This window comes from Triturus cristatus, chromosome 8 (assembly GCF_964204655.1).
Source record: "Triturus cristatus chromosome 8, aTriCri1.1, whole genome shotgun sequence".
Classification (NCBI taxonomy): domain Eukaryota; kingdom Metazoa; phylum Chordata; class Amphibia; order Caudata; family Salamandridae; genus Triturus; species Triturus cristatus.
In genome coordinates, this window is record NC_140591.1 from 540,670,851 (window position 1) to 540,959,208 (window position 288,358).

The window sequence follows — 288,358 nt, forward strand, 5'->3', positions numbered from 1 at the left end:
CCAACTTTAAGAGAACAATACCTTGTTACAATTACGGCAACTGCAATTCTATCATAAAAGGAAACATTATTTACCATCCCCACAAAGGTTACCCGATTAAACTCAAGGTAACAGCCACGTGTAATAGCCAGAACGTGATTTATTTGTTGAAATGTCCTTGTGGTTTAGTTTATGTAGGAAAAACAGAAAGAAAAATTTGCATAAGACTCAACGAGCATAAAAGCAACGTCCGCACTCGCCAGGTCAAATCCCTCATTGCCAACCATTTTCAACATTTCCAACATAACATCAGTCAACTACGTTTCCTAATTCTAGAACAAGTACCGATCATGAAAGGTCGTAACAATACCCAATTTTTGTTGCAAAGAGAAATATTTTGGATTAACAAACTGGACTCCATCAACCTTAAAGGTTTGAATGAACGTTACGAACTTGGCTGTTTTTTGTAATTGGTCACCGTTCTTTGCAATTGGTTACCGTTTCTCGCACAGTAATTCTGACTATATTCATCCTGTCGAAATCCGAACTTTGTGATACCTGACTTTACACACATGACGCATGATTTAACTGTACATGGTTTAAGTTTACTTGCTTTTATATGCTTTTCATACGTCATAATTGCATGCGATGGTGAACATTCAATGTGCACAATTGTTTATTCACTTATCCAATTTCATGTGTATTAGTATGCCTTATTTGCATTTACGCCAGTATACAGCACCCCGTATGTTTTTTCACCATGTACCCCGCGGTTGCACCACATTACTGTGTTTAAGACACTGAGAATATGTTGTTTTAACCACGAACATTTCTTGCACTAGTTATTCCTTTTTTGTTCGGTCGCGCCACCGTAACATAGAACTACGAGTCTTTCTTCACTGTAGTTCGACACTTTGAAGTTTCGTCACACGGTCACGTGCTCTTTGCAGCATATACGGCCACACGCCGGTTAGTGGTTACACTTCCGGATACATTGAGAACGCCTTGAACGTAGCACACACCAACAAAAGAATCTTACAACTGTAAGTTTATATTTGCACATTTTTCTCTCTTTCTTTTTTCTTTTGCACCTTTTTGATTAGGTTCATACCTTGCAGACTAACAGCACTCACACACAACCTATTTACCAGGTTTCTGGTTATCCTTCACAGACACCAAACACCTGGGCACTTCCATTATGTGAGCATTTTATCACGCATATCGATTTGTGTAACGCTGTTTACTGACATGTTGTTTTCGGCACTGTGTCCCTTATATCGTTCACAAACGTCTCGTTGCACACCAATTAATCACGATTCACTGTGTTGAAACGGTAAAACTTTCACTGCTGCACGATTAGCTCCAACCACATTTGTCACATGTAAGCACCGCGGTTCCCAGCCATAGCCACACCATTATAAGTGGTCGAGCACTTTATACACATTTTACCATTAGTAACAGCCTGATTCCTTGTTTCCTCTTATTCACAGTTTCTCCCATGACGAAGGGCTTTGATAGCTCGAAATGCATTGGGCAACCAGGCTATTTTGGACAACGTGTGTAATTTCATGCTTACATTGGAATTTATATGAGTCAAAGAGATGATTTGAGAATTCTTTGAACGTTCAATAAACTGAAGTAATTTTGGAACAACGCCACGGTTTACTTACTCATTTAAGATAAAGGATTAATTTCCAATTGTGAGTGCAAAATGGGAGACACGCTCCTGATCTAGGAAAGTGCAGTCACCAATTTCCTATGTTAATTCCCATAGAGGTTATAGAAACGAATAGAGCCTGCATCGCTGGACGGAATTACACCAAAATTTGCCAGAAAAGTAGCTATTAGTTTAGAAAGAACCCTTTTAGCTATTTGGTGTAAATTTGTTGAGCAGTTTTGGAGTTATTAAAATAAATTAAAATGTGTTTATATAGGGGCACATTTTCTTTGCGACCCTATATGTTGAAGCTGTGGCTGCCATTTTTTAGAGGCGGATCATGTCCTGAGGGATGAAGGTTGATGCAAAATGGTAACGAAGGGGTCAGGGTAGGGTTACCCCGACCCCATGGATGGATTGTAGGGGTGTGTAAGGGAACATTTATGAGCATTAAAATGTCACTTCTTGCTTTCTTTCAATGTGCAAAGAGTCGTGATGCCATCACAATGCTTAGTGCTGCCCTCGTGTAAGGTTGTGGAACTTGTCAAAACTCATTTACACCCTCACTTTTGCACTAATATACACACTCATGGACCCATTTACACACTGATGTAGTCACTCGTGAACCAACTCAGAAACTCATGAACCCACTCACAGACCCACTCATAGTCCCACACCCACTCACAGGCCCACTCAGACACTTCTGCACCCACTCAGTCACCCACTCAGCGAGTCAGGCACCCACTTACAGACCCACTAAGACACTCATGCACCCACTCACTCATCCAGTCTGAAGCTCATTAACCCATTCACAGACTGTTAGAAACGGGGACTCCCGGTTGGCTAGGGCATGTGCCAAAGCCAGGCAGAAACCACCATTTTTGGTCAGGGCAAGGGAGTTACACACTGAAGATAACCCCTGCTCACCCCCTTGGTAGCTTGGCACGAGCAGTCAGGCTTAAACCACAGGCAATGTGTAAAGCTTTTGCGCAACACACACACACAGCGGCAACACACTTGGCGCACTACAAAAGAGACTCCACACAAGGTGGTATAAAAATAGCCTTTGCATTATGTAAAATACATTAGAATCACCATCACAGATATATACACTGTGCCAACTGGCACCTGGTCACAATTTACAGGGGGCTATGTACAAGGCAGCGCCAATCGGGTCGCTGTCAGAATCATCATAAACACATCCAATAATTGCAAAACAACCGGTACCTACTGGCATGATCATAAACTTCGCATCATATTAATATGAGACATAAAGCACATTTGATCAGGCATGACCCTAAAACCCCAGAGGATGATATTAGGCATGCACATTAGCATTAGGCATACATCCCATCACATTAGGCAATCCTCAGCATGTATCACCTTTGGCATAACATTCCTTATGCAGAGCATTGTTAGGCATATAATCATCAGCAGTACAGGGCATTATCTCCATAATACATCACCCCCTGCGCAGGTATGAACAGAACCATACAGTATGCCAAATCCAGTCCTTTGTACACACTTAGCATCATCACATGCCACTTATGTCATCTCTGAAATGACCAGAAATGGCCCCCAAAGAAATAGCCGTACTGGCACTCACTGTGCCCACTTGGGCCCCCACTGGGGCTTGACAAAACAAATGCGCCCAACGTTGCAGCTGCCCGTGCTGGAGCGGTGTAGCTGCGTAAAAAAAAAAACGAGACACTAAAACTTCTGTGCGCTCTGGACCCCCACTGGGGCCCTACGAAACAAATGGGGTCGACGTTGCGGCTGCCCGCGCTGGTGCGGTGCAGCTGTGCAGGAAAATGTGGCACTCAGGAAAATAAACGGCCCCCAATCAGCAGCGCAACTCTTCAAAAGGGGTCGGAGCACTCTTGGTGCTCTAAGAGCAGTCCCACTCCGGAATCCTAAAACAGATTGTGCTCCCCAACATTGAAGCGGCCCACTGTCCTGTGGGGCCGCTTGGGACTCGGCGACTTCCTGGTTCTGGGGCAGGCACCGCCCACAGCCAGGCGGCGCCTGCCTGGCTTCCTCCTCTCTGCAGCTCCGGCCACGGTGGTGATTTCGGTTGGCTCCCTTCTTCCTTAGCTGGGCAATGCGGGGTGGGCACCCTCTTCAACATAGGCACAAAGCGGGGTGGGCACCCGCCCCTGGAGGCAGAAAACAGCGGGGTGGGCACCCGCTTGTTAATAAAGTAAAATACGGGGTGGGCACCCGCTGGAGAGCGCAAACATGCAGGGTGGGCACCCACTCTCTAAAATCAGCATAAAACGGGGTAGGCTCCCATTAGAGAGCAAAAATACACGGAGTGGGTACCAGCTCTTTTAAAAGAATGCAGAAAAACATGAGGTGTGCACCTGCTGGCCTCAGGAGCACAGGGGGGAATCCCACACACCAGGATTCCCTCGCAACATGTTGGCAGCACAGCGCTGCAGGGGACAGACACTCCTCACCTCCTTGGAGTGCAGGCCATCAGATAAGAAGCGCTCACGAGGCGCTGGATAGCAGGCAGGGTTGGGCAAAGGTCAGCAGACCACAGGGCAGCTCTTCCCCAGCAGAGTAGCAATCCCTTGGGACTGCTTCCCGCCTCCTTTGTGAGCTGGGGCTGGGTCATCAGACACACTACAGGGGGGTGGAGCCAGCATTGTGTAGGGCAGGCACAGATCTATTCAGGGACAGGGGACTTCTCCTCCCACTACTCCAATTGCAGATCTTCTATTCATCCTAGTGCTGACTTACCATGCTCTCCCTGGAGCCACCCACGCCTCACCATCCCCGGCCACTTCTAGAACCAGACATGCAATACACATCAGGCAGGCAGGCACATAGCACACAGAAATTCCAACTTCTAAAAGTGGCATTCCTAAAATAGTGAAAATAAATCTGCGCACACCATTGCGCAGCATTTAATATTTCCATTCCAAACATACAAAACATGACATACTTATTTTGTTCCATTTAGGAGTTATCTCATAAGGGGGGGTTTCTCAATGTTAGCCTATGGAGGGCAGAGAGCACACGCACTTAGCAGTGCTAAAGTGCCCAGAGTCCTAAAACTACCAACACTCTGTAAGAAAAAAGGCTAGGAGGAAGGCAAAAAGTTCAGGGAAGACCCTGCAAAAAGGGCCAAGTCCAACACTTCCAGCCAAAAGCCAGGATAGACCAATCAATACCTTGATGGACTTCCCTGCTTGAGGCGATAGAAAAGGGACGCGGGCCCGCAACATGCAGGGGCACCCGCCAGTTTTATGCCATTCTGGACCCCGGTGGTTCCCTCTGTCTGAGCTCCCAGGACCCACTAAGCTACCCTGCTGGTACTCCCTAGTGGTTCAAGGCCAGGACCAGGCCCTAGGCCATCCGATGTTTCTGGTCCTTGCTGTCTCACAGAGTGTGAGTGGTAGACCCGGGCACATAGTATCCTTCTACCACTCTACCTCTCATCAGCGCAGTTCTAAACTGCCACTGATCTTCCAACCTGCGATCCGCACCCTCAGGCTGACCAGAAGACACGGGCGAGGCTCTCCTCCCCCTACCTCTCCTCTGGGGTTAAGCACTCTCCTCCTTGGTTAGGCACCCTCAGAACACCACTCTCCCACCAGTTCAGGACATTGACCCTGTAACTGATCCACCAACCTAGGGTCTAAACCCTTAGGTTGCACCGATGACAGAGGTGAGTCCTCCCTCCTCCTGCACCCCCTTCCACAGTTCCGCACCCTCCCACCTGGAGTGGTACCCCTGGAAGGCAAATCGGTAGGGACAGTGATTACAGCAGTCCCTCCCTCCAGGTCAGGAAGTACCTGAACCTGGCCTCCCAACCCAGGATCTAAACCCTGCGGCTGAGTAGACACCAGAAGCGTTGGAGTTCTGTTTACAGATGCCGCAAGTTCTCCTGGCACTAGGAGATCCCCCTCAATGGACGGCCCATCAGGACAGCCTAGGCTCCCCACCTGAGGGTTCCCCTATGGAACCCCTAGGCCCTGGGACTGAGGTTGGGACACTTCCGGACACCTCCCGTCTCACTCCTCTCCTTGGAGGCAGGACACGAGGCCCTACAACCCTCCCACTACAACGGGACCTAGCTGGGCTGCTCTGACCCTCTCCCACTACTCTGGGTTGGAAGATACCCGAGCCACTCCTTTCAGGATCACTCCCCAATGCCTCTTCAGACTCTATTGCACTTACCCAGAGGTCTGCCTCCTGTGCAAACACCTTGGGATCAGAGAACCCACACTCCAACAGGTGTTGGCGTAACCCCGGAAAACAATTACTGAGCATGTGCTCTCTGATGATTAGATTGAACAGACCTTCAAAATCATTTGCTGTGCTACACACCACCCAATCCTCCAGTGCATTACAACACACATCCACAAACACCCCCCAGTACTGGTGAGACAGTTTTGTTTTCTACCGCCCCTGAACCTCAACCTGTACCCCTCTTCCTGGGGACCAGGCACCATACTCTGAGATCTGGGAGTGGGACGTCCTACACTGGACGCTATACTGCTGCGACCACTGGACAGCACCCTCACTGGTGAATCAAGACTACTGTAACCACTCTCAGGGGACAACCTACCCTCTAGAGCTAGTTTCTCCCTGGCAAAGGCCCTCTCTGCCTCCGCCATCCTCTCCTGCGCTAGGACCCATTTCGGTCTCTAGCTTTTTCTCTTCTAAACTGAGCCACTCTAAGCCTTTCCAATGCCTGCTGATGCTCCCTTGCTTTCCTCCTATCCACCCACTCCTCTGGGGACAGGGAAAGGGATGGGGCACTTCCCCCGGCACTGGACTCAGCAAGTGACTCCCTATCTATGTGGTCCTCACTATCCACTAGCGTCCCCTTCCTGTCATTTTCTTGCTCCTCTTCAGAGCCACCGCCCCCCAGGGGTATGAACTGGGAACCCTCGCTCTCAGAGTCCTCCCTACTCTTGGGACCCTCCTCAGGGTCTACCTCAAACCCACAACTTAGGTATGTGGCGGGGTAATCTGAAAGGTCCTCACATGGCTCTAAGGGTTCTCCCATTTTAAGGGCATCATAGAGGTACAGTTTTCTGTGCAAGTTGTTTTCTATCGGTATCCCCTTTCTCTGCAGAAATTCATTACCTCCTCCTCAGTGTACTCCCAAAGGTCATCCTCATTATAGACTAATCCCATCTTGGCAAGATACACCACCCACAGTGCAACAGGGGAACACAATTCCAAAATGAGACTTTTAGGAGGAAAAATAATCAGGATAAATAATCCCCTATTCTGTGATTATTCTAAATGCAGAAATTGTAGTGCAACCAGTTGTCGCTGTGGTACTGCGCAAACGCAAGTCCTATCCTCACCGCTGACAACCAATGATAGAAACTGTGATTCCCGGTTGGCTAGGGAATGCGCCACAGCCAGGCAGAAAACCCCATTTCTGGTCAGGGCAAGGGAGTTACAGACTGAAAATGACCCCTTCTCACCCCCTTGGTAGCTTGGCACGAGCAGTCAGGCTTATCCCAGAGGCAATGTGTAAAACGTTTGCGCAACACACACATACAGCAGCAACACACTGGGCGCACTACAAAAGAGACTCCACACAATGTTCTATAAAAATAGCCTTTGTATTATGTAAAATACATTGGAATCTATGTATATGTATATATATAAAACAACGTTATTCGATTTGATAACACAAACCATAAAAGCATATAAATAACAATCAAAACAATATTTCATAAATATACATTGACTTGAATAAACTAAAATGCAATATCATTAATGTGAATCCATAATGTGCTATATATTAACAGGGTTATAAGGCTCATAGGTATACTCAATCCCCCCTTGTTATTCGTAGCCTTAAAGCAGATCTAAAAAAGTTTTCCACGCAATAAAGAGTAAAAACATCGGTGGACAGTTTTAAAAACAACAAACCTACCCGTGCCTGCCTGAATCTAGCTTTCCTTAGCAGGTCCTTTAAAAACAATTTCCTGGGGAAGGCATAATACGGGCAGAGTAAAACTAAGTGAAGGGTATCCTGCAGAGACTTATTGTTGCAGCCGCAGGGCCCTCTCTCTTCTAAGTTAGTGATAAAACCTGTCGGTACTGCCAGTAAATGATGGATAAAATTTAGTCTAAAACGAGTTATCAGAAAACGATCGTGGGCACTTGTCATTAATGTTAAATAAGGTTCAATGCCCTGTGATGTTTTAGCTAAAATATGGTCCCTCACCGAGTGTTTCCCAATTTCAATAGTCTCGCGCTGCGCCATGGCAAACTTTAGGTACAGTGTTTTGATATCACCTACATCTTTTGACCTTATTGTCTCCGGTTTATCGAAAAGGTCAGCGCGCCGTAGGTTACCAAATGAATCCCTAACATATTTCAACCATGGGATTTTTCTTGCATGCTCCAGGGAGAGACAATCCCGCACTACCAGCCTTGTCAGTCCACCTCTGCATTAATCCAGATCTTCAACCAACATATTAGGGGCTTCACTCCCACACTATCCATTATATACTTAACCCCCAGTTCTTCATGGGCACAATATGCTGGCGTGCTCTAGGGGACCTTCAGCATCCGCCTTAAATATTTGTTCTCCTCCCTTTGCAGATTAGTGGGTTTAACAAAACCCCACACCTCACTACCTTACAAGACTTTACCACATCAGATAGAGTTATACAATTTTAAAATTACGCTTGGAGTCCAACACCCCAGCCTCTGGGAATAATTTGCAATTGAGCCTGTGGATCTATTCAGGGTCAGACACTTTTCCTCAGTTAGGTGTTTGAAGTTCAAACAGTTATCAAAAAGCACACCCAAATAGGCAAAGACTGGGGGCCCGATTCACAGAACTAACTTCAGACAAAATCCTAAACTTACTACCATTTTGGTATTCACAGAAGGCACTTACTCATTTTGGTATTCACAGAAGGCACTTACTCATTTCGGTATTCACAGAAGTTAGGAGTCCTAAGTTTAGGACTCCTAAATGCCTTCTGTGAATACCGAAAGCCTTAAAATTAGGATTTTTCTCAGTTTAGTAGTAGTATAGTTAGGACTCCTAACTTTAGGACTCCTAAATGCCTTCTCTGAATACCGAAAGTCTTAAAATTAGGATTTTTCTCAATTTAGTAGTAGTAAACTTAGGACTCCTAACTTTAGGACTCCTAAATGCCTTCTGTGAATACCGAAAGCCTTAAAATTATGATTTTTCTGAGTTTAGTAGTAGTAAAGTTAGGAGTCCTAACTTTAGGACTCCTAAACTGAGAAAAATCCTAATTTTAAGACTTTCGGTATTCACAGAATGCATTTAGGAGTCCTAAAGTTAGGACTCCTAACTTCTGTGAATACCGAAGTGAGTAAGTGTCTTCTGTGAATACCAAAATGAGTAAGTGCCTTCTGTGACTACGAAAAGGGTAGTAAGTTTAGGATTTTGTCTTAAGTTAGTTCTGTGAATCGGGCCCCGGGACTTTGCCTAGGGTGTATGAGCCTATAGTATAATTATATTTTTTACTGGATTTCTTTCCCATTTCCATCACATATGATTTTGCGAGGTTATAGGACATATCCAAGTGATCCATGAATTTCACGAAGCCATCTATTAAAAGCTGCAAACTATGTGGGGTGGGGGCCAAAAGCATAGCATTGTCTGCGTACAGCAACATCGGAACTGTTCTGTCCCCTGTTCTAGGCATATCAGCCTCAATGATCCACAGAGCAGCATCAAGACCATTAATGTATATAGTAAACAAGAATGGAGCAAGAATGCATCCTTGTCTGACCCCACTGGCACACTTGAAAGGCTCTGTAACTTTCCCCTCCTTTGTATATCTTACGGCTGCTGTCGTATTGAGGTGCAGGGATTGTAGGATATTTATTATGGCTATGTCTACCCCAAGTTCCCTCATTAGGACCCACAGCTTATTGCGATTCACGCGGTCAAAGGCCGCAGTGAGGTCCATAAAGGCTAGATATAGCGCCCCCGCCTTCACTATAGTATATTTCGTGGTGAGAAGGTACAGGTTAAGACACTGATCTACAGTAGATTTTCCCGGGCGAAACCCATATTGCACATCCGTAATAATTTGTGTCTCCTCTGTCCAATCCATTAACCTGTTTAAAAGCACCCGCCCCAGGACCTTCGCTGCAACATCTATTAGCGATATCGGCCAGTGACAGTGTGGGCTGTCTCTGTTACCCTTCTTAAAAATCGGCACGATAATAGCAGTAGACCATGACGCTGGCATAATTGTGTTTGTTGCTGCGTTCAGAACCCTTGTTAAAAGAGGGGCCCAAACCTCGATATTAGACCTAAAAAGATCTGGTGGGATTCCATCTGGCCCCGGTGCCTTATTCCTCGTCAGACCCTCTATTCCTAGGATTACTTCGTCCAATGCGAAGACAACGGGAATGCAGCCCAGTTGAATAATTGGAGTTAGCTGATCATCTTGCCTAGCAAGATGGTTATACAGGCCCTGAACATGCTACTGCCACTGATCTGGAAGAATATTGTTACTTAACCCTGGCTTATTTGGGTCAGAAAAACAGGGGTTATTAATTACTTTCTAGAAGCGAGCAGAGTCCTTAGATTCTGCCGCCTCTGTAAGTTCTTCCCATGTAACTTCCCCTTTCTACCTTTAACTACCACCTTGTAACTTACACAACAAGCAGCCACCAGTTCCCTATCTCTGGGCTTCTGTTTGAGTGCCCCTTTCAACTTTCTCAGGGCCTCTGAACAGTGGCTGTCAAACCATCTTGGGTGGGCCCCGCTGGGCCCCCGTGAGGAGGAATTCAATAAAGTATCTACCAGCTGTGCGATATTCAGAAAGGCTCCAATTAGTTCCACCCCTTCCACACCTAAATTTAAACATTTCATTATTTCCTGCTGCCCTCTATCAAATAGAGAAGCATTAAACCTGCAGTTGTCGACCCGGGCCCATCTGAGCCTTCTCCCTTGATCCATGGCAATGACTTCCGTACACCCTACCTGATTATCCATCACTTGCAGCTGTGACTGTATTCCAAGCACTAAAATAAGTGGGTTATGGTCACTGAACGCACTATGTTCGATATCAAATCTCAGCACTCCTCCCTTTAATAAGGGGGTGACGAAGATAAAATCGATGAACGAATGACAACCTCTCCCCTTAAATGTTGGGTGAATCCTGCTATTCTTTTTATCGGAGATCATTCCATCGTATGAGTTAACCCGTATGAGTATAATATACCAGTGAGTTCTCTTGGGTATGCTCCAAATGAGGGCCTTTCCTTAATGGACAGGATGACCAGTCCTTCTGTACCACCCTCAATTGGGGGCAGAGGTGGCAGTTAAAATCTCTTACTAGAATCAATTGAGATTGAGCCATCCCCTTCCCTCGTATCTTCTCTAGCCAGGTATTTAATTCATGGAAACTACATGCACCCTGCGTGTTTGACATTGCATTATAAAAGTTTATTAAAATTACCCTGAAGGAGTTATTTGTGAGTTTTAGACCTTGAACAACATTTGAATCCCAGGCCAGGTTCTTCCATTTGCCATGTAATCTCACATCTATAAACATGATCAAACCTCCCTTAGCTCTTGCTGATACTGATCTGACTGCTGGGCAAAAAAAGGATTTATAACCTTCAATAAAGAAGTTCTTGCTTGACTCCCATGTCTCCTGAAGACATCTTATATGGAACTCCCTCACATAGGTGAGCCCTTGCTCATCACCAAATTTACTGGATAATCCCGCTATATTCCACGAGATGATCTTATGCCTCCTCCACTACTCCCCGTATTTAAAACAATAGGCCCACAGCTACTTCACAGTCTTGCGAAAATCCCCACCAGGTTTATTTCTCGATTATCAATTTCAGTGGGCATAACCGGGGATAACATTGCTGATCCTGTGGTGGGTTCCACAGTCCTTTCTTCCGCCCCTATGTTAAACAAGTGTCTCTCGCTGGTGCCCCCCCAACCTCCCTAGGTGACAGTCAATCGACATCATTCAGATCCCTCAGTGATGCAAATGTATTTGCAGATACCCCAAACCCAGCAACTCAATCAGGTCCGTGACCCTTTCCCGCAAGATTTTGAGCATAGTTAATACTAGTCCCTGGTCTATAAAAATATCCCGGTGGCAACAGTTTAATGCTGGACTCTATGGCAAATACACGGGGGCCACTACTGGGTATCTGAATGTGACAATAACACAATTCCCCGGGAAGGTTTTCCTTGAATTCCCAATCCAGGTAATTCTCCTCACCCTAAGGATGTGCCAATGCTCTTTGATATTAAATCCAGCATACTTGCACATCCAATGCGCCACTTTATTAATCAACTGGGGGGTAGTCTCCTCCTGTGTGTTGTCACGGCGGGGCACACCTATCAGTACCACTGTATATGGACAGCTTGCCGATGGGAGATCTATTACTGGGAGCTCAGGACTATGAGGGACCAACAACCTTTCTTCCCCTTCCCCCACCCGGTAATGAGTTTCAATGCCCCTTTTTAAATTATGCTGCCTTCTCTCCAACTCGGCTACATCACAGATATATACACTGTGTCAACTGGCATGGGGTCACAATTTACAGGGGACTATGTACAAGGCAGCGTCAATCGGGTCGCTGCCAGAATCATCACAAACACAACCAATCATTGCAGAACAACCAGTACCTACTGGCAAGATCATGAACTTAGCATCATATTAACATGAGGCATAAAGCACATTAGATCACGTATGAACCTAAAACCCCATAGCATGATATTAGGCATGCACATTAGCATTAGGCATACATCCCATCACATTAGGCAATCATCAGCATGTATCACCTTTGGCATAAAATACATTATGCAGAGCATTGTTAGGCATATAATCATCAGCCGTACAGGGCATAATCTCCATAATACATCACCCCCTTGCGCAGGTATGAACAGAACCATACAGTATGCCAAATACAGTCCTTTGTACACACTTATCATCATCACATGCCCCTTATGTCACCTCTAAAATGACCAGAAATGGGCGTCAAAGAAATAGCAGTACTGGCACTCACTGTGCCTACTAAGCCTCCACTGGGGCTTGGCAAAACAAATGCACCAAACATTGCAGCTGCCCGCACTGGTGCGGTGCAGCTGGGTAAAAAAAAAACAATGAGACACTGGCACTTCTGTACCCTCTGGACCCCCACTGGGGCCCTACAAAACAAATGGGGTCGACGTTGCACCTGCCCGCACTGGTGCGGTGCAGCTGTGCAGGAAAATGTGGCACTCAGGAAAATAAACAGCCCCCAATCAGCACTGCAACTCTTCACAAAGGGTCAGAGCACTCTCGGTGCTCTAAGAGCAGTCCCACTCCGGGATCCTAAAACAGATTCTGCCCCTCAACGTTGGAGCGGAACGCTCAGGAAACACAGGGACGACTGAACTGGTGCTTCGCGAGCACCATCACTGCGCCCCCACGAGGCCCCATTCACCAGGACTCTTCCTGTGCTGCTCCGGGGCTCCTCCTGTCACCGGCGATCTCTGCAGGCCAGCCTCCCCTTCTGGCAGGTGAGGGAAGGCTGTAGAGCAGTGGATGGAGCCCGCGAGGCTCTGGTCTTCTTGTGTGACAGGCGCGGGACTCCCACGAGCTCACGTGAGCCCCCGCTCGGGACTCGGCAACTTCCTGGTTCTGGGGCAGGCCCGGCTGACAGCCAGGTGGCACCTGCCTGACTTCCTCCTCTCGGCGGCTCGGGCCGTGGCGGTGATTTCGGTCATCTCCGTTTTTTCTCGGCGGGGAAATGCGTGGTTGGCACCCGCCTCAACGTAGACACAAAGCGGGGTGGGTACCCGCTTCTGGAGGCAGAAAACAGCGGGGTGGGCACCCGCTTGTTAATAAAGTATAATGCGTGGTGGGCACCCGCTGGAGAGCGCAAACATGCAGGGTGCATACCCGCTCTGTAAAATCGGCATAAAACGGGGTAGGCTCCCGTTAGAGAGTAAAAATACGCAGGGTGGGCACCTGCTCTTTTAAAAGAATGCAGAAAAACACAGGGTGGGCACCCACTGGCCTCAGGAGCACAGGGTGGAATCCCACACTCCGGGATTCCCTCGCAACACGTAGGCAGCACAGCGCTGCAGGGGACACACACTCCTCACCTCCTTGGAGCGCAGGCCATCAGTTAAGAAGTGCTCACAAGGTGCTGGAAAGCAGGCAGGGTTGGTCAAAGGTCAGCAGACCACAGGGCAGCTCTTCCCAGCAGAGTAGCAATGCCTTGGGACAGTCAGACATGGTGAGGATGGCGATCCTGAAGTGCAGCAGCCCTAGCTCCAGCGTTGCTTCTTCCCAGTCCAGTAGTGTCCCCAGAGGTTTAGAGGGGCAGAGCTGGGCACAGGCAGGCCAGCACGTAGGGACCCCCAGAAGCCAGCAGCTGGGTCCCATAATTATGTAATGATTTGACATTCAGGGCCCGATTCACAGACCTAATCTGAGACAAAATCCTGAACTTACTACTTTTGGTATTCACAGAAGGCATTTAGTAGTAGTAAAGTTAGGATTTTGTCTTAAGTCTGTCTTAAGTCTGTCTTAAGTCTGTCTTAAGTTTGCCTTAAGTCTGTCTTAAGTTTATCTTAAGTCTGTCTTAAGTCTGTCTTAAGTTTGTCTTAAGTCAAACTTAAGACAAAATCCACTACTACTAAATGCCTTCTGTGACTACTAAAAGTAGTAAGTTTAGGATTTTTCTCAGATTAGTTCTGTGAATCAGGCCCAATTACAGTAAATGCTTTAATGGACTCACGTATGCAGTTGTAACTCTGTCATACAGTTACACGTGGGATGCGCTGAGCTTTGCGGGGATGTTGCGGATAAACCCACAGACACTACCAAATTGGACTTGTTATGAGGGGGTCTAATACAGGGTTAAAAAAATTACCAAAGAAAACTGGAATAACAAAATGAAAAAATGAAGGGAACGTTTTGATTTGCTAACTACATCAGTACCACTGAAAAACGAGAGGTTCATTCTTACAGAAAGTGGTAAGATGAGGTATGTAATAATGAGGACATTAATAGTGGGTATATATACACACACACACAGTTATAAGCATCAGTTTAATGGACTACATTTAGAATATTAGTTATATAAGTGTAACATTCACATGCAAAGGGGCAGGAATAATTGATTAAATATGAAGTGAATTATATATAGAAGTAGTAAACCATTTCAATAGTAACTGATATATACATGTAGAGAGTCTAACATATAGACGTTTGGATAATGAAAAAGTCACTACAAAGTATATAGTTATGCACTGAGTTTTGAAGTTGGAATTAGTTGGCTAAAAGCTTTGTTGATGGTTAAGTGAACATTTGTATGTCCTAGTTATAGTTTTGTTACCTTATCTGCAATTGGTATATTTAATTTATTTGTAAGATTGTAGTTCAGTGCTATACCTGTGGTAAGAGCTGCTGCTGTAGAGCCTGTGTGTGAAGTGTTAGTGCTAGGTCAGCATGGAACTTAAAATACATTGCCAAGTATTACATTACTTTTCTACTACATATACGTGATGTGTTAGCTAGGCTGTAGGAAAGGAATACGGAATGAGCTTGTGGTTAAAATGTAAGTGATATACTTTTAAATTTCAGTGAGTTCCGTGTGCACTTGCAGACCCATATGACCAGCTTTACATTGAGTCTCACACCCATACTGGAACTCACATAAGTATTTACATAAGGATAATATCACTAATACAGCCAGTGCGGCATTCACAGAGTCACTTAAACATCCACTCCCCGACAGACCCAGCTCTTATTTACCTACACCTAATGGAGGCAGTTTCACACAGAGTTGCATACCTCAATGCTCTCCAAAACACCCAGTGACCAATCGAAGCAGCTCTTTGTATACACATTTAGAGACATTTGAGTAAGGGAGTCAGTGATATAGCAACATAGTGCCTTAAGTGGGCAAAGTTACATCCAAATAGGAACTGACACACTTACTCAGATATGTGCTGAGGAACTGACACTAACAAGTCAGCCATGAAGACAACTTGCCCTTTCAACATCTGTCACACCTGCTACTGGACAGCCTGTATGTGAAGTGTTACTGCTAGGCACACATAACATTTAAAACGTGTTATGAAGTCATAAGGTCCTCTTCTACTACATATAAGACACCTCTAAGGTAGACTAAGTAGGGCATAAGGAGTGAGGTGTGTGCTTAATACATACATCAGACATATTCTTTTGAATTTCAGTCCCTCACATGTGCACTTAAAGGCTCATATGTCCAGTATTACATGCAGTGTCACACCTATTCTGCAACTCATACACCTATATAGAAAAGGATACAGGTATTCACACACCTAGTCAGCCATTCACAAAGGGCACTTCAACATTCACTACCAGATACACACAACTCTTGTTCAACTTGGCCAAATAGAGGTAGTTGCACACAGAGTACATACCCAATTTTCTCTAAGACAGCCAGTAACCATACCATGCAGGTCCCTTCCATACACATTTAGACACTCATAGACTCAGTAAAAGAGGCAGTCATATACTAACATACTGAATTAAATATACAAAGACACATCGAATAGGGACTGACACACTCATTCAGGTATGTGCTGACCCTTGGAAGTCAGTCTTAGAGAGCACTTTCCCTTTCAACATGTCTCAGGCCTGTTTCTGGGAAGCCTCTGTATGCTGTGCTAGTTTCCAAGCCTTAAAGTACTCTTCTATTTAAGTCACATCTAAGGGACACTGTAAATAGGGCATTGGGAGTGAGGTATGTGCTTACAACATAAGATATATTTTAGAATTCATGTCACTCACATGTGGTCTTACAAGCCTATTTGTCCAGAATTGCATGCAGTCTCATACCTATTTTGTAACTCACATACTTATCTAGAAAAGGATACAGGCACTCACATACCTGCTCAGACATTCACAGAGGCACTTTAACATTCACTACCAGATACACATAGTTATTACCAATCCATGCAGGTACCTCCATGCACGTTTAGAGACTCATAGACTCATAGACTCAGTAATAAAGGCACTTACATACCAACATAGTGCCTTAGGTATACAAAGATACATTCAAATAGAGACTGACACACTCATTCATATATGTGCTGAGAAACTGATACTTGGAATTCAGCCTACAGGACACTTTCTGTTTTAACATGTCTCGGGTCTGTTACTGGAAAGCCTCTGTGTGCAGTGTTACTGCTAGGCAGGCTTAACATTTAAAACATGCTACCAAACCTTAAAGTCCTCTTCAACTACATATAAGTCACATCTAAGACTGCAAGTAGCCCATATGGAGTGAGATAAGGGCTTACAACATAATACATATTCTTCAGAATTTAAGTCACTCACATGCGCACTTAAAGGCTCATAAGTCCAGCATTACATGCAGTTTCACACATATATTGCAACTCATGCACCTATCTAGAAAATGATACAGGGACTTACACAGCAAGTCATACATTCACAGAGGCACTTCAACATTCAGTACCAAATATACACAGCTCTTATGTAACTAGGCGAAATGGAGGCAGTTGCACAACGAGTCACATACCCCAATAGTCTCTGACACATCCAGTAACCAATCCAGGCAGCTCTCTTCATACAAATTTACAGAGTCATAGTCTCAGACTCAGCAAGAGAGACAGCGATAAACCAACATACTTTCTAAAATATGCAGGAAACACTGAGATAGGGACTAGCACATTCATTCAGATATGTACTGAGGAATGGACAACAAAATGTCATCCATAGAGACATCTTGCCCTTTCTACATTTCTCCGGCCTGCTATTGGACAGATTGTGTGTGAAGTGTTACTGCTAGGCAGACTTACCATTTAAAACATATTAACAAGTCTTATTAAAGTCCTCTTCTTCTACATATAAGTTACCACTAAGGAAGACTGTAAGTAGGGCATAGGGAGTGATGTATGGGCTTAAAAAAAAAGACATATTCTTTTGAATTTCCGTCTCTCGCATGTACAATTCTAAGCTGATATATCTAGTGTTAAATGGATCATCACACCTATTCTGCAACTCACATACTTATCTTGAAAGGGATACAGGTACTCACACAACCACTCAGACATTCACACAGCTCTTTTACAATCACTACCTGATACATCCAGCTCCTATGTAACTAGGCCTAATGGAGGCAGTTGCACACAGAGTTACATACCCCAATACTCTTTAACATCCAGTAACCTATCAATCTATGCAGATCCACTCTAGGAAGCTGGCTTTGTATATACTATACCAAATTGAGATATAGTGTGCACAGTTTCCAGTGAATCCCCAAAGGTATGACAGAGGGTATAATAGATAATTCCTTACTCTCAATTTAGTGGTAGCTGGGCTGAGCAGGCTTATCAGAAGGTAATGTGAATGCATTTGGGGTACATACCCATACAAGGCAGGAACACACACTCAATGACTGACTCCAGGCCAATGTTTGTAGAAAAATATTACTTTAGTTAGTTAGTTAGTAAGTTAGTAAATTAGTTAGTTAGTTAGTTAGTTAGTTAGTTAGTTAGTCAGGGGCATATCAGCAACAACCGGCGATAATTATCGCTAAACGCTCTTAGCGCTAGGGTAATTATCGCTGGCTAGCGTGGATTTTTATCACTGAGATAGCGTGCTATTAGCAACGCTTATCTCAAAAGCGATAAAAATCCTAGCCCTAACTGCCAAATGTGAGATTATCGCTGGAAACCCAGCGATATCGGTGAGGCAAGATGGCGGCAGTCTAACGGCCGTTGCAGCGGAGCAGTGAGGGCTTAGGAGTATGAGACCGATGGCAAAATAGATTGTGTGGATACGATTTCCCTGTTAAAGAGCCCGGAACACTGTTACACAACTTGGAATGCTGAGGGTGATTCTACTGACCTGCCATGGCTCCGTGAAGCGGTTTGCTCGGGCTGTGGTGCTTGCGGTGGCGGCTCTCTTGTCTGGCCGCGGACGCTGTGGGAGCTTGGGACGGCGGAGCCGGGTCCCAAGGCTGTGGAGTGGAGCAGGATCTAGGCAGAGCGGAGCAGACTCTCGCTCTCGCTCCAGGCTGAAAACGGAGGGCGTTCTTCACAGCGCCCAGGGCTCACTGAATTGGCTCGGTGAGAGACGGAAGAAGGCTATGGCTCCTAAAGCGGCAGCCGGGTTGAAAACTGCGTGCCAAAAGAAGAAAGCTTTGCGGGAGGATACTGAAAGTTTTTCAGCAGGCTTTGCCCCACAGTATTACCAAAAAAGAGGCAGCTGAATACCGGGAGAACTCGTCAGGCTATCGCCTCGATCACCTCAGTCGCCGACATCTTTTCTAAAGTGGGTAAGGAGAAGGACAGTGCGCAGGTGAAGGAGGTGGTTAAAATGGTGGAGGGCAGTATTTCCCCAGCAGCCATAGCCAATGCTCAAAATGAGGAGACCAAGGCTGGGAATATTATCAGGGGTGGGCTCTCCCCCAATGCTGAAGAATGTTCTGATCAGATACCTCCTCCTGCACTATATTTGGCTAAAGAGGTAATCTTGGGTGGGGTTCCTTCCGGTGGTAAGACGATTAAGGAGATATCTTTGGTTGAAAATGTATTACCCCCCCAGGAAGTATTGATGGGCGAAGTAGGCCTTTCTGCGCAGGGCACCGACATGGCTGATGTCAGAGTACAGCTACAGGAACATCTACAGGTACAGCCGGGTCTCCCGAATATCGGGGTTGACCTGGTCTTGGGAAGCCCTCTTAGCGAAAAGGAAAGAGATTCTAGTGAATGTTTTTTCTCAGTATCTGAGGGGGCAGAGTGGTCCGAGGATGACGAGCGCAGCTCTTATTTAGATTCAGAGAGTAATTCAGAATCAGACATTCCAGCAACAACATCAAGACCTCCGGTAGGTCCGGCTGTGATGAATCAGGAGCAGGGTAACCCCCAGTATGAACTAAGTTGGGATCACTCCCCTGCCCTGGCCCTCCAGGGATCCCCCAATATGGACACCGCCCATCTCTCACTTCTGGAGACAATACATAAGGAGATAATCGCACATAGAGAAGAGACCCGCCAGGACAATCGCAAAGCCCAGGCTGCCATGAGGAAGATGCAGGGCGTGGTTAGGAAACTCTCAAAAGTCTGTACCAACATGGGGGATAGAGTATCGAGCTTGGAGGAGAGAGTCGTAACAATGGAGGCCGAGGTAGCTGCATCCACCAGTCAGGTGAACGCTCATTGTCCACAGGTGGTCGACATGCAGAGGAAAATGGAGGAGATGGAGAACAGGCTGCGTCGGAACAACCTTAGGGTTTTGGGAATCCCAGAGGGAGTCGAGGGCTCTGATATAAGGGCACATATTATCAAACTTTTTGGGCAAGCATTTCCAGAGCTCTCTAATTGGAATTGGCTTACTGAGATACAACGGGTTCATCGCACCCCCTTCAAACTTCGAAGGAACACCAAGGAAGGTGATAAACCCAGGGCTGTGTTGATATTTTTGGGAAATTTTATTTTGAGACAGTCTATTGCAGAAAAGGCGAGACCTGATGCCAGGAGAAGAAGTGAAGGGGTCTCTTTCTTCGTTCGCCCGGACTATTGCCATGCGACACTGGAGCGAAGGTGGCGTCTGAGGGAGATGATCAAACCCTTCTAGGATAAGAAGATCCAAGCCTTCTTGATAAACCCAGCTCATCTAAAAATAATTAATGCAGGCAGGACAGTATTTTTTGCTTCAGAAATTAAGGCAAAGGAGTACTTGGACTCCTTAGGCAAATAGCCCTCTCTATCAAGCTGTCGGGTGCAGTTTTTACTCCAGCTTGTCTCTGAGATAAGAAGGGCTTAGTAGACTGTTAGACTGTTAAAATCTCTGGAAGGGAAATCGTGTTGCACATATCATATTGGATTGAATTGTGTTACGGTCTTTGCAGTTGCTTTGGTTTATCTTTTTTTTCGTTTATATTGCTCGTCCTCACTGTGGTCTCTGCATTCCATCACACGCACAGACTAGGTCTGAGCGCTTCACAGAAGGGGCTGTGGTGGGGGAATGTAGGGGTGGGGTGGGGGTGGGGGGGTTGGGGTTTAGGGTTGGAAACGGTGGAGGGTTGTTGGTGATTTCAGAAAATAAGAGAAAAAGATGCAGTTTGGAGTATTTTGGATATTTTACTAGTCAGATCATGATTATAGCAATGGATAATCCGTTGAAGGTGCAGGTGATTCTTGATGTGCAAGTTGATCCTCGGGATGGAGTGCATTAGAGTCTGTTCGATCAATATAGGTGGGATGAATGATTGCAGGAAACGTCAAAAATGGGCACAGTTTGTGAAACATATTAGATGTGACATCCTCTGTCTACAAGAAACTCACCTCCCTTGGGCTAGAAGGAGTCTTATGCTTTTGAGTGGCTATGAGCTGGTAGCGTGCACAACACAATCATCGATAAACAGAGGGGTTGCAGTTTTAGCAAGAACATCCCTGGGAGGGGCTAGGCGGACTAAAGTGGATAGTAGTGGGAGATGGGTTTTAGTGGAGATGGTAAAAGGTTTCACGTTGTGTGTAGTCTATGGGTCAAATAGTGATGATCCCGAGATTTTTGATCTCCTTGAAATAGAATTGGTGAATTGGTTAACTCCCATAATATTCTGCGGGGATCTAAACATTTCAGCTGATTGGTGTAGCAATTCAGCATATTCGGGACGGAAGCCGGGAGTTTTCAGGGTCGTTAAGGCTCTTGTTGGTTCACATGGGATGATAGATGTATGGGGGGGGTCAAGTAACCCCTAAAATCAGGCTTCACATATTTTTCAAACCCCTCCCAAAAGTATACAAAATTGGATTATTTCTTTGTATCATCTTCTGAAATATATAGGGTAGAAATCACCAAACTTCCGAAGTTTTTGTCGGATTATAACCCGTTGGTGTTAACATATGAAGTGGAAGGGCTAGAAAGGGCTCGGACTAGATGGACTTTTGAAAGGAGGTTATTGTCGGATAATCGATTTGTTGAACATATAAGGAAATGGGTTGTGGAATTTTTCGATGCTAATAGATATAGTACATCACGGAATGGGGTCTGGGAGACATTTAAAGCTGCCTTTAGGGGCGAAACAATAAGCTGCGCAGCAAGATTTAGAAGGGAAGATAGGTGCGAGGTCGAAAGACTTACTAGGAAATTATCAGCTGCGGAAGAACAACATACTCTGGATATAGCACAAGGTCGGGACAGTAACGAGAGTCATAGGATATTGTTGGTAGCAAGAGCGGAATTACAGAAGTTGGTGATGCAGAGGGCAATGTTTGAATACCAATCGTCTAGGGATAAACGTTACGAAACAGGTGAACAGGCTGGTAGAATTCTAGCTCTACAAATTAAGCAGGGGAAAGCAAAACATTTTATTCCTAGGATAGAAGAAAATGGGATAGAATTTATAGGTGCTAAAGAAATTTTACAGGTCTTTAAGAATTTTTATCAAAATCTTTATGCTGAGGAAAAGTTAGATGACCTCCAGAGTAAAGAGGTTGTCGATAATGGCCCTCGATTAGGTGATTTAGTAAGGGAAGAGATGGAGATGGACATCAATGGGAGTGAGATATCTGCTGCCCTGCGTCAGCTAGCCACGGGCAAGGCAGCGGGTCCTGACGGGATCCCTTTGGAGGTTTATAAATGCGTGGAATCTGAGATCACTCCGCTTCTTATTGATCTTTTTAATGGTATAATCTGTACAGGAGTGGTCCCAGAGTCATGGAGGGAAACTAATATAGTCGTCTTTCACAAGAAAGAGAAGTCGAGTGAGAAACCGGGATCTTACTGTCCCATCTCATTAATTAACGCGGACACGAAATTATATTCCAAGATATGGGCTAAAAGGCTGGGCAGGATCATTGGCGATCTCGTATCCCCGTGGCAGCATGGGTTTGTACCTGGACGCGGTACCACGGACCATATTAGGAGGGCAATAGCTCTGTTTTATGCTCAGGCTGCTGTGGGGAGAGAGATGGCCATGATCCTGCTCGATGCCGAGAAAGCTTTTGATCGAGTGGCCTGGAACTTTCTTTGGGGGATTTTAATGGGGAGAGGATTTGGTGAGAAATGTATTAGAGCACTTATAGCGATGTATGTGGATCCAGTGGCGCGTATTGTGGTTATGGGGGAGAGCTCTGATAACATTTTTATAAATAGGGGCACGCGTCAAGGGTGCCCTTGCTCCCCAATCCTCTTTTCTCTCTACATCGATCCGCTTATTCTGAAGATATTAGAGAGCTCTATGATCAGCCCCGTGGTGTGTAATGGTTATGAAAGCAAGATTTTAGCGTATGCAGACGATCTGGCAGTGATCTCTACCGACCCTCAACAAGCACTCGTGGCCCTGGCTCAATTGGCTAAAATGTATGGTAGTCAATCTGGAAACTTACTAAACGAATCTAAAACGCAAATTATATGTACCAAAAATATCGTTAAATCTGATTCCAGATTCGTGGACTCAGCTAACTATTTGGGGATTAGAATTAACGCCTCAATGGAGAAAATAGTAGTGGAGAATTTTGTTCCACTCAGCAAATCTATAGAAGCCGATTTGAAAAGAATTGACGTTCTACACCTTTCATTGATTGGGAGGGTTAATGTACTCAAAATGTCAATGTTCCCGAAAATATTATATATGTTTCGTGCCATACCCCTTCTAGTCGAGGAGAAAATAATCAAAAACTTGGAATCTATTTTTATAAGGTTTATATGGCAGTATGGGAAAATTAGGCGCTCTACGAATCTAATGTCACTTCCTAGGGAAAGGGGTAGATTGGCCCTACCAAACCTGAGGCTTTATCATTGGTCATGTTTGTTAACCCAAATGTCTATCCTTTTCCAGTCACAGCCATGTAATAGTCCAGCAAACAATGATATTCAGTTGCCACCCTCAATTTTTGAACTGTTAGTTGGGAGAAAAGCATTAGGTCTTCTGATGTGTGAAATCGATCGTAGATATTATAAAAGGGCCCGTTTTAAGATCTTGGAATGGGTGTGGGGGGTTTGGAGGGCGACCTTAAAGTTTTGCAAAATTCCTAAGATAAACCCATACCTCCATCTTTGTAACTCGAGTCTATTCCGGCGGATGGGTTTAGATAGAAATCTTCGGGTTTGGAAGGATTTGGTAATCAAGACGCTAGGGGACTTATTAGGGGAAGATGGGATAGGGGGGTTCGATGTCCTTCAGCGTAGCGCTGGTATCCCATCAAATCATTGGCTCTCTTATTTCCAATTAGTATGCACACTGAAGGTATTAAGACCAAGGATTCCACTTATGGTAGAATCCCCTATGATTGATATGTTGGTAAAAGGGGGTCAGAAAATAAAAGCTATCTATATGCTCTTATTGGGTGAAATTCAAGATGATCTGGAGAAAATGGAACATGCTTTGGCAATAAAATTAGGGAATCCTGATGTTGATCTGGATATGGCCCTCTAATTGAATAAAAAATTATTTCGCTCTACGAATTTGAGGGCTCAGCATTACAAAACTCTGTTCGATCTTTATTATACTCCCGCAGAGCTCTACGCTTGGGGGGTTAGGGAAGACGATAGTTGTCCCACATGTAATATGGGGCATGCAGATCTGTTGCATATGTTTTTTAATTGTGGCTCGCTAGCAGTAATTCACGGAGAGATAGGAATATTTTGGGAGGGACTATTAGGTCAAAAGATCGATCTTTCCCCTTACCTGATGTTACTGGGCATAGACGATAGGCTAAATCTCGGGAAAGCCGAGGAAGCCCTGGTATTTATTTCTGTAGCTGTACTCCGGATCTTAATTTCCTCAGGTTGGAAGGATACGAACGCTCCTTCATTTCAAATGTGGCTGTCCAGATTATTGGGTATGCATAATATCGAGATTTCCCTGTATGCTCAGAAGGGGAAGAAAATTGGGGATTTTGGTAAATCTATCTGGTCCCCCATTTCAAACTGGAGGGAGGCTAGAATAAGAGAGGGAGAGAACATAGCATTGTGAATTGTTTACTTATGTCATTTTTTTAAAAAAATGTTGGCCTTTCTTTGATTGATTGTTAAGCTTGTGAAGACAAAGAATATTTGTATCGCTGCTAAATTTTTTGCAATTGTTCTTTTCTTTTTCTGTTTTGTCTCAGTATGTCCAAACTGCATAAATAAAAATAATTAAATTAAAAAAAAGGAAACCCAGCGATAATCGCACGAAATTCGGCTATAGCTTGCTGACAGGGCCTCACATACTTTGCCACGATATCCACCTTCCATAGGATATCATGGCTAAGTCAGTTTCAAAGCAGGCGTAAGGAAAGTAGCGATAACAGAGGTTATCGCTACTTTTCTTGTTGCTATGCTGCTTTGAATGAGGCTTGCCCGTTATCCTTGGGAGGAACGCCCACTTTGCATCTCATTAGAGATGCAAAGATGGGCGTTAGGAATTCAGGCACTAAGGCAAGGTTTCACGCGATAGCGTGACCTTGCTAATATAGCGATAAAATTATCGCCGCTTTTCGGTTGAAAACGGCCGCAAAAGCCGTGATAATTTTATATCGCCGCCTTGTAGATATGCCCCTTAGTTAGTTAGTTTGTTAGTTTGGGAACCGAGGTGAACTCAGTTACAGGTAAGTAGACTTCTATACAATACTTTCAAATTACTGGCTATAGGTTTGTATAGCTTCGAGCAATACTTCATATGGCCCTAAAAAGATACTTTGTATTCAGGATCACATTTAGTACAGTACAGTGAGATACCAATGTAATCCTATGGGAAAAAGGCACGGGAGTAACTTACAGTAAGTATGTGGCTTTGGGTTTCAGTCTGCTGGGGTTTTGTTCACCACTGGGCAAGAGTCAGACCATGGTAGGTACTGCACCACCTGCGGCACTGGGATAGGCAGATGCAGAGGTCACTGGGCCGATGTTATCCTATGGAGGCTGGGGGCACCTTGAAGGGGTACCAGTTACAGGTAAGTACCTGCGATTTGGTGACGCATACCCTGGAAGTTAAGGTATGTGCTGAAGGGGCCACCAAAGAGTACTCATACTGCACCACCAGCGGCACAGGGGCAGCCAGGTACAGAGTGCAAAGGAGGAATCGGGGGCCCCATTGAAACCAATGGAGATCCTCGGTTGGGGAAAAAGGCTGGAGGTTTGGTTCCGAAGGCAGACTGAAGGAATCCTATGACTGAAGAGGTAAGTTGGATAGTGGGGGGATGCCGGGACACCAATGGTTGGGCACACCAAGGCCTGGGGGATGCGGGTGCACAGGTTTCTTTAGGGGTCAGGTTTGTCTCACCAGTGGCGGTCTCAGTCCGGGGGACCCTTCAAGTTGTGGCAGCAGGAGTCAAGGGGGAGATCAGGAGAGGTCTTCCAACTCTGGATGCTAGGTCAGAATTGTCATGGAGACTGCACTGGGTTGGTGGGCCACCTGGACTCGGGCTGTGGGCATCAGGTGCAGGGTGGTGACAGTGTCATGGATCTGCCTGGATCTGTATTCCTTGAGGTAGAATCTTGCTGGACAATTCCAGTGTCCATGAGAGACAAGAGTCTTTGTTGAAGACAGCACAGGACTCTGGGGTTCTTGGAGGTTGCTGACTGCTGGCCATGCCGGTTTCTTAAAGCAGGGTTGCTGGAGGAGGAGACAGGCTGTTAGGGCTAAGGCCAAGTCAGTCGGCGTCTTCTTCTCTACTGTCGCAAGGCTTTTCTGTCCTTCTTATTTGTAGGTCATCGACGCTGAGGAACAAGGTTCAGGGGAACCCTTAAAAACTGTATTTAAGAGCATTCCTGAGGTTGAGGGCTGGAGCCAACATCTACTGTCCCTTAGGGTGAATTTGGGGAGAAGGGCACATCCCTGTTCCTATTTGGCCTAACTCTCCAATTTAAGATGGAGAATTTCTAATAGAGGGGTTCACCTCAGCTCCTAGTGACCCTAGTTGCGTGCCAGGCTAAGGTGGACACTTCTACACTGCTTACTAATTTTCCCAGCTGTCCTGTCACCAAAAGTGGGGCTTGCACAGCGGGCGAGGATCTCCACTGTTTGGAGCTGCCTAAATCAGCACACCACAAGGCAGGAACCTTTGAGGCTCACCGCCAAGTGTTGTTGTTCATGCCAGGGGGAGGTTTGAAGCACCTCCACGCAGAGCAATCTTTGTTTCTGACCTCTGAGAGCACAAAGGCTCTCACCTCATGAGGACAGAAACCTGTCTGGTGGTGCCAGGCTATAGGAGACCTGTTAGCCAATACAGAAGAGGTTGGTTGTTTTTCAGGGGACATCTCTAGGATGCCATCTGAGTGCATTTGATAATAAATCCATCACTGGTATCAGTCTGGTTTATTATGCTCAGAAGTTTGATACCAAACTTCTCATTCTTCAGTAAGCCTTCATGGAGCTGTGGAGTTCATGTTGACAAACTCCCAGCCCATGTACTAAAACTGTCTCTACTGCACTTATAATGTCTGTGAATGGCACAGATACTGTCGGGACATATTGCTCATGCAGCTATGCCATCACCTGTGGTATGATGTTCCCTGCTTTATGGCTGTGAGACTTGCTATATGGGTGAATTACCAATGCCACAGGTAGAGTTGGTGGTCATGACACACAGGGATGTGTGTCATATTGACTCTTCACTTTGGTCTGCACCAAAACATGCATCCTGCAATCGCAATGTGTGGGTTTTCAGGTGAGGGGTCTCTGAGGGTGGCATAATATATTCTGCAGTCCTCAGAGCCCTTCTCTGGTCACAAGGTCCCTTGGTACCAGGGGTACCTTTCTCAGGGGACTTACAAGTGGCCCAGAGGTGTGCCAATTGTGGAAAGAAAGGTACAGTTTGGGAAATAACACAAGTACTGAGGGCTAGTTAGCAGGGTCCCAGCACACACACTGTAGTTAGCATAAGGTATCTGGCAAAATGTTAGGGGGTAACCATACAAAAAGGGGTGCTTTCCTACACCTCCATACACATTTAGAGACTCATAGACTCAGTAAGAGAGGCAGTGATATTCCAACATACGTCCTTATATATGCAAAGAGACACCAAAATAGGCACTAACACGCTCATTCAGATATGTACTGAGCAACAGACACTAACAAGTCAGTCATACAGACAACTTGCCATTTCTACATCTGTCAGACCTGCTACTGGACAGCCTGTTTGTTAATTGTTGCTGATGGGTAGACTTGACATTTAAAACATGTTACCAAGTCTCAAAGTACTCTTCCACTACTTATGAGTCACGTCTAAGGTAGATTGTAAGTAGGGCATAGGGAATGAGGTATGTGCTTACAACATAAAACATATTGTTTCAAATTTAAATCAGTCACGTGTGCCCTCACAGGCTTATATGTCCAGTGTTACATGGATTATCACAACTATTCTGCAACTCACATAAATATCTAAAAAAGCATACAGGTACGCACATACCCATTCAGAAATTTATACAGGCACTTTCAGATACATGCAGCTCTTATGTAACTTGGCCTAATGGAGGCAGTTTCACACAGAGTTAAATACCTTAATTCCCTGTAACACATCCGGTAACCAATCTATGCAGCTGTCTCCAAGCACATTTAGAGACTCATAGACTCAGTAAGAGATGCAGTGATATATCAACTTAATTCTTTAAATATGAAATGACACACCCAAATGCAAACTGACACCTTAATTCAGATATGTACTGAGGAACTGACACTAAAAAGTCAGCCATGCAGACAACTTGCCCTATCAACATCTCACAGGCCTCCTACTGGACAGCGTGTGTGTGTGAAGTGTTAGTGCTAGGCATACTTCACTTTTACAACATGTCCTAGGTCTAAAAAGCACTCTCCTACTACATATAGCTTACCTCTAAGGTACAATGTAAGTAGTGTATAGGCAGTGACGAATGTGCCTAAAACATAGGACAAATAATTTCGCGTTTTACTTTCTCATGTAGACTTACATGCTGATATGTTTACTTTTAGATGCAGTCTAACACCTATTCTGTAAATGACATACCTATCTGGAAAATGTTACAGGCACACACACAAACGTTCACAGATGTACTTCAACATTCACTTCCAGACACAACAAATCTTATGTAACTAGGCCTAATGGAGTCAGTTGTGCTCAGAGTTACATATCCCAATACTATGTTGGACAGCCTGTAACCAATCCATGCAGCTCCCTGCGTACATATTTAGAGACTCATAGACTAAGTAAGAGAGGCACTCATATACCAAAAAACAACCTTAAATCTAGAAACACTCATTCAGATATGTGCACAGGAATTCACACAAGTCAGCCAGACATACCACTTGCCCTTTCAATATTGTCTCAGACCTGCTACTGGGCAGTGTGTGCGTGAAGTGGTACTGGTAGGCTGATTTGACATTTAAAACATGTTCTCAAACCTTAAACTCCTATTCTACACATATTACTCACCCCTAAGATAAGCTGTAGTAAAGTCATAGGGAGAGAACTGTCTGCCTAAAATGTAACATGCAGTAAGACACCGAGGCACACACTGATGCAAACCTAAACACACACTGATACATACACTGAAACACCCAGATACAGATACTGATGCATTCACCAGAATGCTTAAGCAGACACTTATGCAAACAGTAACATACCCAGATGCACACTGAACTATAAGGTTATATCCCCAGGTACACATTGATATATATAGTGATGAACCAAGTTACACACTTATGCATATGCTGACCTAGGCACACACATACTTATTTTAATAGGAAGAGTAAGTGCCTTAAGTGGGTATAACAAGATAAGTTTGAGGTTTATAAACATACTTAAATGTTAAATATGTGACATTTATTAGTATAGTATTAAAACCTAAATGTTTTTATTTGTTTCTTATTTCCAGACATCTCGTTCTACTTACAAATACAATACTTACAATGCAAAAAACAGAGAGAAGAAAGATACAGAAGAAAGCATATTATGCTCTTATAACAGGGAAAAAAATATATTCAGAATGTGGTGAAAGAAAAAAAGAAATGCTGGTAAGAAAACTAAGACATTTTTTAAAATGTATGTGAAAGACTTGATACTAAACAAAACAAAGTAAATAACATGCAAGGTTTCAATCAAGCTAATAATGCACAAAATGGAAAGAAATCGCTTAACAAGAAGACAGAGGCAGTTAAAGAGTGAGAATGTTTTGCAATAGGGTAATTAAGAATCTTCTACGATCCGTGAAACAGTATAAAAGAAGAAGAGAGTCACTCAAACAAAAGGAGTGTGTTGAGGCGGTGGTTGATAAGGCATATGTCCTGAAGAGAAAGCTGTTCATTTTGATTCTGAGCAGAATGAGAATCAGACTTTTCTATGAGGAGAAAATGTCAGAAAAAAGAACTGTTAATAGAACTAACTTTTGTAAAATATTCAGTGGCGAATCGAATCATACTACTGGGACTGAGCCTTTCTTTAATGAAGAAGGATACTTTCAAGAGAACACATTAGTGCATGCAGTTGAAACAACTGGTCGATATTATGAGGTGAAAGATGGTGCTCTCTTTACAAAAGAGGAGATGGTTCTTAGGAATATAGAGGAAATGATAGCTGAATAGGCATAAGGTAGCAGTATTTGCAGTGTTTGGCAGGAATCAATTTATATATTGAGAACTTTCATACGTACATTTCCATGTCGAAGTCTGAAACAGAAAATGGGTCTTTTGCAAGGATTAATTCACGCAAAGTAATGAAGTATACTAATTTACAGGGACATTCACTGGCATGTCTATCGAAGAAAATGTGCCAAAGCACTTTTCATCCATTTATAATGGTAGCTGTTCACCTCTTCATAATGTGAAAGTTTGTTAGGAGGCTTTACTATGTAAAAACTCCTGCCCTATGTTTAGGAGAAATTAATAGAGCTCTTTTGTTTGGTACAACAGCAAAAGCACATAAAGTTTGTGAAGAATTAAAATGTAGTTTCTTTGGTTCAGAACAGAAGTCTAGGAAAAATGGGGAGTTGGTATGTAGTAGTATAGATGAACAGAGTAGAGGTATTAGTGCTGATAACTTTTCAGAAGAGATTAGGAAGTTTACCACAGTTTCCTCTGAAAAACTGAACTATGTTTGTATTTGTTGTCGACGCACTCACCACAAAAGTCAAGCTCGCAATGTAGTTGTATTCTCAAAAACTGAACAGGTGACTAGAGATAAGTGACAAGAACATGCTTTTTTTTATTTGTAGAAGATCTGTTTGACTTATTCACAAGGCAAGTTGTATATGTGTACTGCTACAATAAATTTGAGAAAAACAAAATGCCAGCTAAAGTAGTACATAACAAGTTAGAATTAGTATCCATTCCACATAAACTAGGAGATTGAAATATTTATGAGTTCAATCCTATACAATGTGTTCACCCATTTCAGGCCATAGTTTGTATGGACCCTAAGAGAGGGAAGCTGCCACAAAGTAACTTTCAGAAAGGCCTTAAAGGAAGGGTGATGTACTTACCTTTAGATTGTAATCACAATATTGAAACTTTTGGTGTACACAGGGAGAATCATGAACCACTTGTCATTCTAGTAAATAGTAGGCCTGCAAAGCATCAAATAATCTGGCAAGCATTAGTGGATGTTAGTAAAGTTAAAACAGGGACATTATACCTGGTACAAAATAATGTTTATTATAAAAATGTTGATGTTCTTTAAAATGTGACATATGTAGAGGATGAAACATTACCATCACGTGGACAGATTGTATAAGTGGATTGATCAGATCAGGATAGATTTATAAATACCACAGCATCCATCCTCTGCATTCCAAAGAAGCGATTGTGATGCTATTTAACTGTTTCAAATAAAGCAAGCAAAATGAGCTTCTATTAGTGCGTAGAAGAAAAGTTTAGAAGCTCATTATTTCCCACACTGTTTTCTACTGCAGAAGGTGGCCGCTTTGATAAACACCCTGAACAGATACCATCAGCTGAATACTGGTCCACCTGATTATCCTCAGAAGATCCAAGATTGAGGCAGTGTATTTCCTACATATTTCATCTTCTGTTTGAGAGTGACTTGTCTGGACCTTCATATGCTATTAACCACATACTACATTAGTTCATCCACAAAATCTCTCTGCAAGGGAATTCATTGACAAGCAAGACGCAAGAAATTGTACAGCTTCAGCTCAAAGATGGTTTCCTATAGAGAGACAGGATCCTATGAGTGCTCAAATTGGTTGACCTTGGCCAGTTTGTTATCAAAGTCAAGGGTAATTGTTTGGGTAAGTCTAGGTCTAGGCAGCATGTGAAACAGAGTGTTGAAATATTTCTCAGAAATCCAGTACTTAGCAGAGTTTGAGACAGAATGTACTGATATTGTCAAAACACATATGTTGGTTACATACTATCCAAGAAGGAGTCCACAGCTAGAAAACATGTTCCTCTACAAAGTAATTCAATACTACTGCTATTAAAAGAATTCAACAGAAAACATAGATGAAAAGTATGCTGTAGTTGAATGCGATGGATGTTTTGTCAGCAATGGAAATGTATTTAACCACAGAAAACTCAGTTGCCAAACTCCGGACAAGAGAAAGTTTTTATGTTTAGCACTTCTGCATCTCTTCAGGCCTTGGCATGCTGAAACTTGGAAACTGTGACTTCTAATAAGATTCTTTCAATGCTATCAAAGACAGCATTAACTGTTCAGTCTTTCCTATGTATTTAAAAATGTTAAATGATGAGACTGAACAAGAAAGAACAATCGCAGCTGAAATAGCTAAAGAAAGTTTACAAAGCAGCGAAGGTTCAGTACCATTGAGATCCTCTTGGACAACAAATAATTGAAAATGAAGCAGCAATACCTATGAATGAGGTGGAAACTGCAATAGAACAAGTGAGACAGGAAACTATTGATTTTGAACAATTTGGACAACTAAACACTGTACAGAAAGAAACCTATATGGAAGTAAAAGACAAAATCGAGCATGATTCCACCATGAGCAGAAAGAGTGTTAATGCTCATCATTTAAACCTATCCTATTATACATCAGTGGTCAAAATGGTATAGGAAAATATTTTTTAATTAAAGTTCTTACCGCTTATCCACAGAGGACTACGGAATCCAATGTATCCTGTCTAGTACCAGCACCAACTGGTTAAGCAGCACACAACATTAAAGGAATTACTTTACATCGTATACTTATGCTACCTGTTGAATATGACAATAAACTAGAATACCAAGAGTTAGCCGGTGAAGCTTGTCATGAAGCCCTAAGAGTACTGAAGAAACTGAAGCTTTAAATCATTAATGAGGTGAGTGTGGTTTTAAACTTAAAACTTACATTCATGCACTTGAGAATGTAACAGATTTTTAAAACGAGTACGATGTGCTGTTTAGAGTCAAGTATTTCATTGTCTTCAGTGACCTACTGCAACTCACCTAGTGAAAGGACAACCTGTTTTCAATACACTTCTCCATATTGACACAAGGAATTCTTTGGAAAGCATTGGTAATGTAAATATTTGGTTAAACTTCGAATACAAGGAACAAGTAAAGAATATGTCAAGCATATGATCTGGAACGTGGCGATATTCTAAAGGACCTTAGAGTGGAAATTTTGACAAGAGACGAGAAACGTGCTTTGGAAAGTCAACTAATGAAGAAACTATGTTCATCTAAAAATATACCAGCACCACCAATGTACAATTTCATTGAAGAAGCTAAATAACATATTTTGGAAATTATAGCTGGCGATAAAATGGAACACCAGAGAGTAATAATACTACTAACTGAAAAATAACAGGCGAAATTGGATTTTTTGTGGAAGGATCTTTCAAAGACTGCAGGTTTAGAAAAGTATTTACGCCTGTGTAAAACTGTTGTTTATTTTCTGGCGTATTTGAATGTAGAGGAACAGTTAGTAAAATGGTGCTATTAGTAAAGTTATTGATTTAATACATTTTCCAAACAGGGATCAGGTACAACTCTTGGCCATAAAACTTGATCAGATTGATGGCGTAAAGCAGATTGGCCGATGTGTTGTACGTGTTTTTGCTTTTGAAGGACTTGTAGGTCCAAGGACAGCAGTTCCCAGTGTCCTTAGCGTATGCTGTAACTAGCCACAAATCTCAAGGTTTTAGTGTAGACGCAGCTTTTATGAACATCAGTAGTAGTGTGTTTAAAGAAGGTAGTGCAAATGTTGATTTGTCTGGAGAAAGAACATTGTCCAGATAGTGTTTGATCGAATTTTATGAGTAGAAAGTTATTGCTGATGCAAATTGTGTACACCTCGAACTGGTAGCAGCTCGACAGAGGCACTGATGCAGTAGGAGCAAGGCGGCCACCGCCCACGAGACCATGACTCCTCCACTGCCCACAGGGAGTCAGTGCTCACTAGTAGTGGGCACACACGGATTGCCTGGTATTGATGGGCAGACTTGCATTGAGCAGAAGGAACACTCAGGTCCAGACTGTCACTATCAAACAACTAACTGAACTTAGCTGCTATTGAGTGACCCGCTGGCTAATGGCAGAAATCTGAAGGTTTTAAACTCAAACGTTTCTTTCAGTATTGTTGGTAACACTTTTCCGTTGAATCTGAGGGGCAAGGGCCGGGGGCACAACGTGACGGACATTAGTCTTCTCTAGGTTATACATGTTATGATGGGGTGACAGATGCTCTGCACAGTTGGTGGGGGTGCATTTTAGCCCACCATGCAGGGAAGCAGGGAGGGGGAAGGTTGGGGGTTGTAATTGCTTATTATCTATCATTATTTTTTGTTTTCATTTTGGTAGCACACGGCCATGTAAAGAACTGCATCATTTACGGAGAAGGCTCTTTTGCCTCCTGACCCAACACCTTTTACTAATAATCATGGTCACCAGTTCAACCACTCCTGAATTTAAGGTACTTTCCTGGAATGTCAATGGGCTGGGTGACACAATCAGGCTGGTGTTGGGGTGGTGCTCTAAAACCTCCTGGGTAACATAGTTTGTGCCCTAGACAGAGCGGTATATCGAATGGTGGCACGTCTGGCTCGAGAGGAGTGGGTATATTAATACACAAATCCCTGCCACTCATCATACAGGACACCTGGCCAGATATACAAGGATGACATGCTGCACTATTTTGACGCTGGGATGGAGGGGTGATTAACATCCTTTCGGTCTATGTTCCCCCGAGACTACATGAAGCGCTGTTCAAGATTGCTCTTCTGCTCTTCTTACCAGAGGGTGGACTGATCACGGGCGGTGATTTTTCCCTAGCTCTAAGTGACTGTAGGAACAGTTGGCCTCCCAGGGCGCTAAGGTCATTCCAAAGATAGTTGGCAGACTTTCTCTTGGCTCTGTGCCAACTTATGGACACTTGGCACACCCACAATCCCACAAGTCAACATTTTATGGTTCACTCGGGGGCACACAGCAGCTTTTCACACATTGACTACATCCTTATGCTGGCATCACACAACCCCTGTGTTTTACGGATGTCCGATATTTGGCTAGGGGCATTTCTGATCATTCCCTGATATGAGCTGTGTATAGACAACCTCATCGGCATAGCCACCATAGGGTTGTGCTTAACCCTTGGTATCTCAAAGTTCCCCACATTCATAAGGGTCTCTGTGAGGCCACAGAACACTATTTCACCAAGAACAAGGACTCGCTCACTTTGGCACGGTCGCTATGGGAAGCGTTTAAGACAGTCATTAAGAGTCAGAGTCTTTGCCGAGGGCATTAAAAGGAAAAGAGACATTGCATGGAGATGCTGTAGGAGGAGATCTAGAAGGTGGAGAGTGACATCTTAAATTCAGACCCACAAATCAAGATAAAGTCCAACACGATCTCAGCCTTGAACACCAAGAATATGGAGGCATCGCGGAAGAGGCCGCCAAAGCCAATTTCAGGGGCACACAACAATGTTTCTATAAGGTGGGAGAGTGGGCTGGGAAACACCTCGCATGGCTAGACACGAAAGAATAGAGAAATAGATGGGTCCTGAGTATAGTGAAAGACAATGATGGCCAAGTAGATACTCACCATGAAATAGAAGATGCCTTTGCATTCTACTACGCACCTCTCTACTCTCTGACATTTATGGCCTCAGCTGAAGAGTCGTGTGAGGTAATGGCAGATATACGCTTACCCGTACTCAGGCTGAAGGACAGGGAGTTCCTGGAGCAAGAAACCACTGAGGACAAAATTATCCAGGCAATCCGGAATGTAACCGCAGGTAAGGCTTTGGTCTCTAACGGGTTACAGATCCAAATATACATGCTCACTGCCCCTATTGAGGCATTGCACCGGCTCCGCATGTTTATAGAGAGCTGGGATGTGGGCCTACTTCCCCGGGACCAGAGATTAGCCAGCATTGTGGTGATACCCAAAGAGGGAACCCCCACAAAAGGTCTGTGCTTCATACAGGTCTCTTTCATTACTAAGCATTGAAGTGAAAATACTAGCAAAACAACTGCCCACAAGACTACTCCAAGTAATAATGTCCCTAATACACCTGGAACAATCTGGCTTTGTGCCTGGTTACAACACCTTAAACAACCTGTGATGTTTACAGGAGTTCCTAGGCTGAGCCAGGAGACTCCAAAAAGATGCCTTTGTGATGTCACTTGATGCACGCATGGCCTTCGACACCATTGAGTGGCCATATATGTTTGAGGCCCTAAGCAGGCTGAGCTTTGCGTTTCTTCAACATGGATCTTGAAAGTTGTAAACATCATTCGGCCTATCTGGGGTGATATCTTTAAAAAGTACTCAAAAATGCAACAGTCCTTTATTCATCTGCAAAGGAGTCCATATATTATGTAAATACCACACTGTCTAATAAAAATTTGAAACTGGAAGCACAGAATGAATTTATAGCAATCTTCAATTAAAACCAAAAAAGCCTTTGGAAGTATAAAATTGTCATGTTTTCTTCATTCCAACAGAGTTGTATGTACTTTTTTCAGAAAAACAGAAATGCATTGGATTTCATACACATGGATTATCACCATTTTAGACATCATTCGGCCTACTAGGGGTAATGTTTTCAAAAGGATCTAAAAAATTCACCTGTGGTATAGATTTATTTGTATTACTGTACCAGGTATGATAATAATGGAAAATGTTTGCAGATGTTTTTTTTTACATTAGTAGAGTAAGTTCAGGTAAAACAACTGACTAGGTAATTGTAGTGAGTGCAATGCATACTGACACATATTTACAAGGATGTGTTGTGCACTTTTTTTGTACAATCCATACAATTGTTTTTTCCCCACTGTTCAAAGATGAGGCTTCAATCAGAGCACTGAGTACTGTGAAGTAGTATGAAACCTTAGAAGAATAAAAAAGGTAAATTATTTTTTGTATTACATTGCATAACCGAGTCACAGTATAAGTGATCTGTGTTGTAATATTTCTAATATTTTGAGCCTAAAATACTAACATATCTTTGTGTTCTTTTTCTTTTTCAAAAGCGAGTCCTGTTGAATGTTGTAAGGTGTCTCAAAAGGCTTTTTCTTCTACAGACGTATTGGTTTGAGGTCTCCATGGAGAGTGTTTTTAAACATAAAGTGCTCTTGCCATAGCTCCCCATAAGTTTCTTTTACCTATTTTGTCGGTAAAACTGTCAGTATAATGCAGCAGATTTACAGTCAATGAAAGAACAACTCAATCATTGATGCAGTTATTCATATAACCACTACTTCATTCATAGAGTAGATTGTACCCCCACTCATATACTCAAACAGTTACTGACACACCCAGTCAGTCACCCATACTCTGCTCACACACTCTCAGATACTGATATACCACCTCATGCACGTGCTCACTCAAATATACAGTCAGTCTGATACATAGTCACTCACCTATGTACCTATTGACACATCCACTCACTCACGTATACAGCCAGTCACACAGCCACTTACTGACTGATTCAGCTACTCCATTATCCACTCACATACCCATATAGCCACTTATGCAGCCACTAACTCACCCATACAGCCACTCACACTAGCAGTCAGTCACCCATAGGTCACTCACACAGGTACTCACTCACCCATAATACCACTAACATATGCAGTCAGTTACCAATACAGTCACTAACACATCCATCCTCAAACACACAGCCACTGATACAACCATTCACTCATGTACAGTCTCACTCACCCATACAGCCGCTTAACACCCACACTTTTACCCATACAACCATGTATACACCATTTCACACACACATGCACCCACTCAATCACCCATGCAGCCACTGTTCTGCCATCTCACTCACTCATATAGCTAGTCATAAAAACTCTTGGTCACTCATACACTTACTCACACAACCACTCACTCACTCACACACCCACTCACTCACCCATACAGCCACTCAAAACCAACACATTCACACATACAGGTACTCATGCACATACTCACTCACACATATAATCAGTTATAAAGTCACTCACTTACCCATACAACCACTCATACATGCATACATACACCCACATATAAACTGACAATGACACACTTTCACATATACAGCTACTCATCCACTCTTTTATTCACACATATATCTACTCACACAAATACTCACTCATTCATATACCCACTCACTCACCCATATAGCCACTCAACGCACACACACTCCCCCATACTGATACTCATGCATGCTACATACACCCACACATAAACTCACATACCCACTCACTCACCCTTACAGCCACTCATCTACCATCTATCTCACCTCTTCAGGCAGTCAACTCCTATACACTCAACCAAAAAGGCACTGAAGCACAGTGTTACTCGCCCATACAGCCACTCAACACCCACGCTTACACCCATACACCCACCTATACACCCTTTCACACAACCATGCAGACACTCACAAATCTACCCACTCATTCACACAGCCACTCACACACCCACTCACTCACCCATACAGTCACTCAACACCCACACACTCACCCATACAGGCATTTCTGAAAATCCCTCACACATATAGCCAGTAATGCAGACATTTACACACATCCATATAACATATATTTATTCTTTTTGTAAACAGAATAGGCGGTTCTGACAAGTACCCTTTTTATTTCCTTTTTGATTAGTTTTGTATTTTTGGGAACTATTTTGTGGGGTTTTGGTGTTTTGCTTAAAGTCAAGCAGAGTGCTTTGAACCCTAAAGCACAAAACTTGGAGTAACATTTTTGAGGCAAAACTTCCTAAGCAAAGGACCCCTCTGACCCAACCAACTACAGGCCAATCTCTCTCCTACCAGCCTTCTCAAAATTGCTGGAGAAACATGTTAACCATCAGATAACTTCATACCTTGAAAGGAATACCCTATTGCATGCTAGTCAATCTGGTTAGCGCCCTAATTATAGTACCAAAATACCTCGCTGGAGGTTGTTAACTCCATCCGACTTAGTCCTGAAGTGGGTGATGTTGGTTTTTGGAGATCTGTCGACTGCATTTGATACGATCTTGCACCACATCCTTTTGGCCCGTCTCCACTCAGTAGGTATTTTGGGGCTGGCCTGAAAGTGGCTCTCATCTTTTCTGGAGGAGAAGTGACAAGAGGTATGGTGCCACCCCGTTTTGGCCAATTCCTGTAATCAACGTGTAGGAGTGCCTCAGGGCTCAGCCCCTGAACCTGACTCAATTTAATGTTTCCCTCACTCCCTTGGCTACCATGGCAGAATCGTTAGGGGCAAACATCCTGTCAAATGCAGATGACACACAGCTACTGTTCTCTTGGAGGAATAGTGAGCCCTTCCTGGGCCTCAAAATCGGCATTTGCCTCTCTGTGGTGTTTATCTGGCTGTTCACTAACCAACTTAAATGTAATGCTGGGAAGACAGAGCTTCTTTTTTTCAGTTCAGAGGCTGAGACACTGTGGCAGTCTTTCTGGCCATCAAATGCCGCCCCACCCCCACTAACCCAAAATCTGGTTTTGAAAAACGTGGGTTTCAAATTTGATGGACAGCTGCTATATACTTCCCAAGTCAACTCAGTGGCAGGCACTTGTTTTGCCCTTCGTCAACTACTTCAGAAGTTTCTGTTTTTATTGTCCTTTATGGATAGACAACAAGTGATTCAAGCCCTGATTATTTCACATCTCGACTATGGGAATGGACTCTATTTTGGCATGCCCAAATACCTGACTCATAGATTGCAACTGGTCCAGACTGCAGTGGCACAAACAATTTTCAGGCTTCCCCATCACTCCTATGGGTCATGTCTTCTTAAGACAATATTTCATGTTTAATTATTTATTTATTTTTTGGAATTTTCAGAAAAATATATAATGTTATTTAATGAATAAAATATTTATAAATAAAAAGTTAAAAAACTGTAGAAAATCAGTACAAAAAAATAGGTATAACTACTATTACAGCATTTAAAAAACCTTTGAAATTAACTGAAAAAAACATAGGTTTTACAGACGTTATAGTTAGGAATTAGCATTTTAAAAACCTTAGAAATTCACTGAAAAAATCATAGGTTTCAGGGGCGTTATAGTTAGCTGGACATTTTACTTGTACAAAACCATAGCAATTCCCCCGTTATAGTTAGTTCAGCTAACTATAACTCGCGCGCCCGCAATGCACTGCTGATGATGTCACATATTACATCACTCATGACATGGTCAGTGACATCACTCATGACATCACTGATGACATCTCAAATGACATCACTGATGACATCACTGATGACATCATCCAGTGAATGTGTGTTTTTCTGAAAATTACATATGTTTTATATATGTATATCTCAAGGTCGATGGAAGAATACATGGGTATATATGTGTCTAAATGGATGATTGTTTTTGAAAAATTGATTGTCTACCTGACTGATTAAGTGTATCTTAGTGAATACATGGCTTAGTGAGTAATGTTTAAATATGTAAATATCTGTATCAGTCTCTCACTTTGTGTATAAGTGGCTGCATGGGTTGGTGAGTAGCTACATGAGTGTCTATATAGGTTATTAGTTGTTTTTTTGAGTATCAGTATGAGTGTCTGAGTGTCTGTATGGTTCGATGGGGGTATTACGTAGTGCATAGGTGCATGAATGAGTGACTCACTGTTTGTATGTGTTGAAGACAGCATGTGTGCAGGACTGTATGGGTAGATGAGTGTGTGCATGGGTGTGTTAGTGAGTGAATGACTTTCTCAATAGTGTCTTTATGAGTAACTACATATGTTTTAAACTAGTATATGTGACTATTGGTGTATATAAGTGAGTATATGTGAGAGTGAGAGATTGAAAGAGTTCCTGTATGAATAAGTATGTGTTTCTATAAGTGATTGTTTAAAAGACTAAGTATGTGTAAGTTTCTGTAGAAGTAAGTGTGGTGGTGTGTCTATAACTGTATATGCAAGTTACTGGATGTTTGATTCTTTATTAGCATGAGTGACTATGTGTTTGAGTAACTCTATGGATGAGTGGTGTTGTGTAACAGGATGTATAGGTGTATGAGTACATATGATGAGTGAGTACATGTATGAGTGACTGTATAGGACTGTTGGTGAATGAGTGGATGTGTATGTGGATCTTAGAATTACTGAATACGTTGTTGTAACTGGTATTGGTATGTCCATTGTTTTGAAAATTTTAGTTTCTATTTCTGAATGTGTGTATCAAAGGTTGTATTAGGGGGAGAGGAGGTCTCCCACTCTATCACAAGGATACTGTCATCAGTGATGTCATTTGAGATGTCATCAGTGATGTCATGAGTGATGTCACTGACCATGTCATGAGTGATGTAATATGTGATGTCATCAGCAGTGCATTGCGGGCGCGCGAGTTATAGTTAGCTGAACTAACTATAACGGGGGAGTTTCAATGGTTTTGTAGGAGTGAAAAGTCCAGCTAACTATAACGCCCCTGAAACCTATGGTTTTTTCAGTCAATTTCTAAGGTTTTTTAAATGCTAATTCCTAACTATAACGTGCCTGAAACCAATGGTGTTTTCAGTGAATTTCAAAGGTTTTTTAAATGCTAATTTCTAACTATGCCTACAGAGATAGGACATGTGAAAAAAGAAGAAAAAACGCACAGAAAGAAAAAAAAGAAATGCAGAAAGAAGCAACAGAAGTCCTCCAAGACGAAGAAAAGTGCAGGTAGAAGGATAACGTGCAGAAAGAACAAACAGAAGAGCAGAAAGAAGCCTTGTTGCAAAATCATCCTGTACCCTCAACTTTTTAGACGGATACTGGTGGTAACTGAGTCTGTCTAACCAGTCCTAGAGCCACTTCTATGTTAACAGACACTCAGAATACAGTGAAAACACCTACACACACTAGGGAACACTATGCGTTGGGGTCCCCCTGTGATTAGCATGACCTCTTCTGTAAGCCCCTAGTATATAATAGGGCAGGGGATTAAAGCTACCTCTTAAAACGCGCCACAGGGTGTGTTTGCACACGTCACCTCTGGCCCCATCCCCTCCCTTCCCCACTGTGTAAACACGCCCTGTGGCCGTTTTAAGTTGGGACATTAAGTCCCCTTGAATCCTGAGGGTCCATAGGGTCCAACTAGACCACTAGGTACCTCCAGTAAGTGCCACAGAGATGCGTTGCAGAGAGATGTAAAAAGGGGAACGGCCTAGACCACCTCTCTGCAACGCAGCGCAGTGGCGCTTACTGGAAGCACCTGGTGGGCTAGTTGGCCCCCAGGGTCCCTCAGGATTGAAGGGGAATTATTTCCCCAATTTGAAACGCGCCACAGGGCGTGTTTGCACATGTTAATTCAGGATCCGTCCCCTCCCTTCACCACTGTGTAAACACGCCCTGTGGCCGTTTTTAGTTGGGAGTTTAAACTCATTGAGATTAAGTCCCCTTGAATCCTAAGGGTCCCTAGGGTCAAACTAGCCCACTAGGTACCTCCAGTATGTTATGTTATGTTATGTTATAGAGACTTATATAGCGCACGGCTGCCCCAGCCAAGGGGCGTCCCGGCGCTGCGAAAAAACCTAATGCAGAGAGAAAGGAACGCAAAGAGAGAGAAGCAATTATTGAAAAAGGTGAGTTTTGATAGCCTTTCTAAAGGTCAAAAGGTCCTGCATGCCACGGATGGTTTCCGGAAGACTATTCCATAACTTGGCAGCTAGGAAGCTAAAGGATCGGCCGCCTACTCTGGTCAGTCTGATGCGAGGAATGGTCGCAAGATGTTGTCCCTCTGATCGAAGCGACCTCCTAGGAGTGTACTCCGACAGGAGGGGGCACAGCATTGGGGGAGAGGCGGTTTTAAGGATTTTAAAGGCTAAACATAGTGCCTTAAATTGGATCCTTTTGCCCACCGGGAGCCAGTGTAATTTTTTCAAGGCTCCGGTCGTTGAGGATTGGCGAGGAAGACCTACCAGCACCCTGGCAGCCGCGTTCTGGACTCTCTGTAGTCTGGAGATTTCGGCAAGGTTCGCCCCTAATAAAAGAGAACTGGCATAATCCAGTCTCGAAAGGATGGTCGCCTGAACAATTATCTGGCGGGTGTGGCAGTCGAAGAACCTCAAAATAGGTCTGAGGTTACGTAGAATGCCGAAGCAGGTGGCCGCCACCTTTTTAGTATGGTGCGTAAACCTTAGTGCCGAGTCCACCCAGACTCCCAGATTTTTAACGCATTCCTTAGGCTTAGGAGGTTCGCCCAAGACATCAGGCCACCAGCTATCACCCCAGGACGCGGTATTCTTCCCCAGGAGCAGTATCTCTGTTTTCCCCGCGTTGAGTTGGAGAAAATTCGCCGTCATCCAGTTGGTGATGTCAGTGAGTGTCTGTTTAAAGTGATAAGCCTCCAGACCACTGTTATCATTGAGAGCCACCACCAGCTGGGTATCGTCAGCGTAGGATACCAATGCCAGTCCGCTCCTTCTAGCCACCTCTGCAAGGGGGCGGACATAAACATTGAACAGGGTAGGGCTCAGGGAAGAACCCTGCGGCACTCCCTGTCCGATGTTATGCTCCTTCGAGATGTAAGGGGGGGTGGAGACTCTGAAAGACCTGTTGGAGAGAAAGTCTCTGAACCATCCTAAAGCTATCCCTGTAATACCAATTTCCTCCAATCTCGTCAGAAGGACCTCGTGCGACACCGTGTCGTAGGCAGCACTGAGGTCCAGCAGGACCAGTGCTGCCGTTCCGCCGCTATCGAGGATGGTACGGAGGTCCTCTGTAACACTGAGCAGGGCTGTCTCAGTGCTGTGGCCAGCTCTAAATCTGTGTTGGGAGTCATCCAGAATGTTGTTGGATAGGAGGAAATTGGTCAGAATGTTATTGACGTGAGCCTCGATGATTTTGGCTGGCCAGGGAAGCAGGGAGATGGGCCTGAAATTTTCAGGAAGCATGGGATCTAAAGTGGGTTTTTTTAAGATGGGGGAAACCCATGCCTGCTTCCATTTAGAAGGAATGCTGGCAGTAGAAAGAGACAGGTTAATAGTGCCTCGGATGTGTTCAGTAATGAGTTCATGGGCTTCGCAGAAAGTCTCCGGTTTTAAGGGATCCGCCGGGGAACCAGATTTAATTTTCCTACAAATTTTTTGAAAGCTCTCTTGCTCAAGAATAGGAAAAGAGGAAAGAGAAGGTCTGGTAGGATCCAGAGTCACCGAAAGTTGCGGACATTTAGGGAAAGTGTCATAAATTTTCCTAATCTTATTGGTGAAGAAATTAGCCATATTATTGCAGAGGTCAGGGGAGACAGTGGTAGTGATTGCAATTTTTTTCGCCGTAAGATCTTTCAGAATTTTAAAAACAGATTTAGAGGTGTTAGAACTACTGTTGATTTCATCGGCGTAATATGCCGCTCTTGTTCTGCACACCTTTCGGTGATAGGTTTTCTGGAGAAGGACATAATTCTGTTTGAGGTTGGCATCGTAGTTTTTTCTCCAGCCCCTCTCCGCCTTTTTGCATTCCTTTTTCAGAATGGTTAGTTCAGAATTGTACCAGGGACTAGCCGTATGGGTACGGGCCTTGATCCACCTGGCAGGGATCAGGGCGTCTAGTGCCTGGGTGATCCAGAGGCAAAACTGGTCATACCTTACGTCAAGGTCCTCACTTAAGGGAGGGGGATTTAGCACCAGAAGTTTATGCAGATCTTCTAAGCGGAGTTTTCTCCAAGGACGTTTTTGGACTGACGGAGTAGGCACCAGAACAGGGCTAGAGTTGCAGGGAATAGACAGTGTAACCAGATGGTGGTCCGTCCAAGTCATAGGAATAGGCGGGTATGCGGATCCACTCGTAATATTAGTAAGAATGGGATCAAGGAGGTGACCCGCTCTATGGGTGGGACCACTTACGAGTTGAGTGAGCTGAAAAGCAGCGAGATCTGCAAGAAAGGTGGCAACTTTAGGCTCGGTGACTCTGTCTAGATGTATGTTGAGGTCGCCTATGATCGTAAAATTAGCCGTTTTGGTGATGTTAGTGCCCAGATATTGTAGAAGAGCATTAATGAAGGGTGCGTCGGCGCCAGGGGGTCTATAAATCACGAGGCCAGTAGCGCAGAACTGTGAGTTAGCTTTAATAGAAAAGCGTGCGCTTTCGCTACCCTTAATGTCCACTTTAGTTAGTTGGCAGGCAAGGTGGGATTTGACTATAAGTGCTAGCCCGCCCCCTCTTGAGCTCCTGTTCACCGTGTGAGTGGTATAGCCCATAGGAGTAGCTAAATTGCAAACCGAGTCCATATCATCTTGGAGCCACGTCTCGGTCATAAACAGGGCATCAAGGGAGTGATCTATTAAAAGATCATGGATTTCTAGATAGTGTTTTTGCATAGATCTAACATTTAGGTGTCCTAGCCTGAGTGCCTTGGGCGATTTAGGTTTCGATTTAGTGTTGGAGCAAAGTTTGGAGGGGTGTAGCAAGGGGTTTAGGATATGGGCAGGGTTCCTCCTTGTACAAGAACAAGTGGGGTGCTGAAGACTCAGCAACTCGATCTTAGAGTAGCACATCTTACCGTGAAGAATGTAAGAGGGGGAGCAATAAATCTAGCGCCTGGCGCTGCCTTAGCGCGGACGGGCGCAGACGGGCAGCTCTTTGGCGGATCTTCGGCGGGACTGCGCACAATCGCTGCGCGCTCGTGGTTCTACGAGGGCTAAATAGCCCCGAGGAAGTCGAGCACTAGAGCGCTAACCGCTCTTCGTGCCGGCCGACCGGAAGTGCCTGGAGGTCCCCACAAAGATTAGCAGGGAGGCGGCTCCGTCAGATCAGGCAAGTCAGTGATGGCGTGTGGTGCGGGGGGATTTTGATTTAGATTATGATTTTAAAAAAATACACAGTAAAAAAATTCACACAGTTTTCCAACATAAAACCCCAATGCACATAAAAACAGAAGCGCTAACAGACTCTTACTGCCAAGGTTTAAATCGCACAGCGGGTCGGGGACACTGCCACCGTCTCCTTCCCGCAGCGAGCCACTGTCTCCTGCAGCCTAAATAGCCCCGAGGAAGTCGAGCACTAGAGCGCTAACCGCTCTTCGTGCCGGCCGACCGGAAGTGCCTGGAGGTCCCCACAAAGATTAGCAGGGAGGCGGCTCCGTCAGATCAGGCAAGTCAGTGATGGCGTGTGGTGCGGGGGGATTTTGATTTAGATTATGATTTTAAAAAAATACACAGTAAAAAAATTCACACAGTTTTCCAACATAAAACCCCAATGCACATAAAAACAGAAGCGCTAACAGACTCTTACTGCCAAGATTTAAATCGCACAGCGGGTCGGGGACACTGCCACCGTCTCCTTCCCGCAGCGAGCCACTGTCTCCTGCAGCCTAAATAGCCCCGAGGAAGTCGAGCACTAGAGCGCTAACCGCTCTTCGTGCCGGCCGACCGGAAGTGCCTGGAGGTCCCCACAAAGATTAGCAGGGAGGCGGCTCCGTCAGATCAGGCAAGTCAGTGATGGCGTGTGGTGCGGGGGGATTTTGATTTAGATTATGATTAAAAAAAATACACAGTAAAAAAATTCACACAGTTTTCCAACATAAAACCCCAATGCACATAAAAACAGAAGCGTTAACAGACTCTTACTGCCAAGGTTTAAATCGCACAGCGGGTCGGGGACACTGCCACCGTCTCCTTCCCGTAAGCGCCTCAGAGCTGCGTTGCATAGAGGTGTGAAAAGGGGCGTGGCCTCAGACCACCTGTCTGCAACGCAGTTCCCTGGCGCATACTGGAGATACCTGTTGGGCTAGTTGGCCCTCAGGGACCCTCAGTATTGAAGGGGAATTAATTCCCCAACTTACAACTGGCCAGGGGGCGCGTTTGCAGACTGCTGCAAGGAGGGGGCATGGCCTCCGGCGCGATGCCAGTATTTATTTATTTTATTTTTTTAAGAAGGAGGGCTGTGTGGCCCCCCTTCTTTTTCTAATTTATTGGCCATGGGGACCCCATACCCCAGGGTCTGCACAATAATTATTTTGTTGAAAAAAACAAATTTGGCCTTCCCAAGGCCTTAATCAGCCCCGGGGACCCTAACCCCCGGGTAATGGCCTTTTTTTTAAAAAAAATCTTTAGGAGGAGGGTTGCGTTGCTCCCATCCTCAGACCACTTATGGCCCCGGGGACCCCATCCCCCGGGGCCGGCCTATGTTTTTTATTATTTAAAAAAAATATATATATTTATAGAAACACCTAGGACATGCAGGACAAACCGTATGTACCTATCACCATGACGATTTGCGTGAAATTCATTAAAAGGCAACTATGCATACAATGAATCCACGTGGAATGTATTTACACCGCTAGTGAAGCTCTGACGTGTCTGATGCCCTACCGTGCCTAATCCCGGCGCCCCCACCTGTGGGTAGTCTCCAAGTAGACACCCTTGTTGTTTATTTATACAAACATGGGAAGCTATTGACGGGCACATTTAATACACACGCACACCAAGCCATTCAAAGGGGATTCGACAAAAAAATGACCAAACTATGCAAGAAACCCCCCTCACGGTTAATAAAACACACATCCACCGCCGGATGTGTAATACTTTTTATTTTACTCTCTGGAAATGAGACCAACCTCACTTGAGAGTCACAGCATGCTCCTGGCTGAGCCTAATGCTGTGTTACACCCACCAGTGCCCGCCGAGTGCCACACACCTCTGTGTTGTATTCCACCAGCTAGTGCGTATGCTATGACACTCTCTAGCCCATGTGCACTGTAACACCACCCGTGAATATGTCATGCCACACTTGCCTTTGCACGGGTTATATTGACCCATCTAACGTGCCTTCCTCGATGCCTATGTTATAACGCACAGCGCTATGCCATACATATTACAATCTGGGATCTATATCTTTGTCACAGTGCATATGCAACGTTACACTCCCCAGGACATATTTTATATTACAACTTTAGAGACTAGTTAGGTTACACAACACTGCCCTGTGCAAGGTGCCTATAGCATAGCACGCGCTAGTGCCTGTGCTATCTCGCGCTCTCCAATGAATCTGTCATTGCGCACAATGTATTGCATATTATATTTCATGCCCCGGTTCATCTTATATCACACTTTTTGGTGCATAGTTTATACCATATACTATATCTAGTTTGCATTTTCAATCATGCTCTCAGGACTATGTTCTATATAACACTGCGTCCACCTACCCTTTTCACGGGCATTACATTTTGCGATGGGGGTGGAGGGTCAGGGGGTGTTTCTGCCAAGTGAGCCCGGAGTCACAGTCACAAACGTCCTCTTCTTCCTGAATAAAAGTGAGATTATGCTGCATACTTGTTCATATTTTAAGTAGTTCGCACAGACACACATTTCAAAAACAATAAAGTTCCTAATGCCCACCTTCTCTGAACAGTTAGCTTGCTGCCCCATCCACCTCCTCCCTATCCTCTGTTGTCTGAATCCATGGACTAGCCTCCTCCCTCCTGCCATGCATGGTCTGATGTGATGCCACTGCCCTCCATTTAGCATGATGTACCAGTCCACTCCTCCTGCCCTCCATTGCCCAATTCTATGGCCCATCATTGACCTCCTGCTTAGCCTCTGTGCTTAGCTTGCTGCCCCTATTCTCCTTTCCCCTGCTCTCCGATGTCTTTGTGCATGCCCCTGCTCCATCCTTTTTGCCCACCATGTCCCATGGACCTGCCACTCCTATCTACTCTGAGTGTTCTGTTGAGCTGCCACTCCCCTCCCACCTGCCTAGCATTGTCAGATGACTGTAACCTGTCCCTGCCACCTCCACCCTGCCTGTCCACATGCCATGCCCCTATCCCCTTCCTCCTGTCCTCCATGGTCCATTTTACTGCCACACCCTTCTGCCCTCCCTGGTCTGTTATGCTGCAACTCCTCCTCCTGCCTACCCCGCGCGGTCTGTTGTGAGGCCCCTTCCCCTAAACTCTCTTGTCTCTGCCCAGGTCCTCACCCTCCCTTCTATCCTCCATGGTCCTTTGTGCATGCCCCTGCACCCTCCTTCTTGCCCATCATAGCCATTGTGCTGCCACTAACCCTCAGGCTTGTCATGCATGGTCTTCTGTGGTGCCATGGCCCCTCCCACCTTCCCTGTTTGGTCAGCTAGCTGCCCCTGACCCCCTCCCACCTTCCCTCCATGGTCTGTGTGTATGCCATCATAGTCTCACTGTTGCTCTCCATGGTGTGTCTTGTTTCTAGTGCCCATCCTGCCTGACCTCCATGGTCATATTGCTGCTCCTGCCCTGCCCCCTTGCCCCCAGCCCTCTGTTTCCATGTGCAGACCCCTATTCCCTCCCTCCTGGCTTGTCTGTTCCATTGTAATGCCCCTGATCCGTCCCTTCTGCCCTTTATGGTCTGTTATGCTGCAGCTTTCTCTCCTGTCTGTCCATTATGGTCAGCTAGCTACCATTGCCTCTTTCCCCTCTGTTCTCTGTTGTCCATGTTCAAGGTCCTGTCCCCTCCCTATTGCTTTCTATGGATTGTTGTGCTGCACTCCCGTACCGCATGCCCTGTGTGGTGTATTGTGCTGCTGCAAACCCTGAGCCTGCCCTGTAGGGTCAGTTTGGTGCACCTCTCCATGTCCCTCCTGTTCTCTGTTATCCAAGTCCATGTCCCTACCCCAATTCCTCCTGCCTACCATGATCCAATGTACCATACTTGAGAACATTTTGAACTTGGTAAGAGGGAGATTTTGAAAAAAAACTGGGGTATTGATTTTCCCCTTTGAGTTACTTTGAAAAAGAGGAGATTAAAAACAGGAGACAGATCAAATAAAGCCCATTTGAGCTTAAAACCATTGGACGTTTCCTGGCTGAAACGGGTCTGTTGGCATGTATGGTTGTACTACCACTGCATCTTCTTTCTGCCCACAATGGTCTACTATATTGCCACAGCCTCTCTTGCCAGTCCTGTATTGTTGGTTTGTTGCCCCTGCCCCCCTTTCCACTGCCCTCCATAGTCTGTTGTGCTGCCACTGCCCTTCCTGCCTGCCCAGTGTGGTCAAATTGTTGCCTCTGCACTCTCCTACCTGCCTTCAAATTTCAGAGTCCGTGCCCCTGGCCTCTGCCTCTCAACAGTATCCCAATGAACAACTAGATTGCTAACATTCTATATTTATTACAAAAGTGTGGAACGCCTGACGTCATCCTGATGTAATCAAAACTGCAATAGCTAGAGCATTTCCTTTAGAAATTACATATATGAGAGGTTCTTATTTGCATCAAAATTATGGTTAGTGCTCAAAAAACTAAAATGAGGACATATTTTCTGAGTTTTCAAATAGTGACAAAGAACTTTTAAATTATTTGTAATCTTTATGTTTTTTTATCCAGTTGACCACTTGATTAAATGTTGCACCTACGGGAGAGGATGTGGTGTTACTTCCAGAGCTGCAGACTTTGCAACTGGGGAACCAGGTTGGAGTTTCTGCTTCAGCTCAACATTCTGTGATTCTGGTCGAATCACTTAATCTCCCCATGTCTAAAACCAAAATGAATTTCATCTTGTATGATGTAACCAATGCTCATGTAAAGCACTCCAATACCTGACAAGTCTGCACTATATAAATCTGCAAATACACAAAAAATAAGTGTTTTGCACACTTCTGTCATTGGGCTATACTTGGGCTACATCTGGGTGATATTTGGGCTACATTTGGGCTCTTTTGTCTCTGGTGGCCATCTTGGGAGATTTATTTGTTATGAAGTTTCCTAATTTCCTCATTTACTGCAGTCTCCTCAGGGGGAAATACTTTCAGTTTTTTACTTTGGTTCCATCAAGAAGGCATTCAGATGTGTCACACATTTGCCATAAATTCTGAATGTTAGCACTCTAGTTGCTCATTAGATCACTGTAGTAAAGCTACTGCTCACCAGGGAAGTCTGCTGCTGGTATTCAAAGTGCATGTTTCAGTCTGCATGTCAGAATTTTTTTAAGGAAATAGAAGAGGATTTGAGAAGTCAAACTGTGCCCTAATTTTTCTTTCTGCAGCACTTATCATAATTTATATGGCAAAATGAACCCCCTCATTTTGTTCCTTTGTAAATTGAATGTTTTAAGTGTTACCACTTTATTCCAATCAAGATGGCTTCAGGTGTGCCATACTTTTTTCATAAGTAAGGCTGTTAGCGCTCTAGTTGTTCGTTAGAACACTCTGGGACATTCTGTCATTGGGCTATACTTGGGCTACATCTGGGTGATATTTGTGCTACATTTGGGCTCTTTTGTCTCTGGTGGCCATTTTGGGAGACTTATTTGTTATGAAGTTTCCTAATTTCCTCATTTACTACAGTCTCCTCAGTGGGAAATAGTTTCAGTTTTTTACTTTGATTTCATCAAGAAGGCATTCAGATGTGTCACACATTTGCCATAAATTCAGAATGTTAGCACTCTAGTTGCTTATTAGATCACTGTAGTAAAGCTACTGCTCACCAGGGAAGTCTGCTGCTGGTATTGAATGTGAATGTTTCAGTCTGCATGTCAGAATTTTTTAATGAAATAGAAGAGGATTTGAGAAGTCACTCAAAATGTGCCCTAATTTTTCTTTCTGCAGCACTAATCATACTTTCTATGGCAAAATGAACCCCCTCATTTTGTTCCTTTTTAAATTAAATGTTTTAGGAGTTACCACTTTATTCCAATCAAGATGGCTTCAGGTGTGCAATACGTTTGTCATAAGTAGGACTGTTAGCGCTCTAGTTGTTCTTTAGAACACTCTGGGAAGCTGCAGTCAAACACAAAGGAATCAACTGACAGTCTCTGCCCTTGTTGGATGTACATGTTTTACTGAGAATGTCAGACTTCATTCTCACATGACTGAGAAAGATAATGTGAATTTACAGAACATTTTCTCTCAGTTTAGCTTATAGATCACTTTCCAAACCTCTGTGGGAAAAGCATGAGAAAATAGTTTTCTCTCAAACTTGATTCATGATATCACAGCAGAAGGCTGGTAAAATCACCTTAGAACACACCACAATTCCTCAAATGAGTATGGTACCATCAACAAATGATTTATAATGTAACTAAACTCTTAAAACCTTCTGCTAACTGCAATGCTTTTTAATGAGGTGCTATCATGTATATTGGTCCCAAGATGGCTGCCAACACTTTTTGGATGAAGTATTGACAGCCAATCATATCTGGCGATGAGATGTGTGGTTAGGCTCAGCCCAGATATATCTATCTTTTTAACTCTAATTTTCTCAGGAACTATTGAACGGATTTACACCATTTAAGCAAAAGGAACGAGTCTGAACTGAGGACTACCTCTTTGCCAAATTTGGTGTAATTCCGTTCGGCAGTTCAGGCTGTAGCTGCGTCAACAGGTCCTATGGGAAAATGCATGGGGAAAATGTGTTTTGGGACCCCCCTTTTTTCTCGGCCCCCGCTTGACGAATCACCGTGAAATGTTCAGGATAGGAGCGGACCGGAGCTGGCCAAAAGTTTGGAAAATTTTGCGAATATTCGTCAATCGGCGCCAATGTTATTCCAAATAGAATGTTGTGGATTTCCTATGAAAAATAGGTCCTAACTATAACTACCTACTGGCGACTGCTAGTAGGTAATATACCACAAAAAACCTCACGTATCAGTGAAGAGACGGCAATCAGGAACAGTACTGAATAATCTTGTTTAATCCATCACGGCACACCAGACAAACAGGACGTGTTTCGGCTGCGCAGCAGCCTTGATCACCTGATCTGTGCCATTTTATAGAAGGTATTTATAATCATTAAAAGCATGAACATAGAAAAAATCTACAACTAAGTTCATCATCAAGCAACGTAACATAACATACTTACACTCGGGTTGAAAAGGCAAATGCCTGGAAAAGTAGTTCAAAATGCATTGAGCCTGTGCCAAAAAAAAGATGTTTAAATCAAATGCGATTCCAACTCAATGCTTGTCAAGCATAAATAGCATTTTATTATGTAACACATTTGCACAAGCAATCAGGAACTAAATTATTCATAGTGGCTCCCAGCCCTCTATAAGTTCTTTGTCCCTTTAAATGTCCGTGTTTGCAATTCACTTTGTGCTGAAAGATAAGCTTCAATACGCTTGACATAGACATCTTTACTTCAGTTCATTTAAATCTGGCCATGTAAGATAAACTTCTATGACGAAATACACCCGAGAACACCACAAAAAAAATTGTACTTCATTGCTGCCGAGTCATTATTGCTTATATTAAAAAAATGGCTAATGGCGGAAATTGCATGCAGCCTTTAACTAAAGTTTATGATAATGTCTTTTCAAAATGTCACAGAGTAACCACTCTTGTTTTCTTTACCCCCTGCTGTTTTCCTCTACTTAACAGCTCCGGTGTCGCCTAGTTGCATAAACAAAATGACATTTTCTGTTCCTCACCGCGTTGTTGATATCGCAGCGCCCAGCTCCGAACGCCATGATTTTCTGGGTGAGGGGCCTGCTTGCTTTGAAGAAAAAGGTCCCGCCGGGTGCGCACACGGGCACTCCATGCCGAACCTTCACTCCGACTCACCGGCCACCGAAACACCAGCCATTCCATTGTTCGGTGGCTCACCGAACTTTGCTGCAAAGCCATTTCCGAGGTTGCAGTTATGTCGGTGTGCAGGTGCAGGTGGTAACCAGGTGCAAGCAATATAAACAAGCCCACAATGCAACAGGGACTTCCATAATGGCAGCTCTATATGTGATAGCCAGGAGGCGGTGAATTTGGGCAGCAGCACAGAGGAGAAGGCGACAGGAACGGATCTTCAGAGTGCAGATCACTCTGTTCCAGCAGACTGAGGAGGAGGTCCATGAGAAGTACAGGCTGGACTCAAAGACCATTTCAGACCTGATAGAGGAGCTGAAACCCCATCTGGAACACCCAACACGCAGGACCCAAACAATTCCAACCCATGTGCAGGTCCTGTGCTCACTGCACTCACTGGCCTCAGGGAGTTTTCAAGGGGTGATAGCAGTGGCAGGTGGGGTCTCCCAGAGTTGCCTGTCGCGCTTCTTCCATGCATTCCTAGATGCAATGGTACAGAGGCTACAACATCACATACAATTCCCCAGCACACAACAGGCATTACAGCAAACAAAACTGGACTTCTACCAGATTGCACAATTCCCCCACGTAATTGGCTGCATAGATGGGGCCCATGTGGCCCTCACACCCCCATCAAACAATGAATATGTATTCAGAAAACAAAAATCATATAATTCGCTAAACATACAGGCCATCTGCAATGCCAAACATATCATCAATGATATTGGAGCTAAATACCCAGGCAGTACTCACAACTCTTTTATCTTTAGACATAGTGGGATATACAGACGTCTCAATTCTGGCGAGTTTGGTAAGGGCTACCTGCTAGGTAAATGCATGTCAAACATTCCTACATACAGTACATCACTGTGGTGGGGGACATTGACTCACCTCTTGCTTCCATTCCTGCAGGTAACAGTGCATATGCAGGGCGGGACTTCATCCTGACACCATACCTAAATCCAGCCAATGCAAGGGAGAGGAGATTCAACCGCGCACACAAATCTACGCGCTGTGTATTAGAGCGGACATTTGGGATCCTGAAGAGCCTGTTCCGCTGCCTGCATAAAAGCGGAGGAGCACTCCAATACAGCCCTGAGATCTGCTGCAAGATTGTGGCTACCTGTGCAATGCTCCACAACATAGCTATGGCAAAAAGGCATCCCAGTAGAACTAACTGATACTGATACTTCTGACGGTGAGGGCCCAAGTTCCCCTGGCAGACCAGCAGTTGGAGTTGGGGCAGCTGCAGGACGACAGAGACGGGATGAGATCACACAGAACTATTTCTAGGTGAGTAATAATGACATGATGCAAAATATATTTTGTTGAAGGTCTGTGTTTATTAAAACCCTAAGCTGCAGGATAATATTTTGTAACACAGCCAGACAGACTCCATGAGTGTCGCTATACATAGCACATGTTATGGCCACAGTGCAGGTATGTATGCAAGTCAGGAGTCCGGTTTGAATGGGTTTCGTAAATCAAGTCTGCACTGGGCCATCTCCACTTGCATGGTCACGGTGCTACATGACAGCTGGCTCGTGGCAGTGCACAGGTGTTTCACCGCCTTGGTGTAGATGTTGAAACGGCTGTCCAAACTTTGGCTCACCCAGCGCCTGACTGCCTGGTCCTTCTGCAATGTGACACAGAGTTTTCAAATAGCACCTGCCATGTCCATGATGCCATCCCCCATATAATGTAGGCTGTTGTTCACTGAGCAAAAACAACAATTGATGGACAGAATGCAGAACAATGTCATACATTCACCCCAGTACAGAGATCTGGGCCTAAATCCATCGTTTTTTTGCTCACCATGCCATTCCAGTTTGAACCCAGCCATATGCAAATCAGTCTTGACCCTGTGCCTCATGGGAACAGTCCAGCCCGAACTGCCAAGCCAGGTCCTCCCTGGACTGGAACCAAGCATCCTAGGACCGGTTTCGGGGTTTCACCCCTCTTCAGCCAGGATAGCTTGATTCCAGTGGCATGGAGAGCACGGGACTCACGTCTGAGCATACCCGTCCCACTCGGGGTGACAAATGCAAAAACAACAATTGATGGACAGAATGCAGAACAATGTCATACATTCACCCCAGTACAGAGATCTGGGCCTAAATCCATTGTTTTTTTGCTCACCATGCCATTCCAGTTTGAACCCAGAGCTCTTGACTGGGGGAGAATGTCTGCATTGTCAGCATTCCGTCCATCATTTGTTTGTTGTAACGCTTTTCGCCCTAAGTGGGATGGGTATTCCCAGACGTGGGACCCGTGCTCACTACGCCACTGGAGTCAAGCTATCCTGGCTGATGACGGCTGATAGCCAGAAACCGGTCCTAGGATGCTTGATTCCGGTCCAGGGAAGACATGGCTTGGCAGTTCGGGCTGGACTGTTCCCATGAGGCACAGGGTCAAGACTGATTTGCATATGGCCATGTCTAAACTGGGGTGGTGTAGTGGGCAAAAGAACGATGGATTTAACCCAGATCTCTTGACTGGGGGAGAATGTCTGCATTGTCAGCATTCCGTCCATCATTTGTTTGTTGTAACGCTTTTCGCCCTAAGTGGGATGGGTATTCCCAGACGTGGGACCCTTGCTCACTACGCCACTGGAGTCAAGCTATCCTGGCTGATGACGGCTGATAGCCAGAAACCGGTCCTAGCATGCTTGATTCCGGTCCAGGGAAGACATGGCTTGGCAGTTCGGGCTGGACTGTTCCCATGAGGCACAGGGTCAAGACTGATTTGCATATGGCCATGTCTAAACTGGGGTGGTGTAGTGGGCAAAAGAACGATGGATTTAACCCAGATCTCTTGACTGGGGGAGAATGTCTGCATTGTCAGCATTCCGTCCATCATTTGTTTGTTGTAACGCTTTTCGCCCTAAGTGGGATGGGTATTCCCAGACGTGGGACCCGTGCTCACTACGCCACTGGAGTCAAGCTATCCTGGCTGATGACGGCTGATAGCCAGAAACCGGTCCTAGGATGCTTGATTCCGGTCCAGGGAAGACATGGCTTGGCAGTTCGGGCTGGACTGTTCCCACGAGGCACAGGGTCAAGACTGATTTGCATATGGCCATGTCTAAACTGGGGTGGTGTAGTGGGCAAAAGAACGATGGATTTAACCCAGATCTCTTGACTGGGGGAGAATGTCTGCATTGTCAGCATTCCGTCCATCATTTGTTTGTTGTAACGCTTTTCGCCCTAAGTGGGATGGGTATTCCCAGACGTGGGACCCGTGCTCACTACGCCACTGGAGTCAAGCTATCCTGGCTGATGACGGCTGATAGCCAGAAACCGGTCCTAGGATGCTTGATTCCGGTCCAGGGAAGACATGGCTTGGCAGTTCGGGCTGGACTGTTCCCATGAGGCACAGGGTCAAGACTGATTTGCATATGGCCATGTCTAAACTGGGGTGGTGTAGTGGGCAAAAGAACGATGGATTTAACCCAGATCTCTTGACTGGGGGAGAATGTCTGCATTGTCAGCATTCCGTCCATCATTTGTTTGTTGTAACGCTTTTCGCCCTAAGTGGGATGGGTATTCCCAGACGTGGGACCCGTGCTCACTACGCCACTGGAGTCAAGCTATCCTGGCTGATGACGGCTGATAGCCAGAAACCGGTCCTAGGATGCTTGATTCCGGTCCAGGGAAGACATGGCTTGGCAGTTCGGGCTGGACTGTTCCCATGAGGCACAGGGTCAAGACTGATTTGCATATGGCCATGTCTAAACTGGGGTGGTGTAGTGGGCAAAAGAACGATGGATTTAACCCAGATCTCTTGACTGGGGGAGAATGTCTGCATTGTCAGCATTCCGTCCATCATTTGTTTGTTGTAATGTTGTTCACTGAGACCAGCTGCCGGTTAATGGAACACATTGATTTTTGTTGCAGGCGCGGTATCTTCAGCATGCTGCCCTCCAATTCAGCAAACACCGTGGCTTCTTCATCTGCGGCAGCGCTGGTGCTCGCCCTTGGCCTGCATCTCACGGATCCTTGCTCTCTATGTTGCAGTGTGTGCTGTTCCGGGAGCTGTGTCGCACGCTGGCCTAACTCAGCCTGAGCTTAATTCTCTCCTGTGGATTGTGTTTCTGCCTCAAGAAGTGGCAGTGGGGCCACAATGGTGCGCTTTCTCGGTTGGGACAGGTGTGGTCTCTGTGGTATCATCTGTGTCCCCCTGCCCTGCCTGCTCACCCATATGTTCCACCTCCTCAGCTCGTGCACTGTCATCCTGTGTCCCAGGTTGTGCTGTGGATGAAGACACATTTTGATTTTTTGACATGGTCTTCATTTCTCACTCAATAAAGCTTTCTCAATTTGTATTGGCTAACTGCTATCTATCGCTTTTTGCCTTTACAGGATTTCCCATACTGCTTCAAAATTGCTGTGTCTCATTGCCCCACTGTGTGATGCATCTGACTACATCTCCCATGATACATTGCTGTGTGTGCTGGAAAAAGTGGACCGGAGTAGCATGAGTACTTTGTTTTTGGTGCATTCCTGAGTGTGTGAATGGGATGGTGATGTGTGTGGCTGCATTTGAGATGCATCTTACCTTGTCAGCCACACCACTGACACTCTCAGGCAGGAGGGTGGACTCCACCAACTCCTCGTGGGGTGTTGACTTGGTTGCAGTTGGTGTTCCCCCACCAGTCTTCTTGGCCTCCGCCAGCCTGGTTGCCACCTTCTCCTTGGACCTTTGGCGCATGTCGTACCATCTCTTCCCCAGCTCCTCAACAATGCGCTGGGTCACAGCAACAACATTTACCTTCGCCTGGATATCCAGCCAGATTTTCCTCTTTCTGGACTCTGGGACACGGAGTGCCTTTTTGCCAAATAATAGTTCATGGCTGACTACCATCTCCTCTATCAGCACCTTCTGCTCCCTCTTGCTGAACTTATGCTTTCTCTTTCTCACTGACCCCTCCTTGTCCTTCTCTTTCTCCTGGGGATCCATTATTGGTGTTTGGAAATGCTGTGCTCACTTCTCTGCCTCTCCTTTTGACTCAGCCTCAGGCAATCAGGTGCAGCATGGCACTCCCACTTCCTGGGTATGATGTCATCAAGCTGCACCTGAATTGCAGATTCCCTATGTTTGCGAATTCGCAAATAAGGAATTGCTAATACAGGATTTGCAGTGTATTCTGAGATTTTTTGAGAATCGCAAATTGTTTGTGACTTTTTATTTACATTGCGGTTTGCGATTCTCAAAATGCGATTTGCAAAAAAACGCATTTTGAGAATCGCAAATCGCTTTTTTGATACTTATGCCCCTATGCGTGAACACCTGCCTTGTGGGGACTAACCTTTCCCAATGTTTTAAAAATAAATGAATAATGGAAATGTTAAGAAAAAATTCATTATATAGGATCCTGCTTCAAATTTGCAAATATATTGTTATTTAATAGCGCGTGCAGGACCATCTTTGTGGGGACTTGGACGTGTGTTACCACCCTTGTGGGGACTTACTCAATATTTATCATTTGTGTTTAAATACATTCACAAACAAATGGGTAAATGTAATTTTTCAGTGCTTGACCTATATTACATGGTAGTTTTATCATATATTTATAGGTCGTTGTGGCCTAGGAGAATCCAACAAATGGATTTGATGATAAGGCATTTCTTAGTATAAAACATAGTATATAAAGCCCATGTAAAGGGTTTCACAGATATCTAGTCTATTGCTGAGTTCTCACAAACATTAAGGGATAAGGATAAAGCAAACAATTAAATTAATGTAGATGCCAAAGAGCATGCAACATGGTCAGGTGGGAAAATCAAGTTGAAATTACCTCATTTTTTTGCATCAACTTCCCCATCATCTTGGTATGGCTGTACAATAATAGCCCCCAAAGATATGGCAGGTGATTATAGTAATGTTTTAGAGCTGACCGAGGGAGTGTGAAGTGATAGTCACAAGAACCCGCAGAGATAGTGCATGATTATATTGCTGCCCAGATTCCCACAGATATAACATTTATTTATAGTCACTCTCAAGTCCTCATAGAGATAGTGTGTGGTTACAATCATATTCAAGTCCCCATATGAAAAGTGTTATGACAGTCATGTTCAACTCCTTATATAGAGAGGGTCATGATAGAAATGTTCAGGATCCTGGAGGAATGGTGTATTATAATAGTCATGCTCAGATCCCTGCAGAAATGGTATTTGATCATAGTGAAGCTGAGGTGGATTCACAGATAGTGTGTAATTATAAAGATGTTCGAGTCCTGCAGAGGTATTGTGGGCCTATAGTGAAGCATACGTCCCCACAGAGATAGTGTGTGATAACTCCATGTTCAATTCCCCACAAAGATATTGTGTGATTGATTATATTGCTGTCCAGATCGTTACAGAGATGTGCGTGAATATAATATTCCCACTGTCCCTAAAGAGATAACGTGTGAATATAGACATTCTCAGGTCCCTTACAAATATAGTGAGTGATTATAGGTATGCCCCAGTTCCCACAGAGATAGTGTGTGATTATAGAGATGTCCAGGTCCCAACAGAGATGTTGTGTGACTATAATATTACAACGGTCGCCAAAGAAAATGTGTGTGATTATAGGCATGCCCAAGTTCCCACAGAGATAGTGTGTTATTATAGACATGACCCAGTCCGCACAAGGTTAGTGTGTGATTATAGGTATGCTCAGGTCCCCACAGATATAGTGTGTGATTATCGGTATGCACAGGTCCCCACAGAGATAGTGTGTGATTATAAACATGCCAAGATCCCCATAGACCTGGTGTGTGTTTATAGACATGCCCAAGTTCCCGCAGAGATAGTGTGTGATTATAGACATGCCCAGGTTCCCACAGAGCTAGTGTATGATTCTAGACATCCCCAGGTCCCCACAGAGATAGAGTGTGATTATAGAGATGTCGAGGTCCTCACAGAGATGGTGTGTGACTATAGTATTAGCACGGTCACCAACGAGAATGTGTGTGATCATAGACATGCCCAGGTCCTCACAGAGATAATGTGTGATTATAGGGATGTCCAGGTCACCACAGAGATAGTGTGTGATTATAGACATGCCCAGGTCCCCCCAGAGCTAGTGTGTGATTATAGAGCTGCCCAGATCCCCTCAGCGGATGGAAAGCCTGTCTGCCACGTGTCCAACTGAAGCAATCGTTACAATTGTCTGTCGGACCACCCCGCATCCACAAAATGGTGGCAGTTCCTGGCAGGCACCATCCGCCAGATTATGATGCTGCATCCCCGCCAGCCTTTCCATGGCGGTTCAACCACCATGGAAAGGCTGGCACGGATGTACTTTGTGGGCCCATTCTGGGCCCCCCTTGTACAGGAGCTGGTTGTTTGTGCACTTGGGGGGCACCTATGGTGTCCGCCTACATTTCCCTTCATCATGTGCCAGGCACCGTATGGTGCCTGCCACATAGTGCAGGGAAATGCAAACAGTGCGTTTTTAACAGTGCACAGGGTGCTGCAGCCAATGTTAAACATGCCATTTGTGGCAGGCACATCGTAATGTCATTTGCGGGACCGCCGCCTTATAGCTGGCTGGTCCCAATCCCTGGGACGATGGCGGACAAACTGAAGTCCATTCGCCATCATAATGAGCTCCAATGTGTTTAGAGGAGTTCTGACAACTTTTGGGCCCAGTACCACTGCACCTGCTGCACCATTCACATCATGCCCCTAATGCCTGCAAGATAACTGCATTTTGACTAGCTGTTTAGTAGTAAAATAAGCAATATTTGGTGGTTAGAAGAGTTATGCCAACTTTTGGCCCTGGTGCCACTGCACCTGCTGCACCATACAAATCACAACCCTAGTGCCTGCAAGGTAACTGCACTTGTGACTGCTTATTTAGTAGTTAAATATAGCAATATTTGGTGTTTAGTTTTGGTCCCTAGAGCTCTTGGCCCTGGTGCCACTGCACCGGCAGCACCACTCAAAGAAAGACCCTTTTAATTGCAAGATAACTGCAATTGTAACTGCCTGTTTAGTAGTCAAAAATAGCAATATTATCTGTTTAGAGGAGTTAAGACAACCTTTGGACCCGGTGCTACTGCACCTGCTGTACCATTCAAATCATGACCCTGTGGTCTGCACTTGTGGTTGCATGTTTAGGAATAAAATATAGCAATATTAGGTGTTTAGTGGGGTGCCTGAAGCTTTTGGTCCCAGTGCCACTAAACCTGCTGCGCTATTGACATCATGACCCTAGTGCTTGCTAGCTAACTGCACTTAAGCTTAAGCTTCACCCATTTCCAATAGAAAGTTAGACTATGTGGTGTCACATAAAAACCTTGACAATATTAGAATATATCTTCAAAGAAATTCATTAATTTTTGAAGAACATGCCTTTTCTGTTCAAAATAAACTTTGCAGTGCTTTGGGCATAACAGTGCTTCTGTTTGCTGTCTGCAAGAACATAGCCCTTAGTGAAATGCAACCATAATCACTTACTCGTCCAGTCATCATCTAAAATAAAATATTCCATTGTGCATATTAATATCCAAACAAAGGAAAAGCAAAATACAGACTCTGAAGTCCTGGTACAAACAGTACAATGTAACAATAGACATTAATGCCTGTAAGTTATATGCAAAACAGGATCAAATCAGTTTAAATTAAATAACAGTGTAGTGCACCATCATTGTTTAATAGCAGACCTGCATCAAACGGCAATAGTGAAGCATTTTCGGATTTGAAACTGGCCAAAAGTGCCTTAGCAATGTTCATAAAACCACTAACAATGTTGAGACACAAAGGCCCGATTCACAGAACTAACTTAAGACAAAATCCTAAACTTACTACTTTCGGTATTCACAGAAGTTAGGATTTAGTCTTAAGTTTGTCTTAGGACAAACTTAAGACAGACTTAAGACAGTCTTAAGACATTCTTAAGACAGACTTAAGACAAACTTAAGACAGACTTAAGACAGACTTAAGACAGACAAGGGGGAGGAGGACTGCAACTTGGGAGCAGTCTTAGAGGTAGATCAGAGGGGTCCATTTGTGGAGGCTGAATTCAATGGTCATTCGATCATGTTTCTAATTGACACTGGTGCGGCCCGATCTACTCTTAGGTCAGCAGTATTCCTCCTCCCCCCTCTCACAACTTCCTTGTGTTGGGTCCTGATCATAACTGTCAGTCAATTCAATAAAAGGCATTTACTGATACACATAATTATCTGCAGAGATCCTTGGGGGTTGAGGCACCTGCACATGAGGTTTGGAGCCTCCCCGTACATGGACTTAGGTCGTCTCAGAGTGTTCAGCCCATCAGACACCTGCACGGGTTCCTCATTTTGCATTGGTTTTGCTGGATTTGAGCAACACTCGCGCTTCCAAAGCCCGATTTTGTGACAATAATGACAAGCAGTGTTTCTCCTTGGGTTGACCCATTCTGTTCCTATCCCTGTATCCATTCCTTGTCCTCTCCCCTGCCCTGGGTGGACGGTCATGTTTTGTCCCATTCCTCGACCACTCCTGTGCCGTCGACCCATTGTACCTCTGTTCCCCTGCATTAGTTCTGGTCTTTCAGCATTCCTCAACTGCACCATCATCAACTAATCCTTCATTTTCCTATGCGTGGACTCTACCTGATGACTACAGTACATAGCAGAATGCAGAATTTCGTCCACAGACTTATTCTGCCAACATATCAGATGTTGCTGATTCATCAAACTTATCTCACCCCTCAATCCTAACACAAATTTCATGCCCCATATCTTTTTGTTCAAGGGCATCTAGGCCACTATGCTGTTTAAAGGACAATAAGAGTCTCTCGTAATAATCATGCACTTATTCCTTTGCTCTTGGATGATAAGATCAATCTAGAGCCAATCAATAGTTCGAGGGGTTACCTTAGACTGGAGCCATGTAATTGCCAGTTCGTATTTTTTCATCACCTCCACCGAGGGACCATGAGTTATGGGATCCCTAGCTGGTTCTGTAGTGGGCCACAAATCCCCTGGGACCACAATGTCAAATAGGGTACTCAAATATATCTACAGAACCTTAGAAATCGTCACAAAGTGATCAATTTGTTTGTACCATTCCACAGGATTTTCCCTCAGCCGAAGGAAATCATTTGTTAAAGATGCCAAATCGCCCCTGCTCCAGGGCACATGAACATACCCCCCATTCTGTACTTCTCATAACGGGAAGTTTCCTACTCTCTCTGGCGGGATAACACCTATTCCTTTCTTGGCACGCTTTTTCTTAGAACACTTCTCTTCCCACCGATCAAGTTCTCTCCATGCCCTCATTCAAATTACTAGGTCTCGAATATAAGCTTTCAACCCTATTAGTCTCTTCTCCTCCAATTCCTGGAACAGTGTAATTTAACCTGTTATTTCCCTGCAATATTTTCATTTTAGTCAAATCCACATCATGCTTCCGTGCCAACTAAACCAATGTTTCATTAACTCTTTTCGCTTTTCTAGTGACATCTTTAGCCACAAATAACAATTAATCTGGCTCATCTAGATCCACTCTTTCCAGTGGCATATTCCCATCGATCACCTCATCGACCTCTGCCTTTAATTTTAGTACATTCAACAATTTGGCCTTCAGTGCAACTTCAATTCTTCCTCGATTTGTCACATTGCTTGGTTCTTCTCTATTACAACTTAGACTTATCCAACCCTCATCTGTCCCTTCAACTGGGATGATGGGCTGGTCTTCCCTCTCACAACTCTGATTCCTCAATCGACTTTCCAAACCGACATTCGAGACACGATGTATTCTAAATGCCTCTTGTCTCATTCTTATTTCAGCTGAACTCCTCATAGACTCCCGTATTTGTGGAACCCACATTCGTATTTCTGACATGGAATTTGCCAGTGCTCCTGTTCACCTCACTTCTGTTCCTGTACCCACCCTTGAAGGGTCTGCCATTGCTGGCAATGGGGTATTAGTCTCCACAGGCCCCAAGGGTGCACTTGTCCCCATGGTAAGACTTCCTCCAGAGATGGTGTCTTCACTCATTCCCGCTTGCTGTTGACTCCCACTCTCTCCCCTACTTGGATTGTATATCGAGAATACGGGTCCATTGGTAACCGGCAACGTAAGGGCTTCTGGCAACCATATGTTGCAATTAGTTACCCTCACCTCAATATTCCCAACTTCTGATCCTAGTGAAATTCTTCCCACCACTCTCGAATTTACACTTTTCGGAGCCGATTCCACTCCTTCTAGGCTTCCCCCTACCAATTCTCACTATCCTTTCTCAGACTGAGGGTTGTAAGGTGGAGGACGCTCTGCCAACAATCAGTCTAATAAGCTATCATCTGTGTCACTATCATCTTCTGTATTTCCTGTCTGCGCATTAGCTCCTTGTAGTAACAATGGATACAGCCTCTCTCCCTCTTTGGTATCTACCCTACATTTCTTCAACTGAGCATCCCACCTGGCATCCTGATATGACTTCATTGTTTTTCTCAACCTTCCCTGAGAATTTTATCTTTGCCTAGCTTGTGCTGCCAGCATCCATGCATCTATTGCCTCAAATTGTGTAGGTCTAGGTGGAGGTTTTAATGAAGACATCACCCCTCTCAATTGATACAACACATCCAATTGAAATGACCCATATTGTGGGAAAGCCAATTCTCCTTCCTTTTCTGTAATCTTATGCCAATTTTGGAGCCACACTATTGTATGCAATCCTATATTTATTGCCATTTAATGTGCTCGGGTATCCTCTGGCGGGGCTTTTTCCCCAACCCAAGTCACTACACCTGAATCTCCTCTACATAAACTCGCAATACCTTAAAACATCTCATTTTGAACTCAATTTTTACAATTACACGTTTCTGTTCCCAAATTTCCACGAGAACCCTCCAATCCCAGCGCGGCGTTACACCAACCGGTCTATCACAGCGCGGCACATTCTGACGTCACCGTTCACTCTCCGCAGCAGTTCACAATTTTCACCTCATACATTCTCTTTCACATTCACACAGCCGAGTAACTGATTACCCAAAAGCTACTAAACCAAGTAACTACCTGTCAGTCAACCACATCAATTTACAGTTACATAAAACCAAGTAATCGTCTGTCGTCTAAAGGATCGATAGTATACACCCACTCAAGAACATTCACACTCCGTGACCCACGACCTGCGTCAGTCACTCGAATTGCTGTTGTCCGCCCCTGGCCTGAGGTTTTCCACACATGACTCTATGAAATCCACTCACATAAAGTTCCCTACCCCAAGTAAGCCTTCGATAGTGCTCCACGACACACACATTGGTGATCAGACAATTACAGTACAAAACTATCCAGGGATCTTGGACTTCTCTTGAGTCCGTTTTCCAAAACCTCCTGATCCACACGTGTTCGGACCAGTAAACCAATAACCTCATGTTCACTCGACTATCATTCAAACTCCGCAAGACATCACACAATCATTTCAGCGCAATCTAACTCACATAACACTATTGATACTCACGCTACCGCTGTCTCTGCCGCACCATCAACTTCCGCCTACCTCTGTAAAGGCCCGCAGTCCTCTTTTCTCAGACAAGGGCTCTCTTTTGGGCTCTGTAGGTTTAATTCTGTTCTAGATTTTCTAAACTCTCCCCTCACTTCTAGAGGCAACCAATTGATGGGGCCAAATTCTGTTTCCTAGATTTACTCAGGAATGTCCAGCTGATGGTCTTTTATTGCCTGCTAAGAAGTGTGGAGGGAAGAAAACAATCTACAAATTATACTTTTCCCCTCCCATCAAGCTAAATAACTGCGGACTCTGAATTCAGATTTTGTTGATTTATTGCAAAGCCAGAAATAACAGAATAGAGAAACACCCCAAAAGCAAGGTGTAAAGATACATGAAGACTAATACAGAGCAAAATCTGCAAATATAGTTCATACAGCACAATAGGCACAGAACAATAAATTCCAAAATCAGAACACAGCTGAGTATAGACATTGCGTCCAAATCTCTTTTCATTTGTATTTCTGAATGAAAGAATAATCTGTCCCTATACTACTTCTAGAATAGCATGACTTCCTAGTTTCCCAGAAGGATTTCCCCAAAAGGTGTCAGCACGTGTTGACTTCCTAAGAACTGGACTCACGTAAATGGGCCAAGTAGCATAAAGCTACAGAGCGCGATCTAAGATGCTCTCCTCCCCCATTCAAAAGCAAAAGTCCTGCAAATCTGTCCTTGTGCCTAATACAAAAAGACAAAGTTACACCCCTAACGTGTCACGTGGTACATTATTCCGTGAACACTTTCTTTGAGTAACTTCCACAAAGTCCAATTCATTTTACAGCTCCGTCCGCCGACGTTGGCTCCCAAGTTTCACCAGACACGGAAGGTGTCCTCCCTTTTCTCCGTCTGAGCTCTACAAAGGCATTCCTTTCCTCCAATGTATCTTCTTAAATCTAAAATAACAAGGTCAAATTCCTGCACCTGCAGTAGGGGTGAAAAGAAAACTTTCTATACACATACATTTTAATTAGCTCCTGACCTAAGAGCAAACAAGGAGAAATTAAACCTTTAAGAAAAACTAAAGATAGGCCTACATTTCTGGCTAACCTAAGAATGTTCTTTAACATGCACTTGTTATATGGGCCTTCATATGAGTCTTATATCAGTAAATACATTTGGTTTACCTACTAATCATTATATATGCGCACATTTACATGATTTCTCTAAATACGTGCAAAATACTTATCAATCCTGTAAATAGTGTCGCCATTTCATGCTACAGATTTTCATATGATGATATATAAACTTCATTTTAATATACACCTGTTCAACTAAACATTTAATATATATTAGTGCAATTTGTACATGAATATAATGCACCCCTTATAAATTTAAGAGCGTTGAGCGCTCTATCACAACACTCTAATGAGGTTTTATGTTGTTTGTGTGTTTTATTTAGGCCTGGGTGGAGTTACGCAAGTGGTGAAGTGCAGCGCAAACTGCCATTTGCCCTGATCTTCCTGCCGCTCAAGTAGAAATTCTGCCTGAGGGAGAGCTCCTGCTCACCAAATTACAGTTGCCGAGCGCGGGCGGGAACAAACTCTGCTGCACTATGCGGAAAAGAGTTTTCTGCACTACGCGAGCTCCGCAGAGCGAGGATTCCAGAAAACTCTTTAAACTCTGAGACGTGGAGCGGAGTTCACCGCCCAAGCCTAGTTTTCTTTTTCTGTTTTTATGTACTTAATATTGTTTTTTAATCACCTTTTGTTTGTGACATGTGGCCAATATTGTTATTCATTCTTTTAGATTACTTATAATTATTTTTTGGCCACAGTGAAGCTACTATAAAGTCGCAAACCACGTGTTGGCCTTGCTTTCGTTCGATACGAAGATTGGCTCACAGTTCCAATAATAAAACTTGGAAAAAAATGATAACGTGATGTTTAAAAAACTTTACAAAGGAGTCCTGAGTTGTGTTCATAACTAAGAAGACTAATAAGACCATTAAAGATATGGCAGTAACATTGGGAATTTCTAATTCGGAACTTCTAATCACAGACTTCAACTTTGCCTATTTATTCTCTATGACCCGTGAGTGCTTATGGGAAAGCACTACCACATATTTTGAGATCTAGTGTGTCAGATTATAATTTCCCCTATAGGCTTTATATACCATTTGGAATTGCACTCATGTCAGCTTTTCTGTGTGCAGCTCATCGTGAGTGAGGAAGTTGCGTGAGGGTCCTTATGGAGCCGTTTGCATCACCTTCCATCGTGTTGCCTGCTTTATGTCGCATAGCTCTAGGAGTAATCGACACGTGCTAGGATAAATGCACTTTCAAATCGAGCAGTTTATTTTTTTTTATAAAAGAAGCAATAGCTTTTGTTGATGTTTTCTCGCCCACAAAAGTCAATAGATCAAGACTGTAACTGCCGACAGGAAAAAAGTATATATGACCTTGAAAGTTAGGAAAAGAAATGTTTTAGCTAATATGCTTACATTATGAAATGTTATTTTTCCCTCTAAAAACAAACTCATCAGGTAAATAATAACAAGGAATGTACTAATGCACATTGCTATAATTGTACACGTTGTTAGTACCAATCATCTTAAATACAGTACAACATGTGCCTTGTATAGATTGAAGCAATTATGCTACTCATCTGCTTCAGATCCTGTAAATTATTTCCTTTGCGTCTCTCCCACGCATGTTTTTATAAGCTACAGATATATGTTCTCACGTTGATGTGACCAACTCTCACTTACTTGTTTTACACCTTAATTGAAGCTTTTCAGTCGCAGGTGCTGTGTTTATTCTTAGTCTATTAGTCACCTTCATTTGACAAGGTTCAATGTCGTTCTTTGTTGCATAGGAAATGATAAATACCAATTCTCTAACATAGCTTATCGAGGTTTCATATATATCGAATGCTTCCTCTAATTTCCTGTACAGTTTATGAGTCGCCCATTGCTTTTTGATAGTGTATGCACAATGCGCAAGTCGCTGCCCCCCACTGGACATGCCCCCCTCCACAGGAGTACAGAAAGATAAATATAGTGGCCCTTAATTATGAGGGCTTGTGCCAACGTTGTGTCACTTTTTGTTACGCTGCGGCATCCTAAACAATGCACCACACTGTGCCACACTGCGCCCTATTTACAAAGTGATGCATCTAGGCAGAGGTGTATCTTTGTAAAGGCCTGTGTCAGGTATAATGTATGCAGGGTGGGCTCCCACGTAAAAAAGCCTAGTAGAAATGGTGCAGTGAAATCTATGAGGTTTCACTACGCCACTCCTACGACTTGACTCCGTCACAATTCTTACACCTGCTTCAAGCAGGCATAAGCATTGATGCAGGGCCTTTTACATGGGACTGGGCCCAAGTATAATGGTACATTGCTGGAGTTGTGTTAGTTTACCAACACACCCTAGCAATGCGTCATTACTACTTTATGAGATACGTCAGGATTCCTAAAATATCTGTGCAATCCTTGCAACATGGTGTGCCGTAGTGTAAATACGGTGCATCCATGGTGTCGCAAGGATGGCGCAATGAAAAGTGTTGTATTGCTGTTTTTCCCCAGTGATGCAACACTTTTCACAAATGAGGATCAATATTTGTTGGTTCAACCCTGATGTAACCTTATACTCTCATCGTAAAATTAGACTTTGCTGAGCAGAAAAAGGTCAACACATCATAAAATTTCCCTATGCAACCAAGAAACAACATACAACTCATAAGAACATCAAAATATCGAATTGAGACACTCCAAGTTGCATCGTCCTGAAAATATGCTGACTACATTGTGCCAGAAGGCCCAAATCAAGCAGCATCTCCCAGGCCCTTTACCTGGGGCATCTGAGAAGTATTTGGCAAAGAAAACACTTGTCTGGCAGACTTTAGTAAAATCATCGTCACATCTCCTCTGTCACAGAGGGGTACCATGCTTACACATATTCCAGGGCACCACATAGTGAACCGGCCCTGCCAAGGTACCTGTTCACAGGTGAAGCCCCCAACATGTTTCATTCCAGGCATCGTGGGGTAGGGCAGAAGGGCATAGGACCACCAGCAGGTCAGTCCCTCTTCCTGCCAGCACCGTGCCCACAGAATCAGTCCAATTCTTGAGTATCCACTGTTCCTCTGTAGCCAGAGACCTGGACTCTCAACAGGCATGGGTGGCTGGCTGACAAGGTCGGTGACTCCAGGACATAGTGCTGGAGAAAGGAGAGCAGTCCTGGTGAATGCTGCCTTAAATGCTCATAGGCCAGCCCATGGCATACTGTAGTGACGTCACCACTGCACTGTAACAAACAATGGGTTCTAAGGACAGAATCCTTCTCACGGAGTGACTAATGGCACCCAAACACATAGTTGTGGGGGGGCCTTCTGTGCATTACTTTGTAGTGGCTGATCCTAAAAGGTAATTACTTACCTATACTCCCCTCAGCTTTGAGGTTTGTCACTAGATTTTCTGTCAAAATCTTGCAAAATGTAGTTTGCCAGACATAAAGTAGTTGCATGTTACTGAACCATGCTCATGTATTTGTCTACTGAATTTTGCTGTAATACGAAGAAAGATTTTGCTTTATTATTGTAGGCTGTGACACATAAAGTGAGTACTGTGCGCACCAATGTAAGAAAGGAGTGCCTATTACAAAAAGTGAGCATTTCAAGTGCTCATTTAAGACCCAGGGCGTAATCACAAAACATTTTTGACTTGTTATGTTATGTCCTTCATGGTGAGTTAGAAAAGAGCCCTGAGAAAATACCTTTAGCGCCATATTCTGAAAGTAAATTTCTGGAGATTGTACCTTGTGATGAGAATGCTTGAACATATTGTTGAATGGCATGTTGTTGTGGTGGTAATGAATTTTTGATGTTTCCGGCTTTTAGTGCTGCTTTACTGCAATGGGATGTGGTGTTGAACCAAGACTGTACTTGTAATTGTATTTATGTAGTGCTTACTATCCCTGACTAGGCGTTGAAATGCTTTTCAGCGAGTGACGCGCCACTCCGGTACACAAAGTGGATTGGGCTGGATTAGTATCGGGAAATAGAAGTTTTTAATTGTACCGGTTGATTATAAGTCTGTTTAATTGGATTGAATAGGATAAAGGAGGGATGGATAAGGGAAGAGTCTAGAAAGTGTTATTTGGGAGATCATAGTAGTTAAATGAGATTTGGGATGAGTCAAAGGAGAGATAGATAGTTGCTTTGCCACATGTCATTTTGCACTTGTGTTGTGTTGATTTTTGTATGTATTACTGTTTTGTTATGATGTGTACAGAGGAGGGAAGAGTCTAGAAAGTGCTATTTTGGGAGGCAATAGTAGCACATTGAGTTTTGGAATGAATCAACAGAGGGATAGAGGAGGGCAGTATTTTTTCTGTTTCGCTGTTTGAATGCTTTGCTACTTTTTATGGTGCAATTGTGTTATGTTGATTTTTAAATGTAATGCTGTTTTGTTAGGCTGTGTACTATAGAAATATCAACAAATGCTGCTACATTTCCTGCCAAAAGCAGCTCATTCCTTTAAAGTTTATCACTGATCCAACTCTTTAACTATTCAAGAAAACAGTCAGGCTAAATGGCTGGCAGGGGCCTCTGTTCGGATCATGCAACGTTTTTTAATGTTGCTATTTCTTTTCCTTTATGGTCAGTTAAAGGTGTGTTCAAACATTTTTTATCACTAAGTTATAAAAGCAGTACTCTGGAGTTTTTCTGTGACAAGAATGTTTTTGCATATTTTTTGTATCATGCATTTGTTGTGATGGTTATGTGTTCAGTTGATGTTTGTACCACTGGGTTTTGTGCTGCATTTTTCCAATGTCATGTATTATTGTGTTTGTGGTGTGTTCTTCAGTTTTGTTGTGGTGTGCCCTGTTGTGTTTTAATTCTGTTGCTATATTGCATTGTGTAATCCTGTCACTTTTTATTGATTACTTTAGATATGCCAACAGAAAAAAAACATTTCCAACTAAATGCAGCACATGGCTATAAGGCTTCCATGACAAACAAAAATGTGTCTAAGGTCATAAAATGGTGCTGCTCCAGCTCTTCAACTGTTTAAGACAATGGTCAGACCAATACTGTGACAGAGTATATCACACTGTGATTTATTACCACAGTGCATGTGCTCTGAACTAAAAAGTTCAATTAAAATTGGCTTCGTCATTAGTCTGTTTGCAGAAAATGCGCTAATGGAATGGAAGTGAGACATTTAATGTGGGCTGCAAGGTGTATTTACACAACCCACATAAACCCCAACAAAAATATAGCTGCAATGAGCAACAGCATACTGAAGCGGGGATGCAGTTTGAAAGAACTGCTGCCGCACAGGGATAAAATGTGCCTTTTCCATGTAGACAAACCTATTTTTTATATATTAATAAGCAGCCCCCCCCCCCCAATATGCCAGGGCAGGGTGTGTAATATATCAGAAAGTGGCACAATACACATTTGAAATATCATGCCCTTACAGCAACTGAATGATCAAAAACTATTTTTATTGTGTAGGTTCAGGCTACATTCTGCAGGAACAGGTCCCAGTATAATAAAAATTATTAATTTGTGTCCAAGTGAAGTTTTCAGTGTATAGGTTTAGGATACAATTTCCAAGAGCAGGCCTTGGTTTAATTAACTATGATGGGGAAATCATATATTTGTACAAATTTAGTGTCAAAGCAAGCTCATAACAATGTACTTTGTGCTACCTGAGACAAGTCAGGCTTTGATGCAGGTTTGCCACTCATCACACGTCTTGAATCTCAATACACCTCCATTGGAGTTAATGAACCAGCCCTCCAGAAGACAATTGCTTGACGAGTGGACCCAAGAATACATTGTTGTTTTAAGGGACGTGGCTTGGACATGAAAGATGGCGGCTGCGTGAGGAAGGAGCTCCGCAACGGCCTACCGTGAATCCTGAAAGAACAGCCTGCTGGCTGTGCCCTGCTGGTATTTAATCATCTCACTGGGGAAAGATACTGCTGGGGCACCTGTGGAGCAGTGCCAAGGCGGTGGAGGACAACGCACCAACTCGATACGCGAGTTGAACTGGAAGCCGCGGGCCAGCGGTGAGCGCGTACCTGGCTGAGGCTGCCAGGGGTGCGAAACACCACATCAGAGAACAGGCCCGCACTGAGCCATGGGGGGAGCAACTTCGACACCCCAGGATACCAAATTCGAAGACCCGAGCGAACTATTGGACCCAGGAGAGTGCCCCGATAGCGAGTTTGAGTGTCGAAGACGGAGCGTGGCGGGGCTACACCGCAGAGCTCAAGCAGCGCACAAGGTAGGCCAGAGAAACAGGAGGCCCCCGGGACACGCACCAAATGCTTTAGCTGACATTGTGGACACCGTTGGGGCCTGATCTGGGTGGCCTTGGGCACATGAGGTGAACTGGAAGCTGCGGGCCCGCAGTGAGTGTGAACCCAGGTGAGGGAGCCAGAGACGCGATATATTGCGTCAAGCAAACAAGTCCACACTGAGCCGTGGGGAGAGTGATTCCGACACCCCAGGGCAGGAGATCTGAAGACCCAAGCGAGCCATTGCACCTGAGGGAGTGCGCGGATAGTGATTTCGAGCGCCGAAGTGTAGTGGGGCGGGGCTACACTGTGGAGCTCCTGCAGCGCACAAGCTACTCCGGAGAAATGGGAGGCCCCCAGGACATGCACCAAGCACCCTACCGGACATTGTGACCAGGCATACTGGACACTGTTTGGACCCTATTTGGGTATCCTGGGGGTGGGCTGAAGGCAAGAGACTCTGAAGGGGTGACCTGAAACACCACAAGGCATGACTAAGAATGAGTAATCAGTTCGGCTTTCATTTCAGCTAGACTTCATCTCTATATTCCTTCCCGAGACCTTAGATATTCCCACCTGAACGTGTTGGCACTTCCCTTGTCTAAACGTAAGAAGTATGGTGGTCTAAGGTTTGCAGTTTGGCCCCTCAACTCTGGAACACCTTCCCGGTCTGATCTCTTTATCTCAATTTGGAAAGCAACTGAAGACCTGGTTGTTCACCCAAGCATTTGACGACTAAGAAATCTCTCTGTCACTGCCTCGACCGTTACCTGAGCGCCATGAAACTGTTGGTGTACGCGCGCTTAATAAATGTTTTTAACATAACATAACATAACATAACATAACAGTAATCAGTAGAAGCTGGTCGCCCACTGAAGCAATAATCCAGGCCCTGCCCCCTTGCTTAACACACTGCATGGGCAATTCTGGACACTTCAAACACTGGCAGATTAGCAATAAATATGAAGGCTGATCTGATGCAGGCCTCCCATTGAGAAGTAAAAAGAAGAGAGGAGGCCCCCAAACCCAGGGGACCAGAGCACTACTTAATAGTGAAACTAAATACTGCCCCAAGGTCAAGAGAAAGTAATTTGAATTCACAAAGATCCAAACTCCAATTCACTCACACTAGTCAGTCCTTGTACCCAGATAATACATACACAATAATTGGCTTACTCAAATTCCACCAGACCCAAGAATGTAATATCAAACGGCTTTATGCATAAGCATAAACAGTCTTGTTAAAACAAATCCGATCACAATAAAAAAACAGTCAGATTCAATAGTCCCTAAACATCAAAATAACTGTTTCCATAAAATAAATGTGTGGATCATAAAAGCAAAAGACTCCACTTACAATAACATTGCATTATACACAAAGAACGTACATAACGAAGGAAATAATTATAAGAGCTAACTGGGAGGTCCTACTGTACAGTTCAGAGTACTGTTACACAACCTGATCCAACTTGTTGCGTAGAGTTCCCGTTATTATTAGAACTTATTTTATATTTTTGGTGATAGTCTTTCTCGTGGTTGGATTGAGGATATAAAAGAACAGCGTTGGCGCGTTTCGGTGGTTGTAAACTTATAATCCCCACCTTCTTCAGGACAACAAAGTATATGAAGGATTGACAACCTCCTTCTTTGCTTTAGAAAGAACACACAGAATTCACCTCGGGTGCCAGGTCAGCCTCCCCGGCCAGTGGTGGCGCACCTCTTGCATTATGAGGACCTTGACATCTTAATACATTAGGCTCACACTAATGGACCTTATGTCATGGAAAATAACAGAGTATTCATCTTTCCGGAATTCACGACTAAAGTACAGGCCCAACGGGCTTTCTTTTGGAGGCCAAGAAAGCACTACAAGGAGTAGGGATCAAATACTCCTTAATGTATCCTGCAAATCAACGAATCATACTGGATGAAACTACACACTTTTATGATACACTGGAAGACATGTGCAAGAGACTAACCAAAAGGATGATTCTTTGCTACAAGGGAGGAAACCCGACCCTAAACTACCTAAACCACAATGGAAACGGCATCCAGGGAGATGAGTTTACGGGTAAAGGATGATGAAGAAACAAAGTTTACTTGCAACAGGAGGGTCAGAGACTATTGAGGCCAACAAGGAGAAAAGAAGCAGTGGTTAACACCTTGCACGCCCTCAACAAGATAGTCCTTACTGGACGGATAGAGGGGACTATCTTCCATAATGGTTTTAAGTTTTTACAGGTTTGGGCGGTCAACTATTGCGAAGCTGCTCTGGGAAGCGGGAATTGCTGGTTTGGGAAATTTTGTAGTCTCCAAATGGTTAACGTTGTTGCATGTTGACTTAGCCACTTGGGTGGGTGGGTGTGAGACGGTGAGTTATAGGAAATGACGATTCCTAATATACCGCTGCTACATCACGAGAGGTATGGGGTCGATGTCCAAATGGCATCAAATTCACAGTTACCTCATACGCCGTGGCATACATATAGCAATGTTACAGGAAACACATCTTACTTTGGAAGAAAGTGCCCGACTGAGACGTAAATGGCCTGGTCATATATACGCGACCATATACTCAGCATTCTCAAGGGGACATTGGTGTGGATCAGAGTGGGTACTCCCATCAAGGTGAACAGGGTTCTCATAGACTCAGAGGGCAGATATGTTCTGATCATACTTGGGAGCATTTATGCACCAAATCACGATCAGGTCCAGTTCCTACACCGATTTTCAACACAGCTCTCCAGACTTGACACCTATCACATATTTCTTGGAGGGGATTTTAACTGTGTAGCCAACATAGACCTGGATAGGTCGACCCCCCCCCCCCCCACTGAATGGCAGCCCTGTAATTAAAGTAACTAAGGGGTTCCGAGAATGGTTGGAGGGATGGGATATGGGAGACATCTGGAGAATACAACATGGAATAACATGGAGCCTCACAGGACTATTTATACTACTCACAGTTGTATAATCTGCATACTAGGCTAAACATGTTCACCTGCTCCAACAGTCTAGGACCCACTATTGTCCACACAGAATACCTTGAGCAGACTATATCAGACCACAGTCCAATTTTGCTTTAAATTCACCCCATACCGAAACCCACACTGACCCCTACCTGGAGACTGTATCCAACTCTCCTAGAAGATGTTCCCTTCAGCACATCGTTACACACAGTTATCGCAGAATCCAGTTTAACCATGGCACAACTACTTCCAGGGCAATGGAATGGGAAGCCTTCAGGCTGGTAGTAAAAGGACAGTGCATGGTCAAAGGGTGGGAATGAGAAGGGAAATTTTAGAGGAACTTGCCAACCTGGAAAACCAGTTACACGAGGGAGAGGCTCATCAGACTAAAGAAGTCGATGCACGGGAAAAACTAAGTGATATAAAACATTAAACACTGGAGAGATTGAAATGTTTTGACATGCGAGCATAGCAGGGAAGGGTGCACATGGAGGGAGGTTGAGCGAGTAGACTGCTTGCTTGCTAAATACACCCTGAAAACCTGAGTTCACCCATCTCTCAGATTCAACTGACAGAGGAGATGATTGTATACAACCCTAAATAGGTAAATGACGCATTCAGGTCTTATTATGTAAAGTTCTACTGTGAACCGTGACTACAGAGGCGGGAGACACTAACAGGCGACCTATCGTCCTTACCCCTGGTGATTTAACACATGACCAGCGGGAGAGTCTGGCTGGTCCGGTATCCATGTTGGAAATTACAGTAGCACTTAGGGGCATATCATTAAGGCAGCGCAGTAAAATTATCGCTGCTTTTGCGTCCTTTTTCGTCCGAAAACCGGCGATAATTTTATTGCCTTATTGGCAAGGTCACGCTATCGCGTGAATCCTTGCCTTAGCGCCCTTTCCCTTAACGCCCAGCTTTGCATCTCTAATGAGATACAAAGTGGGCGTACCTTGCCAAACTTACGTGGAGAATGTCGCTAAACAACATTTCTCCAATTAACAAGGAAATCGCAAACCTGCTTAGCGATAATAAAAGAAGCGCTAACCATGCTTAACGCAGGTTTCTGTACACCTGCTTTTAAATCTGACTTAGCCATGTAATCCAATGGGAGATGGATTACATGGCTAAGTCCACCCTGCCCTATCAGCAAGGTATCGCCTGTCGCAGTGCGATTATCGTCGGTTTTCCAGCGATAATCGCACTGTTTTGTAGCTAACGCTTGGATTTCTATCGCTTTAGAGATATGCGTTGCTGATAGCACGCTATCTCCATGATAGAATCCAGCGATAGCCGGCGATAATTATCCTAGCGCTAAGTGCGCTTAGCGATAATTATCACCGGTTGTTGCTGATATGCCCCTTAAAGAGATAGCCAGAGGGAAAACACCTGGTCTTGATGGTCTGGCGATGGAATTCAACTCCATCTATGCCCAAACGCTGGCACTGAAACTAGAAGGGACAAATTAAGAGGCTTGGGACCGGCGTTGGTCGTACGACTCCAAAAGACTAAAACATCACATCCACAAGTATCAGACTTTCACCGCCTCTCATTCTATCATTATGTGGAACTGGACCCTCTTTCACAGCACAATACAATTTTTTTTATGTCGAATGGCATGTTTCAGCTTTGAAGAATACACTTTGGGCTAGCTTTAACTGCAGTGTATTTCAGAAGCATAGATCTACGGTGTTTCAAAATAAAGTACCACTGGTTGCCTGCCAGGATGATATTTTCATATTTTCTAAGACTGACTATATTCATGAGAATGCTATTTTAGACATTTTAACTGTATTAGAGGAAAATTAGATCTCCTTGAGAAAGAACATGTGCATTTTTAAAGGGAGGGAAATAGAGTATATAGACACATTTATATAACATTGGAGATGATACAAGCCAAGTTTGGTACAAAGCACTGTAGAACCCCTGCATCAAAATACAGAGAATAATAGCTCTCATTCCTTGGCATATGCAAGCTTTAGACAAAATTCTTGAAGATTCTGGAAGTAAAAGTGTAAAGATTGCTTTGATGGGATCAAAGAGAAATTTCAAAGTGTTTTTGTTTTGTATCCCTAAATGGGGGGATAGATGAGCTGCATGGCAGTGGATGCTGGATTCTAACCCCTTCCACGCGGGGGTAATTCCCCCATGGCGCGGGGGGGCGGCGGCAGTGGCGCTGTGCTCGTGACGAGCCCAGCTCGTCATGAGGCACAGTGGAGCTCGTCATGAGCACCGAAGCGGTTAATGATGGTGCAGTGGTAACAGATGGGTCAAAGATGTGAAATAATAATGGGCTTTGCATTTTACAAGTTACAGATAATTGAATTCAAGAAGGGGAGAGGAGTTGGCCTAACGGCTAAGGCGGTTGGCTAGGGCCGTCGACCTCGAATCTGGGGAGCTGGGCTCGAGTCTCGGCAATAACGCTGAATATCCTGTGATTCTGGGCAAATCACTTAATATCCCTGTGCCTAACAAAAATGAACGTGTGTCCTAATGTAACATAACTGGTGCTATGTAAAGTGTTCTGATACCCGTTTCAGGTCAAGTTTGCGCTATATAAAACTCTCCACAAAAAAAAAAAAACTCTGTAATTGAGAAGAAGATATTGGTGTGTTTGTGGGGTGAGCAAAAATTCAAGGTATAGTAGTAGAGGAGACCATTGCTGTAAAAAAGGATCAGAGGCCTCTTGTTGCTATTTTAACATGGGACCAAGCACAAGGAATCAACAGCCTGGCTTGCAAGATTGTCTGCCAAGTTGCTAGAATATAATTTTAAGGTGAATTACTTCCTGAATGGGAAACCTCCAGGGCAGACTGCTTGTTGAGTCACTGGTGGAGTCTGGCAAAACAGAAGAGGAAGAATGGGTGTGTGAAGTTGAAGAATGCATTGTGTCCAGCATCTGAGAAACTATGATTGTGCAGAAGAGAATGTCTGGTAAAGAAAAGTAGAAGATGATGTCGTTTTAAAGATGGTTGGTCTAAGGAAAAGGGGTTACCTACATAGTTGCACTCATGTTAGAAATTTGCAGGAGAGTTGCCTTTCAAAGGTAACAAGTTGGTTGGAGGTGATAAGTTTAATCCACCTTATTTTTTCAAAAGGAAGATTTTGGAAGCTGCACACAGTGGTCGTCGAGGTATTAACATCACTGTAAGGGGAAATAGGAACAATTAATGGTGGCATGGTCTCAATGGAGAGGTGTAAGGGTTAGTGAAAGAAAGTGCTAGGTGCTTCAGTTATGATACAATCTTGGTTAAGGAAGTGCTTATGGGGTGTGAAGTATCCAAGCTGGACAGGACTTAGCAGCAGCTTGAGGTAGATTTTATGGGACCATTCCTTCACACAGGGTATTTCATTGTGTTGCTTGACCACTAGAAAAGGTGGGTGGAGGCCTAGCGTGTGACTGAGCTCACAATGAAGAACGTGCCCAATTCTTTTCAAGTGTTTGCAAGGAACGGTGTTCCGGATGAGATACTAACAAATAATGGAGTACAGGTTTTTTGACTGAAGAACTTTCTTGGATATGTGTTATTAAACATATGAAAACAACAACACTATACCACCTCCAGAGTAAAGCTAAGGGAAATTGATTTAATAAAGTGGAATGCATTGAAATTGTGCATAGGAAGAATTTGGAAGCAGTGAACGCAGATACAGATCTCATTAGGTCATATAAGTCTACTGCTCATGCGTCTATAGGAATTTTACAGCGTCTTTATGAGGGAAATCGAAAGCCAATTCCAGGTTAAGAACCAGAGACTGGTTTAGGGCCCAGAAGCCTGTTTTAGTCAAAAAGTGACCACCTAGAGTTTGAAAAATAGTGCTTGTTTTGGGTTTCAGAGACCATTTGGTGATAGTATCTGACTGTGACGAGTGCAAAGTATTTTTTATTTGGCCTTGTTTTGGAAAGGTTATGGAGTTGAAAGGACAGAGGGGAGGGTTAGGCAAGACTGTGACATTGATGCACTGCTGAATTGGAAACGAAGAGCGAGATTCACTAATATTTGGTGAATGAAACGCAGCAAGACAACTTGCTGCTCTGCGCTGTGTCAGATGCAGAGGGCAGGAATGCATCATATCGACTTAGATATGATGCATTCCTGCTCTCCCTCTGCACGCGCACACTTGTTGCTACCAAGCATCAACTTGTGCCTGTTTTACAGCCAGGATTTTTTTTGTGCACAAAGGTATACTTTTCTGCACAAAAGCAATCCTCTGAGGCTTTTTTCCTATTTCTATCTGTGCTGCATTATGCATTCTGAAAGTTAGAAAGAGGAAAAAACTAGGAAAAATAAACATATTTCTCCTCATTATACCTCCCCTGGGAAGACGTACCATTTTGACACATTGCCAGATTTACTAGTGTTAGTTAATCTGGGAATGCCCCAAAAACTGTGGGTGGGTGTGTGGAAGCACCCATGCTCCACCCATGTAACACCTTCCCAGGACAGAGTGATGTGAGGCAGCGACTTTTGCTGCCTTAAATTAATCCAGATGAACTATGCCTTGCAGAGGCAAGGTGGCTCTACATGGCATAGTAACTCTCACTTAAGAGTTTACATTGCCCCTCAGTCACCTAGCGTGACACAAGGGCAATGAAGCCCTTGATCCATCTAGCCAGAAGTGTACATTCCGTAAATAGTCGACAGAAGTTTACGGATTATATTGTACCAAAAAAGTGTTGTTTTTATCTATGTAATGCAGGTTTTATGTAAATGCTTTAACTGATGTCACAATTCATTGTGGGTTTTTGTCATGTCAAAAAGTCTTTTAATTTTTAATTTTTCTAACTGTGTTTATTTATAGTCCAAGGAGTTCCACATTCCAGAAGTCGCCTGTTGTCCTGGGCTCCTCCAGGATGAAGATTGTTTTTTGCAATATCGTCAATATATTTACTAAAAACACGACCTGCACCCAGAAAGTCAAAAGAAAAATTAGATTGATGGTCAAGCAGTCTAAATGAGCGTCTTTAGAACAGAGCGCTCATTTACTTCAGAACGCACCTTAGTAGTGATGAAAATGACGGCTGCTGCATGGTAAGAATCCATTTTAGGTTAACCAAGCTTCTCTTGAATTTTGCGTCCGGAATAAAATATTTTAAAAAACCTGCTGCACTGAAAAAAACCAAAAAGGAAGAGTTTTTTTGTAGAGAATAAATCTATGAGCTAAAGAATTTAGGGGCTCATTTGTGAGGAAGTCACGCAGGGCAGTGCAGTCAGTCACCTGGCAGCACTGTACTTGTGACAAGGAAGAGCAGGAATGCGCTGTATTTAAGGCAATGATGTGCATTCCTATCCTTTCCCTTGCGCTGTTGCCCTTTTGGCCAGGGCTGGACTAGCCGAAGGGGACATCGGGCATTTCTCTGGGAGGCTGGAAGGGTGGAGACTGATTATGCCACAGCAGGGGCCGTTTTTCTTACTGGGGGCCGATTTTGCAGGGGAACTGCTATATGGGCCCCTGGTAACAAAAGCAGCAGGGGGGGGGGGTACGTCAACATTGCCAGGGCTTCTTTGGGTGCCAAGTCTGGCCCTGCTTTTGGCTGCCTAGCACCAATGCAGGCACCCTTGCACCATGGTGCAGGGGGCCTGTGTTGCATACTGGATTGTTTTGTGCAGGAAGGAGCACCATTCTGCACAAAAACAATCCTGGTAGGCATATTCTCTTTGTATGTGTACTACAGAATGCAGCACAGACACATAGAGGAAAAAAGGAGGAGAAATAGAGATGTTTCTCCTAGTTACGCCTCCCCTGGGAAGATGTAAGATTTTGGTGCATTCCCAAGTTTACAAGTTTTTGTAAACCTGGGAATACCTCAAAAACTATGGGAGTTGTGTGGGAATACTCATGCAATGCCAGGGCAGAGTAACACAACACAGCGATTTGCTCTGCATTGTGCTGCTCCAGATTTTTGGAGCCGCTCGGAGCCACTCAAAGTGGCTTTGCGTAGCTTCAAAAATCCGACTTAGAGGTTTGCTTCAAGCAAGTCCCAAGTTGCGTGGTGCAAGCGCGACGCAAGCCTCTCATAGATATGCCCATTAGTGTTTGCTGATTAAGGGGCAGATCTATATTGGAGATGCGCCACTTTTACGCCGCCGTTGCGTCACTTTTGTGACGCAGCGGCGGTGTAAACCCTGCGCCACGTTGCGCCATATTTACATCGTGACGCATCTATGGAGATGCGTCACGATGTAAAGCCCTGCGCCACGTAAAACCTGCGTCAGGTTTCACGTGGGCGTGTCGACAGAGGGGGGGGCGTTCCGTCGCAGGAACGCCCCTGAAAAGTGACTCAGTCAAATCTATAAGATTTGACTGAGTCACTTTCCCAACGCTGATGCGCCAAAACCCTGCGCCTGCTTGAAGCAGGCGTAAGGCTTGACGCACCATGTTAGGGATAGGGTAGGTTGGAACAGTGCTGGAGTTGCGTCGCGCTTGCGACGCAACTGAAGCACTGCGCCAACCTTACGCCATCGGATGCGTCACGCATCTGTTTATTCCTGCGCCATGATGCGCCGCATTGTAAATGCGGCGCATCATGTGTGGCGCAAGGGTAAACTTGTGTGACGCATCATTCCTGGCGCATCCTTGCTGATTTGCAGGGATGCGCCAGGAAACATAAATCTGCCCCTAAGTTTTTTTCTAACATGTACAATAGTCCCTCAAGCATTGAAGTGAAAGCACTGAATCGGAGGTTGAATGATGCACCAAACAGCCAATAACTTGAACGTAAAGGTCAATAGTCCTATGGGGTTGAGCCAAAACACATTCTGTTGATATGTTAAAGAATTTGTTACAATAAGTCGATATGGCGACTGTACTATCAAGCTACACCTAATAATGCTAACTAGCATCGTTTTCAAAATATCCATGCCTGCTTGATCACACGTCAGAAGACTAACTTTCATGAACGCTGTGTTGCATTCATTAAAGTAAAATAGCCTATCAGATTTACATTATGGTCAATATCTTTATCTGTTAAATTACAAAGTACAAAATACAAATTTGGATTGATATCTACTGCACTGTATGGAAAAAATGTGCTGCAGTAAGGAAATGCCATTCTGCCTTCTCTAGTTGTGAATTTGTCTATTTCCTTGTAAACTTGAGTGGTACGATTATAGCCGCTAGATGGCACTGTTAAACTTCAGAATACAGCTTGTTGCCAAATTAAGTATTGATCGAAAAAGAAAATATCCTATTTCATAAAATGACATGTATGTTAGTTGATAGTGTTTGTTCCTAAATTGCTATTTAATTTTTAAGTTTCATAACAAAAGAATGCGAAATTTGCGAAAAGGTAAATTGTGGAAGAGGATTTTGCAAACAAAGCTTTGGTTCCGAAAATACCGTTTTTTTTTCAGTTAAACTAGCTCATGAACTTCAATTTGAAGCAGTAAACTAATTTGGTGATATTATTATTGTTTTAACAAGCCTAAGAAATTATTAGGACAAAAAACTATTGCGTGTGGGTTTTCACTGAGAAATTTGCATGTAACTTTCTGCAACCTTTAAGTGCGTGAACTAGCATCTCTCCTCTGGAAGGAAGAAACGACCCCGTGCTCTGCAGTCGTGAGCCGCGAGATGGATGCCAAATGTCACCGGTTCCAATGAGCATGAGTGCATACATTTATCTGACAAAGAGATTGCACGTCAAGTGGAGGGTAACCTGGGCAGATTTGCATGTATATCCCAGTCACCCTGTGAAACAAACTTGGACATCGACATGTTTGGCTTTTGTTCATGGCAAAGCAGTTCACTATACAGTATTGGTATTTATACTTCTATAGTACTGAGAGGTGCTTAATATGTGGGAGGGGTTCGTGATCAGGTATGCAAGTGGAGATAGAATACATTCTCCTGTTCTTCAACGCTAGGAAAGAAAACGTAGAGAAGCTGATTTTTAAAATTAAGATCCCAGACTTTATGAAGTCTTTGCGTTGGATTTACCATACTTTTCTAACCCAGACTCTACACAAAATCCTTTTTGAGCTTTACAAGCCAATGCAAGTTGTTTTTTTACTTTGGATTGTAAGCAGTGCTTTAAATGGGCCGGTACTCACCGGTACTTAGTACTGGCACATCCGAATTTATTTGCCGTCAGTACCGGCACTTCTCTGTAGCCAGAGAGAGTACTGGTACCATGATCAGCACGGCAGGCCCAGATTAGGTTTTCCCTCCAGTGCAGGGCAGATGCAGCTCTGCTTCCGAGGAGCTTGTAATGAGTTAATCTGTTTTAGTGACATGAACGCATTTCTCGTGTGCTTTGATAAGTGCTGCAAATGGTACAGAAATCATTAAGTATGATCATATCTTGCCCTTAGACCCACCCCTAGCCCGACCCACTTGCCGCACCTCTATTTTAGTGACTATCTGCACTTATTTTTTCCCATTTAAAGCACTGGTTGTGAGAAGAAGTAATGCAAATCAGCAACAAGCATTTACAATGCAATGGTCTCGGCAATATTATAGGTAGAGCTATTGGTATTGCTCATTATTTTTTTATCATTTTTGTGTCCCTAAATAAATGGCATTGTCATTAGCTTTTTTTTTTTGCATATGTGATACCTATTGCATTAACAGAGAGAGAGTGAGGTAGTGAGATAGAGAGAGAGAGTGAGGTATTGAAATAGAGAGTGAGGTAATGAGAGAGAGTGAGGTAGATAGAGAGTGAGGTAGTGAGATGGAGAGTGAGGTAGATAGAGAGTGAGGGACAGGCAAAGCGGTCCATGCAGGAACGAAGAAGCATCTGTGGAGCCAGGACAGGGAAAAAGTGGTATCTGTGAAGACAGGGTAGGGAAAGGGGCATCTGTGGAGCCAGGGTAGGGAAAGGGGCATTTATTGGGGTAGGAAAAGGGGCATTTGTGGAGCCAGGGTAGGGAAAGGGGCATTTGTGGAACTAAGGGGCATCTGTGGTGTCAGGGTATGGAAAGGGGCATCTGTTAACCAGGAAAGGGGCCTCTGTGGAGTCAGGGTAGGGAAAGGGGCATCAGTGGAACCAGGAACGGGGGCTCTGGGGGGCCAGGGTAGGGAAAGGGGCATCTGTAGAGCCAGGGTAGGGAAAGGGGGATTTGTGGAGCTAAGGGGCATCTGTGGAGGCAGGGTATGGAAAGGGGCATCTGTTAACCAGGAAAGGGGCCTCTGTGGAGTCAGGGTAGGGAAAGGGGCATCTGTGGAGCCAGGGTAGGGTATTTGTGGAGCCAGGGTAGGGAAAGGGGCCTCTGTGCAGTCAGTTCTCTGTTGGACCGGTCAGAGGGATGGAGCCTCCTACATCACTCACTCTCTATCTCTCTACCTCACTCTTTCTATCTCACTAACTCACTTTCACTGTCTCTTTCACTACCTCTCTCTATCTCACTACATCACAACACCACTCTGCTTACATCTCACTACCTCACAACATCCCTCTCCCTCACTACATCACTGTTTCACTACCTCAATCTCTCTCACTACATAACTCTCTATACCTCACTTCTCCACTCTATCTCACTACCTCACTATCTCACAACTTCTCTCTCTCAAAACATCACTACCTCACTCTCTAGCTCACAACCTCACAACTTCACTCTCTCTCACTCACTACCTCAATCACTCTCTATCTCACTACCTCACTCTTTCTATCTCACTAACTCACTTTCACTCTCTCTTTCATTACCTCTCTCTCTCTATCTCACTACATCACAACATCACTCTCTGCCTATATATCACTACCTCACAACATCCCTCTCCCTCACTACCTCACTCTTTCACTACCTCACTCTCTCTATCTCACTACCTCACTCTCTATCTACCTCACTCTCTATCTCACTCTCTATCTACCTCACTCTCTCTCACTACCTCACTCTCTATTTCAATACCTCTCTCTCTCTCTCTCACTACCTCACTCTCTCTCTGCTAATGCAATAGGTATCACATATGCAAAAAAAAAAATGCTAATGCCAATAGAAATGCAATGCAATTTATTTAGGGATACAAAAATGATTAAAAAAAAAATCAGCAATACCAATAGCTCTACCTATAATATTGCCGAGACCATTGCATTGTAAATGCTTGTTATTATTCACTTTGTAAACAAATCGTGGCATTTAAAAGGCAGTTGTTCACAGCTAAAGTTCGCAGTGAGCAAGGCTGTGGCGGGGACATCCGGGGATTCTGGAAGCATTATTACGCGAGGCTACTCAGGCCCCTGAGTGGACTCACTACGCCCACAGTCCAAATCTGTCTCATTAATTAATATTCATGAGCCGGCCTGTGCATGCTCAGCGCCGCTCTATAAATAACATCGCGGGCAGAGGCCCACGGTGGTGACGACGCAGCGGGAACACAGGCCTACATCTGGCCGCCTGTGGCCACCTGGGTTAAATTATTGGCAACTACAAAGGGTTTCGTTAACGTCAATTTCACAATTCCATGAATTTGCTGTTCCGTTTTGAAGGTCAGAGCTTCGAAAGAAATCAGTTCCGCCAGCCTCACAATGAATACCTGATGTGAGTCATCAGCCATACTGCTGTATCCAATCGTGAGCTTTGATGCATTCTGGGAAATGTAGTCTTGGGTTGCTTCCACTAAAACAAGTGGCGCAGCAGGCACATTATTAAGGATGCTTGATACCAGAAAAGCACTGTCTGAAAACAAGGTCTACAGTGCCAAAATGCAGCGAGCATTGTGCACCACCCTTAACCTTTTTTTATTTTCGAAAGGACAACAGCAGTTGTTGCAAATTATATCTAAAGGTTTTCCACAGAGCTGCTAGGGTGACTAGAGTTATTTATGTGCAAGGAACGCTTGTGTGGTGCTGGTAAAACACTTTAGATTTTCGCGGATGCTAAATAAATTTAAAAAAAAAAAGAAAAAAATACAACCGGTTGCAGTCTCCCCTCATTTTTTAAGTCAGGAGTGCCCAGTGTTGGTTCAGGCTGAAGACATATTTAAACGAGATGCAGTGGTAAATAATACAAACTAAACACGACTCATTTATTTATTTGTGTATTTACCTGAACATGGGCCATAGATTTAGCTCTCTTGGACATGCGTTGGACCTGTAATGGGTGTTCTGTGGCTGAACGCCCCTGCTGCCTCCGGATCTGTGGAGGACGGGATGTATCGGGTTACCTGCTGGACTAGCCTGTGCGTGCGTTGCCACCCAGCCTGACTGCATCAACGAAGCCAAGATTTGGATGTTGGCGGCCGGGCTAAAGACTGCAGCTAGCAATAGCGATGTGGGAGGGCTGTGCTCTTGGCCCACTAGCCGCCGGGTGCCATGCCCTTTCGCATCTTGCTGTGCTGCCGCAGGCTGCCCTCCATCACTTTTCCTAGCTTAAGGAGCACTTCCCGATTAAAATGGGGGTCAGCTATGAGAAGCAGGGGAGTGGGGGGTCCAGCAGCCCCGGCGATCCCAAGCCAAATGCAGGGAAACGTCGATGGCACCAGCCCTGCAATGTATTTCAGAAGTGCTTTGTGACTGTTTATTTCTATCGGGTTTCATGCATTCCCGACAGTGCCGCCTAGACGGTAGGCATAGCGTGCACCAGACCCCAGGGAGGTTGTATCCAAGTAGCCTGATGCTCACCACTATACAATGAAGGGAACCTGGTCGGCAGTCCGACGGTCAATGTCAGAGCTTATCCTGAGTTTGAAAGTGTGTCACATACATAACGTTGTAAGCTTCATTAGTAAACCCAGGATCGCGTGTGGCACAGCAGGCAGGGAGTATTCAACAAGCAAATTTAAACCTACATTTTCACAATCCCCAGGACCGAGAGCCATGCGTTGTCCAGGTGCAGCGTCCCTAGAGATGTTCAGGCGGGGTAAATCGCGGCATCACTGTAAAGCGGCCTATCGCTGGAAAGGTGGTCCGATGTAATAAAACTGCATGGGGATCACTGACCTTGTGTAGCACACCAGCAATTGAGATTTTGTCTGCGGCGGTGTGCGAATGGCATCGGATTGCGGGCAGCAGCCTCTGATCTGCACATGCATATAAGCGGGGGTGGGGGGGACGGAAAAAGGTCTGGACAGAGCTGACCGCAAATACAAACAAGATGGCTTACCTTACTCGTGCACAACAGCAAGAAGATCCTAAAAAATGGCGGCTCCAAAACTTTTTCGGATTCGGGGAGGGTGTTCCTGCTGTTCTAAAGAGGGCGTGGCTAAAAAGTGGAAAGAACAGCACGGAACACGCCCCCGAATCTGAAAAAGACGGAGCCTATTTGGAGGGACGGCTCTCTCCTCCAATGGCTGGCCTCTGTTTAGGAAGCCTGCCAATGGAGGAGAGGCAAAAAGAGAGGCGGGCTAAAGAGCCACTGTCAGAAACATTAAATCTCCGACTTCCGGTTCTGCCTTCGGCAGACTGGACGGTCCTCGACCTAAAAAGTGACGCTTTGCCATTACTCTGCATCAATGGTGTGTACCATGGATAGTTCATGGGTATTCCTGTGCAACCACCCATGTCTTTAGATGCAAAACCCTAGCAACTAACAATAGTAAATAGGGTTTTGTGTCAAACATTAATGCCACTTAAAAAGATGTGTTCAAATGAAAATGCTTCTATTTTCCTAACTTTTCCCACTTTGTTTTTGTGCTGCACTGTGCAGCACCCCCCCAAAGCTAACATTTTGCATTGTGGTTCGGACACTTTTGTGGCGCAGTCACAATGTAAAATGCTAGTAGATATTTACAAAGCCACGGAACGGGCGATTTGAACCAACCTCGGTTGCTTTGTAAGGAAATGTAATGCAACGTAATGGCTTGACCTGTCTTGCATTACATTTAATTTTGGGAGGCATTCTAAGGATGGGGCATGGGAGTTCCTGTGCAACCACCACTCAAGGATTTCACACGATCCTAGATATACAAAAGTTTGTAAACCTGAGATTCAGTGGCGTAACAAAAGTCCCCGCAGCCCCTGCAGCTGGGGGAGGGGGGGCAAGCTCAAGTGGGCCCCCTCAGTGCAGTACCATAGCCTGTGGGCTCCCGAGTAAGAGCAGAAGTGGGGTCCTGCGTACACTATGAAGGGGTAGGCCTCACATTTCGTTCTGCTACTGGCTCTGTGCTGTGTACACATTGTGAGTTTTCACCATGGGGCAGATGTATCAGGCATTGTTGAGTTCTCTCTTGTGAAATATTTGTGTAATAGGTGCAAACATCTCATTAGTCATTACTTAATCGGTATCTTATGATGCAAGGAAGAGCCCTCTAGGAACCCTATTTCCTACAAATTTCACAGAGATCTCTGAAATGTGCGTTCAACCAGCTGAGTTATCCTACTAACATGGGTCTGAATATCATTCTCACAGGCTCTATGGGGGACCTTCTTGTTACATCTTGGTGTGGTGGTTGGCATCAAATAAGGAGCTGGGCATCAACGTCTTCAGTGAATTGACCATGTATTCCGAATCTGTGGTCTAGCTGGAATGGGACATAAAGGGCAGGCACTGGCAGACTGATGTCTCGGCACCCATTGGCATTATCAGCTAGGTAGATGCCACAAGATGAAATGGAACGAAAACTAAAGTGTTGCTTCACCCAAAAATGGGAGCCCCTTCATACTAATTATGAAGTGCTTCAGGAGAGGATTGTGGTTCTAACATGTAAGGGTGCACATTTATTAAAAATGTTCTTTCACAGGGGATAGTCACACGTCTGGGACCCAGAAACAATGGGCAGTGGAGCACTTGAGACTGAACACAGGATTCTGGTGATCACATGTGTATTCCAGATGCAGGGTGGACATTCACAATGTTAGACATTATAAACCACCAGTTTGGACACCAGAGCCAAAAGCCTTGGCACTACAGCGCTGTATAACTCTCTGTGCCATCAGCAGAGTAGCTCTACTGTTCTAACAATCGTGAAGAATGGTTGCAGGAGATGTCCAAAGGGTTTGGTGAGCAATTGACCTGTTTTGTCTAAATATTTGTCTTGCAATAGAGAGAATGTGTTGTGTTGCAGTTCAAGACCCTTTCCCCTCGTGACAAGTCACGCGTCCAAGGCACCACCAGTAAAGGCATAGAACACTTCAAAACAGTGCTGTAACAATAGCACCAACAGCCCCCTTTGTGGGGAGGACCCTATGCTTCTTGATGCCCCCTCTGGCACTGTGCACAGGTGGGCCGGAAAATTCATGACTGGGTCCAGAGCGTGGGTCCCCCTCCATGCACTTTGCAAGGGGGCCCCTCAAGTTTTGTTACGCCACTGCTGAGATTGCCTGAAATCGCTATGCCTCCAGGAGGATGGTGTAATGGGGAGAAACATATGTTTTTCTCCTTGTTATTGTCTCTTTCTGCACAAAAACAATTCTCCTTGTAATGCAGGAGCCCTACACCATGGAGCAAGGGCACCTGCATTGGCGGTAAACTACCTGAAGTGTACCAGTGCTATGAGAGAGCAGACGTGCAACATTTTTTTGTAGATATGACACATTTCTGCTCTCTCTGATTCACTTAACACAGCACAGCAAGTTGCCTTGCTGTGTTGAATTGAGTGAAGGGTTAGTAAATCTGGCTCCGGGTGCTTAGCTTATCAAAGCTTTTGATTGTCATTGTCAGAGCTTCTCTTAGGAGTTAGTCATTTGAGTAATGGCGGTTTTGAAGTGGATATTGGGCCTCTTTTACTTACTTTTGTCTTCTGACACTTACTTGATCCTCCGATGGATCTTGAATTGTGCCTCTGAGGGGTTAGATATAAGAGACTTAGGGGCATATTATCACCAGATTGCGATAATTATCACAAAGCGTGCTGAGCGCGTTTTTTATTATCGTCGGCTATCGCTGGATTCCATCGCTGTGGTAGCGCGGTATTAACAACGCTTTGCTCCAAGGCGATATGAAATCCAGCCATAGCAGGGAGAACATGCTTTATCGTGGAAAAACAAGCGATAATTTTCCTGCGATACTGGAAACTTTGCTAATAGGCAGGTATGGTCTTAGCCTTGCAATCCACCTCCCATATAAAAGATGGCTAAGTCGTATTTTTAGCATCACGTGTTCTCCTAAATGGAACTGTTCCTATGGACCCTGGTTGTTTGGCAAAATGGGCTAATTGGGGGAGCCAAATTTAAAGTAGGAGTGTGTGTTCTTTTTAAAAGAGTGTTCCTCTCAACAGTGGCGGTTTTATGATTATCAGTATGTGTAGCCTCATCCTTTAAAGAGCTATGTACTGGTCTCCTTTTTGAGTCCCCACCGCTAAACAAAGCTGCTCTTCAATGTGACCCAAGCGTTCTGAAATAGGGTTCAGAGCCTCTAATATCATTTGATTTGTTCTATTAAGGAAATAGGTGCCCATTTTCTCTAAGGGAAGCCCCTCTCGCTCTGCTAACACTTCCCTTTAAAGGTTCCTTCCTAGTCTGCTTTAACAAGAGGCACAGCCCCTTAGACTTGGAATCTGCCTCCCCCACCTCTGCTCTTTTCCTTCCCCCTATATCTTGTGAACATTTAGGTTCCTCCATGGGCAAGTTGGTTTTAGGCAAATTTGGATCAACTAAATCAACATTTGAGTCAACATTTTTGCAAACATTATCACTGGCAATGATGTTCACCACTGGAGAGAGTTGTATTAGATGCCTAAGTTTAGTGTCACTGATAAAAGCATATGAAAAGGGTGGAGGAGATAGTGATGGAATGGAGACTTGTGATAGTCCCTGCTCCGTCAATGCAATTTCCTTATTGATTATCCCGATGGCTTTCTGCAGAAAACCGTCCAATGTTTCACTGGTGCGCTTTGGAGCTAGTAGGACCTTCTGTCTACCCACACTTAGTGACCAAGAAAACAAGATAGTTAAAAGAAGTCAATTGTTATTTCAAGGGAGCTTGATTTGTTGCAAACAACAGTGCAAAACGTCACCTATGCAGGGGGCTTCCAGGTATCAGCTGCAGAGAAATTGTTCGAAATAAAACAGACGAGAAAGTTTGCCCAGCCCAGCCTTGGTTGGCCACGGATGGGTGCAGACGGGCCTGCTCTTGGCCCGGTCTTCGCACAGGCACGTGCCCAGGTGTAGTCTCACGTTGCAGGAGCCAAACAAAGCTTTATCCTGCACCTCCTGGTGTGGTGAGCATTTCAACCGGCTCCTGTTGCGAAGACCATCAGGGCTTGTTGTCTACCGCCTCAGCACCACATCACTGCAGTAACGGCTACCGTGCTGCAGGAGCTAAACAAAGCTTTGTCCTGTGCCTTCTCGTGTGGTGAACATCTCAAGCGGCTCCTGCCGTAAAGACAGTCGGGCTTGTGGTTCGCCCCCTCAGCACTGCAGTAACGGCTCCTATACTACATTCTAGAGCACGATTGTTTAAATAAACATTTCAAACTTCCTTTGTGACTCTTATTATCTTATTGTGGATCTGTACAAGTGCATGAGGGAAAGGGACTGTCCTGTCACAGTGATCCCTGAGATGGTCAGGATGATTGTGTTCTGGGGTGTCAATTCACTTGTTCCTCTGCTTATGAGTAGGAGGCAAGTGAGACACTATAGCAAGTTTGGCTCTTCCTCATGTTACTGAGGTGGTATGGTGACTCAGTCCCTATCTACTAATGTTCAGTGGGCCAAGCATAGTACTTTTTCTGAGTCAGAATCCCTGCATCATGGTACTGCCTAGCCTGCTCTTGCTGAATTTACACCTTATCTGGATTTAGCTACTTTAAATGTGGCTTAAAAGCATGAGTTTCATGTCCAGGTTGTTCTTTTATTTAGAGATTTGCTACAATTAATTTCTTGCTCATTTCTGGCGGTTCCAGCTAGAGCTGGCATGTCCGCTAAGGCTCAACAAGCTGCAGGATGTGTATTACCTAGTAATGGTTAATTTGGTTATGGGCAGATGCTCACTTAATCGTGAGGACATTCCATTTTGGATTGCCCAGAAAATTGATCAAATTGATGCTGTGTTTCCCCTCACCAGTTCACAGGAAAAACTAAAAATGTTAACCATTTGTTTGCCTAATGGTCTGGTTCCCCCTTTAGCTGAGTGCAACACCAGGGGTACTGTTCTTGCCACAGTGTATATGCTCTGTTATGGTACTTCCTCGAAGGGTGTTCTGCTGAATGTCCTCAAACAAATACAGAATGAACAGCTGGCAGGTCCTTCCCTTGATTTGGGGATGAAATGTGTTTGACATTTTCCGATTGTCTCCAAAATAATTCTTTCTAATGTTAAAAGTGAAACAGCTTCCTTGGCTATACGCCAGCGACTTCCCGCAGTGCCAATTGCAGACCATGAGTTGCCTATAAAAAATTCTAAGGTGTATATGTCCTTAGGATGTAATAGCTTGGGGACCAGACCTTGTCAAACCTTCCTCTGTCAAAGATACTCACCCAGCCTGTGATTTTCTAAAGAAAACATGGGATAAATCTGAACAACCATAACAAAAGGGTCGAATTCATGGCGGTACACTGCCCTAGGAATACTCTGAATGACGTTACAATATTCATGACCACTCTAAATGTAAAACTAGTGATCAATTTCAGGTTCCTGATCTACTTGTTCCTTTCAGGACTCGTCTGATCAACAGTACAACAAGGGAAGGCGATCTGATCGTAGGCAACCTAAACAGGACACACAACACTCTTTTGATGTGACGATCAAGAAGGAGGGTCAGCCACCTACTTATAAGCCCCTTTTCTGAAAAAGAAAGTTGGGGCCTTAACAGCTAAATATGCCCCAGAAGGTCAGAGCCCATCTCCTGGACAAGAGTTGGGCGGTGACTGTCCTGCAAGGCAAAAGTCACCATATTGTGCAAGACACTCCACCAGCTTTTGGAGGTCAGAGCAACTGAAAGTTGTTACGGTAGAAATCACAGACACCTGTGTTTCACCCCCTGGCAGCTATCTTTTGAGAGAATTTAACTTTTTATTATGACATTTTTTGGGGGGCAGTGATTGATTGGCCTCCTGCTTTTCTTTTGCTTGTCCCCAAGGTGAGTATGTTATCCTTCCTTCATTTTCACATCTTGTTCCAGACACTTTTAAACAGGATTATGCTTATTAATGGGCCCTTGCTTTGGCCGCTGCTTTATATCACAACCAGGCTGGGTGGGATAAAGATTCTCTTTTCCATGTAATTCCTATATGGTCCGCTCCTCAACCATAGTATCCTATTAAATGGGAAGCCAAAGAGGCTGTTAAAGACATTCTTACTCTATTATAATACCAGGGGGTAATTGAACCCTGTGCGTCACAGATGAATGCTCCTCTTTTTCCAGTTTCAAAACCTGGTCAATCTTATTGTATTGCATTTGATTATTGACATTTTATACCCACACTTTTGCTTCCAAAATGCATATTGGGAGAGAGGAGCTGCCTTCCTTGCGGAAGGCGTCGGCCGGAAGGGGTGCTGCCACGGGCCTTGTTATCGGAGGTAGAGTTGGCTGCATTGTTTTTTTTGTGCAGCGCCACCTCCCCTCCACCCTAGTAGCAGGCGGCAAACCTGGGTCTGGGAAGGGGCTCCAGGAGCCTCAGCAAGCAGTGGGTGAGGGTGCAGGAGGCAATGTATCGCTGCTCTTGGGTCCAAGAGCTGGACCTGCAGGATCTGCTAGGTTTTGAGGATGCGGGGCTTGGTGAGTACTAGCTAATTATAATTATTATAGCGTGTTCTATGTTATTGCAAAAGTTATTTTTATCCCAAATAGTAAGAATGCTGCTGCTCACCTGCAGGCAAGTTATGCTTAAAAATCGTATGTTATGTGATCGTTATTCTAGACAGGTGCTTGTCGCTAGCTAATCGAACTTTGCGCTCGCTTGGGCTGATTATGGAAGGGAACTTAAGTTAGGTAATGCACTGCAGACTAAAGAGACTCCTTTCCTTTGTCCTGTCACTAACATAGTGGAGGTTTGTTAGTTAGTTACTTAGTATCAGTTGGTAATTTAGGGGCCCGCGTGATGCATCCTCTCACGTGACTTCACTTCTTGACTCCTCCCTAGTCATTTTAGTAGAACCTTTTGTAGTCCGCATAGTGAGTGAATAACAACAACCAATTTGGTGTATGCAATTATGCATGAGTCCATCTATGCATTTAAGAAGACTAAATGAATTGGCCCATCAAAGAGGGGTTGAGAATGATGATTGCGAATGAGATTGGAATTTGGAACAGAAGCAAATTTAATTTGTTTTGCAATTCCTTCCAAAGTCTTTGGAATAGGTGGACTAGGTAGGTTTAGATTTCAGGAATCGGAATGGAACTGTGAAACAATGAAGATAGGATGGCCCGCCCCTTCTTGATGCAGACCTGTTGCTTATGTTGTGGAACTGCTCCCACCTCTCTACATACTGGAGGGAGGTCGCAGATACGTTATCAACCTGCATTGAACATTCACTCCCCTTCAAGTGGCAGACTTACATTTTACACTTATTCCACCGGAGACGTAGTAATAGAGTGTCCTTCAGGTTCCTAGAATTGGGGATGGTAGTAGCCAGGAGATTAATCACCAAAAAGTTGAAGGCACAAAACCCCCCTCAAATGCAGTCATGGAGGCACTCAATGCTGGCATTGGCCAAAGCGGAAAGCATCGCAATCCGCCATGAGGACATCACAGGCATACGTAGGATCCCGATGGCTGTGGGTTTGGATGCAATGCTAGCCGAGCTGCAGCGGATTGGTGAAGACTTGGGTGGCGTCCCTACCATGGCAGAGGCCGCAGATTTAGAGTGTGTGTATACACAACATAAACAATCCATTTTTTTCAACCTGCTTTATTAATTAAGATCAACACGATTCATACCCAAAACATTATTCTACTCAAATAATGAAAAAATAAAAACTTAATACGTCAACAATATTTATTTCATCACTTTGATCAAATGTATTTCTAGTGAGAGAGCTCGATTCCCTGCAACCAATAATAAAACGGTTGATTTTGGGGCATGAAAATCCCCTCCAGGTCCAAGTATGGTGAGAAAATTAATCAGCTCTCTAGTTTGGAAGTATGTTTTTGTTTTCATTAGTAGGATACTAGAACAACATTTTCTTTAGTTTAACTTATCAGATATGTACTAATTAAAGGTGCATGAGAGACATGGCGAAGCATCAACACAAGAGGATTGCGAGTTAGTGAGCTTTCAGATTCTGTCAAACTTACACTACACTTTGATTACTGCATGTTTTAGTTTATATTCTCCTGGTTACTTCTGATAGGCATAGGACATCATAAGCCACTGATCTACTGTCGCAGTCAGATGAAAGCTGCACCATTCCCATAATCATTCCTTATCAAAAGATTATGCAACAGATGAGTAAAGTAGTCTTAAAGACCACAGATTCAGATTTAAAAGCTAGGCTGTTTCCATAAATGGAACTCAAAATGTAGAATCAAACAGAATAGAATGTCAGGAATGTATTAGTTGCTGGTGACCTAGATAGTCAACACGAGCCCTTACCAAAGTTTGGATAGCGTTGTGCTGATGAATAATCTGCGTAGGCTATACCCAAATCCGACGAGTCCAAATTAAAAGATCTGTATGTAACATGCTGCACATGGACTTCATGCCTGACTCACGCCTGCATTACCGTCTCCTACACAGGATCGGAACCATACTTTTCAAGATCTCTAAGGTTTGGTTTTCAGTGCCATTGGCGCCCTGAATGATCCACGCATGCTGCAACCCCGCCCTAGAATCGACCAGGATGGAAATTGCTTTCCCATGTTTTTGTGATACTCGCCTGAATCCAAGTGGGCCCACTCCTTCAATTAACTTATCGCTTCGGTCTATACAATTGTTAATTGGAGCTCGCACTTTCATCTCTTGGCTCTCAATCATTGCGAGCAATCCTGACCACTTGGACTTCTATACAGCACTCATAATGAATACACAACCTGGTCCTGAAGATGACCTGAAGTACATCACAGGTCAAAACACCATAAACACCCAGCGCAACTGTGAGCGCAACTTTGGTGGTTCTTTGAAAATACTTCAATTCTTCAAACTCTGAGTAAAATACGTCAGAACCACCACTGAGTCCATTGTATATATTGTCAAACCTTGTTCTCTCCAGCTCCGTTTTTCCGCTGTTTGTATTTTTCACTTGTCACTTGCACTGTTCACCTTGTTTTTCACAGGCACCAACTTGCACAAGTATGTACAGGTTACATGTACATTCAATGTAAAAAAGTGTGTTCTCTCCTTTCCTCTTATATCGCTGTTGTTGCTGAAATACAGACCGCTCATTGCATGTATTGGCCAACAACCATTAATGTCTCCCTGTCCCTTTCTTATGCCACGTTTGTGCATGCCATTAATATTTGCTCTTGTAATAATACCTATAGAGACATTGTTGCATGTTACATATATTACTTACCCAGGTCTCAACTGGGTCTACGGGAAACCTCCTGTTGTTGGATTACACAACACAAACTAAAAGATCAGCAGTTCTGTGCCTGCTAAATTTACAAATGTTAGAATAGTGTTGCAGAGTCAGTAAACAAAGAACATCTTTGGACACACCTTTACCAATTTACGGCGCCCATGGATGCATGAGCCATGTTGATGTTTTACTTGCTAATTGCTGACACAGAAGCACAAGAACCTAATTCCAGTGCCCATTATCCCTTGAGACTGCCACTAGGATCTCTTGCTCTTTTTAAGAATTGTGTAGCTACCCTTAGTCCAGTAAACCCTTGTTCGTTTTATGATGTCAAGTGCATTCAGGGAGAACAAACATACTTCTAAGGAACTATCCGTATTACCTTTTTTTCTATATCCTTTTTTAAAAAATATTTATTTTTGAAAACTCAGAGCATTACAATTCATCCTTATACACAAATCCTATCTAATATTCATTTAATTTCTTCTACTTACCATATACACAATAGTCAACAATATTAAGAACCATTTAAGAACAATTAACAAGTACATTTCAATTGATTTTAAAAGTACAGTTCAGTATAGTATATAAAAAAATAAATACCACTCTTTAATTAAAAGCTTCCAGTCTCTTATTCGTTCTTATTAAGGGTAGCTTTTTTAAAATAAACTATTAATTCTATTTTTCATAGCCATTGGCCTAAATTATCTGCTATTTGATTCATCTTAACTTTCCACTCAATAATCAGTGACCAGATCTTTTTCCCTAACTTCTTCGCCCAGCTTCCCCTTCAATCATAGAAGGGCATTTCTTGTTTATATATCTCAAGCAGCCAGGCTAGTCAAGCTTGAAACAGAGGAGGTTCCACATCCTTCCACCTAGCTGAAATTAATAGCCTTGCAACAGCTGTCGAGACATTAGCCCTCCCAATATTTGACAAATGGAGCCCAAAGACTATGCATCGGTCTCGAGATCCAGGAGGCAGTGGTGATGCAAGTCTTTTGTGAAGGGTCCAATCCACGCAGCAGTCACAATGCATTGATTCTGCTTGGGAATGCACTTCTCAGCTGAGGAGAAGTGTTGGTTCTGCTCTGGGAGGCATTGCTTAGCAGAGAAGATGCACTCGTTCCACTGGCAAGCACCTTAGGCCCACTTCCAAGAGTCCAAGATGTGCTTGCCACCACTTGGCATGGTAGATTCACAGATGGTCCAGGTGGAGGAGTGTAATGCCTGTTATGTCCCTGAGGCTTCAGACCAGGAGGCCAGCTAACTTGCCCTTGGAGTGTTTCTGCATTCTGGGGTCAAGAGATGCAGGTCTAGTCCTTCTCACCAAGGCAAGAGGGCAGCAGGCAGAAGATCAGCACAGCAAAACAGGAGTCCAGCAGAGTGCAGTCCAGCAGAGTGGCAGTCCTTCCGTAGCACAGCTGTCCTTCTTGCTAGCAGAGTATTCACAGGTCCAGAAGTGTACTGAGTGGTGGTGTCTGAGGTCCAGCATTATAATATGCCTTTGAACTGCACAGATGACCAACCTTCCTGCTCTGGGTCTAGATGCACTACAGGGGGATATGCAGACATTTAACGGTGGTCAGGACACATCCTATTCAGGTGTCAGTGAGGCTGTGCCCAGCTCCTTCCTCCCATCCTGCCAGAGATGGCCCATTGAGAAACACCTAAGGTCCAATTGTATGTGGCTGTCATAGGTAGAATAAACAAAGCTCAACTGCCAACTACATCCAATCATGTGATCAGAGACGGGCTACAGGCACCAAATGGCAAAAACAAGAAAATATCATCTTTCTAAAAGGACCATTTTCAGTATTGTAATTTAAAATCCGACCTCACCATAAGTTAGAATTTTAAATTAGGATTCCAGATACAACAAACTTGCATCAGTCATATATTCCCATTTGGAAATTACAGTTATAAAATGTCATAGGTTAATCCCAATGCTATCCTATGGAAGTTATGGGTCTTGCAGTAGTCAAAACAGAATTTAGGAGTTTTTGACCCCCAGAACATGCAAAACTTAAATGTACATGTCCTACTTCAAAAATATGTAGCACTGTGCCCTCTGGGCTGTCCAGAGCCTACCCTAGAGTGACATACCTATAGAAAAGGAAGGTTTGGGCCTGGCAAAAGGTTTCTTTATTTCGGTCAAAATGACAGTGCAACTGCACACAGACGCTCTGAAATGGCAGGACTGAGATGTGGTTAGAGGGTTACTTATGTGGGGGGCACAAGCAGTGCTGCAGGCACACTAGTAGAATTTATTATACAAACCCTGGACAAATGTAGTGCACTTTGCTAGGGACTTATAAGAAAATTAACTATGCAAATTGGGAATGAGCCAATATTACCATGTTAAGGGGAGAGAGCGCACACCCTTTATGGCTAGTTAGCAATGGTAAAGTGTGAAGAGTACTAATACCAGCAAAAACAAGGTCAGAAAGGTGGAGGAGGAAGGCAAAAAGTTGGGTGGAAGACCATCCTAAAGCGGCCAGGTCTTACATCCCCCAGTTAAACAACAGAAATAATAACAGGTATTTTGTCGGGTCCGGCTGCTTTTCTCAGGGACAGACATTGTATTGCAACCACAACCTCCTCCATTTTTATCTCAGCCTCTAGTTCAGCTCTCATAGATTGATCCATAGGAGGCCCTAGATCCTCTTCAGGGATGGTGTATGTTCTGTCAAGTGGCAGTCCCTCCTCCCCCTTATATAGGTCCTGATAATACTCCTGTAATACCCCGAGGATATCACCTAGTTCTGTATAGACTCTTCCATACTTCTGCATCGAAGTTATCCTGCTTATAGCTTCCCTCTGCCTTGTCCGCAGTGCTAACACCTTGCCGACTGATTCCCCAAATTCATATACTTCAGGCCTGTGTACTCGATATTCCTCCACTATCTTTTGGTTTATCCAGCTATTAATGTCTGCCTTCGGAGTGATAATTTTAAGCTGAGATTGAGCTACCCCTTGTCCCTCAGCTATACACATAACATGTTCTTGCTCCGTGTCCGCAAGTTCCTTAAGTAATCTTTCATTTTCAATCTGAAATTGTCTCTTTCTTTAGCAACATAACTCAAGGTGGCTTTAAAGCTGTCCCATACCACTGCCCGTGAAGCTCTATATCTATTAACATAATAGAACCCCTGTAGCCAAATCTTCATATGTTCTACAAACTTTATTTTAGTTTGCAGCTTTCTATCAAAAGTCCACTTTCTATGCGGCTTACTAGTCAAATAAATTTCAATTTCCAAAACTAGCGGGTTGTGGTCTGATACAACTTTCGGCAATTTCCTAATTCGGCTTTTTTTGGACAAATTTATGGAACTTAAAAAGTAATCAAGTCGGACATATTTCTTTTGAGGGCAAGAGTAGTAGGTGTAGCCTGGATCACTAGGTTTTTGATGACCCCACATAACAATCAATCTGTGACTATCCATAAATGACATTAATGCCCTATATACCCGCAGCTTCCTTCCCTGATATCGCTTCCCTGGTTGGGTAGCAGTATTTTGATGTATATTAAAATCTCCGCATACAACCATTGGCTGGGGCCAGCATGCTAATTCCACTTCGAGCTCTTCAAATAGTTTGGGGTCATCTTGATTGGATCCATAGATTACACAGACCACAATCCCTACCTCCAGTTCAATTAGGGTCAACCTGCCCTGGGTATCCATAGTTTTACATTTAGCCACCCCTAACAATGGCTTGGCCAAAACAGCCACCCCCCAAATATTAGTGCTCTGTGAGGAACATACTAACAAGTTATATCCCCTCAATATCATCAACTCCCTCTTCTCCCAAGGGATATGCATCTCCTACATACATATAATATCAGGGGATATCATATGCATAAAGTCTGCTACCTTCACCTGTTTGGTTCTATCATTAAGCCCTAGTACATTTATGGAGCATATGGTAAGTTTAGCCATACAGACTGTACTCAGGAAAATATGTGCTGTTCTTAATTATATCCTCATTCAGTTTTTTATTAGTACAAAAATAGTTGCATTTAGCCATTTTAGCTTTTGTTCTGAGTTTTCGTTTCAATCTTTTCTGTTTCCCCACCTCCCCCATTGTGCCCCCCTCCCAAAACTCCCGTGCCCAGAGCTGTTCCCCTCCCCCCTAGCCTACCCCAAACCCCTACCCTGAGAAGCTAGCAGACTGCTATTCAGTCTGAAGGAGATGAGATTAGCGCATATGGCTCGTGGATCATGCTAAAAAAAAAAACCTTTTTTCTTTCCTTTTTAAACCATCAAAGGAAAGAAAGAAGACAAACAACAAGCGACAAATGACAAAAACAACAAACAAACAAAAAAAGGGGGGGACCAATACACAATTCCTTTGTCCCATTATACCAATATGTATTCCGATATCTAATCCCAATAATCCCCCACCCACCGTGTTAACCTACAACTCCTTGTTTTGTCTCCCTTCTTTTCCTCCTTTGTCTTCTTTACCCACTTTCCCTTCTTCTTTCCACAGAGCATTATTACAGTTTCAGTTTAATTCCGTCTAAATACTCTTTTGCCCTAATTTCTGAATCAAAAAACCTTATATTGCCTTGCCAGATTACTTTAAAACGGGCCGGGTTAATCACATATGCCTGTACATTTAGGTTTTGAAAAGGTTTTATCATCTGCTTCAGACGCCACCGTCTTTTAACTGTGGCGTGGCAGAAATTGGGTCGAACAAAGAATGATATGTCCCCACTGGATCGCTTTGATCCTGGTGTTGCTTTCTCTGAAATGGCCTGCCCGAGTAGAAAATTCCCAAAGTAGATGAGAATAACCCGGGGTTTTTCTCCCTTCCTAAGTGGCTGCCTTAATACAAAGGGTACCCTATGGACTCACTGTATCTCTTGGGACCAGTTCCATGTTGAGAGCTTCGGCAGGTGTGTCCCTAAGTGTTCTATAATAAATGTCTGAATGTTCGGACCTTCAGCCCCTTCTGGGACCCCAAGTAAGCGAAGATGGTTGCACCTCTGTCGATTTTCTTGGTCTTCTAGTTTCCACTGAATATCGACTAGTCGGGCTTTATGGTTCAAAGATTGTCCCTTTGTGGCTGCAAGGTCCGTTTCTGTCACCATAGTTCTTGTTTCTAGGTCTGTGAGGCGGTCACCAAAAGTATTACATACTTTAGTCAGCTTCCTGACCATCCCTTGGACCCTCCACAATGCTTTCTGGGCTTTACGTCTATCTTGCCTAGTCTCCTCCCGATGCATTGAGACTACTTGATATATGGCATCTAGTGTAGGAGATTGCGAGCTACCTACTGCTTTTGCATTCGGATAGGGTGGGTCAGCCAAGTGCTTTGTAGGTGAATAGCCCCAGGCTAGATCTCTGCCCTTTGAGGCTTTCTGACTTGATTTTTTTAATATCTTACATGCGGTCGCAGTACTTCTCTTTGCGCCCTCTTCAAGATCATTGTCGCTATCACTAGGGTTGTTGGACATATCTGATTCCTCCATAGACCACTCGGCTGCATCAGACATTGAGAAAAAGCAGTCACTGATTTCAGATTTGGCAGCCTCATCCCCTCCCCGTTGTACTCCAGGCATTACCACGGCGCTCATACACAGATCTTTATTCTGGTCTATAGATGCTGAATCAAGATATTTAGAATCAATTAGATCATCCTCTTGTGTACCTTCCAGTGATCGAGTGCCCTGTGTAGGTGGGTGTCTTCTGCTACACAACCCCCAGCTGCACCAATTCCCCTTCCCAGCTGTGCAAGATCCGTAATTTCCATATTTACTCCCCCAGTCATTAATACAGAATTATTATATATGTAATTATTATTTCCACTTGGTAGAAGACAACCACTGTGTACCTTGTGCCTGTTCTGTTACAGGGTTTTCAGATAGCTGCAGGCATGTATCAATACCATCCACTAAGCTCGACGTTGTAGCAGCTACTGCCACTGATTCTGGCTGCTGTTGTTCATGAGCTGCCTCTTCCAGCTATTGCCTCTGACCCGATCCTCGTAGCAGCTCAACAACTGTGGGGCCGGTCGGGCGCGCATTGGCGGCAGCCCTGCCTTTTCCCTTTCATCCTGCCTCTGATTCCTGAAGAGCATGCTGCCCTGACTGCAGATTTTGCACCGCGGTTTCCTCGCCCTGCAATATTGTTCCTGTCAGGGTTGATGTCCATGCTGACTTCGCCTTTAGATTACTGCCACCGACAGCGACCTTTGTCCCCATCTCCGCTGCGGATCCTTGGCGTGGAGCACAGTACGAGTGTAGTTTAGCCGCCGTCGACAAACACCGGACAGCTGTGAGCACCTTCAAGAGCACAAGACAGATCCCGGCTCCCTTAAGGCTGCAACAAAGTGCGCTGCCGTTTACTGGCATCCTGAAAGGTTTGTTTTGCTCAGTTTTAGCTCATTTCCACAATCATGATCCATCGGTCATTATGCTGTGGCCACTAACGACCACTACTTGGCCGCCATCTTGTTTCACCCCTTTTTCTCCAACATGACCAATCCAAAGGTATAATCGTGCTGGCCGTAGTTAGCAACAGAAGCAAGACCTCTGACCTCTGGTCAGGGATCTGCCCTCTCCCCCTGCAGCTCCGCTGTTGTGCTGCTGCTACTAATATACCTATGGTAGGTGTTCGAGGCTGCCTTGCTCGTGGCCAGTCTGCTTTGTTGTGCCCCTTGTTTTTGCCATTTTCTGTACCTGTGACAGTCATATTTTTTATTTTCTGTGCATGTGCCTGTGCACGTAATATGGTTTATTTTCTGTGTTTGTGCCTGTAATATTGTTTTGTGCCTTCCGAGCCCATTTCACTTGTCGCCCTTTTTCTGCCACTGCTCCCCCGTGACCCCACCCCCTGCCATTTTCTGTGCCTGTGCCCATAATACTGTTTTGTGCCCTCCATGACAGTTTCACTCACCGCCCTTTTCCCACCGCTGCTCCCCCGTGGCTCTGCCCCCTTGCCATTCCTGCTACCGCCTCTCAGCTGAGCTTCCCTCCCCATCCCTATTGTCTGCACCTGTCCTTGACTGACCATCGCCAGGGACCCTAGTTCTCTGGCCACCCACTGCTACGACACTGCCGCCCTCCTCGCACGCGGCCCCGAGATGAACAACAACTGCCAGCTGGCCACGCTGAACACCAACCAAGGCCAGTACTCCTGCCGTCACTGCAGCCAGACATTCACAGCCTTCAACACCCCCACGGGTACTGGCCCTATGCTGGATGGCAACACCACCAAAGCCCTGAAGTGCATCCTCAACGTGCGCTCCTTCCACAGACACGCCATAGAGATCTGAAACTTTCTCGACACCCTCTCGCCAGATATCGCCTTCTTCACAGAAACCTGGACTAGCACCTCCTCTGCCCCCGACATTGCCACCTCCATCCCGGACGGATACAAGATCCAGAGGAAGGACCACCCCAACCGCCCAGGAGGAGGACTTGCCATCACACACAAGAGCCACCTCTGACTCTCCACCTTCACCAGGGGTGACACCTTCTCCACCACTGAACACCTTCACTTCCAGATCCAGCCCAGCCCTAGAACCACACTTCATGGCACCCTCACCTACAGAACCCCCGGACCCTGTGCTTCTTTAGCCTCCACCATCACCGAACTCATCGCATCCCATGCCATCTCCTCTATGGACTATATACTCATTGGAGACCTGAACTTCCACCTCTATAACCCCAGCGACCCTAATTCCACCACCCTCCTGGACAACCTCGTCAAAATCGGACTGAAACAGCTACCCACAAGGCAAGACACACCCTTGACCCCATCTTCACAAGTAGGAAAAACATCCTCTTCAGCCACACCACGCAACCCCCATGGACAGACCACCACTGCTTACACTTCAACAACCCCATGACACCCACATTTGAACCCCACCCTCCACAAAGAAACTGGAGCAAAGTCACTGAAGAGCAGCTGAACTCTACCCTCAACCGCGATGTCCTCACCACCTCTATTGATGCCAAACTCGCAGCTAAAGATGTCCACGGATGGATCTCGAACTGCTCAGACAAGCTCACACCCATACACAACCTGACAGACAATGCCCAGGAAGTCTGCCTGGTTCACCACTGACCTCCAAGAATCCAGACATATCTGCAGGCGTCTTGAGAAGAACTGGAGAAACAAAAAAATGCTGGAAGATCACACCACCTAAAAGCATGTCATGACTGAATACCACCAGCTCCTACTTCCATCTGAAAATCAAGGGCCTCTATGACAATTTCAATGACCAGACACCTGACTCCGAAACCACTTCCTACTCCAGCAATGACATGCAGCCCACCATTTCCCCCTGGACACCATAACCACTGATGACACCACCTCAACCATGAAAGTCATCCACTCAGGAGCCCCCACGGATCCCTGCCACCCACACATCTTCCACAGAGCTGCCACCGCCATCACTCCAAAACTACGACACACCATCAACACCTCCTTCAAGACCGGCAGCTTTCCCGATGACTGAAAATGAGCAGAAGCTCTCACCAGATCCCATGGACCTCAATAGCTACCGACCCATCTCCCTCCTCCCCTTTGCAGCCGAAGTCACCGAGAAGACAGTCAACGCCCAGCTAACAAAATTCATTGAAGACAACTCCATCCTCTACCCCTCCCAATCCAGATTCCACAGCATGCACAGCACCGAGACTGCCCTGCTCGCCGCCACAGATGACATCCACACCCTCTTCAACCAAGGACACACCACGGCCCTGATCCTACTTGACCTCGCTGCAGCATTCAACACCATCTCCCACTGCACCCTCACCACCCGACTTCACGATGCCGGCATAAAAGGAACCACCCACGTCTGGCTCCGCTCCTTTTTCGCCGGCAGAACCCAAAGAATCAGACTACCCCCCTTACGCTCCGAACCCACAGAAATCAACTAGAGTACCCCCAAGGATCGTCGCTCAGCCCCATGCTCTTAAACATCTACATGGCCCGCCTCGCCATCATCATCAGACAGCATGGACTGAGCATAGCATCCTACACCAACGACACCAAACACATCCTCTCCCTCACCAAGAAGCCCATCACCACCAGATTCAACTTTCAGGAAGGAAGACATTGCATTCTGGATGAGCAGCAGCTGCCTGAAGCTCGACTCAGAGAAAACAGAGATCCTCGTCCTCGGACCCTCCACCTCAGCATGGGACAACACCTGTTGGCCCACCATCCTTGCCAGCCCTCCCACCCCCACAGACCATGCACAAAACCTCAGCATCGTTCTCAACTCCTCGCTATCCATTACCCAACAGGTCAACGCCATTGCCTCTTTAACACCCTCCGCATCCTTCAAAAAACCTTCAAATTGATCCCCCTGAAGTGAGGAGGACCATCACCCATGCACTCATAACCAGCTGACTGGACTACGTAAACACCCTCTACCCCGGGATCAACAAGTCACTGCTCCGCAAACTCCAGACCGTACAGAAAACCGCAGCTAGACTCATCCTTGGCATCCAGCGACACAAACACATAACCCAACACCTGCAGAACCTCCACTGGCTCCCCATTGAAAAGTGAATAACTTTCATGATACTCGCCCATGCCTACAAATGCCTCCAAAACACAGGACCCCAACACCTCAATCAGAAAATCTCCTTCGACGTACCAAAGAGAAACCTCTGATCTGCTGACCTCACCCTCGCCGAGACCCCACATGTCCGCAGAGCCAGAACAGGCAGAAGAGCCTTCTCCTACATCATGGCCAAGACATGGAACAAGCTCCCGATCTACATGAGACGCACACCTCTCTGAACATCTTCAGGAAGACACTCAAAACCTGGCTCTTCCACTGAACAGAGCTGCTGCCCCTTCCAGCGCCTTGAGACCCTCACAGGTGAGTAGGACGCTTTACAAATCCCCTGATTGATCCATTTACACTTATAGTCGTGTTGCACATTGTATAAGTGATCACTAGTGGGCAAGGACACTGTTACAAGTGTCAGCTTAGGAGGGGTTACCACCGGAGTACTCTGAACTTGTTACATACAACCTGTTATGTTTTATGTTGTCCCAATCTTGTTATTTCCCACCACCCCACATTACGAACTGTAGGATAGTAGTATGTCATAATACTGGCACAAGCCCTGAGCCATGAAACCAAGAAAAACATGCCGATACACACAAGGTCACAGGCGAAGAACACAATCAGACATCACCCTTCGCTGTGTTGTAATGACTGCTCCATCAATTAATGGTATAATACTATTGTCGCATTGATTACTCTATGATAGACATCACTGCTTACTGCAATGACATAAGTGTATGGAAAATTGTTGATATAAGTAGAACATTCAATAAAAATATATTTAAAAATGAAAAATAAAGATAGGACGGTCCAGGGCCGTGATACTAGTTTACCACTAGTCGATCTGATTTAGGAAAGGACTATGTTTTTACAATTACCGTTTTTGTCAATAAATCTTTTTGGAGCGATTATTTACTATCTATTTGACACCAATCCTTTTTTGTCTCTTTAATTATGTCTTACATGATCTGCATCCAGGGGCATGAAGAAGACTGGGTCTCCCGAGGTGGGTGTGGGGGATGGAGGTACCTCCCAGGAGCAACAGGGCTTCTCTGCAGATGGCTCTGCTGGCCCCAGTAAGTCCTCCTGCTGGTAATATTAATACATATTTCCCTACCTTTCACCACTCCTTACTTTTTGAAATATTATTTCTGTTTCCTAATTTTATTTTTTCCCAAAACCTCTTTGATCTATCTGTTTCTAAATTTTTGTTATGCCTGCATTACCTACCAACTTAGTTATTTAAATTTCCAGTGTCTTTTTTTACATCAAATTAAACTGCCTCTACTCTGCCTCCAATAGTCTGTCTGTAGTTTGCTTTCTACTGTTTTTTCAGTCAGCTTTCCCTCTCCCCTTTTATATTTTGTGGACTGCCTGGTACTGTAAGGCTCAGAGAACCCATTGGTCCTTACTAATTCTAGTATTAGTAGTACTACTACTCTGCTGTGCAGATTGCCTACCCAAAGGTATTATAATCATGTTTGGTGATATGAAGGCTTTCTTTTCTTTTACTTTCTCATGATCAATCAGTAAATGATAATCACACTCACGCTGGACACCCCAAAGCTGTGTATTTCACTTTTTCTCATCTAGGCCAAGTACTATTTTTATTGGCAGCAGTTGATGGTGAACAAATGATTACTGTGCATCATGGCTGAAAGGAAGTATGAGGAGGAAGATGGCACCATTATATTTTCCAACCAAGAGACCTCATGTCCGTTTTTCCGCTAGTTGGCCACTCTTTTTCTTCTCAAAAACTCAGATTCACCAATAGCTCTAGCCACCGATTCCAGTCCTTTGGGTTGGTCTCTTCTTGAGAGGCTTTTCAAAAATTGCCTCCAACAAAATGCCCAACCTGATATTTTAGTATTTTTGATAGGACATACTGTCTAATCTATTCGAGTACATGAAATGCAGTGATGTGTGTGGTATATGCATCTTATTTTCAATATTGCAGTGAATAAGTTAAATAGGGGGAGGCACATAGATGGCATAAAAAAAAGTGAAATGTAGGCATACCGACCACCAGTGCCAGCGGCAAAGGAGACACCAGCCAGGAGGGAGCTGATGCAGCAGCTGCAAGGGTGAGCCAGCAGCAGTGGTTGCGCGGTGGTAAGTCATATTCCTTACTTATTGACAAATTTACACTCTTTGCAAGAGTGTACACTGTATTGTTGAGACTAAGTTGTTGTAAACAGTTGAAAAAAACATGAAGACACCCTTTACCTAGCATTAGCAGGAGTTGAGTAACTAATGGCCTCTTCTATCACTCAGCAGAGAAACATTTATGATGAAGACTAAGAGTCAGATGACCTTGATGGGTTGATGGAAAAGGGACAGAAGGATGGAATGAGAAGGACGGGTGATATGTAATATATGACTGGCAGAGAAGGATGCATGAAGGAATAAAGGGGGACTGGGATACATATAGGTGGCTGATCGGATGCATAGGTGGTTGAAGGGTGGGTTCATACTGCAGTCAAGCACGTGGAGCGCTGTACCTGCCCATCAGGAGCACGTGAGGACCATTTTTTATCAGCTCTGCAGCGCGTGTCATGCTCAGTCTTCTTGACCCTTGCCCCTTTTTTAATCTTTTTTTTGGTGGGTGGGACTTGTTGGGGAGAGGGTGGGAATGTGGGGGTTGGGGAGAACTTGGGTTTTCTGTTCTTTTTTATGGACATTTGCTCCTTTATTGACAATTTTGGGGGACTTTCTTTACTGGACATTGGTTGGGGTTAGGGAGAGGGGAGGGTCAGGTGTTGTGGGTTTCTTCCCTAAATTACTTCTAGGTCATATTTGTTAGGGGAATACAATATTTATAGTTTTACATATAATGGTAATCTTTTTTGGGGGGTTACTCTTTTACTTCGCACTGTTTCCTTTGCTGCATGGCCGCAGCCAGTTTTTGAAGTCTGCCGATAGTGTAACTCACAGATAGATGCCGTGCCCTCACTTGCTCTACTACTGGCAGTCTTTCCTCCTAGTCTGTGCAGTCTGCAACTAAAACTATAGACTCAAAAGGGTGTGGGTATGTGAATTAATTAATTTTCATAGTATATACATTATTGCACCCCCACACTACTTCTCTTACCTGTGATGGATGATTAGGTGAAGCGACGGCTGCAAGGTGATGGTTTGGTTTCCCAAGGTACCAATGTGGTGGTAGTAGCAGTAGACAGTAGCATTTGCAAGAAACAAAAATGAGACAGTTACCTGAGGGATAGTAGGGAACGACTAGTAGAAGTATAGTACACAAGAAGACTGACAAACAAGAAACCATGATGACACAATAAAACAGAATAGTGGGCTAACTTAGTACCAGTTACTAACTGAAGTGGACTGGAGCTATGAAGTGGACAAGCGTAACCTTTAATGCTGGAAGCATGATGATGCTGGCAATAAATTATGATGGATTATTTTCCTCTGGAAAAACTTTGAATATATACTGTGCATGGGTGGGCAATCTAATCTCTATATATTGCCTGTGTGGGCTATATATACACTTATAGCAGAAGATCCTCGCCCTGCCTTCAGTTAGTGTTGCTTTCAACACATCCGCCCCAGCAAGTGCATGATCAACTATTGGTGTACATTTATTTAGCCACACCTCAATAAATCAGATCACACAGCCCAGGGGAAGAGGTTTAGAGTTTGATGAATGGTTGGGAAGGGGGGTCTGAGTTAAAGGTTTGACAAAGACAAACATTGAACATGGACCAAACATTCATCTTGGCAGCCTACCATCATAAATCTGTTAAGGGAGAAAAAGGAAATGCATGAATGATGATGATGAGTATTACTAGACTAGTATAGGGCGGTATATATTATGCAATTGTCTGTCTGCCCCCAAATAGATCCAGGTTACATAAATTATGTTCTGTTGTACTGGGCTTTCTTTGAAAGATAGCAAATAAAGTTAAAATATCTGTAGGAGTCAAACATTAATAACACACACAGTCATCATAATGATTGAAGAGAAAAAAAAATGTATAATGTATTATTGCCAAATAGGGAGTTGCATCTCCACATTCATCTTGGTCCTTCCTAGGACTCTCCATCCGTCAATCTTGGGTGCCTGGCGGATGCGGTTTGGTAAGGTAAATGTGAGTTGTTTTTCCAATATGGTGCAGGGTAGAGTGCCTGTAGATGGAAAAACAAAACTGCATAATTAAGGAGGTGTGCAACAAGAAGGCTTTCAGAGATGACATGGCTCAATCATGTCTTTTTCTGGCAATTATCTCCAAAAACAGGAACAAACCTCTCCATCCAACCTCCACTTAGCTTCGAATTTGAACCAGACAGCACAGTGAGCACACACACAAAGACACACAGCAACATAGCATTTTCCTAATTAACTAAAAAACTCAATGGACCACTGTCAGTCACTCCACACTCGCCATCACAACTACACAGGCATGCAGGTCTCGTGTTGTTGTTTACTTTTAGGCCACTTTATGCCCTGAGTTATTCCATCAATCATCTCTGATGCTCCTCCTATCTCTGACTGCGAATATGGTATGGTGTCTGCTAGAAATGGGATTTCTGGGTGGCTAAGGCATGCGCCTAAGTCAGTCAGAAACAACCACTCTAGTCAAGGCAAGGGAGTCACACGCTGAAGACAGTCCCTGCTCACCCCCTTGGTAGCTTGGCAGACAGTCAGGCTTATCCCAGAGGCAATCTGTAAAGTGTTTGTGCAACACACTCACACAGCAGTGACACACAAGGCACACCACAAAGGAAACTCCACTCAAGGTTATATAAAAATAGCCTTTGTATTACCCATAAAACACATTAGAACACCATCACATATAGACTCTGTGCCACCAGGCACTTTTCATGACTTCACAGGTATTATATACACCAATAGGTCAATTGGGCCACTGTCATAAACAGTAGAGTTAGGGACCAGTAGCTACTGGTAGGAGTCCACTTAGCAAAGGCAAAACATAATTAGCAGTGCACCATCGTAAACACTTGCCACCTATACACATTATCAACACATCCCCTCACTGTACAGGTGGTGCAACCCTAGCAATGTAATACCTAAAGCATAATCACAGCATGGCACATGTACCATACGCAGGAGAATGGGGTAACTACCCTTAGATTGCACATATTACATAATTCACGAATCACTGTGCATCAGATCAGACCATAGGCACATAACTCACCCAAACAACACAGAAGATCACTTAAGGCAGTATTCCCATATGTCACTGTGCCTAAATCACCCCAGTGCATAGGCAGACCCAGCTTCACTTCCAGTGAAGCAACCTCTGCATCTTTTGGGAGTGCAGGCCCCCCGGCATCATGGAATGGGGAGTGCAGGACCCCCACTGTGCTCCTGTTAGGGACAATCCTGGTAACTGGCAAAACAATGATGCCCCAGTTGGCGGATAGACCTCCTGTAGTCCCCGGCCTCCGCAAATGGCACCAAGTACAGCTGATGGCGACCGGGTTAAGGAATCTTCAAAGACATACCCCCATGATACTTCAATGCTTCATGGGCCTAAGAGAGCTCACGGTCAGACTAGCCACTGCAATGCATGGGAGCCTCATGGATTCCTACCTCTCATCGGCTCCCTTCTCTTCTTGGTGGCTGTCATCTGGTGGGGCACCTTTGGTGTAGGCCTCTAGCCCCCAGCCGAGCATCTTTCGTCGGGGCACGCAGGGTCCAGAGCTCTAAATGAGCTCACAAATTCACCAACTGCTGTAGGCACGCTTCTGAACAACACCCCCCACAGGTCGGAGTGTACTCTTCGTGGTTCCCACATTGCTACAGCGACCTGCAAGGGCCATGCTGCCTCCAATTCCCACCTCCACACAGCAAGGGCAGCAGCAGGGGTGGGGGCTCAGCCCAGAACTCTGGAACCAGCAGCCACGCCAGCTGGTTACTTCTCAGGCCTTCCCTTCTGAAATTACTTGGACAGTGCAGCATGACACGCGCTGCAGAGCTGATAAAAAATGGTCCTCACGTGCTCCTGATGGGCAGGTACAGCGCTCCACGTGATTGACTGCAGTATGAACCCACACCTGGGGCTCAGGCAAATAAACTCCAGCGTGTGCCCATCCCTGGTTCAGGGCCAAGAGCCCAAAGAAAACAAAGCGCTCGAGTCTACCCATACCAGGGACACAGCAGCACTCCTGGAAGAGTGCTGGGGTCGCGCCAGCAGGGCGCAGCCAGGCAGGCCAGTACAAGGGGCCTCAGAAACAAGGGGACAGTCCCCCTCAAAGTCCCCCTCAGAATAGTCCAGTCCCTAGGTGGTTCCTCCTGGCAGTCCATCAGCCCGCCGGCCACCAGTTCAAGCAGTTCCAAGCAAGCTCAGTTTCATAGACATAGGGTCACAGCCCCAGTACTTATAGTACTACAGTCTTTGTTCTCCCCCTAGCACAGGCTCTCAGCCCCATCTAAACAAGTTCCGGGGGACACTTTACAAGTGCACAAAAACCTCCTTTGAAAATGTAAGGCTTGGCTCCAGACGCACCACAGGGGGGTGGAGCCATCATTGTGGAAGGCTGGCACAGCCCTATTCAGGTGCAGGTGCTACTCCTCCCACCACTCCAAATGCAGACCAGACCTATTCAACCTAGCGCTGAGCCATCCAGACTCTCTGGAGCCACTGCACCTCTCCATTCCCTGTCACTCCAAGGCCAGACAGTCAAAACACAATAGGCACATAGCACACAGAAATGCCTACTTCTAAAAGTGAAATTTCTGAAATAGGGATAATAAATCCACGAACACCAATATGCAGCATTTGTCACCTCTATTCCAAACATACCAAACTTGATCAGGCTACCCCTCTCATGTCAGAAATTACCACTGAAACATCTATCAGGGAATCCCAAATGAATCCCTATGGGAGGGCAGCCTCACAGCAGTGAGAAACCAAATAGGCTGTTTGTCACTACCAGGACATGCCACAGAGTTAAGGCACATGTCCTACCTTTTACCTACACAGCACTATGCTCATAGGGCTAGCTAGGGCCAACCTTAGGGGTGACTGATAACTAGTAAATGGGGAGTCACAGATGTAGCAACCACTTTTATTACCACGTCACAGCAGCAGAGGCCTGAGACAGTTTTTAAAGGCTACTTTGGCGGGTAGCGCAAACAGTGCTGCAAGCCCACCAGTAGCACTGAACAGCAGTGATAAAGTGCCCAGAGTTCTAAAACCACCAACAACAGGTCAGAAAAAATACAGGAGGAAGGTAAAAAGTTTTGGGATGACTCTGCAAAAAGGGCCAAGTCCAACAGTGTCCAACTCCGTACCAACAGTGTCCAGACTCCAGAGTGAGTTCAAGACTCCTCCTGACTGAAAAATGCAATGGTTTGGCCTGCAGTAGTACAATTGTGCTATTGAACAACAAGAAGGGAAAGATTGACGTATATGTAGAAGAATAGTAGACATCATCCACAACAAACAACAATCATTCAACGTGCAATGCAAGCAATCATTTACCTGTTCATCTGGGGCAGTCCCCCTAGGCTTGGAAAGGATAGATATATAGTAAGGGCCCAGGTTTGGAGGCAGGCACACATTTCATCTTTGAGGTATTCTCCATCCAATGTCTGGCTTGAGGGGAATGGCTTCAGGGCGAGTCAGGAGGAGTGGATTTAATTCTTCACTGACTGCACACAGTTGCAGCTCCAATCCGGCAATAAAAGAGTAAGACGGGGGGATGGATTTGTTGTGAACTGGAAAGACAGTAATAAAGTAAATAATGTTCCTACGTGAAATCTTTTTTGGGGCCTTTTTTTTGGGCATCAAAGGAAGAAAGAAAGCAACTTGAAAGCCTAGTTGTCAGGGAAGTAGAGATTGCCTTCAAACTCTGGTGGGTCACCCAGAAGTAGGTCACCTAACACACTACTTCCATGACCTGAGTTGCCGTCATCATCTTCCTGCTGTGGTTCTTCAGGTATGGTGTAATCCGGAGGTATAAAGTGCTGATTAATTATGATCATGGCTGACCTCTCCACGTTTCAGGGGCAAGAGACTGGTCCTTCTCACTGTGAGAACAGCAGCACTGAAAACACACACAGTAGAGACACTTGCTACAGGGCAAGCCAGGTAGTTTATCGCGGGCCTGCTGAACACTGGCCATTGGCACCTATTCCCATAACAATGCAGCACTGGGTTTTGATCAAAGTAGACCTCTTGGGTCATCCAGATAGGCCTGGACCATTTGCTCAATGGTCATTGGTGCTTAGATTTGCTCAGCCTATTTTGCCTTTGCCTCAGCACTGAACCTAACCTTGCCTGTAGAAACCATTCCTGTGTGATTTTGGGGCTGATGCTCCTGTTCTTGTTGTTATTGATGTTGTTCTTGGTGTTGTTGGTGGTTTTGGCTCTGAGAGCCAACCGCACTGCCCTCAGGCTCTGAAGGTGAACTTGAAGGCTGCCCTGTACTTGTTGTGCCCTGGAGGAGCAGGCCTCTAATTTCCAGATGTTCTTTTTATAGCTCACTGTCTTGCATAGCTATAGACGTTTTGTAGCTGGCAACATCCCCGTCTGAAAAAGGAATGTAATTGTGCAGTAATGGTTTGTACAGTGGATCAAGAATTGTGGCACAAATGTAATGGTTGGATGACACAATGCCTCTTTGCACCCTTGTATATTCAGATAAGCGAAGGGCTAAGCTCTCCACCAACTCATATGCTTCTTCTTTCCTCCATATCTGCGTACATTGCAGACACCTTCTTTAGCTGTTCCTGTAGCATGTGCAACAATGGGATAGCTTGGCCCATGGAACAGTCCTCCTTGCTGACTTCACATGTGAAGACCTCAAAAGGAAGCAGCAACTCTGTCATGCATTTAACTTGGCCCCATAGGTCCATCTCAATGATCATGCCGCCTTTCACAGTACCATCCCCTCTTTGCATGACATATTCATTGATTGGTCTGTATTGCTTAAACATTCAAGCATGTAATAAGTTGAATTATAACATCTCTTCTGCAGGTGGTCAGTAAGTTACTGACACGGTCTTCTTTTTTCAGAAAGTCTTGAACAATGATGTTAATGTAGTGCACCAAACACAGTACCCTGAAATAGCCACCATCAGCCATGGCCTTAACTATTTTACTGCCATTGTCCGTGGCAACAAAACCCATGTCAAGCCCTCTTGGTTGCAGCCATTCAAAGACCTTGTTGTCAAAATCTTCAAAAATGTTTGCATCAGTATGAGATTTCTCCATGGAGAACATGGCTACTTTTTTCTAACCCACGCAAAAGAGATACAGTGAGCAGTGATGCACATGTAATCGGTGGCCTGGCAACTTGTCCACATGTTTGTTGTCAAGTGGATAGTGTGAACAGCACTCTGCTGCAAAGTTTGTACAAGCAATTCCAGCACGTCGTGATGTAGTGCTAGAACTGTAACTCTGGCGAAATAGGACCAGCTGGGAACCTTCCATTTCGGGCAGATGGCTGCCACAAATTCAAGAAAACCCACCCCTTCCACAAAAGAAAAAGGGAGGAGGTCCAGTGCTAACATTTTAGTCAGCTCCATGCTGTACAAACGTGCCATTAGGAGGTTGCGTTCATACTGCCCCTCTGACCTAAACATGCTGAGAATGGTAGCCTGATTTTTTTCTTTTCTGGTGCCACTGATGCAGGTGACTTCTTGACACCAGATGTTAGGCTCAATGCACATTTTTTTGTTGCAGTTCTCTTGCCTTGGACACCTTGATGTCTGAGCCTGACTCTTGTGCCATTACAATGTTGCTGATGATGATGTGGGCAGTACCACTGCACTGCTGGGGACAGGGTTGCTTTGTGTACCAGAGAAAACGTATCTCTCTTGTTCACCTTCCACCGTGATCAGATGTTCTTCATCCCCTCCACCAGCAACACGTGCAGTTTTTTGGCCGCTAAGGTACGCCTCCCAATGGCTCAAGTGGTGTTTTCTCAGATGTGTTGTTTGGCCTTCGGTACCATAGTTTGTACCAAGCTTACCCCGACTAACACCTACTCCACAAACGGAGCATATAGCAATGTCCACCTCCTTCCTGCTAACCAAAAAGATGTACAAAACTAGGGAGGTCAACTTTCTGACGCTGCTGGTGTCACTTTCAATGTCGGTTAAACTGTTAGATGGGCGGGACATTTGACTCATTACAATACCTACTTCTATTGAGGTAGTTGTGGTGGCTGTAGGTCGCTGCCAGGACTTTGTAAATATGGCAGCTGGAGGTGGTGTTGGTGGTATCTGTGTTAGTGGTATTCATGCCACATCCCTAACAGCAATTTTGGATGGGGAAATGTGGGTCTCCACTATGACAGGGCTAATGTCCATGATGACTGGCTTGTCATCATCCTCCCCTTCTACATCTACCTGCATAACTCTAAGGCTTCCTGGAACCTTCCATTTCCCCAGCCTTGTCTCGTGGTGTGTCTCACTCTCAGACTTAGGTGGGATCCAAGTGGTGTCTAGATCATCAGAAGGGGGGCTTGCAGAAGAAACTGATGGAAGAACTCTCCTTTTCCTTGCTAGGGATCTGGATGGCAATCGATTTTCTGAAAGAGTGTCTCACTCTTCTTCCTCAGAAGGAAGCTCAATCTCTTGGACTGCCCCTACTTTGGGAGGAACAATTACTATTGTGGGTGGTTGTGGCTCGTGTTGCACACTTATCTGAGATCCCTGCATTGATTGGGTACTACTTTGAGATAACAATAGGTCAATTTCAACATCACTGCTCGTCGGCGTTGTTGTGATTAGACTGGCTACCTCTGCAACAGACATGGGCTTGGGCCTAGGTTGGTGGGCTGGGTCCAGTGATGCGGGAGTACTCCCAATACACTGTTGTTGCAGGCGCAACTTTTGGTTTCCCAAAATAGGTATTGGGCGAAATACCGGTGGTGGTTAAGGGCAGTGCCTTCTTCTCACTGGCAGCTTTCATGGTACTGAATCTGGTTCCTTTCTTTGGGGCCATCATGAAGACGTCAGTTAGCACGCAGTGGCACAAGTTGAAGAGATATCTGTCTGTGGTAACACTTCAAGTGGCGTTGTGCAAGATGCCGGCAGCTGGTGTGGCCGAGTGAGCTTCGTTGCTGACCGTCCCCACACCCCCGTAGTTTCTTGAATCTTTGCTTTTCATTCTTCTCAGTTCCCGCTACTGGGGCATGGATTCAGAGTAGGACGGTGGAATTACACAGGACGACGTGTAATATAGATTGGCAAAAGACCCCCTGATGCTTTGGAGTTTATTCTTGTGTCGGCGTCTGGCGTTCCTGGGTCTCCGACCTCCATTTGTGCATCAGGTGCTGCTCCTGTCCTGGGGAGATTGATGCGTGGTTTTGGATGGCGGGCGTGGTGCTCTGGAGACGGAGAAGCCGCCAAAAGGCGTCCGTAGCGGCAAACGAGCAGGAGATCCCGATAAGCAGCAGCAGACAGTAAACGCCCAAAATGCTTCAGAAAAACAAAGACAGGCAGCGGCTACACAAGATTCAGGAAGTAGCCTGCTACCAGTGAATACTCGATCCACAAAAGCAGTTACCCCTGCCATTTTTCTCATTGGTTTAGAAAACAAAGGCCACATCTCAGAAGAGGCTGTGATCACCGCAATGAAAGTGCCAGGTGCGGAACTACAACAGGAGGAGGTGAGCGGGGGTGGCACAGAGCTCCTTATAGGCAACACGGAGATGATTAATGAACAAAGGCAAAAGCAAAGAGGGCAGGGGGGGCTGGTGTAATTGATGGTGCCCTTACTACTACTCATATCCCACCGGTTAATGAGGAGACACCGCTGGAGAATGCTGTTAGTCCTCTCCTAGAGGGGGATGAGCAAGGTAGAAATATGGATAGGGTGGATGGCAATTTAGAAATGACTGAAATGACTGAAACAATTGAAAACAGCCGACACGCTCAGCATATGAATAAATATTTAGCAGCTAGCCAACAGATAGACCTGAGCACACCCCATGAATCCTCTGAAAAGGACTCGGGGGAACCTTTTTATTCACTCTCTTATCATACTAATTTGTCGGAGATGAGTCTATATAGATGTCTGAGGGCTTGCCCAGCTCTCCTGAAGGACCACGGAGTGAGACCAGCAGTTTACATCAAGAAGAGACTCCAGGAAGCTGGACTAAGACATCGGGTGTAGATACAATATGCAAGAAAGTAGCAGTGGCACCCAGACAGGGGGACGGGTCTGTACCCCTATCTAATGTCACCCCGAGTGGGAAGGGCATGCTCAGACGTGAGTCCCTTGCTCTCCATGCCACTGGAATCAGGCTATCCTGGCTGATGAGGGCTGAAAGCCCGAAACTGGTCCTAGGATGCTTGTTTCCAGTCCAGGGAGGACCTGGCTTGGCAGTTCGGGCTGGACTGTTCCCATGGGGCACAGGGTCAAGACTGATTTGCATATGGCTGGGTTCAAACTGGAATGGCATGGTGAGCAAAAAAACGATGGATTTAGGCCCAGATCTCTGTACTGGGGTGAATGTATGACATTGTTCTGCATTCTGTCCATCAATTGTTATTTTTGCCCCTATCTAATGAGACATAATGTGAATTACTGAAGGGGATGCAACGAGATCAGACTAACTTAGTAGGTGCTACAGAGAAATCTGTCTGGCAGCTATCTATGAATCGATAATGTCGCATAGGGAGGAAACCCGAGTGGAGAGTCAGAAAACACAGGGGGTGTGTCGAAAACTGCAAAATTCACTACGTCGGGTGGCTAAAACTTGCTCCGAGTTCACTGAACGGGTAACAAAGGCTGAGAATCAGATCTCCACTCCTGAAGATCAAATGAATACTCAGAGGACAGTAACAGAGGATTTAGTAGCACAGCATAGTGATGTGGCCTGGAAACTTGAGGGACGAAATAACTTAAGAATTCTGGGAATTCCTGAAGGGAGAGAGGGGTCCAATCCACGTAAATTTGTGATAGGCCTTTTCACAGAAGCGTTTCTGGAACTGACACATTGGTCGTGGCATAGCGAGGTACAACGGGCCCACCGGTTCCCTTTTCAACAAAAAACTAACCACGAGACTAGTAAGCTACTCAACCTAGGGCAATTTTGATAGCTCTATCTAATTTCCTATCTAGACAGGCTCTACATGTTCTGGCCAGGCCAGACAGGAAGAGAAGGGGTGATGGATTTGAATTCTTTGTGCATCCTGATTATTGCCATCAAACAGTGGAAAAGAGATGGGAACTTCAGCAATTCACTTCACCCTTCCAAGCTAAAGGTGCCCAGGTGTTCCTATTGAATCCTGCCAAACTCAAAGTTATCTATAAGGACACTACAAGGTTCTTTACATCCGTTATGAAAGCTAAAGAGTTTTTACAGAACATTTTGGTTTCATTCTGAAAGTCTAAGCATAGAGCTATTGTGTTAGCAGCTAGCTTGGACAATATCAATGTCAGTATGATATGGGTCCTGGATTATGTCCTTTCGTATTATTTTTTCTTCACTCTTTTTCTCTATTTCTTTTTGTTTTCTTCATTTCGTAAATATTTGATGAGTGATGGTATATCAATATAATGGTACGGGGAACTATTGAGGGGGAGGGGGGAACTGTCATTGCTGGGACAGGGCTCTCCTTCACTCAAGACTTGGGTCTTGCAGCCTCCATGGGTTGGTGGGCAAGGGGGGTCTCTACTGGCAGAGGAGACTAAGAGGGAGGGAAGGGTGGGGTAGTGGGAGGCTGGGTGGCGGTCGGGGGGCACGGGGTTTAAAAATGGGGGAAAAAAGCCAATAAATGAAGATATGCAAATGAGAAGAAATGATTTGGTACATTGAGAGAGAGGATACTGCTTTATTAATACTGGGGAAAAAAGCTAATGATAAGTTTGCTTACAATATGTTCTTTTAATGTTCAGGGTCTCAATGAAAGGTCTAAACGACAAAGGGTAGTGCAGGAAATTAAAAATATGTCCCCGATTTGATATGTCTCCAGGAGACCCATATACCTTGGGCCAAATATAAGGTGCTTATAGAACTTAGTTATGAAATACTGGCTTGTACATCGCAAGGGACTACCACCAGAGGGGTGGCCATTATAGCCCAAAAAATGATTTAAAGACTGGGACATATGGGTGCTGGGCAATTGTGGAATGTGTTATAGCCAATAAAAAATTCACAGTATGCTTGGTGTGTAGATCTAATCATGATGAGGCTCAAATACTGGAATATTTAAATATGGAATTAGCGTCATGGGCATCTCCGCTCATATTCTGTGGGGATCTTAATATCCAGTTGGAAGACGTTAGTAAGGGCTCTTCTGGAGACAAATATGTAGGGCAAAAGCCCAAGGTTTATAAGGCTCTACAACAAATTCTATGTGAGCATGGGCTGGAGTATGCATGTAAATGTAAATGTACAGATATTTATATAGCGCAAATCACCAACCGGTCTCTAAGCGCTTGCTTAGGGAACCCGTCCTGGTATTCCCCTGTGAGATAACCCAGCAGGGCATCCACAAGGTGAAAGCCTGGCATCCCGCCGCGAGGGGCCATTGTGGAGATTAAGCAAGCTATTGCCCAGAGTCGCAGAGTGTGAACCCATGAATCGAGTATGCACTGGAGCGAGAATTATCGAGTCCATGGACAATTTATGGAATCAAGACCCAGCCGAGCCGGGAATTGAACCCTGGTCCCGGGCTGACCTCTGCTTCCAGGTCTGCCTACTCTAACCAGTGAGTCACACTTCTCCACATGCATGGCCCAGATTGAATCAGTCAGATCCTGGTTATACTCATTTTTCCTGTCCGCATCAGAAACTAGCAAGACTTGACTATTTTTTAGTTACTAAAACGCTGTTACCTGAAGCACAGATACAGGTTTTTCCGAGAATCACCTTGGATCATAATTAGGGCTCCCGGTTTTATGGTATTTATTTTTTTGCCATTTCCGTCTGTATTTATCCATATTTATTTTTTGGGCATTTTTTCTGTATTTAGCCACATTTATTTTTGCCACAAGTAAAAGACGACGCTACAGCTAGTATTTTTCCACATTTATTTAAATTGACAATGCACATATGCGCTTTAGCAGTGATTTAAATGGTGCGGTACTGAGTAATTTGAAAAGGAGAGTACCTGTGCTTCTCAGTTCTGCTATAAAAACACTTTAGGATAGAGTACAAACACTTATCAGAAGCAAACATGTGCCAGCGCTTCTGTATTTCGATCTAAAGCCAGCTAGAAATCTGCCTTTAAATGTCTATGGTTTTCACACAGAAAGTACGTAAGGTTACTTATATTGGTGGTGGTGTGTTTGTGTGTAGATAGACAAACAGATAGATCCATCTACACGCCACGCCCATTTTGATACATATTATATATGTATACGTTACAATTAAGGACGTGGCATATAGCTTGGGAGCTCTCTTCTGCCAAAAGATGTTTTCAATACCCAGGGTGGGGAGCGTCGGCTCCATCTCTGCTCATAGCTGCCAAGATTTCACATTGCTATGTGTGACATTTTCATAATTTCAGTGTAATTATGAGTGACATTTCAACGACTATGAGTGACACATTTTCACAAGGAAAATCAGGCAATGAAGATTATAGGAACATATAAATATCAGAAATTACTATAGCCAGAAATATAACACAATACCTAACATACCCTAAAACAAGACAAGACCTGTTGGTGTAACTAATGCTTGTTAGCAGTATCAGATAAATGAGTAATTAATAATGTTTTTTGTTGTGAATTAGAGTTTAAAATCATGCAATTCTGGAAATATTAGACTGTGAATTAAGTATTACTAAGGTATGTGGAAGGAAAGCAGTCTTTAGAGTGCTTGAATCTATCACGTTTTTCCATTCATACTGTCCTTTGCATTTTTTCACTCTTTATACACTTTCATTCTTTCTCTTCCAACATCTCTCTGAAATTGTCCATAAGCACGTCATGTCAGTGTTGTAAAAATCTACAAAACAGTCAGTAAAAGGAAATAGTATTCTGTTGTATATATGTGCTTGCTTTGTTATGGCTACTTGGGGTCAGTAGTCCATTCTTTGTGTTTATGTCTCCTCAACCTCCCTCACTACCTATGAGTGTTCTATCTGGTATGTGAATGTTCTAGTCTTGGCAGTTGATGGTCTGGTCAGCTAGCGAAGCGCTTTATCTCTGCTGTGCTATCTTAATAAATCTATCTTATGATTCTCATTGTGATCCTCTTCTTATCCTGCCCTTTGCTTTCGTCATCTGGAAGTCCAAGAGGTCGTTGACCTCCTACATGTTTTATGTTTTCTTGCTTTTCCTTTTCATGCTTTAAGCTTTTGTTGGGTGTTTGAAGCGTTTATTGTGTTCTCTGTAAAGGAAGAAGTTGTGTTGTATATATGTGCTTGCTTTGTTATGGCTACTTGGGGTCAGTAGTCCATTCTTTGTGTTTATGTCTCCTCAACCTCCCTCACTACCTATGAGTGTTCTATCTGGTATGTGAATGTTCTAGTCTTGGCAGTTGATGGTCTGGTCAGCTAGCGAAGTGCTTTATCTCTGCTGTGCTATCTTAATAAATCTATCTTACAACCTGAAGACGTGTCCTGATGCCTATCTAATCTACTTACAACATATTCGGGAATGCAATATGGAATAAAACGTGTGAAATGTGAATAGGGTGTTTCTTTATTCTTCAGCAATTGTTTAGTACTCCTTGAGAACTTTAACTTCTTGCCAGTCTGCTCTGCTGGTTTTGCTGCAGAGGAGACTGGCCTCGGTGGACAACGATCTGCTCTCTGAATCAGACCGGCTGCCTGGGACCAAAATTATGTTTGAGGGGAGGAGGGGCTCCACTGACTGCCAGATGACCCTTCGGTAATTGCAACACGGGGGGGGAAAACATCCTGCCAATACCACTTAAGTTAAGAGGCAGGGACAGCCTAGAGCAGCTCTGTTTAAAATAACCAAACTGCCCGTTACCGCCTGGAATCTCTGGACTACTAGTGCATAGAAGTGACTGTCTAGAGTGCCTTGCCCGCATTTAAAACAGAAAGCTAGGCACTATCAGATCTGTGTGACGCTGCAGCCAGTGCCCCGTTCAGATACTGATCGCCGGATTATGTTGTTTTCTTTCATATGTTGAAGGGCACACGAGGAAAGCCTGTGGGGCGGTCAGCCCGACGGGGGGTTTGATTAATCACAAGTTTTGATCTTTAGGCAATATGTCCATTTTTAAAACATTACATCTCCCAACTACAGATAAATGTAAGTAATTCTATCTAAGTCTTTCTTGATTTTCCGCATTAACGGCTCCCAATTTGATAATACCATTTTATCCAGGCAAGCATTGATACGGATCCCCAGATATGTAGCTTCTTCTGTAACCCTAGGATCATTGCTACACACTTGCCTAGTGCAGATTAATTGTGTTGTTGTAGTATTTAATTTAAGTCCTGATCCTTCCCCAAATTGAGAAGCTAACCGTTCAATCTCTTTAACGGTTTGGATTGGATCAGGCGAGATAACCGCAATGTCGTCTGCATATGCAAGTGTAGTAACTTACAACCCAGGTCTCGCTATTGCCTTATACAGCCTATGTTCTAGTAATTTCAAAAATGGATTAATATATAGAACAAATAATAAAGGGGAGCAGGGACACCCTTGCACTTATTTTTGCCTTGGGTGAACGATACATAGTTTGTAGAGCTTGTATAAAGCCTGGTCCAAAGCATTGCCTCTGCATGGTAGCCCATAAAAACTCCCAGGAGACAAGGTCAAAAGCTTTCTCCGCGTCGAGTAGAACCATACCGCACGGAGCTTTTAATACAGTAGCAATATCCAGTGTGGTAACTACCCGACTGACATGTTTGACCGTGCCTCTTCCTGGTATGAATCCATGCTGTCGAACAGAGGCTATAGGGGTTATAACACGAAACAGCCGGGTTGCTAATATTTTTGGGTAGATTTCCCATCACAATTTAGCAGTGAGATGGGTCGATACGATCCCGGCAGTAGAGATGACTTGTCTTTTTTAAAGAAAATAACTATACTTGATTCATCGCATGACGCTGGAGCATAGCCTTTCTGTGCCTCGCGAAAAACCGTCAGCATATCTATTTGTAATTCAGAAAATAATTTTTTGTAAAACTCGAGTGGGAATTTGTCAGGTCCGGAAGCTTTCCCAGTTGCTAATGATCTAACTGCCTCTTCTAGTTCTTCCAGAGTTATAGGCTTTTCCAAGTATTCACTGTCGTTTAGTACCTTCCTATAAGGATCCTTAAAGACATTTGCAGATATGCCCAGACGTGTGTGCTCTTCTGTGTATAAATCCTCATAAAAAGCTCAGAAAACTTCAAGGATTTCTGCAGGTGTTTCCACCGTCTTTCCATTGGCATCTTCAATTGCTGTGATAGCACCTTTCATCTTTTTCTGCCTTATTTTTTTAGCCAGGCATTTGCCGGTCTTCTCCCCATACTCATAACATTCTTTTCTAAATGCTTGATATTTGCTGGTGTTATCTTTAGCCCACTTCTCATTTATCTTAGCCTTACATCTTGCGATCCCAGTTTGAGCTTGAGAGCTATCTATTTTTCTTTTAGGTTGTGTATTAAAGTACACTCTGCTTGCCTGAGGTTGTTATATAATCCCTGAGTAAGCTGTCTGTTGTTTTTGAGCATACAACCCAAAGCTTAGAGTTTCCCCTCTTAGTGCCGCATTTGATGCGTCCCACATAATGCAACTATTAGTTGAACCCCGGTTTATGACAAGAAATTCTTTGAGCCATTGTCGTGTGTGTGTAACAAACTGGTTGTTTAACAACAGTTTGCGATCAAATGAGAAGTTCCCCCTAATTCGGACCACTCCTGGCATTTTAATTGCTAATAATAGTGGATTATGATTAGGGCTCCCGGTTTTCCGTTTTTACGGATTTTTACATATAAATACAGACGGAAATCTGTATTTCCTTTGTCTGTATTTATATTTAGAAGCAGAAAAATACTAGAAAATGTTGCCACGCTGCCGTGCTCAAATCCAGCCACGCCCCCTTCCTGCTGCTTGAAATTCCTTCCCGGGCGCACACACAGCCGCACCCGAGTACTTCACAGGTCTTTTGAAAGACCATTTACTTGTTAACGAGCCGTTAATGCGGAAAATCAAGAAAGACTTAGATAGAATTACTTACATTTATCTGTAGTTGGGAGATGTAATGTTTTAAAAATGGACATATTGCCTAAAGTGATGTACTATTTTAGATGTGTTCCCCTGGAACTCACGATGGAAAGAACTTCAAAAAGTACAATCTATATGTTCTAGATTTTTGTGGGCGCAAGGTAAACCTCGCCGAGCAATGAGGTATATGACTTTGCCCAGATCTCGAGGGGGCTGGGCAGTCCCGAATTTCCTGTTTTACTATCTGGCGTGTTTGCTCCAACAAATGGGCATATTGTTGGTTGGTGAAGGAGATGAAAAAATGGAAGTAGCTCCGAACATTTTTCAGTTATTATTGGGTCCAAGAACAAACAGTAATTTATTTTTAAACTTGGAGCCTAGCCTCTATAAAAAAAAACTCGTTTTAAGGTGTTGCAAGCCGTGTATAAAGTATGGAAAAAGGTGCAGAAATCGCTGAAGCTCGATAAACTCAATTATTAGACACCTACTTCATTCTTAGCACTACCCCCCCCCCCCCCTTATTTTTTCTGATAATGTTGTGGCTAGAGGGAGACGGAAAGGACTGGGGACTTTAGGAGATCTAATTGACTGTAATGGAATCAAGACTTATGCTACATTAACAACCGATCATGATTTTCCTAAAACTGATTTCTTTAAATATCTGCAAATCCGTGACTACCTACAAAAGAGAGTAGATGTAATAGAACTGACTATAAAAAGTAAGCTGTTGGAAACAATCAGGAAACATGGGAGGAATGGTATATTATATCAGAATCTTTTAGAACTACAAGGGGATGATTTGGAAAAGCAGAACTCCAAATGGAATATTAAATTAAACCAGGCAGGGAATCTCTTACAGCAGTCACTGTCATTGGCAGAAAAGCTTCTGCTCTCATCTAGTCTTAAGTCACAAAACTATAAAACTATATATGATCTGTACTACACGTCTGCCAAAATTGCTCGATGGAAGGGCCTAAATGAAGGTAAATGTACTCGATGTGCATCAGATCAAGCAGATAACCTCCACATGTTCTATGAATGACCAGATTTGAGACAGCTTATAAATAAGTTTGAATTTCTTTTGACAGAGGTGACTGGGGTGCGAGTAGTGATTACACCAACTTTGATGATGCTCGGAGTAGGAGAGGAAGGATTAGATTCACAGGGGATGTATACATTTAGGTATTTCATATTTATAGCCGTGGTGATTGCAAGATTGTGTATTGCAACATTATGGAGGGAGAAAGATCAACCATCTTTTAAAACGTGGAGGGGCAAACTGTATTCCATATGTAACTTGGAATATAGTCTCTAAGCTCTTAAGGGCTCTCAGAAACACCGACTGGGTACTAAGATCTGGGGGGTGTTAATAGAGTATCTACAGTAAGCCATCTTTTCTTTCCCAATGTATAAGTCAACATATTTTTATCTATGTCCATTTTATTTCTTTATTTAAGTATATACATATGTGCAGTTTATGGCAAAACATAAATCCCCCTCCCCCCAAAAAAAATCAAGTGACGTTGTGCACAGGGCGCATGTCTTCCGTCTGGCAGTACAATGGGTGATGTTGTGTGCTCCTCTTTGGTGCACCTAAAAGCAAAGAAGCAAGAAGAACATCATTGAAATGTGGCATTGGTGTGGTTAAATTACCAGTGCAAACAAATATAATATAACTTAGTGTGTGTGGTCACACTTGTTAGTGTTATTACCTCAGTTATTTAAACACTTAAGAATCCAGTGTAACCAGGAAAGAAGAAGAACAACTAAAATAACAATATAACTGTTTGGTATTGTGCGTCACGTGGGATGCAGCACTCAGGGAGCTGCAGCTGAGAAATGACAATGGAAGCAATAAGCCAAGGGGAACAAAGGGACGACAGACATGCAGGCCTATATGACAAAAGCCTACTAACTGCCTCCACAAAATTGCCACCAGGCATATGGTCACACAACAGCAAGCAGGAGGCCTGGACAACAATGAACTCAAGCAGACCTATGTGGAGCATGGAGTATGGACACAGACTTTACAAAATGGCCCCTGGCCACATGGGGAGGCTAAGCCAAGGCAAATGATTGCCCATTATTCCAAACCCACTCACACACTGGCCAGACAGTGGAGGCATGCTAAACAACACATCTTTAATGCAACATTGCAAAAAACGAAAATCCACAGGGTTAAAAATGTTTGCAAGTTACAACCAAACACATCGAACAAAGGCATTGAATTTAACACACATTAAAAAAAAAAGGTGAAATATCACAAAAAACACATTTTGTTATTTTAATCCAATACCATCAAAGGCCAAAATGATGATAGTAAAATTCAACAGACACCATAGAAACTGTTGTTTGATGCACCCATGGGTAGCTCTGGGCCTACTGGCTGAGAAAGCCCTATTTTTGGTAGATTACTGGGCTACATCGTGAATAAAATAATTGTTGCAACTTATTTTCAAAACATGGAGAAAAATGTAGTAAACTGTGCAACGCATATCCTTTATAAAAGAAGAATCATTACTAGGCTTCTACTGAAAGTACAGGCCACCCACCACTCTAAATTTTGAAAAACGATGAAAAGAACAAATAAATCTAGGTGCATGGCCCCAATCAAACAAAAAACACCAATTTTCCAACTTACTTGAGAAATATCAAATTCAAAGTCCACAAATACAATGATATATGATGCAGCAGACAAAAAGAGTGATCTTTCCACCTCTAAATCCAAATTAAAAGTGACCAGGAGATGGACAAAGCACTGGGAGCAGCCTGCTGGACAGGAACAGGAAGTTGGAGGATCTGGGACACTTCCTCCCTCTTGAAAAAAAAGTAAAAAAGAAAAGGGACTCCTTGCACAAAAAAGTACAGCCTAATATCAATTTGAGGAGCTTTTTTAATCCAAATCATAATTTCCAGAAGGTTTTGTATGCTGCTCGGGTAGAGAACCTTCTCCAGATTGCAGTCACGGTAGACTCTGTGCATTCAGGATCACTTTCTTCACAAAACTTCTGCTAGAAGTCCGATGGCGCGCTGGAATGACGTGTTCACGATCGCAAAATCTCGCAGGACCATGCGGCCGTCTAGAAAATCTTGTGGAGCTTGTGAATGTCTCAAGAAGTCTCATTGGCAATCATAGGCACCCGGTGAGTCGCTCCCACGCACGTGAAAACGCATTTCAGGCGCACAAGCACAAAAAACCTCCGCTCCGTTGTGGAGTGCAGAGGTTTTTGGCAACTCTGCATTCTATGCGGAACGAGGGGTTGCCAAAACTCCTTAACCTCCATGAGCGGAGAAGAGGTTTACACCCAGGGTTAGTTATGAGTAGGAGGGCAAGTGAGACACTATAGCAAGTTGGACTCAGCCTCATGGTACTGAGGTGGTATCATGACTCATTTGCTATATGGTCCCAAACATAGTTGTGTACCTACACAGAATCCCTGCAACAGGATTTCTCCCAACATGTGCAGGACCATGATAGAATTGTGCGATAGGAGGCTGCAAACTATGAGGCAACACAGGTCTTCGATCAGTGTATACCCATACCCCATCTCCCTGTCTCCTAGTCCAACCTGCTATAATCCATCCCTGTTTCTCAAATTCTGGCACTTCATCAATGTTTTTACCTCCTCCCAAGTATCTACAGTTGACAGCAACAGTCTGCAATCTGTGCCATCAGAGTTCTCTCTCATTGGATCTTCATTGAAGATATAAGAATGTAGGGCGCAATAGCACCCTGTCTCATCCGCATAACGGTTGCTGACTGTAAAATAATTGTTGCCGTACCGATGGGCAGCACAATTCACCATGGCAATATGGGCAACACATTGTAGTGACAGCAAGAGGTTCAGCACACTCTCTCCATTCCAGATATGGAAATCATACGACGTCATGAACCCCCTCTGTGACCACAGTTGCCCTAAGCCATGTACGACGCCAAATCCGTACTATCGGTGAAGATGATGACTTGCAATTGGTCAAATGTACATACAGCATATGCAGCTTTTATGTTTCCTTCCACGTCTCATAAACACAATCCATCAACAAACAGCACATAATCTGATTCAGGCAAATGGGTATCAAGTATATCGAGACGGGGCTTTGGGTACAACTCAGTCACGTCCAGACAATTATGATCAGCTTCATCAAACACAATATAATTTCCAGGAAAGGTTATCAAAGTTGCAGGACTGAGACTCATGCACCTCGTCAATGTAACATTCCTGTCTCCCAAAATAACCTGCTCATACTTTGTGAGGCGGCTGCTTGTAAGATGCTGTGTTTGGGTACCAGTAAGCAACACGTCCACTGTATAGGGCACATGTGCATTCAGTGAATGTCCCTTGACAATGCTCTCACTCTGTTCCAAACTCACACACGTTGCGACAATGGATTTCATACATCCATGCAATGCAGTAGCTATGCGATCAGGAGTAGCCACAAAATAGGGGTAGGTTTGGAACTTCTACTGTTCTCACAACAGGACGGGTAGCATCCCATTTACTTTACTGTCCACATAGGGTTAAGTCTTGTCTACCACTATGGATGCACCAAGCATGCATTCCCCCTACCCCTACAAGCACCGTAATTGATACAGGTCTGAATCTGCATTATCTATCAGAATCAGAGAACATTGTTAGGACAAGTTCCGATTCACAAGACTGTCTGTGTTTGCATTGAGCCCTTGGTTTGAATTGTGTCTCTGCACTTGGCCATTCATTTGAGTCATCAGGGATTGTGGCACATTCTAAGCTTGATTTTTCTGTCTGTGACTCTGTTGAATCTGTGTCATAACATTTCCCTGTGCATATCCAGCATTCTGAACCTGTCCTCTATTTTTGTGATTAACTGGAATAAATCGACATTCGCACTTCCAATGCCCTAACTTGACTGTGAGATGGCTTCGTCTTGTTTAATGCTCCAATTGAAACACCCTGGCCTCTATCTTGAGGCTGCAACCCGTGTTGTTGAACTTCACCCACCCCTCTCATTATAGAGTTTTGCTGATAGCCTTCCTGCACAACAGGCTTGTAAACAACACCTGATAATTTCGGGTTCTTCTGAACAGCTTTCATTTGTGCAACCATCAACTTCTCCTTTAGCCTCTTATGCTTCATTTTGATTTCACCCCACAGTATTTTCCATATCAGAGATTTCATCCACAGGCTTTCCTTTCCAACATATCAAATGCTGCTGACTCATGTTGCTAATTGTGGGTCTCGATCCATATACAAATCGATTAACATCTGTCTTAGACACATTTTCAATTCCACAGTACAGCTTGAATGCCTGCAACAATCTCTCATAGTATGCATGAACTGTTTCCTTCAATTCTTGGGTTGTCCAACCTATTGTCGCCCAATCAAATTCTTTAGTGGAAATTTCCCCTTTCAAATAGGTGATGGCTTGACTATATTATTTAATCAACTCAGGAAATGGCACACCTGTATGTACATTTCTAGCTGGTTCACTGTCAGGCCAATCAACAACAATTTGACATTCCGCCCATAAATAACTTGGAACTACAATGTCAAACAAGATAGCCAAATCCTTCAGCAAAACCTTTGAAACATTGACAATACCCTTAGACCCTTTTTATACCACTCAACTGGATTTTCTCTGATTTTGGAAAATCATTGGTAAAAGACAATATGTCTGGCCTTGTCCAAGGGACATGCACCTTTCCTCCTCCAGGCACTTCTCTCATAGCAAGTAACCTTACTTCCTCACTCCCACCGTCTTCAATAGTTGGAAACATCTGCATTGCTCTCTGTATCCTTCTTCTTAGCCCACCGACTTCCCATTTTTCTAGTTCTCCCCATTTTCTAAGGATAGCCAGTAAATCCTTAACTTGCAATCTCATTCCTGGAGGTCTCATGCATTCAATATCTCTGTCACTGAAATATACTCTCTAGGGTTTCCGCAACGCCATGGATTTCTGTACATCTACACTATAATACTGAGCCAGTTCAGACAATTTGTCATGAGTGCTTCAAGCATGTCTGGTAATATCTTTACAAATGAAAAGTAGTTAATCGTCCTGATATACTGGCCTGGATTCTTGTCCCTATGATCGTCTCTTCCAATTCTACTGTTAAACTTGCTAAATCACAAACCTTAGCTGAATTCATTCCCAAGGTATTTATTCTATTATTTCTTGCACCTTTTTCATTCGCAGAAGTATCAATACCTATAAGCCAATCATCAATTTCTTTCCTATAATAGGTTCTGAATAACATCAGAATCTGGCGTTCCCAATGGAAGAGTGTTTCCTGTGGTTCAATGAGTTAACTCATGGAGTAACCACATAATTCCAGGGCACATAGAAAGATTGAGCTTGTCTCAAACTTTCCTATTGAGGAATAAGACCAATGTGAATGCACTACTGAACCAGCATTTATTCCATTTCAAGCATCTGCTGGAGTCAGAACCAATGGTGGCTGTGTAGGCTGTCTTGGTTTCATGTCAACAGTAGTAGAGATTGGACCATTTATCTCAGTAGGGAGAGCAAAAGTATGTACCTGACTTCCCCAGTTTCTAGACTGTTATAAAGGGACTACAGGACCTATAGTTACTGGAACAGTTATCACATCTGGTGCATTGTGAACAGACTGATTAATAGTGTTTGGCAATTAAGCATAACCTTCCATTGGTGTGAAAGGTGTGTGTGGATTTGGATCTAAAGGTACAGAAGGTACATCAGGCATTTTCCCAGGATATGACTTTGCTAAGTTCGGGGCTGACTTTCATTATAAGGTGGTGGACGATTTAGCAAAAATGTATTTAAAAATGAATCATCAAATTCACTCTCACTACCTCCAGCTGGAATTTGTGTTTTCGTCTCTTCAAGGTGTTTTTTTCTTCTCCTTTTGCTTATCTCTACTCTCTTTCGCTGCAACTAGTACAGGAAACATTCTAGTTCCTTCTGCTATGTCCGTTATCCATGCCTTTTGTTGTGCATCCCATCTGGCCTCGACGTATTTGTTCGGGGTATTCTTGTACCTTCCATAATATTTCTGTTTTACTTTTTGATGAGCTACATGCTCCCATTCACTAAGTGTTTCAGATTTCATGGGTCTAGAAGGTAGTTTGAACTCATATAATTGTCTCCTCAAATTTTCAAGAATTCTAACATTAAAGGTTCCATACTGTAGAAAGGCTAAGGGACCATTATTCTCAATTATTTAAGCCAAGTGCTTATATGACATCCCCTTTCTTGAGACATATACAGTGCTGGTATGCCCTCAGGTGGTATCGGCACCCCTCCTCTAATGGGTACAGTCACATTCCATGCATTAGATTTTTCAAATTCTTCAGGATTTTCATTTTTCCCCACTAAATATATTTCTGAGTCCTTCATGAATGATTCTACTCAACCGTTTTTTCTTTTCTTTTTCCTTGTATAGCTTTCACAACCAATACCAGAGCGGCACATGGTGATGTAATCAACCTATCACAGCGCTGCTTTACACCAACCAACCAATACCAGCATGGCACACTGTGATGCCAATCTCACTCCTTGCAGTGGCTAACCCTCCTTTGCCATCCTTCAAGCATGCACATTTTCTAAGCAAAATCCTCACACAATGCAAGCTATTTCAATTAACTTTTCACTCCTTTGAAAAATGACACAACCTCTCACACAAGAAGTCTAACCAGACACAATAATCTAATCTACTTCAACATACACTTCAAGTGAAAACTCGACTAGTGTGATCTCACTCAGGCTGATGCAATATGTTTCTGTGCGCTGAAACCAATAGCAAAAACCATAACCCTCAATCTCACAAAGCTAATTTCCCTTCTCTTGATGGTACTTCAAAAAACAGCAGACAACTTACTCAGCGTATGCCACACTGAGACCACACATAGGCATATATCCTGGGATCTTAGGTCATGTTAGACTGGATAACAACCTCAACTTCTTTGCATAAAGCACATCACCAAAACATGGACTTTAACCACATTGCATAGCATCACACAGCCACTTCACAATACCGCAATCTGTGCTTAAGCATTAGACAGGTGCAACCCTATTGAGACTGACCCACTGCTTCAAATCGTCTTCGCTCCACTCCACTGGTACTCAGTCTTCTTCCGATGAACACAGAGCATTGGACTTGAGCTGTGATAAACAATTTCTGATTCGGGATTTTGACAGAGATCTCCGTAAAAATCTCTATATCCTAACGTCAGTGGACAAAACCAATCGACAAGCTAGCAGATTATTGTTGTGACGGATATTGGGCCCTTTTTTCTTTCTTTTATCTTATGGTTTAATTCTTCTGATACTTACTTGATCCTCCAATGGATCTTATATTGTGGCTCTGTGGGGTTGGATATAGGGGACTAAACTTCCAACTATCCAACGAGGATCAGGAATTAGATGTTCGATTCACAAATTAATAATTAAAATCATGAAAATAACCCTCAATACCAGAATAAATAAACTAAGAATTATTACTGCTAGTCTGAATCGTCTAAAGAAATGTAACCTGATTAAAAGTAAGCAAACCAGGAGTACTGTGATGGCAATATAAAATAATAGCATTAGTACCTGATAATTTGGGGGTTCTCTATATATGCCCTTCCCTGTTATCAACAAATCAATTGGTATGCAAAATCAACTTAAAAGGAGACAAGTCATGATAAACATAGACTTTGGTTTAATTAAAAGTAAGTTGTATTAAATATATTCAAAAGGTAGTGCATCATTAATAAACATATAATCTCTAAAGTGTACAGTATAATCTAAGTAATGTAGGCTTTCCATAGGTGAAAAGGGAATTTTGGAAGGTTAAGCAAAAACATGAGCCACAACATCTCATGGCCAGTGTTTCATCAAGGAAACAGTCCACGAATGGCACACACAGAGTATACATCAGTCCAAAATCAACCAAATAGAGTCCCCAAAGGTTCCCAAAAGGCAGTCTCTGGGATCAGGTCTGGCTCGATTCTCCTGAAAAAGTAAGAGCAAGAATGATGAAGGGGGATTGTGTCTCTTATTGATCAATGTATATCATCCTTTTGTTTCCAGGGGTGACACCTCCATGGTCACCTCATTTTGTCAGACCACTCAGTCCATTGGTCAGTTCGTATAGGGTGATTGCCATATGGCATAAAGGAAGAAACATATTATTGGAAGAGGTGGTAGAAGGCACATACTTTGTCAGATCATCCGGTATACCTAAACCTTCAAACAAGGATCCTTTATCTACAGGCAGCTGTGTGAGTGCAAGAGGACAAGTTCCCATAACAGATGTTCTCAAAGTAACAACTTCTATTGCAAATAGTCCAGGAAAGCGAGTGAGAAGTCTTCGAGTGATACACAGTTTTCGTTCCCGCTGAAAATTTGAGGGAACTTTCCACAAGTGTAAAATAAATCATAGTAGGAAAATGCAGGTCTACAACGAAGTTGTGTTAAAATATGCAGAATGTAAAGTAATAGAAATGAACGTTTCATACGAAAAAATAAATATTCTAGAATCATTTCAATTTAGAAGTATTCAGATTATGTTATTAGTTAAATATTAAAAATCAAGTATAACTATGGCATATTGCTTCATTTTTAAAGTACCAACTTATACAATTATTTGAAATCTCAAAATATATATCCTTGTAAGTGGGTTACATTAATGTAGTTATAAAGATCATAATCTGAAGGTTTCAAACAGTTGCACTAAATATGGCTACGTGCCCCACTTTTTCTCTTGTCATATGGTGCACAATTTCACATATGTAATGATGAAATTCAGAATGAAACCCTTCAATATCACATGTAAAAGTTATTTAATCATGTTAGATTTCATTAAGTGTTCACACACATTAATATTTCAATGAGTAAGATTGAGTTTCACAACATGTGATTCCTCGTTTCAGCACTCTAAGGCACGGTAAAATAGCATATTAAGGGTTGTTTAAAAGTCTTAAAATCTATATTATCGCGTTAATACAACTTCGTCTAGTCTACATTTATCTGCATGGTTTTACGATGCAGTGACTACATTCTCTTGTGTCTATTGTTAATGTTTTGCAACGTGTTCTTGATGCAAGTTAATTCATAGATTGCTTGAAATGTCTCATAATCGGTTTAGGTATCTATCGCAGGATCTTGCTGCTGATCAGCTGAGTCAGAGGTGCACATGCCCCTCATGAAGAAAAGAGAAAAAATATTTTATTATAAGCAATTTCAAGGTAATTCCTCGATGTAGAGGGCATCGCTTCAACAAGTTGGGTGATCAAACTGGGAATAATTGAGGAAATATGATATCTTTCTACATGCTAAATACATTTTGGAGCAAACCTGTTTTTGATTTGCACTTTTTAAAATGTTGTGTATGTTTTTTGTGATAATGATGAAAATGATGATCCATCTCTTTTTCCATCTTAAGTACAGTACCTCATACATCTGATTTGGTTTTCAATTATACTTGTAAAACATTTGATTTTGATTACAAAGACCTTGAATACAATATCATTAGTCTGACAATATAATAGGAGTATCATTTCATATGTCCTACAAAATTGACAGGATGGCATTTGTATTTTCTCTCCAAGTTTCCTACTATATGATGGTGAAATATTTTGGGGATTTATCCCACCATTATATAATTTCATCCAAAATATTAAGAAAAAATCACAATGCATTGACTACTTTCTTAATTTTACTAGATCAAATTAGGGCTGCATACAACTCTCTCCCAAACATTGTTTTATTGCATACCAATAAAGGAGAGGATTACCATTTGCTCACTATGCATGGAAGTGTGTTGTTTTCTTTAAATTTTTTAGAGTCGTTTGATGCATGATATTTTGATTTCATCCACTAGAACTTACAATCAGTGTCACGTCTCACATAGTCTCACTCCATGAGTCTTGAAGATGACAACCCATTTTAGCTTCAAAGACTCCATTTAGCTGTGCATATACAGGTTTCCAGGTACTTAAGTGAAGGTCATGTGACACTCTCATAAGACTCCAATTCCAGCTTGCAGAGCTTTCTATTTTAGAGACAAACTCACAATATTTTGGTATAGAAGGAAAATATGTTTCCTCGTGGAAAAAACCCATAGTCTGTACACCTGTTAATCTGAGGGTTATCCATTATCCTTCCAACCTTGTCAATGGATTTACAACAGCCATTGGCTGGAGTACAAAAACACTAATGGTTCCTGATGAAAAGGGGAATATTAGGCGCAACAAAGTGGTAACACCGATTTAGTCCACCAGGAGGTTTTGCTTTGGACTACTTGGTTTTTGGACCTTTACTGTGGGTGAGTTTCACTACCTGAGCCTCACTTACTGTGAATTCATGGTAATTGGAATGAGCATGTTAACCACCCATGTCCGCCTGTTAAGAAAAGGCCACTACGGTGCATCTAGGGTAAAAGGCACTGTTCTGGTTATACATGGACACATGTGCACATATGATGTTAGAAGGATGGAAACATAAGGACATTTGTAGTCATCCTTTTGGATAGGACATGTATTCAGTGGCTCTTCTACATACTGAGAGAAAAAAAGTTTTTGCTTCTCAGCATATCTAATACTCATATAGATGTATATGAAAACAGGCTATTTAAATGATCAGTTATTTCCACTTCAGTGAGGTCTTTGAGAACGTTGATGGCACCATTGTGTGCTACTTCATCACTGAAATTATTGATGATAACTTTTTTAATGCCATTTGTGTCATCCTGTGTTAGTTCACTAGCAGTGCATTTCAGATGAGTTATGTTTGGGTATCTAACTACAACTGCCCTTTCTCACTTGATCTAGGTTTTGGATCATAACAATAATGTCTCTTGAATGAAGAACCATAGTTTTTCTTTTTTCACAACTTTTTCTTAGTTTTGTTATGTCATACTTTGCTTCCTATTCAATGAATGCATGAAGCCTAGATACCAGTTCTAATTGATTGATTCAACAGTTTATTTTGCACCCTGTTTCTTGTCAAGGAGTTCCTGGTACAAGGAAAGGCATAGCATAATATCAACCTTATAGATAAATACTTTAGCAAGAGGGTTCATATATACATTGAAGAGAACACAGCTAAAAGAGTAGCCATGTGGCACCCTGCATTTAGTGGAATAGAAATCAGATCTATAGGGTGTAGTAATGCCATCTGAGACTGGTCAACTGGATTGGCTGAAAACATTAAATTGCTGTGCCTCTGAAATGAGCTGAACAGAGTCTGGAGTGAAGGAGGAAGGAGGCTTATGTTCAAACCACCATGAATCTTTCAGTGTTTGGGTAAAGTCCAAGAGTTTGTTGCTTCCCTGACTAGGCCTGACCAGAACAGATTAGGCAATTTGGTACCATGGTATACAGCATCTCTAGTTAAAGAGAAGCTTATTGGTAAACATTTTTAAAGAAAGTTGAGGTCTCAGTACAGTTTAGATGGCACATTTATAAAAGTGGCTGCTCTGAAAAAGGTCTGATTAAGAAGACAAAGACATTATTTTTACTTCTCAGACTGAACTCGTGACTAATGATCCAAATATGATGTTTAAGATAGCTAATTCATTTCTTCATCTCAAAGCTTCTGAATGAGATCTATGTGATAATCTCTCCGATTATTTTGAAGAAGAAATCTACAACATCCACCAGAGTTTTAATATTAGTCCTGGTAGCACCTCCCGCCCTCGTGACCCCCCCCCCCCACCCCCCCAACCCCCATATGCCACCAAAGTCTGTGATGGCCATTTTTGAGCACATCTCTCCACAGCAATCAGAGCAAGCTCTTCTGTTCTGCAAATCAAGTTCCCCTTTAGACCCCTGTCCTCCGTCAGTCCTTAAGAAAGCTTCTTAAGTTTCCCTCCCTTCTGCTCTGGTTCCAAAGTCTCTGAAACTGGCTGTAGATAAACCATTATTAAAAACACCTAATGCCAATCCAAGAATCCTGGCCAATATCAGACCCATTTCTCTTCTCCCTGCCCAAGCTAAGATGCTGGAAAAACTAGTCAATGATCAATTTATGGACATTTTTTAAAATTCCGGCAGTTTTCACTCCTCTCAATCAGATTATAGGCTTTGACATTCCATTGAAAGGGCACCGTTAGAGGTTTTGGACATGTTTAAACTTAAATTGAATAAAGATCAGAATGCAGAGTTGATTATGATAGATCTGTCCATAGAATTTGACACAATATCTCACTCAGTTCATCTTCAATAACTCAGAGAGGTCGGCATCTGCGGATAGGCCCTGGCATGGTTTCAGTCATTTTTTGGGGACAAGAGCCAGGTTATACCCATTGGTCAGTTCTCCAGAAATGAAAAAAACCTGAGTAATGTGGTTACACTGGGCTTCGCATTAAGCCCAATTCTTTTTCATGTTTATATATCACCTCTATTAACTATTATTGATTCCTTTGGTATTGCATCCACATCATATGGTGGCGATACCCAATAGATTCTGCCTTTAGAAAGGAACTCCATTTGCTCTAAGCTCAATGTTAAAAACTCTTTCTTAAGTATTGTTTGCTGGGGGACCTCAATTCTCTCAAATGTAATACCGAAAAGACGGATATACTCCTATTTGGATAGAATACTTTATTCTCTCCTCAGCTAGAGTGGCCTACCAATCTTCCACCTCTTCCTCCACCACTTAAAGTGGCTCGCAAGCTATATATCAAACTTGATTGCTCACTTTCCTTCCAGTCTCAAGTCATATCTTTTTCTGGTACTTGTATTTCCTTGATCAAATCAGTAAGAACGTTTTCTGAATACCTCCTTTTGACAGCAAGGAAAACAGTAGTCCGTGCACTTATGAAGAAAGCTGTCTCTTTATGTGTAATATCAATACTCTGATATACTGTGTAAGCAGTCCAGGGGTTCTCTTATAAGTGGACAGGGGCTTCATCTAGCAGTCCCAAGGTGCTCTATTAGGGTTAGTGGGGTCGAGCAGTCTTAGTCTTAACCAAGGGGAGTGCAAAACTTCTGCAAACACACACAATGACCAATAAATAACACACATGACACAGGAAGAAGTATACTTATATATGTTTAGGCACAGAGAGAAATCATTTAGGTAAATATGTTTTTTTATTTGAAATATTTTCAATTAAAAAGTGGACACAGTGCAATTTTTGAGTTTTGCAGTGGTATCCTATGGAGGAAAGAACAAGTTGTGCAAATAGCTATAGTTCATCCACTTACGGGGCCAATCTCTAAGAGTTAAGGTGAGTGGTGGACAAGATCCAAGGCACCAACAGTACAAAACCAGGAGCACAATGGCGGCTGCGTTCAGGATGCAAAACTGCCTCTGGAGCTCAAAGTTATTCAATGGAGATTGGTCTGTGTGAATAGAGACTGCAGGTTCTGGCTAGGCCAGTCGGGCTGAACTAACAGGGGGGCTTGCAATGCTCAGGGACGTAGGGACACCTTTGGTCTTCTTCTCTACAGCCCGGGGTGTCAGGTGCAGAGGTGTCTTTAAACGTTGGGTTTATCCTTACTTGAGCAGTCGCAATAGAGGGGGCCTGCATGACATCAGAGGGTCCATGAGGAGTGAAACCACGATGGACTTAGGCTCTGGAGGGCTGGGGGACCTTGATGGCATTGTTTACTCACTTTGACTCCGAGCAACGGGTGCAGTGGTGGCCTCATGTGTCGGGTTTTGGCAGTTCGAGAGGCCTCAAAGTCCTTTCTTTTAGAGTTGCTGCAAGATGCAGGGAACAGGCCCACTGTCCCACATCAGGTCTTGGTTATTTATTGAAGGCAGGCAGTCCTCCCAAGTTTCTGCAGGACAAGTCGACTTTGGCGCAGTTTTCGATGAGAGATGCAGACAGGCCGGCGAGGCTGGTACTTGGTCAGGTGCTTCTTCTCTCCTCTCTGCTTTGCGGCTCTTCCGTATGCTCTCTCTTCACAGGTGACCATGATCTGTTTCTCTGGTGCCAGCGACACCCCTAAATAATACTGAATTTAGGGGTGTTTGGGGAGTGTAGGGTAGAAACCTATGGTCTACTGAATCTTAGGGACACTACACCCCCATATGACCACTTGCTGTAGGAAGTGGACATAACCCTGTCCCAGAAATCCCAAGTATGCGATCACAAAGATGGCTACTTCTAAAATCTCTCGTTCACCTCAGTGTAGCCCACCTTAGAGGTGGTTCTAGCCTGGAGGTGTCAAGTATACCTGACAAGTTAATTTTCCAGCTGTCCAGGTGCCAAGGGTTTCCTGGACAAAGGGGGATGCCTTCCTCTCCTGTGAGGGGACTCACTTCAATTGCAAACTCAGGAGCTCTTTGAAGCTTGTGTCATGGAGAGGCTATTCAGCAAGTCATCCTGTAGGAGGGGGTGTAACACGCTCTTCCCAGACAGGTTTTTGTTCAGGGCTTCCTTAGAGCAGAGGCTTGCACCCTAGGAGGTCAGAACAGGTCTTGGGTGGCAGGCTGGTAGAAACCAGTTAGTGCACACACCAGAGGCTAGTAGGTTTTCAAGGGGCACCTCTAAGTTGCCCCTTTGGGTACATGTATTGATAAATCTATTACTGGAATCAGTGTGGGTTTATCAATACAAGATGTTTGATAACAAACCTCCCTATTTTCAGTGAAGCCATCATGTAGCTGGCAAACTCATTTTCACCAGTGTCCAGCACATGTTTTAAAATGGCTTTCCTGGCCACTTGCACTGGGAGAAATTAGACTGACCTACACAGGGGCATAACAACTCATGCAGGTATGCCCTCACATGTGATATTCAGCACCCTGCCTTAGGGCTGGCAGGCCTGATGTAGGGGTGACTTACAAATATCTGATGCAGTTTTAGGGGACATGGCACACAGCAATGTGTGACATGTCGTGTTTTCACTTTTGTCTGCGCCAAGACACACAGCCTGCAAGGGCAGTTTTGCATGTGCTTGTTTAGGGGTCCCTTAAGGTGCCACAATGTGTGCTGCTGCTGCTAGGAACCCTCTTTAGTACCTCAGGCCCTAGTTCCCAGGGGTACTATTTACTAAGGATTTACAGAGGGTGCTTAAGGCTTTGCCAATTAGGGAAACAATTGAATGTTTTTAGGGAACGAACACTGATACTGGCGACCTGGTTAGCAGGGACCCAGTAGACTTCAGTCAAAGTTGCATCAAATACCAGGCAGAAAGTGGGGGTGGAGGGTACTGCAACAAGAATCCAGCTTCCAACAACATATTACCTCAAGGTTGGTATACTGTAGCAGCCTGTAATCAGAATTACAAAACACTTGCTACACAAAATTCAAGTGGTTCAAAATGCTGCAGCCAGGTTAGTTCTGAAGCGCACATGCAATAGTAACAGATCTTTTTCAAGACTCTGACTTTTGTGTTTAGAGCCTTTTATCATTTAAGCCCTAAATATATAAATGATTGTTTAAAATATTAGAGGACTTCAAGAACAGTAAAAATCCTCTAACATGAATCTGCTAGTAATTCCTGCTCATAGGCGCAAAACAAATGGTGGTAAATCGTTCAACTTGTTGGGCTCTAAAGTATGGAATCAGCTCTGTTATCATTTAGATTTATAGATAGTGAATTGGATTTTAGGAAACATCTTTAAACCTGACATATTTCTTTATCAGATGATTTTTGCAGATGTCTGACCGATTGATTTTAAAGTTCACTGTCTTTCTCTCGGACCCTTAATGTTACATCTTTCTTCCTAGATGTTGGCCAATTACTTTCCTTTAAGGAGTTAGTATCAAGATGCTCAGTTCTGAGTGGCAGTGTGTTCTATAAATACTTCATATCATATCACATCATTTTGACCGCCATAAGTTTCATTAGTAGGGGGTGAATTTGGAAAAGATTGGTTTAAATGAATTTCAATAGAGGCACTGCCACATTCTGCTTTTAGTTGTGTGGACCATATAGAACATTGAAAGAAGAAGAAAAATGTAGTGTCACAATTAAAGCTTGGATACTTCCTGGTCCGTATGCAGCAGTGCTGTTGAAAGTAAGAATGTTTCTAAGAAGCAAATTAATCTCCCAATTAACAAACAAAAGACAGGTAAGAAACCAGATCAAATGCCCACTCACATTAAGGTCATTGTAGTCTTGTCCACTTGGACAAAATTTACCTAATACTGTAAGTTAATATGTTGAGAAAAATATAAAAGTGGTTTGTACTGCACAAATGGAGGCTGGATATTAGGTAGAGTTGGAAAGTTCCTTAGCAATTGCAAAACATCCTTAATGTTCATGAAAACCTTGCTGAAACACTTGGAAATGGGCATTTTAGCAATGGAGGATAGCAGATGTATAAGCGATTATGACATCAAAGTACTTCTGCTTAACCAACAAGCAATAATACTTAAACCAAATCTTTTCAGCACATTTCCAAGCCTGTCATACCTATGAAAAAACAGGCCACTACGAGGCAAGTATGTTGCAGAATAATGTGTTCTTCACAGACCACGAATTATATTGTCTAGCGAATGCATTCAAGGTTATTAGCCGAGCAACAAGGGGGCAGATTTACTTACATTTGAAGCAGAGCAATACAGCAAGACAACTTGCTGTGCTGCTTTGTATCAAATGAAGAGGACAGGAATGTGCCATATCTACCAAGATATGGCACAATCCTGCACTCTCTCTGCTCAGGCACACTAGTGGCTGCCAATCACCAGCACAGGCACCCTTAGGCCATGGTGCAAGCGTGCCTGCTTTGCAGGCAGGATAGTTTGTGTCCAGGGATGGACATCTTCCTGCACAAAAGCAATTATCTGTGGCTTTGTCCACTTTCTATGTGTCCTGAAGAATGCAGCACACGGAAATGGCTCTGCATGGCAAAATAAATCTTACATAAGGACTTGTGTGCCCCTGCGTCACTTTTTGACACAAGGGCATCACAAGCACTTAGTAAACCTGGCCCAGTGTATAAAGCTATAAGGCAAGTGCTAAAGAAAGCACTGAATTGTTAAGTTTGTTACAAGTACAATGTGAAATGACATTTTGTGGTTGTACTGGGCTTCAATGTTTCAAAAGAAAGTACAACCATGTTGTGTTTTGTATTCTAGGATCCTTGGCTTCATGTTAGAGAAGATGAAGTCTATTACAGGTCTATTGAGACATCGGAATGGTATAGCCCCATGTTGGAGTCTAAGAATAATACAGGAGTCTAGGATTGATGTGACCCCTGTGTGTTCTAGAAAATCCGCACAGGTGTTGACCTATCCTAGGATTAAAATTTTAGAAATGCACCAAAAATTAATATAGTTTGGGAAATAAATAATTAAAATTGGTAGAAGGGCTATACAAAATTACCAAGAAAATTTAAAAATGCTGCAATATTTTGATAACCCCTGCAGGTATTTTGGTGGTACCCCAAACATGTGGATTATAGGGTTGAGACAGAAAAAGAATCTCAAACGATGAAAGGCATTTGACTACAATACCTGAGTTGCAATCATCACACTAAAATTTTCAGCTGAAAGGGTCTGTCAAGAAAATATCAACACTGGACTATGTGCAGAGACACATCTCTCCAAACACAAACATGTCAGATTCAGACCATTCAATTAGCTATTGTAAATGGTGGGGTGTGTGTCAGCATTAATCTGATATTTAGGGTCTTTTTTCGATAATCAATTTTATTGATTTTGCAAGGAGTTAATATTACAACCATAAATACAAGCAGCACAGCATAATCAGTAGCACCACAACATGTGACATTATGGAAAAGCCTTGTGTCGATATACATTGTTCTTTCTCCATCTTCAAAGGGGCATTTAGAGTTAGACATAGGAAGACAAGGAAGTTAATCAGTCTAGCATTCCAAACCATTTACCCCAAATCTTCTGGTGTTTGGCCAGACAACCCCTGGCTTCGAACAGTGGTAGTTCTTGTGCAGTGCACCAGTCCACTTCTCTGCGCCATTTAGTTATAGTGGGCGGAGTGGAATTCTTCCACGTCATTGCGATGTTGTGTTTGACCACTACAAGGGTGGTTGCCTAGAAACACTTTATCTGCTCTCGATCCATCTAGTCTGTCAGTGACACCCAGTAATATGTTCAGGGGGTTGTGTGAAACCTCCCATCCCTACACCCCTGTGAGTTCTGCCTCCAGTGCAGCCCAGTAAGAATTTATATGTGGGTAGGACCATACCATGTGGAAAAAATCTGCGGGTTCAGCTTCACATCTTGTGCACGCTAGGTGCGGGATTTGGCCTGCTCTATGCAGGTGGGCAGGGGTGAAATAAGAGGCATACAATTAGTAAAGCTGGACCATGTGAAGTCTAGCTGAGACAGTGATGGTCTTGGCGGCCATCAATGCGTCCTTCCAGTCCTCTTCTTCCAGAGGGCCCAACCAGGCCTCCCACTTAGTTCTCAATGGGTCAAGGGAAGTAGGACCATTATTAGTTAAGGAACAATATATACGCAAAACTCCTCCTCTCCCCAGGTTACCCATTGAGGTCTGAGCTTCAAGGTGGCTGTGTTCTGAAAATTATGTCTTTATATGGATGTCTAGGGCATTACTGAGTTGCAAATATTTGTAAAACGGATGGGTGAAGCGAGTGTTTGGTTTGCAAGTCCGTATAGGAGCGAATATGGTCACTAACCCATACGTCTCTGAGATGCGAGATGCCACTAAGGTTCCAGCTCTTAAATCCTTCCAAGCCCCCCACCTCTCGCAACTATGTGCCCTGCCAAAGGGGTGTTTGTTGAGTCTGTTTGTCCTTCCATTGGGTGTGCCACAGGGAGGTGCACCAGGCCAGAGGGACTGCTCGGGTCACCTTGGGCAGGTCCCCGTGAATGGGAGATCTGTACATCATAGCCTGAACTTGAGAGAGGCCTAATTCTTTGAGTTCGGTCCTATGAACAGGGTCAGACCACCCCCCATTGAGCCAGTCGTGTAGTACTTGGAGACGGGTTGCAAGATAATATAAGTACAAGTTTGTTAGACCCATGCCTCCATCAAAGGGTGGGATATGGCAATATGGAAGCGCCATATGCGGCCGTAGGCCACTCCAGAGAAACCTTGTCATTTAACTGTCTATTCCCATGAACCAAGTTCTGGGGATATGGAATGGAGTATCCTGAATGACATAGAGGAACAGGGGGAGGATCATCATTTTGAATAGTGCTATCCTCCCTAGTGGGTTAAGTGGTTGTTGTTGCCACTTCTAGAGGTCTAGCTTGGTTTAAGAGACCAGAGGAGTAACGTTAATTGCTCAGGCCAGTTCAGGAAGGAGGGCAACCCATATACCTCAGAATTTGAAGGATTGCATCTGATAGTGATAGTGGATTGCCAGTCAAAACACTCCCATGAAAGATGTAGGGGAACTAAAGTAGACTTGGCCGAGTTCAAGCGCAACCCAGAAACCCGTTTGAAGGACTGCAGTATATGCAGGCATTAAGGACCGGATCGGGCTGGGTCTGCGAGAAAGAGCAGGCTATCATCTACATATAAAGCAATTTTGTCTACATGCGATCCTACCCAATTCCAGCTCTGAATCTGGTTAACCGAGCAAATGAGATTGGCAAGGGGCTCCGTTGCCAAAGCAAAGAGGAGGGGCGAGAGGGGGCAACCCTGTCTCGTCCCTCTTCTGATTGGAAAATATCTGAGAGCGCTCAATTGACATGCACCCCTGCAGTCGGTTTGGAGTATAGGATGTGAACCATACATCAGAATTTGGGGCCCATGCCCATAACCATTAGGACGTCCTCCCAGTAGCCCCAGTCGACAGAGCCAAACGCTTACTCTAAGTCAACTAGGAGGAGTGCCAAGTAGGGGGTTAGCAACTGTCGATTGGCCAAGGCCAGATTTAGTCGCCTTTGGCAGTGTCTGGTACTCCGTGCTGGCATGAAACTGCATTGGTCGGGGTGGACCAACTTGTTAAGGTGCGGCCTAAGATGTTGGGCTAGAACTGTGGCATAGATTTTGACTTCAGTATTGATCAGGGAAATGGGGCGGTAGTCAGTACATGTTGGTGACGGTGTTTGCATTTTGGGTATAATAGCTATTGTGGCTGTGTCGGTCTCCGGAGGGAAAGAGCCTTTTTCTAGGGCCTCGTCGTAAAGGGCCGCAAGGTGAGGAATAAGTATGTCATGGTAAGCGGGATAGTATTCCTCTGGGTAGCGGTCTGGGCCAGGGGTTTTACAGGCAGCGACTAGCGAAAGGGCACCTTGTATTTCTTTGCATGTGATTGGACTTTCCAATTCCATCTGACTCAACTGTATTGAGCCTGGGGAGGTGAAGGTTTTCTAGCGTGATCAGCTCTGTCAGTGAAAGCTCTGGCTTCCGGGCAGATTATAAGTTTGAGTAATAGAGAGCGGTGAGTATTTCCTTGTGGGTCTTGGATTTCCGGAATTATTCTGTTCGCTAAGGGGTAAGATATTAGTCTATGTAATATTTTCTCATTTTTATCACCCCAACCATATACTCATGCGATAGAGGACCTCCATTGGAATTTAGCAGAGTCTAATGAGATCTGTCTCATTTCATCCCGCACTAATGCCAGTTAGCGCATCTGGGTTTCATCAGGTGTTCCAGATGTGTCTCTCTTGAACTGGGTCACTTGGGATTCAAGGAGTGTGAGTCTACTGTCTCATGCTGTTCGTTGCACTTTGAGGTGGTCCTACAGAGTGACCGGGGACGAGGCGGAGTCTTGGTTCATGAGGAAGTGCTGTTTGATTTCTGCTTTAATTATTTCCTTACATTTTCCGTCGTGGAGAAACCATATATTAGTCCTCCACATTTGTGGACTACAGTGTGGGGTTGCCTAGGGTCAAGAGAAGAGGTGAGTGGTCTAAGGTGCCCGAGAGAAGATATTTATTTCTCTGACTTTACAACACTCAGGGGCCGGCATAAACATCATGTCCATACAATAGTGATTGTGATGTTCTGCTGAGGTATGGGTAAATTGGGTTTCCCGCGGGTTCCAGGATAACCATACGTCACAGATTCCCATGGTTTCAGTCCAGGCCAACAACTGTTTGGCATGTGAAATACGAGAGATAGATGGTGTCCCTGTGGTGTCAAGTCTGGGATACATGACAGCGTTGAAGTCCCCCCCCCAAAACCGTTGTTCCGGGTGGTACGGAGGACAATATTTCACCTATGCGGTCTAGGGTTTGTGTGTGGGTGATGCCAGTAATATAGATGGAGAGGACATTGAGGGTCTCCTTGCCCAGGACTCCGGAGAGGGCTACAAAGCGACGTGGGGGTCCCTGGTAATTTGAGTAGGTACGAAAGGTAAGTTGCACTTCAAGAAGATTGCAACCCCACGTGAGCCCCTTGCAAACCTGAGGACCAGGATCTATCAAACCCGTACCTTGCAAGGAAGGGACAGAGGTTGCCCATGAGGTGGTTTTCCTGGAGCATGAGAATATCTGGGGCATGCCTTTGGGAATGCCGCAGGACCATGATCCGCTTGATCCTGTCTAATAGGCCATTAGCGTTCTATGACATTATCCGGAGAGAGTTCCCTTTGTTTATCATTATGTTGTGATCAGTGTGAGAAGCCCCCGGGGTCCCCAGGGGTCTGCTCTGTGATGGACGTCTTGGAGTCTGAGTTATGTTAACTATGTGTCTCACCTGTTGGTGTGCAGTTGTGATGTTTTGTCACACTATTGTGGAGCTGAGATGGTGTGAACCTTGAGTTGCTAAACGGCCCCAACCCTCCTCCCCTCCTACCCCGGACCTATACTTCAAAAACAGAAGCATCTGTCGCCCGATAACTTTTGAGATAAACTTAACTATAATGCTTAGAGTCAATGAAATGTGGTGGACTCCTCTCGTAATACTAGGATAAGAGTGTAAATCAGCAGAAGTATCTGATTAGTCTGATGTTTCGCCATTGTTCACATGAGCGCATTCTAGTTTGTCAGGTTCTGTTCATTGCGCTCTGTGGGAGCTTCAGCTGGGGAGAGCTGGGCTGCGGGAGAAATCTGAACATGTGGAATCCATGCTCATAATGTTGGACAAAGTGCTCCCTGTAGGCAAATGATCTCGGGAACCGGAACATTGTGGAGGGCGGGATCCCGGAGGCAGGGCTTGGTGCGGGGAAGTCGAAAATATGATTACCGGTGGGCCCAATCCATCCATGCCCGCCTTCCGACCCATGTGAGACTGTGCATCTTTTTCACGGAGCAGGGTTATTTGCAGCTGTGGTTTGGGTTCCTGGGGTCGGAGTCATAGATTTGGGTCGAAGAGGGCGTTCTTCCATCAGCCAGGTCCAGGCAGCCTCCGGACTATCAAAGTTATGTCTTTTGTCCTGAAAGACCACACGCAATTGTGCTGGGAAGAGAAGCCTTTACTGTAGTTTGAGGGCGCAAAGTTTTTGCTTAACGTCTGTATAGGAACGTCTCTGCATTTGGACTTCCCTGGTATAACCCCGAAATATCACCATGTTGTGATTTTGGTAAGTTACAATTTTCCGGACACAGGCTTGTTGCAGTATCAGATCTCTGTCTCTGGAATTGAGGATCCTTGCTATAATGGGTCAGTGTGGGGTGCCCTGGAGGGATTTGGAGCCAGGTAGCGGTGTGCCTGCTCCACAACAAGTAGAAAGCGTGTCTTTGGGCATCCATGAGTTAATCCAATACTAGATGGACAATTCCATTGGTCTGCATTCTGCGCCCTCTGGGAATCCTACCACACTCAGATTGTTGCAGCTGGATCTGTTCTTGGCATCTTCTGCCCTCTTGTGAAGTTCCTTGGCCTGGCTTTGTAGGCAGGTCATTTGTTCCTTCAGACTTAGAACATCGTCTTTGACTGAGGAGATGCGAGTTTCAGTTTCGGTAATCCGGGCTGTTGCAATGCGGAGGTGCTACCTGAGAAGAGCCATGTCGACTCGAACGTCTCGAATCTTGTTTTGGACCGAGGTCTGTGAGGAACTGATGGCTTGCTAGATCGATCGTGTTGAGGTCGCCACTCGTTGGAGTATACCCTTCCACGACCTCAGACTGGGTCCCATTCCTGTTAACAGTGTACTGGTCCTTTTTAGTCTGTATCATAGGTGGTTTTAGACCCCCATCTTTCCCTATGGCTAGTGGGTTTGGGAAAGGTCAGTAGATGGTGGCAGTATTGCAAGTCGTTAAACTGTCTCACCGGGAGTGTATTGGCTGGTTTGGTCAAGTGACGTACGTGCAATTGTGGATCATTGGTGACCCCCTCAGGGTAATGGGGGTCTCTGTGTGCCTCCCGATTGGCACTGCAATGGTGTTCAGGTAAGTTTCACTGTGGGTGAAGGGGTTCCCTGCCACTGTGCAGGTATACCTCAGTCGGGATGAGGGCCAGTCTATTCTAACAGATAGTCAGTTTTGCCCAAGGACTGAGCACTGCTTAGCATTACTGTGTGTAGGGCTGTGTTAGGTATTCAGGGATAAGGTCGGAGCAGGCGATCACTCAGTGGTTGTTCCCTTAGCGGGTATTTCTGGTGGCTATCAGGTGCCTAAATGCTGATCGAGGTGTATCTCTGTGGTGGCCAGGTGGGAAGGCAGGTGCTCACTTCATCCCAGCGGAGCGGTTTGTGCACGGTCGTTGTGCCCAACAGGGCAGGAGGGGGGGTCCCAGGAGTCCGCCGTTGCATCACTTTGCACCCAGTCCCCCCGCCCGTGGGCATCTGGGTGTCGCCTCCCCACCGGGACTGCAGCAGCAATCAGACTAGTTTCACTGTGACTAGAGGGGGGCTGTTACCACAGCGCAGCTATGCCACAGCCAGGACAAGGGGAAGTCAGCCTGCCACCTAGGTATTTGCCCAGGGCTAAGCGTACACCCTACGTTGCTGCATGCAGGGCTTCGGCGGGTGGTCAGGGGCAAGGCCAGAGCAGATTGGAAGGCAAGTAACTATTACAGCTCAAAGGGGCAGACCAAGTCAAGAACTGTGAGGCCCAACTGGGCTGGAGGGGGTCCCAGGAGTCCCCACCACTGCGAGATCTCACAGTTGGTCTCCCGGCCCGTGGTCGTCTATGTATCGCCGTGTCAGATTGTGCAGAAGGTCTGGTCAGTTGCGCACCCCTCAACGGAGCTCAAAGCTCGGAGCTTGGGTCTCATTTTGGGCCAGCATCTCTGTGGTACCAGCAGGGGGGAAGCAAGGCTTGACCAACCGGGCAAAGGGCCCAGGACCCAAGCCCGCAGCAGCGCAAGGGAGGGGCATCCCGGCTCAATCAGGTCTTCACGATGCACTATAATGTATGCGGGCTGCAGCAACAAGTAGGAGCGCCCCCGGGAGTCCTGCAGGATCTCAGTGTAAGTCAAGCAGAGTTGGTGGAGGGGGGGTGTAGACCTATTATGAGGCTCCCGCTGCCTGATTATGGCAGCCAATCCGCTCCACCCCAGTCCTGTCCAGTAGCTGGATTGGTCTCTGCTCAGGTCCACTCAACCGCAGGGTCGCGAGACCACAGCCGCACCAGGATCGGGAGGTTTTAGTCAGGAGCGGGCCTCCTCTCCCATGCACATGTTAGCCCCCCTCAATCACCAGGCTGCAGGACGTTGGGGCAGCTGGTAGTTGGTTCCCGTTCGCCGGTGGGCCAGCACGTCGTGTGGTCACAAAGGCCGGAGGATGGCCATTGGCTTATCACTTCGCTCAAGCCACAGCCGTCCCGTCCGGAGCACAAAACCAGCCCTTAGTCCGAAGGACCCCAGTGCCGGAGGAGGGGGGGAAACTTCCTATTAGGTTCCCGCTGCTCGGAACCTCCATCTCATCTGTTGGCCAGGTGCAGCAACCGCAGGCTCGAGTCAGCACACCAGGTCTGAGGGGCTCATCGGGGGAGGGTAGCCTCACCTCGGGCCGCACTTCAAGTCGTTTCCCTCCGGGATGCAGGGGATCAGGATTGCCACACCATCTTGCATTCTGGTGAGTCACCCGGCACCCCAGTTCGTCGGCTAGCCACAGCACGGGGGCTCAACCCGCAGCAGGAATAGCCCTCTCACCAGCTGCCACAGCACCAGGATACAGGTCCCAGCCCTGCCGTGTAGAGAATGAGCGCTTCCATTTTGACTACTGCACAGTCAGGAGTTCAAACTGGGTTCAAACTGGAATGGCATGGTGAGCAAAAAAACGATGGATTTAGGCCCAGATCTCTGTACTGGGGTGAATGTATGACATTGTTCTGCATTCTGTCCATCAATTGTTGTTTTTGCAATTGTCACCCGAGTGGGACGGGTATGCTCAGACGTGAGTCCGGTGCTCTCCATGCCACTGGAATCAAGCTATCCTGGCTGAAGAGGGGTGAAACCCCGAAACCGGTCCTAGGATGCTTGTTTCCGGTCCAGGGAGGACCTGGCTTGGCAGTTCGGGCTGGACTGTTCCCATGAGGCACAGGGTCAAGACTGATTTGCATATGGCTGGGTTCAAACTGGAATGGCATGGTGAGCAAAAAAATGATGGATTTAGGCCCAGATCTCTGTACTGAGGTGAATGTATGACATTGTTTTGCATTCTGTCCATCAATTGTTGTTTTTGCAATTGTCACCCCGAGAGGGATGGGTATGCTCAGACGTGTGTCCCGTGCTCTCCATGCCACTGGAATCAAGCTATCCTGGCTGAAGAGAGGTGAAACCCCGAAACCGGTCCTAGGATGCTTGTTTCCAGTCCAGGGAGGACCTGGCTTGGCAGTTCGGGCTGGACTGTTCCCATGAGGCACAGGGTCAAGACTAATTTGCATATGGCTGGGTTCAAACTGGAATGGCATGGTGAGGAAAAAAACGATGGATTTAGGCCCAGATCTCTTTACTGGGGTGAATGTATGACATTGTTCTGCATTCTGTCCATCAATTGTTGTTTTTGCAATTCTCATCCGAGTGGGACGGGTATGCTCAGACGTGAGTCCCGTGCTCTCCATGCCACTGGAATCAAGCTATACTGGCTGAAGAGGGGTGAAACCCCGAAACCGGTCCTAGGATGCTTGTTTCCTGTCCAGGGAGGACCTGGCTTGGCAGTTCGAGCTGGACTGTTCACATGAGGCACAGGGTCAAGACTGATTTGCATATGGCTGAGTTCAAACTGGAATGGCATGGTGAGCAAAAAAACGATGGATTTAGGCCCAGATCTCTGTACTGGGGTGAATGTATGACATTGTTCTGCATTCTGTCCATCAATTGTTGTTTTTGCCATTTTGACTACGGCACAGTCAGGAGGCCTGGGTGAAAAAACCGGCCGCCGTGTCAGTTTCTTTAAGGTTTCTCGCCACTGGTGTCCAGTCTGGACCGTAGTGGAGTGCCGGCGATGGTTTACAGGAATATATGGCTGCCGATGGTGGCAGATTCTGGAGCGGATGACAGAGGGGTCCAAAACACTCCTAGAGTTTGACCTCCATCTTGACACTCCAAACCACACCCCGACATTTAGGGTCTTAACAATATAGGAACAGGGTGAAAAGGAAAAAGAGGTGAAAACGCAAAGAGGGATACTACCTGGAAAAACAACATCATTGGTGCTTATCTCACATGCCAGTGCCAAGCCTCTGGGAGGAGGAAACAGCCAAATGGGAAGAGTTTAATTGCAGAAGAGCATGACAGCTTTTAGAGGGAAGATCAGTCATAACAGTGGCAAACTTATTTCCCAGTGTTTTGGCCAGCTATTACCACCTAACGCATAGCCAAGTTCATAAAAGCCCCGATCGGCTAACCTGCGGGGGATCCACAATGTGCACCAACATTGTCTTGAAATAGGCGAGCAGGACTGGCAGTAGTGTCCTCATGACGAACAAGGTGGGAAAAAAACAGAGAAGAAAAAAAAGTACATGGAGTCAAATGCCTCCTGTTGCTGATTCAGAACACTATGCCAGAAAAAAAAAACTAAAATAAGAGGAGTCAAACTACACAAAGATATAAATGCAATTAAATTAATTTAATGCCCATGCAAATAAATTAAAGTAAAATGTTAAAATAAAGGATGGTAGACATAAAGCCAGTTCCCCAACATTCAAGCAAATATATGAGGCCAGCAAAAACATGGAAAAACGCTGAAAGTACAATGATCCAAATAAGCTTTAATATGCTGATTCAAGCTCACACCCAAATAGGAGGCTATATCCACATGAATGGTAGATAAGAGATCATGATTGAAGGGAGGGCACTCAAGGAAAATGTAAATTGAATGCAAGCAAAACAAAAGAAATGCATGGATCCCAGAAAGTTCTTTTGGCAAGCAAGAATGCAGAGAAATGAAAGAATGACTAAAATAAGGGTGAGGAGATAGCACAATTAACTGAAGTGTAATTAAAATAATACAGTACCATTGCATTTTAATTAAATTAACAAATACATTAAAGAGAATAGATAATGGGGGAGACCACAAGGAAGGAAGAAACAAATGAGGACAGCTGAAGAACACTAAACAGATGAAAGCTACACAATCCAGGTAGGTACTACTATGCTATTGAATGGAAGACGCAGTAGCAGTTTGAAATAGGAAGGAGGTCCCCGCCATGCAGAGAACTCACAATTTAAACATTGAGGGTGCAAGCCTGGAACAAATGAGAAGTAGAAAAAAAGAAATACACAATGGTGCATATTTGTGAAAAAATGACGCAGAGCAGCAAGTCACCTTGCTGTGCTGCGTCACTGGGAAAGGGCAAGAATGCACATTATTTAACACAGTACGGCGCATTCCTGTCCTTTGCCCTGCATTGGCGCACAATGGGCTGCCTAGCGCCAATGCAGGCACCCTTGCATCATGTTGCAGGGTTGTTTTTGGGCAGGAAGGGGGACCTTACTGTGCACACATTATCCTGAAAGGCTGTTTCCTCTTTCTATCTGTGTGGCAGAAAGTAGCACATATAGAAAGAGATACAAAAGAGGACAAAAAAAGTTATTTCTCCGTGTAATGCCATACCTTGAGAGGTGTATCTTTTTGACCTTCTTCATGGGTTGCCGCTGCCAAGGCTTGTTGGCGCTCACTCCTGAGTGACCCAGACTCTGTCCTCTCTGCTTTCAGGTACTCTGCATCAAGAATCCACCCTTGGTTTCCATCTGACACTTTTCTTCTTCCTTTAAGTCCTCCATTGAGATCGACGGCGGTTTCCGATCCCAATTCAGCCCTATGCACCCGGCTTCCATGGGATAGGTAACTCTGGTACTATGTTATCCACGGGTGGGCTTGCTCTCCAACCTTCCATGTTCCAAAGGGTTTCCTCGTAATCCACTGGGAAGGGTACTTAAACACTAAAAACTGCAACCGCGACTCTTCCTTTTTTTTTCAAATAATTTTTTATTAGCCATTTTTCCCAAATATTAACACCCCCCCCCCTCCCCAGTTCAGAGCAATCCAATACATACAAATACATAACAATTTTCATCTTAAGATATTGCGTCTTAGATATCACAGATGAAAAAATATTTGCAGTTAATGAACATAATATACATTTGAGAAGAGAAAAAATAAAAATAAAACGGGAATTTAAGCCTGTATAGCTTATATATATACTAGCTATCTTTGTAGCCATCGTAGAAGAGGATCCCAGATTGCTAGCCTTTTTTTACATTTGACATGGCCCTTTCTTTTATATATAGCTACTTCTAAACTACAAGTAGCTAATAGTCGGGTTCTCCATTGTTGGAACACCGGTGCATTAGTATCTAGCAATGCTGAAGCGATACACATTCTAAAGACAGCCATTGCGACGAATATTAACCCTTGCATATATTTAGGTTGTTCAATATTTGAAATACCTAACATGATTTCCACAGTGGAGATTTCTATTCTTGTATTAAACACTTCCGAGAGAAAGGCAGAAATATAATTCCCTACATTCGTTAATACCGTACAAGAAGCAAAGATATGTACGCTATCAGCTTCAGGTAAAGCGCACCTAGGGCATGTAGTTCCTTTCCCTGACCCCCATTTAGCAATTTTATAGGGGGTATAATACAAAAAGAAAAAAGTTTAATAGAATTGAGCCTGCAGCTTGGTTGACATAAAGCTAGTCTGATATAATGTATATGATTGTTGATCAGTTTCAGCCAAAACCCCAAGTTTATCCTGCCATTTCATTATATATTTATCCAAATCATCTGAGTAGCAAGAATTCAATAATTAATAAATTTCTCCAATTTTTACTTTAGGCTTGTTCGATAAATTCTCCATCAATTGAACCATTTGAAATTTTAGTCCATTCCCCCCTCTCTTCAGGAGAAAATCTCGAACCTGCAGAAATTTAAAAAAGTCCCTATGATCTAAATTAAATTCGATCTGTAATTCTTCAAAAGATGTAATTCCTGATATCGTATAGAAACAACCAAGTTGTGTAATCCCTTTCATTACCCACCTTTCCATACATACGTCGTTAAAAATCCCAGGAAGGCTATTGTTATTAAGGATTGGGGTATAATAGGATCATCGTCCAATACCAGCTCATTTCCGCACAAAATTCCAGGTTTTATAAATACCAAATATCGACTTAAATCTCACTTTTTTAAAGTAACCATCATTCATGTGATGCCATAAGCAGCCTCTAGACTCATTTCCTAGTAAAAGCTAGTGTTGGAATATCCCCTTCATTGTTGATGTTTGTGGGAAATAATAAGATAACACAAAATTTTAAGGTAGTAGCCCAATAGTATAGCTTAAAGTTAGGCAATGCCAATCCTCCTCTATCTCTGGGTAAGGTAATAGTTCGTAATGCCCTTCGTGATTTCCTATATCCCCATAAAAATCTACAAAACATATTATCTATATTCTTAAATATGTGCGGGGAAAACTCTAAGCAGATTGATCTAAAAAAATATAAAAATCTAGGCAAAAAGAGCATTTTAATCAAATTACAACGACCTCCAATGGATAGGTGAAGATTGTTGCAACAAATCATATCCTTTTTTGTACGTTGCATTAATTGGGCGATATTATCATCAACTAAATTTCTTATTTTTGCTGTTATACTCACGCCGAGATATATAGCTTTCTCCGTCACCCGTGTATCAATCAACCCTATTTTACTATTGGGAATGATCTGAGTTTTGGCTTGATTTAACTTGTAGCCTGATACCTCGCCGAAAATCTTGGCTTCTTCTTCAATCGCCCTGATTGCGTTCCCTGGGTCGCTAGTGACCACCGCGATATCTTCTGCATATGCTAGTATTTTTGTAGCCTGGTCCCTTACCCAAACGGGTGGGATCCTAGCGATGTTCTCTAATCTCCGTATAAATGGGTCAATATATATAGCGAATAAGAGAGGTGAGCATGGACATCCCTGCCTTGTCCCTCTGGTTATGGACACCAATTCTGATATTGACCCATTTGCCATAACAACAGCAGATGGCTCCTTATACAACGTCTGTACTGCTTTGATAAAGGGTTCCCCTATACCACTTCTTGCCATACCTGTCCCGAGATATTTCCAGAAGACCCTATCGAAAGCTTTTTCGGCATCTAATAATATCAATGCCATAGGGTCTCCTGAGACCTCACACCAATCAAACAATGATATTACTCTCTGTATATGATCGGTAGTACCCCTACCAGGGATGAACCCATGTTGTCTTACAGACACTAATTTATGCATGTTAGGGGCTAATCGTGTGGCAAGTAACTTAGCATAAATTTTAGAGTCACTAGTTATTAGCGTGATAGGACGGTAAGACACTAACTCTGCAGCATCCTTATACTTTTTTTTAAAAAACTACAATTTTAGCCATAGAACAAGACCCTGGAGGTAACCCCCTTGAAATACGTGAGCAACCAACTCTGACAATATATCTTTCATTTGTGGAGAGAATTTAACATAAAATTCAATAGGGATCCCGTCCATGCCTGCCGCTTTACCTATGGCAAGGCTATTCAATGCAAGAAGAATTTCCTCCCATTGTGGGATCTCATCCATACTTTCGGCGTCATTACTCTCTAGCCTCATACAATCGTCTTGTCTTGTGTATTCATTAATTGCTTTCTGAATATCATGATGTATGACATTTTCCTTATATAAAACCTGGTAATTTTTTTGAAAAGCAGTCCTAATTGTATCAGGGTCTGTCATTAGCCCGGCTTCTGGGTCTTGAATAGCCTTGATAAGGTTAGCAGTGCTTTTTTCTCGGGCTCGTACAGCTAACTGATGTCCAACCTGTTCGCTTAGTTCGTAGACGCTCTCCTTATATATTGTGGCTCGCTCAATAGCTCTTGCTGTTAATACCTCAATAACACAGTTTTTAGCAATTGCAATCTGTGTAAGCTCTTTTGCAGCTTCCCTTCCCTCCTGAATAGCTCTTATTAACCCTCCTTCTGCGATTGCGATATTATTCTGAAGTACTGCCATCTCTTGTTTCATTTTTTTGTTAGCATTCAATGAAAATCGCAATGTTTCACCTCTAATCCTGGCCTTTAGGGCATCCCAAACCATCTCAATAGGCGCACTACCCATATTCTCTTCTAGGAATCTAGGAATCCATTGTCGCATAAGCTCGCAATACTTCTCATTTGCTAATAATGCCCTTTCGAATGTCCATATTTTAGTATTGCGTTTTGTTGATTCGATTTCCAGAGTTAATAGAAGAGATTGTGGTTAGATAGTACCCTTGGTAATTTTTCAATAGTGCAGCTAGAGGCTATGGTGTTAGATACCAGCAAGTAATCCAGCCTTGCGTGATGTGCATGAGGATAGGAATAGTGAGTATAACCAGGATCATCCAGGTGTTTTGTTTGCCAGATGTTGATGAGACCATGGGTCGAACATAGATTTGTGAACGCTTGGAAAACTCTAGGCTTCCTCCCTTTATATTTAAAACAAGAACCATCTGACCAATCAATAGGTAAATTTAAATTAAAGTCTCTGCAGATTATTACAGGGAGTGGCCAATGGACAAGCTCATTAGAAATTTGATACAAGATATTGGGGTCGTAACTGATGCTATTATATATTGAGCAAATAGCTATTTTAGACCCATTGTTCAGGTGACACTCTGTAATGGCCCATCGTCCATACTTATCAGCTGCTGAGCGAGTAAATTGCATCCCAGTTGCTTTCCCTAAAATAGATACAACTTTTGTCCTGACCCCTTGTGTTGTAGCAGTGATCAATTTAAAACCTAATTTATTGAGCAAATGTATTTTGGACCCCTCAATATGTGTTTCTTGGATACAAAAGATGTTTGCCCCTGTTGATTGTAACCCCATAGCCACTCTATGCCTTTTCTTTTCATCATTAAGACCACAGATATTAATGGTCAAGATCTTTACCTTATCCATAATGAAGTTTAGCATTCCCTGCTAAGCACTTAATTATCTTCTCTGTAATCATTCTCCTCCTGTGCTCTTCTCGCTGATGTCTCTTCCTGCTTCCTACTTTAACTTCAGAATTTATACATGATATAGCTCTGAGCTTACCCCCCCTTGCCCTCCCCCCAACCCCCCACCCCCCACCAGTATATAGGCAATCAGGCTCAGTCCTGAGCCTGTTTTGATGGCGTCTGTTTTATCCTCACCCCACCCGCGCCGCATCCCCTGTACTTATACTTATACTATAGATTTTTTTCCCCTCCCCCCCTTACTCAAAAATGTCTTTCTCTTTCTCTTTTCTTTTCCTTAAAGTTCTAGAAAAGTGATGAGCAGGACACAGCTAACCATACTGCCAAAGCACCAGATACCATATCATAAAATGGTGAAAATTGACAATAATTATAGACTATGATATATGATATAGATAGATGTTATTTTTTCTTTTCCTTTGTTGCTTTCCTCTTTTTTTTCCCTTTTTTATGTTTGTCCTTTTCCTCTCCCCTATCTTATCCTAATGCTTACTCTCACTAGAATATTTTTTTTTGGTCAGTTGTGATTTCTTCTAAAAATGTCTGCGCCTGAATCTCAGAAGTAAAGTAGAGGTACTGCCCTTGGAAACTAACTTTGAGTTTTGCAGGATTTTGCAAAAAGACAGTAGCCCCCATTTTCTGGAAGGGCGCAATCATCTGTCTGAGTCGCCACCTCTTCTCTACTGTGGCATGAGCAAAATCTGGGCGGACAAAGTATGAAAAAATCTCCCAGTTCCTTTTTATGTCTGGTCTTGCCAATTCAAACACTGATTGCCGCAACAGAAAGTTCCCAAAGAAAATTAGAATCGCTCTGGGGTATTGCTGGTCATTTGGGCGTCGTTTAGATATATTTAGAAGAAATCTATGCACCTGTTGGATTTCCTTGTCTCTGTCCCAATGTCCCATTTCTGGAAGCAAATTTTTGTGTAGGTTGATAACAAATTTCCTGATATCTCCCCCCTCGCTAATCTCTGGTATTCCAAGAAGCCTCAAATTGTTACAGCGCTGACGCTTTTCTGCCTCCTCCAATTTCCACATTACATCGTTTAGAGTACTTTCTTGGCATGTTGTTGTTTTTTTCAAGTTTTCAACCGAGGTTTCCAGTAAATCAGTCCGATTCTCAAGTAAACTTAATCTTTCCACAATCTCTGTGCATGTTTTCCCGACTTTCCTGATGGAGCCTTGTATTTTTTTAGAGGCCAAACGGGCCTGACGATTCTCGAGTTTAGTTTCATCTTGAAATGCCTTGAGGGATTGTAATATTAGGGATAAGGACGGTTCTCCAGGCTCAACAGGCATACACAGGTCTTTCTGCCCAGACATACTCAGTGGTTGTTTTTTCGGTGATGTAATACTGCTATAAAGTAGAGTCTGCGTATCAGAGTAATCCCAGCCTAGGTCCCCCTCCTCCTCTGTCACTCTCCATCTCTGATTGCTTTTTTTCCCCTCTGAGAGTCTCTTGGATTTCCTGGGTAACCTTTTTTCCTCTCGCTGACTGCAATGACTTGTAGAGGTATCATCGTCCCGTTCCTCGTCGCTAATAGAGCTTGAGGCAGCATTATCTGAATTCGCGGAGTCTTCATTTAGTGAATAACAAGTGTCTAAAGGGTCTGGGGAAAGAGAACCTGTTTCATGGTAGTTCCCCCTGAAATGTGCTTTCCTTCTGCGGTGGAATACAGCGGTAGGATTATGTCTCTATTGTTAGTTATTGTTAGACAGATGGGGGATTCTAAGATTCCGCTCTGATTCTTACTTTGAATAGCCATATCTGAAGTAAGGCCTTTGTTTAAAGTCTCTGACCCTCCTGAGTGTTCATCTACATATACTTCTGGCGTACCCAAAACAGTTGTCTCACCACTAGACCCCCATGAAAGCCATCCATTACTAGCCTCCGTCAAAATGTCCAGAGTGGTATTGGAGCCTAGGGGGTCTATACCAGGTATTTCAGCATTGGCAACATTGGCAGCATTAATAGGAGAGACTGAGGTTAAAGTGGTCAAAGCTTCGCTGATTATGTCTTTTGAATGGGTTTGGCACTTCGCAGATTCAGATGTGTCTTTAGCTGAGAACAGGCTTGTAATAACCAACTGCTTTTTACACGAATCCCCTATCAAACTACTTTTAATCGGGGGGTGCTTAATCATTTCTTGCTTCCCGCTCTTACCGATAGCAAGCTCATTCCTTTTCTTATCCGTATCTATCCTCTTGGCTGTTTCCGTTTGTGCTGACCCGGAGACTGCCTGTGCCGAGGATCGCGTCTTGCTCTGAGCACCGCGAGCCGCCATCGGACCTGTAGATTGTACGCTGAGCTCTCCGGCGTCTGTGTTGCCTAGCTGCAGCGTTCCTATGTCAGGGATCCTGTAGCCGGCAGCCGCTGTCAGCAGGAGCCGTGCGAGGATTTCCCAGCATCTCACCCGATCCGCGTCCTTCGGGATTCTCAGCGGGGATCGCCGTGACGCCAACCGAAGACAGCCTCCGCACCATCCACTCGACAGAGGCCAGCCCAAGCTTCCCTCGTGCATCCCCAGTTCAACCGGTACCAACAAAGGTAACTTCACTACTCAGGGGGAGTCTTCGCTGTTCAAGGGGTCATCGAGATCAAAGGGACCGCCGCGAGGGTGGGAAGCAGAGGATCTCACTCTGCCGCCATCTTGCCTCCGCAACCGCGACTCTTCCATTGACTTGCACATAGCACGCGGTCGTGTTTCCCCACTGCACCCGTCCTCTGTGGGGTGCCTACGTATTCACCTTGGGTGGTTCCTTGGGTTCCCAGCGATTCTACAACCTCTAGAAACTGTCTTGACTCGAGTCGTGGTTCTTATACCACTATTTTAGTATATGGTTTGATCTCCACCTGGAGCACACAGGGAATTTGAGCTATTTTCAATTGTTTCTGTGCTAAAGTATTGTGTGCTTTGTGTTTATCTGTGTGTAGCCGATACTGTGAGGTATTTAAGGTGTTATAATAATAAATATACATTCTTATAACTACTGTGTGGTTCTCCTTTCATTTAACCAATACAATACAGTTGCATTCTGGTAAAACAAGCTGCTTAACTTTCCTTCAAGACTAAGCCTGAAGGCTGTTCTCCACAGCTACCACTTGGATAGCTTTCTAAGGTTATCTTTGACCTCTTAAATCACCATAAGCATTGTTTGGACTGGTGCAAGGTGCCCCCTCTAAATAGTGGACATCATATACCCGGCCAACTTCTCACACCAAGGGTTTGTTGACTTGCCTCTAGTTGCTTGAAACTCAGGGATATCAAAGTCTCTACCACTGCTCCTTTGCCTCTTTCACTGGAAGTGGACCCAGGTACTTGCATCATGAAAACTGACGCATCTCCTGTCTGTGTGTAGCAGAGCCAGTGAATCGACCCTGTTGCAGTAGCAGCATCGGTGTATTGCTCTGAGAACCAACGCATTGCCTCCAGACATCGATGAATCTGAACCGCATATCACCACCGCAGCCTTCTTCGGAGATCAATGAAACCCTCGAATGTGTAGAGAAACCCGGCACATTGCACTTCGGAACCAATGCATCTTGGCTCGGCACTTTGTCTTCAAAATCCCGCGGTATCGCCTCAACTGCGGGATGAAAATCGATGCATCATGCCACCTACAGGAATAACATTGACGCATGACTCTATGCATTCCTCGACTACCCCCTGCATCTCGCTGTTGCGACCAGGATAAGGTATTTTGTTCACCGGGGCCTACGTTGGGCCTGTGCTCCATCAAAGTTGGCTCAAACTTTTGATTTTGCCCAAGTCCAGCACACCATATAACCCTCATAGGTGCTTATTGCTAACAAGCAGTGGAAAGCTTTTTAATCTTTAAAAATTCACATCTCGACTTCCTTCTGCTTATTGGGTTTTTGTCATTTTGGTCTTGATTTATTTATAAATTATTGTCTATTTTCTAAACCTGTTTGGAGTCTTTTTGCAGTGTTTTCATTGTGTTACTGTGTGAGTGTGTGTGTTGCACAAATTCTTTACAAACTGCCTCTTTAGATAAACCTGACTGCTGCCAAGCACAGGTTATTTTTTGCGTTTATCTAGCTTACCCTGCCTAGGATTGTGGTTCTTGCTTGGACATGGTGCATACCTCTACCAGAAACCCAGGAGCATATTTATGAGCCCCTTGCACCACTGGAGCATCACTTTTTGAGATGCTTGGTGCAAACTAAAAAATCATATATATATTATTTTTCATAACTTTTTTATTGAACATTCTCATCACATAATACAAGAGCTGGCAATGCATAGAAGATACAGAAATGTGTTGCAATGTAGTTATTTCAACAAGGTAAGTCTTCGCTTTGATTTTGGGGTGTTGCAGATTACATGTAATCATAATACATAATCAAATAGTGGGTACACTCTTCATCCACTACCTTTTCTCTATCAATGGAATCTGTCTTTCACCAGGGGCAGTTATATATCTAGGTCCAACCACTGATACCTTTAACAAGGACTCCATATCTTCTACCATTTCTTGGAGCATCCCATGCTGCGATATACCACTTCCTCCACCCTCTGACACCAGACTAGATCATTTTCCCATTCTGCCAGTCTAGTCGCCAAAATCTTTGCTATGACCTTTGCCTCCATGTTGAGCAACGAGATCGGTCTATATGAATGCCACTCCTCAGAATGTTTGCCCACCTTATAGATTACCACTATTGTGATTGAGCACTGATCCTCCAGTAAGTGCCCCTTCCTACACAGAAACAATCCTGCCAACAACAGATGCACCCTTGCACCATGGTGCAAGGGTGCCTCTGTTCAAGCTAGGCTACCGAAACGGCACCAGAGCAGGGGGAAATGAATGGAATGCACCATTTGGATAAATATGGTGCATTCCTGCCCTTTTACTTAGACATAGGAGCAGCACAGCAAGGTGACTTGCTGTGCTGCTCTATGCCAAAACCCCATATATGAGAGCCCCAATTTCTAACACCTGTTCTTGTAAATCTTGGAATGCATCAAAATCCATGAATGCTGTGTAGGAACACCCACGCAACACCCATGGAAATGCCTCCCAGGTGCAGAGTAAAGAAACGCAGTGATGTGCGCTGCGTTAAATCACTCAAGATTTATGAAGCCACGCAGGGCCATGAAAGGTGGCCTTGCATGGTTTCATAATTCTCATTTTTCATTTGCACTGCTCTTGCACCACGTGGTGGAAAAGCGATACAAAGGGGCTCATAAATATGTCACTAATGTCAGATCTGTTAAGAGTCCGTTGGGTTCCTCAGGAGCAGTACCCTCAAAAAGTCCACTTTGCAGCAGCCTTGACTCAAGCTTAATTGCACTGAAACTGGCTAGACAGGGGAAAGGGAATTAGGGAGGGTACTGCCGGGAGAGACACCTGTAAAGGAAAAGCAGGTTATGTATAGAACAGTCATTGTGTACGTCTTCTCAGACTTCTCTGGCAATTTCTGTTCCTATAGTTCTCAAGGATACAATGTTATGGCTAATGCATAAACAACCAAGTTCTAGACAAAACACACATTCATATAAAGAGCCATTAGGCTTTTAAACAGTCTTTTCCATACAAGAAGTGTGTTAAAGCACTGTTGAACATCACAGTGCTACTTTCAACAACGTTTCTGCAATACACAACATGTACCATATGCTAATGAGGCAAATTAATAGTCAAATGCCTAAGAACACGTTTCAGCGCTATGTATCAGAGTACAAGTATAAATGTCTGGGAAGCGCTTGAGGTTCCGTGGGAATTGGAACAACACCTTTTTGGGGTGTTTGAATATGGACGAATCTGGTATCTGCGAACCGCAAATGACGAGTTTAGTGGGTGTACGCGTTTTCGCTACGCTACTACGTACGGATCGTCTCATTTCTAGATATGTCCATTTGAACCCTCGGGTTCCATTTTAGATGCGGCATCCATTTTGTCTCTTGCCCTCAAGTAGCCAGCGAACGGACCTTGTCCGCTTTGTGACCCTGGGATTCCCAAGCTTCCACAGAAGACACGTGTTCCTTTGGGGGTGTCTTTTATGATGAGGGAAATGACACGGCAGAGGCAGATGGCCCCGCTCAGGGCTCATCTTGCCGTACTGGTCTATTGTTTCAGCCATGCCTGCATTAGTCACGAGGCCTTTGATTCTGCGATTAGGTTTCCGTTATTACCCTCTACACTCGTTTCTAATCTGTTGTGCATTCTTGTTCTTCCGTTGCATCTGTTTCTGTCCTTCCTCTTAATGTGTTTACAATCAGAATGGAATGTGCTTAATGTGGGGGTGACCTGCTTTTACAGTTGGGAACCGGCAATGGAGCTGAAATTGTATTCCGGGTTTCTGAAACATGAATGCGACCCTTTTGAAGTTTACTGTGGGAACTGAATTGTAACCTTTGTTTGCCATGTTGTTCTATGACCAAAATGCGTATAAAAGGAGCGATCCACTTGTGCAATTTGAAGCAGTCTCCCAGAACCTACACGTTGTGTACTTCTTGCGACTTCTGTATCCCTGCAGTAAATAAACGCTGATCTTTGACGCCGCCGGAAGTGTCCCGAGTCTCTGTGTTTTGTACGCCGGAACAGGTAACCCACGAAGGTTTCAGGTGTTGTCCCCTGGCACCGCTGGGCCCTAGAATAGCCCAGTCCTTCAGTTGGTGCCCAACGTGGGGCGACATCAGCGGTACTGGTCCAAAGCCCGACGATCGTGAGGAACTTCGTGTGAAATCTCCGAGGGAAGGTGCACCCCGCTTCATCGATCCAGTTGTCGACATAAGTGGCCCGAAGACTTTTCCCGCGAAGATTCCCGCCTCCTGACGGCTGCGACGGACTGATACCCTGACTGTCGACCTGTTTTGGTGCCTGGCGTAGTCCTTTGTACGGCGAGACGATAGACGGGCCTTCCTGGTGATGCCATTGCTCTTTCAGTTAAGTATTTGTGGGTCGCTCCCAGAGTTCTTGGTTAAACTTGGTTGTTTGCATGGTTCCATTGCATTTGTGGTTCTTAGTTGTTGGTTCTTAGTTGTTGGGTTTTATTTGACGATTGCAATTGCCAAAAACCGAGGGTCTTGCATTTTTGCGAGGACATCGTTATTTGATAGCCCTTGAAGTTTGTAAACTCGGTTAGTGTGCACGATGCCTGGCCGTAGTACTTTGTTTGGTTTCCTTAAATGTTGCAGCACGGATTCCCGACTAGAGGATTCATGCCCGATACCTCCGGTTGGAACTCCAATTTATGAGCTCTATAGTCGCCATGGCGTGGGTCCTATTGTATATAATGAATATTGGATTCGTTACACTAAAAATGATGGTGTTCTTAGTTGGCCATTACATGGTAGTTTCGAAACTGCAATCCTAGATAATCTTGAAGCTAAATTGTTTAAAAAGAAGGCTAGGCCGGCCATGTTTGATTCCTTTCGGTTATGGCGCAAAGAGGCCAAGCAGAAAGAAATCAAACAGATTAAGAAAAATAAGAGGGAAGGTGTTATTACGGTGATGCGAAATGCAGAACAGTATCAGCGAGATAAAGATGAGAAGGAGCAGGAAGTTAGTGCTAGACTTCATCATATGGCGGTGGATAGATGTTATCCGGCATTGCCGTCTAGTTCTGATAAACCTGGAGAGGAGGTGATAGAGGATCCCCTATTATCTTATCTCCTGAAATCACCACCTCCTTATGCTCCGGATATTGTGGGTCCGGTGATTCCTCTTGTTCCTCAACCTGTTGTTCTGGCGGCTGCTGGTCAGCCCGCCGTTCCTCCTGTTCTTCCGAATCCCCTTGTGCCACAGATTGTCCATCCTCCTTTACCAGCACCTTTCCCTACTGCTCCTTTACCGGTACCTCACCAGCCTTTCGTTGCCGTTACTCCTGTTACCCCGACTACTGCTCCTGTTTCTTCGCTTACTCCTACTGCTGTTGCTCCTGTACCTTCTTCTTCATCCCCTTCTGTTCGTAGTCGACTATTTAATGCTGTTGCTACTCTTTATTCTCCGTTTTTTGGACCAGTCCTTGGGTCCAATCTTTCTGATGTTGCTCAGAGGCGCAGTCAAATTCCTGATGGTAGGGAACGCGAGTCGCTAGTGAAAATGGCGCGTAAATGGATTAGGTATCCTGCAAAGTATTCGTCGCGTATAGTCTTCGAGACGTTTTCCCAGTTTAATGAGCCCACACAGAGATTTGTGTATGAGGAAATGTGTAAATTCTTGAGAGAAGAGTGGGATAATGATGCGGTAGATAATGTACCGTCCGAGATAACTGAGCTTCAGACTCAATTTTCGACTGGTACGATTGTAGGTGATAACGTTCGACATGCTCTAGAGCGTCTATTATCTTTTCGCTCTGCGGTACAACCTCGAGCATTGTTTAAGGATGAAACTGCGGAGTGGAGGGCACAACCTGGTCTGTATCCTATGCGGGAAGTTCCCCCAGTATGGATGCCAGGCAATCCTAACGCTAATCCTGTTATTCCACCTCACTTTCAGAGAGTTTGGAAACACCTCCCATGGAAGTGATCGGAAGTTTTGCAGGTGAAGCAAACCTTGCCCGACCCCCGTAAAAATCCTGCAGGTTACTATAAGGAGTTGTCTCAATTAGTGGCCGCTACTGTTATGAATCTTGCAGATATCGACATGTTGTTTGGTAATGTAGTACCTCAACCGATTTGGGCGAAAATCCGCCAAGAGGATCACGCAGCTGCGCTAGGCGGTGATTGGGCTGCTCTGGTGGCGGCTGACGCACAGCAAGTTGGTGGAGCTAAACCTGAACAGCTCATCGAGAATCTGTCCCAGAGGATAATTACACTTATGAAGACACTTATGCCCGCCATACGTGTTAATTGGGACAAATTGTCTGCGTGCAAACAAAAGAAAGATGAGAGTGTCTCTGATTTCTTCACGAGATTTGAGGAGGCATTTATTGATCATAGTGGTCAGGATATGAGCTCTGAGGGAGGTCAGCGACTGTTTGTTGATAAATTTGTATCAAATTTGTTGCCTGAACTAAGCATCAAGTTGAAGAATTCTGAAAGTTCATGGGCCGTCTCTACAACTGCTCAGATATTGGCCACGGCCCAATACTATGAAAATAGAGAGAAGGAAGAAAGCGAACGCGCAGATAAGAAAACAAAGGATCTTAAAACTAAGGTCTTATTGCAGCAAGCGTATCCTCCGCGCCCGAATCAAAATGACTCGCAGCAGCCACATCGATCACAATCGCAGTTCTCTAGATCACAGCTGCGTACTGACTCCTCTACACCTCGGTTTGTGTTGGGGTATAATCAATGCGCATATTGTAGGGGCGAGGGTCATTTGAAGTTTAATTGTCCAGTGCTGCGTGACCGCAACAATGGTGTTTCGGCTCGAGGAGGTCGTAGTGGTCCCCAACAAGCATCACGTGGTAGAGGTCGCGGTGTTACTCAGAATCAGAACGAGCGTCTTGCCACTTCATCAGATTCGCAAAATTGTTTCGATCGGCGCGATCCCTCGTCTGGGCGATCTGCACAGTATCATGTGGACGACTATTACGTCGAGCATGATGTTGATGCGGGCGGTATTTACTAGGACAGCCATAGACATAGAAAGGGAGTAGTATCAGTTCCGGTTGATCAGAGAGGGCCTTATGTCGCAGTTGCCACATTGGGCGTAGTTGAGCCTTTTCTGTTGGACACTGGTGCGGCGAAAAGTTCCATCATGCATTCGAAACTCCCTGGCGCACCCTTGTCTGGCTTAACGAATGTTTCCAATGGATTCTCTGGCGCCCCCGTTACCAATCCGGTTTCTAGCCCTTTGCCCCTTACAATTGGGTCTCGAGAGTTAGAAGCTCCTTTGATTTTGACTACTGGTTGTGGTGAGAATCTTTGGATTTATTAAAGCGGTTATATGCGACTTTGTACTGCTCCCCTGCGGGAGTGGAGCTTACGCTAGGTCAGAGAGTGATCTCTCCCATGTATCTATCGACTGATAAGCTCCCACCGGAATTGAGTTCTCTTCCTGATTCTTTGTGGGCGACAGGTCCCAGTGACGTGGGCCTGTTGGACATACCACCTTATGTTGTTCAATTGAAGTCTAACGTGCGATTGCCACGCATTCCCCAGTATCGTATCTCTCTTGATGGTGAACAAGCACTTTTAGCGATCATTTTCGATTTGATCGACAAAGATGTTATCGAGGAGACGCGGGGTAACGTGTGTAATAGTCCTGTGTTGCCTATTTTGAAACGAACTGATCCCTCTCAGCCTCCTGTGTATCGTTTTGTTATTGACTTGCGGGAGGTCAATAAAATTGTTGTTCCACAGTTTCCCGTGGTGCCTGACATTACAGCTTTGCTGACGCTGATTCCGGCTTCTGCCTCTTGGTTCTCGGTAATCGATCTTAAGAATGCGTTCTTTAGCATTCCGATTGCTGAGGAAAGCAGAGATTTATTCGGTTTCTCATTAGGTGGTCGCAGCTTCAGGTTCAAACGCGCACCTCAGGGCTACTGTGAGAGTCCATCGATCTACAGTCAAGCTCTTAAGGGTCAACTTGATGCGTTTGTATTGCCGGCTGGCGCGGCTTTGATTCAGTATGTCGATGATCTGTTGGTAGCTGCTGACACTGAACAGATTTGCAAAACTGCTACAGTGTCACTGTTACAGCATCTATGTGATTTACACCACAAAGCGTCACCTTCTAAGCTGCAATATTGTTGTCAAGAAGTAACCTATCTAGGTCACTTATTGTCAAAGGCGGGAAGAAGGTTGACCCCTGAAAGAATCGCAGCAATTGCTCGAATGACTGTGCCAACAACTCAGAGAGATGTGCGTGCCTTCCTAGGTATCACGTCATATTGCAGACAGTGGATTCCAAATTTTTCACTGTTAGCGAAGCCATTGATAGCTCTCACGTGCAAGGATGTTTCGACTCCTTTGCCATGGACGGCAGAATGTCAGAAAAGTTTTTCTGAACTGCGTGATGCGTTGTGTTCGGCCCCTGTGTTAGGTACTCCTGACTACAGTAAGCCGTTTACACTATACGTTCACGAGAGAGAGGGTTGTGCGTTGAGCGTTCTGACGCAACAATTCGGTGGTAAGCAGCGTCCATGTGCGTATTTTTCCTCGACTTTAGACCCGGTAGCTAGAGCGTTGCCCAGTTGCTTGAGGGTGACAGCGGCAGCTGCAGTGTCTATTCGACAATCTGCAGGTCTGGTCATGGATAATATGCTCATAGTGATGGTTCCGCATGCAGTTGACACTCTCCTGAATCGGACAAAAACTCAACATCTGACAAGTGCAAGGTTGTCAGGGTACGAGTTGACGCTTTTGGCAAGTCATATACAGATCAAGCGTTGTAATGTGCTGAATCCGGCGACATTGTTGCCGATTAATATGGAACTAGATGGTGTACCACCACATGATTGTTATTTACGAACTGAGGAAGAAACGAAGGGTCGTGTAGACCTGAAAAACACTCCGTTGACAGATCCTGATGGCACTTTGTATGTTGATGGTTCGTGTTTTAGGTTGCCGAATGGTGATGTGACAACTGCGTATGCTGTAGTGGCATTGAGTACGGTTGTGGAAACCGCGAGATTGAGTCAGAATTCAGCGCAAGCAGCAGAATTGATTGCGCTAACAAGAGCGTGTGTTTTGTCTAAAGGAAAGCGGGTGAATGTGTTCACTGACAGCCAGTATGCATTCGGTGTTGCGCATAGTTTTGGGCGATTGTGGAGAGAAAGAGGATTTATGACGTCGCATGGTACGAAGATCCAACACGGGCAGCTCGTGAATGATCTTTTGGATGCACTGACATTGCCTAAACAGGTGGCGATTGTTAAATGTAGTGCGCATCAAAAGGTTACGGATGATGTTGGTCGTGGTTGCATTTGCAGACGAGATTGCTAAGGAAACGGCCAAGAATCTTGCAACCCGAATGTATGTTACGGGTTCAGTGAGATGGCCGACGGAGACTGGGATGTGTGAAGACACTGTTGAGAGTGTGAAATCAATTCAGAATGAGGCCACTGAAATTGAAAGAACCAAGTGGAAAGAAAGTACGGGAAAGTTGGACATGCATAGATGTTGGGTTGATTTGTCGGAAAGCCAGAGGTGGATGTTGCCGGATGCGTATGTATTAGCTGTCGTAACTATGGCTCATGGGTTGTCCCACATTAGTGCAAAAGGTATATGTAAGTTATTGTCCCCTGAATGGAAGAATGATGGTATTGCTAAGTGTGCTGAAAGGGTGGTTAAAAATTGTATGGTGTGTTTGATGCATAATCCTGGCAAGGGCACTCCCACTCCACCTGGTCATTTTGCTCCTCCTGCCTGTCCCTTTGAGGTTATCCAACTGGACTTCATCCATATGGAGAGATGCAACAATCTGAAGTACGTTTTGGTTGTGGTTTGTGCGTTCTCCAGATGGATCGAGGCTTATCCTCTTAAGGATAATACTGCTCTGTCCACAGCGAAAGTCCTACTGAAGGAATACTTTCCGCGATATGGAATGCCAAGGATTGTGTGGTCAGATAATGGAAGCGAGTTTGTGGGAAGTGTGATGCAGAGTGTGTGTAAGGGCCTTGGAATTCGACAGAAATTCCATAGTGCCAATCATCCCCAGGCAGCGGGTTTAGTTGAAGGGTACAATGGTACCCTGAAGCTGAAACTTGCAAAGATACAGGCTACGACTGGTTTATCATGGCCTGATGCCTTGCCTCTGGCTCTCTTATCGACCAGAGCGACTGTACACTCTCGAGTAGGGCTCAGTCCCTATGAGATTGTGTTCGGCCGCCCTGCGAATATTTGGGGAGTTCCGAGACCCAAGGCCTTTGATAGTCTTGAGTATTCAATGTTAATTGATTATCTTCATGATCTGACTATTAAACTAAGGTCCATTCATCAACAGGTCTTTGAAGCTTTGCCAGCACAGACAGAGGGTCCTGGACATCGGCTTCAACCGGCTGACTGGGTCGTTACCCGAAATTTTGGCCGAAAACGTAACCTGGAGCCGAGGTTCTTGGGACCCTATCAAGTGCTATTGGCCACGAGGACAGCAGTTCGGTTGGAAGGCAGAAAGAATTGGGTACACGCCGGCCATACCAAAAAGGTGCCGATCCCTTCCCCAACCGATAGTTGGGTGAGAACTGGTATAGCGGCAACGGAAACTGAGACCCCTTTATGTTTTGTGCCGTTCAGCGATGCTCAGCCTGTAAGGGACAATTCATTGCCATCGCAGTCAGACACACCTGTTGAATCGTCAGTTGGAGAGAATTCGAGGTCTGAATCGTCATCCAATCGACTGAACACTGTTTCACCAACTGAACCATTGTTTGATGAACAGACTCGACCTGGAAGAAATCGATATTTTCTTCGTCCACGTAACAGAGACTAATATAATTTTCCTTCTATTTTTTCCTTTTCCCATTGCCAAGAACATTACGAACAATTACATCCTTTTCTGCATTTTTGAGTTTTTATGTATGCTTTTCACAGCTGAAGAGATTTGTATTAAGCTGCGTGTTTAGGAAAACCTATCATCCGGGTTAACCGTAGGGCCGTGCGGGTACTCCCTTCTGTTTAGAAGGTTTCTGACACTAGGTCGGTTACTTTTTGTCGACTCCTGGGAACTCCTGGGAATTGATAATCGCTACTCAGAACGAAGTGCGTCAAGGACGTACGGACGGTTTTTAGAGGATGGCATTCTCTAAGCTGTTGGAAATGGAAAGGATGTCGGCGCAAAGATCAAAATTGCATAAGATTGTACGAACGAAGTGTTTTCTGTTTCAGGTATTCCTGCTGTTTCTGACTGTTTCTATGCTATTAGTGGGTGGAGTGTATTTCGGAATACAGTCGTTGTTGCCTTCCATTTCACCTACCTTTTCCCCTAAACTAAGTTCTATTACCACTGTTTCTCCACATTCCTTTCATCCTCTGCCCCAACATGAACAGGTTAGACGTGCGGAATTCATGAATAACTCCTTTGTTCAGCTCCTACATCAGCATCAGTTGGTAATGAACACTACCAACTGTTGGGTGTGTGGGTTAATGCCACATACCATGGATAGGGGTATTCCGTATCTAATTCTTCCGTATAGTTCCCAAGGGTCAGCTCGAGCATTCCAAACTATGTTCCGTAGTGCACTAGACTCCTACCCCAGTAGAGAGCCACGCTCTGCAAATTTTGGTCCTGGTCCGTACCACAAGCCTTTGGTGATAGCGATTGCGGATTTAGATAGGGATGTTTTTGATGCATCGCTTATTCCAGATGAAGAGGTGCAAGCCTACAAGGACCTGAGTGAAACTGAGTATAGTGCATCAGTGGGTGATAGACAGCTCAAGAGCTCATCTCCAATATGGGTTGTACCCCACCTCGGTAATTTCTGTTTAAAGGGTCTTGGTCGAAATCCAAGAGCGCAACTCGGGAACAGTGCTTGCACTGAGACATATGTTCTCCCGATGCTTTCTTCCCCTGTTTTTCTGACTGCCAAGGGTACCTATTTCGTATGTTATGAACGTGCATATACATGGTTGCCCCGTGATTTCTCGGGTACCTGTTATATCGCGAATCTTTTGCCACCGACTTTTACAGTCGCCTCGGATTATCACAAGACTAGAGTTGTGAGAGGCGTTATTAGTGCAGAGGATACTGCTGGTCAAGAAGCAGGAGACTTCTTTAAGGGTTTCTTGCCGTTTTGGGGACCTATGGTTAATAGTAGAAACCTGAGACAGTTGACTCGTGTGGTAGAGATGACTGCTAACATAACTGCGAGTGCTCTTGGTAATCTAACAGCAGAACTTCAGGCGGATAGACTTATGACGTTGCAGAACCGTATGGTTCTCGACGTTGTTCTGGCGGATAGAGGTGGTGTGTGCAAAGTTATCCATTCGAGCTGTTGCATTTTCATTCCTGATAACGCTCCAACTGTTTACCAAGCCATCTCGAAGTTGCATAAGATTTCCGAGTCCATACACGTGGACGAGGGTAATTGGACACTTCTCGGATGGTTTTGGGGCCTGATATCCACTTGGGGTTGGAAGATTCTGATGATCGTAGGGGTTGTTGTAACGTTTCTATTTGCGTGTCGTCTTTGTGTACAGTGTGGTCCTGCCTTATGTAGTCTTTGTGCTACAACGTGTATAAGACGGCCATCTGCTACCAAGGAGACATTGATGGATAGAATGATGTTCCAGCAGCAGCTGAACGATCTGATGAGTATCGAAATCGACTCGGCTCTCGATTAGTGCTTGCCTACATGAGGGCAAAAGGAGCGTCTGAGGTTCCGTGGGAATTGGAACGACACCTTTTTGGGGTGTTTGAATATGGACGAATCTGGTATCTGCGAACCGCAAATGACGAGTTTAGTGGGTGTACGCGTTTTCGCTACGCTACTACGTACGGATCGTCTCATTTCTAGATATGTCCATTTGAACCCTCGGGTTCCATTTTAGATGCGGCATCCATTTTGTCTCTTGCCCTCAAGTAGCCAGCGAACGGACCTTGTCCGCTTTGTGACCCTGGGATTCCCAAGCTTCCACAGAAGACACGTGTTCCTTTGGGGGTGTCTTTTATGATGAGGGAAATGACACGGCAGAGGCAGATGGCCCCGCTCAGGGCTCATCTTGCCGTACTGGTCTATTGTTTCAGCCATGCCTGCATTAGTCACGAGGCCTTTGATTCTGCGATTAGGTTTCCGTTATTACCCTCTACACTCGTTTCTAATCTGTTGTGCATTCTTGTTCTTCCGTTGCATCTGTTTCTGTCCTTCCTCTTAATGTGTTTACAGTCAGAATGGAATGTGCTTAATGTGGGGGTGACCTGCTTTTACAGTTGGGAACCGGCAATGGAGCTGAAATTGTATTCCGGGTTTCTGAAACATGAATGCGACCCTTTTGAAGTTTACTGTGGGAACTGAATTGTAACCTTTGTTTGCCATGTTGTTCTATGACCAAAATGCGTATAAAAGGAGCGATCCACTTGTGCATTTGAAGCAGTCTCCCAGAACCTACACGTTGTGTACTTCTTGCGACTTCTGTATCCCTGCAGTAAATAAACGCTGATCTTTGACGCCGCCGGAAGTGTCCCGAGTCTCTGTGTTTTGTACGCCGGAACAGGTAACCCACGAAGGTTTCAGGTGTTGCCCCCTGGCACCGCTGGGCCCTAGAATAGCCCAGTCCTTCACGCTTCAGCGCGATGCACTGAGTCCAAATCTGCAAATGTTCAAAGTGCGCTTCAATGCGATGTGCCAAGGTCATCAGGTATGCTCTCCGACGCGATGTGCCAAAGTCATTAATAAGCAAACGTCCAAAGAGCGCTTCAGCACGATGTACCAAATTGCTAAATCACCAAATCCTTAAATGCCCAAAGAGCGCTTCTGCGCGAGGTGCCAGAATGCCAGAGTCATTATTATGTAAACATCCAAAGAGCGCTTCAGCGCGATGTACCAAAGTGCTAAATCACCAAATCTGTAAATGCCCTAAAGAGCTTCTGCGCGATGTGCCAGAATGCCAAAATCACAAAACATGTAAATGCCTGGAGAGAGCTTTAACGTGATATGAAACTGTCTTTAAATATGCAAAATGACACGATCAACACGTATTTCCTCACACTATGCTGTCTTTTAAGAAAGGAACAATCCTTTCTGATTGTAACTGGGGAGGCTAGGAGAAGATCTATTACCTGTGGATTACATCAGAAGTCTCCTTACTGCAACCGGAATCTTCTTTTCTGCAACCGGAGAACAGGAACAGCTGCTACTACCACTCAGAGTTCTCAATAACCAGCACTGAGAACAGGGTGTGGTCCCTATTTAAAGGCTTCAGGAAGAAGTTTCCAGATTCCAGCTCTCAGATAAACTACTGGAGCTGAGAAGGGACAAAAGGCCTTGATAGCAGAGTACAGACAAATGGCAAAGGCACAACAAGCATTGGCAAATGAGAAAAGTCACAGCAGCATAGTCTGCAACAAGCATTGGTACGGACAAGTGGCAAAGTCATGACAAGCAGAGGCAAATGACAAAGTCACAGCGGAACTGACGTGGAGGAATCAAGACACCTGAGTTCAGAAACTCCTGAAAAGGCAGATTTCGGGGGGAAAGAAGAATACATAGGCAAGTTGTGTAACCAATATGAAAGACCTAAATATATTTAAAGTTATAATATGCCCCTCTAAATACATTAAAATTCACAATTCAAATTAAGAGTACTTAGGAAAAAGTCAGCTCTTCAAATTATAAGTAAATAAACAAGTCCTAAAGAAAAAGCATAAAATGCAGGAAGGTCATCCACCCCCAGGCCTGGTACACATATCCTGTGGCTGCGCACAAGAGGTGTAGACACTAACCATTGCATGTGCCCTATGTCCCATAGTTCACCTCAAGTTGCTAGGCGACAAACGCCATGGCCTTTGACCATGTCTGGCGTGCATTCTTCTCACTGTCCATATTCACTTGTTCCAGGATCTTGGTTCCCACTCCTAATACGCACCATTGCTCCCACTGGGAAGGGGCTTTAAATACACCCAACAGACACTGGCCACATGGCAAGACCTCGCGCCACATCACAAAGTTAGATTATTGCAACTACCTCTATTCAGGTCGGACAGAATACCATCTATATCACCTTAGCAGGACCAGAATGCAGCAGAGAGACTGGTTGTCATCCTACACAGAAGAGATCACTCCTTTCAGGCTAGGTGATCCTTGCACTTGTTCCTGGGTAGGGACAGGTGTTGCTTCAAGCTCCTGTTATATTAATGTATAAGTATTAGCAGCATTTTCCCATTTTCTCTGAAACACCATCCCTTTTTAATGCTCCATTAGAACTCTAAAAAGTAATGGTAAATGACTCAATAATATACCAAAGTGAAGTTAAAATCTAAAGGGAGGACTAACCTTTGCTGCTAAGCACTGCACTCTGCAGCTCGCCATTACTGCAGCTCAGGTATGCAATCTGACTGATCAGCTAGATAGAAAAGTGCTCAAGCAAACCTCTTTAGTGAAACACATAAAACATGCACTAAGAAACCTTGAGAGGAAGGGATCTCTATATAAATGTTATAAATTCTTCACTCAATTAATCATTCCATCTTGCCAATGCTAAATATATGTAGTTCATTGACAGTGTTCTGGTCTCCTTTATCAATAATTCCCTATGGGAATTGCAAGAAAAATGTCACCTTGTGTGACCACATTATAGCTACTTACTCCATGAACAATCTACACACAACTTTCCAGTTCGAAACTTGAATAAACATGTTTTTTTTTGTTGCAGGTTTTGTGTTAAAAACCAAAACATAAATAAAATGTCTTTTCATTTACAGTGCCAATAGGTCACACTTGTTTAAATGTGAGACCTCTTGCACTGCAAATGCTTGTTATATAATGCTGTTTGTGCTGCAAACACTTTACATAGCCACAAAAAGACATGGCAAGAAGCCATGCAAAATATCTACAGTTTGCAGAGTATGAAAGTTGTCAATTCTGGGAGTCAGATTTACTAAGGCTTTGCATCACAAATCCATCACTTAGTGTGAGGGTGAGATGGAAAATCGAACGCAAAGCAAGATTTCCATTGGATAGTATCCCAAAGTAATGCAAAATTGCACTGTGTGCTGCTTTGCGTTCCTTTGCGTAAAGGGATTTTTCCTTGGGTAGGGCATGGGCATTCCCATGCAACCACCTATGGATTTAGATTCAAATCCCTATCTACAAACATTCTTAAACAATGATTGTTGCCAAAATCTTACTTCTACTCGAGGCAGGCAAGACTTTTTTTCATTTCTCCTCACTTTTAAAACTTTGTATGAGTTCTGTATTCTAAAGCACAAGTACAAAGAGAGAAAAGCTTTAGAACATAGCTTTTGCACTGGGGGGACCCTTATCAGTTCAAAATCTATGATTCAAAGAATGCACACACCCTTGCAGTTTAATGCTTTCATCTTGGTCTGATCACTTTGCTATTCCTTTCTCCTTCTCTATTCCCTTGGTGCTTCGTGCATGGGAGGACAGGCCAGTCTGCTTTTATAGGAACTGGTCAAAATTTAACATTTCCAATTTGAACTCCACTCTTAAGTCCAACAATGGGCAACTCAGCGGGATCAGAATCAATCAATTTGATAATAGGCTTTGGTCCTCGCTTGACTCTTTAGCCCCTTTTACACCTGTGATTCATCACAGAACCATTCCTCCAGCACCAGGGTTTTATGATGCCTTGCACAAAATCAAAAATATCTGTAAAAACTTGGAAAGAGTCTGGCATAAGTCCCATTGAGAAAAGGATAACAAAGGTATAAATTGGCTCTTTTAGACGCCTGTCTGCTTTCGGTGTTTTGTATACTTGCCCCACAATCTCTGGATATTCTAACTCAGCATCAGAATGCATCACTCTCATAAGGCAGCATCCTTAATGTGTGAAAGGCCCTGTTTAAAAAGTTGAAGCTTGACCCCTTTGCCTGGCCCAAGTATACTCTGAACATCTAAGGTGCCAGTTAGATAGAGGTTATACTGCTGCTTCAGTCCTTTTAGATCTTAGAGCCACGTTTGTCACAGTCAACTATAACATACTTCTCCAAAGATTAGAGGAACTGGGTGTGCAGGGCAAGGCCTTGATTTGACTAAGTTATTTCCTGCTTGACCATGTCTTCCAGGTGCATACTAAACAGCACTGCTCAAAGCCTTACCTATTATCGTCTGGCGTACCTTAGAGATGCACCTTCAGTCTGGCTCCATTCAATCTTTAGGTAAGGCCATGTGCAGATATTGTGGAAAACAGCTTTATCACACTTTTTTCATATGCTGCTGACACCCAAATTACGTTCTCCCTGTCACCTCAGGATAATTGGAGTACCAAAGCTTTGAATATCTTCCTTACAAAAGTTTCAAAATAGATGAATGCTAACTCCCTTAAGTTGAATGGGATAATACTGTTATTCTGTTGGTGGGTAAACAACTTCACCTTTGGGGACCCCATCTGTGGCCTGAGGCTCTAAGTGCATCTACAGCTTCAGCACCCATTGTCAAGAATCTTGGATTTTGGCTTGACAACAAGATTTCTATGAGCTAACAGATCACCAAAGTTGCAGCCATCAGTTTCAGAATTCTAAGATGGCTCAGGAAAATCCTTGGATGCTTCCTTTCTCAGCCCAATGAACAGTGATTCAGGCTTTGATTTATTCCAGGCTTGATTATGGTAATATTCTTCGCGTTGGTGTCCCGAAGGCTTTGCTTAAGTGGCTTCAGATAGTGCAAAAGATGCCGCAAGACTTTTATTGCACCGCCCCCAAATTCACATCTATGCCCAGCCTTCTCCATGATCTTCACTGGCAATCAATTGAACAATAGGTGCAACTTAAAGTACTATGCTTCATTCCTAAATGTATATCAAACTCCAGACCTAGTGATCTCAGATTCTTGGTGTCGTCTTACATGCTCAATCGATCTTTGCGTTCCAGCAACGTCGACCTTGCCATAATTCCTGTAGTGAGGAAATCCAGTCAAGTTGGTCAGGCATTTACCTATGTAGGTACTAAGCTGTGGAACTTCTTACCTTCTTCTATTAGATGGTGTCGCTCTCTTTCAGTCTTCTGTAAACTGTTAAATACCTGGTTGTTCTGACTCTGTGCATAGTGAACGCGTGACTTGTGCTACAGAGAGGAGCATAGTGGTGGGAAACCCTTGCTGGGTACCCATGTGCTTTATACATTTGGAATAATAATAATAATCATGATATAGCTCTGAAAGTGTACCATAGCTAGGGGAGAGTAGATATGGTGGATTTTTTCTCTCTCCCTTTAACGCAAACCAGCACAGCAACCTTGGTACGGCGTTGCATTTCATCAAAGTACACAAATTCTGCGCCCAGGTGTACACTGTGTGTTGGACTTCGTCCACAGAACACATTTAATTTGGGTTTCCTCAGTATCTACTGTGTACAGGTGATGGTCAATAATAATGTCCTTGTGCAATTCATACTTGTTGTGCATTTAACAAGGTATAATTGACCTTTTGAGAAGAGCCTAATGAAATGAGTGTGGGGATGATGGATGAGCCCTGGAGGACACTGCAGGTAATCTCCTTGTGTGCAGCGGTTAAAGGTGGGGGTGGATCTCCTGGGTTCTTCCGGTGAGGAAGGAGGTGATCCATTAATGTCCCCTTGGATGCCAATGTTATGGAGTCTTTCAATTAGTGTGTCATGGGATACGATATTGAAGGCTGCCAAGAGGTCGAGGAGAATCAAAGCTTCTGTTTCTCCTCAGTCGAAAAGGATTCGGATGTCGCCAGTGGCAGCAATAAGGGCGGCTTCAGTGCTATACTTGCTGTGGAAGCCGGATTGGAAGTTGTTGAGTAGCTGGTTCTGCTCCAAGTGTTATGAGTTGATTGTTAAGGATCTTTTCCAGTACCTTCGCTAGGAATAAGAGTAGGGAGATTGCCTGATATTGTTTAGTTCGCTGGGGCCAGAGGAGGGTTTTTTCAGTAGTGGTCTGACATTGGAGTGTTCCCAGGCATCAGAAAATGTTGCGGTGGTGATAGAGGTGTTGAGTAGGTTGGTGAGTTCCTGCCTTCTCTTTTGGTTTCCGAGGTTGAAGATGGTGTGGGCATGGTTCTCCGGGAGCTCCTGAGTGGATGCATTTCATGTGGGAGGTGGTGTCCTGGGTGGAGAGGATGTTCCAGGTGATCAGTGTGTGTTTTGTGTGGGTTACTGTGGTGTCCTATCTGTCAAGGAAGACCGTAGGTGTGGGTTGGGCTTGGAAGTTTCTTTATATGGTTGAGATATTGTCATGGAAAAAGTGGGCGAGGCTGTCGCATACCTCCTGTGAGGGTGTAATGTTGATTTCACTGGCAGATGGGTTGGAGAATTCCTTATCGATGTTGAAAAGTTCCTTGGTGTTGTTGTGCTGGTTTTTATGCAGGCAGAAATTGCCATCTCCTCTCCAACTGTTTGCTGTCACGTTTTGCTTTTCTGAGTACTTGGGTGTATCAGCTGGCCTTTTAAGAGAATTTTCTCTGGATGTTGCTCCTAATGGGTACAGTGCTGTCTGCACAATTGGTGATCCATGTGTTGAACCTTTACACTCCCTCTTCGAGGTTAGTGGCAATAGCAGGGTTGGAGGTGTAGAGAGCGCTCAACCAGCTAGTGTCTGAGATTTTATTCCACCTCCGGTTGGGGGCATTGGTTATCTTGGGGGTGGCGGTCAGGGGCTAGAGATGCTGAAGTGGATGATGGAGTGATCGCTCCATGTGAGTTCGGTGACATGGCTGTATATGATGCAGTTTCTGTAAGTGGAAAGTTGATTCATTGTGTGCCCTGCGGTCTGTGTAGGGTCAAGGATGATCTGCGTCAATCTGAGGCTGCTTATACTCTCAAGAAGGTGTGCAGTGTTTTGGTCATTGGGTTCAATGATTTGGAAAGGTAGGTCACTGAGAAAGATGTAGTCCTTCAAATCAGGTGTTTGTTAAGTGCGACTACTCACCCGTAAGTGTCTCAAGGTGCTGGGGGTGTGGGGGGGTTCACAGGTTCCATTCCATCAAGGAGGGGGTCTGTCGAAGAGCCAGGTTTTGAGGTTTCTTGCGAAGATGGGGTGCAATGTTATCTGTCTGAGGTGGAGCGTAAGGTCGTTCCAGGCGCTGGCTGCGAGGAAGGAGAATGAGCGGCCTCCCGATCTGGTCTTTCTGGTGCAGGGGACCACTGCGTAGGAGAGCTGGTCTGATCATAGGGTCCTTTGGGGTGCGTGGAATTTGAGTCGGCTGTTCAGGTATGCTGGTCCGGTGGTGTGGTGGGCCTTGTGAGCGTGGGTTAGCATCTTGAAGGTGACTCTAGCTTCAATGGGGAGCCAGTGGAGTGTTCGCAGGTGCTGGGAGATGTGGCAGTGACTTGGCAGGTTGAGGACCAGTCTTGCGGCGGCATTTCGGATGTTCTGTAGCTTGCGGGTGAGGTTTTTGTTTATTCCGGCATAGAGTGCATTGCCGTAGTCGAGCCTGCTGGTGACCAGGGTGTGAGTGACGGTCTTTCTGTGTTCAAGGGGGATCCATTTGAAGGTCTTACGTCGGAGGCGGAGGGTGTGGAAGAAGGAGGACGAGACGGAGTTGATCTGGCGGTCCATTTTGAGCTCTGAGTCCAGGATGAATCCCAGGTTGCGTGCGTGGTCCGTGGGGGTCCAAGGGCGGGGGCACCGGGTGTCATTCCAGGTGTCTGGGTTTGGGCCCATGATGAGTACTTCCGTTTTGTTGGTGTTTAGTTGTAGGCAGCTGTTTTTCATCCATTTGGCGAAGGCTTCCATGCCTTCTCGAAAGTTGTGTCTGGCAGTGTTGGGTTCGTTGGATAGGGAGAGGATGAGTTGGGTGTCGTCTGCGTATGACACAATGTTGAGTCCGTAGGCTCTGACAATGGGGGCGAGCGGAGCCATGTAGATGTTGAAGAGCATAGGGCAGAGGGAGGACCCCTGGGGGACTCTGCAGGTGGTAGGTGTAGGGTCTGAGAGGAAAGGGGGAACTCTGACCCACTGCGTTCTGCCGGAGAGGAAGCCTTTGGATTCTGAAGGCTGAAGTTTGCGATGGTGCGGCAGAAGCTGGAGCACGGGCCTGTGATTCAGTATCCGAGGATGCTTCGGATGGTTACCTTGTCATCAGTGCGGAGCTTGAAGTTGAGATGTTCCATGGAGGTGGTGGTGTTGTCAGTGGTGGTGGTACACGGTACAGACTCTTTGTGGATGATGGCTGTTTATCCTCCTGCCTTGTTGGTGCTGTCCTGGTGAGTGATTTTATATCTGTTGTGGATGGCTGTGGCAATGCCTGGGGCAGATGCAGGATTGAGCCAGGTCTCAGTGAGGAAGACTATGTTGGGTGGCCATGAGGTCCCATAATTCAGTGGAATACTTGCTTAGTGATCTTCTGTTGAGAAGGGCACATGCAAGTTGGTGTTTTTGTTCAGGTGGTCTCTGTGATATGTTCAGGTTGGGCTGGTCGGTGAACTGGTTTTTGTGCAGTGACAGGTAAAGGAACAGTGGGTGCAGGTGAAAGGTCCTACCGTGGAGCATGGGTCGGCACAGTGGCAGTGTTTGTTGTGGCTTCCGGGGTTGAGGGTGTAGAGCAAAGGTCTTCAAACTGTGGAGTGCGGACCCTAGGGGGGCCGTGGAGTCCTGGGAAGGGGATCGCACATTTCCAGGCCTAACTTCTGCCTGGAATGCAAAATATGTGCTCTTTCATTTGGACAAACACATCCGCGACCGTTAAAATGCTTCAGCTGAAGTAAATTGAGTCTCATGTGCTGTACAAGGAAGAGGCCCAGTAGACAGGTAAAACAAACTTTCAAACAAGCCTTCATGCCAGGGTGCCTGCTATCCTGAATGAAATGCAAATGGATGCCTGGGAGGGGTTCTGGCTTTAATTGCTCGAATCACTCCAAGCATTGTGATGGCAAAGATGTGTTTTTTTTTGCATGGTGGTTAACAACTGGGATGTGAAGTGTGTGCTTTTAATCATATTTGTATTTACACAGTGCTTAGTGCCCCTGAGGAGGAGTTAAGGGACAGTTATGCAAAACAAATGCATTGCTTATGGTCTGATATTGCTCAAATCTACATTTTGGAAGTTCCATTTTATCATAAAACAATTTGCACAATTTTTAGTAGTCTATCTTATAATGTGTGTAATGCAAGTATAAAATAATAACTTACACATTCACAGTGCTTTCTGTTGCAGGCTGTGACCTCATAGCACTAAAAATACATGTCACTATTCTCCGCTGCTCCAACCAAATTTAATTCTGTGGCTCTCTGGTTACACAGAGATCTCTGCAGTGCATTAAATAAAAGAGGTTTCATATTATAGTGCATTTCCCATTGAGTGACAACATTTTTAAATGTATTTTTCATTTAAGCCACCCATTATTGTAGCTACTTGATGGTGAAAGACCCAAAAAACTAACAACATATTTTGGGGCTGATTAATGAGAGGCTTGCTCTGTTCGAGCGTCATATTTGTTGAAGGTTCGGCGGCACAAGCGTCTCAATCACATCTATGAGGTGAGGCAAAGTCACCCTGCGTGGCTTTGCATGGCCTCGTAGATATGAAGTAAGACTAAGCAGCGCAAGTCACTGCGTTGCCTTACTCTATGTCAAGTTGACGTTCCATAGCCATGAGAGTGGGTGTTCCCTTGCAACACCCATTGTTTTGAAAACAATGTAACCCTGGGGCAGTGCCAAAACCTTATGCCTCCCCACAGCAGGGATAACGAGGAGATATGTTTTCATTTCTCTTCGTTTTTTCCTCTTTCCATGTGTGCTGCCTTCTGCAGATTCTTCCATATTTCATAAATAAGGTGCATACCTGCCCTTTCATATTGGCGTAGGGCAGCGCAGCAAGAAGGCTTGCAGCACTGCGGTATTTCCCTTGCGGAATTTGTAACGCAATAATCAAAGGGAATGAGATATCACATCCCACAAAAGGCACCACTATAAAACTTAAAGTAACAGGGACCTGCGACAGCAGTAATTTAATTTACATGTTAAAATGCCCGTGTGGCGTTGCATACATGGGACAAACACAAAGGAAACTAAAAACAAGAATAATTGAACACAAAAGTAACATCCGACTAAACAATGCCAAATCAACAGTTGCAACACACTTCAATCAGTTTCATCACAACCCCAGCCAGTTACGTTTCTGTATTCTAGAAAAAGTACCGACAGTACCAGGTAAAGACAATCAACAACATCTTTTACGCAGAGAAATTTTCTGGATAAACCATTTATCAACATTACAACCAAAAGGAATGAACGAACGTTTAGAACTTGGATGCTTCTTATGATCATGTACAGTTACAAAAATGAACTAATGACTGTTCATCCCACCATAAGAAATTATTTACACTTAAGATTCTAACGGCTATGAATGATTTGATTGGTTATCTTGTTCTAATAATTGTTTATTGTTTATCATTTCAAACAGGTGTATTACTGTTAATTTTTATGAATCACAACTGTCACCTTATCACATTAACCATTACTTAATTTCACATGCAGGAGCCCAACTTACATTTTACGATATTATCAAAATTTATTCTCTCTCATTTTACCGACGTTATTACATATTTTTACCAGCGCCATTACACATTTATACAGTGGACCACATCCACATTCAGTATGCTTTTCGTCAAAAACACCACGACCCAGCGGCATTTTTTCCTTAACTTTAGTATTTCTTCTCTATCCATGAACACCTGACCTTCACGTCAGTGCCTATAACGATTCCATGGATACCGGCGTCTTTACACTTCGGTTTTCACTTTCACCACACGCACAACTCGAGCAAACTCCAAGGTAAGTGACTTTTAGCTAGTCACGTATTAAAGTTCAGTTCACGACCTGCTATCGCAAACTCTAATTAACTTACATTACGGTTTGCTCTTAGGAAAAACAAATCTCAGCACGATTGTGAATACCATTCCGGTGAAATACGAATGTTACCGAATTATCAGGAAGATGGCCATTAGCCAGATACTCACACCCTTTCTTTAAGCACGAGAGCACTTTTAAATTACTGAATAATGTCACGTTCGAGCACACCGTTCGATCTCCACTTCAAACGCGAGCACCGTCTAATACGCCAAATTAATAACACGCAAGTATATCTTTAAATGGTCGAAATTTGCCTCGTAAGTCACACCGGCAAGAGACAGCAAGTACACATGACGCGTGTTTTAAGCACAATTTCTTTATACTCATTTTTTTTTCCAAGACACATAGGGCCCGATTCACAGAACTAATTTAAGACAAAATCCTAAACTTACTACCATTTTGGTATTCACAGAAGGCACTTACTCATTTTGGTATTCACAGAAGGCACTTACTCATTTCGGTATTCACAGAAGTTAGGACTCCTAACTTTAGGACTCCTAAATGCCTTCTGTGAATACCGAAAGTCTTAAAATTAGGATTTTTCTCAATTTAGTAGTCCTAAATCTAAATTTAGGACTACTAAATTGAGAAAAATCCTAATTTTAAGACTTTCGGTATTCACAGAAGGCATTTAGGAGTCCTAAAGTTAGGAGTCCTAACTATACTACTACTAAACTGAGAAAACTCCTAATTTTAAGACTTTCGGTATTCACAGAAGGCATTTAGGAGTCCTAAAGTTAGGAGTCCTAAACTTAGGACTACTAAACTGAGAAAAATCCTAAAATTAAGACTTTCGGTATTCACAGAAGGCATTTAGGAGTCCTAAAGTTAGGAGTCCTAAATTTAGGACTACTAAATTGAGAAAAATCCTAATTTTAAGACTTTCGGTATTCACAGAAGGCATTTAGGAGTCCTAAAGTTAGGAGTCCTAACTATACTACTACTAAACTGAGAAAAATCCTAATTTTAAGACTTTCGGTATTCACAGAAGGCATTTAGGAGTCCTAAAGTTAGGACTCCTAACTTCTGTGAATACCGAAATGAGTAAGTGCCTTCTGTGAATACCAAAATGAGTAAGTGCCTTCTGTGAATACCGAAATGGTAGTAAGTTTAGGATTTTGTCTTAAGTTAGTTCTGTGAATCGGGCCCTATATCTTTAAGCGCGCAGTTCGTTTATAATCAAATGCCTCAGAATTCTCTTCATAAACAATTGGTAATGTACAAACATGCATCGTTAACCGAAACTTACACATAAGTATATACAATCTAACTACCGGTATCACAGACAGGTCTTCTGTTCCCGCATTTTCTGTTCCCGCATTTATCTACGAAATGTTTGACATGCTGACAATAATTTGCAGAGTTTAGATATTTTTCTGTTACCTTTGTACTCTCAGAAAAAGTCCCCTGAAGAAGGGCAATGCCCGAAATGCATTGGGCTCACATCGATACTATGACATCAATAGTACAAAATCAATTCAAACAATGGAAACATTGAATATGAGATTATCATTGTTGAAAATTACCAAATAAAGAAAAAAACATATTGAATAACATTGTGAAGAACTTCATTGAAATCCTCTCACGAGTGCAATGTTGGGGACGTTACTCCCAAGGGAAATACCCTTGAGTTCAGAAGGGTTACCAACCCTGCACCAATCACCCAGTTGAATCACGATCAAAATCAGCTACACTGTATACTTCGGGAGTGCTCTATTCCACATTCCAGTAGGACAATTGCATGTTGTTTTTAACCACACCTTTGACCATGCCCCCATGCTCACTGACATTTGGTTTGCTAAACATTGTTTTTTATTTCCCCAATGTAAAATTGATTTGCTGTGGGAATTGGGGGCATTTAAGGTTGTCAATAGTTGGCAATGATGAGGAGGACTAAATTCTAGAAATTTTTGTCAGGAGGGGGTCCTTACACCTAACGTTTTTATACAGGGGGGTCTCGGCATCAAAAAGTTTGAAGACCTCTGGTGTACAGCCCGGCGATGGTGTATCTTCAGTGGGGGGGTCAGTGGTAATGGCATTGGGCATGGTCCAGGCACGGACATGGGCTTGTCTTTGGTGCGCCCACTGCGCATGTTTGCTGCGCGGTTCGCACTGTGGCCCTTCTGTTGGTGGGAAGAACGGTGAATGGGAAAACCACAGAGGGAAAACGCCAGCGGAAAAACCCAGGTAGCTACAGTGTCACTGGATCAGTCTGTAACAAGCAGGAACTGGAGTGCACAGGCAAGTGGCAAGCTAGGTGTCCAGGATCCTTGGTGCTCTAAAACCCATCATGTGTTTCACATAAAGTTCTTCCTGCCACAGAAGCCATTGCTTTGATTTCGAAAATAACCTATTTCAGTTTGCAAGAGAACAAGTTTGTCACTGTGTTTAAGTTTACGTGTGTTAATGCATGCTAATTTCTGTCTGAGTGAGCTAGTAGATGTGTTTATGTAAGTCCTTGGGTTTGGGCAAGTCTGAGCACATTGCAGGGTAGAGTAACAGCAGTGTGATTGAGTGTGACACACTTGCTTGCTGGCCCATCTGTTGTACTCCTGCTCCTGGTCTGTGGTGTGCTGGGGGAAACCTATTAGGAGTGATAGTGAGAAGGCACCTTAAGGCGGTTTGTTGATCTGCTGCCCCTGAGCGATATTGACAAGCATGTTTGTTGTCGCCCTTTGTCTCACCAGACTCTTATCTTTTAATATGTCCCTCCTGATAGTAAAAGCAGAGCATGGGTGCGGGAAAGTTAGCCATCCACAATGTATATTTTGCTTATCAGGACCTCGGTCATGCAAGAAATCTTGGCATTTCTCACTAACTTTGAGAAAGCCAGGTGAGATGTTTGCTACACTAGCAGAGAGTATGAATGTGGTCTCCATTGTCAATCTGGCAAATGAAGGGGTCTGGTAGCTAGTAATTTCTTTCAGACCCTGTTATTTTTTGCCATTATGATTTGAATGTATGGTTTCCATTTTTCTGGCCGCACCAGTATGTTAGGTGTTGTGATTGTGTGACTTTAGGAGATTTCATGGTTCATGGTTTCATGGAGTTGATGTGCATTATCTTTGTCCAAGGGAGTGGTGGGTGGGGGGGTCCTGGGGTGGTGGCGGTGGGTGTTGTTGCCCTATTGGGGTTCCGAGCTGCATGATCAGTGGTGCCATGGCATCTGTTGTTCTTGAGGTTTGGCTCTGGGCTGTGCTCCCTTGGCTGCTGCTGGTTGTCGTCCGACTTTACACCAGGTCAGAGCAGGTGTTAGTTTCCTGCTGCTAACGCGCCTTATCGCATGTTTTGTGTTCTTATCACCGAACTGGCTGGTCCTTGAGAATGTTGCGGAGTGGTGTTGTCACGGGTTTTGGCTCGGGAACCCCTACTCTGCATCTCATTAGCGATAGTTGCCGGGGTCATCCGTGGCGATGTTTTTTGAGGATGCTATCGCCGGAAAAGTGGTGGTACCGGCTGTTAGCACCAGCTTGTGAATGGGGCGGTAGATTTATTGCGACTTTGGCAGCGATAAAGTGCCGAAAACTCAGCGATAGCTCCTTGAGAATATGCCCCTGTATCTTTTATGACTGCATGGTTTGTCGAAGAAAGATTGTATTGATTATTATTACTATGTAATACGTATCCAGACTCGAAGCAGGGAACGTGGTGTTACCACGTTATGCCACATGTCATGTTGTAAAGGCTATACTGTATTCAAATAACGCTTGCTGGTTGTATCTATATTTACTAAGCGCATTATCCCCACTGCGAACACTGAAGCACTGAAGACAAGATTCTTAAAGGTAAACTTACACTTTTGTGCAAGTTTACTCTTTTACTCTTTTTCTGTATTTTCTGTATTCACAATCAAACAATTTACTACTACCTTTATGACTGCACAGTCAAGGCAGAGAACTCCGCACATAAAAAGATAGAACATGCCTAAACTTACTATTAAATCGTATGTTTGTGAATATCAAAAAATAATAACTTACACAAAAGTGTAAGTATCCCTTTGTGATTGGGGCACTGAGAATGGAGCCAACTTAACATGGCGCCGTCTGTCAGCAGAATGTTTTTTGAGCCATCATTCACATATGTTACTTTTGTTGCCTTGAACCGACATCACACTTTTCAGACTCCCTACATAACCAGGATGGCTTACCATGCATGATAAATTTGTCATAAATTGTAGAGTCAGCAATAGTGACGTTTTAGTTATGAATCCATTCCCGAATCCATTAGTTATTTTTTTTAAATCACTTACAACTTTAGTTCAATCTCATGAATATGAACAGATTTCAAAAACGTACACCTGCAAGTGCAAATAATCATTAAGGGACAGTTTCACAGAGCAATTAGTGCAAATAAGTTTAACTTACGTATTCAGATGGATTCATCTACAAATGCAAACTCATTTTAGTATTTGCCAATCATATATAAATGGTTTGTGACTGAAACCAAATTAATAAACTATTGACATATTTTAAAATCCAACACCTCCAATTTAGGGGGACAAATTCGTGAAAGGGTTTTAGTGTGTAGGAAGTGATGGCGCTCAGCAAGTATGCATGTAGAGTGTTTGGGTGAACGAGTGAGTATGGTGCTGAACAGGAAGGGGAGACCCTTGTAACCCCTAAATGTGTGTAGGGTGGACCCTACAGAAAAACAGTACAATGTTATCCTGTGCACACATACAAAGTGAAAACAGTAAATACTACAGTAGAAGAAGCAAGATATACAGAATTCTTCAGTGGTAATGGATGTTCTTTATTACTTTGAGAAACGCAAACAGCCTCGTCAGGAAAAAGTTATCCCACGACTCTTCAGGGCTGAGGAAAATTGCGTGAACGTAGTGAAGTCCCAAAACCGGTGATAATTTCAACCCGGCTGGGTGCACAATTGGACTGTAGAGATTGTAAGACAGCAAACTAAGGGCCAGATGTAGGTAAATGTGAAATACCGATTTCTTAATACCGAATTTTACCGATTTGGTATTAAGAAATCGGTATTTCCTATGTAGGTAAAGATTCGGTAAAAAATACTGAATCCTTAATATTCCTTATTACCAAATCGGTAATTGAGATTCGGTAATAAGGAATACCTACCCATTCATTCCTACGGGCTTGGAGGCCCATAGGAATTAATGTGAAGACATTCAGTATTAGCGCTTCGGTATTACCGAATCGGTATTACCAGGAGGTATTTCAAGGGTGCCAGGGTTGCACCCCTGAAATGTGCATGTGTGCAAATGTGGCGCACATACCTGCCCTAAGGGCATGCATGTGTGCCACATGGCACTCCTAAAAAAGCAAAAGAGTGTTTTTTTTAAAGGAAATCGGTAATTAACACCAACTTCAAGTTGGTGGTAATTACCGATTTTTTAAGGCCCAAAAGCACTCTTTAATGTGCTTCCAACATTGCATTCAAGGAATCAGTATTACCGATTTCTTAAATGCAAAAGCAATAAGGAATCGGTATTAAGGAATCGGTATTTACCGATTCCTTATTTACCGATTCCTTACCTACATTAGGAATGGCTAAATACCGGTCGGTAATGCTGAAATTTACTGATTTTTGGAGTTACCAACTGATATTTAGCCACCTACATCTGGCCCAAAGTCTGTAAGAAGTCTCGTAGGTGTTCGGTGTTCGGAATGCCGGTGATAATTCCAACCCGGCTACCAGCACGTGTCATCAATCATAAAATCGGGTATGAATAGGTTGGCTTGGTTATGAAAATCACAAGAAAATGGTGCAGCGAGTAGAGGATGAGTAAGAATCCAAATGGTAGTGTACTCAAGTTTAAGAAGGTCAATAATCAACCGAAATGTGGTTGAATAAACGGTCACAGCGATGGTGACGAAGGGGTAGAACACGTGTGTGTGTTCATCACGTCTTTTTGAGAGATAAAACGATTGCGCGTCCTGGCGGCACCCGATCTGACATGTGTGTTCACGCCACTTTCCTCAGCCCTGAAGAGTCGTGGGATTACTTTTCCCTGATGAGGCTGGTTGCGTTTCTCAAAGGAATAAAGAACATCCATTACCACTGAAGAATTCTGTATATCTTGCTTCTTCCACTGTATTATTTACTGTTTTCAATTTGTATGTGTGCACAGTATAACATTGTACCTCCAATTAAGGGATTTTGGTGGGCCCTACTAACATAAGATATTATATGAACCTTCTGCCGAGCGGTTATCGGCTGCCTCTGCAAGGCACTGCTCCATTGTGTATGGAAAGGAGGGTCCCCCGTGTTCCTACCTCATTGACACCCACTTCAACCGGTTCACATGATTGGTAGACCTTGATCCAGGATGGTAATTGTACACCACCCTTATCTCTTCGACAGCTTGTAACTGCCTCCATCAGTGACACTGCACGTACAAGGTATTTAAAAGGAGGTGTACAGCTCGTACTTACTGTGGCCAGGTGTAGAGCCAGTGACACCCCCTTCGATTCACCCGTTAGCAGCACTGAAATAATGTTTTATAGCTCACCACTTGTAGTTTTATTTTCTTCTTGGACTAGTCCTAATAGGGGTCAATTTTTTACAGCTTTTCAATTGAGGTTTAACCTTCTCCGCACCCTTTACCCAGTATTCCTTTAAAGAGCTGCCACAGACGATTAAAGAGACAATGTAAAGCTCTGTACTCAGTACAACATATAATTGACTTCATTTTCCCTTATTTTTTCAATCTTTGTTTTTTTTTCCCCAACTAGTCTTCTTTTTTTGTCAGGTCTTTTCTGTTTCCTATTACTTTAACTGTGTTCATTAATGTACCATTAAGTAGCTAGTATGCACTGACTTTGACTCTGTACTTATGTCATTCACTAGTGTAGCTTGTAAGTCTCAGACTCTTCAATAGATGTTTAGCATAATAAAACAAATATGAAAGTTGAAGAGTACCTTTTAATATTTAATCTGGGATTGTGCACAGGGCTGTTGACAGGCTTTGACCAACCTTTTCACTGTGCATTGCTAAAGTGTGTGCGCAGGTGATTGGTCTTCGGGCCTTAACAAAGCTTGGTGAGATTTCAATTACTGTTTTCTGTTGGAACGTAGACAATATCTTCAAGTTTGAACTGGAATACAACCAGTTTTTTTTGGCCCTCATCCTTATAACTTCCACTAGACTGAGCTATACATAAAAAATGTGCACACCAAAGCAGTGTTCATAACCTCACCCTTGATATGACAGACAGAACTACAAATGTTATAAATGATCTTACATGTCAGATTACACTGTCGGGAGGTGGAGGCTGCCACGGTGCAAAATGACCACTCTGTCAATCTCTGCACAGGTGGAGTAAAAGTACAGGCGCCTGTTAAAAATCCTAATGCCCAATGAAATTACCTATTTGGCATCAGATGTGGGTGTGGAGCCCCCTAAAGCAGTGGGAGACATTGTTTTGTTGCTTCCTCATTCAGAAGGTGATCACCGCAAAAGAGCAAGTCCAAAGCTGCTTCATTGAGTATGCCATCCCTGATACATGTTCCAACAACATCACGAGACACTGTTGTTAGATCCCTGGTCCTGAAGAGAAACTCATAAATGGCAAATGCAGGAACCTAAAAATAAGACACAGCATGAGGGGGGGGCAACTTTAGGGTAACTTCAGGCAACCAAATTACTCTAGGAGTACGACCACCAAGTCATGCATCCTTAGGTACCTGCACAGAAGCTGCAGTACATAATATCCATACTATGTTTAGTTGTGTGAATACAACAGAGGTGTAATGTAAGTTAACAGGTTCTGAAGTGTATCTAGGCAGCAAAGAAAAGGGCAGATTACACTGCACTCCCAACTACACTCATAGGACAACTTGACAGCGGCAAAGCCCCATCGTTTTACCTCTCTCTGGATCCACCATAACTATTGCAGAGATGCCCTGGTTCTATAGATATTACATATCCCGCACCCTCCTATGAGTACCAGCAAAGAGACATGTGGAAGCTAAGGAGTTGTGAAGGATACCACATTTGCGTGATGGGCACCAAGGTAGGAACAAGAATTATCCCTATGCTACATCATGCAGGAGTTCTGGCACCCCATAGATCTGGTGACACAAACAGAGTTTCCGTTGTTTCCATATTATACACCCACATGCTTCCTAGAGACTCTACCAGCAGAAATATTAAAACTTGAATATCTCTTTTTAAAACTAGATGTGGTCATTCCTTCTACCTATATCCGCATGCCTGAGAATGTTGGCGTGGCCATTGACTCCTGTCAGAGGAGACTGTGCAAGTTCAATATACAGCTCATCGCCACATCTTTCAATGTGAATTAAAAACTTGGGATGCAGACTTGTAATAACAGAAACACATTAAGAAGTGGGCCCCCATTCGGCACATAGATTGTCCACACCATTCCTAGAATAGTTGGACCCAGGGGACAGGCTCATCTCTGACCCTCCTAAATTTGTAAACATATCTTTCCTGAAATCGGCCATTTACGTTTCTTGGGGGCTCTCTCTGGATGTACCAATGTGTTTGTTAACCATGCCCCAAGGTGTTGTAGACTACAGGAGACATAATAAAGAAGGAGATATCCATGATTGGAGACAAAATAGGAACAGTTTAATCAACAATTTCTGCTAAGATAAAATCTTTGATGTCTGGTTTTGCTTCATTACACAAGCATCTGGACGTCACTGACTGAAAGGTAGATCACTTTGAAAGACAACTGCATAGACAAACAGACTGGGGGGCTTAGAGTTTTGAAGAGGATCATTCCAAGAGAGAGAAGATCCACATATACAGCACAGCATTAACCCTGGGCGTAGTTCGCGAAGTAGCACTTCGCGAAGCTACGCAAAGTGCACTTCGCACTACGCGAGCTACGCGTAGCACTTCGCGAACTGCGTAGTACCTTGTTCGCACTGTGCCAGATGTAATTTTCAATGATTGCACAGTGCGGACAAGCAACCGGCACTGTGCAATCATTGAAAATGGCATCTTGCACAGTGCGAGCTGTAGTTTTCTGCTGCTCGAGTAGATTTTTACTCGAGCGGCAGCTTTCTCAACGCGAAAAGGTAGTTTCTCATCGCGAGCGGTCACGAGCATACGCGATCACTCGCAATGAGAAACCTGACCTCTTCGCGTTGGGAATCTCACCGGGAGGTTTATTTTCCATGCTCGCGATCGCCAACTTGATGTTGCTGATCGCAAACAAGGAAAAAGTCTCGCCGGGATGTCATTATGCTTGCTCGCGGTCGCCAGCTTGCCGTTGAGGACCGCGAACAAGCAAAAAATGACCGCAGCACTACACAACACTACGCTACGCGTGTTCGCACTGTGCTACGTGCAGTTTGCGTAGTGCGAAGTAGCGCAAACTTCGCAAACTACGCGAGCGTAGCGTAGTGCTTTGCCCAGGCTTACACAGCATAACAGCTTGGAAAAGGACACATTCAATCTTTCCAAACCATCTGCTAGACATAAATTTCTGGAGCTCTTGGACTTTCATATCTATGCTTAGCCAACCACCTTTCTAACTAATACATTTGACCCAGAGGACCTTGAAGACCCATCCATCACACTGCTCAGGGTAGACAATAAAAGCAACGGAAACTGCAGTTTAAATACTATGAAAAGAATTAAATCACTGGAACTAACTATTGAAAATCCAGTAATATTGTAAAGTCTATTCATATAACAGTTAGTGCACTAGCTGCGGAAACCAAGCCCCTGCTCCATGCCTCAGTTCTAATATGGAATAACATTGATCTGAATGTGGCAGTATCTCTCATATCCTGGAATGCATGGAAAATGGCAGGGACTAAACACATCAATTTAAAATGACTCCATGAATTCATTCCATGATCTCAAATATAAATTTGATATTTACTTGACACAACATTGAAGATGAAATAAACTCAACCATTGTGTCTGTAGTTGTCCAATATGAGTAGAGGCAGCGCACTCCTGTTAATTCAGGTTAAAACGATGTATATGCTAGTTTCTAACTCAGGTGCTACAGTGGTATGCTCACTGTCAATTGAGCATCAAATGAACAAGGGAAAACACTAACCAAAGGATGGTTACCACTGTGCACAGTGCTGCGGGTCGCTATGACCCTATATTGTAAATCACCTAGGCATGTACTAAATGATCAATCGAATCAGTAAATTTCAAAAGCCATAAATTAATTCATATATATCAGTTTGTTGGTACACGTATACATTTATATAATTTGTTATGCAGTGTACATCACTCATAATACATCATAATGCTGATATATTGTAACAGAATATAGACTCAATACGTCTTGAGTTCATACAGATTGGTACATAAAGAAATTGTGAAGTGCCCAATGCATTTCGGGGCCGACACGTCCCTTCGTCAGGGGAAATCTGCGGACAAAAACATAATATAGGTACACATTACTAATACTCAAATGAATATTTAGGATACTCAAATTGAACCATTAGTGCGGGTTGCTGTGAGCCATGCCATTTAGGAGAACTAACGCGGTTTGTAAGGGTTTATGCTTGCAGAAAAGAGAAGTGCTTAAATGGAGATAGCTGGACATAATGCCACCAAGATGAATAATACACCGTGTTGTAATTAGGAAAAGGGGTATGATTTCAAAGTAAAGACATGAAAATGAAAGAAGAAATGCAAAGATTAATGCAAAAATTACATAGGGCGAAATAAACTCACTTCATCTAATGTACCAGAGACGTCCTCTATAGGAAGAGGCTAACAACCAAAAGAACCAGCCAGTATGCAGCTGTGAAAAAACGGGAGGAAATGTGAAAACAACAGACTGAAGTGAGATAGAAAACGTGTGTAAATCTAATATGATCTGGCTTACCAAAATAGTATTCCTGAAAAACGCGAAGGTTTAAAGCTGTAGACAAAAGAAGTAAAAATGCAGTCAAAGATCTACCTATCGTAAAAACGGGTAGCTGTGATAACACTGGAAAAAATAGAAAAGAAACTCACGTGAATAACTAAGCAAAGCGATGGAAACGCAAGCAGTAGGAACAGGAACTAGCCGGTCACCGGATCGGATAACGGCGTGGGTGCGCAGAGAAGCTAAATACTTTTTGAAAAAGCGGACGGCTCCGGAGAATGACGTCCGGTGTGGGGGTGATGAAAATGGAAATGGGACTGGCGGGATCCGCCATATTGAAATGGTAGATGGTCTGCATGCACACACAATAGTGACAAGGAAGCGAGTGGAAAATCTAAAAGTGGGGTAAAAGAATAAAGATGTGTCGAAAAGAAACGCGTAAATGAAATATAATGTCAAAAAAGCTCGCGTATAACGAAAAAACTATAAAGAATGTACAGGCTCAGATAAAGACTGCTGGCATGGGCTGAAAACAGCCAAAAAATGCGTGAGGTAATCAGAGTGACACAACTGCTGGGAGGGCCGCTATTCAGTAGAAACAACTCGTGATCAAAAAAGAAGAGAGTAAATGCGAGTGAATAAAACCTGAAAAAAATGACAATAAGCAAATAATCTGAGATATGAATGAGGAAACTAAACGGATAGAAAAACCGCTATTCTGTGGGGACAACTCGTGTTCAAAAAGAAGAGGGTAGTTGCTGAAGGATGAAACCTGAAGAGGAATGCTATAAACACATAATCGGAAAGTAGAATAGAGGACAACTAGATACTGGTAGAAAAAAGATAAGTTAAGGATAGAAAAAGTGTGAAGAGAATGAGACGTGAGGAGTGCAGGGAATCCTAAGGGATACCATGAGGAGCATGCTTATGTCAAACTTGACTTTGCAGTGTAAAAGAGTCCTAAAGGTACAGTTGCTGGTAGGCCTATAGAAAACATGACATGTCCAGACGGTCATTAAGACCAGACGGAGTCAGTGTTTGAAGTTTTTTGATCCAGAAAATTTCTTTGCGGAGCAGGATGTTAGTGATGTCTATGCCTGGTCGCAATTTTATGGACTCAATGATTTGGAAGCGTAGTTGTGAGATGGTGTGTTTAGCCTCAGACCAATGGGTAGCCAGACTGGAGGTGGTATTCTTATTTCTGATTCTGGATTTGTGTTCAGTTATTCGGGTTTTAATTTTGCTTTCAGTTTTCCCTACGTAGGCCTTTCCGCAAGGACATTTAATGCAATAAATGACGTTAGCTGTATTGCAGTCGCTGGTGTGTTTGAGTTGTATTTTGGTCCCAGATACTGGGTGGGTGAGGATGTTTCCTGTGATTACATTATTGCAGTGGATGCAAGATAAACATCTTCTTGAGCCATGATGTATGTTCAGCTCTTTGGTGACTGGCGGGGATTTCAAAAGAGAACGTAAGTTACGGCCTCTAGTGTACGCGAACATGGGTGTTTGTTGAAATAAATCAAGAAAGTCCTCCTTTTGTTGAAGCAATTCCCAACGGGAATGTATGATTTTCTTTAAGTTGGTGGAGATAATTGAAAATTTGCTCACAAATACTAATCGTTTTTGGGGATGACGTGGTTGTTGTTGGAGAAGGTCATCACGAGGTTTGTCCATAGCCTTGGTTAAACTTTTTGCCAATACTTCCTGAGGATAACCCCTAGCTGAAAAACGTTTGGCGGTTTCCTGTATTTCAAAGGAAGTGTTCTCGGTGTCAGAGCAAATTCGGCGTATTCTGATAAATTGGGATAGAGGTAAATTGTTGATAAGCCTTCGTGGGTGAAAGCTTGAAAAAGCTAACAAGTTGTTGCGGTCAGTAGGTTTATGGTAGATCGTGGTTTGAAATTGATTACTTGCTGTTCTGACAACTTGCACATCCAAGTAATGTACGGTATCACCGTCAATTTGATACGTGAGTTGAATATGTGGATTGATGTTATTCAGGAACTCGATCATAGTATTGAACATAGGTACAGTGTCATTCCAAATAAGGAAAATATCGTCAATGTAATGATAGTAGAGGATGATTTTGGACCACCAAGTAGGGTTGTCAATGATGTTCTCTTGCTCATATTGCGACATATAAATATTGGCATATGCCGGTGCCCTGGAAAAGCCCATCGATGTTCCAGTTAATTGTGCGTAAAATTTCTGTTGATATTCAAAATAACTGTTGTGTAGGCAAAACTTAAGGAGTTGTAGTAGAAAGATTTTTTCAATATCCAGATCCTCCATTTGGAGAAGCGCCCATTCGACAGCGTCAAGTCCAGCTGCATGTGGTATTGAGGTGTAGAGGGCTGTGACATCAATTGTGCAAAGATAAATAGTACTTTGAGGATCAATCTGTGTTCGTTGAAGAACCTGAAGAAAATGAGTCGTGTCTTTTAGGTATGTACTCCACTTTTGGACAAACAGTTGCAAATAGTGATCAAGAAATTTCCCAACGGGATCAAAAATGGAACCGCAACCGGACACAATTGGACGGAAAGGTGGATCATTAGGGTCCTTATGGATTTTTGGAATTATATACAAATGAGGCCTCCGTGGATTAGTCGTTGTTAAATAAAGACGTGTAGTGTCGTTGATCCAATCGTTGTTGCGTGCTGCCTCAAGTGTTTTATTGAGCATATCTTGAAGTTGAGCGGTGGGATCCGCAGGGAGCAACATGTAAGTGTTGGTGTCAGAGACATGAGATAATACTTTGAAATGATAATAATCAGTGTCCATGACCACTATGGCCCCTCCTTTATCAGCAGGTTGGACTGTAATCAAAGAGTTGTTGACTAGTTTTTGGATGATATTGCGATCGTGCTTGGAGATGTTGCTATGACTTTTGGGTTGGTAGTTCAGTTTTTAAAGATCTTTATTCACTAGAGTCTCAAAAGTGTCCAATGTCTTGTGCGTAATTGGAGGCATAAATGTACTCCTGGGTTTAAAGAGTGGCTGAATTGGATCACTCTCACGTTGGTCAGAAGTTGCGATGTTGCTGAAAAAATGTTTCAATCTGATGGTACGCATGAATTTAAAAAATTCACCCTGTGTCTAAAGAGGAGTAGTATGGGATGTTGGTACAAATGACAATCCACGTCCAAGAAGGGCCTTTTCTTGATCGGTAAGTATGTAAGAAGAGATGATAATTACTAAGTTACTGTTTTTCCACTGCGTAAGGACTTTCCGCCTACTTCCTTTCCCTCTGCGGGTTTCTCGTGAAGAGTTTGTTTGTGTAGGTCTGGATGGGCTGGTGGACGCCCGTGGTCCGTGGCCTGGACCAAATAAGATGTGGAAGTGGAAACAATTGGACCAGTTGGCGTGACGTCAGATGAGGTAGAAGGTCCGGTTTGTTGAGTAAGATTAATCGCAGATGCTGGTGTGCGGCCGACGGTTATATCTTTATCTGAAACTAGACTCTCATCTGATGTTGTAGGTGTCTTCTTGGTATCAAACCTCTTACGGGTGTATATGTCGGCCCAGGTATATACCTCGTTAAGTTTGTAGTCGATGGTGTCACGTCTATATTTCCTTAATTTACCTTCTTGCAGTTCTTTTTCATATTTGTCCAGTTTCTGGTTAAGCACTTTAGTTGTAGTTTCCATGAATCAGTTTCCATACGAATTTGTAATTCACTTTTGAGGGAATATATTTCATCCTCAAGATCTTTTATGGTTTTTGATAGTTCTTCTATAATCAAAAGTATAAGATCTAAAGAGCATTTATTAAGAATCGCATACCACTTATCCATGAAGCCGGTGTTTAGGTGGAATCGGAATAACATTGGTTTAATGGCCAGACGTAATCCTCTTGGAATCCTCTTAGCTTTGTGGTATTGGACAAGAGTTGATGCATGCAGTTTTTGATTAAGTTGTCTCCTTGTTATAAACTCCAATTGGCGTAACTGTTGAGTAATGGTTCCTCCATGAGTATCTGTGGTTTTAATTTCTTGGATGAGAGCATAAATTTCAGTGGGTTCATCAGAGGTATATGCTTTTGTATTTGCTCTGTTGTCTGTGATATTAGTGATGGTGTCGAAAGACATCTTGGTCAGATGGGTGCTGCTGCTGCGACAGAACCAGTAGAACAATATGAGTAGAGGCAGCGCACTCCTGTTAATTCAGGTTAAAACAATGAATATGCTAGTTTCTAACTCAGGTGCTACAGTGGTATGCTCACTGTCAATTGAGCATCAAATGAACAAGGGAAAACACTAACCAAAGGATGGTTACCACTCCTCACGTCTCATTCTCTTCACACTTTTTCTATCCTCAACTTATCTTTTTTCTACCAGTATCTAGTTGTCCTCTATTCTACTTTCCGATTATGTGTTTATAGCATTCCTCTTCAGGTTTCATCCTTCAGCAATTACCCTCTTCTTTTTGAACACGAGTTGTCCCCACAGAATAGCGGTTTTTCTATCCGTTTAGTTTCCTCATTCATATCTCAGATTATTTGCTCATTGTCATTTTTTTCAGGTTTTATTCACTCGCATTTACTCTCTTCTTTTTTGATCACGAGTTGTTTCTACTGAATAGCGGCCCTCCCAGCAGTTGTGTCACTCTGATTACCTCACGCATTTTTCAGGTGTTTTCAGCCCATGCTAGCAGTCTTTATCTGAGCCTGTACATTCTTTATAGTTTTTTCGTTATACGCGAGCTTTTTTGACATTATATTTCATTTACGCGTTTCTTTTCGACACATCTTTATTCTTTTACCCCACTTTTAGATTTTCCACTCGCTTCCTTGTCACTATTGTGTGTGCACGCAGACCATCTACCATTTCAATATGGCGGATCCCGCCAGTCCCATTTCCATTTTCATCACCCCCACACCGGACGTCATTCTCCGGAGCCGTCCGCTTTTTCAAAAAGTATTTAGCGTCTCTGCGCACCCACGCCGTTATCCGATCCGGTGACCGGCTAGTTCCTGTTCCTACTGCTTGCGTTTCCATCGCTTTGCTTAGTTATTCACGTGAGTTTCTTTTCTATTTTTTCCAGTGTTATCACAGCTACCCGTTTTTACGATAGGTAGATCTTTGACTGCATTTTTACTTCTTTTGTCTACAGCTTTAAACCTTCGCGTTTTTCAGGAATACTATTTTGGTAAGCCAGATCATATTAGATTTACACACGTTTTCTATCTCACTTCAGTCTGTTGTTTTCACATTTCCTCCCGTTTTTTCACAGCTGCATACTGGCTGGTTCTTTTGGTTGTTAGCCTCTTCCTATAGAGGACGTCTCTGGTACATTAAATGAAGTGAGTTTATTTCGCCCTATGTAATTTTTGCATTAATCTTTGCATTTCTTCTTTCATTTTCATGTCTTTACTTTGAAATCATACCCCTTTTCCTAATTACAACACGGTGTATTATTCATCTTGGTGGCATTATGTCCAGCTATCTCCATTTAGGCACTTCTCTTTTCTGCAAGCATAAACCCTCACAAACCGCGTTAGTTCTCCTAAATGGCATGGCTCACAGCAGGTGCAACCCGCACTAATGGTTCAATTTGAGTATCCTAAATATGCATTTGAGTAGTAGTAATGTGTACCTATATTATGTTTTTATCCGCAGATTTCCCCTGACGAAGGGACGTGTCGGTCCCGAAATGCATTGGGCACTTCACAATTTCTTTATGTACCAATCTGTGTGAACTCAAGACGTATTGAGTCTATATTCTGTTACAATATGTATCAGCATTATGATGTATTATGAGTGATGCACACTGCATAACAAATTATATAAATGTATACGTGTACCAACAAACTGATATATATGAATTAATATATGGCTTTTGAAATGTACTGATTCGATTGATCATTCAGTACATGCCTAGGTGATTTACAATATAGGGTCATAGCGACCCGCAGCACTGTGCACAGTGGTAACCATCCTTTGGTTAGTGTTTTCCCTTGTAGTTCTCCAAGCCAGGATCCTTTGTATATATCTATTATCCTAGCAAGGGTTCAACCTGAGAAATTAGGGAAATCTACAGAAGTGGTGTCGGAAATCTGCCTTTTATGCATGGTCACTCGAGATAGTTTGACTTTTGCAGGACCCTATATTTTTCTTTGCCTTAGAAATGTGTGTCCTCTAACCCTGTTAATGAGTAGCAAAGTGCATGTGCCCTTCATCTTTAAACATTGTTCAATTGGCATATTCCTAGTTGGTGTATTTAACTTATCTTTGTGTTCATAGTGTATGGTACAAAATGTATCCATGGCCTGCAAGTTAAATGTCACTTGTGGATTGTGGCGCCTATTGTGCCAACCACTACAGTTACAGTGTAGCCTGACTAGAGAAGTGTAAAAACTGCAATTTCACCTAGCAAAATGAACGTGTTTGACAGGTCAAAGTCTCCCAGTTAAATATAAATAATTACCACTTTTAGCTCATAAGGCAGGCTGCATGGAATTTATAAATAAGGGATGTGGAATGCTAATTCAGTGAATAGCACTCTAAAGCTATCCTTTATCTATGTAGAAAACCAGAAGACAGTTTAACATCCTAATACTGAATCTCAGGAATGGGAACAGCTAGAAAGAAAGTAAACAGCTATTTTCGATAGTTATAAAAAATATGATTCAATGGTGCAGTTAGATTTGTAACAAACATTAATGAAAAGTTATTTTTAGAAAGTTACCTTTTCTCTTCCTGAAATTCCCGAAGACTAATATACATTTGCTCTCCAACTTTTTCCAGCCTTTAATTAGCATATGAATAGGTGTAAATGAGGTATGAAATTCCTCCCACTAGCTAGGAAGCAGGGATGAATCCTTAGATGTGAGGTGAAGGGTGGGGGCTGTGAGCAGCCTTTTTTGACATTCTAATGTCGAAACCTGTTGGTGTTTCAACTTAAAAGAATGGGAAAAGGATGCCAAGACACTTCTTGTGTATCCACTGTCTGTGGTTATTGGAAAACTCGGCTTTTCTTCTGCCAGACTTCTGTCTCTGAGTTCACTGACATCCCCAAACTGGAGATGTTATATGTGGAAGGACACTAGGATCACTATAATACAACCCCCACACACACACCCAGCCTCAGAGCCCTGGTTTAGTGTGACAAATATTTTGATATCTTGAAAATGCCCAAATTTGGTAGGATTGGCCCCGGGAACTTTTAACCCATTGGTTAGGCAATGTCCAGGAGTAATTCCCGCACACTCGCTCATCTTGTGCCTGACAAAAATGTGCCACCTGCATGCGCACACTTCAGAACACTTATGGACCTGAGGAAGAAGAGAAGAGGAATGGACCAGCTATAACATGAGAGATGCCCTAAATGACTGGACCTGAACACTGTTGTACCCAGAAAATAGAAGGGGACTCCAAGGGTCAGAAGGCTGACCTTGTGTTCAAGCTACAGGGATACAATAACCTACAAGAGGCCTTTCCAGCAACTACTCAGCTAATCAGTGGCAACCTGACCCTTCTGTTGGCCTCAGCTTGACAGTTTGTGGGTCTCTAATTGCCTCCACTGAAGTCCTGTAGATTTTAGAAGTGTACTCCTGTGGTGGATTGGGACTTAAAAGACTACGTCAGAAGTTAAAATCTTTGACCAGGACAAAACTGGTTGGTGTATCTGACAGAAGCTCCATTGAATCCGGTTTCAAAATGCTCCTAGGTCCCTGTCTACTGAAATCATTGACTATCATTTGCACAATTTGCTTTTTGGTGCAATTTCTGCTTGAAACTTTCAAAATTCATATCTCCAATTACCCTTATTGGATTTTATTAAATTTAGTATCATTTTATTTATTAAATTGTACTCAATTTTTCTAATTTGGGTTGGGATTTTTATTAGTTTGCATTTTGAATTTGTTACTGTTTTGGTATTGTATAATTATCTTGCACATTGCACAAAATTAACCCTGACAAGGATTGTGATTATACCATGAGGTGGGTAGTTACCCTCAGCAAAAATAATCTAATTTCTTACAAGTGGTCTCTGACCAACTGAAACAAAATTAAAACTATGCTAAAGGGTAAAAATATGTGTGTATGTGTATTATCATGAATAGGCAAACGTAGCTACTAGGTACTGTAGAACTGGATCCTGATTTGTTTGTCTTGTTTCATTTTCTTTCTTCCCCATTTGGTACCTAACCACATGAAAATAATTTCTTCTTTATGTGATATGTGCTTATATATGTTAAATGCTTTCCTTGAGAATGCCAATAAAGGATTACTGCAGTGTACCCTATTAAAAAGGAGACTTTGAATATAGGGGCATATTATCAAGCACAGCGTTAAAATTATCGCCGCTTTAGCGGCAGAAAACTGCCACCAAAGCGGCAATAATGGGCTTGATAATATGCCGCAGAGAATTCCAATAGAAGCCCATGTTGACACCAGAACATGGGCTTCTATGGGAATTCTCAAGAGCATATTATCAAGCCCATTATTGCCGCTTTAGCGGCAGTTTTCTGCCACTAAAGCGGTGATAATTTTATCGCCGTTTCTTGATGATATGCCCCTTAGTACTTTTTCTTGGTATGCAGATTTTGTGCTATGTTTATTTTGCCGCATGCACTGCAATGTCTAATTGAACAGCTCTGCAGTTGTAGGTGGAAAAATGCTTATGGGTAGGGTCGGGAGGACAGCAGCGGTATGAGGGCTCCCTGTAAATAAAATAAAACAAAGAGGTCAATCATTGCAGGATAAACACTGGCACCTAGTGTATGTCAGTCTTAACCCGTGGTAAAATATCCACAAATAATTTTTATTTGTTAGAGTATGTTTTGATATTTTATGACATTGTGCTTTTAGGTGTTCTTTCCTAATTGTGATAAATATTGTGAGGGCATTAGCATAGGATTTGCTGTGTGACTTATGGTTTGCACAGCTTTTGTGTGAGGTACGGTTAGCGATGTAACTATAACTGGTGAATATTGACTTTAACTTTGTTTTTTAAGTAAATTTCAGAAGTTTCTTTAAGCATACATTAATATCGTAATAATTAATCCTAACCATAACTTCATTTAATGGTGATTTTTGGTTAATGTCTCAGGATGTTTGTTGATATACATCAGTGTTAGGCCTGGCATTACTTGGTGTGATTACCCCTGACTTTTTGCCTCTACCTCCTCTTTTTTTGTACTGTGATGGATATAGTGTTGCCAACTTAGATGTTTTGGACACTTTGCCACTGCTAAACAGTGTCAACGTGCAAGTGCTCCCTGTATACAGTGTAATGATAATTGTTTGTCCATAATTGGTATGTTGTATTACTAGTGAAGTCTCTAGTAAAATACACTATGTGTGCCAGAGCTAGTAATGCAAATGCTACTTGTGGGCCTCCAGCACTTATTGTGCCAACCATTCAACTAGCCTTACAAAGGGAACTCAGGCCTGCCATTTCAGGGCCTGCATGCAGTTTGTGAAACTGCCATGTTGTTCTGTCAAGTGCACTCACTTGCCAGACCTTACCCTTCCCTTTCTGTGCACCTAAGACACCCCTATGGTAGGTCTAGGTTCCCCCCTGTACAGCGTGTAGTGCATGTGAAAGGTAGGACATGTACGAAGGTGTGTGCCATGTCCTGACAGTAAAATAATCACCATTTCGTTTTCCCAGTTGAAAGGCCACCTTGCCCATTTGAATAGAATGGGAAGGCTGTGTAATATGTTTTCCAGCCTATCTTCCAAAAGACCTAAGATGGAAAGGTGAAGTTTAGTATGTCTGGACTCACCCTGCAATAACACATCTTTTAATGAAGATGGTTTTTGCATTACGTGTTTGTAAGCCACTCTTTCAGAAGTGGCTGGGTTTTTGTGCTTTAAATATTTCTGTGTGTCTCTGCCTGGTTGTGGATTGACTGGCTGGATTTGAATGCAAAAGGATCTGGGGAATGTCTTGACCCAGATGAGGAGGTGAGACAGCACAGGCTGACCTGCAACTGGAGTATAGGGGGAGGAGAAGCCCCTAGAGGTGAAGAGGCCTGGGCTGGTGCTATAAAACATTTGTCCTATCTCCTGCTGAGTGATTGAGAATCCAGACCCCACTAGTCAAAGGAAGAAGGTGTCACTGGTAGGGAGGCACCCAGAACTGGTTTGAGCAGGGGTCAGTGCCCACTGTAACACAAAGACTTCAAATAGGGGTATAACTATGAGAGCTGAAGCCCCTGAACTTTGGAGAATGGCTTGATCAAGTGTGAACAAGACTGGAGCTACTTCGTGGTCAAGAGGACCTTTGCCAAGGAAGAAACAACTGAAGGATAGGACTGCTCTTGCTGTGTGATCTGGGGCTGGCCTGCAGTTTGCTGTTTCAACCAAGGAAAGGCTAAAGGGATATTGCTGTGTGCTGTGTCTCCCTGCTTGAAGGACTTTGCTGTGTGCTGTGTCCTGAAGTAACTTTCCCCAAGGGCCTAAGGTGAGCTGGCTCCCTGTTCGGAAACACAGGAACACAAACGTTTCCAGAGAAGACTCTCAGAGACGCTGTGTGCATATGCTCTGTCTAGCCTGAGACCGTCGTAAGCTGTGCCCTGTGATCATGGATTCGTGGAGTTCCAAACAAGACTCAGCGACGCAGTGTGCGTGTCCTTGGTGTAACCTGAGTCCTTTGAGAGGATCATCCTGTGAACGTGTGCACCGGGAAGCCAAGTAAGTCTCAGTGATGCAGTGTGTCTGTGCTTGGTGCAGCCTGAGACTTCACATGGATTGGCCCGTCATCATGCATACCAGAAGGGCAAGTCTGTCTCAGCGACGCTCTGTGCATGTGCTGTTTGCAGCCTGAGACCCTCGCCAGAGGTGCCCTGTGATCGGGGGCACCCGAAGATCAAGCTTGTCTCGAGTGACTCTGTGTGCGTGTGCTTTCTACAGTCTGAGACCTGCTCAAGTTGTGCCCTGTGATCGGGGGCACCAGAAGATAAAGGGTGTCTCCGCGATGGCCAGTGGGTGTGCTTTCTACTGCCGGAGACCTGCGCAATTTGTGCCCTGTGATCGTGGGCACCAGAAGATCAAGAGTGTCTCAGCGACGCTGCGTGCGTGTGTCATGTGCAGCCTGAGACCCTCATGAGGAGTTGTCTGGTTATCGTGCACCTGGAGTCCAGTGAGTCTCATTGACTCTGAGTGTGGGTGTAGTGTGCAGCCTGGGATCTTCCCATTGCCCGGAAATTCAGTGAGATTGCATCGGAGGCCCAAGTCGGTGGATGAGGAGAGGAGAGTGGGTTGCGCCCGCAGGTAATGTGTGTCGACTCCTGGGGCGGGGCGCGGGCTCGGAGGGAGACGCTCTCAGCCTCTTTCTCTGTCCTGCAGCGCGAGCCTCTGCTTCGGTATAAATCGCAGCCTCTGTGCCAAGGGAGTGGCAGCACCGGGGCCGGAGTGCGAAGCTGCATTCACTGTGTTATATCTTACCCGTGTGGGGGGGGGGCAACTGTGGGCGGAGACTAACCGCAAGCCAGCACGAGTGTTGGAGAGACCGCCGGAGGCACCGTGAATGGTGCTGGAGTAAATTACATATTGCATCAGTCCTGCATAATGAAGCATCTGATGATTGTATGACGCATTGCCGCACAACAAACTGTCTGTTGGTCGTATTGCTCATTGCATTAGTTTTACATAACGAACTGCCTGATAGGTGTGTTATTGATTGCACTAGGTTTGCATAACGAACTGCCTGACAGATGTGTTATGCCTTGTCTTAGTCCTGCATCATGAACTGCCGGATTGTCGTATTACACATTGCATTAGTGTTGCATACCAAACTGCCTGATATATGTGTTCCACATTGCATTAGTTTCGCATAACAAACTGCCTGATAACTGTTTAACACGTTGCATTGCTTTTTCATAACAGAGTATCTGAAGGGGACCGTACGCATTACATTACGGGGGCATAACAATTTACAACGTTGTTGCATTACGCACTGCATTACAGTAACAGTACAAATCGCCAGATAGCCGTATTGCGATCTGCATTATTCTTATGTTGTGAAATACCTGATTGTTGCATAACGAATTGCATATCACCACATTAGGATTACATAGGATTGTTTACTTTAGCTCAATAGTAATAGGCCAGGGGGAGCGTTACCCCAACGCATATGTTCGTTCAGTATTAAGTGGTCGCATCTTATATCTGTTTCTAAAAATATACTTGTTTTCTATGAAACACGTGTGGAGTCTATTTGTGGCATCATCATTGGGCTGCTGTGAGCGCAATTGCAAAAACTTTACACATTGGCCTTGAAGCTAACCCTGATTGCTCGTGCCAAGCTACCAAGGGGGTGGAGCGGGGGCTATCTCTAGAGGCGACCTGTCTTTCCCTACCATTGGGGGCTCGTGGGTCCCTGTTTGGCCTAAGGTACCTACCCCAGCCAACCAGGCATCTGGGGATTCTAACAATGAGTCACTTTTCAGCACACTTTGGGGGCCGACCATAGCTTGGCATGACCTTCAGCCAAGCACAGGAAGAGTTGTTGATAGGATATAGACTTTGTTGAGCACTCCTTCAACACATCATGTGTCCAAACTGCTGTGAGTGGGACACATCCCCTGCACACAGCCTCTGGCCATAGGCATCTGGGTTGGCAACAGGGCCTGGTCTTTGGCATGTCACTGTGCCCAATCTGCCACAGGTGGGCCTGGAAGGCCTACAAATAAATGTATATAAGCTCTTCGATTGATATTAGTGGTTGGTTTTCAAAAGGTCCTTTTTTCTTTTTCAAAATATTTTATTAGTTTGAGAAAAGAAGTATGGACTATAAAAAAACAATAAGTATTGAATATAATAACATAGTAATGCATACCATATATCAGTTGATACAAGTGAATATCAAGAACAATACAGGTATAACAGGACAACAGTATGGAAATGTCTGCAATATAGCTAATAAGGTATACGCCCAAGCGATTCAGGGAGGAATTATAGCCTATATGCACTGAGTGCATCAGGTAGAATTAGTAGCCAAGTAAAAGTAGCCTTGTATCGCTTGTATAACATAAGTTACCAAACAAAAGGAAAAGGGGGGAGGTAAAGAAGAGAGGGGAGGGTAAATAGTGGAACAAATGCTTCTTTATTATAGAAAAAAGTTTAAGAAACAGGACCGATAGTGGAGTGAGCCGCAGACTCCTGAGAGCAAAGTGTAATGTAGTTTGTCCAAAGATCACCAGACTGTGCTTGAAATTAGTGGTGTGGAAAGCCGATCTATGTGCATCGTATGAGCACTTCAAAGGTATGACACCCAGGCCCACCATGTGTGAAACGAGAGATTTTGGAAAGATTTCCACTCTGTAAGTATGACTTTAATGGCAATGGTTAAGAGTAAGTCCAGAAGTGACATATCAGCATCATCTAAGCACAGAAGAGATGTGGAGACCCAAGGACCCATCGTTACCATGGAGAAGGAGAGGGTAATGGGGACGGTAAAGATAGCTGACAAGTGTCTTTGAATAGAAGCCTATTATGAGGCTAACAACTTACACGAACAACATGTGTGAGCTCTTGTGTTGATTTTTGTGTTTAGTTTTTAAAATATAATTTCTTCTTTTTTTATGTTTCCTCTTTTGGGATTTTGTTTTAAAATCTATTTGTGTTTACATGAACACCTCTAATTAACTGTAAAAAAACGTATGTATGTTTGTTTTACACACCTTTTACATGTTGTGGTCCCTAATACATGGATTCTTTTCTCCAAAGTGGAATGAATGCCATATATAATCTGCCAACAGGTCGGCTCCCACCCTCACAATGACATATGGCTCCCCAGTTTGTTCTCAACTATATTGTCCTGAAATATCCTCTACTACAAATTATGGACATTCATCAGTGCATCTTTCTGCTGATTTTCTCAAATTAAAGCAACCTTGGAAATACGAAATTGCGGTAATCGCTTGGAGCGCCACAACCTTGTCTAAAATATCACATTTAACAACATGAGCCATGCGATAGATGTATTTTGAAATCATTCCAATTGGTGTTTGCGACATAAAACCTGCCTGTGTTTCACATGGCATCCTATGGCCGTTCTCGTTTGCTACATCTTCCTTTCCTGGCCATTATCCGACAAGCTGAATAAATATGCGCATTGTGACAGTGATTGGAAAGTGACGTTTTTCACCCTGTCTGCTGAGATGCGATCCCAGCAGACAGCTATACTTTGCTGCAGCTGCCTGTCATTTTACAAAGAATCCCCTCAAAGCTGCGACTAAACTTGTCAGCGGTATGCACCCGAGAAGCAATTATTTGCTTTTCATTCCAGATGCAGATGGTGAATCCTCACTATCTGGAACCCTTGTGATCTCATTAGCTTAATCAAGATCTTCTAATAACATGCTAATTGGTGTCGAAGTTATTTTCTTTCTGTGGAGCTGGCAGTATGTAAATGACTTTTATTTAAATAGCTCTTCCAAAATAGGGTGCATAGACAACCCCTACTGAGTAGAAAGCAGTTGCAAATGCAACATTTTCTTTGAGTTTAAAACTTTTCAGAATGTTCTGAAATTGGAATAGATAATAAAAGAATAAAAAACGAGTAACCTTAATATTGTAATCAATGTCAAGAGGGAAATGCCGAGGCACACATATCGTCTTTGACCTATGGAAGATTCGATGTAATCAAAGGGTCGTAAGACCTCAAGCTCTTCATTTACTGGAATGTAAGAGTAATTATCAGCGAGTCTCCTACACTTGAGCTGAGCCTCAACCTTACTTATTCCGGGCCTGAGCAACAGATGTATTTGCATCCCTACCCTAACCTCAACGTACATGCTTTAAGAGAATCAATTTACAAGGTTAAATTCCCATTGTGCTGTGCAATTACCCATGCAAATAGCGGTTGTATATGCAGAACATTGGTTACTATAACGCAATTATTAAAATGTAGGATTAGTGGGAGATTCCTTGCCGTGTCTCTCATCGTTAATAGGTTGACACGTAAGATTGTCAGTTTTCTCATACTTCTTGTGTGGAGTTTACTTCCAAGGATGCAGATTCAGGTGTGTTTCCAGGGTGGAAAACATACGTTTTTCACCCTCATATTTACTGAGGGTTTAAGGGACGGTTGTTCTTGAAAATGTGACCCATATTTCCCAATGAAAGGTACATTTGAGTAAGATTTCTCTATACATACATGTCCACATGAACAATAATTCTGCATGTGTGAATGTTACACCTGAGTATTCCTGGAACTCTGTATTTACAGTATATTTCCAGGAGAATTTGAGCAATTCTTTCAGAGACTACGAACATTATGAAATTTACTTTAAACTTAATAGTAACCCTAGAGAAATAAATGGCAGTCACAGAAACACTGCTCTTTGTGACTTGGACCATTAAAATATTGGAGTAAATCTGCCACTAAAACGTTGCTGTAAAATTGCAATTGATTCTGGTCGGTGGCAAATTTTATTCCCTGATCTGCATCAAAACTTGCCTGAGGAAAAAAGGCTAGCCTGGATTGATTTTCACTTACATTGATAGAAATCTCTGCCTATAGCGCAAAAACCTGTAAGTATGATAGTGTTTGTTTTTTAAGGTGAATAATTATTTGTAGAAGGTTGCAAAGAACATAGAAAGATGACATTCATTTGATCTGTTCTGATTTATTAAAATTTATCAGCCCACTATACGTCTTGATTCATGCAAAAATGACAGATCAAAAATAAATAGAAAAACATATTAGATCAGCAAAAAAGAATGGAAAATTGCAAGAGACATCAAACCAATAAAACAGAAGTGGTTAAACAATAATTAATTAGCGGTTTCTGAAAAGAGAGAAAAGGCATATTTGTTTGAACATAATTGGGTTTATGAATTGACAAGGCGCTGTAAAATATATACTTTAATGCGTAGCCTATACCCTCCACGTGACTGGCTATATTTTCACACTGTAAGGTCTTCATAATATTTATATACTATTAAAAAATATATAAATTGATCCCTGGACAATTCGTAATTGATTTATAATGCCAGCCAACACTTACATGATTATTCTGTTCAATACTTCGAATTTATTTTTTATATAACTATGCCTTCATATGATACAATTAAAAGGGATGTTCAAAATAATAAAGGATTGCGAAATCATGTTTGTAAGACACTTACCGTGAACACACGGGTGGTGCAAAATGCGTCAAGCACAATAAATAAATAAACAAAACCGGCCACTTTCAGTCGTGGCTCAATGTTCAGAATTCCAAGGTGCGCTGAAACTCCCAATGAAGGCTCATTTGAAGCTTCAAGCCTGGCCAGGGCTCCATGAAGTCATATACATTGTCTCAAATGCCTGCTGCCTGGTGTACATTAATTACAATAAATGTTAGTGGCCTTGCACTGGATTAGTAAAGAAAGAGAATGGGTAACCTGCTATCCATCTTGTCCCAAGTAAACAACCCGATGGATGGGATCTCCTCTCTGTGGAAAGCTCTGCTAGGGCCCCAAGCCAGCGCACCGGTGGGTCTTTGGATTTGGGGCACATGTGTTGGCCTTCACAACCCTCCAATTTCAGCGGAAAACCATCACAGAAGAATTAGTATAACCAGAAGGCAGTCCTCCAGGCTCAGCCATTTGGTGGTGCCCCAGTAGGAGTAAATGCCACAACCAGATGGCAAGGGCATTTCAGATGAGGGTTTATTTGAAGTTTGAAGCAAACCCAGACTCTAGGAGGTCATATACAAAAGCTTTATTAACATTCTTTGTCACCTGGCGTGCATGTATTTCAAGAAAGGCTAGAGGATTTCCTCCAGAATAATAAAACCAAGGTGCTTTGGACCTGTCGGTCAGCCCATCATTCTCGACAGGCACTGAGAGGGCCCTTGGCAGCTTCCCAAGGCCAGGGCTCCCGGATAACTTTCATCCTTGCCTGATGAACCTGCCTAGGAGCCAGGCTTTCCATAGGACAGTCAGGGTTTCAGAGGAAAAACATCCCTGGCAGGATGGCCTGTTCAAGGATGTCCAGAAGTACCAATGAGGGCTCATTTGAAGCTTCATGCCCAGATAGGGCTCCTGGAGAATTGATACATTTGCTTGAATGTTTCCCCTTTTTTTTACCCTCTGGGCATACATTAGAAGAAAAACAAGGTGGCCTCTAGGCTGGTGCGTAGAGCTGCTTTATGGGGGACCGAAGTGCATACCGAAGGTGACCACATCCATTCTCTTAGTGCACTGAATGTTCCTGGAACACCCGATGTGAAATCACTCACAAAGGACCTTATTCCGGATGTAGGTTTCATAGGTAATAGAGCAGCTTCCTTGATTCTATCTGTTGAAAGTCATCCTCTGATTGAAGCATTTGAATCTGTCCCTGGGCGCATGCATGCTGGTGTCCATTTGCTGCTACTTGAGTGAGAGATGAGATACGGCCTAAGGGGGGTCACCTCTGTGTGCTCCATGATGCTTCTTCTGCATGCACTTCCAGGTGCATGGTTGGGGCCACGCTCCATTACAGGTCAGCAGAATGACCAGGTGGCCTGAACGGGCACTAGCAGCAGTGCCAGGCAACAAGTTGTTGGCTTGAAGCTGGGCCTCATGCATTGGGCTTCTGATAGTTGGCCACAATGTGCATGGTCACTCTGGTAAATGGCTCCAATGTGCATGGGCACTTTGATCAGTGGCAGGTCAGGGTCATCTGGTCAGTAGTTGTACAGGGCCATCTGGTCAGTGATTGGACCAGACCATCTTGTCAGTTGCCTAGGACCAGATGGCAAGTAGGCCAGCCAGCTCGACTATGGGCAGCATGTTGCTCCCCCTGGATTCCATGAGCTTTTACGTCATGGGGGATTGATAGCCAATGAAAATGGCTTATTTGCTAGTCTCAAAGGAATTGTGGGGCTTAAACCCCTCAAGCTAACCAAGGATGAGTTATATGAAGCCATATATCAACCAAAAAGGCTCCTGGGGCTCCTTTGGGCTTACCAGCTCCAAGGATAGCCAATGAGAGGAAGGTTGAGGCTAGTGCTTTCGACTTAAGAGGCCCGACCCCCTGGGCTCCGTCCAGAGTGGCCTTTCCTCCCAGGGTTGGGACGGTGTCAGACCACTCATCCAGACTGACCAACTGCAAGTATTTAAAACAGTGAGAGGTGGGTGAAGCCAGAACTTTCACCATTGACTGGTCCTTAAGGCAAAGCCACCTATCCTGCCCAGGGCAAGGTGCCTGGGGATGAAGGATGAGTCTGAGGATCCTCTCGGATAAACAGTTCTTGTAATCCCCAGTGGAAGGCAGGTAAAGCCATCACATTCAAATGGGAAGTCCAATCCTTGCAGGCCAGGGCTCTAGGCACTGGCCAAGGCCACCTTCTCTACCACAGGGCATGGTGGCATCATAAAGAGGAGGAGTCTGGGGCTTCTCCGGAATGAAGAATTCTAGTAATCGCCAGTTAGCTGTGGGTGCAGTCATGGCTTTTACCTGTTAGGCCCAATCCTAGCAGGCTGGGGATCCAGCCACTAGACATAACCACCTAGCCTGCCCAGGGTAGGGTGGCGTCATACAGGGGAGGTGTCTGGGGCTCCTCCAAGTTGGAAAGATTCAGAATTCCCCAATGAGAAGCAGGTGAAACCATGACTTTCACTTAGGAGGCAGGATCCCGGTCGGCCGGGGCTCCAGGCATCAGACAGATTAATTTACACTGCCATGTGCCAGGATGGCCTTAGAGAGGTGAGAGAAGCCGAGGCTTTTGCCTGAGAGACCCAGAACTCACAGGCCAGAGCTCCAGGCACAGTAAGGGCCATCTTACCCATTTCCCTACCCAAGGTATGGTGGAGCCCCACCCTCAAAGGTTTGCAAAGTTTCAAGACATCCACCAATTAGCTTGTTGACTTCAAATTACATTTTGGCTATAACGTCATTAATGACATTTCATTCTCAAAGTCGTTCCAACTAATACTCAAGTATGGGTGTGCCATCTCAGTCATGCCCATAATCCACGTTTTCCAGCCAGGGAGTTATATAATAATTTTACACAGCCCTAGTGAATATGTTTTAGTCAAGAAGATTTTTTATCACTTATCCCCCGCAAAGAATCATGAGTGTCATAGTTGTGGAAGACAGTAATAGACTATTAGTGCCAAAACCTATTCAACCTCCTATTTAAGAATGAATGTAAATTATTGAAATTTCGTCACAGTACCCTTAAGCTGCTAGATAACTTAAAATGTCAATTGATCATACTCAACAAGCTTGTGATAAGCCACATGTAAATGGAATTACAGTTTTCAAGGTTACTGTACTGCTAGCATTATCATAGGCTTGCAAACAGATAGATGGCTTTTCTTTGGATGAAAGTAGTTGAGAGCAGAAAACCTTTCAATACAGAAGTAAAAAAAAATGCATGAACAAACATATGCAAAAAATATTAATTAATGTTTAACTATAGTACATTTGTTTTGGAAATTCCATCTTCCATATTTATTGATTTGTTTTGCTTTTTTCATCATTAACTTTTGACTTCTTCTGATATGTGTGGCCTGCATTTCTGGTATTAGCCAAATAACTTTAGGCCTTTAGGCTTAGATTGGGCTATGTTAGCAATTTAGCAAATAGCAAGTTGTAGGCAAAGTATACTCAAACTGTGCCATGCTAATTTGGATACATATGTGTAAAATTATGTGTATACTGACAAATATACTTCTTTTCACAACCGGACATATCTTATGTGGGATCACTTTGCTGTAATGATGGCTGATAACCTTTGGGGATGATTTTTATTTATTTTTATTTTACAGAGTTTTATATAGCGCAAACATGACCTGAATCGGGTATCAGAGCGCTTTACATTGCACCAGTTGCAATACATTCATTTTTGTGAGGCACGAGGAGATTAAGTGATTTGCACAGGATGTTCAGCGTCATTGCCGAGACTTGAACCCAGTTCCCAAGATTCATGGTTGACCGCCCTAGCCATTAGGCCAACGATTTGGAGTTTGCTGGCGAGGGTACTCCAAAGTACGGAGTAATGGAGTATACTCTCTTCCAAACTGAGGGTCCGCCCATTTGATTTATAGCGGGGCGAGCCTTAAGTTTGACTGCAAAAAAAACAGCTCCAGTTCTCCTGCTGACATACTCCTCTAACAACCCAATGGAGTACGGGATGGTGGAATTTCACATAAAACACCGCCCTCCTGATTCAGAGTTGCTGTGTTATGTATGTTTTTGGTTCTCCTTACTTCCAGGTAAATTCTGACGCTTAGGAACAGTAAAAAATATAATGACCTCTTCACCATGAGGGACAACTTTAATGGTGTGGGGGCCATTCTTTTTAATTCTTCCAAAAACAAACTCCCGCTTTGGATGTTTTTTTGTTGGAAAAATAAAAATATTGTAAAGGCCGTCATGTTTAATGGAGCAGTCTATCAAACTTGTATAACATTGGCAGTAATTGCTGTAACAAGGGTTACTGACAATTGTTAGAGTTGTCCTCACGGCTGGTGGACAACACTAAATGTGTCCCTCTCTATGGTGGGAGTAAAGTTTCCCGACCCACTCATCTCTACCCACTGTACTCCAAATATACCCCTTGGTCTCCTAGATGCATCTAGCATGAACAAAATATAATTTTTCTTTAATCTATTACTTCACATAAACCCTGTAGTAGCTAAAATGAAAACTCAATTGGTTTATGTAATTTCAGCACAAAATCCAAATTAGAATGTATATATTTAATTTAGCTTTGCTAGTGTATGAGATACGAGAAATATCATTTAATTATTCATTGCACATCTTGACTTCATTCATGTCAAATTATCATGCTCCAAATAATATTCTAACCAGAACATCGACTAGCAAAATATTATGAAGTTATGTATATATAGGCAAGTATTGATTTATTATTATTCACTCCACATCAATGTACTTTGGAGAGATATATATGCCATCAAGGTACATATTTGTGGAAATAAGTAAAGCACAGTATTTTTGCATCAAATACTCATTTCAAGTTATTTTTGTACCATGGTATTAAAATTTGATAATTCCTGTGTCCGACTGGTCATCTTTTGAAGCGCTGTCCTGCTGCCCACGCCAGCGCCGCTTACCTTGTGTGCAGAAATCCCCCGCCGCCGCCATCTCCATCAGCGGCCGCAGTGAGGGGACAGGGGCGGACTACACTTCCCGGCATCCTGTGCGCCACCGGACCCGCTGACGCTGTCTTCGCGCCACTCGGCGTTCAAAAGAGCGCCGTTCCCTCGACGGAGCGGGTTCCTGTGTCCGACTGGTCATCTTTTGAAGCGCTGTCCTGCTGCCCACGCCAGCGCCGCTTACCTTGTGTGCAGAAATCCCCCGCCGCCGCCATCTCCATCAGCGGCCGCAGTGAGGGGACAGGGGCGGACTACACTTACCGGCATCCTGTGCGCCACCGGACCCGCTGACGCTGTCTTCGCGCCACTCGGCGTTCAAAAGAGCGCCGTTCCCTCGACGGAGCGGGTTCCTGTGTCCGACTGGTCATCTTTTGAAGCGCTGTCCTGCTGCCCACGCCAGCGCCGCTTACCTTGTGTGCAGAAATCCCCCGCCGCCGCCATCTCCATCAGCGGCCGCAGTGAGGGGACAGGGGCGGACTACACTTCCCGGCATCCTGTGCGCCACCGGACCCGCTGACGCTGTCTTCGCGCCACTCGGCGTTCAAAAGAGCGCCGTTGCCTCCGCGTCGCGGGACGCGCGCGGGCGGCGCCGGGCTGAGCCCGGGCAGAGGGCGGGCCGTCTGTGGTCGTCCGGGGTCGACGAGGGTCGGGTCGGCCAAGTCCCTGACACCACGCATCCGGAACTTTAAGGTACTGTTATCTGGTCTATGTGCCCTTGTTCTAAGTCCAAGTCATGGGTAAGAGAAAAACCCCGGAAGGTGGGTCTGAGCCATCAAGATCTTTGGCCTCTAAATCTAAGCTGAGGAGGACTAAAACGAAGAAAAGTCATCACCATGCGGGGAGTAACTGTGTGATGGATCGTATAGATGGCATTATTGATGAATGTGAGGTCCTTCTTAATCCTACCCCTCAAAATGCCGCTGGTGGGAGGAGGGAGAATATCAGAGGTGTTGTCACGGTTCCAGACATGTTTCTCCCAAAAAAGGGTGGGGATGATATACCAAATGTGGAATTGGTTAAAGAAGTGGCTTCTATTACCTCAATTACCTCTATAGCAGAATTGTTTGAAGATCAAGACTATCCCGCTAAGCCTCCTCATGCTTCTATTGATCCAACTGTTATTGTTTGCAGCAATAGGTTTTCTGTACTAAGTGAAATCGACACTGTTGCTAGTACCCTTGTTTCACCTCCCATTGAACCCTTGGTCCCTAATCCGGGTGCTCCTGCATCAGGTGAAAGTCTTAATATGAATTTAACAGAGGTTCTTTTGGGGCCTGAGGGTAGCAACCAGGATGTGAAATCTCTAGTGGTGACAGTGAAAAAACTTTGCTCCTTGATTGAAACCATGCAAAACAAGATCGAGTTGTTAACGGTAGTTGTTAAAAAACTGGAAAAATCTAATTTGGGCTCAGGCACCTACCACGACTCCATCTCTGCTGAAGGGGTTCGGCCTACAGCCCCTTCTGAAGTCGTAGAGGGTTTACATAAGTCATCTAACTTATGTAGTAGGACCTTGCCTCATGTCTCTCGCCCCTCGAGTAACCAGTCCCGTTCAATTGCTCTACCTAGGGCTGATATTCATCTAGCTGATATTCCAGCTCCTACTAGAATCCTCCCTGGTCCCCTTGGTTTCTGTCAGAATCCTATGCATGCTAGAGGTCCCCCACGTGATGTTGTAAGTACAGGCACCATCCCTAGGAGTATCCCCCATTTTCTGTCACAAAATTCTGGGTCACAAACACGTGTTCCACACCCTCGGAAAATCTATATGGTGAATGTCCCGAGTCCGGCATCTGGCTCTGCTTATGAAACCAATGAATCCCTGACCAATAAGGTTATCCATTGGATTAGACATGTAAGGGGCTGTTGCTCTGTAATTAGAGCAGATATAGCAAGAGTAAGTAGGATTCCCCAGGATGGCAGTGGGAGGGATTCTATTGAGGTCACTTTTACTGATCCTACTATAGCAGACAACCTAATTAACCTTGAGTTTAGAAGCTGCTCCCCGGACAACTCTACTATTCAAATGAGGTCTACTCCTATTGGCTCCTCTCGTTCAGAGCGAGCCTCTATCTTGCCCATGGGCCAGTCGTGCCTTGAACAAAATGATTGACTGCATAAAGTTTGCAGCCCAATAGTCCATCCTGACTGCTCATTGCCGACTGATAAAATCCCAAATACTGAGTCCGGCACTTCGGGCTGTGTGGAAATAGAAGGCCTTTCCATAGATCCGGCTAGGGCATACCAATTGAGCATTACCCCGGTGTCCCAAAAGACTGACAGTGCATCATTTGTAGAGTTTGGGATGCTCTTGTCCTGGAATATTGCAGGGTTAAAAACTAAATTGGTTGATCCAAATTGGGTAACATTTATTAATCTTTATGATATCTGCTTATTCCAGGAGACCTGGTCACTCGAGGCCCAGTTTTTGTTGGGTTTCCTGAATTATAATGTTTTAGCGATCAGGGGCAACAAGGGTCGCCCTTCTGGTGGTCTCACTGTTTGGATCAAGCAGGATCTTGGTCCCATTGTAAAGGAACTTCCTACCTCACATCCAGACATCCAGTTGCTTAATCTAAAGTTTAAAGATGGTAAGCGTCTGGATATCTATAATGTTTACATTAGAAGTACAGGCGGAAAGAAATCTGATACCATAGGCCGATTGGATGAACTTATGCTTTTATATTCTCAACATTCTTATGTTATTTTAGCTGGTGATTTTAATACAACCTTTGAACCGCTTCTTGGTGTTGATCGGAGTATATCAGTGGTAGAGGATGATTTATGGGGTGTCCCTAGTCTAGACCTTGAACCTGCTATTCGATGGTCTGAGATAGTAATCCAGATTAATGCCCTTTGTTTGAACAAGGGGCTTCGTGCAACAAATGGCAGGGCCGCACATGATAAGCTAGGGACTGTTACCTTTAAGAGTGGAGGCCGTACTAGCAGGATCGATTATATTTTATTATCACTAGAGCTGTGGGAGACCCTGAGGGACATGACGGTTATAGACAGAGTGGAGAGTGACCACAATCCTCTCTCCCTGTCTATCTCGTACTGGGTGACTACTACCGCCCATAGTGATTCTCCTCCTCAGTATCAACAAGATGTAGTTGTTACTACTGATTTGCGCCATGTTAAGTGGACAAAGATTGTCCAAAGTCAAGAATGCTTAATACGTATTTTAAATAGTTTAGAGCTTGCTACCCAAGATTTAGGTGTTGTTTACAACCAGTGTCTTTTGGATCCACATTCCATACCTGAAATGTCGATCCACGATTTTTTCTTCCTTGAACTTAAAAATATTTTTGTAAAGCCCTCCAATCAACCTAAGCCCAAACATGATCTCCCAACACGTTGGTACTCTTCTGAGTGTAGAAATGCCCGTGATAATCTGGGAATTGCACTGAAATCTGGCGATAGCTTGAAAGTTCGTAACGCCAGATATGACTATAAACAAGCTATCTTTAAAGCAAAGAAAGCGTGGGACTTTCTAAGATGGGAGGAACTCAGGGTAGCTGGTGCCCAGAAGGATATGAGACGTTTCTGGTCTGTTCTCAAATGGGGTGCTGGGGGTAACCCTGAAAAACCCCAAAATTGGGTCTCGCAAGATGCTTGGGTCAAACATTTTGAGGCCTTATATGCTACTGAAGATGATTCGTGTTCCTCTTCTTATCAAATTATTTTTTACAAGGAAGATGCATTTTCTTTAGGTGATGTTGACATTGCCCTTAAAACACTGATTCCTGGTAAAGCCCCTGGGATGGATGGAGTCCCTGTTGATATCTTTCTGGATAATTGTAAATCTTGGGGTAATTATATTTTAATTTTAGCCAACTTGATAGCTAGAGGTGCCGCGATTCCCACGTCTTGGAAAGGTGCTGAAATCATCCCGGTATTCAAGAAAGGAGATAAGTCCCTCCCTGCCAACTATCGTCCAATCAGTTTGATTGATACCACACAAAAGATCTTAGGCAGGTTGATCCTAAATAAAGTGCTGGACTGGGCTTTAGAGAATACAATCCTTTCACATCTACAGGCTGGTTTTAGAGCTAGAATAAGCACCATAGATCAGGTGCTACATTTTGCTATGCTCTATTGGAAAGTAGTCCACTTAGGGGGGGGGAGCCTATATGCTGCCTTTATAGATCTCAGGGCAGCCTTTGATCTTGTCCCCCGGGCATCCCTATGGACCACACTAGACAAGATGGGGATGCCTGCTGTTTTAATCTCCCTAATTGCCAGACTTCACGTAGATAATTTTGCACAGATCCGTTGGGGTGGTGTCGGCCAAGTGACTAAACAGTTTCCTATCAAGAAGGGGGTCAGACAGGGATGTGTACTTGCACCAACTTTATTTTCCCTGTACATCAACGATGTGGCTGCACTATTGATAGATGCAAATGTAGATGCCCCCTCCTTGGCAGGAAAAAAAATTCCTATTTTAATGTTCGCAGACGATTGTCTTATAATTTCTAAAACGCCGAGTGGCCTCCAGAAGTCTCTAAGTATTTTTGAGGACTTCTGTCTAGCCCGCGGCCTCGAAATCAATGTTTTAAAATCTAAATTTATGTCTTTTAACCAATCTAAATCTTTTAAAAGTAAAATATATATGAATAACATGCCATTGGACCAGGTCCAAGATTTTACTTACTTAGGTATTTGCATTCAACATGATTTGGGATGGAAAAAGCAAGTAGATTTGGCATCCCTTAAACATTCCCAGCTTTCAGGCGCGCTAAGCAAAGAACACGCCAAATCCCTGACTAAACCCATTAACCCTGCTCTTCGGGTATATGATGGTAAAGTAGTTGGAGCCGCGCTCTACGGGGTAGAATTGTGGGGATTTGATAATATATATAAACTATCTACCTCTGAAAACAGGTTCTTAAGGAATCTTATTAAATTACCTCTGAGTACTCCCCTTTGTCCCTTGACCTATGATTTAGGCATAAGACCAATAGCACTAATTGCTCTGTTTCGCCCAGTTTTGTATTGGAGACGCCTATGGGTGACTCCTGAACTCAGGCTTTTTGCTCTTGGCCTGTTGGATATTATTAAATTAGACACTTTTCACAAGGTCAAGTGGCTTTGTAGAATACGTGACTCATTCCAAGACCTGGGCCTAAAAAACCTGTGGGAGGATCCACTAAATGCTAGTTTCCCGTCTAAACAAGTATTGAAGGCCGTTTATTGGGAAAAGGTAGCAATTCGAGTTTTTAGTGCGACAGCCCCGCTTTCATTGTCTGGTATCTTTCTTGATTTTAAGGACACTATTTCCCTGGCACCTTTTTGGGATGACATTACAAATCCTTTGGACAGGAAGCTTTACTTTCAATTCAGGGTTGGCAGTCTCCCAGTCAGAGAGTTCACTTCTAGGTGGGCAGTGTCTAATGTGCTAAACTGTCCAGGCTGTACTGCACCCATTGAATCAGTCAATCATCTTCTGTTCCAATGTCCATCCTATGTAATTCCCCGCAAGTTGTGGCTAAAATCAATGTGCCGACTTTTAGGTACCAGAAATGCTAAAGTGGCAGTGCGTATTATGCGTACTGCTGAAATCCCATTTGTTTATATATCTGTTGCCAAGTTTTTAGGTAGGGCTTGGGTGATCAGGAATAAAATGTTGGCGGGATAACCATCCCGATATTCTGTAATGATAATTTCTCCGCAAATGCCTTTATTTATTGTCTTAAACCTTTTAATATGCTATATGTAAACTGTGTATATATATGAACTTTGTATGCTTTTATGACAATCGTCGAATAAAGCTTTCTTGACTGACTGAAAATTTGATAATCTGTCCGATTCAGTCTGGGCAGGGGATAGAATCCCATTAACATATTCATATAGCTGTGCAATGACCATCTGTAACTGCCAAGCTTCAAAGGCAAAGATGAGGAGGAGAAGGAGGAAAGCCGGTCTTGGCATAACTTCCTTTGTGAGAGAGAGGGCAAAAGAGAGTGAAAGAGAGAGAGGGAGAGGGGAAGAGCTAGAAGGAGATGTGAAGCTACCTCTTGTCATCATTGTGTCTTGTTAGTTTTGATCACTTTGGAAGGGTATTGTCTGTGGTTTGCTGGAAGAAGTTGAAATTCTTTTTCTTGTGACGATGGGGCTGGCATAGAGACCAGGGAAAGGTCCAGAGATGCTGTTAGTGCTCATTAATGCCCGAACATACTTCCACCATCTTGGTTTGAAACTGGCAGCTCACTCAATATTAAGCTGCGGGAAGTTACATTTTACAGGACCGCTTTTAAAATTACTATAAATGTGAATGTTAAGCACATGTTAGACAACTGCGGATTGGTTTAAGGCACTTATTAATGTACCAGTGGATAATTATTATGAACCATTCACAAACTCAAGAAAGTCATTTCTTCTTTAAATAAAGGATGAAAATAAAGTATGATCAGCCTATACTTAGCATTAATTAAAGCATTTCCTGGTTTGCCTTCAGAGGCAAAAGTGGAGCTGTCCTGGCATCTAGACTGAATCTCTGATTCACAGCACAACCTCCAAAACTGTTGGCTACCCCAGTAACAATGATGTCTGTGGCCTTTCCAAGTAATATGCGCTCCGTATCTTGTTGTACTTGGACTGGGTCGTGGTTCTAAAAAGGCGATTTTCTTTCTGCCTGCTTGATGCTGGGCTGCAGTTAGTCCATAATGGAGGCCTTTCCTTGCATTTAGATTTCTGGCAGTAGCAGGATGTAGTGTGCAACTCTGCCTTATGCTACTCCTGGCATCAGCGGCTGAACTAAACACAATCCTCCTAACATCTTCTTTCTGTAGGAATCCTACACTGCTCTCCTCACTGGTAGAATTCCACCGGCCCGACTTGAAATTGCATCAGAGTGGAGGACAGGTTCTTTTTCCAAGAAAGCTACTCGCTTTTGACATGGACTGGTATGACACTACGGCACAAAACATTTAAAAGTACATTTTGTAAATTGCTTTGAGGCTCCATCTGTTGGTACACATGTCTGTGTTATATTAAATCTGGCCAGCAGTATTATAATGAAAGTTATCAGATTGCAAAGGTATAGAAAGAGTGGTATTCCCAGATTGTTGCTCTGAGCTGTGCCCTCAGGGCAACACATTTATAATACAAAATTATAACTTTAATACTTCCAAAAAGTACTTTGAGAATGTATAACATTTCCCCAATATTCTAGGACTGGGGTTAGAATAGTAGCTTTTACCTTCCAGTGACCACCATACCCTAAGGGCGCAGTTGAGGTCCAGAAACACATTGAATGGCATTGATCTATAGACAGTAGTTCATGAATGTGTGGATGGAAATGATAAGCTGTTTGGGAAAGCTCGCCTAACGGTTCCATAAGCAACCAAAAAGACACATTTGTTTTCGAACCTCAAAGTCCAAGAGGCAAAATTAACCGGCGATAAAAGGCATACAGCCTCCACCCACCACGTGAAGGAATTCAACCAAAGCACATTGAAAAACAAGGCAGTTTCAAGGAGTACCAAACATCCACGTGTCTGCATCTAAACTCACTATGCCAGGTGAAGTTCCTTAAAAGTATAAAGTGAAGCATATGTGAAGGAGACTTACAACCACCACAACTCAAGGAAACATGTCCTATACAATGCAAGCTCTCACAATGGCCATGAGACATCTCCTTCGTTCCTTCATACGTGCCACACAACCATGTTGCACCATGGTTCTTGAAGTTCAAAAGTAGTTACCCTGACTTCTTTTAAGTAGTCATGTTTGAGTGCATCCACACATGATCCGAGGCCATGAATTAGACAAGTCACATGCCTATAATGTTACATGCAAATCAATTATTTTAAAATAATTGCAGTATCGAGTGGCAGCCATCTGTCATGTAAACTCACACAGACTATAGAGATTGTAAACCTCTCTACACTATCATCTGACTTGCCCCTTGATCTCCCTCACAGATTGAACAATGATTCGGATGCAATGCAGAAAGAAGAGGATTCAAGTCAAACAATTGAGGCAAGTGCTAATACATGCATGTTTACATCTGTGCCACTTCTATCAGTACCAGTACCTCACCTAGCTCAAGAATCTACATCCCTTCCACCTTTGTCGGCAACACCTGCTGTGCCACCTACAGTTGCTCAGACCAAAGAGCCAGCCTTGGCACCAACCTAACAGCAGCAGTTGGTATTCAGGTAACTCTGTGCCAAAGTAAAGAGACAACGACCATTGTCACCTCAATGGTATGTTGGTTACTCCTCAGCTGCAAAATTCAGTGTGCCCATGAGGGCATTAGTACGAGAAAAGCAAATAAACCTAGAGGAGGCCAGATGTTGGTTAGGAGTGTGGTTGATGTCAAAACTAATTTGAACCATGATTTTGAGACCTTGAAAAGCAATGTGACTGAGTTGTGTCACGCAGTCACTGCAATGCGTGTGATGCACGGCTGCACTACATGTTACATATTCATCGCTACTCTACTGGTTGCTTCCTACAGAACATTCGCAAACCTCCCCATAGACTGCCTACTATTACCACCCACATATCCATAGACAGTTTAAACTTACACGTACTGTTATTGTACTAAAAGGAGAACTGCTCAAAGGACTTGTGCAGATCACATCTGCTCCTGGGGAGCTCCGGTCATCCAGTGCCACTATCAGGGCTGCTCTACCAGTGGTGAAGAGCAAGAAGGCCTCAAGCATGAACAGGATATCCATGGTGAACGGTGCAATGGTATGCCAGACTAGAAGTCAGGGTAGGGAAAGTGCAAACCCTGCCACAGGACGTCAGAGTTAAAGACTTAGGGGCTTATTTACAAGCCCCTTGCGCTACCGGTGTGTCACTTTTAATATGGGAAAATGTGATGTGCCGGCAGACAAGAGGCGTGTAAATAAGACCCAAAGGTGCAGATTTATAAGAAACTAACGCATAATGGTGCCGCAAGTCATTTTGCTGTGCCGTGCTGTGTTCCTTTCGAAGCACAGGGATGCTACATATTTACAACAATGTGTCACATCTCTGTACTTCCCTCTGTGCTGGCATACACACTGCTGCCAAGCGCCGGTGCAGGCACCCTTGCACCATGGTGCAAGGATGCCTGCATCGTGGGGAGATTGTTTTTGGGCAGGAAGGGCACCTTCCTGCACACAATCAATTGAGGTGATTTCCTCTTCCAATGTGTGCTGTAGAAGGCAGCACATATTGAGAGAGGAAAAAAAGGGGGGAAATTAAAACATTTCTCCTCATTGCACCTCGCTACGCCACCCCTGGGGGTGGTGGAGCATCCTGGCGCATTTCCAGATTTACGTTTGCTCGTAAATCTCGAAATGCATCAGTGGATATGGGTGTTGCATGGGAACAACCACAGCAACACCCATGTCACACCCCTGACACACAAAGTATTGTGTGAAAAGGGGCGAAATTTACAAGCACAGGTAAAGTCACGCGGGTGGCTTTATCTGTGCTTGTAAATATCACGCAGCAGGTTGTGCTGCCGGTGCGTCACGCAGCGTGACGCACCTGCGGTTCAAGCAGCTTGTAAATCTGCCCCTTACTGTGGAAAAGAGGAAGAATTAGACTGATGCTATAAAGTATTACACTCAAAGGCAGGTTATTCATTTAGTGATATCTGGCAATGTCATCACCGAGGACAGCTTAAAAATGACCGATAATCATATGTTTGTTTGGGGGCTGGGTTCTCAAAAAGTGTGCAGCCCGAGTAAAGATAGACCCCGTTGTTGTGTCCAACTTCCTAACCTTATTCTTACTTGATTGACAGAGAGAAATAGCTTTATTCATTTTGGATCCTTAGGGATCCCACGTCTCCCCCACTTCCTTCAATATTATTATATATTTATGCAAGTCTGCTGTGCAAACGCGACTTTAATTATCTCCTACGGCAGGGTATACACATCAAATGTACGCAAACACATATATGTGTCAACAGCAGTTTGGCTCATTTTCAAGCTTCTTAAAAAACCTTGGAAGCAGAAAACAATTTTACCAGCACACAGAAGAATTTCTTTAAAAATAGGAGTACTTTTCCTTGGACAAACCATGCTATATTTTTTGAGGAACCATTTTGCTGACAGCCTTGACTGCTGTTTTAATGCTGCAGTCACTCTGACTGACAAACACCATAGCCATTTCTAGAGTTTACTTTATGAAGGCGCAGTGCTATACTGACCTTTCTGTTTTTCCAAAACAATATCATCCTGGCTCTGGATTATTCCTATTCTATTAGGGATGACCGGCCATGGTTTGCACCAATTCCACATTTAATGTGCTGTAACAATAGCGGATCCAAGAGCTTCATCATAAAAAATAACGTGCTATCTTCAGTGCATGCACTAAATTCTGCTACTTACTTCATATGTTGGAGACATGGAACAGAATGTGGTCTTTTTCTCAAATGGCCCTCGATCCTGTAGGGAAATAATTATGAAGTTGCTGGAGCGAGAATACATTTAAATAATATGGTTTATCGTCTCACACACAGAGCTGATCTTCCCTCCTTCTCTATTTTTCTCTTCTTTAGAATGGAGGTTCTTCTTTCCTCTTCCTCCACCTTTAAGAACATGTTGGAGGGATTTTGGCAGCTGTTTATGAGAATTAGGAGCTTACCATTACATAAATCATAATCACAGATCTTAATGCTAATTATATTTAATAATGAGAGTTTGAATTTGTTTCCAGGGGTTTCTTTTAATTAAAAGTTTAGTAAAATCTCTTTTTCTTTATTTGCTCAGTTCAATATCTCAGTATATTAACAGAAATTATAAAAAGTATGGTAAGATCAAAATCATATTTCATATGAGAAAGCATGAAGTGTGTTCCATAAAGTAAAGAATCTGAATTCTAATAATGGGGCGAAAATGGTGCTAGTCAGAACCTATAAATAGTTCAAGTTTGAGAAGAAGAGTGTGTTGCAAAGTCATCCTGTATGCCCTATGTGCCACCATTGTTTGCTGACTGGTAATGGTGGTAACTGACTCTGACTGTCCCTGGGTTCTGTTTACCTAGGCACAGGGCTAGTGCAATTTTGAGAACACAAGTGAAAATCCACACATGCATCAGGGTACACTGTGTGCAAGGTACACCTATAATTGGCATGACCTACCCTATAAGGCCCTAGTAGATAATAGGGCAGGGGGATAAAAACTACCTTTAAGTCCTTAATATTAAATAGGCCATGGCCGTTTAGAGGCCAGTGGTCTTTGTTGCACTTGCATGTGTGCACTGCTAAGAGTCTGAGTTCATTTTAAAAGAAGCCCTGTGTTACAGCACTGCTTTGAAATGCAAATTGTGTCCCAGCTCGACTTTGGTGGTAGGGACACTTACAAAGTGATAAACTACAATATTTCCGCAATTTAGGTACTTTCAGGGTCTCCTCTAGGAGTCCAGAGGGGGGGCATGTAAATATTAGGAGGGCCCTAACAAAGATGTTTTATATGCAATGGGGATAGAGAAATTGTACATTTTGTTTCCCCATTGTAGTAAAGCGCCTCCCAAAATACACTTTGGTGCTAGGAGCAGTGGAGTAAGGATCTACACTATTGTTTGCATATTCAGGACTACTAAGGTCTCCCCTAGGTGTTGCAAGGGTGGTGGGTCCTGTAACTATAAGCATGGGCCTTATAAAATATATTTTATATGCCCTGATGATGGATAAATCGGCCATTACAGTTTCCCCATTGTAGATTCCCAGCCCCACAGGCTAACATTACAATAGTTTATGAACGCACAAATATTGCTTAGGACTAAATAAAAAATATCATTCAAGGACTTAAGAGAATGGTATTGATAAATCCAACCATGTGCCACTGTTACATTTATCCTAGAGTATACAGAAAATAAGTTATGAGACTTTCTTATTGGTAAGCTAAAATTCAGCCTTCCTGTGGTCTTCCCTGATTGGTCAGAGTTAACAGGATTAGTCATGTTGCTTTGATTAAGTGATAAGTGGCTCACCCGGTGAGAGACTATCTGTGGGAGAGAGCTCTGCTACACAGGAATACCACAGCAGGGGGGGGAGGGGTTGTAAAGCATGAAGCTTCAAAGGAGGAATAGGACAGGCAGAAAGTGTCAGGTCCAGCTACTCCTCATCCCCTCTGACCCAGCAGATAGCTGGCTTAAGGAAGGAATCTGCAGATGTTAGGGGAGCTATGGAAATGAGCCTTACTAGGGGTTGGTTTCACTAATGTTTACGCCTCTGCTGAGATGGGGTGAAGATTATGCCACACTTTGGAGGAAGTGGTCATGCTCTGGGGTGTTGCCTTGCACCTCGTTGGACAGGACTGCTATCCTGTTTTAACCCAGAGAACACTGAATACATGTATGAGAGGAGAAGAGCCTTTCGGATCTGCTGCTTGAAACTAAGAGAAGAAAAAGGATTGCTAAGCAGGCAACTTGATTTGCACCATCAGGCCTTGCATTCTGACTAACTGCACCTGCTGCATTATCTGTCCCTGTGGCTGTATATTGCTTCAACATTATTAAAGAATGGACTCCCTGCAACCTACAGGCTAACAGAGCTCACCTGAACCATCACCACCAAGAATCCTCTGCCTGGAGTATGACCAGTGGATTTGTAAGGGTTTTGTCCAGGTGCATTGTGGGCATTGTGGTCTCAACCATCTTGGAGCTTCCATACCGTTGGATTGTGTTTTAGACACTTTGGACCCTCAAGAGGAACTTCAGGAAGAAGTTCCAGAAGTTTGGAGCAACTTTTGAAAAAAGCTCCATCAGGAGACTTACTCTACCATGAGTGATAAGCTGGCCACCTTCAACCACATGCTTCACCAACCTGCTGGTTTGTACCGCTAAAAAGCTCTGGGAGTTAAACTTCCAAAGTTTGACCAGGAGCTCCCTGAAAAGCAAGTCAGCGAACCCTCACCGAATGCGGCCTGGTGAAGAGCATTGAGGAACCCCGGCAGAACAAACTTCAGAAAAGTTTCTAAGTCAGTTGATAAAATGTTGACTATGGCCTACAACTAGGGGTATCCGAGCAGAGCTCCATCATGGTTGGTATGAAACTTTGACTTTGTCCCGGTCAAGCACCACCAGATGTCCCAATGTGGCACTATAGGTTTCTATGTGCTATATGATGCTAAACATTTAGAAGTCTATATCTCTGATTCCCTACATTGGATTTGTGTTGTTTTGGTGCCAATATAAAGATACAAATGCCTATTTGTATTAATTGGTGTGAGATTTTTATTGTGTGTTGTGTCTTAATTAATTACTGAATTGGTATTTTTCAATGCTTTACATACCAGTCTCTTAAGTTAAGCCTGCCTGATCGTACCCAAGCTAGCAAAGCTTGAGTATGGGAATAATTTACTGAGACCAATTCTGAGCCCTAGACTGTGCTAGTGGCTCTATTGCCAGTGGTAGCTGCACTGGTAAATGTTGTCAGACCAGCCCCTATACTGCATGTAGTAGGTGTACAAGTTAGCTTTTTTGCTGCATGGGGGGGTGTTCACCGGTGTTTCACACAAGAAATGTTTGAATATATATTGCAAATATTTTTGTGTCTTTGAACACATTTTTCACTAGCGAACCTTGCCCAGTAACTGAATGTATGAATGTAGAATGGAGACAGCACTGCATGCCTCACTTAATTAACAATTGAACTGTAAATAGAGGGTGGATGAGTTAATTCACGATTAGATGACAATTAACAAAGAACTTTAGCTATGTTGAGCAAACAGCTGCAATGCAATGACGAAGGTGGGTGCTCTGGTTTTTATTTGAGCTTCTGCATTAAAACATCACCCTCCCTAAACTCTAATAACCCCAATCTTTATGAAACATGCAAAGACTGGATGTATTTAACACAGTGCATGAATTTAGTGTCTCAAAGAATTAAACACAAAGCTTTCATCTAAAAATGAGAGATAGAATGAAATAACCATGTAATGTCTGAATTGCACAAAACACCTTTCATCCATCACAGCTTCTACTTGATCACATTGTGTGATCACAGGCAGTAAAATTTTTCACATGCCTCCTTTTACTTCATCATCACAAGAGAGTGCCTTGAAATACATCAGTTAAGGCTGTACGTGTCTTAAAAGTAAAAGACTATAATGTTGCTTCATTTATAGTAACAGCCTGCTTTGTGTATAGGGGACAAGATACAGCTTTCCTCTTGGTTCATGTCGTCAGGGCAGTGGGAGCATGAATGTTTCTAAGTTCATGATTACAATCTATCATTTATAACAAGTGTCACTCTATGGAATGGTATAATTCGTGTACTACACTGAAATGTTTTGCAAAAATCAAATAATAAAGAAATGCACTTTTTTGAACTTTGAACAGTCTTTATCATGCATGTTCTGGACTCTCTGAGACAAGTAACAGCAGACCCCCTCACATCCTCCCCCGAGCTCTGAAGATAAGCCCTGCCCATGTCAACACTGAAGGACAGTGCTTAACTTGTAAAAGAAAACGTAAGGGCAGGTCCTCACAGTTTTTCTTAAAGCCCACCAATTTCCACCACTGTTTTTTTTCTGATGTGCAGTTTGAGGTGACAAAATATTTATGCGAGTTAGCAGTTTGATGATGCATATGACCGCAACAATCAATGAATAACTTAATGCTTAAAACAATATTATTATCTCATAGAAATGTGATTAATAATGCAGTATACTTGTGCCACGTCTATATGTGAAAAACCATTATTTTGAAAATGGGTGCCTCTTTTGGTGTTTGGTTCATTCTGCTCGTTCCCTCTCCTAATCAGTTACCGGGTGCTATTCTTCTTTCCTTACAGTTTCCACAGAACAGGTGGGATGATGTCAATGTACTGTATCATTTGCAACCATGTATTGTGAGTAAAACTTTCATCATAAACCCAAATTATATTTTTTAACGATTTCTGTTGCTAGTTCCTATGAAGGCATGTAGAAGAACACAATTCTATGAGCTATTGTTGAGAAAATGGCTCATATTAAGTTGTACATCTCTGGAAGTTTCTTTCCTTAGAAATGGGTTATTGTTAAGAACCTTTCAATTTTATGCAAATGTTTTTAATTTGCCAATGTGACCTAATCATGATTGTGCCATGCTGAGTTTGTTGTTTTATCAGTTAATATGCTTAAATGGTGTATAAATAATCAACCCAAATATAGGTGCAATACCTAACTTGAATTGTTGCCAGTGAGCTACACTAACAAGCTCACCTTACTCAAGGAGTGTTCCTCCTCAGAACATTTTATAAAGCTAGGTCAAGCGGTGCATTTTACAGAACAATTTCCACTCCCATTGCTGGCTCCACCGACTACCGTTGCATTTGGTGCCAAAATCTATATTGTATTGTTCTGTAGTTGCATTTATTGCTTCATTCCTCTGACAAGGAGCTGAAGTATAAACCTAGGCGAGTAGGACAATACTCTGTGGTCCTTCTTTGGTTGGATCACAGATTGCAACCTAAGAGTAAAGTTGGAGCTGGTCAAATTCTTTGCAGATGATCATGATTTGAGACTGCAACAAACTTTACTGGTGAGCAGAGTAGCACTTAAATTGTAAAACTATAAGTGCCATGGCTCTTGTCAGGAGGCCACTGCAGCTTGCACAATCATTACCCCTGCCCTGCCATGATGCCAATGATAGCAACAACACAATTACTAACCATCACACGCCTACAGTTTTGACAATTCAGACACTTCCAGACACCCAAAGCCTTAAGAATGGCTTAGACAGCAGGTAATAATAAATGTCAATGTCTAATGAATTAATAATTAACGGTTGTTGCGGTCATCTCTAAATTAGCCAGAGAGTGCCCCCTTGTGGTAGACTGTCACAAGCGCCGATGTTGACAATTAAGTGCTGGTGCCGAGCACCGGAAACCAGAGGACTAAATTAAGCTCTGGGGCAGCCATTTGAGAAACAACAGTTTGCCAAAGCACAAAACCCTTTGTGAGTACCACTTGCTGAAACAGTAAACCTGTGTGAGAAAATGTGTTGTTGGTTGACTGGAGTGGTGATCTCCTGTCAAGCAACAGCCACAATCCCTTGCAGGGTTAACCACAAAAAGTCACTAAATTAACCTGTGCTTAACTCTGGGTAGCTGGGCACACAAGGAGTCAGGATAAACTTAGAGGTGTTGGAGCTTGGGCCCATTCAAACATTTATCTCCAGATGGGCAATCTTTCTAGCAGCATGAGAGGTAAAGGGAGAAAACTATCACTTGTTAACATCTCATTCTAGGGCAACAAAAGTGGCCACACAATAATCCACTCTGTAAGTTAACCTGAGGTTAGCAGGGTTTAATTATACATTTAGAAACAAATCAAATCTCAACATAACCATATAAAAGTACAGAAAGACCAAGCTAAGACCAAATCTCCTAAAGAGATTTACTCTATATAGTACAAAGCAGACAACTAACTCTATGACAATGATGCAGACTAACAGGAAAAAGAATTGAGTATTAAAATTCATCTGATGGTTCCCTTAATAAGCATGAGCCAGCTATCTTTCCCTAAATGATCCTAAAAGGGCAACTCTAAAGTAAGAAGCATTCCATAAGGGTGGAATTAGAAAGGTGTCAGCTGTTGGAACTTCAGTAGAAGGCGCTCCAACCATGGGTCAAGTAGGATTGCCACACAAGCAGAAGTATAGGCGGGTTCCCTGTGAAAAGCTAGGATGATTCTCCCTCCCCACACTTCGTCCGGCATAAAATATCCATTGCAGTCCGAATAGACAATTCTGTGTGATCCTTGCCGGTGAATTTCCATAGCTCTGGTACAACTGAATACTTTCACCACCTTTCCGACATAGATAAGTTGCACTTCACTCATCCTTGCTAATTCCTCTCCTCTCCCATGGGGACTCATCTCCTTGCTTGTTACTGAGCTTCTCCTTGCAGACTTCGTCTTCTCATATCTTGCTACCTAAAGAAAACAAAACCCTCCTATGCTAACTAATGATACATTCTCTCTCCATACCTGCAGTGGAAACAAAATACAAGTACACACATTCTACATTGAAGGTTAATTACAAATGATAAATTAATCTCCAAACATAAGCATGGAACAAACTGTTTCTCAAAGGGCCACTGTAGACAATTCTAAAAGTGCACAGGGTTACAGAATATGTGCACATTTCTACACACACAATAAATGCAGCTCCTTAACACACATATACATTTTATAGAATTATGATGTCATTCTAAATGCGCACGATTGCAACAAATTCTTGTTATACATTAAAATGTTTAAAAAGAGTTTACACACATTCAAATTTAATATTCTTCCAATGGGACACATCTATGTTAACGTATCTTGTCACATTAATATGTAAATGTCTCATAAACATATATTAATCACATTCCATACACAAGTATGTCATGTGGAATACTTTGGATATGCAATACTCCACTCCCCTTAGTAACAATAATTTCACGGAATATATTCAAAGGCTGACTATGCATGTATATGATGCAGTCCTATGATATCTTCAGATGGGATCAAGATTACACTTCTCCAGAGGCAATGTGTAAAGTATTTATGCAGCACACAAACAGTAATAAAGTAAAAACAAAACACAAGAAAAAATCCCTTACCAGATTAGAAAAATGGATTATATTTTAAAAATTATTAGACACCAAACCAAAAAAAATCCAATGAGTAAATCTAGCGATATAGATTTTCAAAGAATTAAGTGAAAATAACACCAAAAAGGACATAGAGCCAACATGGGCAATCTGGTAGCACTTGACCGGGACAAAGTCAAATGACAGGCTGACTGCGATGGAGTGTGGGCCGGCTACAGGGACCAGGCTTGGCCCACAGAGCAAAAGTACTTTAGTCCAGTCAACGATGAGGATGCAGCAAGCAAACAAGATGATGCACCAGTGTGGATCCACATGGTGGCAGCAAAGCACTGGTCCTGGTCACACCGCAGTGGTGATGTATCGGCTTTGCGCAGCGGGCTGCTGGAATGTGGAGTTTCAGCATTGTCGTCAACGGTGATGCTAGGACCTTGGTTTAGGAGAGCTTTGCACATTGGTGGTTCTGGAAGGGAGGCAGCCTTCTCGGAACCCAGAAATAGCAGCGTTGTGCCAGTTCTGATCCATAAACAGGCGACGATGAACCAGTTCCTATCTGCACAGTGTCAGCGATGCACCGGTGCTGACGCAGAGGTGATGATGCATCGGTTCTGTGGGGGAAATCACCTCCGGCCCACTCCCCTGGGTCAAAGATTGGGGTGGCACCACTTGGCAGGGCATCCACAATGTTATTCTATGAGAGGAGGATATCTCACAGTAGTGAACAATGAATTTGGGTGTTTGTCACTACCAGGACATGTAAAACTTAAAAGTACATATTCTAACTTTTAATTGCATAGCACCCTGCTCTATGAGCTACCTAGTCCCTACCTTAGGGTGACATATTTATTAAAGGGGGAATTTAAGGCTTAGAAAGGGTTTTTAAATGCCAAGTCAACAGGGCAGTGTGACATTGCATTCAGGCTATAATGGCAATCCTGGGACAAGTTTTAGGGTGCCTGGGACATGCTTTAGGGTGCTACTTTTGTTGGTGACTCAATAAGTGATATATAGGCAAATTAGTAACATTTTATGTACAGTCCCTGGTACAGGGTATACCACTCTATAAGGGACTTACAAGTAAATTACATATGCCAATTAGGTATATGTCAATCAAACCATGTTTAGCGGAGTGAGAACAAACACTTTAGCACTGGTTAGCAGTGGTAATGTGCACAGAGTCCCATAGACAGCAAAAGCAAATTCAGCAAAATTATTGGCAAGCAGGCAAATGTTTGGGGGAAGACCACCCTGAGGCTGGTGGTCTAACATGTGCCCCTCTGCTGAAAGTAGAGAGAGTTACCTAACCTTCTGGGAGTTCTCATCACTATGGCAGAAGAACCTGGAGAGACCATCACCATTGACATGGTTGGCCCCAGGTCTGTGTTCCCCAATAAAGTACATTCCCTAAAGGGAGATGAACCACCTCAACAATTTTAGATTCACACCCCTCATGTGCATTAGCCACCCAAGGGGTCTGTGGTCAGTCTGAATCCAGAAGTGAGTCCTAAACAAGTATGGTCTCAGCTTCTTCAGGGCCCAGACCAGAACAAAGGCTTCCCTTTCAATAGCACTCCACCTCTGTTCACTAAAAGTAACCTCCTGGAGATGAAAGCTACAGGGTGGTCTAGGCCCTCATCATTAAGCTGTAAAAGAACTGCCACTGCGGGGAAACAGCCATTACAACGCGGTCTTTACCACGCGTGACCGTCACCACGAAGCCATTACCACGCATATGCCTTTACCACGCATGCTTTTACCATGCATGCTTTCACTATGAGCATGCCTTTACTACGCATGATAAAGGCATAAGCGTGGTAAAGGCTTTGTGGTGTAGGTCACGCGTGGTTATGACCGCATTGTAATGGCTGTGGATTAAGTGCTTTAAAATAGTTTTAAGGGATTAGTGTGACCTTGCTCAAGGGGTTTGTGGCAGGTAAATTAAGATTAATGGCAGAAAAATAATAAAATGGCGGGGGTCGGCGTAAGTAATCCTGGTTTGGCACCCGAGGCAACACAACGCATACAAGTCATATAATATAATTATATTATTATATTATGTATAATATTAATATATTAATATCGTGCTGCAGCGGATGAGCCTCACGGGTCATGGGAAAAAAAGCGGCAATTAAGTATCTGAAATGAGGAGAGGGTGGCTTGGTGAACTTGAAGATCATGAGAGTACCGTAGACTTGGAAACGAGGCTGCGCATGCGTAGACACTACAAATGGTGAAGAAAAAAAACGGAAGACTAAGTGTATCGGAGGTGTGGCAATGGCACATAGAGGAGCACACCAAGAACTGCGGGGTATGTCACTTTGATGGATAAGTGGTAGGTGAGTTGGAATGAGGGGGGAGTACGGGTGAGAGAGTGCATGAATGCCTTATAAACTGAAATGTTAGAACGGAGCCGAAGAGCTGCCCTGAGTGAAAGTTTAAGCGCTATAGTTAGTTATTCAAATACCAGAAATACATAATAAAAGACTGCATGAAGTGGTATGCATAGTTAGTGTAAGCGTAGTAATGCAACTTTGAAAGTGTCCGGATGCATGTGTGATGAAATGGCATGCGTGGTAATGGGATGCGTGGTAGTGAGTCATGCGTGGTTTTGAACGCGTTGTAAAGGCATGCATAAAGAATGCGTGCGTTGTTATATCATACATTCGTCACTGCGCCATGCTCTGAAGCATCAGTTTAGAAAATAAATTCCCTGGATAAATAAGGTCCTTGAGCACAGGGGCAGTGCACATGGCCTGTTTTAGGGTGTCAAATGCTTTCTGGCAAGTCTCAGTCCAAATCACATTTCTTGGCTGCTTCTTAGAAATCAGCTCCATCAAGGAGGCACCATTGGTGCCATAATCCTTGGCAAACCTTATGTTATGTCATGTGAGGCCCAGGAAGGCCCTCAACACAGTTTGGGTTTTTGGGGGCTATCAGGCCATGATGGTTTCTATCTTGGACTGGAAGGGCTGCACCTTACCCCCCCCCCCCACCAAGTGTCCTAAGCTCACCACAGACCCCTGCACTATCTGGCACTTACTGGCCTTGGTACTCAGGACTGCATTCCACAGAACCTGAAGCACTTCCTGCAGGTGATAAAGATGGTCCTTTCAGCTGCTACTGAAAAAAGTATGTGTCCAGGTAAGCAGCACTGAAGGACTCCATACCAAGCAAAACCTGTTTACCAGCCTCTGGAAGATGGCAGGGACATTCTTTAATCTAATTGGTGTCAACTTGAATTGGTATTGGGCCTCTTGAGTGGAGAAATTTGACCTCACCTGGCTCCTTCAATCTACCAGTCAGATCAAAGGTACTCAGAAACTGGGCAGACCCTAACCTACCAATTAGCTAATCAGCGTGGGCAATGGGGTTAGCGTCCGTTTTGATGACTGATTTGAGCCCCAATGTTATCCGCACAGCACTGGAGTTCTGGGTTTGTTTGGGGTGTTGCAGTTCTTGGAGCCAGCACAACAGGGCTGGACCTGGGAGTAATGGAGGGCTCAATCACCCCCAACTCCAACATCTTAGAGACCTCCTTCTTGATGCTGGCCATCACTCTATCAGACAGATGGTATATTTTGTTTAGGGCAGGGAGGCTGTTTCCTATGTCAGTGCCGGAGGTACACAAATATAGAATCCCAGGAGTGAGGGAAAACAGAGAGGAGAACTATCACAGAAAGTGGTGACAGTTCCTCTGCTTTTCTGAATTCAGGGCAGGGGTGAGGTTTACATCATCCACTGACTCATCCTTCTCTTTAGAGGCTATGAGGTCATTGAGAGGTTCACTCTCCTCTTTCTCCCCACCATCTGTCACCAACAACATGGTTACCTCTCACAGTGCAGTTTGAGGCGGTTGAAATGGAGAACCCTTTGGGGGTGTTTGGGGGTCTTGAGATCCACCAAGTAAGGGGTCTCCCCTTTCCTCTCAACAATCTCATAAGGCCCACTTGAACATGTTGGAGGGCCATGGACTCCATCAGTCACACTTCTTTTACAGGTTGGAATTCCATTGGGGTAGCTGTCTGGTCATACCACTGCTTCATTACCTCCTGACTGGCCCCCACATTTAATGAAGCCTTCTTCCAAAACTTGGCCATCTGGCTCCGGACCTTGCTCTCACACCCCTGCAGCCAGGCTGAGAGGCACCCTCACAAGGTGTCCATACAGACGCTTAAAAGGGATAAATCCAATGCCCTTCTGTGGCACCTCCCTATAGCAAAGAGCTGATATGGTAAGAGGATGTACCACTTATGCCTGATGGGCTCAGACAGGCTCTTATTCATGCCCATGAGGGTCTTGTTGAATCTCTCAACAAGCCCATTGGTTTGTGGATGGTAGGATGGGGAAAATTAGCACGTAACTCAACACTTCTTCCATTTTGACTGCATATAAGCAGACATGAAGTTGGGGCCCCTGTCAGACACCACTTCCATAGGGAAACACACTCTGGTGAAAATATCCATTAAGGCCCTAGCCACTGTAGGTCACTTTGCAGTCCTCAGAGGTGTGCCCTCTGGGTATCTTGTGGTATGGTCCACCAAGACTAGGATATACCTGTTGCCAGAGGCTGTCTAGGGGTCTATGGGCCCTACAATTCCGATGCCCAACCGTTCAAAGGGAGTGCCAATGACAGGCAAGGAATTCAGTGAAGCTTTCAGCTTGTCTTCCCTCTGGCCTGGCAGGTGCAGCAAGTCCTACAGAATATGTCTGAGGAACTCTTCATCCGAGGCCAGTAAAAGTGGGAAACAAGCTGGCAAGGACTTGTCCTGCCCCAGATGTCCTACCAGGGATATTTTATAAGACAGCTCCAGTAGGTGTACCCTGTAGCATTGGGAAACTACCAGTGCCCTTGTTGCCCCATGCACAGGAGCTTTAGGCCCACTATACAGGAGGTCCCCCTCCCAATCAATGTAGTGACTACCAGAGGTATCATCAGCTGTCTGAGCATTGGCATGTTGCCTCATGCCCTCCACAGTTGTGCACTCATTCTGTGCCTAGCAGAACTCCTCCCTGTAGGGTCCTCCTTCTACTTGCTATCCAGAAAGATCTGGAAGGTCAACAAGGATGGTATTGTCCTCTTTAGTGGGCTCCAGGACATGACCCTCCCTGTTGTCTGCTATTAGATCCTGGTGAAATATGTTAGGTATGGTATGCTCTGGGGGCACCAGCTGATTCTTTGTCATAGTTATACAGGCTCCTATGTCCCTCACAGCCTCTACTCCTTGCTCTTTGATGGCTGCCCATTGCCTATACTTTGCAGTATTGGAAGGCATATGGGCTTTAGGCACCATCTGCATGTCACCCAGGGAGATTAGTGTAAACTCATTAACTACCCCCTAACTGACTGGGACAAACTCCTCGTCAAGCACTAAACTAACCAACCCTACAGTCTTTCCTCAAGCGGGCAGCTGTGCCCTCTTAGTTCACTTGGGATCGCCCATGTAATGCACATACCAATAGCACTCATAGAACTCAGGAGTTTTGTTCTGATTTTTGTCAGGGAAGCTCTTCTTCCGGTGGCCAGATTAGGAATTGGACCCTTTCCATTGAGAACCATTTTAGGGGCTTGGAGAGAACTTTTCTTTGTATCGCTCCCCTCCTTCTTCTGGTAAGAAGCCTGATCACCCTTTTGGGTTTCCCTCTCATGCCTTCTTGGACACTTTGGTGCTCATCCAGAAGTCTGCCTCCTCAGCAGGCTTCCTGGGGTCGATCGGCTGCTGCAGCTCTGAAGAACAAATATCAAGCATGTTCTCCCTCAGAATTAGGTTGTACAGCCCAATATAATCGTCTACCCCGTTGCCCTTCATCCAGCCCTTCAGTGCCTTTCTAGAATAATCTATAAAATTCACAGGTACTAGTTGGGAAGTTTGTGGCTGCCCGTTGATTTCTGCCTGTATCTCTCTGGGGTTGGTCTAAATGTATTACATGCATGGCCTTCATGGGAGTGCACTGTGTCTGGTTTCCTACCTCGAGTGTTAGGAGTGTGTCCCTCCCCACGTGGATATGTACATCCACAAGCTACCACTCCCAGGACTCCTCGGAAACCTTGTGCACCCTTAGAGCTACCTCATATGTTGATAACCACTTGTCAATATAATTTCTCACAACAAAATTGGGTGCCAGATCCTTGGGTATGGGACCCATCCCTCTACATTGGACACTGCAGGTACGCTGCCATTACTGCTGGACTCCACCTGTTTCGCTTTGATGTCCAGCTCTTTAAGTTTGCATTCATGTGCCATCCTTTTCTTCTCCATCTTCAACTAGGCCAGCTTCTGCACCCACTTGAGATTTCTCTCCTCCAGCTACTGTGGGGACACATCTCTGACAGACACACTGCTCCCTATTCCATCCTGAGTATCTGGGGCATCCATGTCATCTGCTTGGGTCGAGTTGGGCTCTTCTGGGAGCTCAGGGCCCTGAATCAGTTCTTTCCTCAACTGCTTCTCTGATAGTGTTCCATCCTTTTGCTCATTTTCATCCAACGTATCATCCTCTGAGCTGGCCTGCCTGTCCACTCTGACCTTTCTAAAAGCCTTCAAGGCTACCTGGAGATCAATCCTTTTTGATTAGGCCTGCTGAGGATGTAAAAGTAGTTTAGGGCACCTAGATTTAGAAATAGGGGAGAACAGGCAATCGAAAAAACTAAGGAAGAATTAAAAAAAAATTCACCCTGATGTCAAATTATGTATCTGGGATTTTTTGTAACACAATTTACTGTACGGTACTGCACAAACACAGGTCCTGATTCCACCTCTGCCACCGATGTGGAAAAATGTGTTGTTGGTTGAATGGGGTGTGAGCCCAGGTAAAGCAGCAGTCACAATCCCTTGCAGGGTGGACCACAGGAAGTCACTAAATTGACCTGTGCTTAACCCTGGGTAGCTTGGCATATAAGCAGCACACAAACAGTCATAAGTGTACCACAACATGAGAAAAACTTTCAAAACAAATTAGAAAAATATATTATATATTTTAATAAAATATTTGACACTAAAATGACATAAATCCAAGAGGTAAAACTGGAGATATTGATTTTTATAGAATTAAGTGCAAATAGTGCCAAAAAGCAAACAGCACCAACAAGGTATACGCTGTCCAGGTGTTGGGCCCGGACTAAGTAAAAAATGCAGGCCCACCGTGATGGAGTGCGGGCCAGCTACAGGGACTAGGCCTGGCCCACTGAGTAAAAGTATCCTACTCCGGCCTGCGTTGATGTCAAGGATCCTATGGAGGATGAGGAGTGCAGACCAAGCAATATATGTACATAAAACCATGTTTAGGGGAGTGAGAACAAGTACTTTGGCACTGGTAAGCAGTGGTAAAGTGCACAGAGTCCTAAGGCCAACAGGAACGAATTCAGCAAAATTGGAGGCAAGTAGGCAAAAAGTTTGGGGGACGACCAACCTATGGCTGACAGCTCTAATAACCTGTTAAAATTTGCAGTGAGGCCAAGAACACATTGTAGCATCAGAGTGATGTTATACTTAACTGTCCATTTCTTTGGAAGCAGAGAACTGTCGAAAGAGGATGTCATGAAAAAAGACGCAATGCACAAAAGCGCTGGTGTATTATCTGCTTTTATAAACCATGATGACTTTACTTTTCAGATATGAAATATCATCTTCAACAAAAATATATATTTCATTGGTATTGACTTAAGTAATTTCACCAAGGCGATTGCAAGTAGCTTCTAGCAAGGCAGCGAGGGGTATATTCACAAGAACGTGTGATAACTACCGCAAGAGTAGCCTAACTCAACTTCCAACATCGCAGCCCAACGCGGGAAAATTACACCGTGCCAACCAAGTATTTACAACGTGGCGCTAGCATGTGATAGTCACCAGATAACACGTCAAATGGCCGCGCAAAATCCAACGCCACGCTGTAACAATGCAAAACGCGAACGCAAAAAATCATGCAATGACGCCAATTGCATTAAAAAAAATTAGCAAAAACAAGCCACAGGCCTGCAGATTCCAAGTGACTGGCGGGAAAATGCACCATAAAGAAACAAAAAAACCCCACCAAAACCAATTCAAACTGCATAGCACCATGGATGCACTCGGACCGAGTACAGAGGACATGCCGAACTCACCATGTCCCATGGAGAACCAGCATGGAACCCCGGGGTCGGGGAAGGGAAGGGAAAGGAGAAGAGGAAGAGGAAGATGGGGTTCAGTCCACAGGAAGACCGGATCATCGTCACGGAGGTGACAGAAAACTATCAACAACTGTTTGACACCTCTCTTGCGGCACTGGCAACACAAACGGAAATATGGCACACCATTGTCACAAAAGTCAATGCAATCGGAGTGTCGAGGAGGTCAATGGAGGAGGTCAGGAGGTGCTGGCATGAAGTGCACAGCCAAATGAAGGAGAAACTCGCCGCCAACAGGAATGCAGCAACGGCGACAGGAGGTGGGAGTCCCGCGACACAAGAGGAGCTGGATAAGCTGGAGGAAATGGTGGCCACAGTTAGCAGTGTGGAGACGGTGGCAGGAGTTGTGGTCCTGGACACAGCCCGATACGACCTGACCCAACAGCAACAGGGTGAGTAATGACCAGGGACTGGGGGGATGGGGGAGATGGGTATAATGGCACACATGCACAAATATGTGGCGCACACTGCACACCCACAATGATCGTGGAACATGTCCCTGATAGCCTTGGCACACTGCAGCACACATAGAAACACCAAGTAGGCCCCCGTCCACTGTGTGCAATAGGGGCCCCCCTCCCCAACACCAATATCACAACCTACCCATGCACATGTGTTGAATCCAGGAAAGCAGCGGCTCTGTGAGCCACACTGACTATGCAAGTGACAATGCATGAAAGATAGCATGGCTGCAGTCACAATACATGCCATGGCCCACGAATCGACATGGAGGTGCCCCAGTGCATATCACATCCGTAAAGGAGCAGGTCACACCCTACATATCCATGTGCACCCAAAACCCATGTCGCACAACACATGAAGCACACAAACAATGCAACAGGCCACAAAATCTGTACGGGAGCACATATGACTCAAGTCAAAAACAACACAGCCCCGAAAAGCACACAATTCAAAGGCACTCCGCCTCAAAGGGAGAAGGTTACACAAAACCAAAGCTGTAGGGGCAACTCTCCCACAATGCAGCACACAAACATAGCAATCACAGTACACCAGCAATGACGGCAACGTGGTACAATGCGCAACACCAGAGGACAGAGCTCACAACATGTTCCGCTTGTGCATATATTAACTGTCCACTCACATCATGCATTGCCTGACACTGTGATGACAATGTACGGGTACTACCACACATCCGTCATGTAGTCGGTAAACACACTGTCTTCCATCAAATGTCCAGCTCCACCAAAACAGTCACAATGTACATTGGCATGCAGTCTGAATGTAAACATCTGCAATCCTTCAACATACATGTGCAACACTGTTAACCTGCATCACCCCTTTACGTTTCAGAGGGGCAAAGAACACCTCGTGCAGAGCACACCACTCTTCCCATCAGTGATGATGAAGAGGACAACCCACACATATGTCAGGACACCCTCTAACGGATGATGGACAGCCTCCGCACCCCTTCCCCAGGAGCAGGGCAGGCCAGCTGCCTCAAGGTGATCCCACCACCTGCACAGACTACACAGCAGGAAACACACACCACCACGGCTGTCTCCCAGGACCCCTCGACCAAAAACGGAATTACAACAGCGTGTATGGGCATGCCAGGTGGAGTTGGCTGATCAGCTGCTGGTGGGATTTGAGCTTGTGGCAGCCAAACTCGATGCATACGTGGGTGTCTGAGTTCCATCATGGACCATGTACAGTCCCTATCGGACACCCCCTGCAAGCACCATGCTCCACCACAGACCTTGGCTGACCTCGCTGGGTCCATTAATCGGATACAAGAACTGTCTGGTCAGACAGGCACCAGCGATGACAGCACAGAGTTGGCACAGCTGCGGAGGGCAATGGAGACCATGGAGCAGATGCAGGCTGCCACGTCTGGACACCAGCGAGCAGTAGCTGGGAACATCAACGTCCTGTAGTACATCATCTTGCCATTGATGCCGCTGAGCCTGTCACAGATGGCTGCAGCGGGAGCATCGACACACAGCTCCGACCCCTGATGTGTCAGTGGCACACGGCGATGCAGCCCCATCACCTTCGCAGTCTGATGTGCCAGTGGCACAAAGTGATGCAGCCATTACCCCGCCACTGACACCGGACACACCAGACACAGAACCCGTATCAAGGGAGTAAGATGGGGATGGTAATTACTATGTAAGGATGGAGGCAGTAGCATCCATCACCGCCATATGGCCTGTCCCTGCCTGGCTATGACCTATGCATCATGCCCTGGAACAACACCTCCCACTGACCCACGGAACACTCTGCGACATTCACCCGGAACCTGACACGGACTGCCATATCCTCACTGCTGGTCAATCACACAGCAAGCCTGCTGTGGACTGCACTCCCCCTTGTCCAAAACACTTTTCATTCCTCAAAGGACTCTGTTTGGCCCACCGCTGGGCTTCCATGTAATGTGGGCTAGGATGGTCATGTACAGCTCCAGCTCCGTCAATCACCTGAATGTGAATAAAACATTCTAAATCACACAGATGTGTCATGACAATGTTCACTAACATATAGAGGTATGGTGGGACATAGAAACAATGATGCACATGTAGGTTCACCCTGGTAATTGACATCTATGCATATGTGTATCCCAGAGACACATGGCCAATTGGATGACTGTGGAGGTGAGTTCTAGCTGTGTCCCCATTGCACATTAACTACAGTCTCACAACCTCCCAGAGTGGGCACAAGTACATGTATTGAATAGGGCTGTGTGAAGGAATGCCCAATCGGTAGCAGGCAAGAGGTAGTGTCCTACAACACATGTGACAACCGGACCTCACGTCGCATACCTACACACACACATCTGTGTGGCAACGTCCTGTTACAATTCATGACATAGCTACACATGATCTGATTTTTGACCCCATACTCTCATTTCAGAAGTCATGTAAGTGCACAGGCTGGCCAGCAACTATCCCATTACAATGTCTGGCACACAGAGGTGGAGATTTCAAAAGGGAGCCACCCCCATTGTACATGCATCAGTCTGTTCCTCCCTGTGTAGGGACGATGCACATTGTGGCACACAAGTGGACATTCGATTCAACACTCATCACAGTTAAACACCAGTGGATTGGCATAGACTTTATTGGCATGTGTGTATCAGTACGGACAAGGCAACGGCCACAACAGGCAGGGACAGGCTTAAGACGCTTACACGCAGCATGGGAACATGTCGAGGTTCAGGAAATGGTGAGGCAAAAATGGACAACGGTCTCAGCACACCTTGCCATTCTGGATGAGTCATGTGTTGTCTGGCGTATGTCCATTGCCCCATGTGAGGGGGCTTGACTCACTACCCATGTGATCAGCATAGTGCTCTGCCACCGGAGTCCGCAGATTGTCTGCTCTGCTGACAGTGATCAGGTGGAAGGGTCCGACCGGTTCACATGTCATCCTACATTGCCATGTGTGTTCACTCACCCCAGCAGTGTGTCCAAATTGGTAACATTGCAAAACGACGCTGTGTTCCTCCAAGCATGGACTGGCATCACCTTGCACAGGTGTGTGTACACATGTGTAATTCCACGCACATGCATCCAGAGTCCTGAGGATGGCAGATATGTCCTCTGTTGGGGTGGGATATGTGAGCATTTGTCACGATGCAACAAGTTGTTGGGACCTGTGCTGTGGGTGTCAATCCGATGTGGCTGCAGGGACGTAGTTACTCGTCCATGAATGCCAGCGCAGCTACGTGTCCAGTGTGTTCCAATAGTACGTCGTTGTCGTTGTCGTGTTCGAGGAACACCAGGGTGAACCAATCCATTAACTGGTCCGGGCTGGTGTGCTCAGCCCATGCCGTTCCCCAATCCGCAACACAGCCCAATAGGGGAGCGCCTCGATGTGGTCACTGCACACGAGGAATTGTGCAATCTTCCATGCACAACTGCCAATACATATGCAGTATGTCAATGCATCCCATGCATCGCTGTCTCGGTTACACTCCTGTTCATGATCCAACAGGGGGCGCAGACACAAGTTATCGTCCAATTCATCTACGGTTGTGTTGGATAGGCAGACATCCATTGGACACTCAAATTTGCATGTTCGGCAGTGGAACCAGGGCTGGATGCAGGTGACGTACGCCAGACGGAAGCTCAGTCGGTAGCTGAACCACAGCACTGCCAGTGGTAGTGCGCACAGTGAATGCAGCATACGTGCACAGTGCTACTCCACGTGACAGGGGTTGTGCATGTGCCCGGGATGTCCTGACATTGCGTTGTTCCGTCTCGTGGAACCGGCACTCTTCTGGACTGCGGCAGTTGTGTGGAGGATATGCCATAACTCTGGGCTATGATTAGATTGTGTGTGCCACATTGGGTAGAATGGGTTGCTGTTTCCGTGAGTGTCAAGGGCATCCCAAGTGGGGGTACCTCAGGCAGGGCCTTCTGTGTGTGTGGAAGTCGTCCACATCTGCCATGGCATCTCTCTCAGGGTGTTCCAGCCACGTTCAGGACCAAGGTCGGAGGTGCAGGTGTCTCCCGCCTTCTGCATTGGTACAAAGGAGCTTTCATCCCTGACGTGTGTCTAACTACTACTTGCGTTTTCGGAATGTGATGTGGCTTTAGTGCAGAGATTGGGGCAAGGCCTTGGGCTCATGGTGTCCCAATAAAGATACACACACACATGTTGGCATGTAGGGCCAGGTGCCCGGGAGGCCTAGCGCTGCTTGTGCAGTCTCACTCCATCTCTCTTCTTCGCTCTCTCCCTCTCTCTCTCCCTCTCTTTCCTTTGTTGTGCATATGGCACTCCTTCTTCTCTTGGAATTTGTCTTCCAGGCTGTGTCCTACAGATTGTCCAGTGCAGACCCGCTAGGACTCATCTGAATGCTGTTTGGGTTTTGGTTTGAATGGTGTTTTGTGTTGGTGATTGCATTGCTGTATGACTGATTCTCCATCTTCTGGGCACGCATGTGTGTAGATATTCCTGCTTGTGCAACATCAGTGAATTTTTAATTTTTGGGGGGATTCGTGGTGTTGGTGTGCAGTTTATTTGTCCGGGGTGGGGCCGGGGGGGCCTGGGGGGTAGGGGTTGCGGGCCTGGGTGTGGTGTCAGTGGGTGTTGTGGCCCTCTTGGGTGTCCGTGCTGCATGGGCAATTGCTCGGGGGCATCTGTGGACCTCATGTGTGGCTCTGGGCTGGGCTCCCTTTCGTGGTGCAGGTTGTGGTCCGACTTAGCACCAGGTCAGAGCAGGTGTTATTTTCCTAATTGCCTTATTGCCGGTTTTGTGTTCTTATCACAGTTCTGTCTGGTCGTTGTGCATGTTCTGGAGTTGTGTTATCACGGCTTTTGGCATGGGAACGCCTACTCCGCATCTCATTAGCGATAGTTGCGGGGGTCATCCGTGGCAATGTTTTTTGCGGCTGCTAACGCGTGTAAACTGGTGCTGTGGGCTGTTAACACCAGCTTGTGAATGGGGCAATATATTTATCGCAACTTTGGCTACGAAAAAGTGCCGTTAACTCGGCGATAGTTCCTTGTGAATATGTCCCCCAAATGTTTTGCAGTACACCACAAAATATTTGTTTAATCCAACACTTTGGGTTATCAAGTTATACGGATCTTTTACATCAGAGAACCTTAGCAAACAGTCATTGAGCATAACCGGTGACCAAGAGTTACAAAGACTAAGGTGCCTTATGAAGCTAAATTCTGATGTAATGGACAATGGAACACAGGCTGCAGCTCTGCGTGCAGTTTTGTCAAAGAAGGAATATACGTGAACAGTGTGAAAATGACAGAGGCTATCTGTACTGTCCCCACCTTTATCACAGAAATAGAAAATCGCCTTATGTCAATGTTTTTTTTCCCATATGTCTTTTTTGGATTTTTTGCAGTATACGTGCACATGATTTCATTGATCCAACTTATCAATACCTTCCATTCAGTAGTTAAGGGATGTTCCATAGGCAATATTAATTACTCTTTTATATTTCCTTTTGTTTCTTTTTTATTCACATTAAATCAATGAAGTAGTTAGTCTACCTGTAAGAGGCCGGGGTACTTCTTATTCTGGTTGTCCCAGCTCAATTACTTCCCTTAGGCTTACCTCATCTTCTATAACAGGCTGAGAGTGCACAGCTGGGTCCAGCAGGTCCCTCAGCATTGCCCCCAAGCGCTGCACTTTGGGCAGTTTGTCATCCCTCCTCGTCAATCTTATGTGCTTTTCCTCTGCCCCTGCCCATTCCTTCAAGTCCCCCTCCCATTACTGCTCATCCAATGTATAGCAATGCAGCATATAGCCATCGTGAGTCCCAGCACCATGAAAAGTCTGCTGAGTTTTAATTTGGGATCCCTAGGCCACTGGCCCAAAGGCACCTAATAATTGCCAATTATAGATTTCATCCTGAGTCATGGTTCAGCGGCTTTATAATGTCGGCCCAGTATGTTGCCACTAAAGTGCAGTGCCAGACTATAAGGAGGAAATCAGCCTCTGGGGCCGTACATTTCGGGCATCGGGGGTCCTGTCCAGGGTATATTGTGTGGAGTCTCCATGGGGTCAGATATATGTTATATATTATTTGTTTAACCCCTTCAGCGCTGCCTGGATTCCCCCGCGGTGCTGAAGGGTTCTAGCGCGGGCGTGGTCATGACGGAACGGTTCCGTCATGAGCACAGCTCAACCGATGCTCATGACGGAACCGTTCCGTCATGAGCATCGAAGGGGTTAAAGCATTCACACACCGAAACTTTTCAGACTGCCAAATTAATTTGTGACCAATCCTTAGTGGATAGGGGCTCATGATTAACATTCTGCCATTTCCCTTCCACCTGCTGAGGTTTGACTTGCCTATCCGCCCATAACACCCGATGGAGGTGGGTCACTAATTTACATGCACCTGCCAGAGATAGCCTAGTAACTAGTGTGTGAGTAGCATCTGGAGCCTCCAGGTACGTAGGCCATAGCTGTCTAACTGTGGTTGCTAACTACTGCGGAAACTGTCCAGAGCCTACTGCAAATGTCTCTATTGCATCTCATAACGTTATAAACCTACCTTTGGGGTATAAGAAACAGTATCAAGCAGCCCCACTCATGTCACTACTCTATGGACATTAATTGAACAAAGGGGCATACAATTCAAATGTCCAGTTCAGGGGCATAAGGCACCGCTTTATAATCATCTGGGCTGTTATTTCCCACATTCTAGCCATCAATGTAATCAAGTGAGGGAATGTGTGTAGCAGACGCCCATCCCGCATCAATACTGCTCCCAATTGTTGTCCATCATGGCTGCCCACTAATACGTATTTTACCAATTAGGCTCAGTGTCCAACCAGTGGATTGCATGCTGAATTTGTGTGGCCAAATAAGACAATTCCAAATCAGGAAGCTCTAATCCCCCTAGACCCCGCTCTCTTTGCAGTATATCAAGCCCAACTCTGCATCTTTTACTGTCCCGTAAAAGCCCCACCAGGATGGTGTCCAGTTCTTTAAAAACTTTCCAGGGCAGTTCATAGAACATCAGTTCATAGAACATCCCCTCCATTACATTTAAGCTTCTCGGCAATACCACCATCTTAATCAGGGCGATCCTGCCCATCAAGCACAGGCACAGTGTATTCAAGAATAGGATAGATTGGCGCGGCCCCTCTAACACCTGACCCATAATACTGTTGTAGAATCGGCTTTCCTCTCGAGCTACAAAAATCCTTAGATACCCGACCATGTCCAAAGTCCACAGCAGCTCAAAGTGTGGGAGTTGATCCAGAGGGCCCTCAGCTAGTCACCCCTGGGGAAACAGGAGGGATTTGGTTTTGTTGATATGGAGACCAGAGGCCCTCCAGAATCCAGTTGTTAAATGGTAGCGGCAGTTTCAGTCGGTATCCTTTCAAGTATTTGCCCGGCGGTAATCGCCTCTCATACCACTCGATAATTTACCAATAAAAGAGGCAGGCGCCGGAGACTGGAAGGCAGGAAACAAAGTTTTATTCCGTCGGAGCAGAACACATCAGATCAGACAGCAAGGTATCGTCACGAGGTGCTCTCTGCATCTCTGAGACCTGGTCTCTTATACACTGGTTTATTGCTTTATTACACATAGTACATTCTTGAGATTCCCTTGATGTACGGGGGAATATCCCCTGAAGCCCCGGTTCAGATCCGTTCCCACACATAGATACAGTAGAAGTTCCCACCCCACCCACAGTAGGAGATGGCTATTGCGCAGCAGGGTATTCCGCCAATTCCTGGGGGTGTGTGCGACCGGTCGGGTCTCAGGGAGTAGGGGCTTTGATCTACTGTAATCCCTTTGATGTGGGGTGTTTCCCTTACAGTAGGGGCAATAAACTGCATCCGCAGGGTTAGGTGATGGCCTGGGACCAGTTCAGACAATGGGGCGCAGAGGAAGGGGGTTATCAAAGGAGAGGCATGACCATGTATGGGTTGTCGGTCGGAAGTGGTTCCGTAGCAGGGTCGCGCAGAAGGAGAGGGTTTATGGCCTGTATGAGAGAGCGGGGGTGGCCGGCGCGTGGGGGATGCTTGCAGCGTCAGGGGAACGCGCTGGCGATTGACAATGAGCGGGGAGAGAGTGGGGTGCCTAAAATGGCAGCCGTGCATTCGCTGTGCGTGGCGCTGGGGAGAGGCAAGATGGCGCAGATAATGTTCAGTTTGCAAGCTAAATTTCCACAGTCCTCCCTTTTAACATATCTCGCCAGCTTGTCTAGTTCGGATTTATCCCCATAATACTACGGACCTCCACCTCATAAAGGGCTTTCATCCGCTCTGTTTCAAAGTTCAAAGTCTTAGGGCAGATGCAGTTCATAAAAAGCGAACATAAAGGTGGCAGACACTGAATCCCCAAGCAACATCCACATAGTATCACAATCGGTATTAGGATAAATGAAAACAGCCTCCATCCCCAACTTTTAATAGCGTCCCAAAACCAACTCCCCAGCGACCATTCTTCTTGCTCTTGATGGACCTCTGTGGACAGTCTGTGGAGGTGTTCAATTGCTTTGTAGACTGAGGGTGAGTTGTCTGGTACGTAGGTGCAACAGCTGGACCCAATGATGTGGCATGCTCATCCACGATCAGCCAGAACCACATCTAGAATGAGGCGGTTCTGAAGGGCCACTAAGCGGACGGCCTGGAGCTCGGCGGTGTTGTTGGCGAGGGCGCCAGCCGTAATGTTCATTGCTGTTTCGACTGCCTGGGTTAAGTGGCGGATGGCACGGCTGTTTGCCATTGGGCCCCAGAGTGGAACAAGGCCTTTGACTGCGTCCATGAACTGTGCTCCGGTGGAGTCGGCCTGCACAATGTCTTTGGCCCGTTTCTGTCGGTGATGGTTTGCTGGAGCCACATACGTTGGAGGAAGGACAAAGGCGATGTAGCAGGTGCCTCCCCAACCTTTCGGGAGCCAGGTGTAGGCCTTAGTACCACAGACGAAGTACATATTCGGGGAGGCAACAAAGGAGGGTGGGTCAACTGAATCCAATGTTCGGGTGATGAGGCAGGAGCTGTGGCCCACCAGCTGTGCCCCCAGGCCTTCGAGGCATACAGATCCAGTGATGTTGATGACGGACAGGGCCACTGTTAGGGTGGCGGCCGTCCGTTTTCGGAGGTAAGAGAAGGTGGGTCTGCCTGGATTGTTGAACACTTGCATTTCAACTCGTTCTTTGGCAGGGATGTCCATGTGAAAGGAAGCGTTCGATCTCAGAGGGCAGAAGAGGGCAGAAGTTCTACCAGTTTTGTTCATCCAGAACCCATGGTAGAAGTGTGACATGGTTCTGCCGGAAGTGGCATTGTCCTTGTAGCTCTCCTGCAGAAGGATCAGCCAGGCGAGGCAGGAACCATGGACAGAAAAAGGTGAAGGGATGAAAGGGATTGAGTGCCCAGTGGCATGTGGTAGCAATCCACAGATCCAGCAGTTAGTGGCGTTGGTGGCAAGATTGTGTTGGTGGAGCAACTGCACAAAAGAGTTATTCCAGAACTCCTTACGCCTTTCTCGGAGTTGGGGTGAAAGTGAGATCAGATGGTGCTCCTTCGTGGTGGTAGGTTGAACGGTAGTCAGCAATGTCTTATGAGCGGGTGTGTTCTCCTCCATGATCCAGAAGGTGACCATGAGGAGAAGGCAAAAGAGAAGGGTAATAAAAAGTGTTATAGTCTTAAAGCTGTGCATTCGGTCAGTCTTTGGGTTTTTGTAGGGGATCTTCGGACGTCCGGTTGCTTCCATCACCTTCATGTCGGGCACTTCCATCACCTTCGAGAGACTCGGTAGCGGGCAGAACCACAGACTTTGCTTAGTTTCTCTCCTGGTGGCCTTTGAAATGACTAGGCTACCGCTCTGAGATTTCCACTTAGCCTGTGGTCTGCTTAGCCGAAGTCCTCTCCTTTCGTCGCAAGTTATACCCTTCTTTGGATGGCACAGTGGGATCGGGATATTCAATCAATTCAAGTGTCTCTGTATCCGGGCGGCGGCTCAGGGATGGTCGATCTTTGTCCAGAAGTTCCTCTTGGGCGGTGACGTTGTCCGTGGTTGTCAGGGTCGGTGATACCTTCTTGCAGTGGTGTGCATGCAGCCAATTGCGTTTCCCCTCCACTCGAAGAGCTGTTCGGGTGGTGATCAGGACTTGCAGGGGGCCCGTCCACCGGGGCTCCAGACTCTTGGTGCGCTGGAAGTTACGCACTAAGACGAAGTCACCAGGTTGGATGTCGTGCCCGGGGCCCCTGGAAACATCGGGAATGGCGTGCAGCACCTGCTGATGGATGATAGACAACGTTTTAGTTAGATTGTACAGATAATCAGACATGAGGACGTCCGGGACGTCGTGGATGGATGTCGGTTTTGGTGCAGTCCAAAGGTTCATGGGCCGCCCGAAGACGACCTCGTAGGGGGTTAAGTGGTGTTTGGTGGGGGTGGAACGCATTGATAGCAATGCTAGTGGGAGAGCGTCTGGCCATCTTAGCCCTGTGGTGGCGACTATTTTTGCTATCTTAAGCTTCAATGTGGCATTGTGTCGCTCAACCAGGCCTGCAGATTGGGGATGGAAGACCGCATGGAACTTCTGTTTTACACCCAACCCTTTTAAGATGAGTTGGATAACTTCGGCTACGAAGTGGGGGCCATTGTCGCTCCACAAAATTCGACAAAGGCCGTATCGGGGGAAGAATTCCTTCAGTAGTACTTTTGCGGTAGTCATAGCGGTGTTGTCATGGGTTGGGTAGGCTTCCACCCACTTGCTGAAGGCACACACAATGACAAGTACATACTTCAAACCTTGGCACCTTTCTAGCTGGACATAGTCCATTTGTAGGACTTCAAAGGGGTGATTGGGGACCCCAAACCCTCCCCGGGGTACAGCAGTTCCTTTCCCAGGGTTGTGTTGGAGGCATACTAGGCATTCCTGGACTAGACGTTTGGCTGAGTCTGGTATTTTGTCGTTGTGCCAGACTTTAGAGATGAGTTTGATCATGGGGGCAGACCCTATGTGTGCGGGGGAGTGTGCCATGGTCAGCATGGGGATCAAGTATGAATCTGGTAACAACCATTTGTTCAAGTCTTTGGTTCGCCAGCAACCGTCATCGTCCTTCAATCCCACCCGGGCCCATTCAGTTAACTCGTGTGGTGTGCTGGCTAGTTGGATATCCCTAATTGTTTCCCTAGCATCCTTCCATTTCTCAGTTTGTGACCTGGTCACGTACATACGGGTCGTGGACCTATTCTCGGCTGTGGTTCGGGCAGTAATGTCAGCCAGTGCATTTCCCTGTCCTATAATGTCTGTCACCTTCTTGTGTGCCTGGCATTTGATCACAGCTAACCGTGTGGGGAGGAGGACTGCTTCGGTCAGGGCAGAGACTAGATCTCCATGCAGGATGGGTGTGCCATGAGAAGTCAAGAATCCCCTCTCTTTCCATAAGAGCCCAAAGTGGTGAACTACCCCGAAGGCGTACTGACTGTCTGTGTAAATGTTTGCGATTGTCCCTGCTGCCAGGATGCAGGCTCGTGTAAGAGCAATTAGTTCCGCCGCCTGTGCGGATCGCTGTGTGATGCGGGCTGTCTCAACAACTGTTCGGGCTGTGGTGACTGCATAGGCAGCTGAGGTGGTGCCATCGGGGAGCTTGATGCATGAGCCATCCACCCACAGTTCTCCGTCAGGGTCCGGGAAGGCAGTATCCCGGAGGTCAACCCTACTCTTGGTTTGTTCGTCGGCGAGGGTCACGCAATCATGTATAGGGGATGCATTGGGGTCAGCGTCAGGGAGAGGCAGTAGTGTAGCTGGATTCAGAGTGGTGCATCGTTTCAATGTGATGTGGGGTGCAAGCAGAGTTAGTTCATAACCAGTCAGTCGTGCGCTAGTCAGGTGTTGAGTCTTGGTTTGGTTCAGGAGGGTGTCAACAGCATGGGGTACCAATACCGTGAGGGGGTTCGAGAGCACGATCCCCTCACTTTGTCGGATAGAGACAGCAGCGGCGGCTACTGCTCGAAGGCAGGCGGGCAGAGCTCTGGCTACGGGGTCAAGAGTGGCAGAGAAGTAGGCACAAGGGCGTTGCTTAGGGCCTATGGACTGGGTTAGGACAGACAACACACATCCCTCCCTTTCGTGGGTGTAGAGGGAGAAAGGTTTAGTGTAGTCTGGGGTTCCTAGGACTGGGGCCGAGCAGAGGGCGTTTCGTAATTCTTTGAAGGAGGATTGACATTCAGGTGTCCAGGGGAGGGGGAAGGGGACATCCTTAGCCAGCAGGGAAAGCAGAGGCTTTATGGTAAGACTGAAGTTTGGCAACCACTGTCGACAAAAGGAGGTGAGGCCCACTAGGGATCGTACTTGCTTCTGAGTTTTGGGAACAGGGGTTTCTAGGATGGTTTGAATTCGGTCAGGGGTAAGTTTCCTCCCATCTTTGGATAGTAGGTGGCCTAGATACGTTACCTGGGGCTGGCAGAATTGCAATTTCTTTCTGGAGACCTTGTGACCGTTCTCCGCAAGGAAGCGGAGGAGGTGAATGGTGGCTGTGACGGCAAGAGGAGTGGTGTCGGCCGCCAAAAGAATGTCATCAACGTACTGTATCAACACCACTCCATCGGGTAGTTGGACTGCATCCAGTTGCCTCTTGAGGGCTTGGCTGTAAATACTGGGACTCTCAGTGTAGCCTTGGGGTGCCCTGCAGAATCTGTACGAACGGGCCTTTAAAGTGAAGCCGAACAGGTAGCGGCTGTCTGGGTGGATGGGGATGGAAAAGAATGCGTTCTTGAGGTCAATAACAGTAAAGATGGTGGCAGTGGATGGAATCAGGGTGAGGATGGTGGTGATGTCTGAGACTACGGGGTACTGGGGTATGACTACTTTGTTAACCTCTCGCAAGTCAACAATGAAACGGTAGGCTTTCTCATCCCCCTCGCCTTGCTTCTTTACAATGGGTAGGATAGGGCTGTTGCAAACATTACTGACTACTTCTTCTACCACTCCTGCCTCGACCAGGGACTCGATGATTTCCACCAATGCCTTCTCGCCTTCGGGGATATCCGATACTGTGGAAGCTTTGGGACGGTTATGTGTACCGGGTCGATCACCATGCGCCCTACATCTGAGTCGGTTTTAGCCCATAGATGTGAAGGTAATGTGTCGAGTAGGGACATATCAGCATCGGTTATAGAGAGCATACGCCGTGTGTGACAGGGTCTGGACAGATCTGGGTTATCGTGTAGGATGACTCGAACTCCGTCTGGGGAGCATCTGATGGTGGCTCGAAAATGCTTTAGCAAATCAAGTCCCATAATAGCATCGGGGGTGTTGGAGGAGAGCAGAAAGGTCGTGTCAGTGGTGTTATCTTCTAAGTCAAAGGAGATTGGTGCTGATAAGGGGTTAGTGGAGGGCGTTCCGTCAAAGCCTATTGAGGTTACGTGTGAGCCAGACAAGGGTGCCCTAGGAATCAGTCGTTTAGATAACGCACTACGTGTCGCCCCAGTATCTACCAGGAATGGAGATTTTGTGCCCAAGACCTTAGCGGTGACGTAAGGACCTTGCTGGTCAACACGGAGTTCGACTGGATCCCTCCCTTGTCCCTGGCGGTCCTATGCGAAGTCATGGGTGCTTTCGTAGTCGGACTGCTGATACTGGTTTTGTCGGGGGCGATCAAAGGTGTTTGGTCTGCCTGGCCTGTCGTTGATGGTGTTGTTCGTGTGCCCTCGTCCCTGTCCTCTATTTCTGGGGTCATATGCTGTGTCTCTGGGGTCCCTATTCTTGTTCATTTCCAGAAGGACCGGGCACTGGGATTTCCAGTGTCCGAACCCTCTACAGAACGCGCATTGATTCCCATCTAAGTCTCTCCGTCCGTTGTAGGGTGTAGGTGTATGGTCTCTAGGGGGTAGCTTTCTAGGGGCGGTTGGTTGGTAATTCTCTTTTGGGGGTTCCCTTCCTATGGTCACCCCTTGTAACTGTGCTATCATCACCCTCTCCTTTAATTCCTTTTTCTTCTTCTCTGACGCCCTATCGTTCTCGTTCTTCTGGTTTTCGTAGTATTGGGCCATCTGGAGAATTGCTGCGGGTTTGGAGGCTGCCCAACTACTCTCGCTGGTCTGTAGCTTCTGGGAAACTTCTTGTGACAGACCCTTTACATAATTCTGGACAAAGAGGTGGTGTCCGGTTGCGGTGGTCATGTCTTGGCCACTGTAATCGGAAAACACAGTCTCGAATCGGGAGAAGTATTCAGACACATCTTCCTGGGGTTTCTGACGGCAAGCCGTCACTATCGACCAGTCTACCTTTCTTTCTGGGATTAGAGTCTTCAGCTTTTGTACAATCTTGTCTGGGAGCTCTAAGATGGCTTTCGGGGGTTTCTGTCCTGGTTCTCGCTGTTTATCTATGGTATCGAGTTGTACCCAGGTATATCCGAACGGCTCAGCGTGGTCAACTTTCCGGATTTGTTTCCACACATCAGCCGGCAGACATAGCCCAAAGAACAAGTCGATATCTGCTAACGTCATTATCGTTGAGCCTAAGGCTGTACCCAATTCCGTGTAGAAGGCAGTCGGGTTCTTTCTTAAGTCGGGTAGAGTCTTTCTAAAAGTCAAAATATCTTGCCGGTCCCACGGCTGATAGACCCAGTTATATACAACCCTTCCCTTCGCATCTGGGTTATTGATGTCGTCGTGTGTTCCCTGACCCCGTGGGGGGACCCAATAGGGGGCAGCTTCTTTAATGGGCATCATGGCATCGGCCCTTCCTCCCTGGGGCTTAGTTGCTATGGGGGTTTCTGTTTTGGTGGTCTGTCCATGTTCTTTAAGGTGTCAGTAGACCTCGAGTGTACGAGTGAAGAGGTTCGCTACATCGCCCTCTCTTTCTTCCCCAATGTCTACCTTCCTATATAGGGCCGCTAAGCCTTCGGGACCTTTATCGTGGTACCTATCCTCATATGCATTCAGGGCGTGATAACAGAGCCGTACGACGAAGTGTCATCTGCGGCTGTCGGCATACGAGTTATACACGTCTGTTATATACTCCTCACTTTCTTTTCGCTCCACCAGCGTCCCTACTATCTTGTCAATTCCTGCTCGTTCATCCTTAGTTAATCGATTCATTCTGGTGGACTCTTTCTTTCCTATCTCATGGTCGTCTAGCGTTGTAGTCGACGTTGGGTTCGGCACAAGAGGCTCAGCCGGCGCGGAGGCCGTGAGGGCCGAGGCCCCTGTACTGCTTTCGCTCGTGTTCGGGGGTTGTGGGTGTTGCACTATTGATTGGGAGGGTGCATACGGAGGGGGCATGTAAATGATCGGGGGACCTAACAGTAATTCGTCATTCGTTCGCTGCTTGGAGGACAACTCAGGGTAGAGCAGAGAAGGGGTCCTAACAGCGTACTGGCCTGAGGTTTCGGGCTCCTGTCTTAGTTTAGTTTCCCTTCTCTCCTTTATGTCTTCTTCTAACTTTCTAGCGGCAAGGTGAGCTGCCTTTCGTAATTCCTTTTCTGCTTTTACTTCTTCCCTCTTTTTCCGTTGCGTCGCTTCTTTGCGCCACATGCCGATACTGTCAAGCATAGTAGGCGTCGTCTTATTGCTACGCAGAGCTATTTCTTGCGCTTCTATCTTATGGTCGTCGAAGGATCCCATCAGTGGCCACTGACTTTCGGGGTCCTTCTTGTTATATTTATGCCACAGCTTGCTATAGGCTACGGCGACTAGTCCATATTTAGTGAACATGTCCTTATTAGGGGTGCCTTCCAGTGGAGCCGGGTGGTTCACCTCTAATAAGCGGTCCGGGCAGAACCAACTACCAATCAGTGGGGAGAAGATAGGCATGACGGGTTTCAACGGGGACAAAAGTCAGCACTACCTATCTTTTCACTGCTTGCAAAGACTAGACAGAATATCTCTATTCTTCGTTATTTGTAAGCAGAGAATACCTCCAAAGAACCAATATCGAACAACTAGTGTTCGGACAATCAATCAATCAATCAATGGGGAGATAAAGATAGGCACGACGGGTTTCAACGGGGACAAAAGTCTGCGTTACCTACCCTTCACTATTTGCAAAGACTAGACAGAATATTCCTATTCTACGTTATTTGCAAACAGAGAATATCTCAAAAAGCACTATTCTTCAAAACAATCAATGTTCAGACAATCAATCAATGGGGAGATAAAGATAGGCACGACGGGTTTCAACGGGGACAAAAGTCTGCGTTACCTACCCTTCACTATCTGCAAAGGGAGAGAGAGAGAGAGAGAGTATTTCTACTCCTCCCCGTTTGTAGGCAGCTAATATCTCAAAAAGAACAATCAATGAGCAATACTAGACTTTCCAAAGCTTCAAACAATCAATCAATTATTTCTCAATTTGTCGTGTATCACGACCTTACCCGGACCGCGTGGACAGTTTCTCGCCTTCCGCCTCCAGCGCCCGATCGTCCTCTACTCTCCGTATTTGCCGCGGCACTCCTGATGGTTCCCAGTCAGGACCGTAGATCACTCGAGAGAGGTCTGCTCGGAACCAGTGAAGTTCGGATGATCGGCTGCCAGACGAGGGTCTATTGGGCAGGAGCTCTCCCGATCGTTGCAGTCGTTCACTCTGTCGTCGGGACCTCTCCCACTGGATCCACGTGTCGCTGATGGGCCCCACGTTTGGGACGCCAATTGTTAAATGGTAGCGGCAGTTTCAGTCGGTATCCTTTCAAGTATTTGCCCGGCGGTAATCGCCTCTCATACCACTCGATAATTTACCAATAAAAGAGGCAGGCGCCGGAGACTGGAAGGCAGGAAACAAAGTTTTATTCCGTCGGAGCAGAACACATCAGATCAGACAGCAAGGTATCGTCACGAGGTGCTCTCTGCATCTCTGAGACCTGGTCTCTTATACACTGGTTTATTGCTTTATTACACATAGTACATTCTTGAGATTCCCTTGATGTACGGGGGAATATCCCCTGAAGCCCCGGTTCAGATCCGTTCCCACACATAGATACAGTAGAAGTTCCCACCCCACCCACAGTAGGAGATGGCTATTGCGCAGCAGGGTATTCCGCCAATTCCTGGGGGTGTGTGCGACCGGTCGGGTCTCAGGGAGTAGGGGCTTTGATCTACTGTAATCCCTTTGATGTGGGGTGTTTCCCTTACAGTAGGGGCAATAAACTGCATCCGCAGGGTTAGGTGATGGCCTGGGACCAGTTCAGACAATGGGGCGCAGAGGAAGGGGGTTATCAAAGGAGAGGCATGACCATGTATGGGTTGTCGGTCGGAAGTGGTTCCGTAGCAGGGTCGCGCAGAAGGAGAGGGTTTATGGCCTGTATGAGAGAGCGGGGGTGGCCGGCGCGTGGGGGATGCTTGCAGCGTCAGGGGAACGCGCTGGCGATTGACAATGAGCGGGGGGAGAGTGGGGTGCCTAAAATGGCAGCCGTGCATTCGCTGTGCGTGGCGCTGGGGAGAGGCAAGATGGCGCAGATAATGTTCAGTTTGCAAGCTAAATTTCCACAGTCCTCCCTTTTAACATATCTCGCCAGCTTGTCTAGTTCGGATTTATCCCCATAATACTACGGACCTCCACCTCATAAAGGGCTTTCATCCGCTCTGTTTCAAAGTTCAAAGTCTTAGGGCAGATGCAGTTCATAAAAAGCGAACATAAAGGTGGCAGACACTGAATCCCCAAGCAACATCCACATAGTATCACAATCGGTATTAGGATAAATGAAAACAGCCTCCATCCCCAACTTTTAATAGCGTCCCAAAACCAACTCCCCAGCGACCATTCTTCTTGCTCTTGATGGACCTCTGTGGACAGTCTGTGGAGGTGTTCAATTGCTTTGTAGACTGAGGGTGAGTTGTCTGGTACGTAGGTGCAACAGCTGGACCCAATGATGCGGCATGCTCATCCACGATCAGCCAGAACCACATCTAGAATGAGGCGGTTCTGAAGGGCCACTAAGCGGACGGCCTGGAGCTCGGCGGTGTTGTTGGCGAGGGCGCCAGCCGTAATGTTCATTGCTGTTTCGACTGCCTGGGTTAAGTGGCGGATGGCACGGCTGTTTGCCATTGGGCCCCAGAGTGGAACAAGGCCTTTGACTGCGTCCATGAACTGTGCTCCGGTGGAGTCGGCCTGCACAATGTCTTTGGCCCGTTTCTGTCGGTGATGGTTTGCTGGAGCCACATACGTTGGAGGAAGGACAAAGGCGATGTAGCAGGTGCCTCCCCAACCTTTCGGGAGCCAGGTGTAGGCCTTAGTACCACAGACGAAGTACATATTCGGGGAGGCAACAAAGGAGGGTGGGTCAACTGAATCCAATGTTCGGGTGATGAGGCAGGAGCTGTGGCCCACCAGCTGTGCCCCCAGGCCTTCGAGGCATACAGATCCAGTGATGTTGATGACGGACAGGGCCACTGTTAGGGTGGCGGCCGTCCGTTTTCGGAGGTAAGAGAAGGTGGGTCTGCCTGGATTGTTGAACACTTGCATTTCAACTCGTTCTTTGGCAGGGATGTCCATGTGAAAGGAAGCGTTCGATCTCAGAGGGCAGAAGAGGGCAGAAGTTCTACCAGTTTTGTTCATCCAGAACCCATGGTAGAAGTGTGACATGGTTCTGCCGGAAGTGGCATTGTCCTTGTAGCTCTCCTGCAGAAGGATCAGCCAGGCGAGGCAGGAACCATGGACAGAAAAAGGTGAAGGGATGAAAGGGATTGAGTGCCCAGTGGCATGTGGTAGCAATCCACAGATCCAGCAGTTAGTGGCGTTGGTGGCAAGATTGTGTTGGTGGAGCAACTGCACAAAAGAGTTATTCCAGAACTCCTTACGCCTTTCTCGGAGTTGGGGTGAAAGTGAGATCAGATGGTGCTCCTTCGTGGTGGTAGGTTGAACGGTAGTCAGCAATGTCTTATGAGCGGGTGTGTTCTCCTCCATGATCCAGAAGGTGACCATGAGGAGAAGGCAAAAGAGAAGGGTAATAAAAAGTGTTATAGTCTTAAAGCTGTGCATTCGGTCAGTCTTTGGGTTTTTGTAGGGGATCTTCGGACGTCCGGTTGCTTCCATCACCTTCATGTCGGGCACTTCCATCACCTTCGAGAGACTCGGTAGCGGGCAGAACCACAGACTTTGCTTAGTTTCTCTCCTGGTGGCCTTTGAAATGACTAGGCTACCGCTCTGAGATTTCCACTTAGCCTGTGGTCTGCTTAGCCGAAGTCCTCTCCTTTCGTCGCAAGTTATACCCTTCTTTGGATGGCACAGTGGGATCGGGATATTCAATCAATTCAAGTGTCTCTGTATCCGGGCGGCGGCTCAGGGATGGTCGATCTTTGTCCAGAAGTTCCTCTTGGGCGGTGACGTTGTCCGTGGTTGTCAGGGTCGGTGATACCTTCTTGCAGTGGTGTGCATGCAGCCAATTGCGTTTCCCCTCCACTCGAAGAGCTGTTCGGGTGGTGATCAGGACTTGCAGGGGGCCCGTCCACCGGGGCTCCAGACTCTTGGTGCGCTGGAAGTTACGCACTAAGACGAAGTCACCAGGTTGGATGTCGTGCCCGGGGCCCCTGGAAACATCGGGAATGGCGTGCAGCACCTGCTGATGGATGATAGACAACGTTTTAGTTAGATTGTACAGATAATCAGACATGAGGACGTCCGGGACGTCGTGGATGGATGTCGGTTTTGGTGCAGTCCAAAGGTTCATGGGCCGCCCGAAGACGACCTCGTAGGGGGTTAAGTGGTGTTTGGTGGGGGTGGAACGCATTGATAGCAATGCTAGTGGGAGAGCGTCTGGCCATCTTAGCCCTGTGGTGGCGACTATTTTTGCTATCTTAAGCTTCAATGTGGCATTGTGTCGCTCAACCAGGCCTGCAGATTGGGGATGGAAGACCGCATGGAACTTCTGTTTTACACCCAACCCTTTTAAGATGAGTTGGATAACTTCGGCTACGAAGTGGGGGCCATTGTCGCTCCACAAAATTCGACAAAGGCCGTATCGGGGGAAGAATTCCTTCAGTAGTACTTTTGCGGTAGTCATAGCGGTGTTGTCATGGGTTGGGTAGGCTTCCACCCACTTGCTGAAGGCACACACAATGACAAGTACATACTTCAAACCTTGGCACCTTTCTAGCTGGACATAGTCCATTTGTAGGACTTCAAAGGGGTGATTGGGGACCCCAAACCCTCCCCGGGGTACAGCAGTTCCTTTCCCAGGGTTGTGTTGGAGGCATACTAGGCATTCCTGGACTAGACGTTTGGCTGAGTCTGGTATTTTGTCGTTGTGCCAGACTTTAGAGATGAGTTCGATCATGGGGGCAGACCCTATGTGTGCGGGGGAGTGTGCCATGGTCAGCATGGGGATCAAGTATGAATCTGGTAACAACCATTTGTTCAAGTCTTTGGTTCGCCAGCAACCGTCATCGTCCTTCAATCCCACCCGGGCCCATTCAGTTAACTCGTGTGGTGTGCTGGCTAGTTGGATATCCCTAATTGTTTCCCTAGCATCCTTCCATTTCTCAGTTTGTGACCTGGTCACGTACATACGGGTCGTGGACCTATTCTCGGCTGTGGTTCGGGCAGTAATGTCAGCCAGTGCATTTCCCTGTCCTATAATGTCTGTCACCTTCTTGTGTGCCTGGCATTTGATCACAGCTAACCGTGTGGGGAGGAGGACTGCTTCGGTCAGGGCAGAGACTAGATCTCCATGCAGGATGGGTGTGCCATGAGAAGTCAAGAATCCCCTCTCTTTCCATAAGAGCCCAAAGTGGTGAACTACCCCAAAGGCGTACTGACTGTCTGTGTAAATGTTTGCGATTGTCCCTGCTGCCAGGATGCAGGCTCGTGTAAGAGCAATTAGTTCCGCCGCCTGTGCGGATCGCTGTGTGATGCGGGCTGTCTCAACAACTGTTCGGGCTGTGGTGACTGCATAGGCAGCTGAGGTGGTGCCATCGGGGAGCTTGATGCATGAGCCATCCACCCACAGTTCTCCGTCAGGGTCCGGGAAGGCAGTATCCCGGAGGTCAACCCTACTCTTGGTTTGTTCGTCGGCGAGGGTCACGCAATCATGTATAGGGGATGCATTGGGGTCAGCGTCAGGGAGAGGCAGTAGTGTAGCTGGATTCAGAGTGGTGCATCGTTTCAATGTGATGTGGGGTGCAAGCAGAGTTAGTTCATAACCAGTCAGTCGTGCGCTAGTCAGGTGTTGAGTCTTGGTTTGGTTCAGGAGGGTGTCAACAGCATGGGGTACCAATACCGTGAGGGGGTTCGAGAGCACGATCCCCTCACTTTGTCGGATAGAGACAGCAGCGGCGGCTACTGCTCGAAGGCAGGCGGGCAGAGCTCTGGCTACGGGGTCAAGAGTGGCAGAGAAGTAGGCACAAGGGCGTTGCTTAGGGCCTATGGACTGGGTTAGGACAGACAACACACATCCCTCCCTTTCGTGGGTGTAGAGGGAGAAAGGTTTAGTGTAGTCTGGGGTTCCTAGGACTGGGGCCGAGCAGAGGGCGTTTCGTAATTCTTTGAAGGAGGATTGACATTCAGGTGTCCAGGGGAGGGGGAAGGGGACATCCTTAGCCAGCAGGGAAAGCAGAGGCTTTATGGTAAGACTGAAGTTTGGCAACCACTGTCGACAAAAGGAGGTGAGGCCCACTAGGGATCGTACTTGCTTCTGAGTTTTGGGAACAGGGGTTTCTAGGATGGTTTGAATTCGGTCAGGGGTAAGTTTCCTCCCATCTTTGGATAGTAGGTGGCCTAGATACGTTACCTGGGGCTGGCAGAATTGCAATTTCTTTCTGGAGACCTTGTGACCGTTCTCCGCAAGGAAGCGGAGGAGGTGAATGGTGGCTGTGACGGCAAGAGGAGTGGTGTCGGCCGCCAAAAGAATGTCATCAACGTACTGTATCAACACCACTCCATCGGGTAGTTGGACTGCATCCAGTTGCCTCTTGAGGGCTTGGCTGTAAATACTGGGACTCTCAGTGTAGCCTTGGGGTGCCCTGCAGAATCTGTACGAACGGGCCTTTAAAGTGAAGCCGAACAGGTAGCGGCTGTCTGGGTGGATGGGGATGGAAAAGAATGCGTTCTTGAGGTCAATAACAGTAAAGATGGTGGCAGTGGATGGAATCAGGGTGAGGATGGTGGTGATGTCTGAGACTACGGGGTACTGGGGTATGACTACTTTGTTAACCTCTCGCAAGTCAACAATGAAACGGTAGGCTTTCTCATCCCCCTCGCCTTGCTTCTTTACAATGGGTAGGATAGGGCTGTTGCAAACATTACTGACTACTTCTTCTACCACTCCTGCCTCGACCAGGGACTCGATGATTTCCACCAATGCCTTCTCGCCTTCGGGGATATCCGATACTGTGGAAGCTTTGGGACGGTTATGTGTACCGGGTCGATCACCATGCGCCCTACATCTGAGTCGGTTTTAGCCCATAGATGTGAAGGTAATGTGTCGAGTAGGGACATATCAGCATCGGTTATAGAGAGCATACGCCGTGTGTGACAGGGTCTGGACAGATCTGGGTTATCGTGTAGGATGACTCGAACTCCGTCTGGGGAGCATCTGATGGTGGCTCGAAAATGCTTTAGCAAATCAAGTCCCATAATAGCATCGGGGGTGTTGGAGGAGAGCAGAAAGGTCGTGTCAGTGGTGTTATCTTCTAAGTCAAAGGAGATTGGTGCTGATAAGGGGTTAGTGGAGGGCGTTCCGTCAAAGCCTATTGAGGTTACGTGTGAGCCAGACAAGGGTGCCCTAGGAATCAGTCGTTTAGATAACGCACTACGTGTCGCCCCAGTATCTACCAGGAATGGAGATTTTGTGCCCAAGACCTTAGCGGTGACGTAAGGACCTTGCTGGTCAACACGGAGTTTGACTGGATCCCTCCCTTGTCCCTGGCGGTCCTATGCGAAGTCATGGGTGCTTTCGTAGTCGGACTGCTGATACTGGTTTTGTCGGGGGCGATCAAAGGTGTTTGGTCTGCCTGGCCTGTCGTTGATGGTGTTGTTCGTGTGCCCTCGTCCCTGTCCTCTATTTCTGGGGTCATATGCTGTGTCTCTGGGGTCCCTATTCTTGTTCATTTCCAGAAGGACCGGGCACTGGGATTTCCAGTGTCCGAACCCTCTACAGAACGCGCATTGATTCCCATCTAAGTCTCTCCGTCCGTTGTAGGGTGTAGGTGTATGGTCTCTAGGGGGTAGCTTTCTAGGGGCGGTTGGTTGGTAATTCTCTTTTGGGGGTTCCCTTCCTATGGTCACCCCTTGTAACTGTGCTATCATCACCCTCTCCTTTAATTCCTTTTTCTTCTTCTCTGACGCCCTATCGTTCTCGTTCTTCTGGTTTTCGTAGTATTGGGCCATCTGGAGAATTGCTGCGGGTTTGGAGGCTGCCCAACTACTCTCGCTGGTCTGTAGCTTCTGGGAAACTTCTTGTGACAGACCCTTTACATAATTCTGGACAAAGAGGTGGTGTCCGGTTGCGGTGGTCATGTCTTGGCCACTGTAATCGGAAAACACAGTCTCGAATCGGGAGAAGTATTCAGACACATCTTCCTGGGGTTTCTGACGGCAAGCCGTCACTATCGACCAGTCTACCTTTCTTTCTGGGATTAGAGTCTTCAGCTTTTGTACAATCTTGTCTGGGAGCTCTAAGATGGCTTTCGGGGGTTTCTGTCCTGGTTCTCGCTGTTTATCTATGGTATCGAGTTGTACCCAGGTATATCCGAACGGCTCAGCGTGGTCAACTTTCCGGATTTGTTTCCACACATCAGCCGGCAGACATAGCCCAAAGAACAAGTCGATATCTGCTAACGTCATTATCGTTGAGCCTAAGGCTGTACCCAATTCCGTGTAGAAGGCAGTCGGGTTCTTTCTTAAGTCGGGTAGAGTCTTTCTAAAAGTCAAAATATCTTGCCGGTCCCACGGCTGATAGACCCAGTTATATACAACCCTTCCCTTCGCATCTGGGTTATTGATGTCGTCGTGTGTTCCCTGACCCCGTGGGGGGACCCAATAGGGGGCAGCTTCTTTAATGGGCATCATGGCATCGGCCCTTCCTCCCTGGGGCTTAGTTGCTATGGGGGTTTCTGTTTTGGTGGTCTGTCCATGTTCTTTAAGGTGTCAGTAGACCTCGAGTGTACGAGTGAAGAGGTTCGCTACATCGCCCTCTCTTTCTTCCCCAATGTCTACCTTCCTATATAGGGCCGCTAAGCCTTCGGGACCTTTATCGTGGTACCTATCCTCATATGCATTCAGGGCGTGATAACAGAGCCGTACGACGAAGTGTCGTCTGCGGCTGTCGGCATACGAGTTATACACGTCTGTTATATACTCCTCACTTTCTTTTCGCTCCACCAGCGTCCCTACTATCTTGTCAATTCCTGCTCGTTCATCCTTAGTTAATCGATTCATTCTGGTGGACTCTTTCTTTCCTATCTCATGGTCGTCTAGCGTTGTAGTCGACGTTGGGTTCGGCACAAGAGGCTCAGCCGGCGCGGAGGCCGTGAGGGCCGAGGCCCCTGTACTGCTTTCGCTCGTGTTCGGGGGTTGTGGGTATTGCACTATTGATTGGGAGGGTGCATACGGAGGGGGCATGTAAATGATCGGGGGACCTAACAGTAATTCGTCATTCGTTCGCTGCTTGGAGGACAACTCAGGGTAGAGCAGAGAAGGGGTCCTAACAGCGTACTGGCCTGAGGTTTCGGGCTCCTGTCTTAGTTTAGTTTCCCTTCTCTCCTTTATGTCTTCTTCTAACTTTCTAGCGGCAAGGTGAGCTGCCTTTCGTAATTCCTTTTCTGCTTTTACTTCTTCCCTCTTTTTCCGTTGCGTCGCTTCTTTGCGCCACATGCCGATACTGTCAAGCATAGTAGGCGTCGTCTTATTGCTACGCAGAGCTATTTCTTGCGCTTCTATCTTATGGTCGTCGAAGGATCCCATCAGTGGCCACTGACTTTCGGGGTCCTTCTTGTTATATTTATGCCACAGCTTGCTATAGGCTACGGCGACTAGTCCATATTTAGTGAACATGTCCTTATTAGGGGTGCCTTCCAGTGGAGCCGGGTGGTTCACCTCTAATAAGCGGTCCGGGCAGAACCAACTACCAATCAGTGGGGAGAAGATAGGCATGACGGGTTTCAACGGGGACAAAAGTCAGCACTACCTATCTTTTCACTGCTTGCAAAGACTAGACAGAATATCTCTATTCTTCGTTATTTGTAAGCAGAGAATACCTCCAAAGAACCAATATCGAACAACTAGTGTTCGGACAATCAATCAATCAATCAATGGGGAGATAAAGATAGGCACGACGGGTTTCAACAGGGACAAAAGTCTGCGTTACCTACCCTTCACTATTTGCAAAGACTAGACAGAATATTCCTATTCTACGTTATTTGCAAACAGAGAATATCTCAAAAAGCACTATTCTTCAAAACAATCAATGTTCAGACAATCAATCAATGGGGAGATAAAGATAGGCACGACGGGTTTCAACGGGGACAAAAGTCTGCGTTACCTACCCTTCACTATCTGCAAAGGGAGAGAGAGAGAGAGAGAGTATTTCTACTCCTCCCCGTTTGTAGGCAGCGAATATCTCAAAAAGAACAATCAATGAGCAATACTAGACTTTCCAAAGCTTCAAACAATCAATCAATTATTTCTCAATTTGTCGTGTATCACGACCTTACCCGGACCGCGTGGACAGTTTCTCGCCTTCCGCCTCCAGCGCCCGATCGTCCTCTACTCTCCGTATTTGCCGCGGCACTCCTGATGGTTCCCAGTCAGGACCGTAGATCACTCGAGAGAGGTCTGCTCGGAACCAGTGAAGTTCGGATGATCGGCTGCCAGACGAGGGTCTATTGGGCAGGAGCTCTCCCGATCGTTGCAGTCGTTCACTCTGTCGTCGGGACCTCTCCCACTGGATCCACGTGTCGCTGATGGGCCCCACGTTTGGGACGCCAATTGTTAAATGGTAGCGGCAGTTTCAGTCGGTATCCTTTCAAGTATTTGCCCGGCGGTAATCGCCTCTCATACCACTCGATAATTTACCAATAAAAGAGGCAGGCGCCGGAGACTGGAAGGCAGGAAACAAAGTTTTATTCCGTCGGAGCAGAACACATCAGATCAGACAGCAAGGTATCGTCACGAGGTGCTCTCTGCATCTCTGAGACCTGGTCTCTTATACACTGGTATATTGCTTTATTACACATAGTACATTCTTGAGATTCCCTTGATGTACGGGGGAATATCCCCTGAAGCCCCGGTTCAGATCCGTTCCCACACATAGATACAGTAGAAGTTCCCACCCCACCCACAGTAGGAGATGGCTATTGCGCAGCAGGGTATTCTGCCAATTCCTGGGGGTGTGTGCGACCGGTCGGGTCTCAGGGAGTAGGGGCTTTGATCTACTGTAATCCCTTTGATGTGGGGTGTTTCCCTTACAGTAGGGGCAATAAACTGCATCCGCAGGGTTAGGTGATGGCCTGGGACCAGTTCAGACAATGGGGCGCAGAGGAAGGGGGTTATCAAAGGAGAGGCATGACCATGTATGGGTTGTCGGTCGGAAGTGGTTCCGTAGCAGGGTCGCGCAGAAGGAGAGGGTTTATGGCCTGTATGAGAGAGCGGGGGTGGCCGGCGCGCGGGGGATGCTTGCAGCGTCAGGGGAACGCGCTGGCGATTGATAATGAGCGGGGAGAGAGTGGGGTGCCTAAAATGGCAGCCGTGCATTCGCTGTGCGTGGCGCTGGGGAGAGGCAAGATGGCGCAGATAATGTTCAGTTTGCAAGCTAAATTTCCACACAGTGAGTTCAGTCAACAAGAGTGGGACCATGGCAGTTGGCTGGTGCAAGTATATCATAGCTTTGTGTGCATAGAGAGAAACTACATGTTCAGTCACACCAACCTGGATGCCCCATCCCTGCAGAGCCTGGCTCAGTCGGCATGCCAATGGCTCCATTGCTATGGCAAACAGCAAGAGAGACAGGGGACAGCCCTACCTAGTACCCTGCTGTAGTTCCACTATAGTGAGGTGCCCCCTATGGATACTTTAGAGGTCTGGGAGGAGGGGGGAAAAACCAACAATTATATACAAGAGAAATCTCCCACACGACCTACAATACGTTAACTGCAGCTATGAACAGCTCTTTTGGGCTTCCCTTCCTATATAGATCAAAACATACTACAAAATGTAATTTCATCCTTTTTTTCAAAATATGATTTTTTGTAATTAAGACAATGTTTTTACTCCATTATTAATTTATGAATATACAACAAACATAACCTTTTTATAAATAGTTTTGAAAATCATTTTTTTGTGAAAAAATACATATATTATTAAAACATGGCAAACATGACAGCAATACTCCTCTATTGTGAAATAAAATACATGTAGTTAAACTTACAACAAAATGGTAATGACTTTTCACAACCCCATCAGGAGAAAGAAAAAAACATGTCAAATCACACCACACCTGTCATTCCACATCATCCTCAACAGAACCAAGTATACAATGACACATTCATACCCTCATCCACTTCCCAGCTTAGATAGGCGTGCTAATGCGACACATGGTAGGAATCCTTTTCAATCATCCATGGTGTTGCCGCCAGCCGGGAATACATCAAGCCAACGTACGTTTCGGTGGATTTAACTGATTTATGTCCACCTTCCTCAGGGCCATCTAATTTTTAATCTCATACTCTATGGCAGAGGTGTGATGGGGAATCTGCAGATAGAAGGGTTTTCAAATGTTGAAAAAAGCCCACAACAATGATTTAAGTCATACTCAGTTATAAAGTACACGTTAAATCTTGTGCTTACTACTTCACCTATAAGAACAAATAGAAACCTACAGAGATAAGGTGAATAAAGTAGGAAAAGGAAGTGGATGAGGGTGTGGAGGCTGTTTGTGCCTGTCGCCAGGGAGTGGCAGGAATATGTATGTAAAGGTCTTGTTTTGCTGCTTTCAGATATCTACCAATCTGAAGTTCATCTGTGTGTGTTGGTGTGCTGATACCGTTTTATGCTTAGGATAAGTGCGGGTGGGAGCCTATCTATACTACTGTTGAGGACACAGTTAAAATCCCCCTCCGTTACAAATTCAACCTCCTGAGAGACCTGCACTTTTCCCAAAATATCTTCCAAGAAAACACCATCATCAGCATTTGGGGCGTTTGTGTTCCACAAACACAACCTTTGTGTATCCAGCCTACCCTCCACCATCACATCACGATCTCCAGTGTCAATGTAAGTTCCTGTAGGTTTAAAGGGGACAAAAGGTGGCACCCATATCAAGGCTCCTCTGACATACCCCGAGTAGGAGAGCTTGCCATCATCTCCTAACACATTTTATGCATTCCCCCCATAGGTGGGTGTCTGGGAGGAATGCAACCAATACCCCATATTGTCACAAGTATGCATAAATAGTAAATACCACTTTGTTTAACATAATTATTCAGCCCAATTACATTTCAGGTAATTAATTTGTATGTAGTTCAAATGTCTGTGCATTGGGCGCCTTAAGTTAGTCCCTCATTCGAAGGTGTTAGGCACCAGAGACTACCATAGAACTGCTTAGGTACCTCTATCATGGAAGTCTCCCTTCCCCCAACTGTCAATCACTAAAACATTCCTACTAACTAATGTCTCGTATGTATAAAACCAAACAAATACCATCCCACCCCGTGTTCTCCTGTAGGCAGAAGCCACCCATCTCTCCAAGCTCAACTGTAAGGAAGAGGACAGTGTACCCCACCCCATTTGCCCACCCTATTTGTGCCACCATGTACCAAGTGTGATATCAGAACAGTTCACTAGTGTCATGATGTGTCACGAGTACCCATCAGGGTCTCAGCAAAGTGCCCATTCATGGCAACTGGACCATCTCGCCCAACTGATGTTGACCCAACCCACAACCAATGCCCCACCCGTAGACACCCAGCAAACAGTTCGGCCATCACTGGCCCCCTTAAATTGCCCTGCATTTCTTTACCTGCTACCATGAGCAAAGACCCACTGTAACAGTCAACCATTCAAGTCCTCACAAATTTGGCAGTTCATCTGTTTGAGTTTCCAGCACCAGATTCATTTGAGAGAAGGGAATCACTGACTCCAGGGGGCACCTCCGCCATTATCTCCAACCAGTATGCCTCCACGGTCTGTCCATCTGGGAAACAGGGCTTTCCCAGTGGTAAACCCCCATTTCTGTTTTTGCATTGCCATCTCTTTTTCCCTTGTTCTTTCCATGATTGGTCCTGATCCTCCTAGACCTAAGGTGTCCAACCAGTCCATTGTCTCCCGTGGGGTCTCGAAGACATGTACTTTACTGTCTTGTTGCATTTGGAGCCTTGCTGGAAAGACAAGGCTTTATATGATGTTTTGCTCTCGCATCCTCCGTTTGACCCCCATGAAGCTATTGAGGATGCCTTGGACTTTTCTAGTGTAATCAGGGTAGATTTGTATCGGTTGCCCTAATAGTGGGTCAGACCATGGACTCGCACATATTGCAGGATCGCACCTCTGTTTCTGGAAATTGAACATTCGCACTATGAGTGCCCGGGGGAGGGGCTCCAGGGCAGGGGACCGGGCCCAATGCACAATGGACTATTTCAATACAAAGTTAGAGAGGCAGAGGACAGGGCTCAGGTCAGTGACAATCCAGTTTTCCAAGAATAACTCTGCCGAGGGGCCTTCTGCTCCATATGCACCTTATCCAGCACTTGTTCAGTTCACCCCAGGGCTATCTTGTTACTCTGTCTCTGCTTCTCAGTTGTGGGGACAGATTATGATATTGTATATTGCACTCTCTTGTTGGGCTGCGCCCCTCTCTGAGGTTTATCCTTAACTATCGTTGTCTTTGGGTGGACCTGTTGTGTTTCTTTGTAGCACTACGTTCATAGTCAAGGTGACTGGGCCCGATCTAACAGGCAGTCTGAGGGCTTCCACTGCTTCCCTCACACCACTCCACGAGGAGGTCTCCAACAGCCAGCACTGGGGGTTCAGGCCGTTCAGCCCCCAATCCACAACACCACTCACTCACGGTCCGCTGTTCGCTGCCTTCAACCGTTTGCCCATCCAGACACGGGGAGCACATGGGCCTGAGGCAGGCATCTAATGGTATCGCATGACCCATGGGGACATTGTTGTCTTCTCTTAGTTAGCATGAGCTCACTGCAGACTGTACGCAACTCTGTGCACGTTACTACATGGCTTTATTTTTGCAAAGACTTTGTTCGTACTTTTCACATGAGAACCGACTGCTGTGTTCACTCTCTGCCAGTTCCTGGGATTTAGTCTGAACATTGTGAGCAAGGTCAATAAACAATGCCCTTTGTATCTTTTTCTGGTCAGGCCCCAGCACCTAGACAAAACATACCAATGCAGCTGCTGTTTAGAAATCGTACTTTGGTTTTATTTATTTTTTTAAACATATTTTATTAGTTTCTTCCTTAGTCACTGGTATACATCATAGCATATCAACATCGACAGGTCAAGAAAAATAAGAATAAACAGTGATACATATAATTGTGAGTTACCAGTGGTACAGTCCAATGAGTTTAACATTTATGCCTTCGATATGTTGCAGTGTCCGCAGGGAATTCATTATTCCCACACATATAGTGCTGTATAGTTGCAATGATAAGCTAATCAACCCACCCACAACTAATACCAGGCCAACTATTTCCCAATCCCTACCCCCTTCCCCTAGACTCAGTTCTTCCTTTGTACATGCTTTTGTCAGTCAACATAACGGTACATGACAGTTATAGGTTGTTACACAAATCCGGTAAGTAGCTCATAAAACATGTTATATTAGTACATCATCAGGATCCCTCCTTCTAATACATTCTATTTGCAGTGTTGAGAAGATTGCATTACCCATTCCATTCCATCGATATAGGTTTCTTTCGTAGTAACCTATGTTCCTCCCGTTTTAGCTCCACACTTTCTGCTTTACCCCACCTAACCACTTCATTGTACCAGTCTATCACTGATGGTGCTTTCAGAGCCTTCCATCTCATGGTTATTGTTCGCTTAGCTAGTATCAGTGCCAGGTTTGCAAATCTATTTTTGGGGCCTCCCTTCTTGCACCTAGGATTCAGTCCCAGTATGCAGTACTCCAGCGGATCTCCCCCTCCCCCTGGGACAACAGCACTTAATATTGTTTGCACTATTGTCCAGTAGTGTGCCAGTCATGGACAAGCCCATAACATATGTAGCAAATCTGCATTGGAGGCGTGACATAGAGGGCATGCATCCACCATATCTGGAAACATCAGACTTAGTTTACAGGGGTCAAATAGGCATGATGTACTATCATTAGCTGTATAAATTTGAACTTTGGGTTTCGCAACACCTTCCTCGGTTGTTCCAATATAATTCCCCATTCCTTATCTGTCAGCTCGCGGCCTATGTCCATTTTCCATTTATCACGAAGTATCTGTAGTGAGACTGCAGCATGCGTTTGGATTCCTAGATACAACCATTTGGTCAGGTGGTTGCCATTACCCATTAGGTACTGCACGTGTACTAACTCGTGTGTCGGGAGTTCCGTCCCTTCTCGGGCCCATATGGTCCGGACATACCTAGTAATATTCGCATGTAGAAGAAAGAGTGTATTTGGTACTCCCTGTTCCCTCACAAATGTGTCATGGTTTGTTGGACTTGGCCCTTTTTGGCATGTTCACCCCTGAACTTTGTGCCTTAAGATCTGACATGGTGTTGGTGGTTTTAGGCCTCTGGGCACTTCAGCACTGTAGTCCAGTGTAAAGTGTGGGCGCTCTCTGTGCATATTTGGTGAAGTTGGCCTGCCCTCCCATAGGAATGCATTGGGGATAAGTGAGTTTGTGGTAATTCCTGGTATGAGAGGAGCACAGGGTCCAGTTTAGTATATATGAACTTGTGAGAATAAATGCTGCGCGATGGCGTGCGCAGATTTATGATGACTGGTGGAGAAATGCCACTTTTAGAAGTTGGCATTTCTGTGTGCTATGTGTCTGCCTGCCTAATGTGAATTGCATGCCTGACTTGTGAGTGACAGGGGCTGAGAGGTGTGGGTGGCTCCAGGAGGGGCAGGGTGAGTCAGCGCTAGGCTGAATGGAACACCTGGGCTAAGAGTAGTGGGAGGGGTAATCCCTGACTCTGAATAGGACGGTGTCTTCCTAGTGAATGCTGGCTCCACCCCCCTGTGGTGTGTCTGATGGCGAGCCCCCACCTGACAAAGAGGAAGAGGAGCTTGCAAAACCAAGTTCTCCAAATTCCCCCTGAACCAGTTGCATCTGGTTCCCCCATGCCCTGCACTTTAGACAAAGAGAAAGGGTGTATAACAGTAGGGGCTGTGACCCCATGATGTTGTTCTGTACCTGATCCAAAACCTGCGGGGGTGTGCTGCTGCTGGGGCCAGGAGGACCTGATTTGATTTGATTTGATTTGATAAAAATTTATAACGCGCAAAACAATGACCCGAAGGTATCAAGGCGCCTAAGAATACGATCAGTAATTGAAACAAACATCCTTACATATAGGCCTGCCGAAAGAGGCAAGTTTTAGGCGCGCTACGGAACTTCTGCAGGGAGGGCAAAGATCTGAGGTCAAGAGGAAGATCATTCCACCATTTGGGGGCCAGAGTGGAGAAGGCCCTACCACCCCATTTAGCTCTTCGAATACGGGGAGCTATAAGAAGCAATTTCCCGGCGGAACGCAAGTTCCTTCCAGGAATGTAATGGGAGATGATAGATCCGACTCCTGAATCGTTATTCTTGGCAAAAGCTCTGTATGTCATACATAGGATCTTAAACCGTATTCGGAGTTCCACCGGTAGCCAGTGCAGCGTTTTCCTAGCCTCCATGGCCGAAGAGCGTCTGGGGATATCCAGAACAAATCTGGCTGTGGCATTTTGAACTACCTGTAAGCGTTGCAGGAGGCTCCTATTTAGCCCCGCATACAACGCATTACAGTAGTCCAAACGTGAGCCAATAATTGCGACAGCAATTTGCTTTCTGGCCTGCAAGGACAGGTATTTCCTAATCCTTCGAAGAGTGTGGATCAGACCCCAACAGGTGGAGATGGTCCTACTCACCTGTTTGTTCATATCAAGAGCAGGGTCTATCAGCACCCCGAGATTCTTAGCAGATGTAGTGGGGGAAGGACAGATTCCCAACGAGTCAGGCCACCAATTGGCTGACCAGATGTTTTCTTTCCCTCCAAACACCATCACCTCAGTCTTCTCCCCATTCAGTTTAAGGGAGTTCTGGATCATCCAATGACCGACCGCCTCCATACAGGATCTAAACTTGGAGGCGGTTTGCACATCTGAATGGGAGAGAGAGACGAGTATTTGGGTGTCATCTGCATAAGAGACTACCTCCATCCCGAACGTTCTTATTAGTCTGGCTAGAGGGGTTACATAGATGTTAAATAGGGTCGGGCTAAGCGCCGACCCTTGAGGGACCCCACATAGCACAGGACGGGATGGAGATAGAAACTCCCCCAGCTTGACTCTTTGTTCCCTCCCAACGAGGAAAGAAGTCAATAGATCTAGAGCTGCGTCCTTCACCCCCACATCCCTCAGGCGTGATGTAAGAACTGAGGGGGACAGGGTATCGAAGGCCGCAGTTAGATCAAGTAGGACCAGGAGGGCGTTCTGGCCCCCATCAACTGTCGTGCGGATCTTATCAAGCACGATGGTGAGGGCTGACTCGGTACTATGTTCCCTCCTGAATCCATGTTGGGAGGGGTCCAGGCAGCCCGAACTCTCCACAAAGGCAGCGAGATGCTTGTTAAGATGTGCCTCAAGCATCTTTGCCAGGAAGGCTGCCAGGAAGGCTACCTCCCTGGATCCAGCATGGCCCCCTGGATTCCTACAGACTTCTGCATCAAGCGCCTTGTGGGTGTTACGCTTTATGTTACTCTTCTCCCAAGGGAGAGCATGTGGGCTTTTGCAGGAAGTGGGAATCCCCGGCATAGGGATTCCCCCAAGACCTCTGCCTCGATCCGCGGCCTGCCTGGTTGTGTGCGGGGCTGTACGGACAGAAGCAGAAGGGCATTGAAGCCGGAGGCACACAAGGCCTCCACCCGCAATAGAAGGAAGACGTCTGGAGCCTCACGGGCTCCCCTGCCAAGTCCCGTGTCCCCAGGGAGGGACCGGGTGAAGGAGCATGCAGGGGGAGCCTCACAGTCTCCTCAGGAGGAAGGGTGCCGGTCCCAGCACAGAGCAGAGATGGCCGGTGACCGGAGGAGGCAGGAAGCCGCTTTAGGACTCTGGTGAGTGAGGTTGAACGGGAACCTGTTTTTTAAAAAAGAGCCCCTTGGGGCTTACACGGGCCTTGTTGGTGCCTGCTTCGAGGCACATTGATGGCGCCCATGCCATGAGCGGCCCCGCCTGAGAGAGGGCTGTTCCAAAGAGGCCTTTATTGTTTGGGGGCAGCGGTCCCGCCATTGTGGGCCACCCCAACGATGGTGGCATGTTTTGAGAGCAACGTTGGGGTCCAGAGGGCACAGACGTGCCGGGCCCCCTTTCTGAGTAATGTCACAGCTGCGCCGCCGTAGCGGGCAGCTGCAATGAGGGCGCATTGATACGTAGGTCCCCCGTGAGGGGTCAAGAGGCACAGTGGTGCCAGTGATGTTCTTAGCTGCCCAGTAATTAGTGGGCAGCTGCTACGTTTAGGTCAGGGCGTATGGAGTAGTCCAAGGAGGGGAACCAGGAGGCACATTGGTGGCCATGCATTGCGCACTTTTTGCTGTAGCTGTGAGTGGCAGCTTAGCGCCCTGACATTCTGGACAGAGGGCATCTGCGCCCTAGAGGAGGCCAGTTGGCCAGGGGGGGCCAGAGATTTATGTGATGTTAGGAAATGTGATTCTCTACTGTGATTCATGCCTCTAATGTGTTTAGACTTATGAGATGATTGCATAATGCACTTATGCTGATGAGATTATTTCCTACTGTGAGTTATACCCCTAATGTGAGTGATGCTTAGGAGGTTAGGGTCTAATGCATTTAGACTTATGAGACGATTGCATAATGTGTTTATGCTGGTGAGGTTGGTGCAGAATGTAATTCGTGCCTAATGTGATACTGTGCATAATATGGTTTATGTTACAGGATGATGCTGAGTACAGTGGTTACCAGCAATTACTGGTTGTACGTTTATGTGATGTCCTACTTTTACTAAGTTCACTTTGTGATGGTTCTGAAAGTAGTCCAGCTGGCCCTGTCAGGTGCACATAATCCCTTGTAGATATTACCTAGTGCCAGGTGGCACAATGTATATTAAGTGAATACTATTCTAATGTGTTATGAGAATACAAAGGCAATTTTTGATATAACCTTATGTGGAGTTTCTTTTGTGGAGTGCCTGGTATGTTGTTGCTTTGTGCGTGCGCAAACGCTTTACACATTGCCCCCGGGATAAGCCTGACTGCTCGTGCCAAGCTACCAAGGGGGTGAGCAGGGGTTATCGTTGGCGTGTTACTCCCTTGCCCTGACTAGAGTGGTGGTCTCTGCCTGGCTTTGGCGCAAGATTTAGCCAACCAGAGATCCCATTTCTAACATGGTTCATTAGTGTGTTATCCATAAATAACATTCCGACCGTATTTACTCCTGATTCCACCCAGGTAGATATATGCTGAAGTTTTACTGTCCCTAGCGGCTAAGAGAGTACTAGTAGTGGGATATTGGGGGCATATGGAATCAGTACCTTTGTATTGCGAATTGGCTTTTTCCAGTACATCAATGCAATTTTTAGCAATGGAGGCGCAGTCGATGGGAGTCTGCTGGTGGGCATCAGAAGTATGTGAAGCGCCCCCCTCTCCCATTCGCACTTAGTCATGGCAATCTCTTGCAGATTACATCCTGCGATCCAATACACAAGCCATTGCAATTGGCTTGCGTAGCAGTATGCTTTCAAGTCTGGAACCCCCAGACCCCCGCGCTTTGTATCTAACTAAAGTTTTGATAAGCCTGTTCTTCTGCGTCCTGCTCCCCATATCAATTCCACCAGTAGGCTGTCTAGCATTTTAAACACATGGTCTGGGGCCATGATTGGTATATATGTGAAGCAATTAAGTAGCCTGGGGAGCATCACCATTTTGGCAACAGCTACCTTTCCCGCCACTGAGAGCAGCAAGGATGTCCAGAATGTTATTTGCTCTTTAAGAGCTGTGATAGCCCGGGTCAAGTTGCCATCTAATATGTCTCCCGTAAACACTGTACATGTGGATGCCAAGGTATCTAAAGGTAAAGGTATCTGTGAAAAAGTACGCATATGATTTGGTCTCATTGATAGATAGCGCTGACAGCGATTGGAAGTTATGGAATATTGTCGGGATTGGTTCATGGTCGCCCTTGAGATTTTTCAAATATAATATTAAGTCATCCGCATATGTAGAGATAATGTGCGTGTCATTTCCCAGTCATATTCCCTTGTGTTCCGCTATGGTATGGATTTTGATAGCAAGTGGTTCTAGGGCTTGTATGAATAGCAAAGGTGAGAGCGGGCACCCTTGTCGAGTACCTCGTGCTACTATATATTGCTGTGAAATATGAGCACCTGTATGTGCATGTGCCGTGGCTTTCATATACAGGAGGCTAACCCATTTCACATACTCGCCCAGAATTCCAAATTTCGGGAGAGTACGGAGCATGTAGCTCCAGTGCAGTGAATCGTACGTCTAGGGACACATCCCTCTGTGTTGGCGGCCAAGATTGCTCGTGTCATGACTTGGTATAATCTTCTAATTTTAAGGGCCATGCATCATCCAGGCACAAACCCACACTGATCCATGTGGATCAGTTTTGGTATGAATTGGAGGACACTATTTGCCAATAACTTGCTTAAAATCTTATAATCCATGTTTAATAGTGAAAGGGGGAGATATCCTGCCATGTCTTTGCTGTCCCTGCCCGGTTTCGGCGGTGAGACCACTATTGCTTGCAGTGTAGTAGGCGGAAGGGAACCCGTCTCCAACAAGACTTGATACAGTCTCTGTAAATGGGGAACTACTAATGCTGAATACGTTGCATAAAACTCTAAACCGTCAATAACAGGAGTTTTGTTGTGGGGTAGGTCTTTGATTGCTGCTCTTATTTCTGCTTTGGTTATAGGCCTCCCTAATTCTTTTTTGTGGTCAGCTGTCAATTGTGGGAATCGCAGTCCCTCGAAGAAGGACTCATAGTCAGCTTCATTAGGCTCTACCGGTGCTGCATACAATGTCTCATAGTAATTTTTAAAAGCAGTATTTATCTCGATTATATCTATAATGAATGCGGGCAGCGGTGCCCTTTTGTGAGGTAATTTCAGTAATAGGAGCCATCACCGGTGTATCTTTAATAATCCTAGCAAAGAGCGAACCCGCTCTGTCTGCTTCTGCGTGCTGCTTTTGTGTGTATAGGCGATAGCCTATAATGCAGAGTTCTTCCAGAAGTTCTGCATGTCTTATATACGCCTCCTGCAGTTTGTCCCTATTTATGTCACTTGTGACTGCCTCTTGTTCCAGGTCGTCCAAGCTATTTTCAACTTCCGCAAGCTCTTTGACTAGTGAAGAAAGGGTCCCCACTCGTGTGCTAATTGCTACCCTGTATCACAGTTTTAAATGCTTCCCATTCCACTTGACGTATACTAACAGTGTCTGCATTTTCTACAAAATAATTAATAATCGCTGTAGAAAGTATGCTGCTAAACACAATCTTCAAGAAGCGAAGGTTGTAATTTCCAGGTCGGGACTGGTGTGGGGATCTTCCCCCATAGTAGTGTAACTTCAAGGGAGTTATGGTCCGATAAAGTTTTGCCTGGGTACGTGGTGCCTATTACATTGGCAATTAAATGCATAGAACAGAAGATTCTGTCTATACTTGTGTGTAACCCATGGGGTGGTGAAAAGAATGAGTATTCTTTACTAGCAGGGTGTCGCATGCGCCATGCATCACCTACATTCCATCCCTCCACTCATACCTTAAGTGCGTCTGCCTGTTTTTTGCAAGTGGTACCCTGTAGTGGAGGGTGCGATCGGTCTAGTCTGATATATAGTACTGAATTGAAGTCACCCCCTAAAACCCAGGGGTAATCGTCCCATCCTGCCAGTGCATTGGTAAGTATTCCTAAAAAAAATTCTTGCTCTGAGTTCGGGACATATATACTTCCCAACACTATGTGCTCCACATCTAACATGCCATGCAGTAGCACATATCTGCTGTTTGAATCTATTCTTTGTTCCAACAGTACAAAAGGGGTACCACTTCTCATCCATATCACAGCCCCACGAGCAAATGCAGAGTAGGATCTGAAAAACAATTGACCTCTCCACTTCTTTTGTAATTTAATGGCCTCTGTGTGCGTAAAGTGGAATTCTTGAAGAAAAACAATGTGCACCTTCCTACGATTGAACTGCGCAAGATTTCTGTGTTTCTTGTGCACCAAACCGAGACCCCTTACATTCCACGATGTATATGCATATTTACCAGAGTGAGCCATTTATCTTTGTGTAATGTGGTGTAATATGGGTGCTCGCCCCTTCTCGCTGACTAGAAAGGATTAGCTGCAACTGAGTCTGTGCGTACATATCCCGCTAGAACCCCCAATACCAGGTTCCCCTTTAGAACTTTAGAGGACCAAACAATGAAAACAAGTTCAACAGGAACCCTCTATAATCTATAACAAAGTGCAGTCACCACAGGGGAGGTGGTAACCATCAATCTCTTAACCTGCATTATACAATACACTACAATTACATTTGCAGCGCCCTGGCCCAGGCCCTATCTTATTACAAGTACAAGGTACATTGGGACCATCCACAATCAGAGTGTCATCTGTTAGAGCAATAGCCCAGCTTAGAATGTGCACAGTGTTCAGCCCAGGTAGTCGTTTGCAGTCTGCGGGGTGACCGTTGGGAACAGTGCCAAACTGTGGTCAGAGTCCAAGTGGACCGGGGTGTCCTCCGAGGAGTCAACAGACTCAGCAATAGATTTTGCATCTTGATCTACCAGGGCTGCCGCCACTGGTAGTGCGCCTATCTGACTTTCTGAGATCTGTTCCGGGGAGGGATTCATGCTGGGGACAGAGTGAGTTTTTGGCTTCTGTCCGTTCTAGTCCTTCCAATTCTTTGTGGCCGAGGTTGTTGCCGTTGACTTGTTTGTGACGATTTTTGTGATGCATTCGATGTTATTGTAATTTCTGCCCATTCCGTCGCCTCATCCGGACTGTCAAAAAATAAGTCTATTCGATAAGTCTATATGACTTTCAAGCGGGCAGGTAAGAGAAGAGTGTACTTCAGGTTACGGGCCTGAAGCGTTTTTTTCACTTCTTGAAATGTGGCTCTCGCTCCCTGGACCACCAGGGTGAAGACAGGGTAAAGGGAAATACATTTGTTTTCAAATTAAATTGGAGCGTTTTCCCTGGCGGCACGCATGAGCGTGTCCCCTTCATTATAATTTAATATGCGCGCTATGATCGGCCTAGGTGGCGCACCAGGGGGTGGGGGCCTTGGCGGAACTCTGTGCTTGTTCTACACTGTACAAGTCAGTAAGGCCCACTGGTGCCACATGATCCTGTAGCCATTTCTCTACAAATTGATTGGGATTGGGTCCTTCGCTCCGTTCTCGTATTCCCAGTATTCTTACACTGTTGCAACGGGATCTTCCTTCCTCATCATCCACCCTGTCCTGTAACCCCACCAATTGACACCACAATTGCACTATTTGGAAGGTATGGGTTTTTTGTTGTGGTGCCAGCTCATCTAGTACCATTTTGTTGGCCTTTACCGTTTCCGCCAGTTTTGCGTGATCCGCCTTCAAAATGGTGAAGCTAATGGTCAGTGCACCTACTTGTGTTTCTATAGCTGTGTGTGAGTCCTTTATTTCTTTCAGAATCAAGTCCAGCTTATCGCTAGGGCCTTCAGGCTCTGTAGGTGGCACCGTGTCGTGATCAGAGCTTTGTATCTGTTCACTATTTATTGTGGGGTTCGTCTCATCAGGAGTTAGGGGGTCCGGTTGCTTGGCTTTGGTGTGCACCATTTCGGCTTTATCAAGCATGTAGAATGTCTCCTGGCAGATCTAACGCGAATCACACTCCATTTGCCCCTGTTTTCTCTAACTCCTGTGGGATACTTGCACACAGACACTGGCGCACTCCACACTATGCCTCCCTGCAATTTTTCGTGAATTGACCAAGCCCCAATGGGCCGGATTACGCAGTTGTTTACTCTTCTTTCTTCGATACAACCCACCTCAATGTTGGGGCCCCAAGCGTTATATATAATGGATGATACTGTGACTTAAAACCGCATTCCTGCCCTCATATTCATGTTATAGTATACTTGCAGTGTCCGATATTACTGGCTCTCAATCTGTCACACTATTCGCTTTCACCAATGGGCTCTACTCTGACTCTCCCTGCCCAAGTCAGCCACCGCAGTCCTTGCGCATTCGATGTCTGCACCAGTGAGATTGGCCACACACTCCACGCTGGCGCTATGTGCACCACACACTATCACACTCATTGCGTCGGTGGGAGTTCGGCACCCAGCACAGTGCCTTTCAGCAGTGCGCTTGTGTTCCCAGTCTAGGAAGCCCTTACTGCTTTCCCACTTCACCGCTTTTCCACCTTGAGTAGTTCATCTGCCAAGTGTGTACCGTACACTCGCCTTTATCACGGTCACGTGTGTTGAAAAATACAGTTTAGAGTGCCCTCCCAGTCTGTTTTCCGCACTCTGGGTCTTTTCTTGTTTAGCTATGTGACGCAGTTCAATCTCAATGTTAGGGGCCAACCTCTGCTGTAAGGTGCCTGTGGCAGCCAGTATACTCTTGGAGCCTCCGATGTTGTAATCGCCGCGGGGTGCCACGTGTGAGGAGACCCGCTGCACCTCAGAGGTCCCTTGCTGCGCTATGCTCGCTCTGCAGCCCCGGGGAGACTCTACCCGCCATTTTGTTGCTCACCTCTGAGCGCCCGTTTTTTCCCTGAGCATGTAGCATCTCCTGCTCACCAGAGGCCGATATGGGAGGCAGACGGATTTGCTGTCCTTTGTGGCCACCGCCGCCTTACTTTCACAACATGCCCCGGGGTGCTCTCGCCGGTGCTAAAGGGCCTTCCTGCCGTCGCCTGCTTCGCAGCCGGATGGATAGACTCTGTTTTTCAGCCAGTTACCGACATAGCTCGCTATTTCGATGTTGCTACATGCCCCAGCACCCCTGCAGCCCAGTACACTGCGTGTGGATGGCCGCACAGCATCAGAGTTACTGCCCGTGTCAGGGCTTGGCATGGAGCTCCGCTAGTTCACGTCCGCCATGCTTGGCGGTTAGCCATGCAACCGTACTTTGGTTTTATCAGGAAACATGCATAGGAGGCACACACTTGGAGAGGGACTTTTACAGGGTGAAGAGTGAGACAGCACCTATGATGTAGAACTACCATCTATAGTCTAAGGTATGGGGTCTGCAGACGAAACCCAGAGATCTTCATACATATATTAATACTACTTCAAAGCAAGGGAAGGAAGGTTAGACTATACAGTCTTTTTCATGATTTATGGACTAGGTGCTATGCTGTCTGTATTTTATTATGCATTTTCCTGCTTGTTGTGGCACGTATACTGCATGTTAGAGCACGTTAGTTAAAATAAATATTTTCAACTGGTTCATCTCTCTGTCAGATCTTATTGTGGAGAAGTGTGGCTCAGGGGTTAGAGGCGGCAGACCCGGAAGCTGAGATCGGTCCTGGACCAGGGTTCAATTCCCCGCCTCGGCGGGTCTTGGGTTAAAAATTCCACGGACTCGATAATTCTCGCCCCGGTTCCTCCTCGACTCACGGGTTCCCACTCTGCGACTCTGGGCAATAGCTTGCTTAATCTTCACAACGGCCCCTTGTGGTGGGATGCCTGACTTTCACCTTGTGGATACCCTGCTATCTCACAGGGGAAGCAAGCGCCAGGAAACCCACTGCGGGTAGCTGTGTGCTATATAAGCTCAACTACATTTACATTGTGGACAGAGTGGGAGCGAAAGGGTGTGTCTTGTGTCCTGAGAGATTTGGGAGTGTTGTGTTCTGGGGTGTCTAATGACTTGCTTCTCTGCGAGTGAGTAGGAGGGCAATTGAGACATCTATAGCTAGTCGGTCATGGGCCCATGGATACTAGGGTGGTAGCATGATTCAGTCCCTATGCACTAAGGTCCCATAGTCCTACGCATAGTTCTGTTCTTGGGCAGAATCCCTGCAACAATGGAAAGGTCTCCCACTGCTGAACTTTATTGTGCTGGAGGTAGCCCCCTAGCTTATATTATGACAAAATGCCTCAATCACAGCAGCCTTCACTTGGTCATTCTATCTCTTCACGGGGAGTGCCCCTGCACAGTCAAGGCACCTATGGGTCCTACCATCCAATCGTTCAAACAGGGTCTGTATTTCCCTGGGCCAGGGCAGGTCTCTCCTTCAGCAGGTTGTGCCTTCAGATAATTGCCTCTCAGACCCTATCGACCTTGCTTCCCTGAAATCAGCACCCCCCTTCAAAGAAGGGTGCACTGCAGTACCTCTAGTTTCAGGTCACCAATTCATCACGGGAGCTTTCCTTCATGTAGACTTGGCCCACTGGGGTCCACCCAGTCATGTCGGGTTTCACGCAGGCATGTTCTGTCCCCCTGGTGCAGCTCTGTGATCAGTCTTTGGGACTGCCTTTCCTGACTTCAACAGTTTCTCAGGGAGACCGGGTCGCACCTCCTGCAGCCTCCACTTTAGTCCATCCTCATCTTAGGCCAGGCAACGCCCAGGCTGATCCCAGCCCGATCGCCCGAGTGTCAGAATGTTTTCAAACAGCGGGGGGCTGCCGAGCATAAGGGTCCCCCTTGTGCGCCCTTTTGGCAGATCTCCCAGGAAGGCGCTCCTCGTCACATGAATTTGTGGGGCCTCCATACAGAGCCGGGACTGGACTGCCATCTTTAGTACCTTGGTCACCCGGTGTCCACTCCGCTCTCGGGCCTGACCGTCAGCAGCTATCACTGGGGTATTTCAGGGTAACAATGAAAGCAATGACTTACGAATGCAAAAACAAATGGCGAAAAGCACAATTTTAAATAATTTGTTTTGCATTGTTTATTTTTAAAGTGCCAAAGCACTATTTTCAGAGAATATAGCCACCCTGCCTCCAGCAACCAAGACGCCCCCACCAGCTGCCAAACCAGCGCCCACAGTACCAGCCCATTGATAAAACGCCTGGTGCTTAGGTGCTGCCTGAATGGGCCCTACAACAACAGGCAAGGTGTCGCCACTGGGATGTCAGTGGGTGTCAAAGAGTATGTGATATCAATTTTGCTATTTCTTACTTTTGTTGAATAGATATTCTTGATGCTTTAGCGCCCACACCTTCTAACGACATGTTCCCTCATTTATATAGGAGCTTATGGAAGCAAATGCATTTCCGTGCTCCTGCAAATAGTTCCCATACAGGGGCATATCTGTTGGTAAATGGACTCCAGTGAGAGGTTCCCCGTGTCTGTTATAGACAGCTTGCAACATCCTTGATCATGTTTTCAGGGGTAATAGGGACATGGGCGTCCGCTGAAATGTATCGGCGGGGGCACAGTTTCATTGTCATCACCATCCTCTGACATGATATGTGCTAAGTGGGGCACAAAAAACCCTGAGGTGCAGGAAAATCCATGTGGGCAGGAAGCAGGATTCATATGATCCCTTACACCATAGGGTTGTTGTGCCGCAGCCATCCCTTTCTTTTGTGGCCTTTGATAGATATCATTCACACCTTCTAGCAGTTGGCAAAGAAAAAAGCAGAGCTGCAGGTAGGACCGGCTCCTGGCCAAAGATGAAAAATAGCAATCATGCAAAGGGTTAAGAAACCTGATGCAAAAGCGTAATGGAAGGATGGATGCCATTTTCTGATTAGCAATTTCGAATCATATTTTTTGTCACCACTATTAAATAGACCACATTATTCATGCACACATGATCAAGGCAGTGAAAGCACTATAACTGAATTATAAAAAAACATGTTGAGTCTGCATTTGGTGTTCACATGCACAAGCGAATGACAATTAAAATATATGACATGTATTTATTTTGAAAATGTATTAACTTAAATATATTATAATAAATAAAATCAAATATATTAACTTAAAATAACAGCTGTTGCTGTTCTCATCTAAATTGGAAAATAAAGCCTTATAAACTTAACCTGGATGACTGTTGCAGGTTCAGGAACTACAAACATCTATACTGAAATTTAACAATAACTGTTGCAGGTTCAGAAACTGCAAACATCTACACTGACATTTAACAATCTCATTTATCAATGAGTAGTTTTATACATTTTTTATTTACTGGTTAGTAATCTCATAAATGGAACTGTAAACTTCTGTAGTCTTTTACACATGTATCAATTACTTTTTCAATCAGCTGTTGTTTGCTTTGATCAATTTTTGCTTGATGTATGCTAATCATGCACAAACCCGATTAGCGATCATCTGCCATTGTCGACCTCAACCCGCTTTTCACCCTTCTCTTTGTGCAGAAATACCTTTCCACTGTGCAAGTGTTCCCTGGTAATGTGAAAGCAATGAGAAAGGCCTGCTGGACTGATGGAAATAAATCTGTGTGGTTTAGCACATCCAGAAATCCATTGTCAAACTGCTCATCCTTTGTTGACCAGATCTGAAACCATGTGACTGCTTTGGCTTCCAGGTTTTCATTATCATAAATTTCTCTGATGTTTGCAGTATGGCATTTGTATTTCTCAAGTGTAATTTTTGCCCTATGTTTTAGGTAAAGAGAGAACAGGCTCAATTTTTACTTGTTTTCATTGCCAAATCAGCTTTCTAATGAAGCGATGATAGAGTCCATGTATAGCACATAGATTATTCTTTGACAGAAAAGGAACCAAAATTAGAACGAAATACTTGTAGGCCACACTGTTTGAGAACACAAAGTTCAAAGTTAAATTTTTCTGCAATTGTTTG